Source organism: Rhinoraja longicauda, chromosome 16 (assembly GCF_053455715.1).
Source record: "Rhinoraja longicauda isolate Sanriku21f chromosome 16, sRhiLon1.1, whole genome shotgun sequence".
NCBI classification, from domain to species: domain Eukaryota; kingdom Metazoa; phylum Chordata; class Chondrichthyes; order Rajiformes; family Arhynchobatidae; genus Rhinoraja; species Rhinoraja longicauda.
The window spans coordinates 15,654,556-15,911,524 of record NC_135968.1 but is presented as its reverse complement, the minus strand read 5'-3'; the positions used below and the strand labels follow the sequence as shown (position 1 = coordinate 15,911,524).

At 49.3% G+C, this 256,969-nt stretch overlaps 10 protein-coding genes and 2 pseudogenes across 13 annotated transcripts in view; 4 read left to right on the top strand and 8 right to left on the bottom strand.

Moving 5' to 3' along the window:
- Positions 1-13,873: 13,873 nt before the first annotated feature.
- Positions 13,874-31,850, bottom strand: LOC144600902 (pancreatic triacylglycerol lipase-like; annotated as a pseudogene).
- A 5,182-nt stretch (positions 31,851-37,032) lies between these two features.
- On the top strand, positions 37,033-49,129 carry taf5 (TAF5 RNA polymerase II, TATA box binding protein (TBP)-associated factor). Its single transcript, XM_078413281.1, has 10 exons — positions 37,033-37,684; positions 38,770-39,085; positions 39,923-40,086; positions 41,284-41,419; positions 43,342-43,462; positions 44,614-44,743; positions 45,267-45,431; positions 46,579-46,756; positions 46,843-47,020; positions 48,193-49,129. The coding sequence occupies exons 1-10, from the start codon at positions 37,035-37,037 to the stop codon at positions 48,408-48,410; spliced, it is 2,256 nt and encodes a 751-aa protein (XP_078269407.1). The 5' UTR covers positions 37,033-37,034; the 3' UTR covers positions 48,411-49,129.
- A 248-nt stretch (positions 49,130-49,377) lies between these two features.
- On the bottom strand, positions 49,378-55,248 carry atp5md (ATP synthase membrane subunit k). The gene is made up of 4 exons (XM_078413284.1): positions 55,116-55,248; positions 54,032-54,133; positions 52,994-53,098; positions 49,378-49,524 (listed from the first exon to the last, which is right to left on the bottom strand). The coding sequence occupies exons 2-3, from the start codon at positions 54,116-54,118 to the stop codon at positions 53,000-53,002; spliced, it is 186 nt and encodes a 61-aa protein (XP_078269410.1). The 5' UTR covers positions 54,119-54,133; positions 55,116-55,248; the 3' UTR covers positions 49,378-49,524; positions 52,994-52,999.
- Positions 52,091-183,626, bottom strand: LOC144601263 (glutathione S-transferase omega-1-like). Of its 2 annotated transcripts, XM_078413282.1 has the most exons (7): positions 182,742-182,867; positions 181,937-182,045; positions 172,994-173,216; positions 171,808-171,909; positions 170,614-170,714; positions 168,775-169,114; positions 52,091-52,155 (listed from the first exon to the last, which is right to left on the bottom strand). In XM_078413282.1, exons 1-6 carry the CDS (start codon positions 182,764-182,766, stop codon positions 168,970-168,972), a joined length of 705 nt encoding a protein of 234 aa, XP_078269408.1. In that variant the 5' UTR covers positions 182,767-182,867; the 3' UTR covers positions 52,091-52,155; positions 168,775-168,969. The 2 variants fall into 2 exon arrangements, with proteins under 2 accessions (XP_078269408.1, XP_078269409.1); XM_078413283.1 differs by lacking the exons at positions 52,091-52,155; positions 182,742-182,867 and adding an exon at positions 183,593-183,626 and having other exon boundaries at positions 168,779-169,114.
- On the top strand, positions 55,381-94,951 carry pdcd11 (programmed cell death 11). Its single transcript, XM_078413278.1, has 37 exons — positions 55,381-55,503; positions 56,196-56,302; positions 56,737-56,886; positions 57,778-57,942; positions 58,814-58,975; positions 59,984-60,107; positions 61,506-61,687; positions 61,920-62,027; positions 63,292-63,498; positions 63,957-64,081; positions 65,068-65,128; positions 66,114-66,260; positions 67,870-68,121; positions 68,507-68,662; positions 69,802-69,996; positions 71,022-71,096; positions 72,422-72,517; positions 73,673-73,892; positions 74,910-75,059; positions 76,209-76,324; positions 77,247-77,773; positions 78,948-79,010; positions 80,171-80,273; positions 80,640-80,729; positions 81,435-81,537; positions 82,395-82,572; positions 83,989-84,045; positions 84,809-84,931; positions 86,225-86,347; positions 86,924-87,092; positions 88,059-88,166; positions 89,485-89,634; positions 90,118-90,365; positions 90,532-90,700; positions 91,518-91,671; positions 93,769-93,934; positions 94,429-94,951. Exons 2-37 carry the CDS (start codon positions 56,204-56,206, stop codon positions 94,598-94,600), a joined length of 5,493 nt encoding a protein of 1,830 aa, XP_078269404.1. The 5' UTR covers positions 55,381-55,503; positions 56,196-56,203; the 3' UTR covers positions 94,601-94,951.
- Positions 96,051-100,976, bottom strand: calhm1b (calcium homeostasis modulator 1b). Its single transcript, XM_078412711.1, has 2 exons — positions 100,425-100,976; positions 96,051-96,530 (listed from the first exon to the last, which is right to left on the bottom strand). Exons 1-2 carry the CDS (start codon positions 100,974-100,976, stop codon positions 96,051-96,053), a joined length of 1,032 nt encoding a protein of 343 aa, XP_078268837.1.
- LOC144600819 (calcium homeostasis modulator protein 3-like) lies at positions 110,091-111,926 on the bottom strand. The gene is made up of 2 exons (XM_078412710.1): positions 111,354-111,926; positions 110,091-110,510 (listed from the first exon to the last, which is right to left on the bottom strand). The coding sequence occupies exons 1-2, from the start codon at positions 111,924-111,926 to the stop codon at positions 110,091-110,093; spliced, it is 993 nt and encodes a 330-aa protein (XP_078268836.1).
- On the bottom strand, positions 117,445-135,295 carry LOC144600818 (gamma-glutamyl hydrolase-like). Its single transcript, XM_078412709.1, has 12 exons — positions 135,147-135,295; positions 133,817-133,854; positions 133,646-133,700; positions 131,566-131,597; positions 128,780-128,891; positions 125,070-125,120; positions 123,404-123,488; positions 122,600-122,738; positions 122,203-122,309; positions 120,651-120,744; positions 119,520-119,657; positions 117,445-117,566 (listed from the first exon to the last, which is right to left on the bottom strand). The coding sequence occupies exons 1-12, from the start codon at positions 135,293-135,295 to the stop codon at positions 117,445-117,447; spliced, it is 1,122 nt and encodes a 373-aa protein (XP_078268835.1).
- Positions 137,506-154,985, bottom strand: LOC144600817 (gamma-glutamyl hydrolase-like; annotated as a pseudogene). The gene is made up of 12 exons (XR_013548186.1): positions 154,853-154,985; positions 153,831-153,973; positions 151,773-151,834; positions 150,151-150,182; positions 147,763-147,874; positions 146,205-146,255; positions 145,042-145,126; positions 144,543-144,681; positions 142,559-142,665; positions 141,794-141,887; positions 138,381-138,518; positions 137,506-137,940 (listed from the first exon to the last, which is right to left on the bottom strand). The product of XR_013548186.1 is annotated as a gamma-glutamyl hydrolase-like (transcript).
- LOC144600900 (inositol 1,4,5-trisphosphate receptor-interacting protein) lies at positions 159,195-166,635 on the top strand. Its single transcript, XM_078412789.1, has 2 exons — positions 159,195-159,423; positions 164,728-166,635. The coding sequence occupies exon 2, from the start codon at positions 164,740-164,742 to the stop codon at positions 166,291-166,293; it is 1,554 nt and encodes a 517-aa protein (XP_078268915.1). The 5' UTR covers positions 159,195-159,423; positions 164,728-164,739; the 3' UTR covers positions 166,294-166,635.
- Positions 183,627-185,786: 2,160 nt separating the features above from the next.
- Positions 185,787-249,660, top strand: cfap43 (cilia and flagella associated protein 43). Of its 2 annotated transcripts, XM_078412787.1 has the most exons (38): positions 185,787-186,017; positions 187,387-187,640; positions 188,697-188,793; positions 189,984-190,151; positions 192,530-192,680; positions 193,840-194,002; positions 196,588-196,709; positions 198,379-198,510; positions 200,735-200,851; positions 202,131-202,211; positions 203,996-204,144; positions 207,206-207,309; positions 212,521-212,673; positions 213,399-213,562; positions 214,829-214,981; positions 216,040-216,170; positions 217,185-217,314; positions 219,162-219,320; positions 221,184-221,261; positions 222,628-222,753; positions 223,258-223,362; positions 225,167-225,283; positions 225,846-226,049; positions 226,693-226,899; positions 227,745-227,834; positions 229,276-229,356; positions 230,644-230,769; positions 233,633-233,752; positions 236,064-236,171; positions 237,273-237,359; positions 238,466-238,554; positions 239,154-239,352; positions 243,253-243,365; positions 243,808-243,967; positions 245,375-245,539; positions 246,015-246,095; positions 247,848-248,001; positions 249,008-249,660. In XM_078412787.1, exons 1-38 carry the CDS (start codon positions 185,989-185,991, stop codon positions 249,187-249,189), a joined length of 5,049 nt encoding a protein of 1,682 aa, XP_078268913.1. In that variant the 5' UTR covers positions 185,787-185,988; the 3' UTR covers positions 249,190-249,660. The 2 variants fall into 2 exon arrangements, with proteins under 2 accessions (XP_078268913.1, XP_078268914.1); XM_078412788.1 differs by lacking the exon at positions 212,521-212,673.
- A 1,361-nt stretch (positions 249,661-251,021) lies between these two features.
- sfr1 (SWI5-dependent homologous recombination repair protein 1) overlaps positions 251,022-256,969 on the bottom strand; it is an 8,687-nt gene continuing 2,739 nt past the window's right edge. Inside the window, exons 2-4 of the mRNA XM_078412786.1 lie at positions 255,351-255,469; positions 253,340-253,780; positions 251,022-251,324 (exon numbers count right to left, since the gene is read on the bottom strand). Of these exons, the coding sequence (XP_078268912.1) occupies positions 251,136-251,324; positions 253,340-253,780; positions 255,351-255,452 (732 nt within the window). The 5' untranslated portion in view covers positions 255,453-255,469 and the 3' untranslated portion in view covers positions 251,022-251,135. The remainder of the gene's footprint in view (positions 251,325-253,339; positions 253,781-255,350; positions 255,470-256,969) is intronic.

Here is a 256,969-nt window from a genome sequence, read left to right as displayed (position 1 = left end):
TTTCAACATATGACAGTCCCGCCATTCCGGAAATTAACCTAGTAAACCTACGCTGCGCGCCCTCAATAGCAAGAATATCCTTCCTCAAATTTGGAGACCAAAACTGCACACAGTACTCCAGGTGCGGTCTCACGAGGGCCCTGTACAACTGCAGAAGGACCTCTTTGCTCCTATACTCAACTCCTCTTGTTATGAAGGCCAACATTCCATTGGCTTTCTTCCCTGCCTGCTGTACCTGCATGCTTCCTTTCAGTGACTGATGCACTAGGACACCCAGATCTCGTTGTACGTCCAATTTTCCTAACTTGACACCATTCAGATAATAATCTGCCTTCCTATTCTTACCACCAAAGTGGATAACCTCACACTTATCCACATTAAAATGCATCTGCCACGCATCCGCCCACCCACACAACCTGTCCAAGTCACCCTGCAACCTCATAGTATCTTCCTCACGGTTCATACTACCACCCAGCTTTATCATCTGCAAATTTGCTAATGGTACTTTTAATCTCTTCATCCAAGACAATAGGTGCAGGAGTAGGCCATTCGGCCCTTCGCGCCAGCACCACCATTCCCTGTGATCATGGCTGATTATCCACAATCAGTACCCCGTTCCTGCCTTCTCCCCATATCCCTTGACTCCGCTATCTTTAAGAGCTCTATCTAACTATCTATTGAAAGCATCAAGAGAATTGGCCTCCACTGCCTTCGTAGGCAGAGAACTTCACAGATTCAAAACTCTCTGGGTGAAAAAGTTATTCCTCATCTCCGTTCTAAATGGCCTATCCGTTATTCTTAAACTGTGGCCCCTGGTTCTGGACTCTCCCAACACCGGGAACATGTTTCCTGCCTCTCGCGTGTCCAATCCCTTAATAATCTTATATGTTTCAATATCCTTCTAAATTCCAGTGTATACAAGCCCAGACGCTCCATTCTTTCAACATCCCGAGAATTACAACGTCCCGTCATCCCGAGAATTAATTTCGTGGTCTCACTTGGGCCCTGTCCAACTGCAGAAGGACCACTTTGCTCCTACACTAAACTCCTCTTGTTATGAAGGTCGGTGTCGGCAAGTTGGGCCTGTTTTCACGCGATATGACGGTATGGCTATGACCGTAGGAACGTGATATAGGACGGTGTGGAGGGAGATTCATTCTGTGTCCGGCCCTGGGGTGTGTGATGGGACGGTTTAGATAATGTATCATTCTGTGACTCTATGACTATTACTTTATCTATGTACCTGTGTAAATGTTTTTTAAGTTGTTACGGTGCCTGTTGCTGTGGGTTGAGACCCGACCGCACACAGGGACGCTCGGGGTCGCGGGGGAGGGTCGGTGCAGGGAAGGTGTGACTGACGGAGCCTCTCTCTCTCTCTCTGTGTCTCTGTGCTCCCGGGCGAAGACGACAGACAGCGGAGGAGAGGGAGGCGGAGAGGCAACAGGCCAATCGCATCCTGATGCAACTGCAGCAAGAAGCCTTCCAGAAGTCGCTGAGCCAACCGTTGCAGGCCGACCCCATCTGCCTGCACAACGCCTCGCTCTTCGCCCTGCAGAACCTCCAGCCCTGGTCGGACGACACCAGTAAGATCGCCTCCGTCACCTCCGTGGCCGCTTCCTGCGAATAGCCCGTCCCCGCCAGCGACCCGGGGTCTCGGGCGATGCTCCCGCCAAGCTTGTTCCTGCCATCCTCTCCCTCCCTGGCTCCCCGCTCCTCCCTCCGGGCACCAACCTGCCGGACTCCTGGAGCAGATGGGAGAGCCCAGGGAGAGACCCTGTCACGGGGGCAAGGGCCAAACATTCCGCTCACCCTCGCCCCCCCTCGGTGGACCGACGTAACAACCAGACGCTAGCAAACACACGGAGCCAGAGACTGAGACTGCCAAATACATGACGGACTCGTACCGTAGGAGTCAGGGAGCAAGGACGAGACAGGGACGACCCCGGCCCATAGTACAGTACAGCATCGGATCAGGCCCTTCGGCCCACAATGGCCGTGCTGAACACGATTTCAAGTTTAACCAATCGCCTCTACCTGCACATGATCCATGTCCCTCCATTCCCTGCATATCCATGTGCCTATCTATAGCCCGTGAAACACCACTATCGTATCTGCCTCTAACACCACCCCTGGCAGCGCGTTCCAGGCACCCACCACCCTCTGTGTAATAAAACTTGCCCCGAACATCTCCTTTAATCTTTGCTCCTTTCACCTGAAAGCTATGCCCTCTACCTTGAGATTTTCGCCGTCGGAAAAAAAAAGTTCTGAATGTCTTCCCTATTTGTACCGGAGCGAGGGAAAGATGGGGAGTCCTGGGGGACTTTGTTAGAGTGAGGACCACTCCCCCCCCCCCCCACCCCACCCCCCTGTCCGCTCATTGTGGGGGCGGGGTGGGTTTATTGACTATCGCCGTCGTGTCTATGGTGTGGGCTGTAAACTAATAGATTGTGCCTGCGGGAGACGAGGGCGTGAACAAACCCGGCCAAAAGAGCTGGGCAGGGACCCGGTACATCCTCCAACTCAGTGACGCCATGTTTTGCTGTAGAAGCGTCTCCCTTTCAGGGTCATCTTGCTATCGCCAGATGTTAATGTCCAGTTTAAATTGTGTCAAACATTTCATCCTTTTGATCAGATCTGAAATATAAAAATAGAACATTGCGGAAACACTCAGCAGGCCGGGCAGCATCAGTGGAGAGAGAATCAGTATTCACGTTCCTGGTCGTAAACTCTCCAGAAAACCCAGAACCACGCCAAAGGTTTAATTCTGTCTCTGTCTGTCTCTCTCTCCACAGATGCTGCCTGACCAGCGGAGCGTTTCCAGCGTTTTCTGGCTTTATTTCAGGTTTACAGCATCTGCAGTTTATGTTTTTAAATGTTTTCATTTGGGGATTTGAGTCGTGGCGAACTAACCGCGAGAAAGAAACTTGTTTCTCAAAGAGACTGCAGATGCTGGAATCTTGAGCCTAAACACAAAGTGCTGGAGGAAATCGGCAGCCCAGGCAGCATCTTTGGAGGGAATGAACGTACGGCGTTTCATCGAAGAGTACTGCACAGAAACAGGCCCTTCGGCCCACAATGTCTGTGCCAAACACGAACGGTTGCATTGGCCGTGGCCGTATTTGAGGTCGAGACCAATCTTCGCAGAGCTCCCTTTTCCAGCTTTCACCCCCCTACTCCATCAGTCGACCGAAACATCGTCAGTCCATTCCCCCCACAGATACTGCCTGGCCCGTTGAGTTCCTCCAGCACTTTGTGTTTTGAAGGAGGAAATGTCCATGGTCTGCCTATGGCAAGTTAGTAGGAAGATGAGACGGGTTTCCCCTGTAAGATATAGTGAATGCACTCTGCAATATATTTGAAAGCGCGTACACACTTACAAATAAACACATACACTTACACACACTTACATAGTTATACAAAGACTCACACACGGTCACATACACACACAAACACATACACAAACACACACACACATACACTCGCACATACAGACACATGTACACACACACGTGCGCACGCACACACACATACACTTGCACACGCGCGAACGCAAGTACACACACACTCACACGCATACACTCGCACACACAGACACATGTACACACACTCACACGTGCGCACACACACACACACACGCACACACACACACCCACATACACTTGCACACGCGCGAACGCAAGTACACACACACACTCACACGCATACACTCGCACACACGCAAACACACTTATACACGCGCACACACACGCTCACTCATGCGCTCGCACACACTCGTTCACACACACTCAATCACACTAATGCACCCTTCCACACAGACATACAATCACATTATCTAAAATATATAAATGTATAAAATGGTCTAAAATAGTGAAAGTATTTTGTTTTCATAAGGTCAGTTTTCACTTCAATCGTGTGATGGGAATGTTTGTTGGAGAAACCACGATGTCGACACACGGAGCCGCCCTTAGAAAGGGACAGAACTTCCAAATGTTATGCACTTATGAGGAATATTTTCAGTAATTACCTTTCTACCTTTCTTGTGTAAATTATGTCTAAAAATGGGGAAAATAAGGGGCGCTTTCACTTAATTGGTTTCTGTATCGGAAGAGTCTCTATTTATTTTTGTATGAAAGTTGCTTCCAAGATCAGAGACTTCACGGAGAAACTTTTCCCGCTCAAACTGCTCCAGAAGAGAGCAACGAGCAAAGCGGTGGCAAAGCACACCGACTGACCGCGCCTGAAGAGAAGGGGGGATTGTCCTGAAATGCTGTAGCGCTTGTCAGGCCATTCCAAGATCCCTCACCAGGCGGTCGCGGGAGGAGGTGGGCGGTGTGGAGCGACACAAGGGCTTCTGGCAGACAGGAGCCGCCGGCAGAGGGGTCGGGACCGCTCGTCCAACCAACCCACTGTCAGTTCGCTGGGACCCTAAAGGATGACCCATCCACCTGGCGTTCCCGTTACCCCTGCCTTCCCCGCGGGGAAACGCTCCAAATGTCTGCCTCTGAATTTCCGCGTGAACAGATCGGCCCCGTCTGAAAGCAATCACGTTATCCGGGCTTGACCGCGCTGCGGGGGGTGAACGTTGTTCCTCTCTGTCTGCCCGTGGGGGGTGGGGACGCGAGTTCAGGGGTTGTAATCTGTTGCACAAGGAACGGCAGGTGCTGAAATCTTCAGAAAAAAACCCAGAGTGCTGGAGGAACTCAGTGGGCCAGGCAGCATCTATGGACGGAATGGTCAGCGGATCCTTCTTCAGACTGACCTCGCCTCTTTCCACTGCCCTCACTCCCACCCCGCGCACTCACATTTCTAATCCTCCCCCCCCCCACGTCACCCTGTTCCTTCCTCCTCCCCCGTACACTTGTCTCACACCCTATAGTCCCCCATTTCCTTTTATCCCCCCCTCTTCCCACACCCTCCTCTTCAATCCGGCTTTATATTTCACCTCCGTAGGAAGGAACTGCAGATGCTGGTTTACACTGAAGATGGACACAAAATGCTGGAGTAACTCAGCGGGACAGGCAGCATCTCTGGACAGAAGGAATGGGTGACATTTCGGGTCGAGTCCCTTCTTCGGACTGGAGATCTATCCAGAGATGTTGCTTATCCCGCTGAGTTACTCCAGTATTTTATGTCTATTTACATTTTCACTTCCCCTCCTCTGCATCCTCTACTTATCTGACTCCCTTTTCTCTCCTTTTCACTTGCAGCCTTTGTCACTCACACCACCCATCTGCGAATCACCCCCCTTCACCTGTATCCACCCATCACTTGCCCCGCCCCAACCACTCCACGTTCACCCCCCGACTCCATCAGCGTGAAGAAGTATCCCGGACCGAAACGTCGTCCGTCTATTCCCTCCACAGATGCTCCCTGACCCGCTGGGTTCCTCCAGCACTTTGTGTTTTGCTCAGGATTCCAGCACCTACAGTTCCATGTGCCGCCACTATGTGGATCCGCTGCCGCCGCCGGACACACATCCTCGTTGGCCTTGGAGCCGCTGGGTTTGTATAATCGTGTTTTGCAATCCAGACCCGGGTGTCGTGCTGTCCAATTTTCAATCAATTAATATGTAAACAGTGTAAATAAAACAGAAGTCTTTTTGTTTTGTTCGCATTGCTGTTGTTTCTGGGTGCGTTCAACAAAGTCTCCGTACACTCCCCCTCCCCCTCTCCCTCACCTGTATCCGCCTATCACTTGGAAAGGAAGGAACTGCAGATGCTGGTTTATGCCGAAGATGGACACTAAATGCTGAGGTAAGTCAGCGGGTCAGGCAGCATCTCTGGGGAAAAGGATTAGGTGACGTTTCGCCCGAAAGGTCACCTATTTTTCTCCAGAGATGCCGCCTGACCCGCTGAGTTACTCCAGCATTTTGTTTCTGACCAGGCTTTATCAAGAGTCAAGAATCTAGTATCACGAGATTCAAGAGTACTTGTCAAATGTATCGGCAATGGAACAATGAAATTCTCACTTGCTGCAGCGTATCGGGTCTGTAAATACAGGACTCAATAGATAGCAGAATAAGCAAACAAAAAAATCAATAGATAAATTCTAAAAAATCAATAAATAAATTCTGTATCTCTAAATCGAAATAAATCTAAATAAGCTCAATATTCATGCTAAAACTAAACAAAAGCCATTAATTCCCTAGTGCAACAAAGGCAGTTCAAAATTGGCACTTTAGTTGGTGTCGGTAGTGTTCGAGAGCCTGATGGTTGCTGGGAAGATGCTGTTCTTTAACCTGGAGGTCACGGTTCTCAGGCTCCTGTACCTTCTTCCTGGTGGTAGCAGTGGGATGAGAGCGTGACTAGGGGTGGTGTGGGTCTTGGATGACATTGGCTGTCTTTTTGAAGCAGCGACTCCTGTAGATCCCTTGGATGGTGGGGAGGTCAGTAACTGTGATGGACCAGGCAGTGTCAACCATTCTCTGTAGTCTCCTTCGTTCCTGAGTTCATAGTCTTTTATCCTGGATAGGGGATTTAAGAACTAAAGGGGATAGAATTAAGATGAGAGGGGAAAAGGTTTAATAAGAGCCTGTGGGACAACCTTTTCACACACAGAGGGTGGTGGGTATATGGAACGAGCTGTCAGAGGAGGTAGTTGAGGCAGGTACCATAACAACATTTAAAAGACATTTCAACAGGTACATGGATAGGAAAGTTTGAGTGGGATATGGGCCAAATGTTGGCAGACGGATCAAGCTCAGATGGGACATCTTGGTCAAGTTGAACCAAAGGGCCTGTTTCCATGATGTATGAATCCATGACTGGCAAACCGTATAACCAGGGCTGTCGACAGAGCTTTAAACTAAATAGTGGGGGGATGGGGGGGGGGGGGGGGTCAACAAATCGGAACTGTAAGGGTGGAGTTAAAGGGAAGTAGCATGCAGGAAACGTTACAGAAGTCTCCAGAATTAATGCAACGGAAAGTTCAAGAAGGGATAATAGAGTAAGGTCGGATTAAACTGGGACCGGTGTGAGAATATCCATGTCAATACCCTACCCCCAATACCATGTGCTCCAATTTATCCCACTAATCTCCTGTGTGGGACCTTATCAAAGGCTTTCTGAAAGTCCAGGTACACTACATCCACTGGCTCTCCCTTGTCCATTTTACTTGTTACATCCTCAAAAAATTCCAGAAGATTAGTCTAGCGGGTTATCACCTTCGTAAATCCATGATGACTTGGACCGATCCTGTTACTGCCATCCAAATGTGCCGCGATTACATCTTCAATAATCGACTCCAGCATCTTCCCCACCACCGATGTCAGGCTAATTGTGGATGCAATGGTGATCATTTGGCCTATAATTCCCTGCTTTCTCTCTCCCTCCTTTCTTAAAAAGTGGGATGACATTTGCTACCCTCCAATCGACAGGAACTGATCCAGAATCTATAGAACATTGGAAAATGATCACCAATGCATCCACAATTTCTAGAGCCATCTCCTTGAGTACCCTGGGATGCAGACCATCAGGCCCTGGGGATTTATCAGCCTTCAGTTCCATCAGTCCAATGAACACCATTTCCAGACTAATGTGAATTTCCTCAAGTTCCTCCATCACCCTAGGTCCTCTGTCCCCTAGTACATCTGGGAGATTGTTTGTGTCTTCCTTAGTGAAGACAGAACCAAAGTACTTGTTTAATTTGTCTGCCATTTCCCTTGTTCCCCATGATAAATTCACCAGTTTCTGTCTTCAAGGAACCCACATTTGTCTTAACTAAGTTTTTCCTCTTCACATACCTAAAGAAGCTTTTACTATCCTCCTTTTATATTCTTGGCTAGCTTACCTTCGTACTTCATCTTTATAGTTACCTTTTGCCTTTTTAGTTACCTTCTATTGATCTTTAAAAGTTTCCCAATCCTCTGGCGTTTCGGGTCGAGACCCTTCTTCAGACTCAATAGATAGATTCTTGTTTAGTACAGGTGTCAGACGTTCTGGGGAGAAGGCAGGAGAATGGGGTTCGGAGGGCCTCCTCATGCACCTATTTTCTATGTTTCTATGTTACAGATGCTTGTCTGTACGGAGTTTGTACGTTCTCCCTGTGACCGCATGGGTTTTCTCTTGGTGCTCCATTTTTCTCCCACATTCCAAAGACGTACAGACGTAGAGGTTTTTTATAATTGTAAATTGCCCCAAGTGTGTGTAGGATAGTGTAAGTGTGCGGGAATCGCTGGTCAGTATGGATTCGATGGGCCGAAGGACCTCTTTCCACGCTGTATACCTAAACTGAACTAAATGCTTTGATTGGCTTGACCTGGGCCACCAAACTTAAAAGCCAATTGTGTTGCTGTCTACCTGGTCACTTTGAAATTCAATACCAATCACGCCAGCCTTTCAAACACAACCATATCATTCCAGGAAGTATCCCAGTGATACTTAGCAAAGTGCTCAGTCACAACATCATTCACAATATGGGTCCGATTCTCAAAAGGCCCCCTCATCCCTTGAGGACATGTGGAAATAAAAGGATTTATCTTCAGACAGAAAAAAGCACAAGGAACTACAGATTCTGGTTTACAAAAGTAAACACAAAGCGTTGGTGTAACTCAGTGGGTCAGGTAGCATCTGTGGAGAACATCAATAGGCAATGTTTTAGGTCGGGACCCTTCTCCAGTGTGAAGGAGAAACACTGATCATTATATTAGTTTTGCTCATTATATTTGAGTTGAGTCTGTTTCTTTGCTCACAACCTCTACACTGTCAAAGCCTGGCACCGACTCGCAATGCTAACACTTACAGCAGATAGACACAAAAAGCCAGAGTATCTCACTGGGTTAGCCAGCATCTCTGGAGAAAAGGAGTATGTGACGTTTCGGGTCGAGACCCTTCTCTCTTCAGTCTGAGAGCCAGGGGAAAGGGAAACGAGAGATATAGACAGGACGACAGTGAAACTAGTACGACGACTAGGGTAGGGGAGGAACATAGAGAGAGGCGATGCATACATTTACACCCCTACATTCACACCCTCACATCCTCATTCCATGCTTACACCATGGATACAATTGCTCTCGTACACACTGTGTTACTGTTGGCAGCTCAGAACAAGACCAATATTCCACATTTGGTTACAGCCTGAGCCTGATGAAATGTTAATGATGTGGCTCCAGTATAAATGTCCCTGGTCACAGCAGCTCATCACACTGCTCTGGGAGTTGGGATTCAGTTTCATCCAGTCAATTCTCCGGCACCAGTTCAGGACAAGGAGTAGACTGCATCAGGACCTGCTGACTCCACCTCACCGCTGAATCAGAGTCTAATGGCACAGACCTAACTTGGAGCCCGTGTAAAAATGTTCAGTTTAAAAATGGCCCATTTTCATCGACTTCATTATTCCAGAAATTGCCCACAATATTAAACTTAAAGTTAGCACAAAGTCTTGCAGGTTTTTTATTCTGTGATGAAACATACAGCACTTACTGTTAAACATTACTGGATTTGTTGAGTTTATTCTAGGTAGAGCTGCTGCCTCACGGCGCCAGATACCCGGGTTCCATCCCGACTGTGTGGTTTGCAACATTTTCCATGTGACCACATGGGTTTCCACTGGGTGCTCCAGTTTCTTCCCACATCCCAATGACGTGCAGATTTGTAGGTTAGTTGGTCTCTGTAAATTGCCCCTAATGTGTAGAGAGTGGACGAGTAAGTGGGGTAACATAGAACTAGTGTGAATGGGTGATCGATGGTCTTCATAGACTCAGTGGGACAAAGGCCCTATTCCCATGCTGTATCACCTAACTCCAGACTAATTTAAATGTTGTTTGAATATGTGCCATAACTACCTCGTCTGGAAGCTTGTTCTATAAACCCATCACCCTCTGTGAAAGAGTTGCCCCTCAAGTTTGTATATAACCTTCTCCCTCTCACCTTACACATGTGTTCTCTTGTTTTTGATTCCCCCTACCCTGGGTAAAAGTCATTACGTTGGGAAGAAAGCAGAAGAAACTCACCAGGATGTTACCTGGGCTTGCGTGCTTGAATTACAGGGGGAGGTTTGATAGGCTGGGACATTTTTATTTGGAGCGTAGGAGGCTAAGCGGTGACCTTATTGAGGTGTACAAGATTGTGCGGGGCATGGAAAAAGTGAACACTCCACTCACAGTCTTTTCCCCAGGGTAGAGGATTGTAAAACTAGAGAGCACAGACTTAAGGTGAGAGGGGAGAGATTTAAGGGGGACCTCGGGGGCAACTTTTTCACACAGAGGGTAGTCCGTGTCTGGAATGAGGAATGAGCTGCCAGAGGAAGTTATAGAAGTAAATACCATTACAATGTTTAAAAGACATTTGGACAGCTATATGGATAGGCTGGGTTTAGAAAGCTGTGGGCCAAGTGCAGGCAAATGGGACTAGCCCAGAAGGCCAACTTGGTCAGCATGGACAAGATGGGCTGAAGGGCCTGTTTCTTTGCTGTACAGCGCAGTGATTCTATGACTGTAAATGTGTTGCCAACTCCCCCACCCTCCACCAGTCCTGTCCGACACCAACCTTAGGATGAATAGTTCACGAGTCCTACTTAGTGTCAGCTGGCAACTTAGAAAGCTCGCTAACCGCTTCATCAGGGAGACAATTAGTCTGAGGCAGAGGTATTTATAGAGAGAATATCAGGTAGCTTCATTCACAGAGAACAGACACACAACCCAGGATGACAACCTTGGTCGAGGCCCTGGGGCTGTGGTCTCTGGGTGAGAGATGGTGTTGGTGCTCAGGACACCGCACCCTGTGTCTAACTCAACTGTCCAGGGGGAGGACTGGGCATCAGCTTGTAGCCGGTTAGTGGAGCCCCTAGTCTTTCCCCTCCCACTCTCAGCCTCGTTCTTTCTCTCTCTCTCTCACTCCCTATCTGCTCCTATTTACTCTCATCATCTCCCTTTCTGCCTCTCACGCTGACTGGTTGCATCACGGCCTCGTTTGGCAACTCGAACCCCCAAGAATGAAGGAGAGTACAGAGAGTGGTGGACACTACCCGGTCCATCACAGGTACTGACATCCCCGCTATTGAAGGGATTTACAGGAGGTGCTGCCTCAAAAAGGCAGTCAGCATCGTTAAAGAGCCACACCACCCTGGCCACGTTCTCATCTCACTGCAACCACCGGGAAAAAGATACAGGTGCCTGAAAACCGTGACCTCCAGGTTTAAGAACAGCTTCCCGGCAACCATCAAGCTCTTGAATACTGCACAACACTAACCTCAGCAACTGTGACCTTATATGGACTTTGTTCTGTTTGCACTACAGACTTTGGTTTTGCACTAATATGGTCTGAGTACCGAGTATTACAGTTATTAATTTATTGTATTATTGTAGAAACAAGGAACTGGAAATGTTGGTTTAGATAGCCTCTCTGGAGAACATGGATAGGTAATGTTTCGGGTTGGGACCCTTCTTCAGGCTGCCGATGTAGGATACCGACCCGAAATGTCACCTTGTAGACTTTAGATTTTAGAATTACAGTGTGGAAACAGGCCCTTTGGCCCACCGAGTCCGTGCCGACCAGCGATCATCCCGTACACTACTTTGATCCTGTACACCAGGGATAATTAACAATTTACTGAAGCCAATTAACCTACAAACCTGTACGTCTTTCGAGTGTGGGAGGAAACCAGAGCCTATGGAGAAAACCTACATGGTCACAGTGGGAATGTACTAACTTCTTATGGACATCACCCGTAGTCAGGATCGAACCCAGGTCTCTGGACCGCCGCGCCACCAAGCCGCCCCTTGTTGTACTCATGTTCTCTAGAGATGCTGCCTGACCCACTGAGCTACTCCTGCACTTTGCGTCCTTTTATTGTATTATTGATCATTGCAATTTATCTGTGTGTATTGATATAATGGGCCTGTAAAGCTGCAAGGAAGAATTTCATAGTCCAGTTGCCAGTACATATGACAATTGAACACTCTTGACTCTTGATTCTGTCTCTCTCTCTTGCACTCCCATTCTCTCTCCTCTCCTCCCTCTCCTCTCCTTCTCCCTCTCCTTCTTGCTCGCTCTCTCTCTCACTCTCTCTCTGTAAACGATCTTTCTCTTTAACATTCTCCTGTCGTTCTTGTCACAGTCTCTCAGACTTACCGACTGCCACTCACTGCATGGGGAATAAGAGTTCAATGTCAATTAGAGACTTGACAATTTTTCACATCAGTCACGGTGAAAACTGAGATGATCAATAAACAAAACTGCTTATCTGGGGCTCAATTTGTCTCACCCCTGACAAATAAAACATTCCCATCCACTGAATTTCTTTTGCTTCCTTGATCACTGTCAATCTCTCTGACATACACACCTCAGCTGGGAATTTAGTGTGAAAGAGTCATAGTCACACAGCACAGAAACAGGCCCTTCGGCCCAACCAGTCCATTCTGACCAAGATGCCCCATCTACACTAGTCTCATTTGCCCTTGTTTGGCCCATATCTCTCTAAACCTTACCCACCCATGCACATCCAAATGTCTGTTAAATGGTGTTATTGTACCTGCCTCAACCACCACCTCTGGCTGCTTGAAATGGTCAGTAAGGCAAAGGAGTTAGTTATTGACCAGGTAATGAGGAGTGCAGACACCCCAAACAGCATCAGTTTAGTTTAGAGATACAGCATGGAAACAGGCCGTTCAAGCCACCAAGTTCACGCTAATTATCCATCACCCGTTCACTAGTAGAACTACGTGATTCCACTTTCTCATCCTCTGCCTACACACATGGGCAAGTTACGCAAGCCAACTAACTACAAACCTAAACGTCTTTAGGATTTGGGAGGAAACTGGAGCACCCTGGAGGAAACCCATATGGTCACAGGGAGAACGCGCAAACTCCACACAGGCAGAAACGAAGGTCAGGATTGAACCTGGGTCTCTGGTGCTGTGAGGCAGCAGCTCCACCCGCTGCACCGCCCTTGGTACTAGGGTCAACGGTATGCAGATGATCAAGAGCTTCAAGTCAAGTTTGTGTTGGGACAGTGTAAAGGGAGCGTCACTATTTATCGAACCCATACTCTGCCTGTAGTGGAAATGTGTGGCAGATTGTTACAGGGAAACCTTTCCGCTGGCTTGCCTATGCCGACCCTGCCCTATGAGTGTGAGAGAGCTGTGGAGATGTAACCTAATGTCCCCTCACTTGCTGCTCCCCCTCTGTGATTCCTCCTCTGTATCTGGCTTCTGTGCCGGCTCGGTGCCATTACGTATCCCTTTAGTTTCCCTTTCCCTTGACTCTCAGTCTGAAGAAGGATCTCGATGGGAAAGGTCATCTACTCCTTCTCTCCAGAGATGCTGCCTGATCTGCTGAGTTACTCCAGCATTTTGTGTCTATCTTCGTTGTAAACCAGCACCTTCAGTTCCTTCCTACACATCCCACATAATTCCCTTGGTAGAAACAAGAAGCTCCAGATGCTGGTTAATATTCAAAAGAACACAAAGTGCGGGACTAACTCAACGGGTCAGTCAGCATCTCTGGAGAACTCAGATAGATGACATTTCGGATCAAGATCCTTCTTCAGACTCTTTGTGGCAGGGGTGGGGGGTGGTGGGGGATGGAGAAGAAAGTTGGAAAAGGGAAGGCAGTATGCTAAAAGCCTTCATCACCACAAATCAAGACGATGAGATGAGACATGAGCAAACAGCCTTTATTACAGTGGTCTGTAGATCAGATACAAACTGAGAGTTGTTTTGTGGATTGAGGAGTGGTCTCCCTGTGTCGTGGAATGGGTCTCTTGACTCAGTTGCTCTGATCTATCCCCTTGGCAGCTATTAAATGGCCCTCCCTGTCTGACCCTCTCTTCCACAGGAGAGTGTCTGCTTTCAGGTAATTTTCCAATGTGTCCAGGTCTGGTTTGTTGCAGGGTTAGGATCGAATCTGTCAATTCCAGCTGCTTTTTTGGTCTGTCACCAGCAGCTGTGATGGGCTGAACTGTAACTCTCATAGCTGTCTACTGGGCGCAGGGCATCAGAGTTTGAAGGGTATCCTCAGCAACCATATCCTTCCCACAGAAATGGAACCTGCAAGGGGCAAAGCAAAGATTTGAAAATTCACATGGACTGGTGTTCAGAAAACAACCTGGTGTGTAGTTTACCCCACCTTTACCCCCAGCCGCCAGAATATGCAAACCCACCCCTACCCCTGAAGACCACATGAAGCCATTCATCCCCTCAAATCTTCCCCACACTCAGCAAGATGATAACTGACCCCTTTGTTATACCCAGCCACCTGCCTACACTTGTCCTTTATGCCGTCAGGGGAGAGAGAAATCTGTTTGTTTCAGAGTTAAGATATTGTGTGAGTTCCAAATTATCCTTTTTTCCCCATTGAGTCACACAGCATGGAAACAGGCCATTCGGCCCAAATTGCCCATGCCGACCAACATGCCCATCTACACTAGTGCCACCTGCCTGTGTTTGGCCCACATTCCTCTAAACCTATCCTATCCATGCACCTGTCTAAGTACTTCTTAAACGCTGCGATAGTATCTTCCTCAACTACCTCCTCTGGCAGCTTGTTCCATACATTCACCACCGTTTGTGTTAAAAGGTTACCCCTCAAGTTGCTGTTAAATCTCTCCCCTCTCAACTTAAACTTATGTCCTCCAGTTCTTAATCTCTCTACTCTGGGGAAAAAGCCTGTGCATTCACTGTCTCTATTCCCCTCATGATTTTATACACCAGTTCAAGAACAGCTTCTTCCCAGCAACCATCAGGCTCTTGAACACTGCACTTACCTCAGCAACGTTGATCTTCCATGGAAGACACAAAGTGCTGGAGTAGCTCAGTGGGTCAGGCAGCATCTCTGGAGAACATGGTAGGTAGGTGTCGTTTCAGGTCGGAACTCTTTTTCAGACTGATTGCACAGATTGGGGGGAAAGAAAGGTGGGGTGGGGCAAAGCATGACAGGAATAGGCTGACACAGGTGTGGGGGGTTAACCCCCTGCAGATGATTGGATAGGCAGATGATTGGACAAGTGCCAGGGATGAAGTGACAGAACGTGCAAGACAAAAGGATTGAGGAGTTGCAAATTGTGAAGCTAGAGGAAGGAGGAGGATTTCCTGTGTGAACCTTTCCTATCCATGTACTTGTCCAAATGACTTATAAGTGCTGTTATAGCACCTGCCACAACTACCTTCTCTGGCAATTCGTTCCATACACCCACCATCCTCCGAGTGAAAAAGTTGCCCCTCCTATTAAATCTTCCTCCTCTCAACTTAAACCTATGTCCTCTGGTTCTTGAGTCCCCAACTCTGGGTCGAAAAATCTGGTTATACACCTCTCTAAGATCACCCCACATCTGACTGCACTCCAAGGAATAAAGTCCTAGCCTGCCCAACCTCTCTCGATAGCTCAGGCCCTCAAGTCCTGGCAACATCGTCGTAAATCTCCTCTGCACCCTTTCCAGCTTAATATTGTTGAATGTCATAAGTTCATATGTTTATAAGTGAAAGGAGCAGAATTAGGCTATTCAGCCCATCTAGTCTACTCTGACATTCAATCATGACTGATCTGTCTTTCCCTCTTAACCCCATTCTCCTGCCTTCTCCCCATAACCCCTGACACCCATTCGATGATGATCGATATTACTGCACGTTGTTAGAGCTGGTGGGACCAGCCTTGTAGAAGCCTTTGCTCTCCTGTCTGATAGTGCGGCCCCACACATACTGAATCAGAGGGTGCCGATAAAAGTCACACTGATTCAGACAGCCACCCCACCCCCCAATACCACACCACCCCCTAATAACATCAAACCGAGTCAGTGAATCACAGCATCCCTGCAGCGCGAGGCCATTCTGCCCATAGGATCCATGCGTGGCAGCTTGCCGACTGACCTGGCGTGGTCCCATCCTCGCTCCAGGGTGATCCTCTCAGCGCCGAGCTGAGGGTGGAAGACATTGATCATGCTGTTGTCCCAGAGGAACTTCACTTTGGTGACGTCTCCAACGTCCAACTCCATATCCAGAAGGGAGGTGTAGGTGGTGCCAGGGTGAAGCTTGGTCCTGAATCCACACAGACAGTGTTAGTCCACCCATCCTTACTGCAGCCCAGATAGAAACATAGAGTCACACAACACGCAAACACCTTTTTCACTAAATGTGCACCTTTTTCACTAAATGTTGTATCCTTTATCTCGTATCTGTACACTGGGGATAGGTTGATTGTTATCAGCAATAGTCTTTTCTTTGAATAGCACACAACAAAAGCTTTTCACTGTACCTCGCGCGGTACACATAAAAATAAATAAATGGGCAGCACAGCCGCGCAGTGGTAGAGTTGCTGCATTACAGCACCAGAGACCCGGGTTCGATCCTGACCTCAGGTGCTGTCTGTGTGAAGTTTGCACGTTCTCCCTGTGACCACTTGTGCATTTCTGGATTTCATCCCACATCACAGACATACAGATTTGTGGGTTAATTGGCTTTGGTAAAATTGTAAATTGTCCCGAGTGTGAAGGATAGAACTAGTGTACGGGTGATCGCTGGTCGGCATGGACTCGGCAGGCCGAAGGGCCTGTTTCCATGCTGTATCGTTAAAGTAAAACTAAACTGGCCCTTTGGTCCAATTAAACCAGGCCGACCAAAACGCATCATCTAAGTTAGTCTCATTTGCCTGCACCTGCCCATTTCCCTGTAAACCTTTCCTATCCATGTACCTATCGGGTAACATAGGTGGTGAGAGAAGGTATTGAGGGGGGTGGTTCTAGGACGCCAGAACTAACTGTTGAGCCTTCCCGAAGTGTCGTGGGCCGAACTCAATGAAACACCTGTGAAGGGAGGTGCCCACTTTGTTAATCCCAATGATATACTGGCATCTACATGCCTAGCTTTTGTTTGTTGACATGCAGACAGCTTATTACTGAATATGAACTTAGTTATTGTCCCTATAGCATAAGTGTGTACAGATAGTTTAGATACTACTTTGCTATTGGGCTTGATGTTCTTGGTTCATGCGCTTATCCAGGTGTCATAGCACGTACTTTCTGTTTTAACAGCAATTTAACAAATGGCAGTATTATAATAAGAGAAGTTATCTAATAAAGTGTCAGAACACATTAATTAAGGTCATAATGCTATACTGAAGGCCAGCCAGGCTAACGAAGTGAGGTTTTAATCAAGTTGTTGCGAGGCTGTTGCTTACTTTGTGAGGAGGTGCTGTCGAGTGATGCCCTTGGTACCGTACAGTGCAATGTTGATGAGACCCGACACCGAGTGAGGGCCAGAGAGCTTCACCGACACATTATAACGCCAGACTGTGGAGAGAGAGAGATCGGGGTCAGGCACCGCGGGGAAGGGGCGGAGCAAGGGCAGCATGGGGAGCGCAGAGGGGCTGGAAGGGAGTGGAGGTGGGGAGAAGGGGAGTGTGGGGCAAGGAGGAGTGTGGGGAGAGAGGGGTGGGGAAAGGGGGAGTGTGGGGAGAGAGGGATGGGGAGAGGGGGGAGTGTGGGGAGAGAGGGTTGGGAGAGGGGGAGTGTGGGGAGAGAGGGGTGGGGAGAGAGGGGTGGGGATAGGGGGGTGGGGAAAGGGGGAGTGTGGGGAGAGAGGGGTGGGGGAGAGGGGTGGGGAGAGGGGGAGCATGGGGAGAGAGGGGTGGGGAGAGAGGGGGTGGGAGGGAGGGGTGGGGAGAGGGGGGTGGGGAGAGGGGGGTGGGGAGAGGGGGGTGGGGAGAGGGGGGTGGGGAGAGGGGGGTGGGGAGAGGGGGGGGAGAGGGGTGGGGAGAGAGGAGTGGGGAGAGAGGGGTGGGGGAGAGAGGGTGGGGAGAGAGGGGTGGGAGAGAGGGGTGGGGAGAGAGGGAGTGTGGGGAGAGCGGGGGTGGGGAAAGGGGGAGTGTGGGGAGAGAGGGGTGGGAGAGGGGGAGTGTGGGGAGAGAGGGGTGGGGAGAGGGGGAGTGTGGGGAGAGAGGGGTGGGGAGAGAGGGGTGGGGAGAGAGGGGTGGGGAGAGAGGGGTGGGAGAGAGGGGTGGGGAGAGAGGGGTGGGGAGAGAGGGGTGGGGAGAGAGGGGTGGGGAGAGGGGGAGCGTGGGAGAGAGGGGTGGGGAGAGGGGGAGTGTGGGGAGAGAGGGGTGGGGAGAGAGGGGTGGGGAGAGAGGGGTGGGGAGAGAGGGTGGGGAGAGAGGGGTGGGGAGAGGGGGAGTGTGGGGAGAGAGGGGTGGGGAGAGGGGGTTGGGAGAGGAGGTGTGGGGAGGGAGGTGCAGGGAGAGAGGGTGGGGTGGGGAGGAGGGGTGTGGGGAGCGGGGAGTGTGGGGAGTGGGAGGGTGTGGGAAGAGGAAGGATCTGGGGAGAGGGGAGAAGGGAGTGGTGGGAGAGGGGGTGGGGTGGGGTGGGGAGAGGGGGTGGGGTGGGGAGGGGAGAGAGGGTGGGGTGGGGAGGAGAGAGGGTGGGGTGGGAGAGGAGAGAGGGGGTGGGGAGGTGGTGGGGTGGGGAGGAAAGAGGGGGTGGTGTGAGGAAAGGGGATGGGGTGGGGAGAGGGTTGGGGAGAGGAGTGGGAAGAGGGGGAGGGTGTGGAGGGAGGGTGTGGGGTGGGGAGAGGGGAAGGGGTGGGGAGCAGGGATGTGGGAGAGTGTGGGAGAGGGGAGAGTGTGGGGAGAAGGGGGTGTGTGGGGAGAAGGGGGTGTGTGGGGAGAAGGGGGTGGTGTGGGGAGAAGGGGGTGTGTGGGGAGAGGGGAGACTGGTGGGGAGAGGGGGGACTGGTGGGGAGAGGGAGACTGGTGGGGGAGAGGGAGTGTGGGGAGAGGAGAAGGGCTGGGGAAGAGTGTAGGCGAGAAGATGTTTGGGTTGGGATTGGATGAGGTATTGGATGCAGTATATTAGACAGGGTAATTGGATGGGGATGATTACATGGGGTAATTGTATATGGGGTGATTGGATGGTGGTGGTTATGGGTTGGGGGGTGTGAGTGACTCACGTGCGTATGGACTGGACTCGCCAGTGTTCAGGTAGAAGGTCTGATGCAGAAGCCCAAGGTGCCGGGCGATACATGCCCATGTCATACCCCATGGAGGGGCAGGCTCCCGCTGGCAGGCAAAGCACTCCCCCTGAAACACACACCATGCACGGTTACAACTGGCGCACCACGACACACCCTCCCCGTAACATGTCCCCTGGTGCAGAGAACACATGACACACCCTCCCCGTAACATGTTCCCTGGTTGCAGAGAACACGTGACACACCCTCCCCGTAACATGTTCCCTGGTGCAGAGAACACGTGACTCTCCCTCCCCGTAACATGTTTCCTGGTGCAGAGAACACGTGACACACCCTCCCCATAACATGTCCCCTGGTGCAGAGAACACATGACACACCCTCCCCGTTAACATGTTCCCTGGTGCAGAGAACACGTGACTCTCCCTCCCCGTAACATGTCCCCTGTTGCAGAGAACAATCCCAAATACCAATAGGAGGCCAGGAGGACCCCATGCTGTTAAAGGGACATGCCATTAACTGTAGACTTCCACTTCACATTTGACCTGCCAAAGTGCAACACCTCACACTTGCTCAGATTAAACTCCAACTTATATTTCTCTGCCCCCCCCCCCCCCCCCCATCTCTACCCGGTCTGTATCCTGCTCTGTCCTTTGACAGCCTTCTTCACTGAGTTTTGCAAAGTTGCCAACATCGCATCCCAACGTTTGCATCACATCCCAACGTTAGAAAGTCAGCACCCTAACAGCATGTGTTGTCACTTTCAGAGAACTGTGGACTTGCACCCCAAGCTCCCTCTGTTCATCAACTTTCCACTGTGCCCTAGCATTTACCAGGTGTGTCGTACCCATTTACCACGCATGTCCTGCACCATATCTGACTTTCTCGAATTGCATGACCTCACACTTGTCAGGATCAAACTCCCTCTGCCAACACTCTGCCCAACTTTCCCATCTGATCTGTACGCTGCTGAAGCCATGGACATCCATCAGCACTATCCACAACACCCGCTTCCACGTCATCCATTCACCTACCAGCCCAACCTCCCTGCATTCAATTTATTAAATGTATCACAAGGGTCCCAGCACCGAGCCCTATGGTACTCCACTGGTTAAAGTCTTCCATTCAGAAAAGCATCCTCTACCACCACCCTCTGCTCCGATCACCAAGCCAGTTTTGGACCCAATTAGCCAGCACTCCTTGGACACCATGTTGCCCTCTTGAGCAGCCTGCCATGTGGGACCTTGTCAAATGCCTTACTAAAGTCCACACGGGCAACAGCGACCACCCTACCTTCATCAATCTATTTTGTTGCCTCAAAATAAAAGGATGTACCTTTAAAAAGAAGACGAGGAGGAATTTCTTTGGTCAGAGGGTGGTGAGTCTGTGGAATTCATTGCCGCAGATGGCAGTGCAGGCCAAGTCATTGGGCATTTTTAAAGAGGAGATGGGCAGGTTCTTGGTTAGCCAGGGTGTCAAAGGTTACAGGGGTTGAGAATGGATCCCTTCCAACCCAAACACCAGGAAGAAGGGTTCCGACTCAAAACGTCACTTATTCTTTTTTTCCGGAGGTACTGCCTGACCCACTGAGTTACTCCAGCACGTTGTGTCTTCTTATGAATAAATGAACCTCCTCAGCAAACTCAGTCAGATTAGAGAGGTGGAATTTCCCTCACAAGCCACACTCAGTATATCTGCCTTCCTACTGGAATGTGGCCATAGTACTGTCCTGTCTCCAGATAGTGGGGATATGGGGATAATTTAATTATATAGCCTTTTAATCCTATCCCTGAGGATTCTCCCAGTAATTCCCCTACCATTGATAAAGCCTCGCTGGCCTTCAGTTACCTGGGGGATCCCAGCTGCTCTTCTTAAATAAAGGAACAACATTAGGCATCCTCCAGCCTACGCACTGGCGTTTCAATGGCCCAGGCTTGTTATTCCAGTGTGTTACTTTGTCTGCTGCCTGTCACTGAATATCCCAAAACCTCCCCCTAAAGCCTTACCTGCCGGGTGGTGAGCATTGCGGGGAGAGGTTCGGGGAGTAAGGTGGGGAGATGAGCAGGGAGAGAGATGGGGAGAGGTCCGGAGAGTAAGGTGGGGAGAGAGATGGGGAGAGGTGCAGGGAGTGAGAACCTGCTCTTGTACTGCAGAGCCAGACAGCTCACAGGCACCACCTTGTGGGGGTGAGAAGGACTGCGGGCTGAAACGTGCCCAGCGCTGAATGATTGGGAAACTGTCCATTAGATATTCCATGTATCAGGAAGAGAAAGCTGCAAATTCTTAAATGTGTCTACCTTTGTTGTGTGCCTGTGCATGTGTGAATGTGCATGTGGTGTGTGCAGGTGTGTGTATGTGTAAGTAAACGTGTACGCCTGTACATGTGTGGGGTATATGTCAGGTCAAGTTCATTGTCATACGCACAAGTACAGTGAGGTACAGGTGTAATGAAACTCTCACCTGCAGCAGCATCATGGGCAACATGAACTCAGACACACAAAAACATCAATTATAGATACATTCTACAAGACAGTGAAAAGAAGAAGACTGTACAAAAAAGATGTTAGTGCAAAACACAATTAGAAAACAAGTCCTGGTAGTGCAAAAAGTGGTCCATAGTGTGCATGGCCAAGGTAGGATTAGGGCGAGATGACTCGTACTGGGTTGTTAACCTGGTTACCACGGTGGGTTGACTAGTACTGTGCTGTTGACCTGGTTACTGTGGTGGACTGTCTAACTCTGTGCTGTTGAACTGGTTACTGTGGTGGACTATCTCTGGGCTGTTGCCCTGGTTACTGTGGTGGACTGTCTAACTCTGTGCTGTTGACCTGGTTACTGTGGTGGACTGTCTATCTCTGGGCTGTTGACCTGGTTACTGTGGTGGACTGTCTAACTCTGTGCTGTTGACCTGGTTACTGTGGTGGACTGTCTAACTCTGTGCTGTTGACCTGGTTACTGTGGTGGACTGTCTATCTCTGTGCTGTTGACCTGGTTACTGTGGTGGACTGTCTAACTCTGTGCTGTTGACCTGGTTACTGTGGTGGACTATCTCTGAGCTGTTGACCTGGTTACTGTGGTGGACTGTCTAACTCTGTGCTGTTGACCTGGTTACTGTGGTGGACTGTCTAACTCTGAGCTGTTGACCTGGTTACTGCGGTGGGGTGACTGTGAGTGAAAGTACTTTCCTTCTGTACTTACTGCCTGATACTTCTTCTCACTGGCGCACGGAAAGGCCACAAAACCGTCCGGTGACCCAACGCTCTCGGTGAAATACTTAACAGCTCGCAGATGGTTGCAGTGGAGAAAATTCATCGTGCCTGTGGGGAGCAAAACCAACGTTGCTTCATAGATGTTCAACAGAGGCCTACATCAACGAGGAGACATCGCAGATATGGGAGAGACTTGTGAGGGAACGGTGCCCTGTGTGACTCTCTGAATATTGCAGCTAATATTAAAGAGAAGGGGTAATTCTGACAAGTGAGGTGGTGCACCTCGGTGTGTCAAACCAGGGCAGGACTTACACAGTGAACAGTCAAGCCCTGGAGAGTGTCGTAGAACAGAGAGGTCTGGTAGTACGGGTACATGATTCCCTGACTGTGGTGAGTCGGCTGGACAGGGTGGTAACACTTGCATTCATTGGGAAGTGTGTAAGTACGAAACTACTATCTACCTCATTGGGGACTATTGGACTATCTTTGATCGGGCTTCACTGGCTTTACCTTGAACTAATCGTTACTCACATTATTCCCTTTATACTGTATCTGTTCACAGTGAATAGCTCGATTGTAATCATGTATAGTCTTCCTGCTGGCTGGTTAGCACTCAACAAAAGCTTTTCATTGTATCTTGGAATATGTGACAATAAACTAAACTCACTCAACTCATAAAAGTTGGGACATAATGATGCAGCTGTACAAGTCATTGGTGAGACCACACTTCACAAGTTGTAGGAGTAGAATTAGGCCATCCGGCCCATCAAGTCCACTCCGCCATTCAATCATGGCTGATCTCTGCCTCCTAGTTGCATTTTCCTGCCTTCTCCCCATAACCCTTGACACTCAAGAATATGTCTATCTCTGATACGATTGGAGTACTGTGTGTAATTCATTTCACCCAGCTGCAGGAAGGATGTCATTAAGTTGGAAACGGTGCAGAGGGGATTCACCTGGACGTTACCTGGGCTTGCGGGCTTGAGTTACTGGGAGAGGTTGGATAAAATTATGGACCTTTCTCCTTTGCAGTGTAGGAGGCTGAGGGGCTAACTTATTGAGCTGTACAAGACTATGCGGGGCATGGATAAAGGGAATGCTCACTTTTCACGTCTTTTCCCCAGCTGGGAGAATTCTAAAACTAGAGGGTACAGCCTTAAGGTGAGGGGGGAGAGATTTAAGAGGCCACTTTTTCCACACAGAGGGTAATCTGTGTCTGGAATGAACTGCCAGAGGAAGCTATAGAAGTGGATACAAGACTTTTAAAAGACATTTGGACAAATATATGGATAGGAAATGACATGGGTGATATGGTCCAGTATGCCTACTCAGTCAACATGGACATGGTGGGCCAAAGGGTCTGTTTCTGTGCTGTACACCTCTGTGATTCTTTTACACACATGTAACCCACCCACATGAGGTACTGGAGAGGGAGCCGTTTGTAACGAGCGGTGTGCCATGTGCTTTACGTAAAGGGTCCGTGTTCCTGCAGAAATCGCAAAACACAGTGCCGCCTGCTCTGGGCAACTGCAACCCCGAAAAGATACGATAATGGACTTCTCTGTAGATACATTGTGCAAGAAGGAACTGCAGATGCTGCTTTAAGCCGAAGCGTGTATTTTCCACAGATGTTGCCAGCCCTGCTGAGTTACTCCAGTTTTTTTGTATCCATCCTCTGCAGATACATTCTGGACACGGAACTTATAATGTTCTTTGTACATGGGTGGACTTGCTAGTGGAGAACCCGGTGCTTCTGCTGGAACCTCTCCAGACAAAAGCTATGATGTGACACCAGTGGACCCCATCCCATGGAATAACACCTGGACTCCACCCCCCACCCCACCCATCTCCAGACCCCCCTACAACCCCCCCCCCCCCCCCCCCCCCCCCCCACCCACCACCTTAACTCCCCACCGTGTCCCAGCGACTCGTCGCCCGGCATTCACCTTCCCAGATCCCGTCTATGTCCAGGATGGCGGAGAGCATGTTCTTGGAGCAACCCGGCATGTTCTCACCACCATTCGGGTAGAAGTCCACGTGCCCACAAGGGAAGGTCATCCCATACGCTGTGACAGAGGAAGGCAGTCATCCGGGCCCAAGCAAAGGCAATATCTGCCCCACACACCCCCCCCCCTTAACCCACCCCCCCCCCCTTAACCCACCCCCCCCCCCCCTTAACCCACCTCTCTCTCTCTCTCTCTCTCTCTCTCTGGTTGTCCATCAACCTGTCCCCAATCTACCACTCTTCTCACTCTCGCGTTTCCTCTCTCCCCTTCATACCTCTCTCAATATATTTCCCATTTTTCACCGTTTCACCCATTTTCTTTGCTCTCCTCCATACTCTCTCTCCCTCTCACACTTACTTTCCCTCTGTTTCTTACACTCCCACACACTATCTCTCTCTTTCTCACACATACTTTCTCTCTCTCACTCTATTTCTCGCTCACACACATTCTCTCCCACACTTTATCTCTGTCTCTCATACTTTCTCTCCCACACTTTCTCTCACTCTCTCTCTTTCTCTCACACTCTCTTTCTCTCTGTCTCGCACTTACTCTCACACACTTTCTCTCAAGCTCACACTTTCTCCCTCTCTCTCTCCTACACACTAATTCTATCACTCTCTTTCACACACTCTGTCTCCCTCTCCGTCTCTGTCTCCCTCTTTGTCTCCCTCTCTGTCTCCATCTCCCTCTCAGTCTCCCTCTCAGTCTCCCTCTCTGTCTCTCTCTCTCACACACATCCTCTCTCTGCCTACATTTCTGCTGACACAGCTCCCACATTGTGACCGGTCCTGTGCTCCCCGACTGTCCGCCGCTCCCTGATGTGTGACGGTGTGCAGTTCACTAACGGCACCAACCTTTTTTGGGGGACTTCACGGAACCGTCTGTGTGAATCACATCAACGAACAGGGCGTCGGTGGGATCCAGGCGAACCTCAAGGGGGGTGTTCTGGAAATAAGGGGCGACGGGATCCAGCCCTGCGGAGTAATCTCGGCATCAGTCTGGTGTCCCAAAACTCCAGCCATGAGTCTAACCACGGACTGCCCTAGCAGCATCACCACTTAATGCCACAAACACAATCCCAGAGACCAGGCCCTTAGCTTGTGTACAACAATTATTTACCACTCAACCACTTACAATATCCCTTTACCACTCTATCAAGCTTACCAATTGATAGAATAATGCAATAAGGCACATGTCATGCTTGGCTTCAGGGCATTGAGTGTAAGTCAAGAAGTCATGATGCAGCTTTATAGGACTTTGGTTTGGCTGCATTTGGAGTATTGTGTGCAGTTCTGGTCACCCCATTACTGTAAGGATGTGGTGGCTCTGGAGAGGGTGCAGAGGAGGTTTACCAGAACGATGCCTGGATTAGATGCTATTAGCTACAGGGAGGGGTTGAACAGACTTGGGTTGTTTTCTCTGGAACATCGGAATTAATTGTTGCAGACGGCTGTGGAGGCCAGGACATTGAGTATTTTCAAGGCAGAGATCGACAAATTCTTGATTAGTAAGGATGTCAAAGGTTATGGGGAGAAGGCAGGAGAATGGGGTTGAGAGGGAAAAATAGATTAGCCATGACTGAATGGCAGAGCAGACTCAATGGGCTGAATGGCCTATTTCAGCTCCTAACTATGAATTCATGAACTAAACCTGTGTATGATCATCTCCGTGACCAATCCGGGGTGACCTCTCCCACCCCCTGTGCAGACTTACAGATGTCCAGGAAGTCCACTCTCCATCTCCCACCCAGACTCTGACCCTCCTGATTCCCGAGGGGGTGGGGGTGGGGGGGGGGGGGGGGGGGGAGAGATCGTACCTGTAATGCGGGCGATGCCCACCTTCCTCCGGCCTGCCTCCCCGGCCGCATGGGCACCCAGTCCGTGCCCCACCAGGTTCACGTCTGACACGGTGTAGTTGTAGTTACTCTGGGACACACAAGGACAACAGCTTTGGTGAGCTGGTACTAACCCAGGTCAGCAGCCTAACTAACGCACACTGTCAGGAGAGACGAGAGTGTGTGACTGAGAAAGATAAAGGCTGAGCTAGGATTTGGGATTGATCACTTTACAGGGGAACTGGACAGTTCTGACACACACTGTAGAGGCTGGTTATCTGAAACAGAACAGGACACGATGAGGAACAAACTGCTTCTGGTACTCTCATGTGACCGCTCCACACACTGTTGTACAGGCACTGTCTGCCCTATTACACCCCACTCTCACGTACAGGCACTGTCTGCCCTATTACACCCCACTCTCACGTACAGGCACTGTCTGCCCTATTACACCCCACTCTCACGTACAGGCACTGTCCCTGCCCCCATTACGTCCCACATTGTAATACCGACAGACTGTTCCTGTTCTTTTACAGCCCAACTGTGTACAGGCAGATACTCCCTGTCCCATTACACCCCAACTGTTGTACAGGTACAGTCCCTGTCCCGTTACACCCCACACTGTTGGACAGGCAGTGTCTCATCCTGTTACACCCTACACCATTCCTGTCCTGTTACACTCCGCATTGTTGTACAGGCACTGTCCCAGTCCCATTACACTCTGCACCGTTGTACAGGCACTGTCCCAGTCCCATTACACTCTGCACCATTGTACAGGCACTGTCCCAGTCCCATTACACTCTGCACCATTGTACAGGCACTGTCCCAGTCCCATTACACTCTGCACCATTGTACAGGCACTGTCCCAGTCCCATTACACTCTGCACCGTTGTACAGACACTGATATATCCTATTATACCCCATGCTGTTCCTGTCCCATTACACCCCACACTGTCCCCATTCCATTACACCCACACTATTCTACAGGCAGCCTGTCCCTGTCCCATTACACCCCACACCCTGCTCTCTGGGGTGTTTACTGTGAGCAGTGATGGGCAGTGAATCACTTGCCTGCAGTGCCTCAAGGAAGTAGGCGATCTCCGCTCCCACCACGCGGACATTCTGGGCAGCCTGGCTGAACACACACTGGGAGCCCCCTCGCCAGTCGACCCCCACACAGTTAACGTCATGCGCTTGTAGAATCGACTGTGGGGAGAGGAGTGAGAAGCACAGGTTCAGTCAGAGCCTCACCATCACTGGGACACCACTGCTAGTGTCACACAATGGCATTGAACTGATAGTATACGAGTCAACCATTCAGCCCAGCTTTTCCATGCTAGCAATCCAGCTCTAACCCTTTCCCTCCCATGTGCACTGACCCACAGCTCACACCTTGCACAAATCCACAGCTCACACTTTGCACTGCACACCACACACAGACTCAAGGCTGACACCTTGCACTAATCCACTCTTTGCACTAATCCACTCCTCAAATCTTGCACTAATCCACAGCTCACAAAGTGTACAGACTCACAGCTCACACCTTGCACTGACCCACAGCTCACACCTTACACTAGTCCACACTTTGCACAGATCGGCTCACCCTGCACTAATCAACACATCACACCTTGCACTAATCCACACCTCACACAGATTCACAGCTCACACCTTGCACAGATCCACAGCTCACACCTCGGACTGCGCAAACACCTCGCACTGAGCTCACACCTCGCACTGAGCTCACACCTCGGACTGAGCTCACACCTCGGACTGAGCTCACACCTCGGACTGAGCTCACACCTCGCACTGAGCTCACACCTCGCACTGAGCTCACACCTCGCACTGAGCTCACACCTCGCACTGAGCTCACACCTCGCACTGAGCTCACACCTCGCACAGATCCACAGTTCACACCTTGCACTGAGCTCACACCTTGCACTGAGCTCACATCTTGCACAGATTCACAGCTCACACCTTGCACAGATTCACAGCTCACACCTTGCACAGATTCACAGCTCACACCTTGCACTGAGCTCACACCTTGCACAGGTCCACAGTCCATTGCGAGTCGCCATTTTCCAAGTACCCGTGGATCACCAGGACAGTCTTTTGCTGGGTGTTGAAGTTTGAGTCGGCGACTGTCTGTGGGCTGATCCCGCTGAGTTCCTGCGTGGAGAACACGAATCAAATGCCCGGCCGGTACCGCTGTTGCTACCTGGGTCGGCCGGCTGAGCCGAGGAGGGTGCCGGGTCCGGGAGCGCAGTGGTCTGTATTATTATTGTCACCAGAGGGAAAGTCCAAACTCTGTACAAACAGCACTCGTAGTCAGGATCGAACCCGGGTCTCTGGCGCTGGAAAGGCCACAACTCCACCGCTGCGCCACTGTGCCGCCTAACAGGGACATGAGGGGCAACCTGTTCACACAGCGGGTGGTGGGTGTGTGGAAAGAGCTGCCACAGGAGGTAGTTGTGGCAAGTACTGTAAACTATATTTAAAATACATTTGGACAAGTATATGAATGGGAAAGGTTTAGGAGGATATGGTATGGGCCAAACAGCAGGCAGATGGGAGTGGTGTAGATGGGGCACGTTGGTCGGCATGGGCACGTTAGGCTGAAGGGCTGTATGACTCTGAGCTGTCTTGTCGAACCACCACACAGCTTGGAGGAAGGTGCGGCTGGGGGGAGAAGGGATGGATTTAAATGCATCGGCGGTGAAGGGTCGGCGGCGGGGTTGCGAGGTGGGATGGGGTGGGGTGGGATGGGATGAGATGGGAGGGGATGGGATGAGATGGGATGGGGTGGGGTGGGATGGGATGGGATGGGATGGGATGGGGTGGGATGGGATGGGGTGGGGTGGGATGGGGTGGGGTGGGGTGGGATGGGGTGGGGTGGGATGGGATGAGATGGGATGGGATGGGGTGGGGTGGGATGGGATGGGATGGGGTGGGATGGGATGGGATGGGAGGGGATGGGAGGGGATGAGATGGGATGGGGTGGGATGGGATGGGATGGGATGGGATGGTGTGGGGTGGGAGGGGAGGAGATGGGATGGGATGGGATGGGGTGGGATGGGATGAGATGGGATGGGATGGGATGGGGTGGGATGGGATGGGAGGGGAGGGGATGGGATGGGATGGGATCCGCGCACGAATGTCCCGCCGCCCCTGGCGACCCCGTGTCCCGCCCTCCTAGGGGACAGAGATCGGACTGTACCCCACGCCCACCCCGTTCCCCGGACCCTGTCCTTCTCCCTCTCCCCCGCTGTCCGGGGGGGGGGGGGAGTGTTACCTGGAAGTTGTCGGGGTTGAGCCTGGTGTAGAGAAGGAAGCGGGCGGCGATCGCCTGGGGGCTCCAGGGGGCCCTGGCCGTGGGTCTCTCGTGTGTGCCGGTCCACGGGTAACTCACCGTGAAGCAACCCAGCCTCTGGAAACATATGGGCTCCTTTTCAGCTGCCGGGAGGGAGGAAAGACCCGACTGAATGTGTGGTGTGAGAGGAAACGTCCCCATGCCAGCACACGGCCACCGCCTCCGGAGCAACTCCTGAGGGCTGGAGCAACTCAGCGGCTGGTCCCAACCCAAACCTTACCTATCCATATTTCCCACAGACGCTGCCTGCCTGACCCGCTGAGTTACTCCAGCACTTTGTTTTGCTCCGGATTCCAGCATCTGCAGTTCCTCATTCTCCACCCATACGTTCATAGGTCATTTGAGCAGAATACGTCCATTCGGCCCATCGAGTCTAGTCTGCCATACACTTATGGCAGATCTATCTTTCCCTCTCACCCATTCTCCCGCCTGCTCAGATGGGGCATCTCAGTTAGCATGGACGAGTTGGGCCGAAGGGCCCGTTTCTGTGCTGTGACTACATGATAAGGAACTGCAGATGCTGAAATCTTGAGCTAAACACAAAATGCCGGAGATCTCATTGGGTCAGGCAGCATGTTTGGTGGGAGTGGACAGACTGCATCTCGGCTTAGTCTGAGGAGAGGTCCTGATCCGAAACGTCGTCTGTCCATTTCCTCCACAGATGCTGCTTGACCCACTGAGTTCCTCTAGCACTTTGTCTTTTACTCTTCTATGGATTGTACAATGATATTTAGATTTAGAGATACAGCGCGGGGCTATTACATTTGCCAATTAACCTGTAAGTCTTTGGAGTGTGGGAGTGTCCGAAGATCTCGGAGAAAACCCACGCAGGGGAGAAAACCCACGCAGGTCACGGGGAGAACGTACAAACTCCGTACAGACCGTAGTTAGGATCGAACCTGAGTCTCCGGCTCTGCATTCGCTGTAAGGCAGCAACTCTACCGCTGCGCCACCGTGCCACCGTGCTTAATCGGACAAAAAAATGTTACATCAGACCTGAAACGTCAGCCATTCCTTCTCTCCAGAGATGCTGCCCGACCCGCTGAGTTACTCCAGCATTTTGTGTCTACCTTCGATTTAAACCAGCGTCTGCAGTTCCTGCCTACACAATGTAACATCCATTTCTAGTTCAATAAAATATAAATTCTTCTTCTGCCCACAGTATAATCAGATTTCCGATGCCTATAGACCGCATACCAGCGGGACATTACTGCTGAGAGCCGGCTGTCTGTCCCATTTCCGGGATTATGTCCATGCCCGGCTGGTTTTAGAAAGGGACTATGCGCTGTCCATGGGCGCCCTGGGGGACTTCCGGGACCGATGGGCACCAAGGGGAGTAGAATGTGTCCTTAACAAGAGTGTAAAATAGTTATTTAATATTCAGTATTTAAGAATATTTGTTTTACTTTGTTTTAGGGTCGTGGGTTTGTTTGTATTGTACATATCATTTCTGTAAATAATTGATTAAAATTATTTTTGGTTTAAAAAAAAGAAAGATAATTGTCCCAAAGTCACACACCTCCCCTGATAACAAGGGGCACAACGGGATAAAAGGGTTTGCGATGTGGAAAGTCGCAATGCCCACTGCTTTCCAGGAACGCAAATCACGCGAATGTATTGCTCAGCTTAAACAGTGAAGGAAGCAAGCCTTCAGGTACGATGGACACAAAATGCTGGAGTAACTCAGCGGGACAGGCAGCATCTCTGGAGGGAAGGAATGGGAGACGTTTCAGGTCGAGACCCTTCCTCAATGTCTCCTGCTCTCTTACCACATATCGTGGAGAGAAGGAGAGCGACAGGAATCCACAGCATCAACATCTGAAGGAGAAATGGAGATGTTTAGTCACAGTCAGACAGTATGCAACCAGGCCCTTCGGCCCAACTCGTCCATGCCAACCAAGATGTTCCATCTCAGCTAGTCCCGCCTGCCCGTGTTTGGCCCACGTCCCTCTTAACCTTTATCCTGCATCTGCACACTGTGGACGTCTTGATTGTAATGATATACAGTATTTTCTTTGACTGGAGAGCACACAGCAAGAAGCTTTTCACTGTACTTCGACACACATGATAATAATGAACCAAACTAAACTAAACAAAACTTATTGAGATGTACAAGATCGTGAGGGGAAATGGATAAAGTTCACGGTCTTTTCCCCACGATAGTTCACAATCTTTTCCCCATGATAGAGGATTCTAAAACTAGAGGGCACAGGCTTTTTTAAGAAGAGAGGGGAGAGATTTAAGAGGGACATCAGTGGCAACTTTTTCACTAGGAGGGTAGTCCGTAACTGGAACGAGCAGCCAGAGGAATCAATAGAAATGGAAACAATCACGACTATTAAAATACAGTGAGTAAGATAAATTTGTGCCCGAGTCAGGGCTGCTGCTCGCAGAGACGGGTGATGGAGACTCACCTTTGTCCGTGTAGAGTGGCGGGGGTGGGTGTGCTGCTCCCTGCTGCTCTTTATATCCCCCACCCACAGGGCCGGTGCTGCAGTGTGAGAGGGCCACAGCTGCACTGTGAGAATGCCAAGCACCCACTCCACATGCTGCACCAAGGTCAGGGCACTCTGGCGGAGGAAATAAGCCCTGATGTTAACCCCTTCTGCAACTGTGTGTGTGTATGTATGTGTGTGTACATGTATGTGTATGTGTGTACTGCGACACACATGTGCACGGAGTTCATGTGTGTGTATGTGTGCTTGGGTGTGTATGTGCATGATCGTATGTGTCTGAGTGTGCACATGGGTGTGCGTGTGTGTGTGCGTGCCTAGGTGTGTGTGTGTGAGGGGTCAAATTCAGATCGGCACACGATTCTCATCCAAGTCCCCTGTCAGGGCAATGGAGACACAAGGAACTGCAGATGCTGGAATTTTGAGCAAAATACAAAATGCTGGAGTAATTCAATAGGTCTGGCGACGTCTGTGGTAGGAAATGGACAGCTGACGTTTTGGGTCGGGAGCCTTCTTGACTCTGAACAATAACAACATTTAAATGACATTTGGACAGGTACATGGATAGGAAAAGTTTAGAGGGATTTGGGCCAAATGCGGACAGAATTGGACTAGCTTAGATAGGGCATTTCGATCACCATGGGCGAGTTGGGCCACAGGGCCTGTTTCCGTGCTCTATGACGCCATGGCGCTTTGGAGAAGTTGAAGCCAGCATAGATCAGCCACATCATAGTGACTGGTGGGTTAGGATCGAGGGCCAAATGGCCCACTGCTGCTCCTTGTGTTCCTGTGCTTGGGTCAGTGTTATGGTGGTGAGTTAATTATTAAAATCACTTGCTTACCTTCAGTAAGATTTTACCAGTTATCACCAGCGTGGAGACTTTTTGTCCTTGCAGATACCTCTACAGTTGTTACCATCTGTTGTCCTTGAACGATAAATGAAACCTTGACTCTTTGTAAATTAACTTGAGTCTTATCTCGTACAAAACACTGCAGCACCTGAGGAAACCATGCCTTCTCTGGAGCGAGGATCTCACTATTCTTGGCAGGGGAGGGGGTTGGCAGGGGTGGTGGGGTAGGGGAGCTGGGGCTTATTGTGGGAGGGAGGCACATACAGTCAGTATGAGCTGAGACATTGCCCTGACCTGGGGTAATGTGCTTCGGAGCTACAGAGGTTCCCTGTCACTGTGTGATGCACCAGATAACCATAAGTCAATGAGATGCACTGGGCTACCTATCCTTGGAAAAGCCGCCAACATAATCAAAGACTCACATAATCAACCGTCTCAACTTTCCCAGTCCCCTTACCTACTCCAACCTCACCCCCTCTGAACTTACGGCCCTCCGCATATTCTGCAGCAACCCTGACATTATAATCAAATTGCCGACAAGGGAGGTGCCGTGGTACTGACCTCTACTGGGCTGAGGCCCGGCGACAACTCTCAGACACCTCCTCCTACTTATTCTTGGACCATGATCCCACAGATGAGCACCAGGCTTTAATCTCAAACACCATTACTGGTTTCAATAGACAATAGACAATAGGTGCAGGAGGAGGCCATTCGGCCCTTCGAGCCAGCACCGCCATTCAATGTGATCATGGCTGATCATTCTCAATCAGTACCCCGTTCCTGCCTTCTCCCCATACCCCCTGACTCCGCTATCCTTAAGAGCTCTATCCAGCTCTCTCGTGAATGCATTCAGAGAATTGGCCTCCACTGCCTTCTGAGGCAGAGAATTCCACAGATTCACAACTCTCTGACTGAAAAAGTTTTTCCTCATCTCAGTTCTAAATGGCCTACCCCTTATTCTTAAACTGTGGCCCCTCGTTCTGGACTCCCCCAACATTGGGAACATGTTTCCTGCCTCTAACGTGTCCAACCCCTTAACAATCTTATACGTTTCGATAATAATCTTATACGTTTCATCACTTCTGGCTGTTTGCTTTCCACAGCCTCCAACCTTATCATTTCCCAGCCCCGCACAGCCTGTTTTTACTTTCTCCCCAAAATCCACAAAACACAACTGCCTTGGCAGACCCATTGTTTCTGCCTACTCCAGTCCCACGGAAATGATTTCCACGTAACTCAACTCCATCCTAGCACCCCTGGTCTAATCTCTCCCTCACATGCCCTTCGTCTCTTTAATAACCTCCGCTTTCCGAGCCCCCGCTCCCTCGTCTTTACTATGGACGTTCAGCCACTCTACAACTCCATCCCCTACCAGGAAGGCCTTAAAGCCCTCCATTTCCTCCTCGACCACAGAACCATCCAATTTTCATCTTCTAACACTCTACTCCACCAAGCGGAGCTGGTCCTCACCCTCAACAACTTCTCCTTTGACTCCTACCACTTCCTCCAAGTCCAAGGCGTAGCTATGGGCACCCGCATGGGCCCCAGCTATGCCTGCCTTTTTGTAGAGTACGTTGAACAATCCCTGTTCCTTGCGTACACTGGCCCTATCCCCAAACTCTATCTCCATTACATTGATAACTGCATCGGTGCTACCTGCTGCACCCATGCAGAACTCATGGACTTCATCAACTTCACCACCAATTTTCATCCTGCACTCAAATTTACTTGGACCATCTCCAACACTTCCCTCCCCTTTCTTGATCTCACAGTCTCCATCACAAGAAATAGACTATTGACTGATGTCTATTACAAACACACTGACTCCCACAACTATCTTGACTGCAATTCTTCCCACCCTGCTTCCTGCAAAGACTCTATCCCCTACTCCCAATTCCTCCGTATACGCTGCATCTGCCCCAAGATGAGGTGTTCCATACTTGAACATCCGAGATGTCCTCATTCTTTAGGGAATGGGGGTTCCCCTCTCCCATCATAGATGAGGCCCTCACTCGTGTCTCCTTGGTGCCCCTCAGCTCTGCCCTTGTTCCCCCTCCCCCTCGTCGCAACAGAGACAGAGTCCCCCTAGTCCTTACCTTCACCCTATTAGCCGTTGCATACAACACATAATCCTCCAAAATTTCCGCCACCTCCAAAGGGATCCCACCACCAGCCACATTTTCCCATCTCCACCCCATTCTGCCTTCCACAGAGACCGTTCTCTCCATAACTCCCTGGTTAACTCATCCCTTCCCATCCAAACCACCTCCTCCCCAGGTACCTTCCCCTGTAACCGCAGAAGATGCAACATCTGTCGCTATACCTCCTCCCTCGACTCTGTCCAAGGATTACGACATTCCTTTCAGAGGTTCACTTTCACCTCCTCCAACCTCATCTACTGTATCTGTTGTTCAAGATGTGGACTCTTATACATCAGCGAGCCCAAACGCAGACTGGGCAGTTGCTTCGGGGAACACCTTCGCTCAGCCCGCGTGAACCAACCAAATTCTCCTTTCCATTCCTACACAGACCTTTCTGTCCTCAGTCTCCTCCATTATCAGAGTGAGGCTAAACGGAAATTGGAGGAACAGCATCTCATATTTTGCTTGGGCAGCTTACAGCCCAGTGGTATGAATATTGATTTCTCTCATTCCTGGCATTCCCTCTCTCTCTATCCCACCCTAACCCAAGTCGCACTTGCTTCTCATTTTCACCCTACAAACAGCTTACAATGGGCTGTTTCCTTATCATCGTTACTTTTTTGCATATCTTTCATTCATTGTTCTTTATCTCTCCACATCACCGTCTATATCTCTCGTTTCCCTTAACCCTAACCAGTCTGAAGAAGGGTCTCGACCCAAAACGTTATCCATTCCTTCTCTCCAGAGGGGCTGCCTGTCCTGCAGTTACTCCAGCTTTTTGTGTCTATCTTCATCTTCATCAAAGATTTGTCCCACCCCGCTCATTCCTTCTTTTACCGGTTCCCATCTGGCAGAAGGTATAGAAGCTTGAAAGTGCGCACCACTAGACTCAGGAACAACTTCTTCCTCTCTGTTATCAGGCTTCTAAACAGTCATGCCACAAGGTAGGGTACTGTCTGGTTCACCTCAACCTCATTGCGGACATTGGACTTTGTCTACGGAACTGATATACAATGCTGAGAACTATATTCTGCACTCTGTATCTTTCCTATTGCTCTATTGTACTTGAGCTTGACTTGATAGTATTTATGTATAGTATTATCTGCTCTGATCGGACAGCATACAAGATAAAGATTACCATTATACCTCGGTACATGTGACAATAATAAATCTAAACCTAAATCTAGCAGGTCCCACCTTCATGCATTTGACGCTCTGAACCTTTTCTATCTACGCATCTGTCCAATTATCTTTTAAATGTAGTTATATTATCTACCTCAGCTTCCTTCCACCCTCTGAATGGAAAAAGTTGGCACTCACTCAGAAAAAGTTACTCCCTCTTGTCCTTCATTCTCCTACCCAGGGTCCTTGTTCATCCCAAACAACTCTGCAACAGAGCACTCTCTCTGACCCTTGGTCTGTTCCCAGGAACACATTCAGAGATGGACATCAAATGCTGCTGGAAGACCATCAACTCAGTGAAAGATGCTCTTTGGTCTGCCCGAAACCTGTTGGTCACCCAGCAGAGCGAGATGTCGGTCGGGGAATGTTGCCGACTGGCCCGCTCCAGACATAGAAAACATAGAAAATAGGTACAGGAGTATGCCAATCGGGCCTTTGAGCCAGCACCGCCATTCAATGTATCATCGTGGCTGATCACCTAAAATTAGTACCCCGTTCCTGCTTTTCCCCCACATCCCTTGATTTCTTTAGCAGACTGCAGGAGTGGGTGCTGAGGGACGCACTGAAGCTCGGTGCAGCCAACGCCAAGGCTCTGTGAGGGAGGACCACAGTCTAGGGGCCTTCCACTGCTGGTCATTGAGGGGCAGAGTCTGGTGGTGCACACCTCAAACAAGAGAAGGGAGATCGCTCCAGGAGGACTACATTAGTGGCAATGGTGTATGTACATAGATGTGGGATTCCCTCACACTGTTTGAATTCTGAAGAAGGGTCTCGATCCGAAATGTCACCCATTCCTTCTCTCCAGAGATGCTGCCTGTCCCGCTGAGTTACTCCAGCATTTTGTGTCTATCTTCTGTTTGAATTACGAAGCTCCGGTTCTGTGCAGGGAATTATTTAGTACTTTCTCTGATATCCTTCCATGACTAATGTTGTCCATGCGGCATTTGCCCCTTTGATTGATGCTAAAGTTGAAAAATAATTTCGCAGTCTGCCCTAACCGTCGCAAAGTGCGAGCGGCCGCCCTGCCAGCACTACCGTAAAGCGCAGCGGGCTCTACTTAATGAGGGCGGGTGGGTGTCGTAAAGAGCGGCAGATGATGGTGAAGATGGCGGCGGTGCTGGAGCCGCCGAACGAAGGGGTGACTCCCGCGGCCCCAGTCCCGGCTCCCATCCCCGTTCCCGTCCCCTCCCCGGTGGCGCCCGTCCCCGTTGCCTCCCCCGCACCCTCGCCGTCGCCCAGCCCGTCGCCGACGCTGGCGGTGAAGGCAGAGGCTGCGGAGAGCCCGGGGGCTGGGGCTGGGGCTGGGCCTGGCGGGGGCCCGGGGGCTGGGACCGGGACCGGGGCCGGAGCTGGAGCCGGAGCTGGGGCCGCCTCCGGGACCGAGCTGAGCGAACGTCACACGCTGCTCGCCGTGCTGCAGTTCCTGAAGAAGAACCGGTTCCGGGAGGCGGAGGAGACGCTGCGGCGGGAGGCGAGCGTGCAGGATGTGCTGGACGAGGCGCTGCGGGCGGCCGGGCCCCGCGGAACCGACGCCGTGCACCAGCCCGACGTCAGCTCGGTGCTGTCGGCCTACAGCAACCAGGGGGACCCCAGCCTGTACGAGGAGTACTACTGCGGCCTCAAGGCCTTCATCGAGGCAGCGCTGGACGCGCTCAAGGCCGAGCTGGCCAGCCTGCTCTACCCGGTCTTCGTGCACCTCTACCTGGAGCTGGTGTACAACGAGCACGAACGGGAGGCGCGCCTCTTCTTCCATAGGTCAGCCCCAATGCAGTGTGGTGTGTGGAATATAACACTCAGTGTGTCAGCCCCTGCAAACGGAGCATGATGGGGGGGCCTGACACCTCTTCCACAGGTCAGCCCCAATATACAGTGGTGTGTGGAATATGACTGTCAGCCTGTAATCCCTTGTAAATGGTGCGCTGGAGTACTGGTACACAATAGTACACAAGGCTGACGCTTCTTCCTCGGGTCAGCAGACAACACAACATGAACACATTGTGGTGTGGAATGTACACCACAGCGTGTAAACTCCTGTATCCGAATGGGAGGTCTCGCATCTCTTCTACAGGTCAGCCCCAATACAGTATCTGAAGAAGGGGCTTGACCTGAAACGTCACCCATTCCTTCTTTCCAGAGATGCTGTCTGTCCCGCTGAGTTACTCCAGCATTTTGTGTATACCTTCAGTGTAAGCACAGTGTGGTGTATGCACTATAACTGTCAGTGTGTATGCCCCCGTAACTGGAGCACTCGTGCACAATACAGTACAGTGAAAAACTTATTCTTACCACTATCTTGAAAGTGCAGTGTGAACACTGAGGTGGAATAACATTTATAGTGTGTAGGCCCCTGTAACTGGAGCACTAATATACAATAGTAAATGTCTGACACTTCTTCCTCAGGTCAGCAGCCAACACAGTGTGGTGGGCTGAAGGGCCTGTTTAGGTGCTGTACAGCTCCATGACTCCGTAACACATGGTGGTGTGTAAACCCTTTACTTGGAACATGAATGGGTGGGTTCACACTCGATATTGCCTTATTAATGTAATGTTCAAAAGTGATAAGATCAGAAATTTGACCATTCAGCCCATCAAGTCTACTCCGCCATTCAATCATGGCTGATCTATCTCTCCCCACAACTCCTGACACCTGTACTAATCAATGCGTACAAGAAAGCCTTTGTTTGTGTGCTATTCAGACAAATACTATTTTTCGTGAGTCCAATTAAGCTGCATACAAGGACAACAGTTAGTGCACCCAGTGGCACAGCACAGTATGGTAGATGGCACAGGTGACCGCAGCCCTTTGTCACCCCGTTAACCTGCTGCACGGTTTATTGCAGGTACCACGGGGATCAGGAAGGCTACTACCATGATGACCTGCGGGTGCTGGCTGGCCTGTCGAAGAAGGAGCACATGCAGGGCAACGAGACAGTTCTGGACTTCCGCACCAGCAAGTTTGTGCTGCGCATCTCGCGGGACTCCTACCAGTGCCTGAAGCGACACCTGCAGGAGCAGCATAACAACCAGATCTGGAACATTGTGCAGGAGCACCTCTTCATCGATGTCTTTGACGGCATGCCCAGGAGCAAGCAGCAGATCGAGCTGACCTCCGGCGGCATGGCCGGCGAAGCCAAGAGGGAGGCAAACAAAACCAAGGTGCGGATTGGGGTACAGTCGCTCTCTGCAGGGTGGGTGGAACTCCAGCACCTCACCCATTATCCACAGGGTGAGGGTTCACAGACCCCCACCTCTTCTCCACAGGGTGGGCTCATAGACCCCACCCCATGTCCACAGGTGGGCTCATCGATCCCACCTCTTCTCCACAGGGTGGGGCTCATTGACTCCACCTCTTCTCTGCAGGGTCAGTAGGGAACCCAGGACCTTCTCCGGAAGGTGGGTGGGGAATCATGGACACCACCCCATCTCAGTATGGGTGCGGATTCCTGGAGCTTAGTTCCAGTTCTCTGATGGATTAATGGGTTGAGGGTCTCGGTTGCCATATTAAGGAGGGGGAAGTTGCACAGCTGTACAGTTAATGCCTTACGGTGTCAAAGATGACTAGACATGGTGTCTGTGTGGAGTTTGCATGTTCTCCCGTGACCACATGGATTTTCTCTGGGTGCTCCAGTTTTCTCCCATATTCAAAAGATGTGCACGTTTATAGGTTAATTGGCTTCTGTAAATTGTCCCTAGGGTGTAGGATAGAACTAGTGAACGGATGATCGCTGGTCAGCGCAAACTTGGTGGGCCAAAGGGCCTGTTTCCACGCTGCATTTCTAAACTAGGGAGGGAGAATCGAGCAGGTCAGGCTGGGGCTTGTCACTGTTACCTTCCTTACAGAGATGCTGTCTGAGTTGCCGAGTTGTCTGTTTTAATTGCTGTTCTGCGCTGCCTGCTTGAGCGGCCATTGTGAGGAGCCACAGTGCAGATGTGGCCACTCGGGTGGGGAATGGGGGGAATCAGGGCTCGGCTAACTTGTTCAAATCTCGACAGGTGTTCTTTGGGCTGCTGAAGGAGCCCGAGATTGAACTACCTCTGGATGACGAAGACGAGGAAGGAGAGAACGAGGAGGGCAAACCGAAGAAGAAGAAACCGAAGAAGGACAGTCTGGGGGCTAAGAGCAAGAAGCAGGACCCTAATGCTCCTCAAGTGAACAGGTCCGTGGCTGGTACAACTCCACCGGCTCCGTCACAGTGGGCAGACCAGCTGCGCCCTGGCCCCACGCTATAATGCCAGGCTTTAGCTCAGTTAATGACACTCTTAAAATGAATGAGAAGGCGTTTTAAAATGCCAATGGTGTTCATTGGGACAGGGGGATGTCTTCCATTCTGAGACCCTTTTCCTACACTGCAGTTTTCCTACAGTTCACTCTACAGTATCACCTGGAATAGTTAAATGCCAGATCCTGTGCCTAAACCAATCAATCTCTACCAGAGCTTTTGTCACAGTTTTACTGGCTCCATCCACATTTAGTTTTACAAATCTCTGCACGTTCGGAGCTCCACCCTATCTGTACCCTCCTTCAGCCCACACCCCTCTGGTATTGTAACTCCATTCTGGCCAGCTCTTCAAGCTTAATTGCTCTACCAGATAGACACAAAATGCTGGAGTAACTCAGCAGGACAGGCACCATTTCTGGAGAGAAGGAATGGGTGACGTTTCGGGTCGAGTCCCTTGTATGTACTCTGATGGTTGCTGGGAAGAATCTGTTCTTGAACCTGGAGGTCACGGTTTTCAGGCTGCTGTACCTTCTTCCCGATGGTAGCAGCATGATGAAAGTGTGGCCAGGGTGGTGTGGGTGTTTGATGCTATTGGCTGCCTCTTTAAGCAGCAACTCCTGTAGATCCCTTCGATGGTGGGGAGGTCAGTACTTGTGATGGACCAGGCAGGGTCCACCACTCTGTAGCCTCCTTACCAAACCATGGTGTGATGCAACCAGCCAGCTGTGATTCAGTTGACCTGACCTCTGGAATTCCTTCTCTAAACCTCCATTTTAATGCATTAGTTAATGTTGTCTAGCCTTCGGATATTTTCCCAATGTCCCCTCTGGTCATTACTTTGTGCTGTAATATTTCTGTCAAGTGTCCTGGGAAAATATTGTCACGTTACAGTTGCTTATTAAATAGAGGTTGTTGTTGCTGCTATGGAGTTGTTTTCAAGGCCTACATTTATTTAATCAACTAAGATTACTTAGTTCTGAAGATATTTTATACAAGATAATTGTTGGAAACTGGCTGTTGTGTTTCCTGCATTACTATATGTGGTGCCTTTCAAAATTACTACAGTAACTGTTAAACATCTCGATCTGTCCCAAGGTATAAATAAATGTCTTACTGCTTTCTTTCCTACTGAAGAATTCCACTTCCTGAGCTAAAGGACTCTGACAAGCTGGACAAGATCATGATAATGAAGGAAGCCACGAAGAGGGTGAAGCTCGGTCCCGACTGCCTGCCTTCCATCTGCTTTTATACCTTCCTCAACGCCTATCAGGTGAATGATATAGTCCTTCTGGGCCGGAGTGGAACGGTGATGAATCACCACCTCTGCTCAGGACCTTTCCTGGAGGGCAGCAGATGTGTTGCAGTGTCAGTGCTTTTTGTCGATATAAAGATGCCAGGACACACATCCTTCCTGGGGTCTACGGCAAAGCGCCATCCTATAAGTTGTTAAACTGTTTAAGGGCCTGACTGTCTAATTTAATTAATTGATAATTATGTAGTGCATTAATTAATGAACACATTTTATTTTTTTAAACTTTTTGTAATAGTAAATATTCTAAAAAAAATGTACAAATCTAGTTTTTAACTGTTTAGAGGTGCCGATGCAGAGTACTGATGAAATACCCTCATCTAAACAGCGGTGCACAGTGTGTTGAGAAGGATGTCCTGCTGGTTAGAGGTCCAGGTGTACGGTGTTCCCTGGAAAAGATATTTAGTGTGCTTTGGAGGGACGATTGGTGGACAGACAGTATATTTTCTAAGTTAGCATTGCCCGGACCTTTATGCACCAGCTGTTGATGGCTATTGCTGTTTTTTTGTTCAGAAAATAAAACATGATTATCAGCAATGCCATTGATCACCCAGAAGGTTAAAATGTACTGGAATAACAGAGACTTTGTCATGTGGATTCTGAACTGGGTTACTGATAGAAGGCAGTGTTTTGTTGAAAGGACAATATTCAGGCTGAAGGTCTGTGATTGGTGGAGTTTCGCAGGGATCTGTGCTGGGACCTCTGCTGTTGGTGAGAGATGTATAAATGATTGGTTAGTAAATGTGCAGATATTCCCCCCAGTGTGGAAATGTCAAGGACATAGCTTCAAGGTGAGAGGGGCAAAGTTTAAAGGAGATGTGCAGGGAAAGTTTTCTTTGCATAGAGGGTGTTGAGTGCTTGGAACATTCTGCCAAGGGTGTTGGTGGAAGCAGATACTTTAGTGGCGTTTAAAAGCATTTTGGATAGACACATGGATAAGTAAGGAATGGAGGGATATGGGTTATGTGCTGGTAGATAAGAGTTGGTCTTGGCATTATGTTGGCCACAGATATTGTGGGCCGAAGGCCTGTTGTGTTGTATTAAGATAAAATTTGTGCCATCTGTATGTGTACTTTGGTAAAGTAAGGTGCAAAGCTACAAAGAACACGTTGAAATCTCACTAAAATAAGTAAAATAATGAATGCAGTCTAAAATTCTCAGCACCAGGAGTTGCTGTTTAGGACATGAAATCTTTATACTTAAAGGAGTTTAAATATTTGGACGCTTGAACTGTGGTGGGCCGTGCTTCTTGTTGTCGAGTCAGATCCAGGGAGGTTTAGGAATCAAGGGGTATTGGGACCCAGGGCAAAATGGATGAGGTTGAGAAAGAGGCATGATCCTACTGAATGTGGAGCAGCACTGATGGAATGTGGAGCAGCCCTTTGGAATGTGTTCCTATTAGTTCCTGGGGAGAATGATCTCTAAAGGGGTTAAATGTGAATCTTCATATAATGCCTAAGTATGGACAGCATAGTGGCAGAGCAGATAGAGCCGCTGCCTTACAGCTTCAGTGATTGGGTTTGATCCTGACCTCGGGTGCTGTCTGTGTGGAGTTTGCACATTCTCCCTGTGACCATGTGGCTGCAGCATTTTCCTCCCATATCCCAAAGACGTGCAGGTTGGTGAGTTAGTTGGCCCTCAGTGTGGGTGAGTTGTAGAACCATGGGAGTTGATGGGAATATGTTAGTGTAAACGGGTGCTGAGGGATGATGCCAAGGATTCGATGGGCCAAAAGGCCTGATTGTGTGACGAAACATTGAAGGTAAAATCAGAATTGCTGTGCACTACCTTGGTTGCATTGGGGATTCTGTGCACACTGCATCTTCCAAGCTTACGTGTGGTCTGCCTGGTCTCTAATCACTGCCATTCTGTTACTGGTCCAGGGTCTCACTGCGGTCGACTTCACCGACGATTCCAGTCTGATCGCGGGTGGGTTCGCTGATTCCACCGTGAGGGTGTGGAGTGCCACACCGAAGAAGCTGCGGAGCGTCAAAGGGGCCACGGGTAAAGCACACGGAACCCAAGATCTGGCTTTGGCAGTCTGCCTGTGGCTGTGGGATTGTAGCGGGAAAGGGGACTGGTCCAACTGGCAGCTGGCACTGCAAGAATGGGGGATATGATACACAATTACATTACCTTCCCCATACTACTTATTGTCCCATGCCCCTTCGTAGGCTTGTTCATTCCACACCAACACCAGTATAGAACAGCGCAGCAACAGGCCCTTTGGCCCACAATGTCCATGCCTAACATAATCTCCTCAGCCTGCATATCCACATGCCTAGTTTTGATAGAATTTCTTGACCCATGGTATCTATGTGCTGTACAAAACAGTGCATGGTTCATGAGTATTTTCATGCTTCCTAGCTTCCTTTCCGTTGTTCTTTCAGGCCAGGTTTGACAGCCCACTGTGGAATAAGTTGCATCCACTGAGCCAGGATCATGTTCTGCTCCTTACACAAACTGCTGTTTGTCATCACATTTCCCTTGCACCGACTTTGTCAATAGACCTCTGTGATGTGTTCCCCATATTCCTCCTGTCCCCAGCCCTGCCACCCCCACACAAGGAGCTCGCCGCAGGATTGCTAGTGACTTGCCATTCTGCAAATGTCTGCTCTCTCTGGGTTTTGCCAAGATTTTGTTTCCAAGGGAGATTTTACCTATAGATTCTCCAAACCTCCAGCTCTGCACAGTGGAGCTCTGCATTTCCCCGGCACACGGTTTGAAGTATAGGAAAGAAAACTGCAGATTCTGGTTTAAATCGAAGGTGGACACAAAATGCTGGAGTAACTCAGCGGGTCAGGCAGCAGCTCTGGAGAGAAGGAATGGGTGATGTTTCAGGTCGAGACCCTTCAGTCTGAAGGAGGGTCTCGACCTGAAACATCACCCATTCCTTCTCTCCAGAGATGCCGCCTGACCCGCTGTGTTCCTCCTGCATTTTGTGTCTACCGCACAGTTTGAAGTGATGGGGTTAAGTAGCGGTGAAGCATTTGCCTTTCCCTTGGGGAGGACTGAGAGTTTTTGTGAAATGTAAGTTGTCTGGTCCAGTTGGGGAGTGAGTGAGGGTGGTGGTGGCAGGGGAGGGTGTGTTGGCCCTTGTTCTCAGTGTAGGTGCAAACAGCAGTCTCACTGAGTGTTTTATCCACGATCTGCAGATCTCAGTTTAATCGACAAAGAATCGGAGGACGTGCTGGAGAGAATAATGGATGAGAAGTCTGCCTGCGAGTTTAAAATGTTACTGGGACACGGTGGCCCTGTGTACGGCACCAGCTTTAGTCCCGACAGGTGAGGTGCCCGGAAACTCTTATAGACAACTTTATGCTCTTGGTCAGCTAGTTGCTTTGTGGATGTTGATTGATGCATAAATTTAGTCCAATGTTTGTGATGATGATGATATTGTCGGATAGATACAGCAGGGAAATAGGCCCTTCGACCCACTGAGTCCACACCATTTATATCAACAACTCATTTATATTGACCCTACTTTTTAATTCTCCCCACATTCCCGTCACCCCCCCCCACATCCCAAATTCTACCTCTCCTGGGCTCCAGGGGCAATTCGCAGTAGCCAATTAACCCACTGACCCACACATCGTTGTGATTGGGAGGGGGGGAAACCAGAGTACTGAGTAGAGACCATCAGGCCCATCAAGTCTATGCCAGTACCTAACAGCAACACCGTCGGTCTCATTGCTGTGCTTTTGCCTCGTAAACAAAGTGCAACAATTGACTAGCAGGTAGGGTAGTAACAGAAACATTGTGTGGCCGTGGGCTGTTGTGTGTGACACTGTTCACTCTCATTCTTCAGGAACTACCTTCTATCCTGCTCGGAGGATGGGACGGTGAGGCTATGGAGTCTGCAAACCTTCACCTGCCTGGTGGGTTACAAGGGACATAACTACCCGGTGTGGGACACCCAGTTCTCTCCATACGGCTACTATTTCATATCAGGGGGCCACGATCGAGTGGCACGGTGAGTGTGTGTCCGAACCATGACTGCCAGTGCGTTGTGGCAGAGTAACGTCGCTCAACCTACTATGCTGACTAGTGGCAGCCTCCTGTGTTAATCTCATCTCCCTGCACTTGGATTAACACCAACATTTAAAGAAAAACAATGAACAGCACATGCTGGGTTATAACAAAGACAGACACAAAGTGCTGGAGTAGCTCAGCAGGGCAGGCACCATCTCTGGAGAAAAAGGACGGGTGAGGTTTCGGGCTGGACATCCTGAAGAAGGGCCCTGACAGCAAACATCACCCATCCTTTTTCTCTGGAAATGCTGCCTGACCTGCTGAGTCACTCCAACACTTTGTGTCACCATTTATCTTCCAATGTACTTGGAAAGCATCTTGAAGTATTACGACACAGTATGGAAATGGGCCCTTTGAGCCAACCAGCCAAGGTGCCTGTGTGTGTTTAGCCAATACACCCTGAACCTTTCATATCCATGTATCTCTGAAGGTTCCCGACCTAAAGTCTTGTCTATCCATGTCCACCAGAGCTGCTGCCTGACCCTCTGAGTTATTCCAACACTTTGTTTTCCTCAAGTTTCTAGCATTTGCCGTTCCTTGTTTCTTCTCTCTATCTGTGTAGCTGCCCAAATGTCTTTTAAATGTTAATGTACTTGCTCAACCACCTCCTCTGGTAGCTCGTTCCATATACTCACCATCTATTGACTGAAAGCATTGCCCTTCAAGTTAGTCACACAGCACAGAACAGGCCTTTGGCCCAATTCATCCATTCCGACCAAGGTGCCCATCAATGTTGGTTCTACCTGCTCAAGTTTGACCCATATCCTTCTCAAATGTTCCTATCCATGTACCTGTCCCAGCTGTCTTTTAAATGTTTTGCCTGCCTCAACTACCTCTTCTGGCAGCTCATTTCATATAGCCGCCACCCTTTGAGTGGAAAGGTTTGTCTGTGATGTTCCTATTAAATCTTGCCGTGCACCTTAGAAAAACTCTGTCTACTTATCTGCACTTCATGTGATTTTATAAATCTGCATACTAAGGCTCAGTTAACAACTCGCTGGCGACTATTGACTGAGTTGCCGTGACCTGTGTATTGATGTGAATGTGCTGTGAACATTATCATCACATTGTGATATTCCACCCGCCAGGCTCTGGGTGACAGACCACTACCAGCCTCTGCGAATCTTCTCTGGTCATCTCTCTGACGTCACCTGCACCAGATTTCACCCCAACTCCAACTACGTAGTCACTGGATCTGCAGACAGGACCATCCGGCTCTGGGACGTTCTGAACGGCAACTGCGTGCGAATCCTGACTGGACACAAGGTGGGCAGCCCGGCGCGGGTGGCTGGCAGCTGGCAGGGGCATGGCTGAGACGGGCGTTGGTAATGGCCTCTCGTTTCTCCCACCAGGGGCCGATCCACTCGCTGGTGTTTTCTCCCAGCGGCAGGTACCTGGCGTCGGGTGCCACGGACGGACGGGTGCTGCTGTGGGACATCGGGCACGGGTTGCTGGTGGGGGAGCTGAACGGCCACACGGACACCGTCTACTCTCTCAAGTTCAGTCGGGACGGCGAGATACTAGCTTCGGGTGAGACCCTTCATCTCTTGCAACTCGGGGGCCGGGTGGGATCTTCTGTGAAATTACCGAGCAACATTCTCATCTGTTCTAAGGTGGTGGTAGGCATTTTTCCATTTCCATGTTCAGCTATGGGACTCTGAATGGTAGGGCCCTGGGAAATGTTGTAGAACAAAGGGATCTGGAGTACATAGAATATATTACAATATAGCACACGAACAGATCCTTACAGACCCCAATTGCTGGAGTAACTCAGCAGGACAGATAACATCTCTGGAGAGAAGGAATGGATGACATTTTGGGTCGAGACCCTTCTTCAGACTGGGTCTTGACCGAAACATCACCCATTCCTTTTCCCCAGAGATGCTGCCTGTCCCGCTGAGTTACTCCGGCATTTTGTCTATCTTCGATTTAAACCAGTGTCTGCAATTCTTTCCTGCACATCCTTACAGATGCTGTTCGACCAGCCAAGTGTTTCCTTATTGCAGCTTTTTCTCTAAAAACCTAATCCATTCCCACCCTGTCCTAACTCACCCACTGCAGTCTATCCTCATGAGTGGCCATGCTGCATGCCATGCCGATATTTATCTTTCAGCCACTGTCGGTGAAACAAAGCACCGCAGTTCTGCAGTTTGGTGCCAGATTTTCCAGACTATTGGATTTTCTTCTACGCAGTTGTCCATCACACTGTGATTTCATGCTTTGAAAAAACATTATGCAGTAGGCTAATGAGTGTTCATGTGGCCCCAGTGTGTTAAAAGGAGCACGGGAACTGGTGTCCCAATGCAAGGACCTGGGGAAATAAACACCTGGTGAAGTAGGTGCCAAACTATTGGAATTTCTGAACAGTTGGGTAGCGGGCTGCCAGTTTTCCTGTATGCATTGTCATGTTGGTATTTGTGGGACTGCACTGTGTAAATTCACTGTTGTACCTCTGCCATTACAACACCCTTTGTATTTTATTGCAAGGGACAGCATTGCTGAGCCGGTAGGGTGGAACATGCACCACAGATCCAGGTCAATTGCCAGAGTGTGCAGTGTGTGAATACTCAGTGATACAGCCCAGATGGTGGCAGCCTGGAGTAATGAATGTGGGTCCTGGGGACTGGTCTCGGTGCCCGCTGGTGAAACTGGGGGCTCCAGGGATGTGCAGGGAATGCCTGACTTACACTTTATTGTTGCAGGCTCCATGGATCACACGGTGAAGATGTGGGATACGATCAAGGCCTTCGAGGACCTGGAGACGGACGATTTCAGCACGGCCACCGGCCATATCAACCTGGCCGACAATTCACAAGAGCTGCTGCTGGGCTCCTATATGACCAAGTCCACGCCAGTGATCGGCCTGCACTTCACCCGCCGCAACCTGCTGTTGGCTGCTGGGGCCTACAACCCCCAGTGACAGACCCTCGCACCATTTCACCCTTGCTCTGGGCCGTACAACCCGCAGTGACTACTCCTCATGCCAGGGCCCGCAGCCCCCAGTGACCGATCCCTCCCGTGACCACTCCCTTCCCCGTCACTGGCCCAGGGCTGTACAACCCGTAGTGACTCTCCCTTGCTGTCACTGGCTGGTCTAGGGGTGTACAACCCACTGATGCCCCTTCTCATCCAGGGCTGGTCACACAGGAGCGTGTGACCAGCCCTGCCTACTGCTAACTGCCCGCCTTCCCCAGATTACAGATGGAGGATAAAAACCTCCTGCCTTTACCCATCCTTGCCCCCCCAGCCCCCACGTGGTTCTCAGAACAAATAAAGGATGCAGCTATTTCCACGGTATCCGTGGCATTCCCGTAAGTAGCTACCCCACACCAAGGTGACCAGCCTCGTCTAGCCTCAGCCCCTCCCACACCAAGGTGACCAACCTCATCTAGCCTCAGCCCCTCCCACACCAAGGTGACAAGCCTCATCTAGCCTCAGCCCCTCCCACAGAGGTGATCAGCCTCTCCTGCCCACAGATCAGCTTTCTCTTGCCTTTCCCTCCCACGCCGAGGTGATCAGCCTCCGCCACATTCGCGACACGTTGCCGCACAGATATTTTGCAAGAATGTGAATGAAAAAATTGTCCTTCATGGTGTTTTTTTCTAAAAGTTTTGATGAAATTTACAATAAAACACTGAAAAACACGGTATCCCGAGAATTTTTCTTCAGTGAGAAGTAGATCTTCTCTTTGCAAAGGAAAGATCCATCAATGCTTTGCACACAATCTACTTCATCTAGTCGGGACTTACCCTCCCTTTACTACTGCGTTTAAAGCCCAGCTGCCGTTGCCGAAGGGGAGTGTGTGTAAGTGAATGTGGCCATTAACACCTCCAGGAACTCACCACTTGAAAGGACAATTTCCATTTGAAAATAAAACACTGCTAAAGCTGATTCCCAGTAGATTTACTTGCATTAGGTAACTTGCATTACACCACCATAGTGACACGATTGTAAAGGTTCAAAATATTTCCACGTCCAACAAAAAAAAACATGCTGGTCCTTAATTTCATAATTAGGCCCTTGCTGAGAAGAACCTGAAATAAATCAGAAAGAGGTGAATAAGACATTAGTAACACAGGGGCTGAACTTGTCTTCAGTTGGGCTTCAGGAGCTAGGCTGAATCAAAGCAAGAACAAGGTGGCAGATTATTAACTGAATGGTGTCAGATTAGGAAAAGGGGAGGTGCAAGAGACCTGGGTGTCTTTGTACACCAGTCACCGAACGTAAACAGGCAGGTGCACAAGGCAGTGAAGAGAGCAAATGGCATGTTGACCTTCAGAGCGAGAGGATTTGAGTATAGGAGCAAGGAGGTCCTACTGCAGTTGTGCAGGGCCCTGGTGAGACGACATCTGGAGTATTGTTTGCTGTTTTGGTCTAATTTGAGGACGGACATTCTTCATATTGAGGGAGTGTAGCATAGGTTCACCAGGTTAATTCCCGAGATAGCAGAACTGACACATGCAAGAATGGATCGACTGGGCTTATATTCACTGAAATTTAGAAGGATGAGAGGGGAACTTATAGAAACATAAAATTCAAAGGATTGGACAGGTGAGATGCAGGAAAAATGTTCCCGATGTTAGGGGAGTGCAGAACCATGGGTCAGAGCTTAAGAATAAGTGGTAGGCCATTTAGGACAGAGATGAGGAAAAACTTTTTCTCTCGGTTGTGAATATGTGGAATTCTCTGCCACAGAAGGCAGTGGAGGCCAATTTACTGGATGTTTTCAAGAATGAGGTAGATATCGTAGCGCAGCGGTAGAGTTGCTGCTTTACAGCGAATGCAGCGCCGGAGACTCAGGTTCGATCCTGACTACGGGTGCTGCACTGTAAGGAGTTTGTACGTTCTCCCCGTGACCTGCGTGGGTTTTCTCCGAGATCTTCGGTTTCCTCCCACACTCCAAAGATGTACAGGTATGTAGGTTAATTGGCTGGGTAAAATGTAAAAATTGTCCCTAGTGGGTGTAGGATAGTGTTAATGTACGGGGATCGCTGGGCGGCACGGACTTGGAGGGCCGAAAAGGCCTGTTTCCGGCTGTATATATATGATATGATATGATATGATATCGCTCTTGGGGCTAACAGAATCAAGGGATATGGGGAGAAAGCAGGAACGGGGTACTAATTTGGCATGATCATATTAAATTGCTGTGCTGGCTCAAATGGCCAACTCCTGCACCCATTACATTTCTTTCGGCCCACTGAGTCTGCGCAAACAACTTGTACACACAGGACAATTTACCACGCCGATTAACCTACGAACCTGTACGTCTGGAGTGTGAGAGGAAACCAGAGATCCTGGAGGAAACCAGAGATCCTGGAGAAAACTCGTGCCGGTCACGGGTAGAATGTACAAATTCCTTACAGGCAAGTACCCGAGGCCAGGATCGAACCCAGGTCACTGGCGGTGTAAGGCATCAATTCTACCGCTGCGCCAGCTTGCTGCCCACCAAGTACCATCTTCCGGTACTGTCGATTATTAGGTACAGATTTGTAATACTGATCATCAAGCACTCCCAGGACAGAGCAGGCACCCATTAGATGCATAGTAAAGCTCCTCCTACACTGTCCTGCCATGGATTAGACAGATTATAACTCCCTCAAACACGCACACAAGGATAGTATGACAAAAATGGCATACTAGGAGTAAAATGTGAAGGAGGGAGAGCAAAATGGGTGGAAGGGGAGTGAAAAGTATGGATGGAAGGGGACAGCAGGAGTGACAATAGACAATAGACAATAGACAATAGGTGCAGGAGTAGGCCATTCAGCCCTTCGAGCCAGCACCGCCATTCAATGCGATCATGGCTGATCACTCTCAATCAGTACCCCGTTCCTGCCTTCTCCCCATACCCCCTCACTCCGCTATCCTTAAGAGCTCTATCCAGCTCTCTCTTGAAAGCATCCAACGAACTGGCCTCCACTGCCTTCTGAGGCAGAGAATTCCACACCTTCACCACCCTCTGACTGAAAAAGTTCTTCCTCATCTCCGTTCTAAATGGCCTACCCCTTATTCTCAAACTGTGGCCCCTTGTTCTGGACTCCCCCAACATTGGGAACATGTTATCTGCCTCTAATGTGTCCAATCCCCTAATTATCTTATATGTTTCAATAAGATCCCCCCTCATCCTTCTAAATTCCAGTGTATACAAGCCCAATCGCTCCAGCCTTTCAACATACGACAGTCCCGCCATTCCGGGAATTAACCTAGTGAACCTACGCTGCACGCCCTCCATAGCAAGAATATCCTTCCTCAAATTTGGAGACCAAAACTGCACACAGTACTCCAGGTGCGGTCTCACCAGGGCCCGGTACAACTGTAGAAGGACCTCTTTGCTCCTATACTCAACTCCTCTTGTTACGAAGGCCAACATTCCATTGGCTTTCTTCACTGCCTGCTGAACCTGCACGCTTCCTTTCATTGACTGATGCACTAGGACACCCAGATCTCGTTGAACTCCCCCTCCTCCTAACTTGACACCATTCAGATAATAATCTGCCTTTCTATTCTTACTTCCAAAGTGAATAACCTCACACTTACCTACATTAAACTGCATCTGCCATGTATCCGCCCACTCACACAACCTGTCCAAGTCACCCTGCAGCCTTATTGCATCTTCCTCACAATTCACACTACCCCCCAACTTAGTATCATCTGCAAATTTGCTAATGGTACTTTTAATCCCTTCGTCTAAGTCATTAATGTATATCGTAAATAGCTGGGGTCCCAGCACCGAACCTTGCGGTACCCCACTGGTCACTGCCTGCCATTCCGAAAGGGACCCATTTATCCCCACTCTTTGCTTTCTGTCTGTCAACCAATTTTCTATCCATGTCAGTACCCTACCCCCAATACCATGTGCCCTAATTTTGCCCACTAATCTCCTATGTGGGACCTTGTCGAAGGCTTTCTGAAAGTCGAGGTACACCACATCCACTGACTCTCCCTTGTCAATTTTCCTAGTTACATCCTCAAAAAATTCCAGTAGATTTGTCAAGCATGATTTCCCCTTCGTAAATCCATGCTGACTCGGAATGATCCCGTTACTGCTATCCAAATGCTCAGCAATTTCGTCTTTTATAATTGACTCCAGCATCTTCCCCACCACTGAGGGGGCGAGGGAGGGGACATCGGGGGGGGGGGAGATCTAGCAGCTGACCATGCAAACCCCTGCCTCCCACGGTCGCTGTACTCACATTCCTCCTGCCTGTGATAGCTTAGGCATCAGACAGTGCAGATGGAGCTTAAACCGATCTCTGTTGTCCCATTATGTTAATTGTTGCCGATACTTATTTTGTATTTTAAAAACTAGATTTTCAATTTATTTACATTTTTATTATTACCAAAGGATTATTAAAAACATCAAATTAGGCAATTGAGCTTTTAAGCACGATCTAGAACAACTATCCGCATTAGACACCAACAGCAAGGAACAATGTGCGTACCGGCATTTCTTTGTCTACATAAAAAGCACTGATTACAGTTGAAAATGAAAATCCTCACCGCACATCATTTCTGGTCTGCGATTGCTGGTGGTGCCTTCTTCTTTGATCGCAGTTTGAAGAATAATACGAGTGACGCGATCCCTGCGTACGTAACCAGCACATACTGTGAGGAAGAAAGCAGAGAGCGAGGTGTGAGAGAGCGCGCAAGGTCAAACACATGATCCTTAATAGCACGGTGGCGCCTTGGGTCACAGAGCCGCTGCCTCACAGCACCAGAGACCCAGGTTCGATCCTGATCTCGGTTGCTGTCTATGTGGAGTTTGCAGCTCTCCCTGTGACCACGTGGGTTGCCCCCTGGTGCTCTGGTTTCATCCCATATCCCAAAGGTGTGCAGGTTTGTTAATTATTAGACCTCTGTAAATTGCCTCCAGTGTGTCGGGAGTGGATCAAAAGTGGGATAACAGAACTAGTGTGAATGGGTGATCGAACTTCATCACTGCCTGTTCCGGATCTCTGACGTCTAGCTAACAACATCAATCAATCTCATTTGCTAGAGACACAAGGAATTGCAGATGGTGGAATCGTGAGCAAAACAGTGCTGGAGAAATAAACAGGTGACATCAGCCTGATGGTTGGGAGAGGAAGGTGGAAAAGCAGTGGCACGGCAAAGCCTTGCATGTGATAGGTGGGTACAGGCAAGGGGGGGGGGGGTGATTGGCAAATGAGCGGAGATAATGACAATAGTTTAAAGTGTCAAATTGTCATTTGTACCAAACAACAGAACAATGAAATTGTTACTTGCAGCAGCTTACAGGCCTGTTAACATAATTTGTAATAAATAAAAATTCAATAAATTAACAATCACAGTATTAGTGCAAAAAATAAAGACAAAAACATGAGGTGAAAAGTAAACCAAAGGGTGTCAGATAAGGAGAGAAGAGGAATAAAATGTGAAGGAGGGAGAGCGAAATGGGTGGAAGGGGAGTGAAGAGTATGGGTGGAAGGGGACAGCAGGAGTGGGGGCGAGGGAGAGGACATCAGGGGGATCGAGCAGCTGACCATGCAAACCCCTGCCTCCCACGGTCGCTGTACTCACATTCCTCCTGCCTATCATAGTGTAGGCATTGAAGTACTTGGAGAATCCAGTGAACTGGTGCTGACCGGGTACATCATGACCCGCCATTCTGACTGACACAGGCTGCAGAGGGATAAAATGATGGGTTACATTAAACATCGCAATGATCATCTCAGCATCTCAGAGTGCGCATTAGTTTGCGCCGTTGCCGGACACAATCTGCTCCGCTCTCCACATGAAAGGAGAGATGTGATTGTTCTGGAGAGACTGTGGGAGGTTGTGGGGATGTTACCAGGAGCAGAACACTGCAGCTCAATGGGACAGAGTTAGCACCGAGGAGAGTTGACCGACGCACACGGTTACAGGTTGCCGAGAGGGAGGACAGATAAACTGGAGCCTGTCGTCAACAACACGTTGTTACCTCCAACCATCAGTGGGGATACATCCCTTGGCAGATGGTCAGACCACGGATGGGATCCTGCAGGGGAGAGTTGCTGCAGGGGGTGAGGTGCTGCAGGGGTGGTTCAGGGGAGAATTCCCCCAAGGGTACAGTGCTACAGGCGTTCCTCCAAGCCAAGGGTGGAATGCTGGACAGAAGCCTCCCCCCAAAGGGTGGCGGTGCAGAGGAGTGGTGGAGATGGGGTGCTGGAAGGTAGAGATCCCCCAGGGGTGGAGTGCCAGAGTGGAGACCTCATTCCACCCCCCCCCCCCCCCTATCATGGGGTGGGGTACTGGATAGAGGCCTCCCCCAGGGAGTGAGGTGGTGCAGGGAAGAGCTCCCCCGGGGGGGGGGGGGGGTGGGAGTGTGTTATCTCCATCCTGAGGGTGGGAACGGCTGAACCTCTCCCTTCTCCCATTGGCCAGTCCGGGGCCGAACCCTGCTGTGTGCTGGCCTAGTCCCCCGGGGACTGAGGCCCAGCGGTGCCGACGGCTGTCGTGCAGGTAGCCCGGCCCCTCCCGCAGATTGCCCGGCCCCTCCCGTAGGTAGCCTTCTAGCCCAGGCCGCCGTCAGGCCCGGCCCTTCCCCCGGCCCGGACACCGTCAGACCCGGACTTTCCCCCGGCCCAGGCCTCTGTCAGACCCGGCCCAGGCCGCCGGCGCTCACCTTCACTCCGCCGCCGCCAACGTCCTTCACGGGCTCGGGTTCCAGCAGCGGCGCCGGAAATCCCGGCGCACGGTGGCGCCTATTGGACGGGCGCGATTTCAATCACCGCGTCTGCGCCGGGCGCCATCTCCCATTGGGCCGCTCGAGCCGAGAGCTCCCGTCCCTCGACAGCCATTGGCTAATGACCTAAAGCCCCGCCCATCGCCCGCAAGACCGCGCGACGCACCGCCGCCAGGAGGAGAGTGACGTCACACAGGGGCGTGTGGGCGGGCGGCCCATCTCTGATTGGTCGAGGCCCAGGCTGCAGAGCTCCGGAAGTGTTTGTGCTGCGGCTAGAAGGCCTTCCGGGGTTGGAGTCATGGCGATGTCCATGTGAGCGGCCGGGCAGGTGAGTGTCCGCGGCTCGGGTGGCCGCTCGGGCCCGGGGGGAGGGAGGTGTTTGGGGGGGGGAGTGGGAGCAGGGGGCCTGCGTGGACGGACGAGGGGGATCGCAGCCCTCGGCATCGCGGCGCAGCAGGCGGAAGAGGCCACTCGGCCCCTCTTCAGCGGGACATCACAGGAGCAGGCCGTTCAATGAGCGATTTTCGGCTTACGTTCTCTCCATGTTGGGAATAGATAGGGCGAATGAACAGTCTTTTACTGTTTTTTTAGGGGAATTACGAATTAGAGGTTTAAGGTTAGAGTGAAAACATTAAATAGGAACCTGAGAGGCAACATTTTTACACAGAGGGTGGAGAGTATATGGAATGAGCTGCCAGACGAGATAGTTGAGGCAGATACTATAACAACATTTGGAAGTCATTTGGATGGGTACATGGATAAGAAAGGTTTAGAGGTATATTGGCTAATCATGGGCAGGTGGGACTATTGTAGCTGGTGGCCATCTTCGTCGGCATGGGCAAGTTGGACTGATGTGTCTGTTTTGTGCTGTGTGACTCGATAGCTCCAATCTATTCGATCTCGCTGTCAGACTGCACTATGTGCCACATTCTGCACCTGGTGTCTCAGTAACTTGGTAAGAGTCCTGAATGCCAGTCACCTGTGAAGAGGAAGTGCCTAAATGTGTTTTTATCTCTCCAGGTGTTGACATGGCTACAGAAGATGAGAGTTTTCCCCGTGGGGGGATACAGAGGAAGGCTGCTGCAGGGAAGAGCAAGAGGAAGGAGGAAGAGGATGACTTGTTTCATGTAAGTCCTGGAGATGAGGCAGCTGGGAATCAGCGGTGGAATTTACAGATGGAAGGATGATTTCCAATGTGTGGATGGATGTTAGATATCTGTCGGTGATACAGCTGGTCAGAGTCTTTGGTAGTGTTCATTTTTAATCAGTCATCGTGAATCTACGGTTGGATATTTCCTTGTGTTGTGTAATTCCAATCCACCTCCACAGAACTAATCAACAAGTGGGTTTGAGACCCCCTTTACAAATGTACTGCCGGCTGTCAACAATTATAACATTGCTTTCTATAGTAGTCGGGAAATAAATGCAACTTCATTCTGTGTCTGACATGAGGAGTGTTGATGGAAATAGCTCGGTATTCACTCCAATGCTGTACATGTTTCATTCAGTTGTGTGGTCATTTTTATGAGCTCACTTTATAATTGTTGTGCTCTGCCTCCAGTGGTCAGGCGCTGAGCCTCGTACAAAGGCCCCAAAGGTAGAAAAAAGGAAGGAAGAAATAAACGATGAGAAAACGAAAAAGCGGTTTGAGGTGGGAGGAGGGCCATCGCAGAGGAAGCAGCCACCGGAGGCAGATGTGCTCACGTTCAAGGTATGTAAGCCATCAGGTACCTTTTGTGTGGTTCATTGGTAATTTATTATCACATTCCTAGGTGCAATGAAATCCCTTTATTGCATATAGTTCAGTATAAATCTTACTGTACATATGCACAATTACACTTTCATGCAGGAGGGTATAAAATAGTAGATTACACTAACACGACACTCAAAAGTCGTCGCGTTTATGGCACCTACTGATATTCTTCAAGTTGAAAGTTGCTAATAATGTAGAGCCTTAACTTGGCCATAAAGGCCCACAGTCCTGGCTGCGGCACTGGGTTGGAATTGCAGAGGTTGGCCTCGCCTGGCGATGTGGTTAATGCTCTCCGCCACTGCTCCGTTCCACTGCAGGCCGCATGCTCGGCCTCTTGTAGCTGCACCCAAAGTAACCAAGGTCTCTGCTGTTGCAGGGCCTCCGGCAGCCCATTCCATGGACTCGTTGACCCGCAAACGTGCCGTTCCCTCACCTCACATATCAACCGTTCAGCCTCTGTGCCCCTGGGAACCACCCGCAGCTGACCTCAGAACCCACAGACCACGAGAGGTGAGTTCCCAGCCCCCTCACCGATCCTCTCTCATTCACTGCCATCTGGAAACCCTGATTGAGGCAAAGATAATTTATCCCTCCTCGTCCATCTGCAGTCTGAGATAAGGTGACTGCACACCGTCCTCCAAAACCTCCGTCAATTTCAGCTGGTCCAAAATCTGGCGTCCAGTTGTGGGAAAGTATCAGCTTCCTTTTCTGTTGTTTTCCTGGATCTGTTTGTAGCCCTAATCTTCATACAGCCATTGCATTGAAACAGGCCCTTCAGCCCCCTTTGTCCGTGCCAACCCTTGGACTGGGCAGCATCCACATCTCTCTTTCGCTCCTTTCCCCATGCAGAAACTGACCGTGGGCACTCTGCTGCTTGGATGTGTGAAGGAAGTGACTGACTTTGAACTGGCGGTGGGTTTGCCCCATGGCCTCACGGGCTATGTCAACCTCACCAGCATCTGCGAAGCGTTCACGCAGTCCCTGAGCAAGCAGGTCAGCGAAGACCTGACTGAGGTGAGTCCGATCATTATAACTCTCCTACCTCTGGGGCTCTACAGTGTCGCCTTGCTGGGACCTGCACAAGCGGCATTGTGGAGTCGTTCTGCGTGTGCATTTGACAATGGGGTAGTGATCAGGAGATTCATGTGGGGCGACAGGAGCAACTGCAGATGCTTGAATCTTGAGTAAAACACACAGTGCTGCAGGAACTGAGCTGGTCAAGCAGCCTTTGTGGAGAGAATGGACAGATAAAGTTTCCAGTCGAGACCTTTCTTCAGGCTGATGGAGTAGGGAGAGAGAAAGCTGATAAAGAGGTGGGCGCGGGACAAAGTTTGGAAAATGATGGGTGGGTCCAAGTGTGGGGGGGGGGGGGTTATTGACAGATGGTTGGGGTAAGTGACGAGGGATAGAGGTGAAAAAGGAGACAAAAAGTTGTCAGTTAAGGAGAGAAGAGAAGTGAAATATAAAGCCAGAGGGGTATGGGTGGAAGGGGATTGGGGGAGGATGAGGATAAAAGGAAAATGTGGGACTTGGGGATTGGAGAAGAGTGTGGGGAGAAGGGGAGAGGAACAAGGTTATTCGCGTGTGGGGGGGATTGATGGTGGGGGAAAAGTGCGCACTGGGGTAGAGGCCAGGGGAAGGAAGTGGGGGAAGGAGGAGTATTGCTTGAGATAGGAAAATGAATGTTCCTACTGTTGGGTTGTTAGCTCCACAAGCCTAGGCCAGAGGAAGGGCTAATAATGGAAGGAGAAGCGTCGGGGTAATGAGTGGGCAAGTTTACGTTTGCTCTGTTCTTGGAAGTCTTCATTGGCTTCAGGCAGCTGAGTGAATCTGCTTCTCGTAGGCCAGTGAGCTTCTGCTTCTTGTTGCCGTCGTGTTTCCACAGGACCTGATGGCTCTGCCCGGCCTGTTCAGCCCCGGCATGGTCGTGCGCTGCGCCGTCTCCCAGCTCGGCGCCACAAAGACCAACCGCCACAGCCTGAAGCTGTCCATTAACCCCAAGGAGGTGAACGCGGCGCTGTCGGCAGGGGCACTGCGCGCCGGCATGGTGAGTGAACAGCCCTGAGCGGAACACCACGGCCTGGCAAAGAGTCACCCACTGTATGCTGTAGTCCACTAAAGAGCCGCCCACTGTATCCTGTAGCCCAGTAAAGGGTCACCCACTCTATCCCACCCCCAGTAGAGGGTCGGCCACTATTGCCTAGCATAAGGTCACACACTGTATCCGTCCCCAGTAAAGGGTTACCCACTGTATCCTATTGCACAATAAAGGGTCACCCACTGTATCCTTCCCCCAGTAAAGGGTTACCCCCCTATTTCTTGCCCCCAAAAAGGGTCACCCCCTCTACAGCTACCCAGCAAAGGGTCGCCCACTGTATCTGTTTGCCCGGTAAAGGGTCGCCCACTGCATCCTCTCGTTAAGCCTTGCTTGTCAATGGTTCTTGACCCCCATGAAGAAAATTAAACGGCCTTTTTGGCTTTGTTCTTGGTGGTCGTTTTATTGGAATAATATACACGAGACATGAGTGGCAGTTAACTTTTTTATTTGTGATAACTTGTCGGACAAGGAGACAGTTAAGAGACTGTTCTACAGACTTGAAGCATGCGGCATTTTTATACCATTTTTGGTAGCAGCCATGCGAAGTTCGTCGCGTACACCGTTTACAAGGTTAACCGTTGTGATCCAGCACTCTAATTTTCCCCCTCATCACCACGGCCTTATCACCAAAAAAAACAAGCCACACAGGTGTTCAGGTTTTTGGCTGAGTGTGTCTGTGTGACCAGACATGCTTAGCATGTCTATGCTTCAGCATGGAGAGCTGAAGGGAAACCACTGGAGTATGGTTCGATTCCCAAGGTATGAAGTGCTGTCCGTGCTCATTGCAAGATGGAAGATCGGCTCAGTTCCCTGCAACCCGTTGCCCAGTTGCAGCAACAGCACCGGAGGAGAGGCCTGCTGAGCATCTCTCTTGTTTTGTTTTAATTTCTGCTCTGCATGGTTCCGGCTGCTGTTCACAGTTTGCTGCTCTCTCTCTCTCTCTCTCTCTCTCTCCAGCTGCTCTCTGGCTGTGTATCCAGTGTGGAGGACCACGGCTATTTGGTTGACATTGGAGTCAAGGTCACCAAGGCCTTCCTGTCGCAACAGAAAGCCCAGGAGTACGTTAAAAACAGGAACCAAGGTAGGCCATCCTCGGGAGCAGTCTCTGTTACCGGGTCAGCTCTTCATGCGCCGCAGAATTGGAAAGAGGTCGTAAACTATCTATGTAACTCTGAACAGTGTCACTTGGTCAAACGCCAGGTATCGGAGTGCTGACTGTCTTGCCCACACACTAGCACTCAGTTGCCAATCTTTTCACGCCATGCTTATTAGAACACAGAACAGTACAGCACAGGAATAAGTCCATCGACCCACAATGTCTGTGCTGAACATGCTCCTAAGACCATCTCTTATCTACCTGCACGTAACCAATGCCCCTCCATTCTCTCCATGTCCACGTGTCTATCTAAAAGTCCTTTATACGCCACTATTGTATCTGCTTCAACCCCCACTCCTAGCAGCGGCTCCAGGCACTCACCACCCTCTGTTTAATAAACTTGACCCGCACAACTCCTTTAAGCTTTGCCCCACTCATTTTATTCCTGTCATAAAGGTTGAAACCACACACCACTGGATTTAAGGACGGCTTCTTCCCCACTGTTATTAGGCTACTGATCGTTCCTCCCATAAGCTAGAGTTTAGTCCTGCTCTTCCAACATACTAGGTTAATTCCCGGAATGGCGGGACTGTCATATGTTGAAAGACTGGAGCGACTAGGCTTGTATACACTGGAATTTAGAAGGATGAGAGGGGATCTTATCGAAACGTATAAGATTATTAAGGGGTTGGACACGTTAGAGGCAGGAAACATGTTCCCAATGTTGGGGGAGTCCAGAACCAGGGGCCACAGTTTAAGAATAAGGGGTAGGCCTATTAGAACGGAGATGAGGAAAAACTTTTTCAGTCAGAGAGTTGTGAATCTGTGGAATTCTCTGCCACAGAAGGCAATGGCCAGTTCTCTGAATGCATTCAAGAGAGAACTAGATAGAGCTCTTAAGGATAGCAGAGTCAGGGGGTATGGGGAGAAGGCAAGAACGGGGTACTGATTGAGAATGATCAGCCATTATCACATTGAATGGCGGTGCTGGCTCGAAGGGCCGAATTGCCTCCTCCTGCACCTATTGTCTATTCCGGACCTTGCTTTTTTTCTCTGTAACTGCGACACTATAACACTGTAACAGCATATGTTGCACTCTGATATTTTTCTGTTTACACTACCTGTTTTACTTGTTTATGGCCTGATTGTACTGGTATGTCATGTATGATTTAACTGGATAGATTGCAAAGCTTTTCACGGTATCTGTACACGTGACAATAATAATTTGATGCTGCAATGCTCCCCAGCAACTTCCTAACTGGTGAGAATGCCTTATTCGCTAGAGCACACTGAGAATGAGTTGGCAATTGAATGATACTCAACAATGGCGATAAATCTTTCATGAACTATTTGGTATTTTCTTGCTTGTTTTGCTGGCACCAGGACTGCCTCTCCGCGTTGGTCAGTATCTGAACGTCCTGTTGGAGGCGATAAAGGACAACGGCCGATTCGCCCAGCTTTCAGTCCGTACCAACGATGTTGCCACGGCAATGGCGGCTGACGATCAGAATTGGGGCTTTGGTAACCTGCTGCCGGGGCTGGTGGTGAATGCCGAAGTTCAGAAGGTACAGCTCTTGGGATCATGTATTGTCCTCCATTCCCTGAAGGTGGAAGCTTCCCCAAGATCCCTGTTAAATCTCTCCCCGCCCATCTTTAGCCTGTGCCCTCCAATTCAGGAATTGCTTGTCCTGGGGAACATTTGCTTTGTCCATGCAACTCATGACACGCACTTCCCCAGACTCTGACCCATGCCAAGAGACTTATTTTGGACTTCTGCTGATTTTATTTTTATTCCAGGTGAACCCCCATAGTCTGGTTCTGCAGTTCCTCTCTGACCTGTCAGGCACTGTGGACTTCAATCACCTGGACCCACAGAAAGTTGGGAACTACCGCACCGGTCAAAAGGTGAGCTCATGGGAATAGTGGATGTACCATCAGAACATCGCGTGAACGGGAATAAGGAGAGAGTGATGAGTTCTTGACAAACGTGAGAGTAACTGCAAGATGGAGCAGTAAAGATCCAGTGGGTCACAAGTGTTTAATTGTCATCTGTACCAACAACGGGACAATGAAATTGTTACATGGTGCATGTTAAACGCAGTTACACACAAAAAAATCAATAATACAACAAAGAATCACTAATACTAGATATCCATACCTGTGCAAAACCGAAGTGAGTGGTTACGACTGAAGATACGATTGGTAGAAGATCACAGTCCCGTGATTCTGTCCCATTCAGTTGAAACCAGCCCCCAGTCCCTTCATGAGTAGTCCAGCAAACTGGTGGGATATTTTCAGCAGGAAATTCTCTGAATTATCCTCCCTGACACCCAAGGGCTATCAAGAACTAGTTCAAGGAAACAATGGTAACACATGTGGTTTTAATGTCAAGTTTACATGAGACAGCAGACGCTGGAATCCTGGGCAAAGGACAAAGTGCTGCAGGAACTCAGCAATCAGGCCGCATCTGTGGATGGAAATGGACAATGTTTCTGGTCGGGACACTTGTTCAGCCTGATGATGCTATCTGGCCTGTCTATTCCCTCTACAGGTGCTGACTGACTTGCTGTCTGTGTGGACACAATGAGCTGAATGTCGTAAAGAAATAAGCTCTTGTGTGTTCACTGTTCCGTTTGGCACTTCCAGCATGGAAACAGGCCCTTTGGCGCACCGAGTCCAGGCTGACCATCGATCAGCCATTCACACAGGTTCTACATTATTCCACTTTTGCATTCACTCCTCTCATACGAGGGGCAATTTGCAGAGGTCTATAAACCTACATGTCTTTGTGATGTGGGAGGAAACGGGAGCACCCGGAGGAAATTCACACGGTCACAGAGATAACATGCAAACTCCACTCGCACCCGAGGTCAGCATCGAATCTGGGTGTCCAGGCAGGGGAAATCAAGAACCATAGGTTTAAAGTGAGAAGGGAAATTATTAAATAGGGCCCTGAGGTGTCATGTTTTCACACACGGTGGTGGATGTATGGAACGAGCTGCGGGTGAAGGTAGTAGAGGCAGGTACGTGGATAGGAATGGTTTAGTTGGATATGGGAAATCTTGGGCGAATGGAACTAGTTTGGATGTGGCGTGGACGAGTTGGTGCAAAGGACCTGTTTCCGTGCTGTGTGACTCTGGCTCTCTGACTGCGCTGCGTTCTCCACCAGGTGAAGGCCTGCGTACTGTACCTGCACCCCGACTCCAAGTCCGTGCACCTGACGCTGCGGTCCCTCTTCCTGCAGCCGGGCACAGCGGTGCAGCTGCCCAGTGGCCCGCCCGTCAGCAAGGTGCTGCCGCACTGCACCGTCGTCTACTACCAAAAGGGCGCTGGCGTCACCTTCCGGGCGGAAGATGGATCGTTCGTTTACTCTCGCGTAAGTCTCTTCCCCCACGCGAACCTTTTCCCCAGGGTGGATATGTGAAAGACACTCGGGACAATTTAATGAAACCAATTAACCTACAAACCTGATTTATTCACAAAATGCTGGAGTAACTCAGCAGGTCAGGCAGCATCTCGGGAGAGAAGGAATGGGTGACGTTTCGGGTCGAGACCCTTCTTCAAACCTACAAACCTGCACGTCTTGGGAATGTGGTGGGGAACTGGAGCATCCGGGGAAAACCCACACAGTCACGGGGAGAATGTACAAACTCTGTACAGACAGCACCCGTGGTCAGGATCGAACCAAGTTCTCTGGTGCTGTGAGGCAGCGACACTACCTCTGTGCCGCCCCAGGCATCGGTGCAGGGCTGCCATTTGTAGGGTAGCTGCATTTTGTTCTGAGGCTTCACATCTTAACCGTCAGCTCTTAACTCCTGGTCCTTGTTGTTGCAGGTGTTCCACTTGTCGGACACCAAGATGCCGTCTGCTGCTAACGTGTTTAGGAAGGGCACCCAGCACCGGTGCAGGGTCATTGACCATGCCCCCATGGAGCAGATGGCCCTGGTGTCACTGAAAACGTGAGTGTCTGTATCCTGCTCCTGTGAGCATGCACCAATGGCAATGGCGCATTGTTGTGTTTTTGTAGAGGGATATCATGGATTACCGAAGGGACATGTCTGCAGTGGCACAACAGTGTGTAAGAGAGACAGCAAGGGTTACGTGCAGATTGAAGCTCCTTCAGTGCAGACCCACCAAATATTCCCAGACAGCAAACATGGGTTAGACAGATTAGAGCTGCCCTCGTGCTGAACACTTGCGCGCTCTCGGGACAGAGACTGCATAGGTTAGGCACAGAGTAAAGCTCCCTCAAGACCATCCACTTACACACTCCTGGGTGTGTACACACTTCACACAAGGTGAAGTTCCCTCTACACCGGCCCAACACACTCCCGTGGTCAGACACACAGTGAAGCTCCCTCTGCATTATCCCATCATACACTCCCGCGGTCAGACACAGAGTGAAGCTCCCTCTGCATTGGCCCATCACACACTCCCGCGGTCAGGCACAGAGTGAAGCTCCCTCTACACCGTCCCAGGCCTTCCGTGAGCACTGTAAGGAGGTCGAGTGTAATATTGATGAGGATGACGTTACTTTAAAATTGATGTCTGGTGTTTTGCAAACACAGTTTTGATTGTGTTACTTTTTTGGTATGTTTTTATTTTCTGGATAAAAGTTTTTGTATTTTAAAGAAGCAGCAATGGTGCGGATTAGGTTCTGATTAATGCTTCCTCCACAAAACAAACGGGTTAGACACTGAATGACACTCCCTCTACTCTGTCCCACCATACCCTCCCCGGGTGGGTTAGACAGGTACAGACACTGATCATCTGGTGATGTACTATTCTAAACTGGGGTGTGCGCTTTTGTGTTTTGGAATGATGCTCAGAGACCTTTGACTGGAGCCTTGTTTCCAGGCTCCAATGGAGAGCAGAGACCTGAGGAATGTACCCGAGTGGCTGGGTCCACTGAGCTTCTCACTTATGCTGTATTTTCCATTTTCAGGAGCATTATTGAAGCCGCCTTTCTGAGGTATCAGGACATCCTCCCAGGGCAGGTGATTGAGGTAGGTGTGTCCGGGAAAGCTCCCACGCTGCGTACCGGAGGCCTCGAGTTCCACATCGTTCCAGCTTCGCCCACAGCTCCTGATTAACTGGTTACCCCCTACTCTTCTCTGCCTCCTCCCATCGTACTCTTCAGCCCACCGAGTCCGTGCCGACACAGTGACCATCCCATACACTAGCACTACCCTACACACTAGGGACAATTTTACAACTTGTGGAAGCCAATTAACCTACAAACCTGTACGTGTTTGGAGTGTGGGAGGAAACCGGAGAAAACCCAGGCGGTCACAGGGAGAACGTACAAACTCCGTACAGACAGCACCCATAGTCAGGATCGCACCTAGGTCTGTGACACTGGCAGCAGCTCTAGCGCTGTGCCGCCCCCTGCTGTTTGTCCTTCAGCCCAGCTTGTGCCACTTGCTCCATCCCTGCCTGTGATGTGGGACTTGCCAGCAGAACCAACCCAACTAGCCTGTGCCTGTCAGGCTCCTCTCTCACACCCAGCCCAGCGGACCAGTCTGGCCTGAAGCTCTTGTCCGACATCTTTCACTCGACCCTTATCTCTGTAACACAAGCCCAGATAACATCCTGTTGAATCTCTTCTACACTCATTCTAACTCAATGTCGTCCTCCCTGTAACTGCAAACAGGATTCCAAGTGTGGGAAGCTGTAATAAAAAAGGAACTGCAGATGATGGTTTATACCAAAGATAGACACACAATCCTGGAGTAATCCAGTGGGTCAGGTAGCATTTCTAGAGAACCTAGATAGTAATGTTTTGGGTCCGCACCCTTATTCAGACGTCCGAAGAAGGGTCCCGACCCGACACATTGCCTATTCATGTTCTCCACAGATGCTGCCTGACCTGCTGAGTTGCTCCAGCACTTTGTGTCTATCTGTGGGAAGTTGCCTTGGTTCATGCAAAAGGGTAATTTTGGTGTCAAACGGTTTTCTCATCCGTGTCCTTTGTGCGTTGCTGCATTTCAGTGCAAGGTGGCCTCCCTGGAGAAATTTGGGGTACTTGTAACATTGACGGACCGCATCAGGGGACTGGTGCCTCGAACCCATCTGGCTAATGTCCCACTGCAGCATCCAGAGAAAATGTACAGTGTGGAAGACAAGATTAAGTGCAGGGTAAGTGTGCCCAATGTCTGACACAGTGTGGAGAGAATGGGGCTAGGTACAGAGTCTTCACGGCGGTGCAGCATGGGGAAGTGGGACAGTGTGGTCTCTGGTACGGAGAGGAGAGTGGCAGTGGCAGTGGCAGTGTGGTGTCTGTTACAGAGTGGGAAAGGAGAGTGGCGGTAGCAGAGTGGTCTGTTACAGAGTGGGAGGGGGAGAGGGGCGGTGTGGTCTCTGGTACAGAGAGGGAGGGTGGAGGGGCGGTGCGGTCTCTGGTACAGGGGGGAGGGTAGAGGGGCAGTGTGGTCTCTGGTACAGAGAGGGAGGGGCGAGGGGCGGTGTGGTCTCTGGTACAGAGAGGGAGGGGCGAGGGGCGGTGTGGTCTCTGGTACAGGGGGGAGGGGAGAGGGGCGGTGTGGTCTCTGGTACAGAGAGGGAGGGTAGAGGGGCGGTGCGGTCTCTGGTACAGGGGGGGAGGGTAGAGGGGCAGTGTGGTCTCTGGTACAGAGAGGGAGGGACGAGGGGCGGTGTGGTCTCTGGTACAGAGAGGGAGGGGCGAGGGGCGGTGTGGTCTCTGGTACAGGGGGGAGGGGAGAGGGGCGGTGTGGTCTCTGGTACAGAGAGGGAGGGTAGAGGGGCGGTGTGGTCTCTGGTACAGAGAGGGAGGGACGAGGGGCGGTGTGGTCTCTGGTACAGGGGGGAGGGGAGAGGGGCGGTGTGGTCTCTGGTACAGGGGGAGAGGGGAGAGGGGCGGTGTGGTCTCCGGGCACAGTCCGGGAGAGAGGGCAGTGTGCATTGTTTGCTGTCTGGTACAATGTGTAAGAGAGGGCTGTGTGCATTATGTTCATTGTCTGGGCCTATGTGTGAGAGGACAGTGTGAAATGGCCTCTAAATCTCTAGGCACTCTGCTCACAGATACCTCTGCTGCAAAGAAAAGTCCCTCAGTACCTCTACTGAGGCAAGTAATCCTCCATTACATTCCAGATACATTCCTAGTCACATTGTCCACTTGTGTTGGCAGACACATATTATACCTCTTCTTTAGTACTTTGTCAGTATATCCTAGTCTGATCAGAATGAAATGCCCTGTATCCACTTGCTGTAGATCTGTCCATCTCACTAGTGTTGCTCTGCAACCCATTATTACCCTCCTCCCTATTTATAACCTCGCCAATCTATATATGTCATCTGCAAACTTGTTTCTCTTTGATCCTCTGAATTGCTTTATTATTTGCCTCCCACAACTCATTCTGTCCTCCTGTGTGACTAGGCTAGACTAAACCTCTCATAAGCTATCTTTGACCTTCTTTATCTGTCTTTGATGTCCCACGACATCCAGGCCTCCTCAGTCCTTGCCCCTTCACCATTATCAGAATAAGTTGTCTCTGATCTCCCTCTGTTCCATTTTGAATGTCTCCCACCGATGGCTGCCCCGGTCTACTTTTGCCAGGACCTGTCTTATTAATCCAGGTCTGAAGAAGGATCCTGACCTGAAACACCACCTTTCCATGTCCTCCAGCAATGCTGCCTGACCCTCTGAGTTTTACTCCAGCGCTTTCTAAACCACCACCTGCAGTTCCTTGTATCTCCATAACCCAGTTGACCTTTGCCTCCCCCTCAGGTGTTGAAGGTGAACGCTGAGACCAAGAGGATCACGTTGACCCGGAAGAAGACGCTGGTGGGGTCAAAGCTTGCTGTCATCACCAGCTACGCGGAGGCGGTGCCCGGGCTGGTTGCCCACGGATACATCGTGTGCGTGAAGCCATTCGGCTGCATCGTGTGTTTCTACGGTGACGTGCGGGGGCTGGTCCCGCGGCATGAACTGAGCGCCCAGCCCCCCGCTTCCCCCGAGGACGTCTTCTACGTCGGACAGGTGAGAGGAGCGGGGCGCGGTCCAACACTTTCCTGTGCCCACTATCGTATCTTCAGGGCACCGCGGTGGCACAGCTGGGAGAATCAGCGCTTCACCGCGTCTGAGTCCCAGATTTCATCCTAACCTGGGTGCTGTCTGTGTGGAGTTTGCGCATTATCCCTGTGACCGTGTGGGTTTCCACCAGGTGCTCCGGTTTCCTCCCACAGTCCAAAGGCGTGTGGGTTTGGATGTTAATTGGCCCTCTGCAACTTGCCCCTAGCGTATAGGGAGCGGATGAGAAAATGGGATAACAGGGAACCAGTGTGAACGGGTGGTCGGTGGGCCGAAGGGCCTGGTTCCATGCTGTATCTCTAAACTAAACGTTGCACTTTCACCCCTTGCCCAGGTTGTGAAGGCCACCGTCCTGAAATGTAACCCAGCCCAGGAGAGGCTGCTGCTCTCATTTATGTCCCCCAGAGAGGACGCCGGATGGGACCCAGGGGCCGGAGCTGATGGAGGTCTACAGGGGAGGGAAGGAGCCACTGCATACCCAACTGGAAAGGTATGGGATGGGGAGGCTGTTGAGTCCGCAGCATGAGCGTTACAGTGAGACACAACCACCGCTACCTGCATTCTGCAAGCTTCAAGGTGGCCGATGCAAGGGATGAGGCTGACCCTTAGCTTACAGCCCTACATTGGGGAAAAGCTGCTTTCAATAGTGTAGGAGAGGAGCTGTGGGGAGCAGATGCTAGTGCATAAAACAATAGCTGGCAAGCAGGAGTCATTTGTATATAAAATTATGGAGGCATAGATAGGGCAGAATGTCAGAGACCTTTACCCCAGGGTGTGAATATCAAAGACTTGAGGGCATACCTTTAAGGTTATAGGGCAATGTTTTATAGGAGAAGTGTGAGAGCAAGTTTTTTTTTTACACATAGGGTGGTGGCTGCCAGGGGTGGTGGTGGAGGCAGTGGCTTTTAAGAGATTTGAATGTGCAGGGAATGTTTGGATTTTGTGCAGGCAAATAAGAGTTGGTCTTGGCATCATCTTCGGCACAGGTGTTGTGGGCCGATGGACCTGATCTGGTGGTGCACTGTTCTATGGTTTTGAAGGATAGGTTGTAAGAGTTTAGGGCCAGAATATTCCAGGAAGGATGACAGAAGGTGGCAAGATTAGGAAACTGGGCGATAAACAATATTGAAGTTTTAATTGAGGAAAATGGGAAAGATGGAATTTACCCCCAACAAGTACAACGTAATCTATTTCAGGATGTTAAGTAGAGGTGGGACTTGTACCTCAGTGAGGCACAATCCACCAGGCCAAGGTGCAGGGCCTGGTTTTTGTAGGGTGAAAGTGCGCAGAGCTACAGAACCAAGGCAAAAGGGTGGTGAATCTGTGGAATTCATTGCCACAGACGGCTGTGGAGGCTAAGTTATTGGATATTTTTAAGGTGGAGATTGCCAGATTTTTGATTAGAAAGGATGACGGAGGTTGTGGGGAGAAGGCAGAAGAATGGGGTTGTGAGGGAAAGCTACATCGGCCATGATTGAATGGTGGAGTAGACGATGAGGCAAATGGCCTAATTCTGCTCCTATTGCTTATGAAAAGTGACTCCGGGGTCTGAATGGCGTGTTCCGTCAGCTAGTCCGTTGAAGTACGTGCCTGCTGCTAATGTATTTCCCTTTGTTGTATCTCCGTCAGGTTGTGGATGTGAAAGTGTTGGCCAAGGCCAAGGATGGGCTAGAGGTGTCCATCCTGCCCGAGCACACGGCTGCCTTCCTGCCCACCACACACCTCTCGGACCACGTGAGCATCTGCCCGGTCCTGGCAGAGAGACTGAGGGTGGATGACGTCATCTCCGGCGTGCTGTGCTGGGGCCGAGCCAACAACAGGATTGTATCCTTCGGCCCACTCCCTAAACCCCGGATTCATGTGTCAAGGCCTGACCCAGGCCTCATGAGACGGCTGCGCTAATCTTTGTTAGGTCAACCCTGTCGTGTGCACAAATACGGTAAATACAGCTACAATGAAAACTCTGCTTACAGCAGCATCACCCACAGATAACATTAACAAATAAATACTGTGCAAAAAATGAACAAGACATTAGTGCAAAAAGATAATAGGAATATTGCAAGGGGTGGTCTGCAGTATTCCCTTGCTGAGTAGGGTTAGGGTTGTGCGGGTTTGTTCAACAACCTGATGGTTGTAGGAAAGTAACTTTTCCTGAAGCAGGTGGTGTGGAACTTCAGGCTTCTGTACCCCCTGCCCGTAGGTGGCAGTGAGAAGAGGGCATGGCCTGGATTGTGGGGAGGCTTGACTTTGGAGGCAGCACCTCCTGCAGATGCTTTTGATGGGGTGCCTGTGATGGACTGGGCTAAATCCACTGCTCTCTGTAGCCTCTTGTGATTCTGTGCTTTGGAATGCCGTACCAGGCCACGATGCAATCACTCTGGCTGGTTTCCACAGTGCCTCTGTAAATGTTTAAGAGTATTCACTGATATATTGCATACTTCTAAGTCTGAATACTTTGAGTTTGAAGAAAGATTCCGACCCGAAACGTCACCCGCCCTTTTTCTCCACAGGTGCTGCCTGGCCGGCTGAATCACTGCAACACTTTGTGTCTATCTTGAATACTTCTAAGAGCTCTAAAGGCTATCTTCCCCTTGTTTTTTAAATCTAATTTAATTTTCCTCCGCTGGTGGTTTTAGTCGGTTTTTCGGTAGTTTGCAGGTTCACAGGCTTCAGTTTAATTCTTGCAATCTGAGTTGGTTTAAGTTTGACTAATTCTGCCACTGGTTTGTGAGTTGCTGTGACAGTTCTCTTCAGCCAGTGGTCTTGGCTCACTCTGTCGTGGACAGGACTACTTCACCTCTGGCCTGTCTCCTGCAATAAGCACTTGCTGACCTTAACCCCTTTCTCAGATTCTTTGCAGAAAGCCAGTATTACTGGCTTTTATCGAGCAAGGCCCAGTGGCGAAGGATTTTACAGAGCTCCAGGTGAGGTGGCAAGTTCTCCCAACCCCGTTATACTCGTGTGCCATATTCTAAAAGCAACATATAGTTGCGTGGCGTCTGTAACCTATGCAAATCTACTTCCACTAAACAAAATCTGACACGGGCCTTGTCTACTGCTTCTGCTGGTCCCAATGTGGCCTCCTGTACATCGGCGAGACCAACCATAGATCAGGTGACCGCTTTGCCAAGCACGAGTGCTTGGTCCACCAAGGCTGCTGGACCTGGTTGCTAACCATTTAATTCCCATTCCCATACTGGCCTTTCTGTCATAACACAAAGCGCTGGAGTAACTCAGAGGGTCAGGCAGCCTTGGTGGTGGGGATGGATAGGTCAAGTTTCGGGTCGGGCCCCTTAGGAAGTCGGACCCGAAACGTCGTCTGTCCATTCCCTCTACAGGGGCTGCTTGACCTGCTGAGTTCTCCCAGCACTTTGAGTTCTGCTCAAAATGTCCACATCTGCAGTTTCTTGGATCTGTGCTCTTTCCAGAGTGAGGCCTCAAACAAACCTAAGGAAAAGCACTTCATATTCTGCTTGGGAAACTTATAACCCAATGGTATGAACATTGAATTCTCCAAGTTCCAGTAATATCTCTTTCTCCTCCTCCCCCAATCCTCTCTTTCCTGTGCCCTCTTCCCACCCTAGCCAACCTGCTCCTTTTCCCCACTCCATACGTTCATCGCACTCTTCCCCAAGCCCCATTTTTCCTTTTATCCATCTTCTTTCTCCTCCCCTGACACCTTCCACCAACATTCCTCCCTCTGGCTTTATATTTCGTTCTCTCTCCTTTTCTGGCACCATTTTGTCTCCTTTTCATCTTGACTGTCACTTACTCCACCCATCACCACCCCCCCACACCAGTATCACTTGCCAGGCTTTGTCCCACTCCCAACTCTCTTCAAGTTTTCTTCCCGTCCCTCCACCATCTGTTTAAAGAAAGGTTCCAACTCGAAACACCTCTCAGGTGTTATTCTCCACGTTTGTTGCCTGACCCACTGAATTCCTCCAGCACGTTATCAAAGTAGGTGAATGAAAGCTTGGTCCTTTTTCCCTGTGGCTATCAAACTACAACTCCTCCCCCTTCTGTGGTGAGGTAGACAGTGACTGATTCTTTCCCCCCCCACCCATCTTTGCACATCCCCAATCTTTTCCACTCGTCACTTTAATCTCATGTATCTTGTGTTTTGTGACTGTTGGCAGACAAAAATTTCCCTCCCTGGATAAATAAAGTTCTATCGTATCGTCATAGGGCGGGGGGAATGATGCTAACAAAAGGCGTGTTGTAACTGCTTGCCTCTCTCTGCTCCCAGGTGGGAATGGTGATGCCAGCAATGGTGAAGAACGTCATGCCGTACGGCGTGTTTGTGGAGTTTGCGCATGGACTTTTTGGCCTGGCTCCCAAAGCTGTGAGTCTCGTTTCCTATTCCAGTGTACGGTCGGTGACATCGTGTGCCCTGGTTGGCGTGGACCTTGCATGCGTGCTCTCTTCCAGCAAGGCAGTTAATGCTGTAGAAGAGCGTGTACTGCACAGCACGTGTCACTGGCTGGAATCTAATCAGAGTTTGGGGAAATTATAGACCGGATAACAGATACTCAGGAGTTGCAGACTGGAATGTAGCCGAGCAGCACAGGGAATTTGCAGATGATACAACGGACATTCAATGGTGAATTATAGGAAGGGATCTAATCTAAGCTTTAGCGGATTTATAATCAGAATAATGTATAGTCCAAAAGTCACGGGTGGGAATTTCGGTGCATAAAATTGAGAGCCATAGATAGGGTAGACAGAGCCTTTTTCCCAGGTTAGAATCGTCAAAGACAGAGGACATAGCTTTAAGGTGAAAGGGGCAAAGTTTAAAGGGGATGTGTGGGGCACATTTTTTAACAGGGAGTGGTGGGTGTCTGGAACCTGCTGCCAGGGGTGGTGGTGGTGGCAGATATAATAGTGGCATTTTAGAGCCATTTAGGAAAGCAGGGATATGGAGGGATACCGACTGTGCAAGCATATAGGAATTGGTCTTGGCATCATGTTCACCAGGTGTATTACAACTGAAGACTCTGTTCTTGTTCTGTACTATGTTCTATGTGATCTTATTGAGTTTGAGTTTCAGCGTGGAAACAGGCCCTTCGGCCCATCAAGTTTGCGCCAACTAACAATCACCCATACACTAGTTCTATGTTAGCCCAGTTTTCCATCCTGCGCACAAGGAACAATTTACAGAAGCCAATTAACCTACAAACCTGTACGCCTTTGGAATGTGGGACAAAACCGGAGCACCCGGAGAAACCCCATGCAGTCACAGGAAGAACGTACAGACATCATCTGAGGTCAGGATTGAACCTGGATCTCTGGCGCTATAAGGCAGCAACTTTTCCTCTGTGCTATTGTGCCGCCCTGCCATCCTTCAACCTAATTTGATGATTATGATTAGAATAACAGCCAGCAAGAGCTGTGAGCTGGAGTATAGTTGAGGTGTTGAAGTTGAGGAGTGGGTTCATATGAGCACCAGTTTGTTCCTGGGAGTGGTGATTGTGGCATGTGATCATTTCTGCTTCCCCAGGCCATGTGTGACAAGTTTGTCACCAACACGGGGGACCACTTTGTGGTGGGACAGACCGTGATTGCCATGGTGACGAACCTGGACTCGGAGAAGAGGCGAGCGTTGCTGACTCTGAAGGTGTCGGACTGTGGGTCCGGCGACGCTGACCGGGAGAGCCTGGCCCTCTTGAGGCAGTACCTGGCGGAGCTGGAGCTCATCAGGGCCTACATGGGCCGGAGGGGTAATGTCACAATAACTGGTGCGGGGAGGCAGCAAGCTGTCTGGCTCAGTATCGGGGGAACAACCGCGGGACAGGATAAGTGGGAGGATATTCAGCCACCATGTTGCTGTTCAGTGGGCTGGTCTGGAGCATCATTCAATCTACCTGTGGTTCTGCAACTACACACATCCTTTATAATTTAAAAAAATAATCACAGCTTTGAGCTACTTCCTCTGCCAACCTCCCCCAGCTTGTCCTTGAATCTCTGACCTTTAGGGAGTAGAGAATCCCAGGATTTAGAGCAGAGCACAGTGCTGGAGGACGTCAGTGGGTCAATAAACCATGACCAGAAGACGGGAGCAGAATTAGGCCATTCAGCCCATCGAGTCTCCTACGCCATTTGATCATGAATGATCTATCTTTCCCTCTCAACCGGATTCTCCTGTCTTCTCCTCATAGCCCCTGACACCCATACTAATCAATCTCCACCTTAAAAAATATCCATTGACTTGACCTCTACTGCTGTCTGTGGCAATGAATTCCACAGATTCGACAACCTCCGACTAAAGAAATTCCTCTTTTCCATTTTAAAGATAGGTTCTTTTATTCCAAAGCTGTGGTCTTGACTCTAATTACTGGAAACATCCTGTCCACATTCACTCTATCTCCCAAGACAATCAAAGACAGTCCATAGTTTACAGTTGAGATTAGCGTTTGAGTCTGTTTTTTGGGGGAAATCTATTCTTCAACCTGCTGGTAATGGTGAAATGTAACATCATATTCTCTCTGTTTAGGTCATTATTCACACTACATTACCTCCTCTGTTAGATCTGCCTTTAATGTGCAGCCTAGGACTGTCCATGTATATCCCTGTGGGAGTTTTTTTTTTGCCTGACATCAATGACACATAATACACTGGTGTTAAGACGTTACAGGCTGGAGTGTAATGGAAGGGACGGGGTGGGGGTTCTACAGAGAACGCCTGGTGTGGGGCACAGGTTGTAAGCTGCAGATGTTGACCCTTGTTTGTTGTTACAGATTCCCCGGTGGTTGCCAGTCTGAGCCGCCTGTTCATCGGAGAGAGGCTGGAGCTCACCGTGGATGCAGAGAGGCCTGACGGGACAATGACCTTCACCTGTGAGGCCGTTGCCGGTCTGACAGTCACAGCCAGTTGCTATCACCAAAGGGGTGCGTTCACATCTGGTGTGTTGGCGTTCCGGCTGAGGGGGAGGGGGCAGACCTCCACGAGTCAGCATTTATCTTGTCCCCGAGCCAAGAGTTCAAACCACATGCCGCAATCAGAGTCTTTAGTGAGGCCCTGCTGCCTGGGTTGTGTCGTTTTATTGAGCTGAACATTTGTTGCCCATGTGGCCTGGTTCCATAGAACATTACAGCATAGTAACAGGTCTTTCGACCCACAATGTCTGTGTGCCGAACATAATTTTTATGTCCCCGCCCTCCCCTACCCTAGTCGTCCTATCAGTTCCACTGTATCCCTCTTGTTAGCACACCTTCCACAGCCACCAATGGGCCATTATGGTCTCCACCCTTCCTGACGTCATCTGTTATCGGCCCTGATTTGTTCTGTTCTTTTCTCGCCTCGTTTGATCCTCCCCCCCCAGCCCACCTCTATTTTCAACCTGAAGAAGAGTCGTGGGTCAGAGGTGCTGCCTGACCCGCGAGGTTAATCCAGCATTTTGTGTCTACTTTCGGTACAAACCAGCATCTGCAGTTCCTTCCTACTCATAGTGTCGTTCATCTCCTCTGCCTACATGTGATCCATTCCTGGCATATCCATATGTCATTCTAACAGTCTCTTAAACACCCTTATCATATCTGCTTCTGACACCACCCCTGGCAGCACGATCCAGGCACCCATCATTCTCTTTTTAACAAAAATAACTTGTCCCACACATCTGTTTTAAACTTTGTCTCCTCCCACCTTAAAGCTGTGCTCTCTAGTCTTGAACATTTCCACTCTGGGACAAATATTCTGACTGTCTACCCTATCTGTGCCTATAATATTTTCATATATTTCTAATCATGTCTCTCCTTGGCTCTGACTCTCTAGAGAATACAATCCCAGTTTATCCAATCTCCCTGTAGTTAATGCCCTCTAATCCAGGCATCATTCAGATAAACCTCTTCCACACCTCCTCCAAAGCCTACATGCCCTTCCCCTAATGGGGTGACCAGAACTGCATCTGACTAAAGTCCTATAAAACTGTATTATTTCATCCGGACTCTTATACTCAATGCCCCAGCTGATGAAGGCAAGCATACTGTGTGCCTTCTTTGCCACTCTATTGACCGGCTTCCTCTTTGTTTCTTCCTCAGGTGCAAGCCTGAGCCAGGGGCAGCAGATGACAGCGGTGGTGTTGTTCGTCGATCTCCTCTCCTCCACAGTTCACGTTTCTGTCCGCCCGGAACTGTTGCGTCCAAGTGTCAAAAAGGTATGGCGTGTGGGTCTGGTGCTCTCCAAAGCCTCTGTCTGTCCGTCTGTGGGGAATGGTTCGGGCTGTAGCTGCTGATGAAGTCTGGCATTGTATGGAAGATTCTTCCAGGGAGAGTTGGAATTATCGTGAGAGGATTAGGTAATGGGTTGAACTGACAACCTGCAGTTATGAAAAGACACCAAGAGTAACTCAGCGGGTCAGGTAGCATCTCTAGATAGCATGAACGGAGTCATACAGTGTGGAAACGGTCCCTTTAGCCCAACTAACCCACACCCACCAACATGTCCTATCTACATTAGTCCCACCTCCCCGCGCTTGACCCATAAACCTCGAAAGGTACCCGATACATTTACTTGTCCAAATGTCTCTTAAACATTATGATGGTATCTGCCTCAACTATCTCCTCTGGCAGCTCGTTCCATGTGCCCACCACCCTTGGTGTAAAAAAAACCAATTACCCTTCAGGATCCTATTAAATCGTTTCCCCCTCGCCTTAAATTTCACACCTCTTGTTCTCAATCCCCCTAATCTGGGAAAAAGGATAGCGGGCGTTTTAGGTTGGGAGCCTTCTTTAGACTGACGGGGTGGTGGAAGAAAGCTGGAAGAGAGGCGGGGGTGGGACAAAGCTGAGCAAGTGACTGGATGAAGGGGGTTACCTATAATTGGACAATTCTATGTGCATGCCATTGGGTTATAAGGTACAGAAGTAGAAGATGAGGTACTGTTCCTCCAGTTCGCGTGTGGTGTCACTCTGACAGTGGAGGAGACCCAGGTCAGTGTGGGAATGGGATGGGGAGTTAAAATAGTTAGCCACTGGGAGATCCAGCAGGCATTGGTGACCGGGCACATATGTTCAGTGAAACGGTCGCCAAGTGTACAGCTTGCAGTTAATCATGTTGTGATTGTGCATCTCCTGCAGCCGGGAGGAGCTGTGCAGCAGAAAGCTGTGGTGCAGTTTGTGGCGCCGGGTCTGGCTGTGGGATTGCTGTCCGGCTCCTCGCAGCTCACCTTCATCCCCGTCGCCGCCCATCGCAACGACACCTTCCACTTTGACTCGGAGAAGCTCTGCGAGGGGCAGGTGGTCTCTGTGAAGGTGGAGGCCGGCGGCAAGGAGCACCAGGGAATCCCGCTGAGTGCCAGGGGTCCCGGCAAATGGCGGAGAGCGGTCAGGGACCGTGGCCTCGAGCCTCCAGCGGTGGCAGCGGCAGCGACAACAGTGCCTCTGGTCCAACACTCTCTGTGCGTCGGAGACACCGTCAGCGGCACGGTCAAGTCGGTGCGGCCGACCTGCCTGACCATCGCCTTGTCCGGAGGAGTGACCGGGTTCGTTCACGTCTCGGAGATCCTCGACCAGGTCTCGGACGGCACGGTTCCAACGGCCAGCCAGAAGATTGGTGACACCGTGACCGCAATGGTCATCGGATGCAAGGATACAAAGTCCCACAAGTAGGTGCTATTAGTCTTTCAATTAGTTACGGAAATGGTCCAAATGTTAAGTCCTCAACTGGGGCAAAGGGTGTACAGCTCTGGTCACCCTGCTGAAGGAAGGATGATACTAAACTGGAGAGTGTGCGGCAAAATTTACACGGATGTAATCAGGTGTGGAAAGGTTGAGTTATAAGGAGAGACTGGGCGGGCTGGCTCTGTTTTCAACTTGTTCAGCATGGCTGAGTTGGACCAAATGTTTTAACCTGCGTTCTATGAGTGAGTACTTTGAAGTCTCTTTATTTTCTCTTTGGCACTGTGTGCTGTACTCGTGTTTACATGATTTACCTGGAGAGCACACAAAACAAGATATTTCCTTTTATGAATGATTGCCTTTATTTGTCGTTGAAAGCACTGCATACAACAAAATTATTATTGCCACTCCATTGGTGCATAATATACTAACATAAAAGCACAGGGCACAATTTAAAAACAATGTTATTTAACTAGGGCTTAAGATAAATAAATAATCAATGTTGCAATATATCAATAAACAATGGTGATAGTACGGTAAAATGCGAGCTAGGTAGCAATACTCAGTAGCTTTTCATATTGAGTGTGCAGATTGCTTTGGGGAAGAAACTTATCTGGCTGCGCATGACAATAATAAATCAATAAAGAAAGATAATGAGCAAGTTTCTCATTGAAACAAGGAACTGCAGAGGCTGGTTTATTTTTTTAAAAGACACAATGTGCTAGAGTAACTCAGCGGGTCTGGCAGCATGTCTGGAGAACATGGATAGGTGATGTTCCGGTTCAGGACTCTTCTTGAAATTGATTCAGACCATGTGTTCCAGAGATGCTGCCTGATCCGCTGAGTTGCTCTAGCATCTTGTATAGGAAAATAACTGCAGATGCTGGTCAAAGGCATCACAAAATGCTGGAGTAACTCAGCGGGTCAGGCAGCATTTCTGGAGAGAAGGAATGGTTGACGTTTCGGGTCGAGACCCTTCTTCAGACAGTCTGGAGAATGGTATCGACCCGAAACATCACCCATTCCTTCTCTCCAGAGATGCTGCCTGACCCGCTGAGTTACTCCAACATTTTGTGATGCTCTAGCATCTTGTGTCTTTTTTTAGTGTCTCATTTTTTTACTGCTTCTGACATATTCTTTTTTATCTTCCTCTCATGCTAGGTTTCTGCCGATCACTCACTCACGTTTCACAGTGACTACACCGGTGTTGACATTGAGACCCAGGTGAGGCATAGCATTGCAGTGAGCACTAGTGTAGGATGCATCAGTTGTATACGGCTCCTAGAACACAGCTCAATGTCACGTCCCCACAGTGCGGAAAGAATGTTAAGCCGTTAGTCAAAGCACAAGGTAACAATCATGAGGGTAAAGGAACTGGAGGGTTTAAACTAAGAGGAAAGATTAAACTATGGCAAATTTCAAAAAGCTCTGACTGCTGGAAACCTGATATGAAAACAGATGCGCTGGAAACATTCAGCAGGTCGGGCAGCATCTCTGGAGAGAGAACCAGTTAAAGTGCAGAGCCATCCAGGGTTGTTTTCTTTGGAAATGTGAATCTAAAGGGTGACCTTGGAGGTCTTTAGAATTAAAGAAGGGTTCAACAGGGGAGGTGCAGAGAAAACATTTACACTGGAAGAATTCAGAATTGGAAGCCAGCAAGGGAAGGTACCCAGCTGGGAATTACAACTTTCGCCTGAAGAAGGGACCCGACCCGAAACGTCGTCTGTTGTCCATTCCCTCCACATGCTGTCTGCCCTTCTGAGTCCCTGTGGCACTATGTGGTCTGCTCTGGATTGTGAAGGTTTCTGGAACACATCATGCTTTGCCGTCTCCGATGGCTGTGTAGAGTGGGATGTGTCTGACAGTTGAACAGCCTCCAACACTTGCTGCTTGGGCGTGTTCTGTGGCTGCCAAGCTGAGATGAAGCATGGACTGTGACATGGGGAGTCACCACCAATAGTGAGAGCTGTAGAGGGGACATTGATTAAACAGTGTGGCTCCTACTGAAGCTGACAACCGCGGGAGCAGATGTTCCCAAAGAGAACATAGAACAGCACAGAAACAGGCCCACAGACATGATGCCAGAAACAGGCCCACAGACATGATGCCAGATTAAGCTAATCTACTCTGCTTGCACATGATCTGTATACCTCCATCCCTTGCTTATCCATGTGCCTATCTAAAAGCCTCTTAAAGACCTCTATTGTACCTGCCTCCACCACCATTGCTGTGCATGCCAGGACCCATCGCTCACTATGTTTTAAAAAAAACCTTGCCCTGCACATCTTTAAGGTTGAATGTTTGAAAGAAACTTGAGCTTGGATCTAGTCACAAGCCCGCCCCTGGTTCCCTCTGTGCATGACCTGCTGTCCTGTTCCTTCCAGCAAGCTGTCGGGGCGAGATGGTGCCGAGCTGCAGGAGGGCAATCTGGTGGACAGGCTGCGAGCCTTCAAGCCTGGCCAGGCACTGACCTGCTACGTGTACAGGGTACGACCTTGTGTCTCTCCGCTTCCGCTGTCCGAGGAGGGGATTTGGGGAGTAGAACTCTCCGTGCTGGCTCTCCAAGTTGCTGGTGGGCACTGTTTGTTTGTTTGCGTGTGTCCACTCAAACACACACACGTGTTCAGGGACAGTTACAGATGTGCCCTCTTCCTACCACATTGTGTCATACAGCGTGGAAACTGGCCCTTCGGCCTAACTTGCCGACCAACATGTCCCACCTGCCTGTGTTTGGCCCATATCCCTCTAAACCTGTCCTGTCCATGTACCTCTCCAAATGTTTCTCAAACGTTGTGATAGTACCTGCCTCAACCTATCATGTCTGACGTATTTTACCCCTTCAACTGCCCGCAGTACTACAGCGCCAAGCAATGTCTGGACGTTGAAGTGACCCACGATATACATGGGAATGTGGAGCTGCTGCTGCTGTCCCTCAATCACAAGGTGAGTGCCGGGCTCTCTGTTGGGAATTAAAATGGTGGGCAGAATAACGTGGAGGGCTTCCTGCGAGTTGGGAGGCTGTCCTGTCGTGGTTGATTCCAAGAGAGTCCCGCGCTTAATGTCATATGCACCAGGAATGACATTGACAATGATTTTCTGGCACCCTTAGTTCCAGAGGCTTTCTGGATTATCTGTTTTGCCAGACTAACAGAGGTCACAGGCTTTGAAGGGAGTCGAACGGTACCGGAACGGCTGCCGGCAAGCCACGATGCCGGCCCACGAAGTTGGCTATGGGAAGGGGTCAGCCGGCTCCGGCCGGGCCACAGTTCCAGAGCCCTGGTCGCAGAGGGCAAAATCAGCCCACTGATCAGATGTGGAAATCCCAGTGAAGTCGAGATCGGCCGCCTCACCTGGCCTAAGCACCACGCCTTCAGTGGGGGGTGGGACTCCGGGGGGATTTCAAGTGTGCTCTCGTACGTTTATCCAGATTAAAGGAGGTGCCTTTAAATAAAGGATGAATGCACGGTTCTCAGATCCTGTACCTCCCATCAAGCTGATAGTGTGTATTTATTGTCCATTATTTTGCCATTTGGGGTAGCCATCGTTGCCATTTGGGGTAGCACATTTCCGGTCAGCAGGAGTCTGTATGATGCTTGTCTAATTTATAAAACTCCCCTGAAAGGTTTTCTTCCTCTCCCTCAAACTCAGAAAATGAAGCATCCCGAGAGAGCCTTCCAGTCCGGTCAGGCATTGACGGTGACCGTGATCAGCCCAGACAGCAGCGGCACCCGCCTCTGCCTCTCGCTCACAGGTGAGACTGAGTGTGGGGTACTGGAGGCAGGGTGGGGAGGGGGCAAAGTGTCGGGTACGGTATCTTCCTCCAAGCCAAATCTATCTTGGTTAGGCAATAAACAATAACTGGGGGAGTTGCCTGGATTGGGGGGGAGGGGGTTTGGGGGGCGGGGAGGAGCTGCGAATGTTTATATCGGGGACAGATCACTGTTGGGGGGGAGGTGATTGTTGGGAGGGTTTGGGACAAGTGGTCTCCGAGGATCAGGTGACTTCTGGCCGTGGAACAGCCTCTGGGAGCTGGGACCTGAGGAAGGAGGGAGGAGGCCGGTGAAGCGAGCAACTAGAGGGCTCTGAGCCCGACGGCCTGCGGGGCTGGGTGTCAGGGTAAGGGGTGAGCTGGGTCGGTTACCACCCTGCAGTCTACAGGGTAAAAGGCAAGGGAGAGGCTTAGTCCAGCAAAAGACATGGAGGCACTTAAACAGTGACAGATTGCAAAATCAGCAGTGGACGAGCACACTGAAACGTCACCTATCCATGTTCTCCAGATAGGCTACCTGAATCGCTGAATTACTCCAGCATTCCATGTCTTTTTTTGTAAACCAGCATCTGCAGTTCCTTGTGCCTCCACATCTTTCTGGAGACTGTGTGTGTGTATAGGGCAAAGCACTTCTGCTGGGAATTGGGGGCAATGGAGCCAGGTTCTGGAGCTGGGGGCAAATACAGAATACTGGGAGGACTTTGCTGGCCAGGCACTTTGTGCTCTTCCCCAGCAGCTGTGAGCGGGGAGGTCGGGGCTGGGGGAATGGGACTGCTTGTTGCTCTGTGATTTGTTGCTAAATCATCATTAAACGATGTCTTCCCAACACACTTTCCCAGGACTCTGCTCGCTGGATGAAGGTGCGGTGACCCTGGGCACTATCAGAAGGGTTGTCCCCGGCGTGGGGGTAATGGTCAACCTGCCCCTGGGCACCACTGGTCGGGCAGGCCTGTGTGATGTGACAGACACGTACAGCGAGGTACCGCTGCAGGGACTGGTACCCGGCAGCCTCGTCAGGTGGGTGTGGGTACCAGGAGCCAGCAGCAAGCAGGGGGTGCCCTTGTTCACCCTCCAGTTCCGGGTGGCAGCTGGGTGCGGGCGTCAGAGGGGCGGACGTGCCCCTAGGCAGTGACATTAGAGATAGCACGGAAACAGGCCGTTCAGGCGACCGCCCAGGCCGACCGGCGATCACCCCGTACACTCGCACTATCCTACACACTGGGGAAAATTTACAAAAGCCAATTAAGCTACAAACCTGCACGTCTTTGAAGTGTGGGAGGAAGCCGGAGCACCCGCAGAAAACCCACGCGATCAAAGGGAGAACGTACAATCTCCATACTAACAGCACCCGCAGTCAGGATCAAACCCGGGTCTCTGGCGCTGTAAGGCAGCAACTCTAGGGTTCATGAACCAGTGGAGAGACTCTGGCTCCTGCAGCATGGAGTGGGTGCTGGAGGGTGTGATGCAGTTTAGAAGGGTTCAATGCAGTGCAATGGTGCAATACTGGAAGGAGTGATGCAGTGTAGGAGGCCACTGCCATGCTGGGGATGCGGTACTGCAGGGAGTGATGTATGGCAGGGGACGGGGCAGCACAACGACAGAGACCCAGTTTTGATCCTGACTACAGAGTGCTGTCTGCCCGGAGTTTGTATGTTCTCCCTGTGGCACCGTGCATTTTCTCCGGGTGCTCTGGTTTCCTCCCACACTCCAAAAACGTATGGGTTTGTAGGTTAATTGACTTCGGTAAAAGTTGTAAGATATCCCTAGTGGGGAGGTTAGTGCTAGCATACGGGGCGATCGCTGGTCGGCACAAATTCAGTGGCCCTGTTTCCGCACTGTATCGCTAAACTAAACTGCGCAGTGCGGGGCGAGAGAATGGAGGGATAGAAGCAGGGTTTACAGGAAAAAGGAAGGGTGACATGGAGCAGAGCAGAGATAAGGAAGGGTAGAGGGAGGGAGGTGAGGTGCAGGAGAAACACTTCCCCTGGCTGAGGCATCTAGATCCAGCGGTCACTCCACATACGGGGTCAGGTATGTGCACCTGAGACACATGACTTCTTCAACCAAGTGATGGGGGGGTGGGGTTGGTGTTCCACACCCAAGTGTTGTGGAGTCAGGCATTGAGATCATTGTGGCAGATGAGAAGTTTTTAGATAACTAGTGATTCGGATAGGTGGGGTTAGTGCGGGCAAATGACACTGAGGTAATAGGTTTCACTGAATACCAAGCCCGCTTCTGTTCTTATGAGAGAAAAGGGGGAGTTTAAGGGTGATTGGATGTGAGAGGACATAGTGAGGTTGTGAGTATTCTCCACACCCCCCCCCCCCCCCCCCCACTCCTCTGTCCCATGTCCTCCAAAGTAATTATCAGCTGAAGTTGAATTTTCTGGTACATCCTTGTCTTCCATTGATTCTCGGTTCTTTGTTTCTTCAGGTGTTGTGTTATTTCCAAGAGTCAGAATCAACTTGGAATTTCTCTGAGGAAATCTAGGTGAGTCTCCCTCCTTCCCTCCCCTGTACTGTTGCAATACATTGTGGTTAAGTCATATAAGCATAGAAACAGGCCCTTCGGCCCACCTCATCCATGCTGACCAAGATGCCTCATCTAATCTAATCCCATTGCACGTTTGGTCTGTATTCCTCCGAACCCTTCCTATCCATGTATCTGTCCAATGTCTTTTTTATAATTTTATAGTATGTGTCACAACTACCTCTTCCGGCTCGTTTCCACATACCCACCGCCCTCTGTGTGAAAAGGATTGCCCCCCCTAAGGTTCCTATTAAACCTTTCCTCATCTTAAACCCATGTCCTCTGGTCCTTGAATCCCCTACTCTGAGTAAAATACTCTGCATTCACCCGATCTATTCCTTTCATGGTCGTATGCAGTACACTATAGGATCATCCCACAGCCTCCTGCACTCCAAGGAATAAAGTCCTAGCCTGCCCAACCGCTCCCTGGAGCTCAGGCCCTCGAATCCATCCTTTTATAGAACAATGTTTTACATGCTGTTCTATATTTTCAGACTGGACACTTAATGTAAATGCAGCAGAAGTCACCAAATGATTAACTGTACTCGCCTGCACATCAGGGCCAATTCCGCAGAGAAGGCTGCTGCTAATTAGCCGACATTTGCACCGTCCATTTGTTGAGACAGAAATACACTAAAAATGTCTTTTGATGATTACTTTCTATTTTTTTTAATTTTGCATAATATTCGGAATTATTTTGCTGATGCGCGTTTGGTCTCTCCAGGGTTTACCCTGAGAAGAAGCTTTCAGTGTGTGACCCCGAGCTTGCATCGATCAAGAACCTTTGGAAGGGGGCCGTCGTGAGGGGTTATGTGAAGGATGTTGGGGAGCTAGGAGTGTACGTCAGGTAAGGTTGCCCAGGTAGCTGTGTGAGAGCTCTGGTGTGAACGAGTGTGCAAAACTGTGTACAGCTTGTGTCAGGCCAATCGGATGTCTGGCTCTGACGCATTCTGGGTGAACCAGACGGCTTAAAAAAATCGATTAACTGTTAGTGAGGTTAGAGCTTTTAAATTCCATATTTCTTGCTACATTTACTGAGGTTATTTCTTCTGCCTGTGTCCTGAACCCATCTCAAAAGGTGTGCGAGTTTGTAGGCTAATTGGCCTCTGTAAAATTGCCCCTGGTATGTGGGCATGGATGTAAATATGGAATAACATAGAACAGATGTGAACTGGTGCCAAATGGTCAGTGTGGGTTTATCTCAATCACAGTGAAGCAATGGGTATTAATACCTTCCAAACCCTCTCTGCACCTCAAATCTAACTTGTTCTCTTGCATTCCAGGTTCTGACAAATGATCGGCACCCAGAACCATTAGCTGTTTCTTTTTCCATAGCCAGATCTGCTGAGTTTTCCAGCATTTTAGACAATAGACAATAGATGCAGGAGGAGGCCGTTCGGCCCTTCGAGCCAGCACCGCCGTTCAATGTGATCATGGCTGATCATTCTCAATCAGTACCCCGTTCCTGCCTTCTCCCCATACCCCCTGACTCCGCTATCCTAAGAGCTCTATCCAGCTCTCTCTTGAATGCATTCAGAGAATTGGCCTCCACTGCCTTCTGAGGCAGAGAATTTTATTGTACTGCTCCTGGTCATGAGCATGTAGTGTGAATTTCCGTTTACTTTACTTTAGAATTTGGAAATACTGTGTGAGAACAAGCCCTTTGTCCCACCAAGTCCGCGATCAGCAATCACCACTTACACTGACACTATCCTGCACACTGTGGGCAATTTAACCAAAGTCAATTAACCTACAAAGCTGCATGTCTTTGGAGTGTGGGAGGAAACTGGGGCATCCAAAGAGAAAACCCATGTGGTCACAGAGAACGTACAAACTCCGTACAGACAGCACCCATAGACGGGGTAGAACCTGGGTCTCTGGTTCTGTGAGGCAGCAACTCTACCGCTGCGCCACTGTTACTCCACACCGTTTGCTTTCACATTATCCAAACAACATGTGAATCGTTGAAATGTATTTCCCATTTCTCCCGAACTCTGCAGGAGGATGGGCACCAGTGGGTGCAGGCAGCCTGCAGTTTGAGGTGTTCTTGTTGAATGTGAAAACAGTGTTTTAATCGGAGTGAGTAAATGTACAGTGATGGGCCGTGCACCTTCTTCAGCGTGTTATCTTTGTGTTTCAGCCTGTCTGCCTCTCTGTCGGGTCTTGTTCAATATCAGCACGTCACTGATTATTCAGTCACCGACAACAGAATCTACCAGGAGAATATACCCAAGGGAAAGCTGGTGACGGTGAAAGTACTGAGGTAGGAGTTGGGTGGGAGAGCGTGGGAAGAGGTGGCTGAGTCTCCAACTATCCACTGGCCTAAAAAGGTGATGCCTTAACCTGCCTGTTGGCTTTAGGAGAGACTTCACGGGTCAGTGGGAATCCAGGTCTTGCTATTCGGAGGCGTTCAGAGTCAAACATTTGAGGAGAAATGAAGTGCACAGTGCTGGAGGACCCCAGCGGGTCAGGCAACATGGGTGGAGGGAATGGACAGACGATGTTTGCATCGGTCTGAGTAAAGGGTGCTGACCCGAAACGTCACCTGTCCATTCTCTCCCCAGATGCTGCCTGACCCGCTGAGTTCCTCCCAACACTTTGCGTTGTGTTTATCCTCAAAATTTTGATTCTGAACACCTCTCTGTAACCTGCCACCATAAGGAGATCAGACATCATTTCTGTGATATTCTAGTGATTCCTGGGCACCCTCTCCAGTATCTCCTGAGGAAGTACCTGAGTGCTTTACCGTGGCAAGGTGTGCAGGGGTGTGCGTTGTTTAGCGGGTTCCCTGGATGGCTGTGCAGCCGTGGTGTGATACTCTCGTGTGCTTTTTCCACAGCGTAGACGTGCCGTCTGGCCACGTGGGGCTCTCGCTGCTCCCTGCAGATACCAGGAACCCAGACATGCTGCCAGAGTCGCTGGGCCTGTCGCACAAGGGGCCGAATGAAAAGGAGAGCGGCTTCACCGAGCGCGGGAAACGCAAGCGGAGAGATTCAGAGCGGGAGCAGGTGCTGAACTCTGCTGAAATTGGTTTTGTTTTACCCCTAGTTACTGTAAATGGTTGGGGTGCGGAGTGGTACAGCAGGTAGTGCTGCTGCCTTGCAACTCCACCTATTTATGGAGTTTGCAGGTTTGTCCCTGCGACCGCGTGGGTTTCCCTCGAGTGCTCCAATTTGCTCCCACATCCCAAAGACGTGTGTTACATTACCCCTTGTGCAGGTTCCTGGAGAGAGGATAGACACGTGATGGGGAACCATGTCGCAGGGGAATGGGAATAATGGGATTGCTCAGAGTTGGCGTAAACCTTGGACTGAATGGCCTCTATTCGTGAGCTGCTGCCTGGCCTGCTGAGCAATTCCAGCATTTTCTTAATTATTTCCTTCACTTCAGTCAAGCATAACTTGACAGACGTCAGGTAATCCCCTCATTTTTATTGGGTCCAGACCAGCTTCTTGTCAGAATTGAATTCTCCAACCTGAGGGCATTGCCAAGGACCTCCTCCCTGTGAACTGTATTTGACACTCAACTGATGCGGGCATTCTGTGGGGACGTGCTTGGTCGTATGTGCTATACCATGCCAATTGTGGCGAGAGTCCCATCTACCTACTGAGCCACTTTACAGACAACTCCCGCAAACATCAGGGGCGTATGTGCGAGATGGGGTGGCACAGCGGGAGAGTTGCTGCCTTACAGCGCCAGGGACCCGGGTTCGGTCCTGACTAAGGGTGCTGTCTGTGGAGATTACATTCTCCCTGTGACCAGACAAATAATTTGGTGCTCCGGTTTCCCCCCACATTCCAAAGATGTGCAGGTTTGTCGGGTCAATAACTTTTGTTTAAAAAAAAATTGAATACTGCTTGTGTATGGGGTAATTGCTAGTCGATGTGGACTAATTGGGCCTGTTTCAAAGCTGTATCGCTAAGCTAAACTAAACTACATTTCGGTGCTTATTTGTTTATTTGTTCTCACATTAGCTGCCCTGCAAAATATTGACGAGACAGAAGAAACAGCGTTTGGAGGGGAGTGATGGTGGGTTGGATGTTTACTGTCGGGAGGAAGAGGAGAGTGACACTGAATTTAAGGTGAGCTTCACTGAGTTTATAGCCCCTGCACGGAACTGAGTTTCGCCCAGATGTGTCCTCTCATCCAGAACGCCGCTCCCCTCAGTCCTTGCATCTAGTGCTTACAGTCACAGATCTGTACAGTACAGACACAGGCCCTTCAGCGCACCATGTCCATGCCAACCAAACCGGAATACTGGGCTGGTCCCATTTGCTTGCATTTGGCCCGTATCCCTCTAAACCCTTCCTGTCAATATATCTGTCCAAATGTCTTTTAAATTACATCTGCTTCGAAAACTTCCTCTGGCAGCTCATTCCAGATATGGACAACCCTCTCTGAGTGAAAACGTTGCCCCTAAGGTCCCTCTAAAATCTCTCCCATTTCACCGTAAGCCTGTACCCTCTAGTTTTAGAATTCTCTACTCTGGGGAAAAGACTGAGCATTCACTTCATTCATGCCCCTCGTGATCTTGTTCACCTCAATAAGGTCACCGCTCAGCATCCTACACTCCAAAGGGAAAAAGTCCCAGCCTGTCCAACCTCATTCTATAATGCAAGCCCAGGTAATAGTTTGAAGAGTCTCTTCTGCACCCTCTCCAACTGAATCCATTCTGATGTTTGGATTCCTCTCTAATCACCTCCCTGTAATGCGGAAAGTCCTGCAGCTTCTGCCGTTCCTGTGCCTGCTGCCCCAGAATCCACAATCCTTCATACTCCACTGAAGCACATTTAAAACCTGCTCACCATTATGATGTGAGAGAGGTGGCACCTAATGCACGAAGAGCAAGATGCTTCAAAAGGCTCTGGGTCGGGTGATTTATCCATTTTCATATATCTATTCCGGTTTTAATATTAACCAGGACACTGGGGGGAAAGTAGTAGCTGTCGGCAGTGAAGCACTCCCTCAGTCCAACTTTGCAGGTTTGACCGACATTGTGTGCTTTGGTCTCTGGTGTCGGACTTAAGCCCACGTCCCTGTACCATGAAATGCAGCAGTGCTCCAGCTGCCTACCTCCATACGTGAGGCCACTGGGAGACAGACTCGTTGCCCTTTGTTCTGCATTAGTTTGAGCAATGCCCTGGCTTGTCAGCCTGTGGAATGCAGGGAGGGGGGGGGGGGGGGAAGTGGCCAGTTATATTGTCACCCCAAGCAAGATAAGCTCCACTGCCTTTGCTTGATTCAAGATTCAAGATAGCTTTATTTGTCATCCAAATTGGACGAAATTCAGTCACCCACGGTCCAACAACAAAAGCACAAAAATAGGCATTAAAATTACAAATTCTGCGGGAGGTTCCCGACTCTCAGCTAACGTTGCTTCGCCCTGGTCTCCCTCTGCAGAAGCCAAGTCCTGCCAAAGCCACGGTCGCCAGACTCCAGCTGCCCAGCGGCTTCGCTTGGGACGCTGGTTTAAACACCATCGCGCCGACAATGAAGGGTCAAGAGGACATGAGCTCGGACAGCGAAGAAGAGCAGAGTTTGGACACCGAGGTGGGGGAGAACTCCGCGTCACTTTACCACTCACTGTTGCTGGTGATTTATTGTTTGTCACGTGTACCGAGATTCAGTGAAAAGCCGTGTCTGCGTGCCATCCAGTCGAATCATACCTTGCATGAGTACAATCAAACCGCACACAAGTGCAACCGGTAGTGCAAAGTGAAAAATATCAGAGCGCACAATATAATGTTCAATTACGGAGAAAAAGTGCAAGGTCGGCAATGAGGTAGTTTGGAAGATTGGGACGATGCTCTAGTTCATGGGAAGCTGCTGCTGAATCTGATGTTTTGCGTTTTCAACCTCTTGTACCGTGTGTGTGTGTGTGTGTGTGTGTGGAGGGAGGGGATATTATAAGGTCATAAGTGATAGGAGCAGAGTTAGGCCATTTGGCCCATCATGTCTACTCTGCCATTCGATCATGGCTGATCTACCTCTCCCTCCTAACCCCATTCTTCTGCCTTCTCCCCGACCCTCTAGCCCAGGCTGAGTCGGCGGGAAAAGGAAGCGAGCAGACGGCGTGAGGAGGAGGAGCTGTCGCGGACCGAGCGGCGTCTGGCCGACCCCACGCGGCAGCCCCAGACAGCAGACGACTTTGACCGGCTGGTGCTGAGCTCCCCCAGCAGCTCCATCGTATGGGTGCAGTACATGGCGTTCCACCTGCACGCCACCGAGATCGAAAAGGCACGGGCGGTGGGTGAGAGGGCCCTGAAAACCATCTCCTTCAGGTAGTGTTAAAGAATACCCTGCAACACACCAAACAAACTCTGCAACACACCATGCTCTACCGCTCTATGCTCTTCGGCCCATCAAGTCTACTGTGCTATTCAATTATGGCTGATTTATCTTTCCCTCTTAACCCCATCCATGTTAGTTTTGACCTCTGCCTTTCAGGGAGGAGCAGGAGAAGCTGAATGTTTGGGTGGCTCTGCTGAATCTGGAGAATCTCTATGGCACTGATGAGTCGCTGACCAAGGTGTTTGAACGTGCTTTGCAGAACAGTGAACCCATCAAGGTCTTCCAGAAACTGGCCGGCGTCTACACCAGGTCCGAGAAGTACAAGGTAGGCAGGCGGGTAACCCTGCATCAGCTCGGGATAGTAAAACAGGGGGCAAGGCTGGGGCTCTACTGCTCAAACACTGGTCAGGACAAGGCACCCACTGGCCTGGACTCCAGAGGCCCCAGGAACAGATGGTGCTCCCACAGGCCTGGTTCACCGATCTACCCTTACAAAGCCCCTGGATGCAGAAGAGGTGATAATTTTCACTCTGTGTCTGACCATGGGAGTGTGTGATGGGATGGTGTGGATGGAGCTTCATTCTGTGTCTGACCCCGGAAATGTGTTCATTAAAAAAAACATTAAATCGCACACTTCCACCACATGCTCTCAGGGTCAGACACAGAGTGAAGCTCCCTCTGGCCCGGTCTATCACATACTCCCAGGGTCAGACACCGAGTGAAGCTCCCTCTGGCCCGGTCTATCACATACTCCCAGGGTCAGACACAGAGTGAAGTCCCTCTGGCCCGGTCTGTCACATGCTCCCAGGGTCAGACACAGAGTGAAGTCCCTCTGGCCCGGTCTGTCACATACTCCCAGGGTCAGACACAGAGTGAAGCTCAACACAAAAAGCTGGTGTGACTCAGCAGTTCCTTCCTGCACAGAGTGAAGCTCCCTCTACACTGCCTCACCCCACAATCCAGGGATCAGAGAGTGAAGCCCCTTCTACACCGTCCCATCACACACTCCCCGGGTCAGATGCACAGTGAAGCTCCTGCACTGTCCCGTCACACACTCCTACACACACTCGCGAGGCTGGGGAAGCATGGATTAGACAGTAAATCATCACTGCCACGCAGTAACTGTGGGTTGTGTTTTGCAGCAAGCGGACTCCCTGTACAACACCATGCTGAGACGTTTTCGCCAGGACAGCTCTGTCTGGTTGAGTTACGCCTCCTTCCTCCTGAAGCAGGGGCGAGCAGAGGGCGGCCATGCCTTGCTGCAGAGAGCCCTCAAGTGTCTGCCACAGAAAGAGCGTGAGTTGGGGTTGGGGGAGGGTGGGGGGTTCTGCTGTCTGTGTCTGTCACTTGGTGTTGGGCAGGAGGGTAGATCATGCTTGACTTCGTTTCATTAGCTGCTATGGCTTCACAATATCAACCGGAGGAACAACTTGGAAAGGGCAGTGGATCAGAGGGCTGCAGATATTCAGTAGAGATGCTCTATTATTTGTGTAGGAAGGAACTGCAGATGCTGGTTTACACCGAAGTTAGACACAAAATGCTGGAGTAGCTCAGCGGGTCAGGCAGCATCACTGGAGAGAAGGAATGGGTGACGTTTCAGGTCGAGATTCATCTTCATACAGAGTCTGGGGAAAGTGAACGAGAGACATAGACGGTGATATAGAGAGATATAGAACAAAGAAATAAAAGAGATGTAATAAAGTAACGATGATCAAGGAAGCAGTCCGTTGTTAGCTGTGGGCTAGTTGAAAACGAGTTGTACACACAATGTAACTCACCAGGGTGCCAGTGAAACTAGTACAACGACTAGGGTGGGGAGGGGTGGAGAGAAAAGGGATGCAAGGGTTACTTGACGTTTTAAGAAAACAATATCATACCGCTGGGTTGTAAGCTGCCCAAGCGAAATATGAGGTGCTGTTCCTCCAACTTGTGTTTAGTGTGTGTTACTTTCTCTGTCGGAGGTGGGGATAGGGAGATGGAGGTTGGGATGAGTTGGGGTGAGTGAGTAGGAGGTGAGGAAATCACAAGGACAATTGGGGAGCAGATCGTTGGGAGAGCTTCTGGAAATTATTGGAAGGGCGGTAGTGATTTTATGTTTGGGAGACGCAGGGTGGGGAATAGAGTTGTTATTTACACAGAGGGTGGTGGGTATATGGAACGAGCTGCCAGAGGAGGTAGTTGAGGCAGTTACTATAACAGCATTTAAGAGATACGGACAGGTACATGGATAGGAAAGGTGTAGACGGATGTGGGCCAAACGCGGGCAAGTGGGACTAGCATAGATTGGGCATCTCTTCCAAGCTGTTATCAGGCAACTAAACCATCCTATTAACAACTAGAGAGCGGTCCTGAGCTTTTATCTATCTCTTTGGAGACCGTCAGACTCTGATCGGACTTTACGGGACTTTATCTTGCACTAAACTTTATTCCCTTTATCCTATGTCTGTACACTGTGGACGGCTCGATTGAAATCATATATAGTATTTTCACTGACTGGATATCACGCTACAAAAAGCTTTACATTGTACGTTGGTACACATGACACTAAACTAAACTAAGCATCTTGGTCGATAAGGATGAGTTGGGCAAAGAGTCTGTTTCCCTGCTGTGCGTCTAATACTTACACAAAAGCCCCTCTCAGTCTTGTCCTGTATCGGGGTTGTTAAAATTCTATTCTGTTGGTGTGGTTCCTTATCCACTGGTTCTGGGGATTGCGTGCGAATTGGCCGTGTTTCAGATCTATTTCCACTCGCACTGCGGAGGGTTTAAGACTGGGCACAAGACAACACTGTTCATCACTTGAACCTGCTGCCCAAGCAGTCAGATCCCAGCTATCCTCAAATCCCTGTCCGTGTTTAAGAGGCTTTTAGATAGGCACGTGGATATGGAGGGATATGGATCATGAGCAGGCAGAGGAGATTAATTTGGTTTAATTAAGAGATACAACATGGAAACGGGTCCTTAGGCCCAACAAGTCCATCCGACCAACAATCGTGTGTTCACGCTAGTTCCATATCATCCCAGTTTCTCATCCACTCCCTGCACATTGGCGGCAATTTACAGAGGGAGAATTAACTTACGGACCCGCACATCTTTGGGATGTGGGAGTAAACCGGAGGAAGCCCATGCAGTCACAGAGAGAATGTGCAAACTCCACACGCACAGCGCCTGAGGTCAGGATGGAACGCGGGTCTCTGGCGCTGAGCCGGTAGCTCCACCAGCAGCCCCACTGTGCTGCCGTAAAGCAGCATCACGTTGGGCACGGACGTAGTGGGCAGAAGGCCGTCCTCCTGTGCCGCACTGTTCTGTGTGTGCTGCTTGTTGCTTCTGTTGCCGCATTAGGCCCGGGGGAGATGCTGGTTGACGTTGCTGTTTTTTTGTACGCCGTTCCAGATGTTGACGTGATTGCCAAGTTTGCACAACTGGAGTTCCGGATGGGAGACACGGAGCGGGCCAAGGCCATGTTTGAGAACACGCTGAGCAGCTACCCCAAGCGCACGGACCTGTGGTCCGTCTACATCGACATGGTGGTGAAGTACGGCACCCAGGAGGAGGTCAGGTATGTCCCGTCTGGAAGGGGACGGGGTGAGGTAAAAAGAGTGGAGATTCCCAGAAGAGTTCATTGAATGCAGAGAGTTGTTTTCCCTGGGTAGGGGAATCAATAGCTAGGGGACATAGGTGTAAGGCGAGTGGGTATATGGAACACGCTGCCAGAGGAGGTAGTTGAGGCAGGTACTATAAACAACATTTAAGAGACACTTGGACAAGTACAAGGAAAGGAAAGGATTAGTTATATGGGATAAACACAGGCAAATAGGGCTAGCTAAGATGGGGTGTCTTGGTCAGAGCATTTGACCCATATGCCTCTAAACCTTTCCATTCATGTACTTGTCCGAATGTCTTAAAATGTACCTCCGTCTACTACCCCCTCTGACAGATGGTTGCATATACCCACCACCCTCTGTCTCTGTGCTGTATGACACTAAATCTAACCTTCTCTCTCCCTTTCTCCCAATTATCCCCCCCCCCGGTCTCTTGCCCACACCTCTGTAGACATATCCTGGACAGAGCTGTGCACCTCAAGGCAGCTCCCAAGAAGATCAAGTTTTTCTTCAAGCGCTACCTGGACTACGAGAGGAAGCAGGGCAGCGCGGAGCAGGTGCGGGCCGTCAAGGAGAAGGCTCTGGCGTACGTGGAGTCGCGCAGCTCGCTGGAAGGGAGCTAACCCTCTCTGCCGGACCCGGCCGCCGGCGCCCTCTGTACATTGGACCCCCAGACGGGCCGGCCGATCTCCCGATGAGGTGGAGCCTCCATGCCGAACCTTCCCTGATGCTGCGCCTCATCCGTTTGCCTTCTCCGCTGGGACTAGCCGGCTCCTGACCGGCTTCCCGAGGGATGGTCTCGGCTGGGGGGGAGGAGCTCTGACTCTGCACAGACGGTTCTATGGCTGAGCCCGAAGCTGCAGGAAGAGCGGGACCCCTCTGACATCCTACAGTGGCCACAGTCGCAGCTGTCATTGGGGGGGTTGTTCACTGCGGGGGAGGGATCCTAGGGCAAGGCCAGTGGTGGCAGTGTGGGGTCAATAAAACTGATATATTGGTTTATTATTGTCTGGGGTTTGGTGCTGTCCAGTCAAATCGCACCGTACATGAGCATAGTCAAACCATGCAGAACTATTGTCACAACTGCAGAGGAAGTGCAGTTAGAAATAAAGTCCAGTGTCTGCAATGAGGTAGGTTGGAAGATCAGGGCAGCCCCAAGCTTGCGGGAGACTGTTCAGCAGTCTCAATAGTCCCTTCCTGTCCATGTCTGAAAATGTACCTGCCTCGGGTACCTACATTGGACCCATTGGTACTAGATGCTCCTGAATCTGGTGCAACAAGCTTTGAAAGTTGTGTGTCTTCTGCCCGTCAGGAGAGGGAACGACTGGGGTGTAGTGCGATCTTGCCCTGCGTACTTTACAACAACAGACCCCCACCCCCACACACACACACACACAACCCTTCTCCATTCCCTCCCCACTGGTGACAAGGAGGTGCTGGAAAGGCACAGCTCCCAGGGACAATGGATCTCCCACCTCAGTGCCGACTCGATCCTGTACTGGTCTTGGACTAGTTGTTTCCACCTCCCTGAGACCAACTCCAAGGTCAACTCAGCAGCCCAAAGGCACCCTTGCACTGTCCCATACACGTCCCAGAGCCTGTCCCCTACGCAAAATCTCCAGCCGTTGTTCAGCTGCATCTTCAGCCAAATATAAATGTGATGGACCTCTTGCTCAGAGAGCTGTACAGCACAGAAACAAACCCCTCTACCCACCTTTCCCATGCCAATCAAGTTGACACATTTGCTTACAGTTGACCCATGACCCCCTAAACCACTATGACTTCCTATGCTGTTGCACTTCCCTATAACAACATAATGATATGGTACAATAACATTTGAAGGACACGTGTATGGATAGGAAAAGGTTGGAGGTCTGTGGGCAAAACGTGGGCAAATGGGACTAGCTTTGATTGGGCATCTTGGTTGGCATGGGAGAGTTGGAGCAAATGGTCTGTTTCCATGCTGGGTGGTTCTGACAGGTGAATGAGATTGGACCAGCCCTATGGGTGTAAATGAGGCTTTTAGTCAAGTGCTGGCGAGGGGGTGGGTGTAGATGGCTCAGGGGACTAAGCTCAGACCTTGCTGCAGTAAACCACCTTCTCCCAGCGGACCTGGCTGCAGTTGTTGATCTTGGCAACGGGCAGCTGCCGGTCGGGACCACTGGGCCGGGCGTCCGCGCTGGGGGTGGGCGCCACGTTCAGGGGCGGCTTGTGGATGTGCCAGTCCCGCAATAGTTTGTTCATGACCTCGCCATCGGTGATGCCGAAGAGCTTGGGCTGAGAGTCCAACTCGGCGCGGGGGTCCAACGGGAGGTGGGGGCCGCAGCCTCGACTCAACTCATCCCCCATCTCCTGGAAGAAGCGCTGCACGCAGACCCTGGCAAAACCCCGGGCGTGTTCCCGGCACGTCTCCTCGAAGAGCCTGCGTTCGATGTCAAGGTAGTGAGACCAGTACCTGGTCTTCAGGAAAGCCACCTGGCTGAAGCAAGGCCGCAGGGCACGCACCAGAAAGGCCAAGGTGGTGATCAGCAGCAGGAATATCCAGCCCAGCATCTGCCGAGAGCAGAGACACAAAGTCAGAGGAACAGAATTTGGCCCATCAAGTACTCCATTCACCATCCCCTATGCATGCGCAGATATTGCTGATTGCAATGTTTTGACTGGCCAATTTAGTCTGTTCACTTGCTGTTCACCCTCTTGGCATTACTTGCTGTTGCCTCATAAGCCATGGGAGCAGAATTGGGCCATTCGGCCCAATCGAGTCTCCTCTGCCATTCAATCAGGGCTGATCTATCTTTCCCTCTCAACCCCTTTCTCCTGCCTTCTCCCCATAACCCCTAACACCCGCACTAATCAAGAACCTGTCAACCTCTGACTTCAAAAGACACAGACTGGTTTGGCCACATCTCAAGAGGCAACAGTGTTTCATTGGCATAATTGATTTAACAGAATAATGAAATTCACACTTGTCGCAGCCCAACAAGTTTGTAAACAAGATACTCAATAGATAATATAATAACAATAAAGTTCCATAAATAAATAACCCAATATAGTGTAAAACCAAAACAAAGTCCACAGTGCAATCCAGACCGTGGGTTCCGAGTTTAGTTGGAGTTTGTCGTGTTCAACAGCCTGATGATTGTTGGGAAATATTCCTCGCAGTTCTGGTCGCCCCACTACAGAAAGGACGTGGCGGCTTCGAAAGGGGTGCAGAGGAGGTTTACGAGAATGATTTTAAAAAGACACAAAGTGCTGGAAAGGACAATTCTGGATTTAGTGTCGTGTAATAAACCGGATTTGATAAAGGAACTCAAGGCAAAGGAACCATTAGGAGGTAACGATCACAATATGATAAGTTTTAGTCTGCAATTCGAGAGGGAGAAGGTAAAATGGGATGTGTCGATATTGCAGCTGAACAAAGGACTACAGAGGCACGAGGGAGGAGCTGGCCAAAGTTGACTGGAAAGGGACCCAAGCAGGGATGATGGCGGAATAGCAATGGCAGGAATTTCTGGGAATAATCCGGAAGATGCAGGATCTTTTCATTCCAAAGAGGAAGAAAGGTTCCAGGGGGAGAAAGGCGACCGTGACTGACAAGGGTGAGTCAAGGACAGTATAAAACTGAAAGAGAACACATATAACATAGCAAAGATTAGTGGGAAGCTTTTAAAGAACAACAGAAGGTAACTAAAAAGGCAATACAGGGAGAAAAGATGAAATACGAAGGTAAGCTAGACAATAATATAAAAGAGGACAGCAAGAGTTTCCTCGGTTATATTAAGAGCAAGAAAGGGGCAAAAGTGATGTTGGACTGCTGGAGAATGATGCAGGAGAAGTGATAATGGGGAATAAAGAAATGGCAGAGGATGTGAATTACTTTTTTGCATCAGTCTTCACAGTGGAAGGCACCAGCAATGTGCCTGAAATTCAAGAGAGTCAGGGGGTGAAAGTTAGTGGAGTGGCTATTACTAGGGAGGAGGTGCTTGAGAAGCTGAAAGGGCTGAAGGTGGATAATGCACCTGGATCGCATGGACTACACCTAGGGGTTTGAAAGAGATGGCTTTAGAGATTGTGGAGGGATTGATAGTGATATTTCAAGAATCACTAGAGTCAGGAGTGGTCCCAGATGATTGGAAAATTCCCAATATTACCCCGCTGTACAAAGGAGCAAAGCAGAATAGCGGGAACTATAGGCCAGTTAGTCTGACTTTGGTTATTGATAAGATTTTAGAGTCCATTATAAAGGATGAGGTTACAGAATGGTTAGAAGTTCACGATAAACAACACCAAAGTCAGCATAGCTTTGCGAAGGGGAGGTCATGCTTGACAAAGTTACTGCAATTCTTTGAAGAGGTAAATTGCAGGACAGACAAAGGAGAGTCAGTTGATGGAATTTAGAAGATTGAGGGGGGATCTTATAGAAACTTACAAAATTCTTAAGGCGTTGGACAGGCTAGATGCAGGAAGATTGTTCCCGATGTTGGGGAAGTCCAGAACAAGGGGTCACAGTTTAAGGATAAGGGGGAAGTCTTTTAGGACCGAGATGAGAACGTTTTTTTCACACAGAGAGTGGTGAATCTGTGGAATTCTCTGCCACAGAAGGTAGTTGAGGCCAATTCATTGGCTATATTTAAGAGGGAGTTAGATGTGGCCCTTGTGGCTAAAGGGATCAGGGGGTATGGAGAGAAGGCAGGTACGGGATACTGAGTTGGATGATCAGCCATGATCATATTGAATGGCGGTGCAGGCTCGAAGGGCCGAATGCACCTATTTTCTATGTTTCTATGATGTTATTTACTTAGATTTTCAGAAAGCTACACGTGCCACACGTTTGGCTGCTAAGGAAGATGAGAGCCCATGGTATCAAAGGGTTGATACTGGCATGGATAGCAGGTTGGCTGGATGGCAGAAGACAATGAGTGGCAATTAAGGGGGCTTTTTCGGGTTGGCTGCTAGTGACTAGTGGAGCTCCACTAGGGTCGGTGCGGGCACTGCTACTCTACATGTTTGGACGAGGGGATTGAAGGCTTTGTGGCCAAATTTGCGGATCATACGAAACTAGGTGGAAGGGCATGTGGTGTAGAGAAAGCAGGAACTCTGCAGAAGGACTTTGATAAGTTGGGAGAGTGGGCAGAGAAGTGGCAAATGGGATATATTGTAGCAAAGTGTGGTGTCATACATTGTGGTAGTAGGAATAAAGGTGTAGACTATTTTCTAAATGGGGCGAGAATCTAGAAATTGGAGGTACAAAGGGACTTGGGGGCGCTGGTGCAGGATTCCCAAAAGGTTCATCTGCATGTCGAATCGGTAGTAAAGAAAGCAAACTGAACACTAGCATTTATTTCAAGAGGGTTTGTATACAAAAACAAGGATGTAATGTTGAAGCCTTTTAGACGCCCGGAAGGCTGCATTTTGAATATTGTGAGCAATTTTGGGCACCAATTCTGAGGAAGGATGAGCTGGCTCTGGAGAGGGTCTAGAGGAGGTTTACAAGAATAATCCCAGGATTGAGTAGGTTAACCTCTGATGAGCGTTTGTCGGCCCTGGGCCGGTACTCGCTGGGGTTTAGAAGAATGAGGGGGAACCTAATTGAAACATACAGAATAGTGAAATGCTTGGATAGAGTGGATTGGAGATGACGTTTCCACTAGTGGGAGAGTCTAGGGCTAGAGGTTATAGCCTCAGAATTAAAGGTGGTGAATCTGTGGGATTCGTTGCCACGGACGGCTGTGGAGGCCAAGACAGCGGATATTTTTAAGGCAGAGATAGATAAATTCTTGATCAGTAGGTGTCAGAGGTTATGGGGCGAAGGCAGAAAAATGGGGCTAGGAAGGAGAGATACGTCAACCATGATTGAATGGCGGAGTAGATTTGATGGGCCGAATGGCCTATTTCACTTATGACATTATGATGTAATGAACTTAACGGGACAGGCAGGATCTGTGGAGAAAATTGACATTGACTTCTCTAACTTCAAATAGCCCTTGCCTTCCCTCTCTCTCCATCCACCCCCTCTTTCCAGTTCTCCTACCAGTCTGTGTAGGAAAGAACTGCAGATGCTGGTTTAAATCGAAGGTAGACACAAAATGCTGGAGTAACTCAGCGGGACAGGCAGCATCTATGGAGAGAAGGAATGAGTGACGTTTCGGGTCTGAAGAAGGATCTCGTCCCGAAACGTCACCCATTCCTTCTCTCCAGAGATGCTGCCTGGCCTGCTGAAATACTCCAGCATTTTGTGTCTATCTCTGGAGGAAGGGATGGGTGACGTTTCGGGTCGAGACCCTTCTTCAGAGTGAAGCTCCCTCTACACCATCCCATCACGTAATCCTGGGCTCAGTCACGGGTCGCTACGTTGAGCATTCGCCTGCCTTGATTGTGATTTCCAAATTCCCCCAAACCCCTTCTCGCCCCTTCCCCTGCCGCCCTCTAGCCCACGGGTTCCCTCACCTGCGACAGGCAGCGGAGATAGCGTCGGGCAGCCTCGCGGGAGGCGGCTGCGGTCTGCGGCGAGATCCCGGGGCAGGGGAGGGCGGCGAGGAGGCGGCGGAGGTCGGCGGGCGCGGCGGGCAGCGCCGAGGCGTTCACGCCGAGACTGCGGAGGTCGAGGCGCTCGCTGAAGGCGCACACCAGGCTCTTGCCGTCCAGGAGGCTGAAGCTGATCCAGGCGGCGGGCGCGACCAGAGCCCGCTGCATCAGAGAGCAGAACATGTAGCGGAGCACGCCGCGGTCCCGGGCCCGCTGCCCCTGCGGCCGCCGCCACTCCTCCACCAGCGCCGACACGCTGTTGTTCAGCACGAAGCCGAGCAGCAGCAACAGCAGCGGCGGCAGCGCCAGCACCGTCAGCCCGTAGGGTAGGTTGTGGCCGGGCAGGCAAGGGCAGCTGAACTCGAAGGCCGAGTAAAGCTGGGCGCTCGCCAGCGCTAGCAGCCCGCACGCCCCGTTCAGGAACGACTCCTCGTTGGACTGAAGGAACTGGAACACGAGGCGGAACTTATCCATCCCCTCCCTCCCTCCTTCCCCAAACCCCTCTCCCCCTCACACCTCCCCCGAGCGCTTCTCCCCCTCACACCTCGCCCGAGCCCCCTCCTTCCCCGGAGCCCCCTCCTCCCCCGAGCGCTTCTCCCTCTCACTCCTCCCCCAAGCCCCTCTTCCTTCCCCTCTCCCTCCTCCTCCGAGCCCCTCTCCCCCTCACCCTCCCTCCTCCTTCTTCACTTCTCCCTCCTTTCCGAGTTCCTCTCCTCTCCCACTCCCCTTACACCTTCCCCTTGCCCCCTTCTCCTGCTTTCTGCCCCTCTCTCCGATCGCCTTTCCTTACTGCTCTCCCCTCGCACTCTCCCCTCCCCGTTCTTATCTCCTTCCCCGAGCCCCTCTCCCCTCCCTCTTTCCCCGCTCGGAGCGTGTCCGAATGCTCCCAACCCCTTTCCCCCTCGAATACCCCCTAAGCTGCGCCCTGTCGCGTAATCCTCAACCCCCCCCCGCCTCTCCCTGTCCTGTAACGCCCTCTCTTTCCCTCCCTCTCCCTTTCTCTTCCGCTCTTGGTGACTCGATCTCCCTCTCTCGATCTCCCTCTCTCGATCCCCCCTCTCGACCCCCTCCCCCTCTCTCACGCCATGTGTCCTCTCTATTTCTCCCTCTCTCTCCATTCCCCTTCCCTCTCACCCTTTCTTTCTTGCATTTAAACCACTCCTCCAATTGGCACCGCCAAGGAGTCGGGGATACACCTGGTTTTACATTGTGGGAGCCTCGTAACCAACTTATTTCTGGGTCTGATTCCTAATTCTGCAGCAATTAGTTACAGCCCATTGACCAGTTGTGGCGAGGCGAGGACTCTCAATCTAAAACGAGTCCTTCATTTTAACAACGTCCAACTCAAGTAATCACTCAATTTGAAGCTCGGCTTTTCACAACTCCACCCCACCACCTCTATCCCCACCACCTCTATCCCCACCATGTCCATCCACATCACCAATCCATGGGTGATCAGCCTACTTGTGCAATTGACTGCAGTTCTGAGAAAATGTAAATGACCTGGTAATTAAATTGAAAACGTAATTAGAGAGAAAACAAACAAGTCCATGGACTTCTGTACTGTTCCGTTGCCGAGGAAGGATTAGGCTTGTGTGGGTCGGTTCAGGAACGTGATGGTTGTAGGAAAGTAAGTGCTCCTGAACCTGATGGAGTGTGACTTCAGGCTTCTGTACCTCAACGTAACAGCAGCGCACTTGGAAAGCAGTTATGTAATAACAGCGTTATCGGAAAGCAGTGACAGGCTCGGCCAAAGTCAGCGTGGATTTATAAAGGGGAAATCATGCTCGACTAATCTTCTGGAATTTTTTGAGGATGTAACAAGTAAAATGGACAAGGGAGAGCCAGTGGATATGGTGTATTTGGACAAGGTCCCACGGAGATTAGTGTGCAAAATTAGAGCACATGGCATTGGGGATAGGGTATTAACATGCATAGAGAACTGTTTGGCAGACAGAAAGCAAAGAGTAGGAATTAACGGAACCTTTTTCAGAAAGGCAGGCAGTGACTCGTGGGGTGCCGCAAGGCTCGGTGCTGGGACCCCAGTTATTTACAATATATATTGATAGACAAAGGAATTAAATGTAACATCTCCAAGTTTGCGGATGACACAAAGCCGGGTGGCAGTGTTAGCTGCGATGAGGATGCTGTAAGGCTGCAGGGTGACTTGGTTAGGTTGGGTGAGTGGACAGATGCTTGGCAGATACAGTATAATGTGGATAAATGTGAGGTTATCCACTTTTGTGGAAAGAACAAGAAGGCAGATTATTATTTCAATTGTGTCAGATTAGGAAAAGGGGAGGTGCAGCGAGACCTGGGTAGCCTTGTCCATCAGTCACTGAGAGTAAGCATGCAGGTACAGCAGGCAGTGAAGAAAGCAAATGGCATCTTGGCCTTCATAGCAAGAGGATTTGAGTATAGGAGCAAGGAGGTCCTACTGCAGTTGTTAATGGCCTTGGTGAGACCGCACCTGGAGTATTGCTTGCAGTTTTGGTCTCCTAATTTGAGGGAGGACATTCTTGCTATTGAGGGAGTGCGGCGTAGGTTCACCAAGTTAATTCCCAGGATGGCAGGACTGACATATGATGAAAGAATGGGCCAACTGGGCTTATATTCACTGGAATTTAGAAGGATGAGAGGCGATCTTATAGAAACATAAAATTCTTAAGGGATTGGGCAGGCTAGATGCAGAAAAAAATGTTCCCGATGTTGGGGGGAGTCCAGAGCCAGGAGTCACAGTTTAAGAATAAGGGGTAGGCCATTTAGGACAGAGAGTTGTTCACCCAGAGAGTTGTGAATCTGTGGAATTCTCTGCCACAGAGGCCAATTCACTGGATGGTTTCAAGAGAGACTTAGGTATAGCTCTTGGGTTAACAGAATCAATGGATATGTTAAGAAAGCAGGAAAGGGGTACTGATTTTGAATGACCAGCCATGATCATATTATCTGGCGGCGCAGGCTCGAAGGGCCGAATGGCCTACTCCTGGACCTATTTTCTATGTTTCTATGTTTAACTCCTGCCCGACGGCAGCAGTGAGAAGAGGGCACAGCCCAGATGTTGGGGATCCTTGATGATAGTACTCAGTTATTCATTAGATGAAGGTGAGTGTACCATACGCCTCCTTCTCTATGTAATAACAGGAAACTGGAGATGCTGATTTACACAAAAGATAGACATAAAATTCTGGAGTAACTCAGTAGGTCAAGCAGAATCTCTGGAGCATGTGGATAGGTAACATTTCGGGTCGGGACCCGCTGAGTTAATCCAGCATTTTGTGATTATCTCCTTCATTATCTTGTCTATCTATCTGTGTCGTCACTTTCAGGGAAATATGTACTTATATCCCAAGGTCTTCCTGTTTAACAACACTTCCCAGGGCCCTGCCATTCACTTTACAAATCTTGTCCTGCTTTCACGTCCCAAAATGCACTTGTCTGAGATAAATTCCAGCTAATTCTTTGCCCACTTTCCCAGTTGCTATGGATCCCAGTGTGAGCTTCAACAACCTTCTTCAGAAGGGGAATGCCAGTGGGAAATTAAAAAATGGTGTTAAATGTTTCAGTGTTGGGAGACTGGTTCAGGCGGATGGGTACCGTACACAACATTCCTCCGCGTCCCTCTGGTTTCTTCATTCTGTCCCTTCCACATTCCATCTCTCCATACAGGTCCTCTACCCCCGCTGGTTTGTGTCCGTACCCAGGTGGCGGCTCATCAACTCAGCTCGCTGCAGACGTTAATGTATTTCTGGGTGCCCTTCTAGATGCCACGCTCATAGAACCATGAGCTCCTGAGATCCCTATTCCCTACAGCCATTAGGCTGTTAAACACTACAACCTACAAATAAGCTCCGAATTACATAGACTATTATTGTTATTATTGCACTGTTATTATTTGCTTGTTTATTATGTGTGCGTATGTATGTATGTATGTATATATATATATATATATGTGTGTGTGTGTGTGTGTGTGTGTGTATACATATGTACGTATATATATATATATATATATATATTATATATATATATATATATATATATATATATATATATAAGGTCACACTGGGATCTAAAGCAAGTGGGAAAGTGGGCAAAGGAATAGCTGGAATTTAAGACAAGTGCAACATTATGCATTTTGGGAAATCAAACAAGGACAAGATTTGTAAAATGACTGGCAGGGCCCTGGGAAGTGGCGAGTGGCGTAAAACAGGGAGACCTCGGGACACAATACATATTTCCCTGAAAATATATGTATGTGAAAATATACACACACTGAACTTTTTTATTTTTGTTTATTATATTGTCTAAGGTGTATTATGGTTACATATTCCGTTGTGCTGCTGCATGTAAGAATTTCATTATTCTATCTGGGACATGTGACAATAAAACACTCTTGGCTCTTGCACATTCACTACTACTGAACAAACACAACTTGATGCAACACATCGAACAATAAATAGAACTTTATCAACAAACAAAGAATGTGGAAGGATAAGTTGACACGCAGCTATAATCATAGACCAGTGAAGATCTGTCAACATTGAGGAGGGAAGGGCAGCTATTGTTGGATCGGCAGAGCCTCAAACTATGTCAGCAGCAAAGCTTACATTTGCAAAATAATTAATTACAGGGTTGTTGAGGCACAACGCAAGAGAGTCAACATTTTAAATGTCATATGTACCCACAACGAAGCAATGGAATTCTTACTTGCTGCAACTTTACAATCCTGTAAGCACAATAACAAAGATATATACAGTAGACATATATGCCAGTGAGAAATAAACAATGGTGTTCAATGTTTCAGTGTTGGGAGACTGGTTCAGGCGGATGGGTACCATACACAACATTCTTCCGCATTCCTCTGGTTTCTTCATTCTGTCTCTTCAACATTCCATCTCTCCGTTCAGGTCCTCTACCCCCGCTGGTTTGTGTCCGTACCCAGGTGGTGGCTCTGCGACTCAGGACGCTGCAGACGTTAATGTATTTCTGGGTGCCCTTCTGGATGCCATGCTCATAGAACCATGAGCCCCTGAGATCCCTATTCCCTACAGCCATTAGGCTGTTAAACACTACAACCTACAAATAAGCTCCCAACTACATAGACTATTGTTGTTATTATTGCACTATTGTTTGCTTGTTTATTATGTGTGCGTATGTATATATATATATACACGTGTGTGTGTGTGTGTGTGTGTGTGTGTGTGTGTGTGTGTGTGTGTGTGTGTGTGTGTGTGTGTGTGTGTGTGTGTGTGTGTGTGTGTGTGTGTGTGTGTGTGTGTGTGTGTGTATGTGTATGTGTATGTGTGTGTGTGTGTATGTACATATGTACGTATATATAGGTCACACTGGGATCTAAAGCAACTGGGAAAGTGGGCAAATGAATAGCTGGAATTTAAGACAAGTACAACATTATGCATTTTGGGAAATCAAACAAGGACAAGATTTGTAAAATGACTGGCAGGGCCCCGGTGAGTGGTGTTAAACAGGGAGACCTCGGGACACAATACATATTTTCCTGGAAATATATGTATGTGAAAATATACACACACTGAACTTTTTAATTCTTGTTTATTATACTGTCTATGGTGTATTATGGTTACATATTCCGTTGTGCTGCTGCATGTAAGAATTTCATTATTCTATCTGGGACATGTGACAATAAAACACTCTTGGCTCTTGCACATTCACTACTACTGAACAAACACAACTTGATGCAACACATCGAACAATAAATAGAACTTGTTCAACAAACAAAGAATGTGGAAGGATAAGTTGACACGCAGCTATAATCATAGACCAGTGAGGATCTGTCAACATTGAGGAGGGAAGGGGGCGGCTATTGTTGGATCGCCAGAGCCTCAAATTAAGTCAGCAGCAAAGCTTACATTTACAAAATAATTCATTACAGGGTTATTGAGGCACAACACAAGAGAATCAACATTTTAAATGTCATATGTACCCACAACGAAACAATGGAATTCTTACTTGAAGCAACTTTACAAGCCTGTAAGCACAGTGACACAAAGATATATACAGTATACATATATTATGTGGTACAGCACTGAAATAGACCTTTCCTATCCATATATCTGTCCAAATGGATTTTGAACATTGTAATTGTATCCACCTCAAGAGCATCCTCGGGCATCACATGCCAGATAAGGACAACCCTCTAAGTGAAAAAGTTGCCTCTGAGTTCCCTCAAATCTCTCCCCTCTCAACTTAACCCTATGCCCTCTAGCTTTAGAATCCTCTATCCTGGGAAAAAGACTGCGAGTGTTCACTTTATCCGTGCCCCTCGTGATCCTGTACACCTCAATAAGGTCACCCCTCACCCTCCTATCCTCCAGGGAGAAAAGCCCCAGCCTATCCAACCTCTCCTTGTAACTCAAGCCCATTGAACACCCATTGGAGGTCACATTGGAGCTTAGAGTGAGATGTTGTTCCAGTTGTTGGCTGAATGTTAATTTGTTTAAATTGGATTTATAATGACCTAGATATTTTCTGAGTTACAATTTGCATTCAATTTGAATTACCTTTCAAGGACTCTCCAAAGAATTCTCTTGCAGCAGAACAAAGTCATGGTGATGAAGAAAGACACTGTGCTGGAGTAACTCAGCGGATCGGGCCGCATCTTTGGAGAAAAAGAATGGGTGACAATTTGGGTCGGGACCCTTCCTTTTTGCACAAGGTCATGGTGACGTTGAGAAGAGGTCGGGGCAGGAGTTATCCATCTGCCATCAAGGATGACCTCTGCACATTCCTGTCCCTTCCCTGATAAGAGAAAGTCAAGAATGCTTCATTATCATGTGTACCAGCACCTATTGCCTGCCAGGTTTGTTCTGTCCCACTTCATTTCCACCTCTCTTCCTCCACGCCCCGCGAACAGTCTGTAGAAGGGTCCCAACCCGAAACATCACCCGCCCATGTTCTCCAGAGAGGCTGCCTGATCTGCTGAGTTACTTAAGCACATTGTGTCTTAAACCTGCATCACACTGACCAAACTCCCTGCCATTGATTCCATCTGCACCACGCTGCCTCGAGAAAATCAGCCAATACAATCAAATACATCCCACCCCAGTACAGAAGCTTGACAGCGCGTACCACTAGACTCTGGAACAGCTTCTTCCCCTCTGTTATCAGGCTTCTGAACAGTCCTTCCATGAGCTAGGGTGCTGTCCGATTCACCTCTACCCCTTTGCGGACATTGGACTTTGTCTATAGAACTGATGAGCTACAATGCTGAGAACTATATTCTGTACTCTGTACCTTCCCCTTTGCTCTATCTATTTTACTTAAGTTTCAGTTGATAGTGTTTATGTATCAATATATTTATGTATCTGATCTGTTTGGGTAGCAGGCAAAAACAAAGCTTTTCACTGATGCTAATGTTCATTGATGTGAAAATGAGGTTAATTGAAAAATAAATCAACCTAAAGGTATTTATGTGAGGCTGATTCTCTGAGGCAAATTAGTGAATAGTGCAGGGACTGTGACCATTGCAGTTTGCATATTGTTAATTTAAGGTAGACTTCAGCAACTGTATCCCCAAATGCACATTTGCACATGCCAGGCAAATGAGTTGGGACACCTGGTGCACTATGTGTTCCAAGGCACTGCCTTCAGGCAAGCCCATAACACAGGAAGAGGCCTTTCAGCCCATCTGACCTGTTCCAAATACAAGTATCGCTCAGCTCCAGACCCAGCAGAGTCCCTGTGAGTTAAGCAGCCATACAGATGGAATGGGCTTAGAGAAAGTGATTTTTGTTCCCTGTGTTCCATCACACATTCCCAGGTCAGACACGGATTGAAGCTCCCTCTGCACTATCCTATCATACACGCCCAGGGTCAGATTGCCCAATTTGGTCCCGTCCTCTATTTTTGTCACCATGATCCAGAGGAGGTTGGTGAACTTCTTCTGGGGAGAGAGGAATCACTGGGTGTCTGCTGGGGTTATGACTCTCGCGTTGGAGGAGGGCGGTCAGGCGCTGGTTTGCGTCCGTACCCAGGTGGCGGCTCTCCGTCTCAGGACCGTGCGGACGTTAATGTATTCGGAGTGCCCTCCTAAATGCTACGCGTTGGCAACGTACTTTTTTCCTTCAAGGGCGCTGCCTCCAGGAGGGCTCCCGGCTCCCGGTAGCGGGCATCAGTCGACGGGCTAGGCGGGAGTTGCCTGGCTTTTATCGCGATCTACTTAAAGCCAGGAATCTGGTCACCTTCAGCCAGGGCGCTGCTCCTCAGGGGGAGGGGGGGGGGGGGTGTTGTGGCTGTGAGAGTGACCGGTCCTCACCCTGTCACAGTGGGTGTCGAGGATAGGCGTGTGCGTGGAGCGATTCCGACTGGGCTTCCCCCCGCACCGTCGGAATTGCTCATAGGACCCACGGCCCGGTTCCCTTCCTGAGAGCCGGCCCCACGCAACATGAGCCGCCTTTCCGATGTGCCTGGCCGGAGCAGAAGATCTTCGGGGAGATGTGCTGGGAACAGGCGCAGGCATTCGCATGGCGCAGCATGGAACAGTTCTTCACCAGTGGATAGAGTGGCGCAGCGAGGAAGGGGGTGCGTGTGCAATACTGATGATGATGATGACTGTTTTATTCACAAAATGCTGGAGTAACTCAGCAGGTCAGGCAGCATCTCGGGAGAGAAGGAATGGGTGACGCTTCGGGTCGAGGAAGGGTCTCGACCCGAAGCGTCACCCATTCCTTCTCTCCCGAGATGCTGCCTGACCTGCTGAGTTACTCCAGCATTTTGTGAATAAATCGATTTGTACCAGCATCTGCAGTTATTTTCTTATACACATGATGATGACTGTAATGGCTCCTACAATGGCGTTATTTTAAAATTGATGACTGGTAATTTATAAACTGCCACAAAGGCAGTTTTAATCATGTTACTTTTTTATATGTTTGTTCTGTTTCTGAATAAAAGTATTTGTATTTTTTAAAAAAGGTTCAGACACAGAGTACAAGCTCCTTTGCTAACCAACACTCACCGATCAATAACACCTGCTAATTCCCTTACATTGAGAAAACTTAATTATAAATGCTTTTTATTGTTTGGTTTTGCTCATTCAACGGACGACAGAGTTTGTTAAAAGGCCTGGATGGCACATTGTGGACTTGGCCTATTGCCCAGGCAACACTCCATTGTAGACTCTGTGTTCAAGGTGACGTTCCCTTCACCAAGGGCGGCAATGAGCCAAATTTTGGATTCGCCGAACCATTGAACGCTGCTGATATAACTAGGTAAACGGAGTTAGTATAGAAAGGATGGGCAGCAGGAGCATGTGGGCTAAAAGGCCTGTTTCCTCTGCTGTACATTCCCTCCCCCCCCCCCCCCCCCCAAAGATTATTGTTATCTGTCGCCCCTTCCCCTTTCGTACTTCATCTCTATTTGTCTGCCTTGGAATACCTCACACTCATCACTTACTCACTCACCCATTCCCTCCCCCCCCCCCTCCCTCCCTCCCTCCCTCCCATACTCTCCAAGTGCAGGGCATCCTGGCCCAGAAGGGAGAGGACAGATCAGACCGGGGAGCTGATCACTTGCATTGGGGGTGGGGGTAGTTGTGGGTGGGTGTGAGTTCTGCCCCTACGCTGGGGTCTGCCCGCACTCCCCCCTCAGGTCTGCCCCCCCTCCCCCAACATTAAGGAGGGGGGGAGGGCTGGCGTCAATCCATCGCTGCAGCAGCAGGTTGAGTTGGTCCTGGTTGGTGATGCCCCGCAGGGACGCTGCCTCCTCATCCCCATCATTCCCCTCACCCGTCCTGGCCCACTCGCCCCCCTTCTTCTCTGCGCCACTCTGCCCACTGGTGAAGAACTGTTCCACGCTGCGCCTTGCCAATGCCTGCGCGTGCTCCCAGCACATCTCCTCGAAGATCTTCTGCTCCAGGTGCAGGTAGTTGCCCCAGTAGCGGGCGTGGAGGTGGCTGGCGGGCCGGGAGCAAGGTCCGAGGGAACGGGCCACGAACGCCGCCAGGATCAGCAGCAACGCGGCGCTCCATCCCACAGCCTGCGGACACAGAGGCAACAGGCAGAGTGCCGCAGATCAGGACCCTGACCCACCCACCCTGCTCGAGATTTTGGCCCTGAGACCTTACCAACATGGCGCTGACAATGAGACCTCAACAACATGGTGCATAACCCTGGACCCCCATCACCTGGTGCTGACCCCTTAGATCTCACCAACATGACACTGACCCAGAGCCCTCATTAAAATGGCGCTGACCCCAGAGATCTCATTAAAATGGCGCTGACCCCACAGACCTCATCAACATGGTGCTGACCCCAGAGATCTCATCAACATGGCTCAACTATGGTGTTAAAGGCAGAGCTGTAGTCTATGAATTGTTTATGTGAAAGGAGCAGAAATCGGCCACTCAGCCCACCAGGTCCACTCTGCCATTCAACCATGGCTGATCTAACTCCCCTTCAACCCCATTCTCCTGCCTTCTCCCCATAACCCCTGACACCCGAACTAATCAAGAATCTATCTATCTTTGCCTTAAAAGTATCCATTGGCTTGGCCTCCACAGCCTTTTGTGGCAAGGAATTCCACAGATTCACCACCCTCTGACTTAAGAAGTTCCTCCGCATCTTCTTAAAGGAATTAGGCGTCGGTGTCTCTCGTATTCACCTGGATGTTCTGGATAGCTTAATATTAACTCAATAAACGTTATTCCCTTTATCCTGTATCTGTACACCATGATTGTGATCTTGCATAATCTTTCCGCTGACTGGTTAGCGCGCAATGAAAATACCTATTCGCTGTATCTCGGTACACGTGACAATAAACTAAACTAGACTAAACATAGGTGGGCAGAACGGCCGATGCCGACCCGAAGGCTGCCGTTACCTGGGAGATGGTTCGCAGGTATCTATACATGGCCTTGGCGGGGAAGGGCGGCTGTCGGAGCAGGGCCGCGGGAGCAAGGTCTCTACAGGGAACGCGGGCCAGTGCGGAGCGGATCTCGGCCTCCCGGTAGCCGCTCAGGTTGGCGAAGCGGGCGGGCTCCACGGAGGCAGAGAAGGCGCAGACGACACACTTGCCGTCCAGCAGAGCGACGATGATCCAGGCTGCGGGGGCGAGGGCGGCGCCCTGGAGTACGGAGAGAAGTAGGTACCTCAGCGCCGGCCCATCCCGTCCCCGTCCCCGTCCCCGTCCCGGGCCGCCCTCCGGCCGCCGAGCCTCCAGCAGTAGCAGCGCCCAGCGCCCATTCACCATCACCCCGCACAGGAAGAGAGCGACGGGCGGCAGGAGCAGGACGCCGAGGCCGTAGAGCGTGTTGTAGAGCGGCAGGCATGGGCAGTTGAATCGGTAGGAGCCATAGAGCCGGACACCGGCCAGGGCCAAGAGGGCGCTCACCCCGTTCATCAGCGACTCGGGGTTCGACTGCAAGTGGCGGAACGCGGCGAAAAAGCGGTCCATGGTCCCTCCGCACTCCGGCCGGCCTCACCGACCCGCCAATGTCCGGAGTTACCAAATGTCCGGTTACTGACCCGGCACTGTCCGGAGTTACCAAATGTTCGGTTACTGACCCGGCACTGTCCGGTTACCGAGCTGACTGTGTCCGGAGTTACAGACCCAGGCGCTGTCCAGTCCGGCGCAGAGGAGATACCTGAGCCGGTACTGTCTGTTCCGGCGCTGTCCGTAGTCATCAACCCAGTACTGTCCGGTCCGGTGCTGAGGAGTGACCGAGCTGACTGTGTCCGGATTCACAGACCAGACGCTGTCCGCCGCACCAATGGTGCTGAAATTCCCGCGAGCACTCGGCAGCACCAGGTGTGAGTGTGGTCAGGTGGACCCGGCGCCCGCTGGTACAGACATTTGTATTAAAGGGACCACAGTGTGCAGCTGCAGGAGGGATTCACACACTCTTGTATTACAAAGCGCAAGAGGCTGTGAATTGGGTTGGATAGAAACAGGGAAAGTAGGTGCAGGAGTAGGCCATTCGGCCCTTGGAGTCAGCACCGCCATTCAATATGATCATGGCTGATCATCTAAAATCAGTACCCGGTTCTTGCTTTTTCCCCATATCCCCTGATTCCTTTAGCCCCAAGAGCTAAATCTAACTCTCTAGGAAAGGTTTAGAGGAATATATTGGCCAAACGCAAGCAAATGGAACTAATGTAGATGGGGCATCTTGGTGGCCATGGGAAAATTGGGCCGATACACTTGTTTCAGTGCTGTGTGACTCTAAAATAATTTTAAAGTGAGAATTTCATTGCTCCGTGCTCGGCACAAATGACAATTAAACATTCTTGACTCCCCTCTAGGTCATTAGCCGTGTAAACAAATTGCACTTCACAGCAAAGGTTGCATTAATTTATTTTAATTCACTGTGAAAAAGACACAACGTGCTGAAGTAACTCGGCGGCTCAGGCAACAATATAGACAATAGGTGCAGGAGTAGGCCATTCGGCCCTTCGAGCCAGCACCGCCATTCAATGTGATCATGGCTGATCATTCTCAACAGTACCCCGTTCCTGCCTTCTCCCCATACCCCCTGACTCCGCTATCCTTAAGAGCTCTATCCAGCTCTCTCTTGAATGCATTCAGAGAATTGGCCTCCACTGCCTTCTGAGGCAGATAATTCCACAGATTCACAACTCTCTGACTGAAAACTTTTTCCTCATCTCAGTTTCCTCGTCTCAGTCAGCAACATTTCTGAAGAACATGGATAGGTGATGTTTAAGGTCGGGACCCTTCTTCAGGCTGATTGTGGTGGGGAGTGGGGGGTGGGGGGGGGGTGGGGGCGCTGGAAGAGGTAAGGGGCACGACAACGACTGGAGAGTGATAGGTGGATATAGGTGAGAAGGGCATTTGATTGGCGCTTGGTTCTACAAAGGCCAGAGATAAAAAGACAACATGTAGACACAGACACAAAGAACTGCAGCTGCCAGTTTACAAAAAAGACGCAAAGTGATGGAGTAACTCAGTGGGACATGCAGCAGCTCTGGAGAATGTGGATAGGGATTTGGGTCACGACCCCTCTTCAGACTGATTGACCTTTTAGGACGGGACCCTTCTTCAAAAGGCGGGCGATAAGAATACAAGAGTTGCGAATTATGAAGCAAGGGGAAAGAATGGGAGGAAAAGAAAAATGGATGCGACTCCAGTCCATCACACAGACCAGATTCCCCACCATTGACTCCATCTACACTTAACAATGCCTCAGGAAAGCAACTGACTAAATCAAAGACTTGCCCTACCCCGGTCATTCCGTCTTCTCCTCTCTCCTGTCAGGCAGAAGATACAAAACCTTGAAAGCAGGTACCGCCAGATTTAGGAACACCCTCTTCAATTATGTTATCAAACTAGTGAACAATCCTCCCATAAGGGCAAGGGTATAGTACAAATCCTCCAACTTTCCTCATTGCAGACCGTACACTTTTTTTTCTGCAACTGTAACACTGTAAAACTACATTCTGCATTCTGGTATTTTTTTTCTTGGATTGGTTAGCACACAAACAAAGCCTTTCACTGTATCTCTGTACATGTGACAATAATAAACTAATGTATAAATATTCCACCTCACATTCACTCCAGCACTAGCTCTAGCTCATCGCTTCACATGAAAAAACGAATGCTGGAGGAACTCAGTAGGTCGAGCAGCGTCTGTGGGGAAAAGAGACCGTCCATGTCAGTCCAGATGCAGGGCTGGACTGGAAACGGGCACAATTCTTCTCCGCCACAAACGCTGACCCAGCAGGTCTTCCCTTTGCTCTGGATTCAGCATCTACAATTTCCAGTATCTCGACCTTCACACCAGAGATATTGCCCAATCACCTTCAAGGTTTAGGTTCAGGTTTATTATTGTCACGCGTACCGAGGTACAGTGAAAAGCTTTGTTGTTTTGCATGTTGTCCGATCAGAACAGATAACACTATGCATAAATACAATCAGTTCAAACTCAAATACAATAGGCAGAGCAAAGGGGAAGATACAGAGTGCAGATAACATAGTTCTCAGCATTGTAGTGCATCGATTACAGAGACAAAGTCCAATGTCCACAATGGGGTAAAGGTAAATTGAATGGTATCCTACCTTCAGGACCATTCAGAACCTGATAACAGAGGGGGAGAAGCTGTTCCAGAGTCTGGTGGTGCGCGCTTGCAAGCCTCTGTACCTCTGCCGTAGGGGACTGGGGAGAAAGAATGACCAGGATGGGATAGTATTTGATTATACTGACTGCTTTCCTAAGGCAGCGTGAAGTGTAGATGGATTGGCAGGTGGTGACTCTGGTCTGTGTCGTGGACTGGGCTATATCCATAACTCTCGGCAATATCTTGCATTCTTGCACAGAGCTGTTCCCAAACAAAGCTGCGATGCAAGCCGGCAGTGTGCTTTCTTCTGTGCTCCTGAAGAGGTTTGTAAGAGTTACTGAAGACACGCGGTTGCAGGTTGGGCAGCAGTGTTTGGCCATTGCCAGCGAGGACAGGAAAGGCTGTGAATGGGTGAGGTCCATGAAACGCGAGGTCCCGCACACTGCTGCAAAGATGGAGGGAGCTTAACAGGTGTTAACGTAGAACATAGAACAGTACAATACAGCACAGCAATAGCTCCTTCGGCCCACAATGACTGTGTAGTATAGTAGATAGAACTTTATTGTCATTCGGTACAAGTACCGAACGAAATTACAGCAGTCACAAAACACAACAAAAAAAAGAAAAAAAGTACACAGGATACACGACCCCAAGACAAACATCCATCACAGTGAGTCCAAACACCCCCTCACTTTCACTCTCTTCCCCCCACGCCCACGGACAGGCAGCTCGACCCCTAACGAGGCGACCGACACGCACACGCAAGGGGATGGAAGGCCCCGCGGCCGAGCCGCCCCGGGCTCTGCTAAGTCCCGCGGCCGAGCCGCGCCGGGCACTGTTAGGTCCCGCCGGCGATGCTAAGTCCAGCGGCCGAGCCACGCCGGGCGATGGAAGGCCCCGCGGGCGATGGAAGGCCCCGCGGCCGAGCTGCGCCCCGGGGAAGCGACCTCATAAAAGAAAGGTTTCCCCCACCCCACCACCCCCAGCCCCACCCCCTACCCTCCGCCCCACCCCCCCACACATACACAGCCAAAAACAGAAAAAAACCCAACCCAACACCGACACACAAACAAAAAAAAAGGAAAAAGTACAGACAGACTGCCAGAGAGCCGCAGCCGTTAGGCGCAGCCACACGTGACATCAAGTTATACCAAGTTATATCTGAACATGATGTCAAGATCATCCCTTATCTACCTGCACATAACATAACATAACATAACATAACAACACTTTATTGTCACTCGGCACAACACCGAGCGAAATTTCAGCAGTCACACAAAACACAGCAAAAAAGAAAAGAACACAGGACACCCGACCCCAACACAAACATCCATCACAGTGACTCCAAACGCCCCCTCACTGTGATGGAGGCAACAAAACTTCCCCTCTCTTCCCCCCGCACCCACGGACAGGCAGCTCGACCCCTACCGAGGCAAACGACACGCACAGCCCCCGCAAGGGGATGGAAGGCCCCCCGGCCGAGCCGCCCCGGGCACCGAAACGTCCCGCAGCCACACCGGGCGATGTTAAGTCCAACGGCCGAGCCACACCGGGCACTGATACGTCCCGCGGCCGCACCGGGCGATGTTAAGTCCAGCGGCCAAGCCACACCGGGCACTGAAACGTCCCGCAGCCGAGCCGCACCGGGCACTGAAACGTCCCGCAGCCACACCGGGCACTGAAACGTCCCGCTGCCGAGCCGCACCGGGCACTGAAACGTCCCGCAGCCACACCGGGCACTGAAACGTCCCGCAGCCACACCGGGCACTGAAACGTCCCGCAGCCACACCGGGCACTGAAACGTCCCGCAGCCACACCGGGCACTGAAACGTCCCGCAGCCACACCGGGCACTGAAACGTCCCGCAGCCACACCGGGCACTGAAACGTCCCGCAGCCACACCGGGCACTGAAACGTCCCGCAGCCACACCGGGCACTGAAACGTCCCGCAGCCACACCGGGCACTGAAACGTCCCGCAGCCACACCGGGCGATGTTAAGTCCAGCGGCCAAGCCACACCGGGCACTGAAACGTCCCGCACCCGAGCCGCACCGGGCACTGAAACGTCCCGCAGCCACACCGGGCGATGTTAAGTCCAGCGGCCGAGCCGCACCGGGCACTGAAATGTCCCGCGGCCGAGCCGCGCCTGCGATGTTAAGGCCCACAGCCGAGCCGCGCCCCGGGGAAGAGACCCAATAAAAGAAAGGTTTCCCCCCGCCCCCCCACCCCACAACCCCCCACCCCACAACCCCCCACCCCCACCACACATACACAGCCAAAAACAGAAACAAAAACCATCCCAACACCGACACAAACAAAAAAAAAAGAAAAAAAGACAACAGACTGCCAGAGAGCCCAACCATGTCCCGACATATCCATGCGCCTGTTCAAAGTGTTTGAAATGCGATTAATGTATCTGCTTCAACCAACACCCCCCTCCCCCCCAGCAGCGCATTCCAGGCACTCACCACTGTCTGTGTAAAAAAGGATTATCCTACACATCTCCTTTAAACTTTGTCCCCCTCACCTTAAAGCTATACACACTGGTGCAGGGTAAAAAAACAGGGTGACAACAGTGGTGGGAGATGGTGGGAGGAATGTGTGCACCAGAGTGGGTGGCAGGGAATGGAGAGGAAGGAATAGGAGTCTATTGCTTGAAATTGGAGAATTCAATGTTCATATTGCTGGACTATAATCTACCGAAGCAGAATAAGAGGCTCAACATTATTGGATAAGCAACAGAGTTCTGGTGAAGAACCTTCGACCTGAATGCCTGTTTCCATCTCCACATACCTCTGGGCATCGCCAGCACATTCTGAGTTTATTTCAGCATTCCAGGACTACACCTTTCTAAAGGACAATAATATCTAAAGATAGACCAAGACACCCTAGCAAAGACACTTAATCAAACTTATAGATAATACGGGAACACTTTTCAGTTTGTACAAAGGTAGGTATACAGCAGTCGATTAAGGCAGCCTCCTCCTCCTTTCTGCTCTCAAACCCATGAAGACTCTTTTTGGCTGTTGAGAGAAAATGCAACAAATTAAGAATCTGAAGGACATTAAGAAGCTGAGGCATCTCGAATCATTACATACAGAATAACCACTGGTCAGGCAGCATCTCTGGAGGACATGGACAGCATGCCTCCGTTCTACAGACTGATAGAGGGGACGAAATGAATTTTGATGCTGGGTCAATTATGATGCCTGAAGAGGCATCCTGACCCAAAGCGTCTCCTATGAGCGTCCTCCAGAGTTGCTGCCTGACCCACTGAGTTACTCCAGCAACTTGTGTCTTTCTTAAAAAATAAACCAGCAACTGCAGTTCCTTGTGTTCACCTTTAACATATTTGTTTTAAACAACATAATAATTATTTAATTGTCAGGCTTACATCAGAACTTTTATTGTGGTTTGCCAAACTACCACAGTAGCTCATGCGTCAAGATTCTGCGGATTGCTTATTCAGATTTAAGATCCTGGTTTAAGATTGAACTAAATCACTTTCTATACAAAATGTTGTCATATTAACCTCTCCATAACTATCAGGTTAATACATATATCTTTCTCATTGCACAATATCAGATCCGAACCATTAGTTCTTCAAAATACCGATGTAGAAAACCATCTCCAATATTTGCTCTGCTTGTGTCCACATTATTTCTGCTCAATTGCTTTGCCCAGTCTATGGGCAGATTGAAGTCCCTCTGCTTTGTGATACTGTCTCACGCTCACCTCTAACTTCTGGTTCAGCACTTTGCCCCACATCACCATTGAACTTCTCCCTCCAATGTTTCTTACCTCTTTCTGTTTCTCAGCTCCACCCAAATTGTTTCATTTCCTTGATTTCCTGAGTTTTGTTCCTTTCTCTTCCTATATTTTTTCCCATGTTTACTTTTACTTCGTCCGACAGTATCCTGGAGTATTCAATCCCCAATTGCAGTCACTAGGGGGCCATCATTGTAACGCCTGTAATATCATTCCCATATATTTCCATCTGCGCCACTAAATATTCTATCTTGTTACAAACAGATTTCTCTACATCTGATCCTGACCTAGATTACATTTGTATATCCTGTCCTTTCGTGAGATTATATCAATCACCATCTCCCACCATCCCCTCCCCCACCCCACGCCCCCCTCCCCCTCCATCGTCCCATCACCCTGCCCCTTTCCCTTCCTCTGTACAGTCATCTCCCATTATAGAGTCTCGTATTTCCCTTTTAGCCCCTCTTTTCCATCACCCATCCCTCTGGCTTTACATTTCACTCCTTCACTCTGACACCCTTTTGTTTCACTTTACCTCTGGCCACTACCCATTTTTCAATCATACCCCTCACCCTCGACTGTATCCATCTATCACTACCAGGACAGACCCAAAAAGCTGCAGTAACTCAGTGGGACAGGGAGCATCTCAGGAGAGAAGAAATGTGTGACGTTTCGGGTCGAGACCCTTCTTCAGACTGAAGAAACGTCTTGACCCAAAATGTCACCCATTCCTTCTCTGCAGAGATGCTGCCTGTCCAGCTGAGTTAATCCAGCTTTTTTTTGTCTATCTTCGGTTTAAACCAGCATCTGCATTTGCTTCTTATCACTTATCAGGCCTTGTCCCCACACCACCCTTCCTCCTTTCCAACTTTCGCTCCCCCCCCCCCCATTCCACCCTTCTGCAGAAGGGTCCCAGCCCAACATACCATCTGTCCACTCCCTCTTCAGATGCTGCCTGACCTATTGAGATCCTTCAGCACTTTGTGTTTTACTCAAGATTCATGCATCTTGTGCCTCCGTGATTTAACCTTGTATTTTCTCTTCATCCTGTTAAATCTTGCCTTATCAGACCCATGCCAGCCTTACCCAGCCTTTAGTCCCAGTCTTCCCATTTACCGGAATTAGGGAGTCTGCCCGATTCAAGTGCTGCCTGCCCCATGCAACAGCCCCTCCTTGACTCCAATCAGCCAGACATTCTACAGACGTACCTTCATTTATAAAGAACTCTGCCAATAGGTAGGACATCCTGACTCCCAGGGGACAGTGCAGAAAATCAAAATTCTTCTTCCAGAAATATCTGTTTGCTTCCGGATGCCACTGGGTGCCGTAAATTGGATAGTGGATCGCTGCAAGTTGGATGAAAACAGCACAGTACAAATACTCTATCCGCTATTCCCAATTCCTCTGTCTACGCCGCATTCACTGCGCGTCTTGTATGTGTATGTGCCAAATAAACTTGACTTGACTTGACTTGACAATGATTTGCACCCAAGGTGAGCTGTTACACACCAGGACATTTGAGATGTAATCATTCTTCAGGGAACAGGTGTTCCCCACTTCCATTATAGATGAGGACCTCACTAGGATCTCCTCGATATCCCGCAGCTCCCCCAGTAGCAATAGGAACAGAGCCCCCCCCAGTCCTCACCTTTCACCCCATCAGCCGTCACAGAAAGCACATAATCCTCCAACATGTTCGCCACTTCCAACAAGATCCCACCATTAGCCACATCTTCCCATCTCCACCCTTTCCGTAGAGTCCATTCCCTTCGTAACTCCCTAGTTAACTCTTCCCTTCCCACCCAAACCACCCCCTCCCCAGATACTTTTCACTGCAACCACAGGAGACGCAACACCTGTCCCTATACCTCCTCCCTCGACTCTGTATGCTTCTTTGTCAGCTTTTCCTAGCTAACAATGATATATTCTACATTTTCCTTGAACTGCACCTCTTTTGATGTCTCATTTTCACACCTTCCCCTTCCTTATCTCTATGTATCCCTCTCCCCTGACTCTCAGTCTGGAGAAGGGTCTCGACCCGAAAAATCATCCATTCCTCTGTCCAGAGATGCTGCCTGCCCCGCTGAGTTACTCCAACATTTTGTGTCTATCTTCAGTACAGGAGAGCTTGATCTCGCCAACAACACCATTAGTGAGGCTGCGCGTGGAATATTGTGTTCAGGTTTGGTCACACTGCTATAGCAAAGGTCGATAAGTTGGAAAGGATGCAGAGAAGATTTACAAGGCTGTTGTCAGGACTTAAGGGCCTGAGCCACAGTGAGAGGTTGGGCAGTCTAGGACTTTATTCCTTGAAGCGCAGGAGGCCAGCCTCTCCCTACCTTCCATGGTGGAGACGTAGGTGATTCCTTGTGGGTCGGTGTTGATGGAGATGAGTCTGTAGAAGGAGCGCAGCTTCTCGTTTGCCTCGAAGTCCTAAAGCCAACGGCCATGGTTAGTTACTGGAGAGACGGAGCCCTGACTCACAACCCCACCCGCAACATCTCACCCCGCCCTCAGCGTGTTGTAGATCATCCCTCCTTCCGAACCCCCCCCCCTCACCCCCGAACCCCCCCCCCCCCGACCCCCCCCCCCCCCACCCCCCGACCCCCCCCCCACCCCCCGACCCCCCCCACCCCCCGACCCCCCCCACCCCCCGACCCCCCCTCACCCCCGACCCCCCCTCACCCCCCGACCCCCCCTCACCCCCCCCACCCCCCCTCGCCCCCCCCCCCCACTCTTCATCCCATGTTCCATTTTATCTTCCCCTCTGTCACCGCAAAACAGGTTTGAACCCGTGCTGTATGACTATGACTCGCAGTGTTCGGTTTGGGTTTATAATTTTTTTTTGTACACCCCCCTCGGTCATGGCTGACAATGGGTGATGCATCCTAGTTGTTGGCTGCTTGCTCCACACCTCGGCTGGAGCAGCGTTGCTTGTGTCTGAAGAGACCAATGCGGAAGTGACAGTCTCTGTCGTGAAGGTCACATTTGTGTGTGGTCTCTGGTCTGTTGAAGTTGCTGCGCTCCTTTCTGCGTGCCCGCTTTTCTGCCGCTGCGTTCATCAGTTTCTCTTCCTCCACTGTCAGATGGGGCCAAATGCAAATTGGAGGAACGGAGTTCGCTTGGGCAACTTACAACCTAGCCGTATGAATTTTATATTTTTCTAACTTCAATTAACCCTTGCATTCCCTCTCTCTCCATCCCTCCCTCAATCCAATTCGTCTGACTTGTTTCACTGTCGCCCTGTTTAATTCTACTGTTCGTGTCCCCTCGTTATCTCCTTCTCCACAGCCAACAATGGACCATTGTGGGCTCCACCTTTCCTTGATCATGTGGCTGGCTTTGATTTGTTCTTTTTACACCTTTCATTCATTTGCTCTTTGTACCTTTCCATACCTCCAGTTTCCCTCTCCCCTAACTCAGTCAGAAGAAGGGGTTTGAACCGGTGCTTCACCTGTTCGTTTTCTCCACAGATGCTGCCTGACCCGCTGAGTTACTCCAGCATTTTGTCTCTGACCATGAACAATGTCATCTGTGTTGGCCAAACGGGCCGATAGCAGTCAAAGCACAAAGTACTGGAGGAACTCAGCGGGTCAGGCAGCGTAGAGGGAATCAACACGCGCGTTTTGGGTCGGGGCCCTTCTTCAGGCTGATGGAGAGGGGAGAAAGCTGGGATAAAGAGGTGCGGCAGGGTCTTAACCACAGTAGCCTCGTCACCCCGATCCCCCTCACCGCAGCCAGGCACTCCCGCTCGACAACCCCCTCCCACTGCCCCCTGCTCAGCGCTGCCTACACCACCACCCCTACTCGCTTCACCCTCCACACCACAGCCACCACCGTCAGCCACACATCCCGCCCCCGCCCGCTACCCCCGCTGCTCGCCGCCCTTACCTCCAGGGTGATGCTGTACTTGTGGAAGTGTCCGGTCAGAGGGTTTTCCCCTAAAGCTCTCATCATCTCCGGCGGGAAATCACGGAACATTCGGCAGCTTTTTGTTTCTGAAAAGCAACGAAATGGAGTCAGGGTGGGGGAGGGGGGCGGCGGGGAGGGGGGGGCGGGGAGGGGGGGGCGGGGAGGGATAGGAAGTTGGGAGACTAGCTTGCCCCCCCCAAGCAAAAGCTGAAATGACGCCCCTGTTTGACAGCTCCGGCACCAAAGAAATTAGCACTGTAACACAAGATAGGATACCTAGCGGCTCCCGCGGAGAGGTCTCCATCCCCATCCTTTCCCCTCCCCACCCCCTGGCGCTCCGTGCCCACGCCGCATCCAGTGCCACCCTGTCATGTACCGGGGGTGAAGTGGAGCGGCAGAGCCACGTTGCCGCTATCCGTGCAGCGGAGCAGGTTGTGGCCGGCGGTGAGCGCCGTCAGCACCTGGTGACCCAGACACGTGCCCCACACCGGGAAATAGTCGCCCCGGTCACCGGCCTGTGGAGAGAGAGAGAGACAGAGAGAGAGAGATAGGTCTGGGGGGGGGGGGGGGGGACATTGCCCGAAGCCCGGGCCCGCGGGGGTGGGGAAGCGCCGCATTGTGGGAGGAACTATACTGGGGAAGCGCCGCACTGTGGGAGGGGCAGTACTGAGGGAGCGCCGCACTGAGGGGCAGTACTGAGGGAGCGCCGCACTGTGAGAGGGGCAGTACTGAGGGAGCGCCGCACTGTGGGAGGGGCAGTACTGAGAGAGCACAGCACTGTGGGAGGGGCAGTACTGAGAGAGCGCCGCTCTGTGGGAGGGGCAGTACTGAGGGAGCGCCGCGCTGTGTTCTGAGGGAGGGATGTTCTGAGGGAGGGGCAGTACTGAGGGAGCATCGCGATGTGGGAGGGGCTGTACTGAGGGAGCGCCGCGCTGTGGGAGGGGCAGCACTGAGGGAGCGCCGCGCTGTGGGAGGGGCTGTACTGAGGGAGCGCCGCGCTGTGGGAGGGGCTGTACTGAGGGAGCGCCGCACTGTGGGAGGGGCGGTACTGAGGGAACATCGCGATGTGGGAGGGGCTGTACTGAGGGAGCGCCGCACTGTGGGAGAGGCTGTACTGAGGGAGCGCCGCTCCCTATCTCATTGGGCATGGTTATCACGGACACAACCTGTCACCACCAACCTTGATCGCCAGCCTGTAGAAGATTCCGGCCACCCGGGCGAACTCCGAGCTCTGGATGTCTACCGCCCCTCCGGGTAGCAGGATGCTGGGGGAGAGGTGACGGTGAGTGAGCAAACGGTCCCATGCCCAGAGAAGTCGCCGAGCTGCAGGCACCGGCCTTCAGCTTCAATAGACAATAAACAATAGACAATAGGTGCAGGAGGAGGCCATTCGTGACCAACCCCTTAATAATCTTATACGTTTCGATAAGATCTCCTCTCATACTTCTAAATTCCAGTGTATACATGCCTAGTCGATCCAGTCTTTCAACATACGTCAGTCCCGCCATTCCGGGAATTAGCCTAGTAAATCTACGCTGCACGCCCTCCTGGCTCAAGCACCCTGTACAACCGTAATGTAGTGTCCCAACTTCTATACTCAAGTCCCTGACGGGTGAAGGGCCGTGTGAACAAAGATACCTTCCCCACCCTGCCTACCCGTGACGCCACTGTCTGGGAAACCTGGAAGAACATGCATGAAGATAAAAAATAATAGCTCAGGATCAACAGATGCGGCTCACAAGGCGTTGGCCCATCCTTACGCCAAGCAGACCACAGGATTACCGGTTGCCAAGTGTGATTACTCGGTGACCGAAGGCCACGTTGGGCGTTTAAAAGAATGAGATTTATTTGTCAAGAGTCTTTACACAGACCCTTCGTGTCTTCTTATTAAGCATCAATGGTGCCGAAGAGAAAAGGTCGAGAGCTTCGAGTTGCAAGTGGTGAATATCATCAAACATTTGTCCTGGACCAACAACATTGATGCCACGGCTAAAAGGGTAACACGCCGCCTCACGATATCACACGACTAATGTCGCCAACTTCTGCAGATGCACCATGGAGAGCAAACTGTCCGGTGCATCACAGCTTGGTTTGGGAATATCTCTATCCAAGACCCCAAGAAGTTGCACAGAGTTGTGGATGTAGCCCAGACCATCACACTGATCAGACTCCCCACCCTTGACTCCATCTACACTTCACGCTGAGGAAAGCAGCCAACATAATCAAGGACCACTCTCACCCCGGTCACTCCCCTCTCTCCCCTCTCTGTTTAGGCAGAAGATACAAACGCTTGAAGGCGCGTACCACCAGTTTCGGGAGCAGCCCCCCGCCCCCCCCCCCCCCCCCCCCCCAACACCCGCTATTATCAGACGACTGAATGGTCCTCCCATAAGCTAGGGTGGAGTCCCGATCTTCCAACCTACCTCATTGCTGACATTGGAGTTTTCATTTGTAACTGTAAAGCTGTAAATGCTTTAACACTATATTCTGCACCCTAGTAATTTTCACTTTGCACTACCTGTTCCTGTGTATAGTATGATTGTACTTGTACATAGTGTGATTTTGCTCGATAGCACAGAAAGTGTTTCACTATATCTCAGTACATGAGACAACAATAAACTGAGAGCAAAACTGCAGCGTGAGGCAACAGTGTCTGTCCAGGAAAGAAGGGTGGCATAGGAAGAGTCCAATATTCAGATTGAAAATACTTGGAGACACCAAAGGACCCAGGAGGTTGGAGCACTTGCAGATACATACAATCAGAGGGACCCTGGGTGAGAGAGGGAGAGCAGTGTCCCTGAGAGGAGACAATAAAATGAGAGGAAAACTGATGATCAAACACCTACCCATTTATTGCGTAAAATATCCGTTCATATTCAGACTCACTGAGGTACAATCTGAGGAGAACAAGGAACCTCGATGTAACAGCCATCCCGTGAATAAACCCCAATGTTATTTGTTTCCTGTTCCCCGATTCCAATGCAACCCACCTTTAACTTCTGTCCATAACCAGCTCTAACCACTGTCTACATCCCCAATCCCGCTGCCCCAACCCATTTCCAACTCAACCCTTATGACCCCAAACTCACTCCCAACCTAATCAACCCTATCCTGCATCCCCTACTCTATTACACTCCCCCAATTCCAGTCTCAAGACCATTCTTAGCCCAATTATACCCCCCCCCCCCCCCCCCACCTTCCTGCTTGAGCAAAACAAAGTGCTGGAGAAAGTCAGCAGGTCAGGACCCTCCCTTCTTCATACTGATCTGTTCATTCCCTTCACAGATGCTGCCTGACCCTCTGAATTCCTTCAGCACTTTGTGTCTTGCTCAGGATTCCAGCATCTGCAGTTCCTTGTCTCTAACCACCCTTTCTTCTAGCCTCACTCATTCCCATTTCTTCTAGCCACCCTCTTCAACATTCCTCCCAGCCAAGATGTCAAATCTCCAAAGCACAAAACTTGACATAACTGACCTTTCCATCTCCTCATCTTCCATAGATCATCTCATGTAGCCCGCTAAGTCCGTGCACCACATGATGCCAAGACCAACTCTTATGTGCCTTCACTTGATCGATATCCCTCCATTCCCTGCATATCCACGCGCCGATCTAAATGTGTCACTACCATATCTGCCTCCACCACCATCCTGGACAGTGCATTGCAAAAACTCACCACCCTCAAAACTTACACCACACATCTCCTTTAAATCTTGCCCCTCTCACCTTAAAGTTAAAGGGCATGGGTTTAAAGGAGTGTGTGGTGCAAGTTTTTTTAGCACTGAGGGTGGTGAATTTTTGAAATGCATTGACAGGGATGGTGGTGGAGGCAGATACGATGGTGGCATTTAAGACGCTTTGGATAGGCACGTGGATATGCAGGAAATGGAGGGATATGGAACATATGTGGGCAGATAAGAATTGGTCTTGGCAAAATGTTTGGCGCAGATATTGGGGGCCGAAGGGCCTATTCTAATGCTGTGCGGCTCTATGTTAGAAACATAAAAAATAGGTGCAGGAGTAGGCCATTCGGCCCTTCGAGCCTGCACCGCCATTCAATATGATCATGGCTGATCTTCCAACTCAGTATCCTGTACCTGCCTTCTCTCCATACCCCCTGGTCCCTTTAGCCACAATTGCCACATCGAACTTCCTCTTAAATATAGCCAATGAACTGGCCTCAACTACCTTCTGTGGCAGAGAATTCCACAGATTCACCACTCTCTGTGTGAAAAAAAACTTTCTCATCTCGGTCCTAAAAGACTTCCCCATTATCCATAAACTGTGACCCCTTGTTTTGGACTTCCCCAACATCGGGAACAATCTTCCTGCATCCAGCCTGACCAACTCCTTAAGAATTTTGTAAGTTTCTATAAGATCCCCCCCTCAATCTTCTAAATTCCAGCGAGTACAAGCAGAGTCTATCCAGTCTTTCTTCATATGAAAGTCCTGCCATCCCAGGAATCAATCTGGTGAACCTTTTCTGTACTCCCTCTATGGCAAGAATGTCTTTCCTCAGATTTGGAGACCAAAACTGTACGCAATACTCCAGGTGTGGTCTCACCAATGGCATGTACAACTGCAGCAGAACTTCCCTGCTCCTATACTCAAATCCCCTCGCTATGAATGCCAACATACCATTCACTTTCTTCACTGCCTGCTGCACCTGCATGCCTACTTTCAATGACTGGTGTACCACGACACCCAGGTCTCGTTGCATCTCCCCTTTTCCTAATCGGCCACCATTCAGATAATAGTCTGCTTTCCTGTTCTTGCCACCAAAGTGGATAACCTCACATTTATCCACATTATACTGCATCTGCCATGCATTTGCCCACTCACCTAACCTATCCAATTCACCTTGCAGCCTCCTAGCATCCTCCTCACAGCTAACACTGTCCGCCATTCTGAAAAGGACCCATTTATTCCTACTCTTTGCTTCGTGTCTGCCAGCCAGTTCTCTATCCACATCAATACTGAACCCACAATACCATGTGCTTTAAGTTTCCATACTAAACTCTTATGTGGGACCTTGTCGAAAGCCTTCTGGAAGTCCAGATATAACACATCCACTGGTTCTCGCTTATCCACTCTATTAGTTACATCCTTGAAAAATTCTATAAGATTTGTCAGACATGATTTACCTTTCATAAATCCATGCTGACTTTGCCCAATGATTTGACCACTTTCCAAATGTGCTGCTATCCCACCTTTAATAACTGACTCTAGCATTTTCCCCACTAACCGATGTTAGACTAACTGGTCTGTAATTCCCCGTTTCTCTCTCCCTCCCTTTTTGAAAAGTGGGGTTACATTAGCTACCCTCCAATCCTCAGGAACTACTCCAGAATCTAAAGAGTTTTGAAAAATGATCATTAATGCATCCACTATTTCTGGGGCTACCTCCTTAAGCACTGGGATGCAGCCTATCTGGCCCTGGGGATTTATCGGCCTTTAATCCATTCAATTTACCTAACACCACTTCCTGACTAACCTGGATTTCACTCAGTTCTTCCATCTCATTTGACCCCCGGTCCCCCGCTATTTCCGGCAGATTATTTATGTCTTCCTTAGTGAAGACAGAACCAAAGTAGTTATTCAATTGGTCTGCCATGTCTTTGTTCCCCATGACCAATTCACCTGTTTCTGACTGCAAGGTACCTACATTTGTTTTAACTAATCTTTTTCTCTTCACATATCTATAAAAGCTTATGCAGACAGTTTTTATGTTCCCTGCCAGTTTTCTTTCATAATCTATTTTCCCTTTCCTAATTAAGTCCTTTGTCCTCCTCTGCTGGACTCTGAAATTCTCCCAGTCCTCTGGTAGGCTGCTTTTTCTTGCTAATTTGTATGCTTCATCTTTTGTTTTGATACTATCCCTAATTTCCCTTGTTAGCCACGGATGCACTACCTTCCCTGATTTATTCTTTTGCCAAACTGAAATGAACAATTGTTGTAGTTCATCCAAGCAGTCTTTAAATGCCTTCCATTGCATATCCACCGTCAACCCTTTAAGAATCAATTACCAGTCTATCTTGGCCAATTCACGTCTCATACCCTCAAAATTACCTTTCTTTAAGTTCAGAGCCGTTGTTTCTGAATTAACTAAGTCACTCTCCATCCTAATGAAGAACTCAACCATATTATGGTCACTCTTGCCCAAGGGGCCACGCACATCAAGACTGCTAACTAACCCTTCCTCATTACTCAATACCCAGTCTAGAATAGCCTGCTCTCTCGTTGGTTCCTCTACATGTTGGTTTAGAAAACTATCCCGCATACATTCCAAGAAATCCTCTTCCTCAGCACCTCTGCCAATTTGATTCACCCAATCTATATCAGGTATATGTTGTATGCCCTCTGTTGTATGCCTGTTGTATGCCTAATGTTCTATGCCCTCTAGTCTTTAACATTTCCACCTTTGGAAAAAGATTTAGACTGTCCTCCCTGTCTGCACCCAATGTAGTCCCGCCACACCCTTTGACCTCTGACCCTCACTCCAGGTGGTCAGCAGGGTCAGGCCCACCTGCCCAATCAGCAGGAAAGTGATGGCATCCACCTGACAGGTGTCACCCGGCAGCTAGCCGACTCCAGGTACTTCACGTTGGGAGCTGATACGTACATCTTGGCTTGATACGTCAGCTCCTCGCGGGCAAGCTGCACCAAGATACCTGATGGCACAGAGGAAAGAACAGCAAGACCATCAACAGTCAGACCCTATTCCCCAGAATGAAAACATCGAATGCTATCTGCACCCCCTTTGCTCCACCTATTGCAGTTGAGTTTGACCTGATTAGATTCGTGTATGATATCGTCTGATCTAATTTGGGCAGCATGCACGACAAAGCTTTTCACTGTGCCTCAACTCCTCTTGTTATGAAGGCCAACATTCCATTGGCTTTCTTCACTGCCTGCTATATCTGCATGCTTCCTTTCAGTGACTGATGCACTAGGACACCCAGTCACACGTGACAATAACAAACTGAAACCCGAACCTGCAGGAAGCCGTGCAGGCTTTGGAGAGATTGTCGAGGAGGTCGATCTGGAAGCTGCACAAAATTACCCGATCGTATCTGCTTCCATCGCCACCCCCAGCAGTGTGTCCCAGGCACTCTCGACCCTCTGTGTAAAAACAAAACTTGCCCCGCGCATCTCTTTGAAAATTTGCCCCTCTCACCTTAAACCAACGCCCTCCAACTTTAAGGTGAGAGGGGCAAGATTTAAAGGAGATGTGTGATGCATTTTTTTGCCATCTTATCTACATGCGTGGCCACTTTTAGGAGACCATGGAACTTCCACCCCAAGATGGCGCAGCGGTAGAGTTGCTGCCTTACAGCGAATGCAGCGCCGGAGACTCAGGTTCGATCCTGACTATGGTAGCCGCCTGTACCGAGTTTGTACGTTCTTTGTACGCAAAGAGTGGGGATAAATGGGTCCCTTTCGGAATGGCAGGCAGTAACTAGTGGGGTACCGCAAGGCTCGGTGCTGAGACCGCAGCTATTTACAATATACATTAATGACTTGGATGAAGGGATTAAAAGTACCATTAGCAAATTTGCAGATGATACAAAGCTGGGTGGTAGTGTGTACTGTGAGGAAGATGCTATGAGGTTGCAGGGTGACTTGGACAGGTTGTGTGAGTGGGCGGATGCATGGCAGATGCAGTTTAATGTGGATAAGTGTGAGGTTATCCACTTTGGTGGTAAGAATAATAATAATTATAATAATAATGCATTACATTTATATAGCTTTTTTCATATACTCAAAGAATAGGAAGGTAGAGTATTATGTGAATGGTGTCAAGTTAGGAAAAGGGGAGGTACAACGAAATCTGGGTGTCCTAGTGCATCAGTCACTGAAAGGAAGCATGCAGGTACAGCAGACAGTGAAGAAAGCCAATGGAATGTTGGCCTTCATAACAAGAGGAGTTGAGTATAGGAGCAAAGAGGTCCTTCTGCAGTTGTACAGGGCCCTAGTGAGACCGCACCTGGAGTACTATGTGCAGTTTTGGTCTCCAAATTTGAGGAAGGATATTCTTGCTATTGAGGGCATGCAGCGTAATTCTTGCTATTGAGGGCGTGCAGCGTAGGTTCACTAGGTTGATTCCCGGAATGGCGGGACTGTCGTATGTTGAAAGGCTGGAGCAATTAGGCTTGTATACACTGGAATTTAGAAGGATGAGGGGGGATCTTATTGAAACATATAAGATAATTAGGGGATTGGACACATTAGAGGCAGGAAACATGTTCCCAATGTTGGGAGAGTCCAGAACAAGGGGCCACAGTTTAAGAATAAGGGGTAGGCCATTTAGAACGGAGATGAGGAAGAACTTTTTCAGTCAGAGAGTGGTGAAGGTGTGGAATTCTCTGCCTCAGAAGGCAGTGGAGGCCAGTTCGTTGGATGCCTTCAAGAGAGAGCTGGATAGAGCTCTTAAGGATAGCGGAGTGAGGGGGTATGGGGAGAAGGCAGGAACGGGGTACTGATTGAGAGTGATCAGCCATGATCGCATTGAATGGCGGTGCTGGCTTGAAGGGCTGAATGGGCTACTCCTGCACCTATTGTCTATTGTCTATTGTCTAGGTTAATTCCTGGAATGGCGGGACTATCATATGTTGAAAGACTGGAGCGACTAGGCTTGTATACACTGGAATTTAGAAGGATGAGAGGAGATCTTATCGAAACGTACAAGATGATTAAGGGGTTGGACACGTTAGAGGCAGGAAACATGTTCCCAATGTTGGGGGAGTCCAGATCAAGGGGCCACAGTTTAAGAATAAGGGGTAGGCCATTTTGAACTGAGATGAGGAAAAACTTTTTCAGTCAGTGAGTTGTGAATCTGTGGAATTCTCTGCCTCGGAAGGCAGTGGAGGTCAATTCTCTGAATGCATTCAAGAGAGAGCTGGATAGAGCTCTTAAGGATAGCGGAGTCAGGGGGTATGGGGAGAAGGCAGGAACGGGGTACTAATTGAGAATGATCAGCCATGATCACATTGAATGTCGGTGCTGGCTCGAAGGGCCGAATGGCCTCCTCCTGCACCTCTTGTCTATTGTCCCCGTGACCTGCATGGGTTTTCTCCGAGATCTTCGGTTTCCTCCCACATTCCAAAGACGTACAGGTATGTAGGTTAATTGGCTGGTAAATGTAAAAATTGTCCCTAGTGGGTGTAGGACTAGTGTTGGTGTGCGGGGATTGCTGGGTGGTGCGGACCCGGTGGGCCGAAGGGCCTGTTTCTGCGCTGTATCTCTAAATCTAAATCTAAGATCTTTCTGTACCAAGGGTCCTGCCATTTACCGCTGGCCGCAAGTCCCATGAGCGCAAACCGCCAAGATGCCAACATCACTCACCTATCACGGGTCGATCATTCAGGATTCTGCCTCTGTGAAAATGATAGTGAAGAGGGTGAGTCTGGTGACGGACAGAGAAATAGAGTAGTGGAGTATGTGGAGTGATAGGGAGCTCGGGGTGTGAACACGAGTAAGACACCGGGAATCTGGGGGGGGGTGGCAAATTTCATCTGATCTATTTCCTTATAACCATATAACCATATAACAATTACAGCACGGAAACAGGCCCGTTCGGCCCTACCGGTCCACGCCAACCACTTTCTCTGACCTAGTCTCATCTACCTGCTCTCAGACCATAACCCTCCAATCCCCTCCCATCCATATACCTATCCAATTTACTCTTAAATTATAAAATTGAGCCTGCCTCCACCACTTCCACCGGAAGCGCATTCCATACAGCCACCACCCTCTGAGTAAAGAAGTTACCCCTCATGTTACCCCTAAACTTTTGTCCCTTAATTCTGAAGTTATGTCCCCTTGTTGGAATCTTCCCCACTCTCAAAGGGAAAAGCCTACCCACGTCAACGCTGTCCGTCCCTCTTAAAATTTAAAAAACCTCTATCAAGTCCCCCCTCAACATTCTACGCTCCAAAGAATAAAGACCCAACCTGTTCAACCTCTCTCTGTAGCTTAAGTGCTGAAACCCAGGCAACATTCTAGTAAATCTCCTCTGTACCCTCTCCATTTTGTCGACATCCTTCCTATAATTTGGCGACCAGAACTGCACACCATACTCCAGATTCGGCCTCACCAATGCCCTGTACAATTTTAACATTACATCCCAACTTCTATATTTGATGCTCTGATTTATAAAGGCAAGCATACCAAACGCCTTCTTCACCACCCTATCCACATGAGATTCCACCTTCAGGGAACAATGCACAGTTATTCCCAGATCCCTCTGTTCCACTGCATTCCTCAATTCCCGACCATTTACCCTGTACGTCCTATTTTGATTTGTCCTACCAAAATGCAGTACCTCACACTTATCAGCATTAAACTCCATCTGCCATCTTTCAGCCCACCCGTCCAAAAGGCCCAAGTCTCTCTGTAGACTTTGAAAATCTACCTCAGTAATAACTACACCACCTATCTTAGTATCATCTGCATACTTACTAATCCAATTTGCCACACCATCATCCAGATCATGAATGTAAATGACAAACAACAGTGGACCCAACACAGATCCTTGGGGTACTCCACTAGACACTGGCCTCCAACCTGACATACAGTTGTCAACCATTACCCTCTGGTATCTCCCATTCAGCCATTGTTGAATCCATCTTGCAACCTCAGTATTAATACCCAACGATTTAACCTTCTTAATCAACCTTCCATGGGGTGAACGACCCCTGTCCCCGCACCCCCGGCTCACCGACCGGCCACATGAATACTTCCGTCAGAGCCACTGGCCCGGCCCGAACTCATCCCCACAAACTCCCGCCTTCCAGGGAGTCCTGAGGCGGTTTCACCCGCAACTGAAGTCTTTTAGACTTTAGAAATATAGCGCGGGAACAAGTCCCTCGGCCCACCTTGTCATGCCGGCCAGCAATCACCCGTGCACTAACACTATCCTACACGCGAGGAATTATTTACAATTAACAGAAGCCAATTAAACTACAACTCTGCTCGTCGTTGGAGTGTGGCACGAAACCGGAGCACCCAGAGAAATCCCACGCGGTCTCAGGGAGAAGGTACAAACTCCGTACAGACAACACATGTAAACCGGGTTTCTGGCACTGTAAGGCAGCAGCTCTCCCGGCCACTCCCCCCCCCCCCCCACCCCCCTCCCCCCCCACCCCCCCTCCCCCCACTACCCCCCCACCCCCCTCCCCCCACTCCCCCCCCACTCCTCCCCCAACTCACCCCCCCACTCCTCACCCCCCCCACTCCCCACCCCCCCCACTCCACCCCCCTACTCCCCCCCCCCACCCCCCCACCCCCACCCCCACCCCACCCCACCCCCTCCTCCCAACCCCCCACCCCCCGGCGTCCTCTCTCCCCTCGTGGGTAGTGCCCTGGCGCGTTTGGCACCGTCCACCCCAGCCCCGCCCGCATCGCCCTCCCTGCAACCGCTCACCCGTTGTGGCCGTTCATGGCTGCTGCAGTCTTTGGGATGTCCCGTTCCGAATAGTCTGGGCACAAGGAAAAGGATGCTTAAATATCCCCAGAACCACGGCACTCCCAGTTACAGAGCTTCTTGCGAAACTCAGCGAAAGAAAACATTTAACCCTTGCTGCCTCCTGCTCACAGTCGGAACCCAGAGCGAGGAGTCGGAGCGAGAAAGACCTGTTTGCAAGAGCATAATTGCTTTAACAAAAAGAGCGGCACGGTATCTCCGAGATCTTCGGTTTCCTCCCACACTCCAAAGACGTACAGGTATGTAGGTTAATTGGCTGGGTAAATGTTTAAAAAAATTTGTCCCTAGTGGGTGTAGGATAGTGTTAATGTATGGGGATCGCTGGGCGGCACGGACTTGGAGGGCCGAAAAGGCCTGTTTCCGGCTGTATATATATGATATGATATGATAAAATGCCTACAAAGAGCAAGAAGCTCTTTGTTGATTTGTTGATTAGCTGGCTTCTGTAAATTGCCCCCTAGTGTGTGGGAGTAGATGTGAAAGTGATAAGAAGGAACTGCAGATGCTGGTTTAAACCGAAGATAGACAGAAAATGCTGGAGTAACTCAGCGGGACAGGCAGTATCTCAGGAGAGATACTCAGGAGAGTATCTCAGGAGAGAAAGAACGGGTGACGTTTCGGGTCGAGACCCTTCTTCAGACATTGCAAGGGTGGGAATAGCGCTTGTAGCTTCCCACCATTCTAGTTTAGTTTAGTTTATTGTCACATGTGCCGAGGTACAGTGAAAAGCTTTTGTTGCGTGTTACCCGGGTCAGCAGAAACACAAGACATGATTTCTCCTTTCCCACCCACCTCTGCAATCAGTCGGAAGAAGAGTCCCAACCGTAGTCTCCAGGAATGCGACCTGACCGGCTGAATAACTCAAATATTTTGTGCCTTTGCTCGGTACACAGGTCCTTGTTTCTATATTTTGAGGAAGAGGTTGCGGTCCTGACACCATATTATTAAGTCCCCTTTCTCGTTCCAATACTCCGTCTCGTCATTGTTTGATACCCGGACCGCCGCAGTGATGTACACGACAAATGGCAAATTGCAGATGGAATTAGAGCAGAACTTAGCCGCACAGTCATCAGTGTCAAGAGATTAAATTATACAACTGAAGTTCATAACATTCATTAGTTATAGGAGCGGAATGAGACAATCAAGTCCACTCTGCCATTCAATCAAGGCTGATCTATCTTTCCCTCTTAACCCCATTCTCCTGCCTTCATCCAATAACCTCTGACACCCTAAGAATCTATCTGTCTCGACCCTAAAAATACCTATTGACTTGGCCTCCACAGCCTGCTGAACACGCATCCTTCGGGGGAACAACCTATATCAATCGCATTCTGGACATGTTTTTTCTTGACACTGACTCATTACCCACACAATCATCTGTCAACCTTTATTTCGGCATTGTGAGTTTGACATATGACAGGCATCATTTCACAACTTCAACCTCTCATAATTAATTTCCAAGGTTTCCAGCTGCTTTGGAAGGGCACCAATGATGCCGGTGCCCAAGAAGTGTAAGGATACACGCGCGAATGACGACAGATGAGTTGCACTAAAATCTGGGGTGATGAAGTTCTTTGAGATGTTGGTCATGACACATATCAACTCCTTCCTCAACAAGAACCTGGGCCCACTACAATTTGCCCACCGCCACAATAGATCTACGGGGGATGTGAACTCGCTGACTCTCCACTCTTCACTAGGCCACTTGGACAATAAGAACACATCAATGGCGGCTGGCATTCAACACCATCATCTCCAAACATCATCAAACTCAGAGAACTGGGTCTCTGCGCGTCCTTATGCAACTAGATCTTCGACTTCCTCACTGGCAGACCGCAATCTGTACAAATTGGCAACAACACTTCCTCACTGATAACTCACCACAGGAGCACCTCGAGGATTTTTGTTCAGTCTCTGCTCTACTTACTCTATATCCATGACTGTGCAGCCAGACACTGCTCCATTGTCATTTTTACACCTGCTGAAGATGCCATAATTGTTGAACAAATAAAGAATAATGGTGAGTCAGAGGATAGGAGGGAGACTGGTAGTGCCAGAACAACAATGTTGCTTTCAACTGTTAACAAGACCAAGGGGCTGATCGTTAACTTTAGAAGGGGAAAGCCAAGGAACCTATCTTCATCGATGGGTTGGCGGTGGAGAGAGTCAACAGCTTCCAGTTTCTGAGTGAGCATATCGCTGAAGGTCTGTGCTGGATCCAGCACAATGATGCAATCATAAAGAAATCTCATCAATGCTTCTGCTTTCTTGGAGGATTGAGGGGATTTGGTTTGTCCCTGAATACTCCATCAGGCCTCCACAGGTGTACGGTGGAGAGACACCGACTGGGTGCATCACAGACTGAATGGCTCAGCAACTCGATCGCCCAGGAATGAAGATTACAGAGAGGCGGACACTGCCCAGTTCATGACAGGTACTGACCTCCCCACCATCGAAGGGATCTATAAGGGGTGCTACTATGATCTCCAATGGACAGTGTACATGGCTGCTGAACGGACTTCAATTTTGCACTATTATGGTTACCAAGTATTATTGATTATTAATTGATAGTAGTATTGATTGTTGTACACTATCTGTGTGTTGTTGCATTGATGTGCCTGTAAAGCTGAGGCAAGTAAGAATTTATTTGTTCCATTGCCAGGTCACATGAGTAATAAACACTCTTGACAACAATATTTTTGTGAATAGGGTTTATTTTGCCTCCACATATGCTGCTTGACCTGTTGAGTTCTTCTTTTAGCTTTTAAAAATTGTTAATAGAGCTGCCCCAAAGACTTCCTTTGGCAGATCATTCCACACACACCATTTGTTTATCCATCGCATGGACCATCTCCACAAGTCTCTACTTTAGCCTTTAGAGATACGGCGTGGAAACATGCTATTCGGCCCACCAAGCCAATGCCGACCACCCTATAAACTAGCATTATCCGACACACTGGGAACAGTTTACAATTTACATAAGCCAATTAACCCAAATCGTCACCCACCCTTTTTCTCCAGAGGTGCTGCCTGACTCACTGTGAGTTACTCCACAGCTGTCTTCGGAATATACCAGTATTCTGCAGTTCCTTTCTACACAAATTACAAACCTGTACATCTTTGGCTTGTGGGAGGAAAGCAGAGCACCCGGAGAAAAGCCATGTGATCACAGGGAGAACGTACAAGCTCCATACAGACAACACCCTTTGCCAGAGACTCAGGTTCGATCCTGACTACGGGTGCTGCACTGTAAGGAGTTTGTACGTTCTCCCCGTGACCTGCGTGGGTTTTCTCCGAGATCTTCGGTTTCCTCCCACACTCCAAAGACGTACAGGTATGTAGGTTAATTGGCTGGGTAAATGTAAAAATTGTCCCTAGTGGGTGTAGTGTTAATGTGCGGGGATCACTGGGCGGCACGGACTTGGAGGGCCGAAAAGGCCTGTTTCCGGCTGTATATATATGATATGATATGATATGATATGAGAACCTGGATCTCTGACGCCGTGAGGCAACAGCTCTACCACTGCACCACTGTGACTCTGAGCCCGAGACAAGCCACCTTCTCGCACAGGGCACGGCAATCCTGGTGGATCCCTTCAACACTCTGAGCTTCAGGTCGATGATTTGACCTCAGGGCAGGGAAAGGACATCAACCTGAAACACGGGCCATTCCACAGAGGGTACGATACAATACGATACGATATGATACGATAGAACTTTATTTATCCCAGGAGGAAAATTGATCTGCCAATAGTTATAAAACACAAAATACATGAAACATGAAATTAAAATGAGGAGTGGAAAGGAGTAAGGTGATTTATTCACAAAATGCTGGAGTAACTCAGCAGGTCAGGCAGCATCTCGGGAGAGAAGGAATGGGTGACGTTTCGGGTCGAGACCCTTCTTCAGACTGATGTGAGTCAGTTTACTCCACGACAGAAGGGGGAGGAGTTGTACAAGGTGCTGGAAGGCTGACTCATCCCTGCCACTGCCAGCACATGCTGGAGGCAGCGTTTGGAAGATGGTCAGGGATGGGACGCAGGTCTCCCCTCTCCCCCGTGGTCAGCAGGCTGAGAAACCTCCGGCCACAATCTCCGCCAGTCCCACTGCAGGTCAGTCAAAGAGGTAGACACTACGGAACGAGCTCCTGTCACCTAGGAAGCGCGGCATGTGCTGATCGATCAGCAACGACTCTTCCTCCTCTTTACTGGCAAACCGGTGAAGATTGCTCCTGGCTGTTGAGAATGAAAAAAATAAATACAGTTAAAAAAATTTAAATGTAATTACTCACCAGACACGTGGCGGGGGCCTTCGCCAAGGAGAGGCAGCCTCAGTGAACGCCCAGTCATAAAAAGGGATATGTAGGACGAGGATGGGAGAGCAGCTTACGGAGGAGGGGCGGGGGGGGGGGGGCGGTAGGGGAGAGAGATGGGGTCAATAGACAATAGACAATAGGTGCAGGAGGAGGCCATTTGGCCCTTCGAGCCAGCACCGCCATTCAGTGTGATCATGGCTGATCATTCTCAATCAGTACCCCGTTCCTGCCTTCTCCCCATATCCCCTTACTCCGCTATCCTTAAGAGCTCTATCCAGCTCTCTCTTGAATGCATTCAAGAGTACTTCCTCTCCCCATCTTCGCAGCACTCTACGGCCATGGGAGTTTCCACAGACGTACCTTCATTTACAAAGAACTCGGCCAATAGGTAAGACATCCTGACTCCCAGGGGACAGTGTGGAGCATCCAAGCTTTCCTTCCACATATAGCGATTCGCTTCCGGATGCCACTGGGTGCCATAAATCGGATACTGGAGCGCTGCAGGAGGAACGAATGTGACTCAGAATGTGACATTCGGAGACAATGTGTCATCCGGAGACAATGTGGGCAGGTTGAGTGTGTGTACAAGGTGCTGGAATGCTGCTTATGTGTGTGTGTGTGTGTGTGTGTGTGTGTGTGTGTGTGTGTGTGCGTGTGTGTGTGTGTGTGCGCGTGTGTGTGTGTGTCTGTGTGTGTATGGTGTGCATGTGTAAGCATGTGTGTGCATGTGCACATGTGTTTCAGGGTGTGTGTGTGTGTGGCAGGGTGTGTGCATATGTCAGGGTGTCTGTGAGTGAGTGTGTAAGGTGTGTGTGTGGCAGGGTGTGTGTGTGTGGGTGAGTGTAAGGTTGCGTATGTGTAAGGTATGCAAGGTATGCCTGTGTCATGATGTGAGTGTGCAAGATATGTCCGTGTCAGAGAGTGTGCATAAGCCTGTGTGTGTGTGTGAAAGTGTGTGTGTGAGTGTGTGTCTGAGAGTCATTATGTGCGTGTGTGTGAGGGTTTGTGTGTCACGGTGTGTGTCAGGGTTTGTGTGGGTGTGTGCATTGTAAGAGTCAAACAGTTCATGTATGCTAAAATAGAGTTATTAACTAAATACACAGAATAGTATTCCAAACTCTTCGAAAACAAGTAGTTGTTTTATATGTTCCCAAACAGGTTTGTGAATGCCTGGTTATGTCTGGGCTTATTCCTTCCACACATAGCGATTCGCTTCCGGATGCCACTGGGTGCCATAAATCGGATACTGGAGCGCTGCAGGAGGAACGAATGTGACTCAGAATGTGACATTCGGAGACAATGTGTCATCCGGAGACAATGTGGGCAGGTTGAGTGTGTGTACAAGGTGCTGGAATGCTGCTTATGTGTGTGTGTGTGTGTGTGTGTGTGTGTGTGCGTGTGTGTGTGTGTGCGCGTGTGTGTGTGTGTGTCTGTGTGTGTATGGTGTGCATGTGTAAGCATGTGTGTGCATGTGCACATGTGTTTCAGGGTGTGTGTGTGTGTCAGGGTGTGTGCATATGTCAGGGTGTCTGTGAGTGAGTGTGTAAGGTGTGTGTGTGGCAGGGTGTGTGTGTGTGGGTGAGTGTAAGGTTGTGTGTGTGTAAGGTATGCAAGGTATGCCTGTGTCATGATGTGAGTGTGCAAGATATGTCCGTGTCAGAGAGTGTGCATAAGCCTGTGTGTGTGTGTGTGTGAAAGTGTGTGTGTGAGTGTGTGTCTGAGAGTCATTATGTGCGTGTGTGTGAGGGTTTGTGTGTCACGGTGTGTGTCAGGGTTTGTGTGGGTGTGTGCATTGTAAGAGTCAAACAGTTCATGTATGCTAAAATAGAGTTATTAACTAAATACACAGAATAGTATTCCAAACTCTTCGAAAACAAGTAGTTGTTTTATATGTTCCCAAACAGGTTTGTGAATGCCTGGTTATGTCTGGGCTTGCTGGGCAAAACACTGCAATCGTTTGGCAGACCATCTATGGTCCCTACAGCAAGGAGTGCAGAAACAGTGTACACAACAGGTTAAGTGTGGCACGGCCCGATTGGACGGGTTAATGATTGGCGCACTGGAGGGGGTATGGCAAAGTCTGCATGGATGAGAAACGCCATAAAGGACCGTGGTGGGCATCCTTCCAGGGCAGGAGAGAAACCTGGCTTCAGACCGTGTCGCAAATTATGCCAGGTGATCGCCAACAGGTCACTACACAGCGGTGCGATTTGCTGTGTACTTGGGGCTTGCGAGCATCTACCCGATACGTGAGACTGTCTGCCTTAGTAAGGAGTGTAAAAAAATACTTTATTGTGAAACGTCGCTTGCCGGAATCCGGTCTTTTTTCAAATACAACAATGTGAGTTGGGTGTATGTGTCAGTGCATGTGTGGCAAAGTGTGTGGTCCCTTTCAGAATGGCAGGCAGTGACTAGTGGGGTACCGCAAGGCTCGGTGCTGGGACCGCAGCTATTTACAATATACATTAATCACTTGGATGAAGGGATTAAAAGTACCATTAGCAAATTTGCAGATGATACAAAGCTGGGTGGTTGTGTGAACTGTGAGGAAGATGCTATGAGGTTGCAGGGTGACTTGGACAGGTTGTGCGAGTGGGCGGATGCATGGCAGATGCAGTTTAATGTGGATAAGTGTGAGGTTATCCACTTTGGTGGTAAGAATAGGAAGGCAGATTATTATCTGAATGGTGTCAAGTTAGGAACAAGGGATGTACAACGAGATCTGGGTGTCCAACTGCATCAGTCACTGAAAGGAAGCATGCAGGTACAGCAGGCAGTGAAGAAAGCCAATGGAATGTTGGCCTTCATAACAAGAGGAGTTGAGTATAGGAAAGAGGTCCTTCTGCAGTTGTACAGGGCCCTAGTGAGACCACACCTGGAGTACTGTGTGCAGTTTTGGTCTCCAAATTTGAGGAAGGATATTCTTGCTATTGAGGGCGTGCAACGTAGGTTTACTAGGTTAATTCCCGGAATGGCGGGACTGCATATGTTGAAAGACTGGAATGACTAGGCTTGTATACACTGGAATTTAGAAGGATGAGAGAGGATCTTATCGAAACATATAAGATTATTGCTGATTAAGAATGCTGGTGCTGGCTCGAAGGCCCGAATGGCCTACTCCTGCACCTATTGTCTATTGTCTATGTGTGGGTGTATGTATGTGTGAAGGTATATGTGTGAAAGTGTGTCGATGCAAAATGCTGGAGTAACTCAGCGGGACAGGCAGCATCTCTGGAGAGAAAGAATAGGTGAGGTTTCAGGTCGAGACCCTTCTTCAGACTGATCAGTGTGAAAGTGTGTGTTAGGGTGTGGGTCAGGATGAATGTGTCAGGGTGTGTGTGTGTCAGGGTACGTCTTTGTGTGTGTGTGTGTGAGGATGTGTGTGTGTGTTAGGGTGTGTGTGTGTGTGTGTGTGTGTGTGTGTGTGTGTGTGCGCGTGTTAGGGTGTGTGTGTGTGTGTGTGTGTACGTGTGTGTGTGTATGTGTTTGTGAGGGTGTGTGTGTGTATGTGTTTGTGAGGGTGTGTGTGTGTGTGTGTGTGTGTGTGTGGGTGTGTGTGTACGTGTGTGTGTGTATGTGTTTGTGAGGGTGTGTGTGTGTGTGTGTGTGTGTGTGTGTGTGTGTGTGTGTGTGTCTCTCTGTCCCTGCTGCCGGGATACCCACACAAGGATGTACATTATTCAGAACCACGTGTTTCCAATGTGTGGATTGCCTGGTCTGTGTTACTGTGGTGTCAGACCCTGAGCCCGTGACTACCCCCAGCCTCTCCCTACCTTCCATGGTGGAGACAAAGGTGATTCCTTGTGGGTCGGTGTTGGTGGAGATGAGTCTGTAGAAGGAGCGCAGCTTCTCGTTCGCCTCAAAGGCCTAAAGCCAACAGCCACGGTCAGTCACTGTGGGGACGGAGCCCTGACTCCCACCCCCACCCACATCATGTTGTACCCCATCCCTTCCCTCCTTCCGAACCCTCTCCCACCCCCCCACTCTTCAACCCATGTTCCATTTTATCTTCCCCTCTGTCAGTGCAAAACAGGTTTGAACCCGTGCTGTATGACTGTGACTCACAGTGTTCGGTTTGGGTTTATTATTGTCACTTGTATCGAGGTACAATGAAAGGCTTTGTTTTGCATGCTGTCCAATCAGATCCAATAATACCATCCATAAATACAATCAAATCAAACTCAAGTACAGTAGAAGAGCAAAGGGGAAGATGCAGAATACAGAATATAGTTCTTAACAAGGCCTGGAAAGAGAGGACGTCCACTCAATCCAGGCCTTGTTAACCACCGCCCCTTCCACACTACCCTCTCCCACCCTCACCCCCACATCCCATCCGCAACCACCGCACTTGCCCCCAAACCACGGCCCCCCCCTCCCGCACCACCCTGTCCCACCCTCATCAACCCTACCCAGCCCCCTCCCACCGCCCCTCCATAACACCCCTCCTCCCCTGAGCGCACCTGCCCCAAAACCACCACTCACTGGACCCACACACCGCCCCCCTCACAAAACCCCCTCCCACCCTCACCCCCTCTTACCTCCAGGGTGAGGCTGTACTTGTGAAAGTGTCCGGTCAGGGGGGTTTCTGCTAAAACTTTCATCATCTCCGGGGGGAAGTCACGGAACATTCGGCAGCTTTTTCTTTCTGAAAAGATATGGGTTGGGGTTAATGTTGGGGTCAGTGTTCAGGTTGGGGTCGGTGTTGGGGTCAGGGTTGGTGTTGGGGTCAGGGTCAATGTTCGGGTCGGGGTCAGTGTTGGGGTCAGGGTCAGTGTTGGGGTCAGGGTCAGTGTTCGGGTCGGGGTCAGTGTTGGGGTCAAGGTCAGTGTTGGGGTCGGGAACAGTGTTGGTGTTGGGTCAGTGTTGGGGTCATGGTCGGAGTTGGGGTCAGGGTCAGTGTTGGGGTCAGGGTCAGTGTTGAGGTCAGTGTTGGGGTCAGAGTCGGTGTTGGGGTCAGGGTCAGTGTTGAGGTCAGTGTTGAGGTCAGTGTTGGGGTCAGGGTCAGTGTTGGGGTCAGGGTCAGTGTTGAGGTCAGGGTCAGTGTTGGGGTCAGGGTCAGTGTTGGGGTCAGGGTCAATGTTGGGGTCAGGGTCAGTGTTGGGGTCAGGGTCAGTGTTGAGGTCAGTGTTGGGGTCAGGGTCAGTGTTGGGGTCAGGGTCAGTATTGGGGTCAGGGTCAATGTTGGGGTCAGGGTCAGTGTTGGGGTCAGGGTCAGTGTTGGGGTCAGGGTCAGTGTTGGGGTCAGGGTCAGTGTTGAGGTCAGTGTTGGGGTCAGGGTCAGTGTTGGGGTCAGGGTCAATGTTGGGGTCAGTATTGGGGTCAGAGTCGGTGTTGGGGTCAGGGTCAGTGTTGGGGTCAGAGTCGGTGTTGGGGTCAGGGTCGGTGTTGAGGTCAGGGTTGGGGTCAGGGTCGGGGTCGTTTTGGGGGTTAGGGTCGGGGTCAAAGTCAGGGTCGGGGTCATGGTCAGTGTCGGGGGTCAGTGTTCGGAGTCAATGTCGAGGGTCGGGGTCAGGGTCAATGTCGAGGGTCAATGTCGAGGGTCAGAGTCGGGGTCAGTGTCGGGGTCAGGGTCAGTGTGTGAAGCGGGAGGGGTGAGTTGGCCCATTGAGTCTACTCCGCCATTCAATCATGGCTGATCTATTTTTCCCTCACAATCCCATTCTCCTGCCTTCTCCCCGTAACATTCGACGCAACATAAACCAAATAAATCCAAACCTAAGTCAAAGGTTGATTGGCCTTAAGTTTAAATGAGATGTGCGTGGCAACTTTTTTTACACAGAGGGTGGTGTGGGCCTGGAACGCGCTGCGACGGGTGTTGATGGAGGCAGATACGATAGTGGTGTTTAGGAGTCTTTTGGAAGAGGTGCATGAAATGCAGGGGACAGAGGGAAATGGATCATGTGCAGGTAGATAACAATTTGTTTAGCACAGACAATGTGGGCTGAATGGCCTATTCTTGTGCAGTACTGTCCTGTGTTCTATGATTCAGAGGGAGACGAGACTATGCTAAAGGCCCGTGTCTCCGCTGAAGGGGCTGGACCTGGAACCAGCGCCCAGGGCACCTGGCACTGAGATCAGAGTGAGTTTGCCCAGACAGTGTGGGATCTTCAGCTACCCTGTTCATTCAGGGCTGAGGTCAACAGGTGCCGGGGGAGGGAGCCGGAGTATCTGGGAATCGGGCAGGATCGTTGGAAAATCGGCCCAAACAGGAATAACTGGAGGGGCCGAATGTTCCGGGCCCTGATTCCTGGCCGGCCCGCACCTCGTGGCCTTGCAACTTGTCTCACCCCTCTTCGGATCCCGCCCCCCCCCCCCCCCTCCCCCTCCCAATCCCGCTTCAGCCTGGCCTCTCCCCGTGTACGCTCTGTACCCCACAGCACCTCTCCCTCACCTCGATCCCCCTCTCCCCCGGTCACTCCGTGCCCCACGCCTCCTCGCCCCCCCCCCCCCCCCTCTCCACCCTGTCCACCCGATCCGCCTCCCCCCCTCGGGCGCCCCATCCCAGTCCCACCCGCCCCGTACCGGGGGTGAAGTGGAACGGCAGAGCCACGTTGGCGCTGTCCGTGCGGCGGAGCAGGTTGTGGCCGGCGGTGAGCGCCGTCAGTAGCTGGTGGCCCAGACACGTGCCCCACACCGGGAAATAGTTGCCCCGGTCACCGGCCTGTGGAGAAAGAGAGAGAGAGAGGGGGGGGGGGGTTCAACAATGCAAGAAACCCGGGCCCGTGGTCACCAGGTGAGGTCCCGCACCAGACCCGGGTAGTGCGCAGCGCTCCCAGACCACAGCATTAACAACTGCAGCAGAGAGACAGAGCGCTAGAGGAACTCAACGGGTCAGGCAGCATCTGTGGAGGGAATGGACGGATGGCCATTCCGGTCGGCTCCCTTCTTCAGACAGATTGCGTGGGGAAAGGAGTCAAGCCCCCCCCCCCCCCCTCCCCTCCCCTCCCTCCCCCTCCCCTCCCTCCCCTCTCCCAGTCTCAGCCACATTGACAAACACACACACATGGCAACTCTAACTGACCTGGATCGCCATCCTGTAGAAGATTCCGGCCACCCGGGCGAACTCCGAGGTTTCGAGGTCCACAGCTCCGCCGGGAAGCAGGATCCTGGGGTAGAGGTGGCGCTCGGTCAATGGCACGGCCTAGGGTGTCGGACTATCGCGACGAGCGACGCGCGGCTCCACTGCCAGGGGCGAGCACAAGGAACGCGGCAGCAACATCACTGCATCGAGGGGTTCCCGCCGGATGTGACCGGCCCCTGACCGAGAACCAGGAGGTGGAGGCGTTTCCTCTGTAGGGGCTGACCGACAGAAGCAACCTGTCCCACATAACAGAACACACAGTGCTGGAGGAACTCTGCGGGCCAGGCAGCATCTGTGGAGGGAATGGACTGACTATGTTTGGGATTGGGACCGTCCTCCAGACTGACGGAGTAGGGGGTGGAAAGCTGGAAAAGAGGTGGGATTGGACAAGTGATAGGTGGATACAAGCGAGGAGGTTGATTGTGAAGTAAGTGACAAAGACTGAAGGCGAAAAAGAGTCAAAAGGGTGTCAGATAAGGACAGAAGAGGAAGAGTGAAATGTAAAGTCGGAAGGGGGGAGGTGGGTGGAAGGGGAAGGGGAAGGAAATCGAAGGATAACGGGGAAAAGGGGAGTCCGGCCGGGGAAATAGTACGGATCAGAAGGAACTGAGCAGGGCAATGGTGTGTGTGTGGGGGTGTGGGGGGGGGGGGGTGTCTGTATGTGTGTGTGTGTGTGTGTGTGTGTGTGTGTGTGTGTGTGTGTGTGTGTGTGCGTACATACACACACTGAACATTTTTGTTGTTTATTAGGGGTTTCACAGAGTACTGTGTTTACATATCTGTTGTGTTGCTGCAAGTAAGAATTGCACTGTTCAGTTTCGGGACACACGACAAGAAAACACTTTTGACTAAGGCAGGTCTGTGTGGGACCGGTCGGCGCAAGAAGCTTCTTCAGTTCCTCCAACCGGACAGCGTGAGGCGCTGTGCGCCTTTCCGTGCCGGTTGCAGTCAGACGCGAGAGTGGCAATGAAGAGACCGATACTCAGAGTGGAAGTAGGCAGCGAGGGACACAGAGACAGCCGGCGTCACCCGGGGTGAGAGAGTTCCCCGAGTGGAGAGAATAAAACTAAAGAAGGGGAAAAATCTGATGATCAAACACATACCCGTTTATTGAGTTAAATATCTTGTCATATTCAGACTCACTGAGGTACAATCTGCAAGAGAACAATGACTATTAGTCATCCAATCAAAACTATCGCCCTCACCCCACACTCACCCAACCTAACTCCATTCCTAATTCATCCCAGCATACATCCCCTTCTTATCCCAATTCTCGAGTCATCCCCAAATGCACAATCAACTCGCCCAACCAAGTCCACAATCCCCCATCCCAATGTCAATCCTAAACCCACCCCCATCTCCATCTGCAATTCCTCATGTTCCCAATCCTTCTGGATTCTGCCCGACAGTGGCGCAGCGGTAGAGTTGCTGCCAGACACCCCGGTTCAATCCTGACTACGGGTGCGGTCTGCGCAGAGTTTGTAACGTTTACCCTGCGACCACGTGGGTTTGCTCCCACACTCCAAAGACATGCAGGTTTGTAGGTTAATTGGCTTCGGTAAGTTGACCCTAGTGTGTACGTTGTGAAAATGGGAACAACTAGCACCGGTGAACGTTGGTCTGTGGTCGTGGGCCTGTTTCCACGCTGTATTCCACCTCCTTCTAAACCTTTTCTATCCTTGTACCTGTCCAAATATCATTTGAATATCATTTAAATGCTGTTATTGCATCTCTCTCGTCTACCTCCTTTTGCAGATCGTTCCATATACCCAACATCCTCTGAGTGAAACAGTTGCCCTTCAGGTTCCTGTTTAATCGGTTCCTCTCAATTTAAACCGCTGCCATCTAGTTCCCTACCCTGCGGGGTGGGGGGGGGGCTGTGCATTCACTCTATCTATTGCCCCTCACGATTTTATACACCTTTACGCTCCAAGGAATAGCGCCCTAACCTACCCAACCGCTCCCTGTAGCTCAGGCCCTCGATTCCTGGCAACATCCGTGTAAATCTTGTCTGCACGCTTTCCAGCTTGATAGCATCTTTCCTACAACAGGGTGACTAAAACTCAACACAATACCCCAAACACAGTCTCATTGACGTTTTGTACAACTGTAACACAACGTCCCAACTTGTATACACAATTCCCTGACTGATGTATGAACAAGGACAAGGACAAGCAGGTCAAACCTAATCCCAACATCAACATTAGGGGGGGGGGGGTCAAAGTTCCTCGCCTTCCCTCAGTCCTCACCCCTCCACTCCGCTCACTCCTCCTCTCCCCTCAACCCTCCTCACCCCTCCTCTCTCGCCCTCACGCCTCCTTTCCCCTCACATTCCTCCCTCCTCTTCCCGGCCCTTACCTGTCTCCAAGCCCCCGCCCCCTCTCCCCTCATCCCTCGAGTCTCCTCGCCTTCATCTCATCCCCTCCCCCTCCTCTCCCCTCGCCCTCTGGCGCTTTCACCCCCCCCCCCCCCCTTGTCCTCACTCTTCACTTACTCCCCCACTCCTACAACCACCATTCATAATCCCTCTAAAAACAAACGTCATTTGACTCGACCATCCCATCAATTTTGCTCCTGTCCTTCGACCTCTGAACCGCACCGATCCCCCGGGCAGATCCAAGACCACCCCACGGTGCGCCACGGGAGGCGGGTTGGGCTCACCTGATGACCGCCACCCTGCAGCCTGCTGACTCGAGGTGCTTCACGTAGGTGCTGGCCACGTAGGTGCGGGCCTCCTGGGCCAGGTCGTCCACCGTGTGCTGTGCGAGGATACCTGGTGGGAGAGGCAGGGGGTGAGGGCCGCGAACCGACTATGCCACACGTCCCACCCGCTGACCCAGACAGGGAGGCATGACGCTCAGACCCCCCCCCCGACCAGGCAGCGAGGCCGAGAATTCCCCAGGGATGGGCACAGATATGTCATTCAGGAACCGGGCTTGAGGGGATGGAGGGTGGGGTTGTGGAGACGCGAGGAACTGCAGATGCTGACATCCTGAGAAAACCCCAAAGTGCTGGAGGAACTCAGGGGGTCAGGCAGCGTCTGTGGAGGGAAAGAACGGATGACGTTTATGAACAAGACCTTTCTTCGCACTGATCAGTTCGAAGGTGGGTCCCGAACCCAAAGATCACTATTCCACCTTCTCCAGAGATGCTGCCTGGCCCGCTGAGTTATTCCGGTATTTTTGGTCCTCTAGTACTCTGTTCCTTCGAGAAAATATATTCGTCTGTTTCTCAGTTGTAAATAACTGATTTTCAAATCTTGACCAGCTGAGTTCCTCCAGCACTCTGAGTTTTCCCCTCAAGATTTCGACATCTGCAGTTCCTTGTGACTCTCAAATCTTCCTCTTCTAGAGACACAAAAAAAACTAGAGTAACTCTGCGGGACAGGCAGCATCTCTGGAGAGAAGGAATAGGTGACGTTTCGGGTCCGTCAGTCTGAAGAAGGGTCTCCACCCGAAATATCACCCATTCCTTCTCTCCAGAGTTGCTGCCTTTCCCGCTGTTACTCCAACTTTTAGAGTCTATATTCGGTTTCAGCATCTGAAGTTCCTTCCTACACATCTACTGTTGACGAGTTGAACCGGTACTTTGGATACTTTGGTACTGACATGGATAGAAAATTGGTTGATAGACCGAAGCAAAGAGTGGAGATAAATGGGTCCCTTTCAGAATGGCAGGCAGTAACTAGTGGGGTACCGCAAGGCTCGGTGCTGGGACCGCAGCTATTTACAATATATATTAATGACTTGGATGAAGGGATTAAAAGTACCATTAGCAAATTTGCAGATGATACAAAGCTGGGTGGTAGTGTGAACTGTGAGGAAGATGCTATGAGGTTGCAGGGTGACTTGGACAGGTTGTGTGAGTGGGCGGATGCATGGCAGATGCAGTTTAATGTGGATAAGTGTGAGGTTATCCACTTTGGTGGTAAGAATAGGAAGGGAGAGTATTATCTGAATGATGTCAAGTTAGGAACAGGGGACGTACAACGAGATCTGGGTGTCCTAGTGCATCAGTCACTGAAAGGAAGCATGCAGGTACAGCAGGCAGTGAAGAAAGCCAATGGAATGTTGGCCTTCATAACAAGAGGAGTTGAGTATAGGAGCAAAGAGGTCCTTCTGCAGTTATACAGGGCCCTAGTGAGACCGCACCTGGAGTACTGTGTGCAGTTTTGGTCTGCAAATTTGAGGAAGAATATTCTTGCTATTGAGGGCGTGCAGCGTAGGGTTACTAGGTTAATTCCCGGAATGGCGGGACTATCATATGTTGAAAGACTGGAGCGACTAGGCTTGTATACACTGGAATTTAGAAGGATGAGAGGGGATCTTATTGAAACGTATAAGATTATTAAGGGGTTGGACACGTTAGAGGCAGGAAACATGTTCCCAATGTTGGAGTCCAGAACAAGGGGCCACAGTTTAAGAATAAGGGGTAGGCCATTTAGAACTGAGATGAGGAAAAACTTTTTCAGTCAGAGAGTTGTGAATCTGTGGAATTCTCTGCCTCAGAAGGCAGTGGAGGCCAATTCTCTGAATGCCTTCAAGAGAGAGCTGGATAGAGCTCTTAAGGATAGCGGAGTCAGGGGGTATGGGGAGAAGGCAGGAACGGGGTACTGATTGAGAATGATCAGCCATGATCACATTGAATGGCGGTGCTAGCTCGAAGGGCCGAATGGCCTCCTCCTGCACCTATTGTCTATTGTCTACTTCTTCTAGTTTTGGTATCGGTTTATTATTGTCACGCGGACCGAGATGCAGTGGAAACTTTGATGATGTGTTAGATCTAATCATAACATACATACCGTTAAAACAGGTCAACCATGAGCACAACAGCTAGTGCCAAGAGAAACATACCGTAGTGAAGTACCAGTGTCACGGTTACAGAGAAAGCGCAGGGAAAAAAAAGTGCAAGGCCCGCAATGTGGTCGGGTAGATCGTGGACGACGCCCTCAGTCTCCCTGCCCCAAGATGGGGAGTTTGGTGATCACTCCGACACCTGGGGTAATCGGGTTCCGCGCACCAACGCAGCGAAGGCAAAGGCATCACTCACCTATTATGGGTCGGTGGTTGAGGATTGTAGCTCTGTGGAAGAGATTGAAGAGGGGAGAGTGAGTTTGGGGAGGGTCTGTGGCGCCGGGCGGACGCGGGGTTACGGGGCTCCGTTTCCCGCTGTAGTTGGGGAGCCTCGGACAGCGAGGCCAGCGGACACTCTCCGCCAGGACCCGACCATACCAGGAATCCGGCCAGTACTGTCACGGCACAAAGGAGGCCGTTCCGCCCATCGTCAGCGACTGCACTGGCGTTCACCCTGGCGTGATCATATTTTAATTAAACCCTCCGGCCCTCTCCCCCCCCCCCCCCCCCTGCACTCCCCCCCCCCCCCCCCCCACCCCATCCATCTGCAGTTGTACAAGGCCCTAGTGAGACCGCACCTGGAGTACTGTGTGCAGTTTTGGTCTCCGAATTTGAGGAAGGAAATTCTTGCTATTGAATATATAGCGTCGGTTTACTAGGTTAATTCTCGGAATGGCGGGACTGTCATATGTTTTGAAAGACTGGAGCGACTAGGCTTGTATACGCTGGAATTTAGAAGGGTGAGAGGGGATCTTATCGAAACATATAAGATTATTAAGGGGTTGGACACGTTAGAGGCAGGAAACATGTTCCCAATGTTGGGGGAGTCCAGAACCAGGGGCCACATTTTGAGAATAAGGGGTGGGACATTTAGAACGGAGATGAGGAAATACTTTTTCAGTCAGAGAGTTGTGAATCTGTGAAATTCTTTGCCTCAGAAGGCAGTGGAGGCCAGTTCTCTGAATGCATTCAAGAGAGAGCTAGATATAGCTCTTAAGGATAGCGGAGTCAGGGGGTATGGGGAGAAGGCAGGAACGGGGTACTGATTGAGAATGATCAGCCATGATCACATTGAATGGTGGTGCTGGCTCGAAGGGCCGAATGGCCTCCTCCTGCACCTATTGTCTATCCTCCTCCCCAACCCCGGTAACGCTCCCATTTAGCCCACCATTCCCCCCCCCCCCCCCCCCCACCCTGTCCCTTTCCTCTCCTCCATATCCTCATCCCCTCGTTTCCCCTTTATTCCCCCCCCTCCCGTTCCTCTTTCTCCCCCATCCCCTTCTACCCATAATCTGCCGTCCGGCTTAACATTTCATTCCACCTCTTCGATCCTTACCTACTGCCCTTTTGTCCCCTTTCCACCTTTTGTCACTTACTGCACCCATTTGTCAATAAACATGTGCCCCCTCACATGTGTCCACTTATCACTTGGCAGGTTTTATCCCACCCCCAGCTCTCATTTACTATTTTCTCTCGCTCACCCCCTCCCCGACCCTCTTCCCAACTCAAATCTCTCCCCACCACTCATCCTTCACCCGTCCCCGCTCCTTCTAAACCCTCCGACCACCCGGTGAATCTCCGCCGATCACTGATCGTTAGATCCAGCTCCATCCCAAATACTCCAATCTTCCAGGTAGTCCCGAGGCCGTTTCACCCGCAGTGTCGCCGCGGCCCGGGCAGCTGGTGAACAGTCCCCCCCCACACCACCACCATCACCCCCCACCTACTATCTCAGTGACCTGGGTTGGTGCCCGGTGCGGTTGGCACCGACCATCCCACCCCGGCCCATCACGGATCGCCCTTTCTGCAACCTCTCACCTGCAGTGTCCGTTCATCGCTGCGATCAGTCTCTAGGATGTCCAGGTCGGTAATAGTCCAGGCTCAGGGAAGGGGTTGCTTAAATATCTCCAGAACCACGGCCCTCCCAGTGACACATCTTGTGAAACTCCAGCTTGTGAACTCTCGCCGGTGTCAGAGAGAGAGGGCCGGCTGAAAGGGAACCTGCTTGCAAAAGATTTTGATTGGTTCAAATCCCCGCGAACAATAACAAACTATTGAAAGTTGCCCAACTAAAAGTTCACGAATCTCAAGTGAGGCCGTTTGGCCCATCGCTCGTGTGCAGGATCTTTGAAAAAATTGCTCTCATGAAGGAACAGGTAGGGTGAACGCACATAATATTTTACCCAGAGTAGTGGAATCAAGAAGAGGGCATAGATTTAAGGTGAGGAGGGGAAGATTAAATAGGAACATGTGGGGCAATTTCTCTACACAAAACGTGTATGGGTATATGAAACGAGCTGCCAGAGGAAATAGTTGAGGCAGAACCTTTAAAAAACATTTGGACAAGTACACGGATACCATAGATTTAGAAGGATACTAGACCAAGTGGACCCGTTGGGCCCAAACCTCTCCTGCATTCGTGCAGCACCCTCTCCTCCCCCTATCCCCTCTTCCCCCCCTCCCCCTCCCCATCCCCTTTCCCCCCCTCCCCATCCCCTTCTCCCTCCCCCTCTCCCCCCATTCCCCTCCCTCCCCCTCTCCCCCATTCCCCTCCCTCCCCCTCTCCCCCATTCCCCTCCCTCCCCCCTCCCCCATTCCCCTCCCCCCCACTCCATCCCCCTCAACCCCTCTTATCCTCCACCCTCCCTCCACCCCCTCCCTCCCTATGAGATAGTTTTAAACTTTAAATGTTGGGGGAGTCCAGAACCAGGGGCCACAGTCTTAGAATAAAGGGGAGGCCATTTAAAACTGAGGTGAGAAGGAACTTTTTCACCCAGAGAGTTGTGAATTTGTGGATGGAGAGGTTGGGCAACTTTTTCACATAAAGTTGCCCCTCGGTTCGGGCAGGATGATGGGTATATGGAACGAGCTGTCGGAGGAGGTAGTTAAGGCAGGTACTAAAACAACCTTCCAAAGACATTGGACATGTACATGGATATGAAGGGTTTAGAGTGTTATGGGCCTAACCGCAGACAAATGGGACAAGCTCAGATGGGATATCTTGGCCGGCAGGGGCGAGTTGAGCCGAAGGGCCTGTTTCCTTGCGGTGTGACTATCCCAGCCCGTAGATCCGGGAGGTGGGGCGGTGAGTTTCACCTGGATGACTAAAGTATATCAGGAGATTCCGGAGTAAATAAATCAGGGAGCTTTCAAAACAATTAGTCAGCGGAATTTCTGGAAAGGCGGAGAAGGAAGAGCCGAGTCCATTCTTTCTCGTCGCGTCAGCGAGAAGCCGTCGACAAGGCATTGTCTGGCGCAGCCGCTCACGTTTCTGGAAATAACGCACTGCTCCCACTTCCTGAAAGCGTCGACATTTCAAAATACTTTCCCTTTTATTTTTACAGAAAATCATGACATCATGCTCGCGCCTAGCTAAAGGTGATAGAGGAGGGGGGGTGGGGTGGGGGGTGTGATTGGCAAATGGGTGGAGGAAGTGACAAAGGCTAGATGTGAAAAGGAAACATAGAAACATAGAAAATAGGTGCAGGAGTAGGCCATTCGGCCCTTCGAGCCTGCACCGCCATTCAATATGATCATGGCTGATCATCCAACTCAGTATCCCGTACCTGCCTTCTCTCCATACCCCCTGATCCCTTTAGCAAAAAGGGCCACATCAAACTCCCTCTTAAATATAGCCAATGAACTGGCCTCAACTACCTTCTGTGGCAGAGAATTCCACATGTGAGACTATACATGTTTTCAATCAAACAAAAGGGATGTCAGAGAAAGAAAGAAGAGGAGTGAAATGCCAAGCCGGAGGGAGGGATATGGGTGGAAGAGGACGTGGGATGGTGGTGGTAGTGGTGGGGGGGGGGGGGAGGAGAGGGCCGAGTCAGTGGGTAATGGGAGCGTCGAGGGTTGGGGATAAGATCTGACCTACAGTTCCAAACTCCACGGCGAGCACCTGAACAGTTTAGCGTTCGCCCAGAGGGCCAGCCAGCATCTCTGGAGTAAAGGAATAGGTGACGTTTCGGGTCGAGACCCTCCAGATCGTTCTTCTTTATAGTTTGCCCAGGCGCCTTGTAGCCGTGGGGAATCGCTCACAGAGGTGTTCTACTGGGGGGGTTTTCAGTCCCTGCTCCTTTTGTTGTTAAATTTACTGACATTTACAATCTTCCCATCGTCACGTCTCAACTCCCGGACTCGAGGCGTTTGGAAGTGGTAGATGCAATGAACTGCATGTGCTGGTTTACAAATAAAAAGACACAAAGTGCTGGAGTAACGCAGCAGGTCAGGCAGCATCTCTGGAGAACACGGATGCATGATTTTTCGAGTCGGGGCGTTTTTTCAGACTGTTTGTATTAAAGGGTAGAAAGTTGGAAAAGGGAGGTGGGGCGGGACAAAGTCTTGCAAGTGATAGGTGGCTACGGGTGAGGGGTGAGGGGGGGGTTGATTAGTAAAGGCCAGAGATGTAAAGACTGTGAAATAAATTGAGAGGCAGCGTGAAATGTGAAGCCAGAGGAGGGTATAAAGAGGCATGTACTATCACATTTAAAATACATTTGGACAGGTACCATAGATTTAGAAGGATATGGGCCAAACGCGGGCAGGTGGGACTAGTGTAGGTGGGACATATTAGTCGGTGTAGGTAAGTTGGGCCGAAGAGCCTGCTTTCAAGCTGTAAGGCTTTCTGACTCTATGACTAAATGGATTCCATCACTAATGCATTTGTAAGATTGCGTTTGCGTGTTTAAAACTCGCACAGGGGTGCGTTTGAGAAGCGGAGGAGAGAGTCGCCCAGGTAAGAGTTCAGTGCCCGCAGCAGTCGAGACACCTTGTTGTCATTGTGGAAATTCACAGATTTCCTCTGATCAAGAAGGAAACGTGACGAGATCGCGGGAATTCCCAGGAGCATCTCAGACGTCAGTCGTCGGGCAGCTCGTTCCAGTGAGGCTGACGCTTGTGAGTCACCGACAAGCGACAGCCGGACCCCGACATCAGTCGGTTTACGCTGGAATTTACCGAGCTGTGTGATTCAGTGCTTGCCGGACCGAGAAACAGCAGCGCGCCGGTGATAGCCAGAAGCAACATGCCCAGGACTCATAGGCTTTGTTGGTGTGGGTCTGAGTCCCTGCTGGAATAGATCTCAGTCCCTGCTGGAATAACTCTCAGACTCTGCTGGTGTGTCCCAGAACATGCTGGTGTGGATCTCGGTCATTAGGTCAGAAAGTCATGTGATAGGATCAAGTCTATTCCGCCATTCAATCATGGCTGATCTATCTCTCCCTCCCAACCCCATTCTCCTGCCTTCTCCTCATAATCTCTGACACCTGAACTAATCAAACATATATCGATCTCTGCCTTAAAATTATCCACTGACGGCTTCTACCGCCTTCTGTGGCAAATAATTCCGCAGATTCACCACCCTCCAACTCCAAGTTTGATGGTGTCAAATATATTTCTCCTCATCTCCTTCCTAAAAGAACGTCCTTTAATTCTGAGGCGATGACCTCACTAGACTCTCCCACTAGTGGAAACATCCTCTCCACGTCCACTCTATCCAAGCTTTTCACTATTCTGCATGTTTCAATGAGGTCCCCCCCTCATTCATCTAAACTCCAGCATGTACAGGCTCAGGGCCAACAAACGCGCATCTTAGGTTAACCTATTCATTCCTGGGATCATTCTTGTAAACCTCCTCTGGACTCTCTCCAGAGCCAGCACGCCCTTCCTCAGATATGGTGCCCAAAATTGATCACAATATCCCAAATGAGAGAAGGGTGACCCGATCTCAGATGTCATTAAGCTGGAATGGGTGCAGAGAAGATTTGCGACGATGTTACCAGGACTCGAGGACCTGAGCTATGGGGAGAGGTTGGGCAAGCTTGGACTTTATTTCTTGATGCGTAGGTGACTAAAGGATGATCTAATGGAAGTGTATAATATTATGAGGGGAATAGACAGGGTGAATGTACAAAGTCTTTTAACCAGAGCAGGGGAATCAAGAACCAGAGGGCATAGGTTTAAGGTGAGAGGGGAACGGTTTTAATGGGAACCTGAGAGGCACCTTTTTCAACACAGAGCCTGGTGGGTATATAGCCTGAGGTGCCAGAGGAGGTAGTTTAGGCAGGTATAATAATAACATTTAAAAAACATCTGAAAAGGGACATGGATAGGAAAGGGAGAGAATGCACACATACCTGTGGAAATACACAGACCACAGGGAGTGAGCACATATCGATCTATGGGACATAATTCAATCAACAGCAAATACTCTATTGGACTTCTACAAGTGACTGGTTGCATCAAGGCCTGGTTCGGTAACTCAAACCACCCAGGACTGAAGGAGACTACAGAGAGTGGTGGACACTTCCTGGAGCATCACAGGTGCCATCAAAGGAATCTACAGGAGCTGCTGCTGCAAAAAGGCAGCCAGCATCATCAAAGACCCACACCACTCTGCCCACACTCTCATCTCCCTGCTACCATTGTGAAGAAGATACACAGATCTGAAAATCCTGACCTCCAGTTTCAAGAACAACTCGCTGGTATATACAATTGAACACTCTTGACGGGCCTGTGGGGACAGATACTAGAGTCAATGTGGTATTACACCAGACCTGAGCTGGGAAGTGAGAGATACCAGCAGATCATTTCAGGGAACAAACTGTTTGAAGTGTCACCGCAAAGTGCCTTAACAATTTCATCACATCGTAAATCAGTACAATTAAACTTCGTCAGACAGCCAGCTGCAACAGCATACTGCTCGTCATAAGCTCATGAGTGCATCAGTTGTAGGAGTAAAACTATGCCATTCAGCCCAGCAAGTCTACTCCAACATTCAATCATGGCTGATCTAACTTTCCCTCTCAATCCCATTCCCCTGCCTTCTCCCCATAACCATTGACATCCTTACTAATCAAGATACTATAAGTCTCTACCATAAAAATATCCAATGGCAAACAATTCCACAGATTCACTATCATGTGACTCGAGAAATTCCTCCCTACTTCCTTCCTAAAGGTACGTCCTTTTATTCTGGGGCGATGGTCTCTGGTCCTAGACTGTCCCACCAGTGGAACCATTCCCTCTACATCCACTCTATCCAGACCTTTCACTATTCGGTAAGTTTTAATAATGTCCCCCCCCCCCCCCCCCCCCTCATCCTTCTGAACTCCAGTGCCATCAAACGCTCATCAATGTTAACCCAAATTACATGCCCCACACACAGACCTTCACTGGGGGATAAGTCTGACATGCACTGATCCTCATGGGGGACGGTTCCCACACATACACTGACCCCCACTGGGGGACAGGTCCCACACACACTGACCCCCAATGGGGGACAGGTCCCACACGCACTGACCCCCACTGGGGGACAGGTCCCACACACACTGACCCCCAGTGGGGGACAGGTCCCACACACACTGACCCCCACTGGGGGACAGGTCCCACACACACTGACCCCCACTGGGGGACAGGTCCCACACACACTGACCCCCACTGGGGGACAGGTCCCACACACACTGACCCCCACTGGGGGACAGGTCCCACACATTCGGACCCTCACTGGGGGTCCCACAGAATTTATATGTTACAAATGCTGTAAATGCTCATTTTAGGATGCTCTTTGTAATGACCCAAGGACCACCAGTGTGAGTGCGGGGCACAATAGCACACATCCACCAGCCGCCTTTGCTTGTGTATCCACTGTGCTGTACAATGGTCTGATCAAATGTGAGCTGATGCGTTTGCGGAAATGCAACTCTCAACAAATTGGAGGTTGGAGAGGTGCAGATCAACCAGAACATTGGTGTGTGTAGTGACAGATAATAAACCTTTCCTACCCCTTTACCTGTCCAAATGTCTTAACTGTTGTTGAGAGTACCTGCCTCAACTTCCTCCTCCGGCAGCTCATTCCATACACTCACCACACTCTCTGTAAGTATAAAAGTTGCCGTTCACATACCTATCAAACCTCCACCACCCCCATCTTAAATCTATAGAGGTCAAGAGGGTTAAAAAGCCCAAAAGAAGTAACTTTATTAACTGCGGCACTGAACTATTTTCCCCAAAAGTAGACTTTATTCCTAATTTATACAGTTAGCACAATTGAGTCACGTCTTCCCCAACGCTCATCGTACCGCCAGTCCCATACATTCCTGAACACCATGTCAACACCCGGCATGTTTACTCTTTTAGGCGATGCATGAATGGAGAATTTCAAAAGCTGGCTCAGGCCTTCACTGACCCCTGGAGGCACCGAATGGACAGCAGGGAGATTACCCGGGAACAAAGTCCTGGAGTAAATCAGCAGGTCAGGCAGCATATCTGGAGAACACCGATAGGCGACATATTGAGTTGGGGACCCTTCTTCAGACCCGAAACGTCGCCTACCCATGGTCTCCAGAAATGCAGGCTGGCCCGTTGAGTTACTCCAGCATAAGATTCCAGGATCTGCAGTTCCTTGTGTCCAGAGATTACACTGGGACTGTTTACCATGTTAGTTAGAGCACATGAAAAAGTGAACGCTCACAATCTCGTTCCCATGGTAGAGGATTCAAAGACCAGAGGGCACAGGATTAAGATGAGAGAATGGATATTTATGAGGCACCTCAGGTGCAACTTTTTAATCAGTGTGTGGTGGTATCTGGAATGAGCTGCCAGAAGAAGCTGTAGAATAAGAAAATAACTGCAGATGCTGGTATAAATCGATTTATTCACAAAATGCTGGAGTAACTAAGCAGGTCAGGCAGCATCTCGGGAGAGAAGGAATGGGTGACGTTTCGGGTCGAGACCCTTCTTCTGTAGATATGGATACAATTGTGACTTTTAAAATGTGTAGGAAGGAACTGCAGATGCTGGTTATGAAGATAGACAAAAAATGCTGGAATAACTCAGCGGGACAGGCAGCATCTCTGGAGATGAGGAATGGGTGACGTTTCGGGTCGAGACCCTTTTTCAGATTCTCCAGGAAGAAACTGAGGGCTTTCAGGGAGACTGAAGAAGGGTCACGCCCCGAAACGTCACCCATTCCTTCTCTCCAGAAATGCTGCCAGTTACTCCGGCACTTTGTTTCTACTTTCTATAACTTTTAAAAGACATTTAGACAGATATGGATAGAAAGGGTATAGAGGGATGTGGACCAAGAACAGGCAAATGGGACTAGCCCAGAATGGCAACTTGGTCGGCATGGACTAGGTGGGCCGATGGGCCTGTTTTCCTGCTGTGTGACTCTGTGGCTCGAGTATGACAGCTCTGTTCACCCCGAGGAAGGCGTGAGCTCTCTGTGGGGGAGGTGTGATGCTCTCCTGACTGCCGCTGGGCCTTTAAGGATCGCTGGCCGGAGCGACTTCGGCTTATATGGGGTGCCAGGAAATGAGTAAGAGAAAAGAACTGAGAGAGAGAGGGAGAGAGAGAGAGAGGAAGAGAGAGAGAGAGGAAGGCATCACTCAGTCCCCGGGGCGGAGCGGCTCGGGGTGGCGCCTGGTCCCCACCAGCGGCCGCGGGAACCCGTCAGCTCCACCCGGTGAGTGACTGAGTGAGTGAGTGACCGAGCGACCCTCAGGTCCGGCCGCCTCCTGCAGCCCGCGGCCGGCGAGAGGTTCCCGCCGCGGCCCCCGGGCGTGGTGGGGGGGGGGGGGGGGAGGGGGCGCTGATCGGGTTGACGGGGGACAAGAGGGGGGGAGTGAAGGAGGCGGTAGGAGAGGAGGTGGAGACCTGGAGAGAGGGGATCGAGGTACGGGTAGGCGGCCGTCTGTGGGTCGGGGTAGTGTGTGTGTGTGTGTAACTGAGTGTGTCCGCACGCCGTGGGTCTGCGTCAACGTGAAAGTTCAAAACTCTGCAGAAGTTTGACCACGATGCGATATAAATGCAAGGGCTCCCTGTACACTTTTCTGGGTTTGGGGGTCTATTGTTTTCATCCTCTGCGTTTCCTGAGAGTAAACTCTTTTTGGAATGAGGAAGCCACATCTTGGACAGTCCCGTTTCCCGTGACCATCCCTCTGTTATCTCTCGCCATGGGCGAACAGGCGGAGTGGTCTGTTCGGACATAGAATAACCAGTACAGAAGATAGACACAAAACGCTGGATTGACTCAGCGGATCGGGCAGCATCTCTGCAGAGAAGGAATGGGCAACGTTTCGGATCGAGACAACTTCTTAAGACCCGAAACGTCACCCCTTCCTTCTTTCCAGAGATGCTGCCTGCCCCGCAGAGTACCTCCAAAATTTTGTGTCTATCTTCGGTGTAAACCAGAATCTGAAGTTCCTTCCTATACTTAGAACAGTACAGTACAGTATAGGACCAGCCCCCTCGGTCCACAGTGTCTGTGCTGAGACCACCTCTTATCTGCCTGCAACCTCCAATCTGTATCACCCCATTCCATTGACTTGGCCTCCACAGCCGCCTGTGGCAATGAATTCCACAGATTCACCACCTTCTGACAAAATAAATTCCTCCTCATCTTGCTAAAGGTACGTTCTTTTATTCTGAGGCTAAGGCCTCTTGTCCTAGAGTCTCCCACTAGTGGAAACATCCAATCCATATTCACTCAATCGAGGCCTTTAGCAATTCAGTACGTTTCAATTGGGATCCTTCTAAACCTCATCCTTCTAAACTCCAGTCCGTCTAAACTGGAGTACAGGCCCAGTGCCTTCAAACGCTCATCATATGTTAACCCAATTATTCCTAGGATTATTCTCGTAAACCTTCTCTGAACACTCTCCAATGCCAGCACATCCTTCCTCAGATATAAGGCCCAAAACTGCCCACAATATTCAACATGCAGTCTGACCAGTGCCTTATAAAACCTTGGCATTACATCTGTGTTTTTGTATTCTAATATTCTATAAATGCCAGATCATGTCATAAAATCGTAAGTGATAGTAGAATTAGGCCATTCGGTCCATCAATTCTACTCCACCATTGAATCAAGGCTGATCTATCACTCCCTCCTAACTCCATTCTCCTGCCTTCTCCGCATAATTTCTGACACCCATACTAATCAATGCGAGCATTGCATTCACTTCGTTACTACCGATTCAATTTGCAAATTAACGTTTGGGGATCATGCATCAGCACTCCCAAGTCCATTTGCACCTCCAATATCTGAATTCTCTCCCCATTTAGGAAATAGTGTACACCTTTACTCTTACTACCAAAATGCATAACTCCACACTTTGCTACACTGTATTCCATCTGCCACTTCTCAGCCCTTTCTTTTGTCTATTCTGCTATTTGGTTTCTCAAAGAATTCCAACAGGTTCATCACGGAAGATCTCCCTTTACAAAGCCCGGCTTGTTTTATCGTGTGCTGCTAAGTACGCACAAAACCTCATCCTATATAATGGACTCCAAAATCTTACCAACCATTGAGGCTAACCGGCCTATAGTTTCCACTCTTTTGCTTCGCTCCCTTCTTGAACAGCGGAGTAATATTTGCAATTTTCCAAATATCCCTCTAAACCTTTCCATGTAACAGTGCAAATGTCTTTTAAATGTGCACAAGGGATTGGGGTAATTCGGCGGGTCAGGCACCATCTCTGAAAACATGAATAGGTGACGTTTGGGGTTGGGATCTTTCTTCAGACTGAAGAAAGGTCCCGACCTGAAACACCACCTGTGTAAGAAGGAACTGCAGATGCTGGTTTAAACAGAAGATAGACACAAAAAGCTGGAGTAATTCAGCGGGACAGGCAGCATCTCTGGAAAGAAGGAATTGGTGACGTTTTGGGTCGAGACCCTCCTTCAGTCTCGACCCAAAACATCACCCGTTCCTTCTACCCTGAAACATGACCTGTTCCTTTTCTCCAGGGATGCTGCCTGACCCTTTGAGTTTCTGCAATATTTTGCCCTTTTACTTAAACCAACATTTGCAGTTCCTTGTTGCTGCACGCTGTCTTTTAAATGTTCTTATAGTACCTGGTTCAACTCCTTTATCTGGCAGCTCGTTCCACAAATCATGCACCCTCTAAGTGAAAAATGTTCCCCCTCGGGCTCCTCATTAATATTTCGTGCCTGTCCTGAACCCTATTCTCTACAGTTCTATATTCTCATTCCTTTGAAAAAGACTGTGCATTCACCCTAAGTATTCCTCTCTTGATTTTATTCACTATCCACCTAACCTTTCCCTATAGCCCAGGCCCTCGAATCTTGACACCAGGCGGACAAACTGTAACATGATGTCCCTACTCTTGTACTCGACTAGAAGCAAGGAATTGCAGATGCTGGTTTATAAAATAAGACACAGAGTGCTGGAGTAGCTCAGTGGATTACGCAGCATCTCAGGAGAACATGGATACACAACTTTTCGGGTCAGGCTCAGGGGGAAGGTTCTAAACTGAAACACCATCTATCCGTGATCTCCTGAGATGCTGCCTGACTCACCGAGCTACTCCAGCACTTTGTATCTTCTGTACTCAATGCCTTGACTGATGTAGACTAAACCTCGCCAACCTGTCTACATGTGATGTGATGCCATTTTCATGGAACTATATACCTGTAATCCGAAAATAGAAACAAAATGCTGGAGTAACTCAGCTGGACACTCAGCATCTCTGGAGCGAAGGAATGGGTGACGTTTCAGGTCAAGACCCCTGTTCAGTTTGAAAGAGTCTGAAGAAGGTGTCTCGACCCCAAACATCACCCATTTCTTCTCTCCAGAGCTGCTGCCTGTCCTGCCGAGTTTCTCATGCATTATATGTAAACCAGCATCTGCAGGTCCTTGCCAAAATAGAACACCTTGCCCTTTTCTGAACTGAATGGTATCTGTCATTCCTCAGCCCAGTTGCCCAGCTGATCAGGGCCCCACTCTAATTCGTGACAACCTCCTTCACTGTCTATCATGGTTCCCCATTTTAGTGCCAAACTTATTAACTGTATTTAGTACATTGTCATCCAAACGAGGATATTACCAGGACTTAAAAGCCTGAGCTATAGGGAGAGGTTGAGCAGAATAGGACAATATTCCTTGGAGTGCAGGAGGATGAGGAGTGATCTTATAGAGGCCTATAAAATCATGATAGGAATACATTGGGTGAATGCACAGAGTCTCTTGCCTTTAGAATCATATTTATATGCCGAACTAAACTAATCTCTTCTGCTTGCATATGATCCATATCTGCCTACTCTAACATTTCTGGGGACAAGGTGGAGAGGGTAGGGGTGACGAAGAAACATAACATGGAAACAGGTCCTTCAGCCCATCAAATCCACACTGACCATTACATTAGAGTTGTCCCACTTAAAAAATTCTCCCCACTTTGTTATCAACACGCATTTCATTCCATTTAAAATGTATTCCACTTTTCTACGAAAAGAAATTGGCATGTTTTCCCATTTTACGCTCCATTTGCTAGATCCTTATCCATTCACACGTACAACCATGTGAAATCACTCTGCACCCTGTCTGCAATCGTATTGTCACTCAGCAAGTCACACTCGGCAAACTTGGCTGTGTTACACATTCCAATCAGGGATGCTAACAACGCCATCATACCACCACCTCTTTAGAAGGGAGATCGTGTTATCCAATGTCCGATGATTGGCCCTACATCTAATCCTGTCTCGCTATCGTTTGACTAATGACTTGATGTACTTGTTCTGAGCTTGCCCCAAGTATAGGGTGTTGCACTTTGGAAGGCTGAATGTAAGGGGGTAAGTGAATTGTAAGTATACAATTAATGGCAAGACTCTTAACAGCATTGATGTTCAGAGGGATCTTCAGAGCCCAAGCACATAGCTCCTTGAAAGCGGCAACACAAGTAGATAGAGTGGTAAACAAGGCACATGGTATGTTTGCCATCATCAGTTGGGGCATTGAATTTAGGAGTTAGTAAGTCATGTTGCAGTTTTAATAGCACTTTGGTTTGGTCGCATTTGGAGTTGTTGCAAGTAGTTCTGGTTGCCCCATTGCAGGAAGGATGTGCAGGATTTGGAAAGAGTGCAGAAGAGGTTTGCCATAATATTAGACACAAAGTGATGGAGTAACTTGGGGGGGCAGACAGCATCTCTGGAGAAAAGGAATGGGTAACATTTCAGGGTGAGACCTCGGGGTCTGAAGAAGGGTCTCAACCTGAAACATCACCTATTCCTTTTTGCCAGCGATGCTGCCTGACCCGCTGTGTTACTCCAGCTTTTTGTGTCTATATTCGGTGTAAACCAGCATCTGCAAATCCTTCCTACACATTTTACCAGAATATTGCCTGGATTTGAGGGTATTGGCTATAAGCAGACGTTGGAGAAACTTGGATTGTTTTCCCCTGGTGGTTGAAGGTAGATCTGATAGAGGAGTAAAATCATTAGAGGCACAGATAGCCAGAACCGTTATACCAATGTGGAAAATTTCAAAGACCCAGCTTTGAGGTGATATGGAGAAAGTTAAAGGAGATGTTTTTAACATCTACATCTCTCATCAGATGGGTACCTGAAACACACTACCAAGGGTGATGTAGAGTCAGATATGATAGTGGCATTTAAGCGGCTTTTAGCTAACCACATGGAAATGCAGGGAATGAAGGGATATGGATCACGTGCAGGCTGAGAGGATTAGTTTAACTTGACATCATGCTAGGCATGGATATTGTGGGCTGAAGAGCCTGTCCCTGTGCTGTACTGTTCTATGCCAAGGCCTGTTTGGCCCATATCGAGCCCTGTGTCCATTCCGGCTGCCCCTGTAGTTAGTGTTCAGCTCGTGCCTGACCCTGGGCCGGGCCTTGCCCTCCTCTACCCCAGGCTTGCCCCTTGGCCGGTGTGCCTGGGTGTCCCCCTGCCTTCTCCAAACCTGTGGCCCATGTGTCTGGGCTAGCCCTCACCTTGCTTTCTCTCTCCCCAGGTCTAGGCCGACATGCCGGCTGTGTTGGTCACCGCCTGGCTGCTGGCGAGTGCCCTGCTGAGCGAGCCTCCGCCGCAGGGTCCAGGCTTGGGGCGGATGGAGGAGCGGGCAGCCCGGCTGCAGGCCCAGATGCGGCGGCTGGAGCGGGAGCTGGCGGAGATGGCTTCTGGCAAGGATCAGGAGGAGGAGGAGGAGGAGGAGGAGGAGAGGGGGGACTGGAGGCGGTGGAGTGCCCTGCCACTGGCCGGCCTACTGTTGCTCCTGCTAGTCCTGTGGGCCTGTCCCTGGGCTGTAAGGCTGGCAGTCGGCGTGGGGAGCATCCCACAGGCCCCGCCGGCCCCACTGCCCGACCCCCAGATCCTGGCCTGCTTCTACGAACGCAGCGTGCGGCTGCCGGCCGACGAGATGTCCCGGACCCGCGAGCTGGTGGAGGGCTTTGCCGATGACCTGCTGGAGGCCGTGCGGAGTGTGTGTGACCGGGAGCTTGACATGGAGCTGGAGGAGAGCATCGGCGTCGGCAGCCTGTACGAGAACTGGCGGCTAGACAGGCCGCTGGCTTGTGACCTGCTGGTGCCCTTCAGCCCGCCCGAGCCCTACCACTTCCAGGTCGACCTCCTGCCTCCGGCTGGCCGCAGGCCCGAGTGCCCAGCTTATGGGACTATCCGAGTGCTAGGCCCGGGGCCAGGTGCCTGTCTGTGTGGGGACACGCAGCAGGCCCGGGACATGCTGTGTCTGGTGCACGGCCAGCTAGGGTTGGTCTGCAGCCCCGACCTGTTGTGGGCCCCCACCGCACCCTTCCTGTCGTGGAGCTCGGTCATGTGCTGGTTCCAGGCCACCCTGACCAAGGCCTGGGCCCGCATCTCCCACAAGTACGACTTTGAACTGTGCTTCCAGGATCTGGAGTGCCCGGGATCCCTACGGATCCGCTTCCGCTCTAGCAAGGCCGTGCTCTTCCACCTCTGCCCGGTCGTGCAGTTCGACGGCTCCGACATGTACCTGATCCCAGGCCAAGGCCTACCCAGGACCGAATGGGATACAGGCCGGGGCCTACCCAGGCCTGACCAGGACACAGCCTGGGCCCTCAGCTCTGCCGTCTACGAGAAGCGTTTCCTGACCTGGGCAGCCAAGCGGTTGCCCCCAAGCTCGTGCCACCTGGCCTGCCTGCAGGTCTCCGCCTTCCTGCACCAGAAGCAGTGCCGGTTGGACGGGCCCAGCGGCCTGTGCCACTACCACCTGAAGACGGCCCTGCTGCACCTGCTGGCCCGCCTCCCCTCAGAGGCCTGGCACCGCTCCTGCCTGAGGGCCCGGCTCCATGACCTGCTGGCCTTCCTGCAGCGGGCCCTGCAGGACGGCCGCCTTGATCACTTCATCCTGGGAAGCAGGTCGGCCCTGCCCGAGCTGGGCATCCCGGCCTGCCTGCGTTCAGCCCAGCCTCCCAACCTAATGGCAGGGCTGGCGGCCCGCAGCCAGCTGCTAGGCCAGACCCTTCACACGTTGGCAGAGATGCGGAGGAATGCAGCGGCCCTGATTCGCGAGTATGGCCCGCATGACTCCCAGATTCCCTGAGCCACCAGCTAGGCTGCCCAGGTAGGTTGGGGCCTCCACTCGCAGTCTGGACTGGGAGCAGCAGTAGGCCATTCATCCTCTCGAGTTGCCGGCTTCCTACCTCAGCACTATCCCTGTACCTCCTCCCTGTGGGGCCTGGGACCAGACAGTCCACTCTGACCGAGAGTCATTGCCCACTGCCCATCACTGACGAACCCCTTTGGCCACTGGCCTTGGGAAGTCTGGTCAAGGCAGGGTGCAGGCCTGCCAGCACCTCATGGGGGCTACAGCTGTGGGCATTCCAGATGTTTAAACAGAATATATTTTGTATTAAATGCACATTTTATTATTCAATAAGAATAAATGTCACTACTGAACTGATACAATTCTCACCGTGCAAAATAAGTGGAATGAGAATAAGGTTAATGCAAACAGATGTGGACAAAATGTTGGGAGGGATATGGGCCAAACACAGAGAGGTGGGACTGGTCAGATAGGCCTTCGTGGTCTGTGTGGAACAGTTGGGCCAGAGGCCCTGTTTCTGAACTGTACAATTCTAATTGAGAGACCAGCAATGGAGATGGTAAGATTTTCCAACGGCAAAAATTAGTACATTTTAACTAGTGAGTGATCGGAAGATGATGTTCAAAAAGAACACAAGTCATTGAAAGTCAACGTGCTGGTTCACCAAGCAATCCAGTTAGTTCAATGTTGGGTTTTATTGCAAGAAAATTTGAGTACAAAGAATAAAACTGTTTCGTATGACTTTGCTGAGACCACATATATAGCCCTTATATAAAGTCACACAACATGGAGACAGCCCCTTCCGCCCAACTTGTCCATGCCAACCAAGATACCCCATCTCAGCTAGTTCCATTTGCCTGCATTTGGCCCATATCCCTCTAAACCTTTCCTATCCATGTACCTATCCAAATGTCTTTTTAATGTTGTTATTGTACCTACTGGCAGCTCTTTCCATATACCCTTCACCCTTTGTGTGGAAAAAGTTGCCCCTTAGGTTTCTATTAAATCTCTCCCCTCTCACTGTAAATCTATGCTCTCTAGCTCTTGATTCTCCTACTGTGGGAAAAATAATGCATTCATTCCATCTATTCCCCTCATGATTTTATACACCTCTATAAGATCATCCCTCGACCTTCTGCACTCCAAGGAATAAAGTCCTACCCTGCCCAACCTCTCCTTGTAGCTCGGGTTCTCAAGTCTTGACAGATATTTTGTTGCTAATTGTACAAACACTTAACCTGACCCTGAGCGGCGACTTTTTCACTCCACTATTAAGAGGAGGGGTTGAACACCTCGACCAAGATGGATACAATGTGGTGAACTGTGGAACTAGTGAAACAACTAGGGTGGAGGGGGTGGAGGGGGAGAGGGGAAAAGGAGTATTAGTAGAAGTTACTTAAAATTAGAAAATTCAATGTTCACACCGCTGGGTTGTAAGCTAAGCATGCGAAATGAGGTGCTGTTCCTCCAATTTGTGTGTGGCCTCACTCTGGCATGGAGGTGATCCAGGACAGTAAGGTCAGAGTGGGTAGATACAAAAAGCTGGAGTAAATCAGTGGGACAGGCAGCATCTCTGGAGAGAAGGAATGGGTGACGTTTCGGGCCGAGACCCTTCTTCAGGTCAGTGTGGGAATGAGAAGGGGAGTTGAAATGGTTAGCGACTGGGAGATCACGTAGGCCTCTGTGGACTGAGCGTATGTGTTCAGTGAAACGGTCACTGACTACTTTTGGAAATGAACCTCAAATATTGGTCGAGTGGAGAAAGGAAGTGTAGTTACACAAAGCAGCATAAAAAACATCCTCCTTTGGCCCAGCCCAGGGGCACAGAGGAATGTGGTCATTTTCAAACTCCAACAGGAAGGAGTTTAGATTACGTTAACCACTGGATCCGCTGAGTAAATATAGGCCACAGGTCGAGTGCACACATGCAGCCAAAATAAACCCTTCAGAATACATTTGCTAATTTAAGAGCCTATTGGAAAGTGAACTCTTTAATCTCAGTTCCTTTATCAGTTGAGTACAAGAATCACGAAGACATGTTGCAGTGTTATAAAGATTTGGTTAGACTGCGTTTGGAGTATTGTGTGCTGTTCAATTGTTCCTATTACAGGGAGATGGGAGAGAGCATAGAGGAGTACCAGGGACACCATTGACCAAAGGCTAGTTCCTGGCTAGTAATCCTCTATGTAATGAATTGAAATTTAACTGGCCCTTTCCTCAACTTTGTGGAACTATTATGTTTTAACACACATAACAATGGGTGGCATGGTGGTGCAGCACGTACAGTACCAGAGACTCTGGTTCAATCCTGACCTCAGGTGCTACCTGTGTGGAGGTTGCATGTTCTCTCTGTGACACGGGTCTCCTCTGGGCACTCTGGTTTCCTCCCACATCACAAAGACGTGTGGGTTTGTAGATTAATTGGCCCTCTGTAAATTGCCCCATGTGTGTTGGGAGTGGATGAGAAAGTGGGATAACATAGAACTTGTGTGAATGGGGCGATCGATGGTTGGCTTGGACTCGGCAGGCCAAAGGGTCTGTTTCTCTAAAACTAAAACCTTGTGACAATAATAAACCTAAACCTACACCTGAACTGTCCCATCAATATACCCCAGAAAGAATGGACCTAGCCAGCCAGCCTGACCGGCAGTCCGAATGGTCCCACAGCCGCAGTCAGTCACAGGCCTCAGCCTTACGCTGGATGTACAGGTCAAAGAAGCGTTTGTGGGCTTGGATGTCAGTGATCGTGGCCTGGACAGCAGCATCTTGCAGCATAGCTTGGGTCCAGGTACTGAGGGCAGGGCTGAGATCCAGGAACCTGGCCGACATGAGGAGAGAATTTTGTTTAGTTTATTATTTTAGTTCTTTATTGTCACGTGTACAGAGGTACAGTGAAAAGCTTCTTTTTTTTTTTCAATCAGCAAAAATACTATACATGATTGCAATCAAGCCGTCTACAGTATACAGATACAGGATACACTGTGGCAGAGTGGTAGGTCACAGCACCAGAGACCCAGGTTCAATCCTGTCTACGGATGCTGTTTGTATGTTCTCCCTGTGACCCTGTGAGTTTTCCCCAAGTCCTCTTTTCCTCCCCTCATTCAAGATATACAAGATTGTTGGTTAATTGGCTGCTGGAAATTATAAATTGTCCCTAGTGTGTGGGATAGTGCTAGTGTACGGGGTGGTTGGCAAGGACTCATTGGACCAGAGAGCCTGTTTCTGCACTGTATCTCTAAAGTCTAGAGTAAAGTCTGAAGTCAAACGGGTAAAGGGTATAATATTTAGTGCAAGGTAAAGTCCAATTAAAGATAGTCTGTCTCCAATGAGGTAGGAGTACTCTCTAGCTGGTGAGATAACTGTTTAGCAGCCAGGATAAAACAGTCAGTGAGAGATGGTGACCACATGCAAACTCCACCCGATGGGCCACCCATTACTAGTTACTGACGTAGGAGCCATAGACAACTTGCTGGTGGAACGCAGGGGGTCGAGCGGCATCTATGGGGGTGGGGATGGTTTAAGCAACATTTGGGGCGAGACCCTGAGCTAGGATTTCTTGTGAACATTCCTAGGGAGTGACAGACTGGCCTGGTTTATTCCCTGGCCCTTGCTGACCTGCAGGGAGCCACTTGTTCCTCCATTTCAGAGGGCAAGTGAGTCGACCAAACCTAAACCTAAAGCTTCCATGTCAGTGGGTCTGGGCCACGTACAGGGCTGGTAGGCCAGATACAGAACAGGATGGCAGACGCAGGACAGGCAGAGCAGATAGGCAGATACAGGCCAGACTGACAGATACAAGACAGGCAGATACAGACCAGACAGATTGCCAGACCAGGTAGATACAAGACAGGCAGGACTGGTAAAGGGTAGACCAGTCAGTTCTCCTGAAACGCATTGATGAAGCAGATGGGATTTTGCAGTAAAAGAATACAGTGTTGGGAGTAACTGAGTGGGTCAGGTAGCATCTCTGCAGAACATAGATCAGTGATGTTTCTGGTCCGGAGACTTCTTTAGACTGAGTTTTTACATAACTTTTTTTTATTCCAGAGGGGAGGATGAGATTGGGACATCTTTCCTAATCAGTTCAGACACAATGGGTCAAATCACAAAATGCTGGAGTAACATCTGTGTAGGGAAATGGACAGACAACGAGGTTTGAAGAAAGGTTTCGACTCGAAGAATCGTCTGCCCATTCCTTCCACAGATGCTGCTTGACCCGCAGAGTTCCTCCAGCACTGTGTTTTTCTCAGGGTTGCAGCACCTGCAGTTCCTGGGCTGTGTGCGCGTTTACATTGTCCATGACCTGGGGATACTCACTTGGTCAAGGCGCCCAGCCGTTCGAACCAGGGCCACAGCATGTAGTCGGTCATGGTCACCGAGTCACCGCCAAAGAACCGAGTCTTCGCCCCGGCCAGATACTGCAACCAGATAGAGATCAGCGGAATTACGCGTGCACGACTGCACGTGCACGGAGGGGCGCGTCCTCGCCGGAAAGCACGTGCACGAAGAGGCGCGCCCCCCGGGACATGCGCTGCACAACGATCATCTGCGTACACTGGCTGTCGGTCACGGGCAGGCGCGCACCCGAGACCGCGCGTGCACGGGTTGCCGGTCACGGAGAGGCGCGCCCCCCGGATTGCGCGTTCACGGGAAGTACAGCCTCTAACGCGGCGGGGAGGGCGCGTGCACGGGCTTTGGACACTTCAGGACGCGCGCGCGCCGGGGCACAGCGACTGTAGGCGCAGCGCCGCGCGGACAGGCGCGCTCCCTGGGACTGCGTGCACGAGCAGCAGGCGCGCTCCCTGGGACTGTGCGTGCACGAGCAGCAGGCGCGGTACCGGGGGAGCGCCGCGCAGTGGGAGGGGGGATACTGAGGGAGCGCCGTACTGTGAAGAGGCAGTAGTGAGGGAGCGCCGCAATGTGGGCGGGGGGTACTGAGGGAGCGCGGCACTGTGGGAGGGGCGGTAGTGAGGGAGCGCCACACTATGGGAGGGGCAGTACTGAGGGAGTGCCGCACTGTGGGAGGGGCGGTACTGAGGGAGCGCCGCACTGTCGGAGGGGCGGTATTGAGGGAGCGCCGCACTGTGGGAGGGGCGGTACTGAGGGAGCGCCGCACTGTGGGAGGGGCAGTACTGAGGGAGTGCCGCACTGTGGGAGGGGTAGTAGTGAGGGAGCGCAGCACTGTGGGAGGGGCGGTAGTGAGGGAGCGCCGCACTGTGGGCGGGGGGTACTGAGGGAGCGCGGCACCGTGGGAGGGGCGGTAGTGAGGGAGCGCCGCACTGTGGGCGGGGGGTGGTGAGGGAGCGCCGCACTGTGGGAGGGGCAGTAATGAGGGAGTGCTGTACTGTGGGAGGGGCGGTACTGAGGGACTGCTGTAGTGTGAGGGAATACAGACTGTAGTGGCGTTGTCCTGGGGCGGGGACATCCCATTAGAATTTCGCAGCCCTTCATCTCCTCCCAACACATTTTACCCCAGATCCTGGTCGCAGAGTACACTGACTCTCCCTTTACCTGTTCAAAGTACCCGAACTGTGACTGGAACTCCTCTTCCAGTTTGGACGTGTCTTCTGATGATTTCTTGGCCATGTTAATCTTATAAATGTGACCTATCGCCTGATGACAGAGGTGGAGAGCGGCGTTTATGATAAAATAAACTATATTGAACCTCTACAGATGTGCGGTATAGAGCGTATTGACTAGTTGCATTATGGCCTAGTTCGGTAACTCGATCACCCAGGAACGAAGGAGACTACAGAGAGTGGTGGACACTGCCCGGTCCATCACAGGTACTGCTGATCTCATCGAAGGGATCTACTGGAGACACTGCCTCAAAAAGGCAGCCAGCATCATCGGTGACCCACATCGCCCTGGCCACGCTCTCATCTCGCTGCTACCAACCGGAAGAATGGGGCCTGAAAACCGTGACCTCCAGGTTCAAGAACGGCTTCTCCCCAGCAACCATCAGGCTCTTGAACACAGACAACACTGACCACAGCAACTGTGCCTTTGGCGGCACTATGACTTCAGTTTTGCAATACTGTAATATAGTTACTAAGTATTTCAGTTAATAATTATTTTGTTTTATTGTCACAGCTTTAAAGTTTAAAGGAGTGGTGCAGGCAACAGTTTTTTTAACACAGAGGCAATGGGTGCCTGGAACGCCCTGCCAGGCACCCATCTGATAGGCTGTTGAATAGGCAGATGGATTTGCAGGGAATGGAGGGATATGGGTTAGGTGCTGGTAGGTAAGAGATGGCCATGGCATTATGTTTGGCATGAACATTGTGGGCCGAAGGGCCTGTTCTTGTGCAGTACTGTTTGTTCTATGTCTATGACAAAGTAAACATGGGTGACACAGTGACGCAGCGATAGAGTTGCTGCCGCACAGCACCAGAGACAGCATAGTTCGATCCTGACTATGGGTGCTGTCTGTGTGGAGTTTGTACTTTCTCCCCATAACGAGTGGGTTCACTTCAGGAAGTGTGTGAGAAAGTGGGATAACATAGAACTGGTGATCGCTGGTCGGCCTGGACTTGGTGGGCTGAAGGGCCTGTTTCCATGCAGTTTCTTTCAATTCTTGACTGTTGCAACATTGTATTCAGCGTCAGATGCCCATGACCCCCCCCCCCCCCCCCCCCCACCACCTCTGATTCCATCCTCCACCGGCCACCCATAAATATGTCTCCGGGTGCAGTACCTTGCTGAAATGCTCCCATAGCATCTTCTGCCTGGCCTTCTCATAAGGGTCGGCGAGGAGCAGTCGTCTCTCGGGATAACTCTCATCCAGAAACTCGCAGGTGATGAGAGACTCGTAGATGAGCTGGTTGCTGGTGGTCTCCAACACTGGCACCAGGCCCAGGGGGTTCTTTTTAAAGAACCAGTCGGGCTTGTCCAGCAGATTGATGTTGATGATTTCATGCCTGGAAGACAATGGAACTGAGAACCAAATGATGCACAAAGTATCTACACCAGGTGTTGCCTCAAGAAGACGGCATCTATCATCATGGATCCCTCCATCCGGGCCGTGCCCTCTTCTTACTGTCAGGCAGGGGGTACATAGAAACATAGAAAATAGGTGCAGGAGTAGGCCATTCGGCCCTTCGAGCCTGCACCGCAATTCAATATGATCATGGCTGATCATCCAGCTCAGTAGCCTGTACCTGCCTTCTCTCCATACCCCCTGATCCCTTTAGCAAAAAGGGCCACATCTAACACCCTCTTAAATATAGCCAATGAACTGGCCTCAACTACCTTCCGTGGCAGAGAATTCCACAGACTCACCACTCTCTGTGTGAAGAAATGTTTTCTCATCTCGGTCCTAAAAGACTTCCCCCTTATCCTTAAGCTGTGACCCCTGGTTCTGGACTCCCCCAACATCGGGAACAATCTTCCCGCATCTAGCCTCTCCAACCCCTTAAGAATTTTATATGTTTCTATAAGATCCCCCCTCAGTCTTCTAAATTCCAGCGAGTACAAGCCCAGTCTATCCAGTCTTTCCTCATATGTGTAAAAGGATGTCCCTCGTACGCAGAGTCTTTTACTGAATAGGTTTATTAATTGCACTACACACATTATGCCCTAGCTGTCCGTGGTCATCACTGGAACTAGAGAGCGAGCTGGAGGTGGGGAAGCTACAATTATACAAGAGACCATGGGGAGTGGTTAGTAGTGGTGAGGTCACTATGTTAAAGGAACATGCACTGATCTACATCCTTCCTCTTGGAAACAAGAGCGACCACGGCTCATACGCTAGACTTAAACTATAAGCAGGGAGCAGATAGAATGCAGCACAACACAGACTACTCGTACCCACCGTACCGGACAGGCGGCTTGACCAGTCGCCCAGAGCGGGTGCGCAACCCCCCATCCCCTTCGGTCGAAGGAAGAGCAGGGACGGGTGCGGGTACCGAGGCAGGGGAACCAGGGGAAGGAGGAGAACGGGGCGGCGATACCCGCAAACGCGCAGGCGAAGGAGGGGAAGTGGGCTGGGGCGAGCCGGGCACAGACAGCCGAGACGGCGAAGGTTGGGGCATGCGAGGATGGACGGGAGCAGGAGGCACATCAGGCACCGGGGACTGGACGGGAGGTGAATACGGGACCGCGGGAGGCGGTGCAGGCTCGTTGACCAGCATCAGGTGCTGGCGGGTACGACGGTACACGGTGCCCTCGTAATTAACCAGGTACGACCGTGGAGAGTCAGCATTGCCGACGACCACGGCCAGCCGGTGGTGACCCGAGGCGGACTCCATCCGGACAACCTGGCCAGCGAACAGAGGGGGAAGGGGACGGGATGATTTGTCAAAGGAGCGCTTCTGAATGACTTGCTTTTCGATGATGCGCTCCTTGACAGCGGCAGGGCTGCGAGCCGTTAGTTTCAGGGATTGCTGGGAGACGGGGATGGGGGGTCTAGTGGTGTGGGACATGAGGCGCTGGGCAGGGGAACCGAGCGCGGGGTCCCGGGAGATGTTGCGGAGGTTGAGGAGGGCAAGGTACAAGTCAGAACTGGCAAGCCGACAACGTTCCATCAGTTCCTTCGCGCTGCGGACAGCGCGCTCTGCAAGTCCATTGCTTTGCGGGTACTCGGGGCTGCTGGTGATGTGGCGAAAGTTCCACAGGGTGGCGAAAGCGGCAAACTCCGCGCTGGTAAACTGGCTGCCGTTGTCGGACTGGAGAGATACCGGGGAACCAAAGGTAGAGAAGTGGCGGCGAAGCTTCCCGATGACGGCAGCAGACGTGAGGGACGGCAGCAGGTCCACCTCGAACCAGCTGGAGTAGGAGTCCACCAGGACCAGGTAGTGTTTGCCACGCCACTCGAAAATGTCGGCGGCAACAGCCATCCACGGCAACTCGGGAGCCGGCTGCTGCAGGAGAGGCTGGCGCTGCTGATGAGGTAGTAGGCGGTTGCAGGCAGCGCAGGCGGAGACCCTGTCCCGGATGTCCTGAACCATGCCAGGCCAGTAAAATTGTGCTTGGGCCTGGGATAAAGTGGCCTCCACCCCGGGGTGTCCGTTGTGGGCAGTCTGAAAGTAGTGATCTCGCAGCGCGGCCGGCACCACGACCTTGTGACCCTTCACCACCACGCCCTCGTGCAGCACCAGTTCATCCCGAACCAGGAAGTAGGGCACGGCACCAGCCGGCAGGGAAGACCGTCGGTCAGGCCAGCCACGGCGGATGACGCTCTCAAGCTGTTGCAGGGCAGGATCAGCGGCAGTGTGTGTGACCAGGGACTGCATCTGCCAAGATGGAACGATGTTGACGTTCAACACCATCAGGTCAGCCGATTCGTACGGATGGCGGGAAATGGAAGGTAGTGGGGCACGGGACAAAGTGTCTGCCACGAACATCTCCTTGCCCTTGCGGTACACGATATCGAAGGTAAAGCGCTGAAGCTGCAGCATCATTCGCTGCAAACAGGACGAGGCTGCGTGGATGGGCTTGTTCAAAATAGAGACCAGCGGTTGGTGGTCAGTTTCGATGGTGAAGGTGTTGCCCAGAACGTAGTCTTTGAATTTGGAGCACGCGAATACCACGGCAAGGAGCTCCTTTTCAATCTGGGCGTAGCGCTGTTCAGCAGGGGTCATTGTGCGAGAGGCATAGGAGACGGGCAGCTGCCGGTCGTCATAGAGCTGCAGGCAGGCAGCACCAAGGCCGAACCGAGATGCATCGCAGGTGAGGACGATTGGCCTGTTCAGGTCGAAAAACTGCAAAGTGGGGGTCCGTGCGAGTCTGGACTTCAGGGCCACGAAGGTCGACTGGTGGTGCGGGAGCCAGACCCAGGCATAGTCCTTCTTGGCCAGCTCCCTCAGGGGGGCACTCAGTTCGCTGAGGTCGGGTATGAACTTGCCCAAGTAGTTGACCATGCCCAGAAAGCGCTGCAGGCCGGGCACGTCAGTGGGAGCGGGCATTTCGGTGATCGCCGCCGTCTTCTCGGGGTCTGGCTTCAGGCCCCCCGCCGTGAAAACATGGCCAACGTAGGTGACTTCCTCAACGCGGAATCGACACTTCCGTTGATTAAGTTTGAGATTGATCTCACGAGCCCTGTCCAGGACTTGGCGGAGGTGTCGGTCGTGCTCAGCGACGTCCCTCCCGTACACCAGGATGTCATCCACAATGATGGCGCACGGCAACCCGGCAAACAGCTGCTCCATTGTACGCTGGAAAACCTCGCTTGCTGAGTTGATCCCAAAAGGCATGCGGAGGAAACGGAACCTGCCAAAAGGTGTGCTGAAGGTGGTCAGGAAGGAGGAACGTGCATCCAAAGGGATCTGCCAAAAGGAGCTCTTGGCATCTAGGACCGAGAAAACTGTGGCTGGACCGACCTGTGCCGCGACGTCCTCCACCGTCCGCATGGGGTAGTGCGGGCGTTTGATAGCCAGGTTCAGGTCTTTTGGGTTGATGCAGATCCTGATCTCGCTCGCATCTTTCTTGGCAGCGACCACCATGGTGGAGACCCACTGGGTGGGGGCACTCACCTCCTTGAGGATGCCCATGTCCACCATGCCACGTAGTGTGGACTCCACGCGGCCCTTCATGGCAAAAGACACACGGTGGGCCGGTCTAACCACCGGGTTGACCCCCGGGTCAACAACGATCTTGTAGGCACAGGGCAGCTTCCCCAGGACGTCATCAAATCGGTCGGGATACTCGATCAGGGGGTCCATGGGGGCCTGCACCAGGTGGATGTCGCGGTGGAATGAAACCAAGCCAAAGTCCTGGCATGCACGGGCGCCCAGCAGGGTGACGTTGTCAGATGCTAGCAGGAGGAACGTGAGGGGCCGAGAAGTCTCCAGAACAGTACAGATAACCGTTGCCTTCCCCACGGCAACCAGAACACCTCCCCCATAGGCATGAAGGCGGGAGTCGTCAGGAGTAACCCTCTCCCCCGAGCTTATCTGCTCGAAGAGGCCAACAGACATAACATTTGCAAAAGCACCAGTATCGACCTTCGCAGGGAAGGAGTGTCCATTGACAGTAACATGCACGGAAGGATCCGTTATCAACGCAGGTGCACCCAAAAGCGAAAACACTGTATCTGGATCGGGGAGTTCCTCGTGTTGGTACTGGGAACCGGTTGCGCTATCACTGTTCGCAAGGTTGTTTAGACTCCTTCTAGGAGCAGGGACAGGTCTCCCACGAGAACGACAAGCTGCAGAAAAGTGGTTCAGTTTCCCGCAGGAATTACAAGTTTTGCCCTGCGCTGGGCAAACGTTAAACTGGTGTGACGAGAAGTTGCAGTTTGGGCATCGGCGAGGGGTGACCGTAGTGGGCGCGGAGGGGGCGACCCTGGCCGGCGGGGCATTTAGCCGCCGGCGGCCGGTGAAATTTATGTCATGGGACGCCGGCCGAGATACTGAGGCAACAGCAGAGGCCATGCGTGCGGCATGTACGGCGTCCTTTAGCGACAGGTCAGGCTTCATCAGGAGCTCGTCACGCAGCTTGGAGTTTAGGAGACCGTTGACCAGGACGTCCCTGATCATCTCGTCGGGTGTGATCGTTTCAAGGCGGCACCGCCGAGCCATATGCCTCAAAGAAGCAATGAAGGCGTCAACGTGCTCCCCTGGAGTCTGACGACGCGTGAAAAAGTTAAAACGCTCAATAATGTTATTGGTGGGTATATCACACAGGGCAGTGAACTTGGCCATGAGACATGCCGGGTCGTTGCGGTCCTCCGGAGGGACGAAATCGAACGAAGCATAGCGTTCCATTGCCTCCGGACCAGCCAGGTTGAGGAGCAGGTGAGCCTGTACCGCAGGATTTGCATCAGGATGGGCAATCGCGATATAGTGTTCGTAGTCCCGCTGGAAGACAGTCCAGCGGTGCACTATGTCCCCATCAAAAACGAGCGTGTCCGGACGACGACACGAGGGAGCCATGGCAAAGTGGAAGGAGGGGACACAACTGGGAGGAACAAATAATAAAATAAAACCGATCAACAGGAGACGCAAGTCTACCGCTCTGACACCATGTAAAAGGATGTCCCTCGTACGCAGAGTCTTTTACTGAATAGGTTTATTAATTGCACTACACACATTATGCCCTAGCTGTCCGTGGTCATCACTGGAACTAGAGAGCGAGCTGGAGGTGGGGAAGCTACAATTATACAAGAGACCATGGGGTGTGGTTAGTAGTGGTGAGGTCACTATGTTAAAGGAACATGCACTGATCTACAATATGCAAGTCCCGCCATCCCAGGGATTAATCTGGTGAACCTTCTCTGTACTCCCTCTAAGGCAAGAACGTCTTTCCTCAGGTTAGGAGACCAAAACTGCACACAATACTCCAGGTGCGGTCTCACCAAGGCCCTGTACAACTGCAGCAGAACCTCCCTGCTCCTAAACTCAAATCCTCTTGCTATGAATGCCAACATACCATTCGCTTTCTTCACTGCCTGCTGCACCTGCATGCTTGCTTTCAATGACTGGTGCACCATGACACCCAAGTCACGTTGCATCTCCCCTTCTCCCAATCGGTCACCATTCAGGTAATACTCTGCTTTCCTGTTCTTGCCGCCAAAGTGGATAACCTCACATTTATCCACATTATATTGCATCTGTCATGCATTTGCCCACTCGCCTAATCTATCCAAGTCACTCTGCAGCCTCCTAGCATCCTCCTCGCAGCTAACACTGCCACCCAGCTTCGTGTCATCCGCAAACTTAGAGATGTTGCATTCAATTCCCTCGTCCAAATCATTAATATACATTATAAATAACTGGGGTCCCAGCACTGAGCCTTGCGGTACCCCACTAGTCACTGCCTGCCATTCCGAAAAGGACCCGTTTATTCCTACTCTTTGCTTCCTGTCCGCCAACCAATTTTCTATCCACCTCAAAACTGAACCCTCAATACCGTGTGCTTTAAGTTTGTACACCAATCTCCTATGTGGGACCTTGTCGAAGGCCTTCTGAAAGTCCAGATATAACACATCGACTGGTTCTCCCTTATCCACTCTACTAGTTACATCCTCGAAAAATTCTATAAGATTCGTCAGACATGATTTGCCTTTGGTAAATCCATGCTGACTTTGTCCGATGATTTCACCACTTTCCAAATGTGATGCTATCACATCTTTAATAACTGACTCTAGCATTTTCCCCCACTACCGATGTTAGGCTAACTGGTCTATAATTCCCCGTTTTCTCTCTCCCTCCCTTTTTAAAAAGTGGGGTTACATTAGCTACCCTCCAGTCCTCAGGAACTACTCCAGAATCTAAAGAGTTTTGAAAAATTATCACTAATGCATCCACTATTTCTGAGGCTACTTCCTTAAGCACTCTGGGATGCAGCCTATCTGGCCCTGGGGATTTATCTGCCTTTAATCCATTTAATTTACCTAACACCACTTCCCGACTAACCTGGATTTCCCTCAGTTCCTCCATCTCATTAGACCACAGAACAGAAGCCTGAAGTCCCAAACCACCAGGTTCAGGAACAGCTACTATCCTACAAACATCAGGTTCTTGAACCGACTCGTACAACCCTAATCGCACCTCAGGAATGGCACATTATGGACCACTTCCAGCAAGACAAAGGAGATTGTGATTGACATCAGGAAATGAAGTGGTACACACATCCCAGTCTACATTGGTGACGCCGAAGTAGACAAAGACGAAAACTTCAAGTTTCCAAGCCATTACACAAACCAGCCTCCCTTCCATTGACTCCATCTACTCTTCACACAGCCTCGGAAAGGCCACCAGCATCATTAAGGATCAGTCTCACCCCAGTCATTCCCTCTTCTCCCCATCAAGAAAGGGGTACAGAAGTTTGAAAACACAGACCTCGAGGTTCAGGAACAAGCCTATGTACCTGGGTGGCGCCAGCAATGGCTGCTTCGTCCCTTCCTTCTTCGTTGTTTTCTTAGTTTGTGTTAAATGGATGTTTTTAGTGTCCTTTAGCTTGTTTTATGTGGGGGAGGGGGATGGGGGAAACTTTTTCTAATCTTTTACCTCGAAGGAGATACGATTTTCCCCCCGTATCGTATCTCCGTCCGCACTGCGGCTTAACATCAAGGAGTTGGTGGCCTCAGGGCCGTCTTAACGCATGGGCCTGATGGGCACTTGCCCGGGGGCCCCATGCTGATCTGTGTATGTTAAGTGACTTGCAATAAATAAATACTACTTTAAAAATGTAGGTTCAATAAGTGCTTTTTTCGCAACATTTCCGGTCCCTAAGTGCTTCTCAAAGCGATCTGAAAGTGCTTTTCGCAACAATGTAGCACCCTAAGTACATCGCTAAGTGCTTTTCGCTAAGTGCTTTTCGCCGGCACGACAGGGGTGGGGCTGGTAGGGAAAGGGGGGTGGGGGAGAGTAACGGTAGGGGCCCCAGTACACTGCTTTGCCCGGGGGCCCATAATGCTGTAAAAACGGCCCTGGGTGGCCTTTGCTGGAGACCGACTTCGAGAGCTCCACCGTGGGAGCCTGCGGCCTTTTAACATCACGGAGCTCGCGATCCCTTTGCCAGGGATCGACCTCTGAGCTCCAACCATGGGTGCCTGCAGACTTTAACATCGTGGAGCCCACATTCTCTAGTCAGAGACCGACTTCGGGAACTCCAAGCCGCGGGACCTTCGACAGCCCCGACGCGGGAGATTCGATCGCCCCGACATGGGGGGCTTCGACCGCCGGCTGTGGGAGCTTCGATTGCTCCGATGGACGGTTCGACTTGCCCCAACCTCGGGAGAAAATGAGGGAAGTAGATTAGACTTTATTGCCTTCCACCACAGTGAGGAATGCGGGGAATCCGCTATGGTGGATGTTTACGTTAACATTTACGTAGTGTTGTGCCTTGTTGCTTTTTTAGTATGGCTGTATGGGAATTCGCATATCTTCAGTGGTACACGTGACAATAAAAGACCCTTGAAACCTTTGAAGCAAGACTCTCATTGTACCAGTTCCCCACCACACTCGTGTACACCTGACAATGGACTTGATTCCACTCGACCTACCTGGAGGAGCACTCAGGTGAGGTGTGTCTCCTTTGACTGAAGCCAGAGCAGCCCTCAAACCACTTTGGGCTGCAAAGGGGTGGTGGTGGAGGCAGATACGACAGTGGTATTTAAGAGGCTCTTGGATATGGATATGCAGAGAGTGGAAGGATACGCATCAGGTGTAGGCAGAAGAGATTAGTTTACATTGCTATCATGTTCGGCATAGACATTGTGGGCCAAAATGGCCTGTTCATGTAGAAACAATGAACGGCAGATACTGGCTTACCAAGGGAAGATACAGAATGCTGGAGTAACTCGGAGGGCCAGGCAGCATACCTGGAGAACATGGGTAGTGGCGTTTCGGGTTGGGACCCTTCCTCAGGCTGTGCTGTATCATTCTATATTCTATGAGGTCCCTGGAAGGTGCAGAATTTTTGAAATCAGAGTGCATGTACATAAACACACTGAGTGGATCTCCGGTAAATAGCAAGTGTCCGTTTGTGAGTTGACAAAATCAATGGTCATTTAGAGCCACTGACCGCTGGACAGAGCCCCTCACGGTCGGTGAACCACATTGGGATACAAACACCCGTACAGACAGCACCTGTAGTCAGGATCGAACCAAGGTCTCTGTGGCACTGTAAACTCTACCACTACGTCACCCACCTACACAGAGCTCAGACAGGGCCCCGAGGTTCCCTCCCCACTCACTTGATTCCCTTGGCCTCCAGCACCAAGCGGGTCCGCTGGGCGAAAGGACAGTACTTCATGCTGTAGAGACGGATCGTTCCATCGGGCACCGGCCCTGGGGCAGGGCAGCCTGAGAAGGGGAGGCAAACATCCGTGAGACAGTGTGTAGTGTGGAGATACAGCGTGGAAACAAGCCCTTCGGCCCACCGAGTCCACACCGACCAACAATTCCCTGTATACTTGTTCTGTCCTACACACGAGGGACACTTTACAGCGGTCGATTAACTACAAACCTGCTGGTCCTTGGAGTGAGGGCCTGCCGTGGGATCCAGAGGGGACGTTCGCGGCGTTGAAGCCGAGTTCCCGAGTGCCGCAGACAACGGGTGGGATTAGAACCGGACAGAGATACATTAAGAACGTAGCGCTGAGAGTCTACGTGGGAGAGAGATGGGGGAGAGGGGGAGTGGGGGAGAGGAGAGAGTTGGAGAGGAGTGTGAGGACAAATGGGAATGGGGGAGAGGGAGTGCGAGGAGGAATGGAGAAAGGAGTGGGGGAGAGAAGTGTGAGGAGGTGGGGGGGGGGTGGAGGGAGAGAAGAGTGCGGGAGAGAAAAGAGTGAGAGAGGAGTTAGGTGAGTGGAGTGGGGGTGGAGTGGGGGGGAAGGAGGTGCGAGAGTGGAGGAGAGGGAGGAGGAGTGAGGTGGAGCAGTGGGGGGAAGCGAGAAGGGAACGCATCAGGAGTGTGGCGACGGGTGGGCATTAGGTGTGGAGAAGTGGAGCGGGGAGAGGAGGGTCCGGGCAGAGTTTGCCAGAGTCGGGGCCACTCACCTTTGGCCAGGGCTTTGGTTGACATGCTGCGGGAGAGCAGTTTGGAGAGTCTGGGGGAAAGGCGGTGGGAGCAGCTGAGAGCGGAGCTGATCCTACGGGAAGAATGTGCCGTGTCATCGCGCTGCGCTCCGCCTCGCCCGCCGGGCTGGGCGCCGCCTCCGCTCGGGCAATAACAGGGTCAACCTGTCAGGGGCACTCACTGTGGATGATCAACCACGGTCATATTGAATGGCGGTGCTGCTCTGATGGACCGAATGGCCTACACCTGAACCTATTCTCTATGTTTCTATAACCAAGGACGAGATTCACCCCGGTCACTCTCTCTTCTCCCCTCTACCATCAAGCAAGAGGTACAGAATTGTGAAAATGCATTCTTCCAGATTCAGGGACAGTTTCTTCCCAAGATAGACACAAAATGCAGGAGTAACAATGGGTCAGGCAGCATCTCTGGACCCAAAACATCACCTATTCATTTTTTTCAGGTGGTAATGCCTGATGCACTGAGTTACTCCGGCATTTTGTGTCTATCTTCAGCCTAAACCGGCATCTGCAGTTTCATCCCAGTTTTTATCAGGCAACAGATCCGATCTCTCACTAACCAGAGAGTGATCCTGACCTCCCATCTACCTTATTTGAGACCTTTGAACTATCAGACTACTGGACTTTATCTAGCACTAAACGCCATTCCCTTTATCCTGTACAAAGAAATAGGCCCTTCGGCCCACCACGTATATGCTGACCAAGACATCATACTGGGCTAGTCCCATATGCCAACATTTAGCCCATCCTATCGATATATCTGTTCAAATGTCTTTTAAAAGTCGTCAATGAATCATGTTCAAGTAACATACCGTATATAATAAAACCCATAACTCATTTTATTTATTTCCCTACAAAGTTCCCATGTTTTCTCCATATTGCCCTGTCTGTTTGCCCCTCAGTCTATCGCCTCACAATCTCCCTGCATGAGTGTCTGTGTTCTTCCTCCCTTCCTCTCACCACCCCCTATCTCTACTTCTCTATCCCTCTCAATCCCTCCCCATCTCTCTCTCCCTCTCTATCCCTCCCTCTCTCTATCCCTCCTCTTTATCCCTCTCTCTCACTATCCCTCTCTCCCTCTATCCATCCCCCTCTCTCTTTCCCCCCTCTCCCTATCCCGAACTCTATCCTTCCCTCTCACTACCCTTCACCATCTCTCTATACTCCTCCCTCTTTCCTCCCCTTTCTCTTTAACGCCCTCTCTCTATCGCCTCCTTCTCACTCTACCCCCTCTCTCTATCCCTCTCTCTATCCCTCCCTCTCTCCCTCTATCCCTGCCCCTCTCTACCCGCTCCCTCTCTACCTATCTTTCCCTCTCTCTCCATCCCACTCTCTCTCTCCCTCTATTCATCCCCTCTATCCCTCCTTCTCTCCCTCGATCCCTCCCCCTCTACCCGCTCCCTCTCTACCTATCTTCCTCTCCCTCTCTCTCTCTCCCTCTATTCCTCCCCTCGCTCAATCCCTCCCCCTCTCTTTCTATCCCTCCCTCTCTCATTTCATCCCACTTTCTCTCCCTCCTTCCCCTCCCTCTATCCCTCCCTCTATCCCTCTATCCCCACCCCTCTCTACCCACTCCCTCACTACCTATCTCCCCCCTCTCTCTCTATCCCTCTCTCTCCCCCTCTATTCCTCCCCTCGCTCTATCCCTCCCCCTCTCTCTCTATCCCTCCCTCTCTCGTTTCATCCCACTCAATCTCCCTCCCTCCCCTCTCTCTATCCCCCCTTCTCTCGATCCCTCCCACCACAGGCGGCACGGTGGCGCAGCGGTAGAGTTGCTGCTTTACAGCGAATGCAGCGCCGGAGACTCAGGTTCGATCCTGACTACGGGTGCTACGAGATCTTCGGTTTCCTCCCACACTCCAAAGACGTACAGGTATGTAGGTTAATTGGCTGGGTAAATGTAAAAAAAATAAAAAGTTGTCCCTAGTGGGTGTAGGATAGTGTTAATGTACGGGGATCGCTGGGCGGCACGGACTTGGAGGGCCGAAAAGCCCTCTCCTGCCCGCACCACTGGACGCTCGCGTTGCCATGGCGCCGTCTTCCTTCAGTTAATGAGATCAAACAGTAGATCGGGGTCCTGGCAGAAACAGCCAATCGCACGAAAGAATGCTGTCGCTCGGCAACGGCTTGGTTGCAAGCCTGGGAGGGAGAGGAGGGAAGGAGAGAGTGAGAGAAGGGGAGTGACATAGAGAGGGGGTGAGAGGGAGAGGGAGTGAGATAGAGAGGGAGAGGGAGTGAGATAGAGAGGGGCAGAGGCAGTGAGATAGGGAGGGAGTGAGATATAGAGGGAGTGAGATAGAGAGGGGGTGAGATAGAGAGGGGGTGAGATAGAGAGGGAGTGAGATAAAGAGGGGGTGAGATAGAGAGGGAGAGGGAGTGAGAGAGAGAGAGAGAGGGGCAGAGGCAGTGAGATAGGGAGGGAGTGAGATAGAGAGGGAGTGAGAGGGAGAGGGGGGAGAGGGAGTGAGATAGCGAGGGCGAGATAGAGAGGGAGTGAGATTGAGAGGGAGTGAGATTGAGAGGGAGTGGGAGAGAGAGGGGGATGAGAGAGAGAAGAGAGTGAGTGAGCGGAGAGGGAGTGATAGAGAGGAGAGGGAGTGAGAAGCGAGGGAGTGGAAGAGAGACAGAGAGGAGAGCGAGTGAAGGATTGTCAGAGAGAAGGAGGAGTGGGAGGAGTGAAAAGTGGGAGTGAGTGAGAGAAGAGGGTGAAGGATTGAGTGAGAGTGGAGAGGGTGTGAGGGAGGGAGGTGAGAGAGCAGAGGGAGAGAGGTGTAAGCGTGAAGGGGTGTACCAGGAGGGGACTGAGTGTAGAGAAAAGAAAACGGAGAGTGCAGGCAGAGGAGGAAGGGAGGGGGAGGGAGTAAGGGCAGAGGAGGAAGGGAGGGCGAGTGTGGGGATTGAGGAAAGAGAGAAGGAGGGTGAGGGGAAGGGCAGGGAGGGGGAGCTAGTGATCGAGGGGAGGTACAGAGAAGAGGGAGCGAACTGAGTGAGGTGAGGGACTGAGGAGAAGAGAAGGAGTGAGGATCGGAGGGAGGTGGGTAAACCGTGGACTGTGAATGGAGGGGAGTGAGAGTGAGAAAGCCTGACTGGGACTGAGATATCTGCGATTGTCTAGCTGTCCCTCACACTCACCTTCGCCCTGTTCGTCACACTCGCCCTCACCCTCATCTGCTTTTGGGAACAGCCTCGGCTGGTGAGAGAGCTGGCAATGCAGAACAAAGTCACCCTTACACTCAGGTGAGACCCTCCACAGAACCTTGACCATCTTGTTTATGGCCTTCGCTGTTGAGGAAGAACTTCTAGAAAATGGCAGGGGAAGGAGGTGTGCGGTTGTAGCTGTGGAATGGGCAGTTCTGACCCATCAAGAAGGATGTTCAGCCCATTGATACTGTACTGGCATCATACAAGAGCAATCCAGCTAGATGCAATGTCTAGACCTGCCAATTTGCACCTTTCAGATTCTAATGAATTCACCACCGATTGATTCTCAATTGACCACCACACTGATGGTCCATTCCAGAGCATAACCATTTGTCTAAAATGTCGTTCCTTGTGTTGCCAGTGACTCCCTTCACATTTATTCATATAATGTGGACATCAGCATGAGTTCAGCATTTAGAAATGTTTGAAATAGGATCAGGTCCAGACCATTCAGCCCCTCTAGCCTCATTCACCATTCAACTAGATCATAAATGATCTTCCACCGTCAATCCTCTTAACCCGTGATTCCTTCCATATCCAGAAATCTATCATTCTGTCTTTAAACCTCAAGAATTTATTTATTCATATTGAAAACCCTAGTTTGAATTGATCTCCATCACTTTCACACGTGTAAAATTCAATCACACAACTGTCAAGAGTCAAAAATCAAGAGTATTTTATTGTCATGTGTCCCAGATAGAACAATGAAACTCTTACTTGCTGCAGCACAACAGAATGTGTAAACATAGTACACTGTAAATAATATGATAAACGAGAGAGAAAAAAAAGTTTAGTGTGTATCGCCATGTGCCTTTGTTCAAAAAGATTATTAATTTCACCTTTAACATTGCACTGTTCTAGCTAAAAAAAATCTAGAACATATTTTAGATATTGAGACTACCTCGTTAGTGATCTAGATATCTATCTTGTACACATCCCAGGAATTCTTTTTTATTTATATTCAATTTAGGTTTAGGTTAACTATTGTCACTGTGTCTCCCTAATTTCCTTTGGCCTCTGGACCCATTTCTATCTCTGTAACATTCTCTAGGTTTTTTCACTTGCTTATCCAAGAATGTAATAATTCCAGCATTTACAAGAGGCTATCTTCCTTCTCTCCACCTTTTAAGACACTCATCTATTATCTATTCATATTGAAAACCTTAGTTTTAATTGATCTCCATCACTTTCACACGTGTAAAATTCAATCACACAACTGATCACACAATCAATCACATACCTTCCGCTTTGACCAAATTTTTGTCCATTTATCCAAATGTGACAGTGTGAAATTGGGACACTTCCTTCTGAAGGTGCTTGGTGTGGGCGGGAGGGAGTGTTAAGCACCAGGGGAATTTAATGGGTCTGGGCAGCTGCAATCACCTATACTGTTCATCTTCTTCAGATGGGTGAAGGGTTACACCACGCAGAACGTGCTGTTTGTCGACAACCACACAATATGCTACCCCTGCGGGAACTTCCTGATATTCGTAGACACGGAGACGAAGGAGGAGAGGGTTTTGAAGTGCGAGAATGGGAGCATTGGGGCTTTCACGGCCAACAGCAAAAGCCAGGTCGTGGCCTTCGCGGAACGGAGGTTAAAGCCGTCCATCTACGTGTACAGTTTCCCTGATCTGAGCAAGACTGCAGTCCTCGCTGGTTAGTTCCCTTTCAGCGTGCCTGCTAGTCATTCCCCAAACTGGCTCAGAGGCACTTCATAAACTACGTACCCTGTGACAGCTATTATTGCTAAGTTCATTTTCATGTTTTGGAAGCAGAATTCGGCCATTCAGCCCATCAAGTCCACTCCGCCATTCAATCATGGCTGATCTATCCTTCTGTCTCAACCCCATTCTCCTGCCTTCTCCCCTTAACCTCTGACACCCTTACTAATCAAGAATCTGTTAATCTCTGCCTTACAAATATCCATTGACTTGGCCTCCACAGCTTATGTAGCAAATACTTAACCTACTTCAGTTATTCCTTTTTAATTACTTTGCAAAAATTTCTAAACACCTGTTTTTGCTTTTTTATTATGGGCTATAGTGTGTAGATTGATGATAAAAAAAAAGAATTTAATCCATTTAAAAATAAGGCTGTAACGTAGCAAAATGTGGAAAAAGTGAAGGCATCTGAATACTTTCTGAATGCACTGTATGCTCGTCCCACCTGCCTGCGGTTGGGCTATATCCCTCTAAACCTGTCATCAGATTTCCCTTACACAGTCCTCTCTTAGTAGAGAGCAGTCCTGACCTCCCATCTACCTCATTGAAGACCCTCGGACTATCATTAATCGGACTTCAATGGGCTTTATCTTGTACTAAACTTTATTCCCCTTGTACACTATAGATAGCATAATTGTAATAATTTGTAGTCTTTCTACTGACTGGATAGCTCGCAACAAAACAGCTTTGCACTGTACCTCGATACACGTGACAAGAAACTAAACTAAATCTCTCTCTGCATCCTGTCTACCCAGGGATCCCACCTCTCCCCTGCGATCCACAGCCCAACAGGCTTCTTGCGCTGCTGGAGGAAGGTCTTGGCATATCCAAGTCCAGTTCTAATCCTGAGAATTCCTTTTTTTCTCGCGTTAATTGAATATATTGTGAAGAAACGCTGGACTAATCTGCAGGCCTCACTGGTGCACGTTTTCAGGGAAGCACCAGTTTCTGTCCTGAGTCATTTTTAATGTTGTCTGGTTGTATTTTTCAGGTGGGGCAGAGCTGGAGTACACACTGCTGGACTTCAGCTACATGGGTTCCTACTTTGCCAGTTTCTCCTCAATCCCGGACTTCACTTTAACCATCTGGTAGCTTTTATGGATAATTAATTCTGCTTGATAGTGATCTGAGTATGTGGGGCACAATCTGCATGGATATGTATAAGTGGAAATTAAATAAATGCACAGAGGAGAGAAAAATAAAAAGTTGTGCTATTGGGCTGGACAAAGAAATGTAAAGAACAAAATGACCAGAACAGACCATTGTGCTGTGTATAATGTTATCTGCCCAGGGATTGTGTGACAGGACCATGTGGTGGGACCTTAACCCTCAATCTAATGAATTGAATGAATACTCTGCCCTGTAGAGTTTGATGGGACAATGCAGGGTGAGCTTTACACTGTGGTTGACCCATGACTTGCCCTAGGATCCTGGTACAATTAATATAATGAAGCTCCTTTAAACATTCATTAGGAAAATTCATTCAATCTTAATATTGGAGGGTTTCCCTCAGTAAATTATTGAGGTTAAAGAAATCAATATACTTCATTAATAGAAAGTCTTGTTGAGTAATTTAATCACAGTTATAATATTTCCTCTATACAGAATAATTTATTTTCGTTGTAGATCTCCGGTGCTGGTGGCAACATGTTCCAATAGTACTTTGTCACCACGATGCATGCAAGGAGTTAGTCAATGGTGATACCACTGGGCGGCACAGTGGTTCAGTGATTGAGCTACTGCCTCACAGCAGCAGAAACCCGGGTTTGATCTTGACCTCGGGTGCTGTCTGTGTGGAGTTTGCACGTTCTCCCTGTGACTGTGGGTTTCCTCCAGGTGCTATAGTTTCCCCCCACACTCCAAAGATGTGCGGGTTTTGTAGGTTAATTGGCTCTCTGTAAATGAATGAATGGTACTTACTGTCACATGTGCCTAGGTACGGTGAAATGCCTTGTTTGCATACAACCTAGGCAGTACACGTTTTGGCACCGACAAAGTCACAAAAGTTCTGGACTGCCCCATGCGTGTAGGAAGTGGATGAGAAAGTGGGATCACGTAGAACTCCTGCCCCAAGTTTGGTTCTGTGGTTTATGTGAAGCCACACAGCAACTTGCAATTCCAAGATGAGTGGCTCCACACCATTAATGTCCTGTGTAGGGGCAGGTCTGATGTTCAGAGCCTTGCTGGGATGACCACGCTTTGAACGTCTTGGCTCTTGCAGAAGGACCGATGCACGTATTGCTGACAATCTCCTTTTGTTGTTATCTAATGCCTTAAGGAACTGGAAAACGGGCCACAATCTCTGCAGCGAGTCATTGATGCGGATGCAGGCAAGTGTCCTGCGCTTCAACCCCATGAACCAGCAGCAGCTGTGCTTGGCCAGCTGCGACTGTCTGCATGTGTGGAACATTGAACGCTGCAACGAATTTCACGTATTAACACAAATGTAAGTGGCACAGGCTGAAGAGTGGTGGCTGAGCAGATCATTTGTCTCAAGAAACACTGGAAACAGCTGATGCTGAAATTTTGATCAAAACACAAAGTGCTGGAGGTATTCAGTAGTTCTGACTGGGAGTACTCGTTCTGACTGGGAGTACTAGTTCTAACCTAAAGTGCTAGTTCCGACTGGGAAATACTAGTTATGACTGGGAGTACGAGTTCTGACTGGGAGTGCTAATCAAAAATACTAATCCTTACCTAAATTACTAGTTCTGACTGGGAGCACTACTCCTTAGCTAAAGTACTAGTTCTGACTGGGATTACTAGCCCTTACCCAAAGTACTAGTCCATAACCTAAAGTACTAGGTCTGACAGGGAGTACTAGCTCAGTCTGGGAGTACCAGTTCAGTCTGGGAGTACTAGTTCAGTCTAGGAGTACTAGTTCAGTCTGGGAGTACCAGTTCAGTCTAGGAGTACTAGCTCAGTCTGGGAGTACCAGTTCTGTCTGGGAGTACTAGTTCAGTCTGGGAGTACTAATTCAGTCTGGGAGTACCAGTTCAGTCTGGGAGTACCAGTTCTGTCTGGGAGTACTAGTTCTGTCTGGGAGTACCCAGTTCAGTCTGAGAGTACCAGTTCAGTCTGAGAGTACCAGTCTGGGAGTACTAGTTCTGTCTGGGAGTAATAGTTCTGTCTGGGAGTACTAGTTTTGGCAGTAGCAGGAAGAGTGGGTAAATGGCTGGAGCTCTGGTTCACTGGCTGTTGATGGCAGAATAAACAGAAGCATACAGAAACCGTGGAACAGAGTGAAAAACAACTAAAGAGAAACATAATGAGTCACTAATCTGAAATGTTAACCCAGTTTCCTCCTCTCTTGAGTATTTCCTGTACTTCGTGCTTTTGTTGGCAAAGAGGAACTAAATGATGAGGGTGATTAGACCAAGCTGCTATTTGGATAATTCCTGCTTCTATTTCTCAATCAGATTGTAAACATATTGTAGAATAACATTTATTAATAATTATAATAATCCTGTCATACATTCAAAAGACATTTGGACAAGTATATTGATAGGAAAGATTTTGAAGGATATAGACCAAATGCAGGCCCAGATTAGATGGGGCATCTTGCTTGGCGTGGGCAAGTTGTCCCAAAGGGCCTGTTTCTGTGTCTCTATTAGAATGTAAAATATCAACGGCATAAATCTTGACCTTGTTTGGCATTGTCACATGGATGAAAGTGAGTTAGCAACCTGCCAAAGAGTACTCTGTATCTGGAACGAGCAGTTAGAGGAAGATGTTAGAGGATGTTAGATTGAAGCAGGTGCAATTATGACTTTTAAACATATTTGGACAAAAAGATGGATAAGATACAAGCCAAATGCATTGAACTATGTACTTTGACTTGCACGATCATGGTCTGGTTTACCTAGAATAACTGAGTATTGCATATGTTGCTGCATTTAATAAGTTTGTAATATTGCAGCAAGTAAGAATTTATTTGTTCCGATCCCAATACTGATGCCGATTGAACATTCTTAGTTTAGCTTGGTTTAGTTTGGTTTAGTTTAGAGATACAGCATGGAAACAGGCCCTTTGGCGCACTGAGTCCACGCCGACCGTAAATCATCCATTCACACTAGTTCTATGTTATCCCATCCACTCCCTGCTCACTAGGGGCAATTTACGGAAGCCAATTAATTTACCAACCCACATGTCTTTGGGATGTGGGGGGAAACCAGAGCCACTAGAGGAAACCCACGAGTGAACTGCAAAGAGGATGTTAGGAGGTTGCAGAGTGACCTGGACAGGTTGAGTGAGTGGGCAGATGCGTGGCAGATGCAGTATAATATAGATAAATGAGAGGTTATCCACTTTGGCGGCAAAAACAAGGAGGCAGATTATTATCTCAATAGTGTCAGGTTAGGTAATGGGGAAGTGCAGCGAGACCTGGGTGTCCTTGTACACCAGTCACTGAAAGTTGGCATGCAGGTACAGCAGGCAGTGAAGAAAGCTAATGGCATGTTGGCCTTCAAAACGAGAGGAATTGAAGGTATCACAAAATGCTGGAGTAACTCAGCAGGCCAGGCAGCATCTAGGAGAGAAGGGGAATGGGTGACGTTTCGGGTCGAGACCTATCTTCAGATCTAATGGAAATATACTGCAGGGCCACAGGGAGATTGTCAAGGACTGAAGTTAGTTGATTTACTCTTGCATAGAAACAGAACAATGGGCTGAACGCACTGCAACCATTCTTTTTCCGCACTGCAGCTATTCTCTGGTTTAATAATTAATCGCATATCTTAATGTAGTTATCAATTGGTAAGAGATGTCACCTTTTTGTTCAATTCAGAATTCCGCTAACTGAAGAAAATAATGTTTTATCTTCAGAGATGTGAAGCTTCCTGCAGAGGATGGAACTGTGACATTTTCTGAGGATTTTAGGATCAGTCCTGACTGCACTGCATTAACTTACTATGGACCTAAGATGTTATTATCAACACAGGCTGGTCTTGTGGGAGAAATGGCCAAAACATTTGTGGTAAGTTGACGCAGGGTTTTGCTCAACCGTGTGCCTATCAAAGCAGAGTTTGATTTATGTCACCAGGTTTAGTTTAGTTTCAGAGATCCAGTGTGGAAACAGGCCCTTTGGCCCACGCCAACCATCGATCACCATCACGCTAGTTCCATGTTATCCCACTTTCGCACCAAAGACACTAGGGGTAATTTATCGAAGTCCATTAACCTACAAACCTGCGCGTCAATAGAATGCGGGAGGAAACCGGAGCGCCCGGAGAAAAGCCACGCGGTCACAGGGAGAACATACAACTTCCAGGCAGGCAGCACCCCTAATCAGGATTGAACTCGGGTCTCTGGCGTCATGAGGCAGCAATTCTACCACTGTGCCGTCATAGGGTCGAATCTCTCACTCCTCAAGAACAACTGAAACTTCAAAAGGTCCAATTCCTGCAGGGGTCACTGCTGAGCTGTTCAGAACAGGAGGTTCTGAGGCACGAGAACTTTAGATACTGGAATCCTGCACTTACAAAGAAAAGGAACAGGGTGACTGTGTACAAATTTTTTTTCCATTCCCCTCCTCCATACAGGAGTCTCCTATCCCCAAGTCCCAAGAGGGTGGGCACAGTGGCGCAGCGGTAGAGTTGCTGCCTCATCGCTCCAGAGATCCGGATCTCAATCCTGACTATGGGTGCAGTCCGTACAGAGTTTGTACATTCTCCTTGTGACCGTCTGGGTGCGCCGGTTTCCCCCCACATTCCAAAGACCTGCAGGGCTGTAGGTTAATTGTCCGCTGTAAATTGTTTCTAGTGTGTAGGATAGTGTACGGGGTGATCAGTTGACCTGTGCAGACTTGCTGGGCTGAAGTACCTGGTCCCACGCTGTATCTCTAAAGTCTAAAGTCCCCTTTTATCCTTCCTATTTCACCTCCCCACTCCTGTCCTCTGTTACCTTTTGGCCTCCCTCCGGCTTTACATTTCACTCCTCTCTCCTTTTCCGACACACTTTTGTCCCCTTTTCACCTCGAGACTGTCACGCACCACCCAGCTTCCAATCACCTCCCCCACCCCCCCCCCCCACCCCCATCACCTCCCATTGAAGAATGATCCCGACAATGGGTGATTGTCGCCATGGATGCTTTAATTTTGATTTTCCTCTTTATTATTCATCTCTCTTGTTTGAAGACACAAGAATTCCAGAAGACCGTGGTCCAACCCGTGTCTGTTTGCTGGACCCCGACCTCTGATTTATACGTGGGCTGTAAGAAAGGGCACCTGTTACACGTGGATGCGGACTTGTACAAAGCTGTTTTGGTGGCAGATCCATCTCCTGAGCTGTTCCCCATGGGTAAGATAATTGGCTTAAGTACAGTTGAGAATGAGCATCGTGTTCATCCTATCCCCCAACTCTGGTGTGGCTAGGGGCCGAGCAGTGTTTGGGAAACATTTTTTTAAATTCAAGTCTAGACTCAAACCTTTCATACTTTCCCCTGATAGACACAATATTTCAGCCCGACCCGAAATGTCACCTATCCATTTTCTCCAGAGATGCTGCCTGACCCGCTGAGATACTCCAGCATTTTGTTTCTACCTTTGGTATAAACCGGCATCTGCAGTTCCTTTTTATTACATACTCTTCTCTCCCTCCATGTTCCCTCAGTTATCAGCAGTGTTTGTTTGTGGAAAAAAGCTGCCGATATACATAATAAAAATTAAGCTACAGTTATCCGAATGTTTTTTCCCGATCAATATCCCAGCCGATGTAATTGTAAAAATCAAACTTCGTATTAAAATAATGCAAAAATACACCAAACATGTGAAAATCTGGTTTTCAATTTTTGAGAAGTGCCGGTACACCGTTGCAGTGTATACAATCATAATAAAAGCATTGTTATCAGTAATTCAGTGCTCATTCCCTCTGAGATGGCTCTCCCTGTATCCTCCCTGTAATGACACCACAGCACACTCTGCTAACTCCCTCATCTTATTTGTTTTCCCCTAAATTCCAATCAGTGCACAGGATCCCCATTACAGGGAGCTAGGCACTCCACCCCAATAGTGAGTGTTAAACTACTCGTGGTCACCTTGCTCCGAGAAAGATGCCATTAAGCTGGAAAGGGTGCAGAGAAGATTTACAAGGATGTTGCCAGCAATCAGGGGCCTGGGCTACAGGGAGAGGTTTGTTCTTGGAAGTTTACCCTGAGCTATCTGTCGCTCAGACTAAATCCCCCAGGAAGCATTAATGGTGGCAGGATCTGAGCATGCTTGGGATGCCCCAAAAGGGTTGTAAGTTGGAAAGTGCTTTCTGTGGGATAGTTACTGAGAATAGTGTCAAACATCATTCACATTACAATGGACAGCAGCATCAGTGCAAGAAGGAAAACTGGGAAAGCAGAAATCTGAAAGAAGGGTCTTGACCAGAAACATCATCTGCCCACAGATCGTGCCTGACCCGCTGAGTTCCTCCAGCACTTTGTGTTTTCCTCTGAAACTAGAATATAGTTTTTGGGAGCCTGTTGGCTAATTCTCTGAACTGATAACTTGGTTCAAAGCAGAGGCATGAAGATGTTTTTCAGGTGTCCACTCAAGGCACAAAAATTGTTATGTCTGTTCAATGATAGTTATTGACGAATATGGTTCTGTTTTGTGGGATCTTGCAAACAGGGGAGATTGATTGAGAGGGGAATTTTGGTCAGAGGAGTCTGAGAGACATAGATTTGTGCAGCACAGAAACTGGCCCTTCAGCCCACCATGCTGACCAAGTTGGCATACTAGGCTAGTCATTTGCCTGCATTTGACCCATATCCCTCTAAACCCTTCCAATCCATATATCTGTCCAGATCTCCTTTAAAAGTTATCATTGTGTCCGCCACTACAACTTCTTTTGGTTGTTCATTCCAGACATGGATTATCTTCTAAACAAATGTAAATCTTATATCTCTCCCCTCTCACCTTAACCCTATTCCCTCTTGTTTTAGAATCCTCAATTCTGGGGAAAAAGAGTGTGAGCATTCACTTTATCCATGCCCTTTCGATCTTACACACCTCGTTAAGGTCACTCCTCAGCCTCCATTCCAAAGAAGAATCCTCTAACTGGCAGCTCCTTCAATGGATAGTGCAGACAAACCTCCATTTAATGTCTCATTTGGAATCCTGATGCAAGCCCTTTGAATGAAGGCTTGCCATCTTTCTGTTTTGCCTGCATTTGACCCATGCCTCTACTTCCTCCGCAAACTGAAGAGAGCGGGAGCGCCCACACCCATCATGTACACTTTTTACCGAGGCGCCATCGAGAGCATCCTCAGCAGCTGCATCACTGTGTGGTTCGGCAGCTGCACAGCCTCCAGCCGCAAGACCCTGCAGCGCATAGTGAACACTGCTGAGAGGATCACTGGCGCCTCACTCCCAACACTCCTGGTCCTTTACACCACCCGCCTCACCCGCAAAGCATTGAGCATTGTGGGTGACCCCTCCCACCCCTCCAACAGCCTCTTCACCCTCCTGCCTTCAGGGAGAAGGTTTCGCAGCCTGAGGTCGAGCACCACCCGACTAAAGAACAGTTTTTTCCACCAGGCTGTCAGGATGCTGAACTCTCTCCCCTCCCTTCCTCCTCTCTCCCCTGCCCCCATTGGACCTGGACTTTAACACCCCACACACACGCACATCCAGCACCAGACACTTTTTTTAAAAACGCATTTGAAGTGACTATATTTTATATTTTATGTTGATTGTTGTTTGCTGTGCCTTTTTAATTTTAACTTAGTTTTATGCACTTTGTTCCTCGGGATTGTGGGAAACGGTATTTCGATTTTCTGTCTGTGTAAACTGGCTGAGGATTGACAATAAAATTGACTTTGACTTGACTTTGCTTCACCCTGTTGTTTTCCAACTGTGTCCAATAAAGAAATCTTGCATTCTCTTCCCCTGTTTCAGACGCTGCGAAAATGCCAGAGTGGCCAATCTCGACCATCAGGATGAACTTACATCCCTTCCTACAGCCGTGCTCCGTGAATACGCTGGCATTCAGCACAAGGGGACTGTTCGCAGCAGGGAAGGTACAGTCTCAGCATGCTCCCAAATATTTCCACTACAGTTTAGTTTAGTTTAGAGAGTTTAGTTAACCTCTCTAAACTAAAATCTCGGCCCATCGGGTCCGCGCCGGGTCCGCATCACCCTCTTACTAAATAAAGTGTTAGTAATCCTACACGCACTAGGGACCAATTTTACATTTAACATGCCAATTAACCAACATACCTGTATGTCTTTGGAGTGTGGGAGGAAACCGAAGATCTCGGAGAAAACCCACGCAGGTCACGGGGAGAACGTACAAACTCCCTACAGACAGCACCCGTAGTCGGGATCGAACCGGGTCTCCGGCGCTGCATTCACTGTAAGGGAGCAACTCTACCTCCGTGCCACTGTGCCGCCCTAGGACACTGTTGCCTGTCCTAGGACCACCACACCATGTTCATAAATCATAGGAGCAGAATTTGGCCATTTAGCCCATGAGTCTACTCTGTCATTCAATCACGGCCGACATATCTTTCTCTCTCAACCCCATTCTTTTACCTTCTCCCCGCAACCTTGGACACCCTTACTAATCAAGAATTTGTCAATCGCTGTTTTAATAATACCCATTGACTTGGCTTCTACTGTCATCTGTGGTAATGAATTTCACAGATTCACCACCCACTTACTAAATAAATCATTTTCATCTCCTTTCCAAAGCTACATCCTTTTATTCTGAAGGTGTGCCCCCTGGTCTAGACTCGCCCACTAATGGAAACATCCTCTCCACATCCACTCTCACCAGGCCTTTCACTATTTGGTAACTTTTAAACTCCAGTGAGTGCAGGCCCGGTGCCGTCTAACATTCACCACACATCATACATACACCTAATCATGTCCGGGATTATTCTTGTAAACCTCCTCTGGACCCTCTCCAATGCCAGCACATCCGTCTTCAGATATGGGGCCCAAAACTGCTCACACCAGTTGTGTTCGAACTTCTGTTTGGAATTGGGGTGGTCAGAAGTCAAGCTTTGGGAAATTTCAATTCAGCAAGTTAGTCTGTTTTTATAGAATATAAGTAAGTGGAGCTCAAGTTTAACCAAGAATCAATGGTTTTGATTATTTGATTCTAAACCTGCAGTTCCAATTTTCCAAAACTGCTGAAGACATTATTCTTCAACCTAACCTCTAATAACACAGTTTAACTCATGTGTCGTTCATGCTTCCATATTCCTTAATTAGTGAACTGCCAGTGCAAAATAAATCCATTGGCTGAAGTGGGTCAGTATTGGACAATATGCCCCTGACCCTAGCATTCCCCTTCCCCTTGATTTCATCCACTCCAATTCCCAGTCTGTCAGTGTTAAAATCAAAGATGGGTTCCATCCCCGAACTCTACCTCCGCTACATCGACGACTGCATTGGTGCTACCTCTTGTACCCATGACTTCATACACTTCACCTTCAGTCTGAACAAGGGTCTCGACCCGAAACGTCACCCATTCCTTCTCTCCTGAGATGCTGCCTGACCTGCTGAGTTACTCCAGCATTTTGTGAAATAAATAACTTCGATTTGTACCAGCATCTGCAGTTATTTTCTTAAAATCAAAGATGTTTGGTATAAACCAACACCTGCAGTTCCTCATTATTACATAGCATTAAAATCACTCCTCTGTGCACATGTGTTCATAACTAAACATTATGTATTTTTCAGGATGGAAAACTCTACTGCCTCAAGTTGAAAATCTACAGTCTGGAGGTTGAGGAGTGCTGGTCTGCGGGTTCATCGATTAGGAATATTACATTTTCAGCTGATTACAAATCGCTGCTTATTGCTACTGAGGAGGTACTGAATCATCTCTATCACACCCGCTTCCCGGAGGGTTACAGCGTAGTCTTACTCTTGACTCCAACTCATTCAGTTAATCTGGTACAGCTGGTACAACAGCTGCCTCACAGCGCCTGACACCCAGGTTGGATCCTGACCTTGGGTGCTGTCTGTGTGGAGTTTGAATGTTCTCCCTGTGAGGATGACCGGTGCTTCAGTTTCCATCCCCATCACAAAGATGTGTGGGTTTGTTGGTTAATTGTCCTCTGTAAATTGCTTCTTGTGTGGAGGTAATAGATGAGAAAGTCAGAAAACATAGAACTAGTGTGAATGGGAGATCGATGGCCAGCTGTTTCCATGCTGTATCTTTCAATCGATACATCAATAGGTTCCTTTATTGTACTTTATGTTTCACAAAAATGTTTTACACACATTTCAGTGTGTATAGTGTTTAATCTGTGAGCTTCATGTGAACGAGGAATTTCATTGCTCCCTCCATTGTACATGACAATAAACTAATGGGAAAGTAAATGAGCAAGGTCAGCATTCCCTGATCACAGGCATGAACACTGGATGGCGCTCATGCACCATCCAGGAACCCGAATTAAAACCAGAACTCTGTCCAACCTCGCCCCTTCCGATCGCACAGCCCTCTGAGGATGAAGAAGGATCCTGACCCACAATGTTACCTATCCATGTTCTCCAGAGATGTTGCCAGACCCGCTCAGTTAATCCTATACGTTGTGTGTGCACGTTGTAAACTAGTATCTGAAGTTCCTTCTGTCTCCAGAACTCTTTATTGCTTCCTTCCCGTTTGGTTCAAAAACACTAACTCCAGCTTTCCACATGCAGTCCACTCACTCATGCAATATGTTTATGCAGTGCTTTTATTGTAGAGAAAAAAGATGCCAGTAGGCATATAATTCCTGAGTGTTGGTGTTCTTGACAGATTGTTGTCAAAAGACAATAGACAATAGGTGCAGGAGGAGGCCATTCGGCCCTTCGAGCCAGCACCGCCATTCAATGTGATCATGGCTGATCATTCTCAATCAGTACCCTGTTCCTGCCTTCTCCCCATACCCCCTGACTCCGCTATCCTTATGAGCTCTATCTAACTCTCTCTTGAATGCATTCAGAGAATTGGCCTCCACTGCCTTCTGAGGCAGAGAATTCCACAGATTCACAACTCTCTGACTGAAAAAGTTTTTCCTCGTCTCAGTTGTAACTGACTGAAAAAGTTTTTCCTCATCTCAGTTCTAACTGACTGAAAAAGTTGTTTAAGGACCTGACCCCCTAAATTAATTAACTTTTTAATTTAATTTTTTAAGCAGCTCTTTCCCTATACCCACCATACTCTGCGTGGAAAAAGTTGCTCCTCAGATTCCTATTGAATCTTAAATCTTTCTCTTCTCACTTAAACCCTATGTTTTGGATTCGCTTTCTTGATTCCCCTACTAGAAAATGACTGTGCGTCCACCCTATCTATTCCTAATGTCATCATCGTGCCCAGTGAACACAAATTATTTTGTAATATTAAAAATTCTAAACATTTAATAGGAACCTGAGAGGCAACGTTTTTACACAAAGGGTGGTGAGTGTATGGAAGGAGCTGTCGGAGGAGGTAGTTGAAACAGGTACGATCACAGCAGTTAAGAGAAATTTGGACATGTACATGGATAGGATAGGTTCAGAGGGATATGGGCTAAATGCAGGCAGGTGGGACTAGTGTAGATGGGGTGTGTTGGTTGGCAAGGGCAAGTTGGGCCGATGGGCCTGTTTCCAAGCCGTCTGACTCTATTTGAGAATCTAGTTTTCATCTTTTTGGAGCTGTCGATATGCCATACAAGCACAAACTGAAATGTTGAAAGCACTGGTTTTATTCCTCCTTTCTTTCCCCTTCTTCCCCATTTGAAGCCATCCCATGTCTCCCTCCTTTCTCTATAATCTCATTCATTGGCCAGACCTTAACTCCTGTGATTCTCTCCCAAAGCATTAAGAGGCTCCTTCTATGGTGTATCTTTGACCAAGCCTTTCCTCACTGACTCCCACTATAACGCAGCATCTAATTGTATTTAAATAATCAGTCCTGGGAAAAGCTTCAGGACATCTTTCCTTATTGAGGAAACAAAATGTTTTGTTAGAAGCAGTTAGGGGAGCTGCTTATCCTTCACTGTTGTGATGCTGATCCAGTCCTTATATATGTGTAAAGTGAGGTGAGAGATTTGTTCTTTTTTTTCCTCAGGGTTTGGCATTTGTATATAACCCATTGAATGAAGCTGACGTGAGCACAACCTTGAACGTGTACAGTGGGGACTTTGTATCAGCAATGTTTCTGGGCACCGGGACTCAGTACTGTGTGGTAAGATGAAAGACTAATGCTTATTTTTACTTTACGTTGTTAGATCTTGTAGTGAATTTTTGTAATTTGTTTTGGTGCAGGAATGGGATGTCAGTCCTGGGATAGACACAAAAAAGCTGGAGTAACTCAGCAGGTCAGACAGCATCTCTGGAGAGAAGGAAAATTCCTTTTCTCCAGAGATGCTGTCTGACCCGCTGAGTTACTCCAGCCTTTTGTGTCTATCTTCAGTTTAAACCAGCATCTGCAGTTCTTTCCGACACATGTCATTCCTGGGACCTGAATCATTTCCTCAGGCACAGTCTGCCATTGATCAGTGTCAACTACACTTATTTCTGGGTCAGTTGGTCTATGGTTCAAGACCCATTCCATAAACTAGAGTATATAATCCATGCAGGTGGTGTGACTGAAATAGTGCCATGTAATCAAAATACCTTCTTTCAGAGACAACATTAAAACAAGGTCCTACCGTGCGGGACCTCTTAGAGCATAGAGTGAGATACAATTTGGAACAGGCCCTTCAGCCGAACTTGCCCACACCGGCCAATATTTCCCAGCTGCACTCGTCCCACCTGCCTGCATTTGACCTTGTTGTACATTGCAGAAGTCCATGTACACAACATCCACCCCCAGTTCTATTAATCCTCTAGGTTACCTCTTCAAAACATCTTGAGAGACTTGATTTCCATGCAAAACCCCCAACTCAGTCTTTGAATATGCAAATGGTATTAGATCCTGACTGTACCAGTAACTAGGTAAGGACAGGAATGCATTCCTGTATCTTGCCCGCCACTGATGGCTCACTTAGCTGTCATTCCCTGGCTTGTTAAATAATGGTATAACATTAGTCACCCTCCAGTCTTCCAGTGCTTCTCCTGTGGCTAATCTTGATGCAAATACCTTGGCAAGGCCCTCTTCAGTTAGTTCCCGAGCTTCCGACCAGGCCTGAAGATGCATTTGGTCAGGCCCTGGGGATTAACGCGTGTATCGGCCCCTATACCCTCTCTCTGGTATTTAGTCCAAGACATCACAACTCATTTTCCTCATTTCCTCCACAATAAAAACTGGTGAGAAATATTCATTCATAATCTTACCCATCTCATGTGGGTCCACACCTATACAGCCAGGCTGGTCTTTAAGGGACATTTTCTCTCTCTGGCCACCTTTTCACTCTCTGTAGATTTTGCTTTATCTTACCTCCCACTTCAATCTCATGCCCACTTTTACCCTGATTTCCTGGTGTGCCCCAATTTATTAACACGCGTCCTCTGCTTTATTGTAGTCAACAAGAAAATTGGGTATCATGCAAGTGTGGTCACTCGAGGATGGAAAAAACATCAGCACTCTTGCACTGTCAGAAAGGGTAAACAATCCTTATTTACCTTCAAATGTGTGACATGGTGATGGGCAAAGAGCAGGTGAGTGGGATTGGTGGATACGTGCAGGACCGTCTGCAGTTTTGGTCGTCCTGCGACAGGAACGATGTCCATAAGTTGGAAAGGGTGCAAATCACCAGTTTAGTTTAGTTTAGTTTAGTTTAGTTTAGTTTAGTTTAGTTTAGTTTAGTTTAGTTTAGTTTAGTTTAGTTTAGTTTAGTTTAGTTTGTTTATTATTGTCACGTGTACCAAGGGACAATGAAAAACTTTTTGTTGCTATCCAGTCAAAGATAAGACTATACATGATTACAAACAAGCCATCCGCAGTAGATAAGGATAAAAGGTACAACATTTAGTGCAATATAAAGTCCAGAAGAGTCTGATTAAAGATAGTTCAAAAGTCTCCAATGAGGTGGATGGGAGTTAGGACTGCTCTCTAGTTGGTGAGAGGAAGGTACAGATGCCTGATAGCAGCTGGGAAGAAACTGTCCCTGAATCTGGAGGTATGCATTTTCAAACTTCTGTTCCTCTCGTCTGATGGGAGAGGGGAGAAGAGGGAGTAACCAGGATGAGACATGTCCTTTATTATCTGGGCTTGCAGGCTTGAGTTATAGGCAGAGGTTGGATAGGCCGGGACCTTGGCCTTTAGAGCATAGAAAGCTGAGGGGTGACCTCATTGAGGTGTATAAGATCATGAGAGGCACGGATTAATTTTTCATATACCAACCATGCTCTGTGAAAATGTGATCCCTCAGGTCCCTATTAAATCTTTCCCCTCTCACCTTAACGATATGTCCTCTGGTTCTCGATTCTCCTACCCATAGAAAAAGGCTCTGTGAATTCACCCTATCTATTCCTCTCATGATTTTATACTCCTTTATAAGATCACCCTCCGACCCGCGATGAAACCATTGGACTATCTTTGATTTTATCTGGACTTTATCTTGCACTAAACGTAATTTATGTTATTTCCTTGTATCTGTACCCTATGGATGGCTTGATTGTAATCATATATTGTCTTTCTGCTTCCTGCGTCAGCATGCAACAAAAGATTTTCACTGTAGCTCAGTCCACATGACAATAATCTAAAACTCAAACTCAAACTGTGAGGAGACGGCAGGAGGGAGGGAAAGATAGAACAGCAATGATTGAATGGCTGAGTAATTTGATGGGCCGAATGGCCTAATTCTGCTTCTATAACTTATGAACTTAAGAATTCAAACTCAAACCCCACAGCCTCCGCGTTACAAGGAGTAAAGATTATTAAAGTTTGGCATTTATTCACAAAATGCTGGAGTATCTCGGGAGAGAAGGAATGGATGACGTTTCGGGTCGAGAGAAGGAATGGGAGACCCTTGGGTCTCGACCCGAAACGTCTCCCATTCCTTCTCTCCTGAGATGCTGCCTGACTTGCTGAGTTACTGCAGCATTTTGTGAATAAATACCTTCAATTTGTACCAGCATCTGCAGTTATCTTCTTATATTAAAGTTTGGCATGCATGTTTAAAGGAGATGTCATAAGTCATAGGAGCAGTGGTAGTCCATTCGGCCCATCATGTCTACTCTGCAACATGGTGATGATGGGAGAGTAAGTGATATTGATTAATGCGTGGAATGAAGAGGGTGATGAATCATGTGGTCCATTTTAAATCATCTATCAACTGATGTACAAAGAGTGGATAAATCTTGAACCCAGTGCATATGAGAGGGGCATAGATGATACTGCTTTGGGGGATGAAACCTAATTGTATTTACTTACTCCCGTTTACAGATCAGTGCCATGGCATGCTGTCCTTCCTCTGACCATGTGGCTCTGGCCACTGAAACTGGTCATATCCATTACGCCAAAGTGGTGACAGTGGAGAATCCTCAGCTGATCCACCATGTCCTTCTCCACAGAATGCCAATACAGTGTCTGCAGTAAGTAGAAGCAGCAGATGTCAGTGAGACCACATTTGGAGTAATGTGATGTTTTGGTGTGTGTGTGTCCCCCCCGTCCCCCCCCGTCCCCCGTCCCCGTGACAGGAAAGATGTTGTGATGCTGAAAAGAATCCAAAGAAGATTTATATGGATGTTGCCAGGACTTGAAGGACCGAGCTATAGGGAGAGGTCTGGCAGGCTAAGACTTTATCCCTTAGAACACAGGAGGATGAGGGGTGACCCATTGGTATTGTATAAGATCATGAGGGTTATAGATAGGGTAAATGTAGTCTTTTACCCAGAGTAGTGGAATCAAGAATCAGAGGACAAAGGCTTAAGATAGGACGGGGAAAAAATTAAATATTTTATGAAACATTGCATAATTTATATAATTTTGCTATGGAATGCATTATGTGAGATTTCTTTGCTAGTCCATGCTATAATACTGCCACCATTGCATCAGTTCTAAACTGTGGGGTTTTTTTGTAGACGGAAATGTGCCAGTACACACATCAATAAATAATTAAACCTCACTTTTCAACAAAAACATTTTCCATCAATACACCCAACGTTGGAAAAGTTTTAACTTGCAACATGCCAACTGCATTCTAAGTCTGAACAAATAAATGTTCTAATTCATTCACATGTCATCTATAAATAACCGCGCGTGTCATGTTAGAACCATACCACTACATGTCATCACAAAAAAGCAAAGCTTGCACTGAGAAATTAAAAAACGGAACAACAACAGTCATAAGACGTGAACTAGAGAAGTGAGCCATGATTGGTATTATTGAAAGTGATCCTTTAGATTGTGAAGTTGTAGCTGTAAATGACCCGGGAATGGGCCACATCTGGAATAAACAATTACATTTGCCTCATGCACAGTCCTGGAGAGTGAGAGACAGTAAGCTCAAATTAAGAGGCATTAAGTGGAGTTATTTCCATTAATTCCTTTCACAGACCATTAACATCAATGTACAGTTCATGGTTCAAAGTAAAGTGAAGTAAATTTGGGTAACGATCTCGAGGAGCTGGTGGAAAACTGCGTGAACAGAAGATGCCAGAGCCACCCCAGAAAAACACCTGTACAGTGTTAAAATAGTTGGCAAGACCTTTCCAAGAACACACATTAATTATTGTGAAGAAATGCTTGATAACATCATACCTATCACTCAAAATGGATCAAGGAGAAACACGTTGGGTCCTGTATTGCCCTGTTGATGCGTTTCTCATGTCAGTTTAAGGGAATAGCTGGCGGTAACGAACGGCCTGCTGCTTCATTGCATCTTTTATTTGGAGCATTTTAAGAAACAAAACACAAAGTGCCGGGGTAACTCAGCAGGTCAGGCAGCATCTGCGAAGGGAATGGCAGGCCAATTGCTTTTGCCTGCTCCTGCCCCACCAAACTCATCTCCAACTTCCCCACCCCTCTTCCGATCTACATCCGATGCACCTCACTCGTGCTTCAAAAACTTTCAGTTCCTCGGTTCCCATCGCCTCATCTTGGCCATGGACGCCCTGTCCAGAAAAACCTTTTTAAAAACAACTTTGTTTTAATCTCATATAATGATTCCACCAAATCAGGCAAGAGTTGATACGGATTAAATAAGCTGTGAAGAATCAGGTATTCCAAAAATCGTCAACAACAAGAGTTTACTGTAATTAGCCAAGACCTTAATAAATGTCATAACATCGCTACATTCCACACAGGACTTCACTCTTGCTGAGTTACTAATACCCAGACCACTCAACACAGTCAAGTTAGTTTTGAGGAGAGAGATAAAAGAGAAATCGAGACAAAATAAAATTATGACTCAAACGATGAAGAAAACTTGAGCAACGTGATGGAACTTGTGTTCCATCAGACAGACATGGACATCTGACAGACAGAAATGGGATCAAAGTGTACGGTACAAAGAGAGATCTTGTGAAAGCAGATTAATCCAGGAATGTGTGGGAGAAATAGCTGAGAATATCGAATCTGTTCCAGAGCCTTACATTTGGTGAAAACCATGGATGAAAGGGCACAGGATTCTACTGAATTTGATTGAGAATTGATTAAATTGTGAATCGTGTTTTTCACAAAGTGGGAGGCTGTGGTGTGTAACTGTGACAGGTACAGTGCGGTGGTCGGTTAAAGCAACAGGGTGCATTCGCCCCACACATCCCCTCACAATTGTCTGTATGAACTGGGTCAGACATAAAGGATCTTAGGCAGACTGATGGGAACAATGGTGACTTGCTTCCATCGTGGTTACATGAAACATAGAACATAAAGCTGTAGAGCACTGGAACAATGTCTGTTCAAGACACACTCTTACCTGCCTACACATGATCCATATCGTTCCATTCCCTGCATATCCATGTGCCTATCCGAAAGTCTGTTAAGTGCCACTATCATATATGCCTCTAACCACCCCCCCCCCCCCCCCCCCCACCCAGTACATTCCAGGCACACCACGCTCTGTGGAGAACAAAAATGCCCAGCGCATTTGCTTTCAATTTTCCACCCTCCCACCTGAAATCTATTCTCTCCAGTATTCCATCCTGATAGAAGGGTTCAGACTGCTTCCCCTATCTATGATTGTTGAGGCCAGTGAGGGAGCCACAGGTCAGGCAAAAGGTGGATAGCTTGGGAGATGAAGTGCTTCATCTGCTATTTGCATTAAGCTGTGGTGCTCCCAATACATGGCCTTGTAGTGCCCAACACCACTGCAAATGCTCCACCTCCACTTTGAGTTTGGAGCATCAGAGGTTCCCAGCAGCCATTTACTTACTACAACCCAACTACTGACAATGAGGAGGAACTCCTGACCAAACAGGGTGGTGAATCTGTGGAGTTCATTGCCGCAGACATATGTGGAGGACAAATCACTGAGTATTTTAAAGGCAGAGATTGACAGATACTTGATTAGTAACGGTGTCAAGGGTTACGGGGAGAGGGCAGGAGAATGGGGTTGAGAGGGAAAGATAGACCAGGCATGATTGAATGTCGGAGTTCACTTGATGGGCTGAATGGCCTATTTCTGCTCCTATGACTTTATGAACTATCTTTCAGGTATGATCCAGAAGGACAATTCCTTGTCGCCGGATGCTCCGACGGGTATATATTCGTTATAAACGCCAAACCCTCCAAATTATTTAAAGTATTGGGATACACAGGTAACTGTTGAATGAATTGCCTTGGACTCTATGAAACTGCATGCTCCTTGTCTCAGTCACTCTGACCATAGTGTCCTCCCACCGGTGTAGAATGTTGTAGCAGAGTCAAGATCTATCGGTGCTGTTTCCAAGTATGTTATAATAATAATAATAATAATAATATTCATTTATTGTCATTGCAACGAGTACAACGAAATTAAAAAACAGCCAATCCTGACGGTGCGTACAAACATATATGCAATAAATGCAAAAACAAATAAATACATAAATACAATTAAATTAAGTACAAGATTTTTTAACGGTGTTGCCTAGTGCACAGGTAGTGTTCAGTTCTCGTATGGCCCTGGGGTAAAAACTGTTCTTAAGTCTGTTTGTTCGGGATTTGATTGACCTGAAACGTCGACCAGAGGGCAGATGAACAAACAGACGGTGGCCGGGGTGGGATGGATCTTTTATTATTTTGCCTGCTCTACTGAGGCAGCGCAGGCTGAACAGGTGCTCCAGGGAGGGCAGTGAGCAGCCGATGATTTTCTGGGCCGTCGTGATGACCCTCTGAAGGGCCTTCCTGTCCTTTTCTGAGCAGCTGGCATACCATGTGGTTATACAGTATGCCAGCACACTCTCGATGGAGCAGCGATAGAAGGACAACATGAGCTTCTCCTGCAGGTTGGTTTTCCTGAGGATCCTCAGGAAGTGGAGTCTCTGCTGTGCCTTCTTTACTGTGGTGATGGTGTTGGTAGACCAGGTGAGATCCTCTGCGATGTGCGTACCCAGGAACCTGAAAGCTGGTACCCTTTCCACGCAGACCCCATTGATGTAGAGTGGGTCGTAATCTCCACTGGTTTTTCTAAAGTCAATTATAAGTTCCTTTGTTTTGGAGGAGTTCAGGACCAGATTGTTCACTGAACACCATGCTGCCAGCCTTTGGATTTCATCCCTATAGGCTGTCTCATCTCCTTCTGAGATAAGTCCAACCACAGTCGTGTCATCCGCGAACTTGATGATGGTGTTGGTGGGATGGGTGGGGGCGCAGTCGTGAGTGTAGAGGGAGTAAAGGATGGGGCTCAACACACAGCCCTGTGGTGAGCCGGTGCTCAGTGTAATGGTGGAGGAGAGGTGAGGGCCTATTTTGACTGTCTGGGGGCGGTTGGTCAGGAAGTCCTTGATCCATTTGCAGATGGTTAGGGAAAATCCAAGGTCGGAAAGTTTGGTGACCAGTCTGCTCGGGATGACCGTGTTAAAGGCAGAGCTGAAGTCGAGAAAGAGCATCCTCACATAGCTCCCCTGGTGTTCAAGGTGGGTCAGTGCAGTGTGAAGAGCAGTGTCGATGGCATCCCCTGTAGACCTATTTGCTCTGTAGGCAAACTGGTATGGGTCGAAGGTGGGTGGGAGGCTGGCTTTGATGTGCTGCAGGACCAGTCTCTCGAAGCACTTTGTGATGACCGGTGTGAGTGCTACCGGACGGTAGTCGTTAAGACCGCTGATGACAGGCTTTTTCGGCAGTGGGATGATTATGGCGGACTTCAGGCAGGGAGGGATGGTGGATTTTAAAAGGGACAGGTTGAAGATTTTTGTGAAGACCTCAGATAATTGGTCTGCACATTCCCTCAGCACTCTGCCCGTCACACCATCGGGGCCTGCAGCTTTCCTGGGATTCACTGCTCTGAGCACTCGCTTAACGTCATACTCCTGCACAGTGAAGGTGTTGCTCTCAGGTGCTGGAGAGGGTGTAATGTCTGCCACTGTAGCTTTCACCTCGAAACGAGCAAAGAAACAGTTAAGTTCCTCAGCCAACGAGGCGTCGCCGTCGGCAGTCGTGCGGTTGCTGGTCTTGTAATTGGTGATGTGCTGGATGCCTTGCCATACCCGCCGTGGGTCATTGTTGGAAAAGTGGTCCTCAATCTTCCTCTTGTAGGACGCTTTGGCATCCTTGATGCCTCTCTTCAGGTTGGTTCTAGCAGCACTGTATAGAGCTCTGTCACTAGACCTGAAGGCGGTGTTACGGTCCTTGAGGAGAGACCTGACATCCTTTGTCATCCAGGGTTTTTGATTGGGGTACAACCGGATGCGTTTGTCGACGGTGACATTGTCAACGCAGTTTTTGATGTAGCAAAGTACAGTTGATGTGTACTCCTCCAAGCCCTGATCCTCAAAAATATCCCAGTTGGTCCTTTCGAAGCAATCCTGCAGCTGCGAGGAAGCTCCTTCAGGCCATGTCTTCACAGTCTTTATGGTGACTGGAGCTTTCCTCCTGAGTGGGGTGTATGCTGGGGTTAGGAATATGGACAGGTGATCTGACTGCCCCAGGTGTGGTAGTGGTGCTGACCTGAACCCCTTCTTAATATTTGAGTAAACCTTGTCTAGTGTGTTTTTCCCCCTGGTAGCACATCTTATGTGTTGTTCAAGTTTCGGGAGAACTGACTTTAGGTCTGCATGGTTGAAGTCCCCGGCTATGATGTGGGCTGCTTCTGGATATGTGCTCTGTTGTGAGTTTATTGCACCTAGCAGGTAGCCTAAAGCTGTGCTAGCGTTAGCATTCGGTGGGATGTAGACTGCTGTTACTATAACCCCTGTAAATTCGCGAGGAAGGTAAAAAGGCCTGCATTTAACTGTTAGGGACTCCAGATCAGGAGAACAGTGGCTATCTATGGTTTGGATATTAGTGCACCAGCTGTTGTGCACATAAATGCATAACCCCCCCCCCTTGCTCTTACCGGAGTCGATGTTTCTGTCCCAACGAAACGCTGTGCGCCCGGCTAGCTCAATGGCTCCGTCTGGGATAAGTGGATGAAGCCATGTCTCTGTTACTAAGAGAATGCAACAGTCCTCCACGAGTTTGTTTGCTGATATCTGTAGTTTAAGTTCGTCCATTTTGTTGATGATGGATCTGGCTAGGTAGCGGTGGTTTGTGTGGCTGTCTCTTTAGCTTGGCAAGTATACCGGACCGGCATCCTCGCTTTTGCTTCCTGTTTCTCCTCCGTCTGCGACGCCTGTTCGCGCCGACAACTATCCACGGAGCGCCCGGTGTCCTGGCAATCTCTTCCGGTATATTTCGCGGGTGTGGAAATTCGCGCACAAGGTCCCGATTGCACTGGAATCCGATGATCAGAAGGTCCTTTCGGTTGTAGGTAGGATTTGCCTGATTTTCCTGGTTTGAATGACTAAATTTGACTAACAGACATAACACAGATAACACACATAAAACGCACCGAAAGGGAGAGCTGTGAGCCGCTGCGTCCGTGCGCGCCGCCATCTTCGCATATGATGTGAAGATACTCTTAAGGATTTTCTCCCCCCTCCCCTGTCCTCCTTCTCTAAGTTGCTCCTCCACCCCTCCATGGGATGCAACATAAAGATTGGAACAGGAATGGCCACGCATCCAAGGTGCTTTCTCCTGATTTAATCTTTGGTCTTGACCACATCCCTGCCTGTTTGCGATAAACCGTCATTCTTCCATAGTCAAATATTAAGGGGTTGGACACGTTAGAGGCAGGAAACATGTTCCCAATGTTGGGGGAGTCCAGAACAAGGGGCCACAGTTTAAGAATAAGGGGTAGGCCATTTAGAACTGAGATGAGGAAAAACCTTTTCAGTCAGAGAGTTGTGAATCTGTGGAATTCTCTGCCTCAGAAGGCAGTGGAGGCCAATTCTCTGAATGCATTCAAGAGAGAGCTGGATAGAGCTCTTAAGGATAGTGGAGTCAGGGGGAAGGCAGGAACGGGGTACTGATTGAGAATGTTCAGCCATGATCACATTGAATGGCGGTGCTGGCTCGAAGGGCCGAATGGCCTCCTCCTGCACCTATTGTCTATTGTCTATTGTCTATTGTCTATTGTCTATTGTCTATTGTCCATTGTCACCCACTTCTCTAGGCACGGAAACATATTCAATAACTCCACCTCAGCAGCTGTCCAAGTAGAAATATAACAATTCACAACCCTCTGAAAGATTAAATTTTCTAAATTTAGTGCATATTTCCTGACCTTCCGACTGTGGCCCGGTCCTGAACTCTCCCACCAGAGAAAGTATTCTCTCAGCATATACCTGTCGAGCCCCCTCAGAATCTTATTTCACACAACAGAATGTAGGCCCAAGAAAAATAACACACAACAGATGTTGGAAATCTGAAATAAAAACAGAAAATGCAGGAAAAACTCAGCAGGTTAGGCAGCATTTGTGGAGAGAGAAACGGGTAATGTTTCAGGTCGAGACCCTTCATCCAAAAGCCCATTCTCAACCTTTTCCCCAGCACTTGTTCCACGGCAAGTATCTTCCCTATTAAATAAAGAGTCCGTAATTGTACCCAGTACTGGAAGTGGGAACTCACACAACCTTGGATAGGTGGTGGCAAGAATTTGCAACTATGTGCTGGATCCATCCCACTTGCAAGAACAGGCACGTTTCCCCACTGAGTTCCTCTAGCACTGATTCCCAGCGTTAGCGTCCAGCATTAGTTTTTTAAAATTCTTACTAACCTTTGTATATTACTTCGTATGAGGACACTCGTGTCCTTCTAACACCAGGAGTGAATAGTCCCAGGTCACCTAATCTACATTGGAGACGCAAAACTGCAGCTGCAAGAACCCTGAGCAAAACGCAAAGTGCTGGAGAACTCAGTGGGTCAGGCAACATCAGTAAAGGGAACGAACAGACAACGTTTTGGGTTGAAAACTAATTTTAGACAACGTTTTGCTTTTATATTCTTCCTCCCAAAGCTGACACGCTTACGTCTCCTCAAATTGGACCCCATCTTGGTTTGACCTACCTATATTCCTTTCCAAACTCCTTGTGTTCGTGGCAAACCCTCCTCTTCAAAATTTGCCTCCTTTCTTTGCATCATCTGCAGACAATATGGACTGCAAATACTTAGTTGTACAGTCATACAGCATGGAAATAGGCCCTTTAGCCCAACATACCCATGTCAACCAAGATGCTCCATCTCAGCTAGTCCCACTTGGCGGTATTGTTGAGGCACCACAGTGTTGGGTACTGAGTTTGGTTCCACTTTGGTGCCTCATCACCATCCTATAACAGGAACATCCTGGGTTGGAGACAGACTAAAAAACCCCAACCTGTTTATAAATGTTTCCCCACTTTGCGCCTGCTGATCGTTCCCCTTGCTGTGCTCGAGGTTTTGACTGAACTGTGATTCTTCGACTGTTGTTGCCGCACCCGTATTTTTCACCGTTTGCTCCTTTTGTGTCTGAACAGAAATAAAAGCTGAGATTTTGGGGGTGTCTGTTGTTTTGAACAAGTTGAGCAAGAAGGTGGACTGCCTGACACTGGCCTGTCAGCCTGGAGAGCACAAATGTCATGGAGGGACCAAGCTAACCATGTTTCAGCTGCTGGGAGAGGTTGTTGCAGGTAGGCAGGCCATCCTGGCACTGGGCAGTCTGTAAAAACACTGATTCCAGTTTAATTTATTCATTTTGATTATGATCTGGCCCCTGTGGACAACATTGTCCTTGCGAAGGTGGTGTGGCCCACTTATAGTTTCATAAAGAGATACACCACAGAAACAGACCCTTTGGCCCAACCTGTCCATGTCAACCACAATGCCCCATCTACGCTACTCCCCTATTTTTGGCCCCTATCCCTCTAAACCTTTCCTTTCCACGTATCTGTCCAAATGTTTTTAAAATATTGTTATAGTACCTGCTTCAACTTCCTCCTGTGGCAGCTTTTTCCGTCTACCCACAGCCCTCCATGTGAATGCCCCTCAAATTCCTATTAAATCTTTCCCTTCTCTTGATTTCCCCACCCTGAGTAAAAGACTGCATTTACCCTATCTATGCCCCTCATAATTCTATACACCTCTATCAGATCACCGCTCATCCTCCTGTGCTGCAGGGAATACAGTCCCAGCCTGCTCAACCTCTGCGTGTGCAGAAACGGGTGAATGGTTGTGCAGAGATCAGTGTCTATGCTTGCACGGAGAGACTGGTGTGTGCGTGTGCCTGTGTGAGTGTGTGTGTAAGTGTGCATGTGCGTGTGTTTGTGTGCATGTGCGTGTGTTTGTGTGCATATATGTGTGGACCATTTGATGTTGTTCTACTGATTAAGTTCCATCTTGTTCACTTATTGTTCAGCTTCAACGTACATCGATAACCGAGGAATGATGAGTGATGCGGCCATTAAGAAGATGTCCTGTCAAACCAGTCTGCCCCTCACCTCTGCAGTCCACGACTCTGATGATAATCTGTACGGGTTTTGCAGTCCGACCCGCAGCATCCACAAGTACAAGATCATCAAGGTACCTCTGCCCCCTCCCCCCCACCCTTCCTACCCAATCTCCATGCCCCACACTCTCCCTGCTCTCGCCACCACTACCTAGTCACCACTCTTCCTTCCAACTCTCTCATACACGCTTCCTGCTCTCTCTCTCTCTCTCTCTCTCTCTCTCTCTCTCTCTCTCTCTCTCTCTCTCTCTCTCTCTCTCTCTCTCTCTCTCTCTCTCTCTCTCTCTCTCTCTCTCTCTCTCTCTCTCTCTCTCTCTCTCTCTCTCTCTCTCTCTCTCTCTCTCTCTCTCTCTCTCTCTCTCTCTCTCTCTCTCTCTCTCTCTCTCAACCTCCCTCCCTCACTCCCTCACTCTGTATCTTTTTCTCTCTCACCCTCTCTCTCACCCTCTCTCTCACACTCCCTCTCTCACACCTACATTTGCCATCTTGTTCTCCTCTGCTCATGCAATCACACACATGCACTTTTTTCACAACTCTTTCACTCACTCTCCACTCTCACTCTCTCACACCATCCCCACTCTCACACACATACCTGCCCCACTCGCTCACTCTCACTCTCACTCACTCCCCAGTCTCACTCTCTCACTCACACTCATTCCCCGCACTCAAACATTAATTCCCCACTCACTCACCACTCTCACTCACACGTACTCCCCACTCTCACGCACTCATTCCCCACTCACTCATACCCCACTCTCACTCTCTCACTCACTCACTCACTCCCCACTCTCACACGCTAATTCCCCACTCACCCACTCTCACTCTCTCACTCACTCACACTCACTCCCCACTCTCACACACTAATTCCCCACTCACCCACTCTCACTCTCTCACTCACTCACACTCACTCCCCACTCTCACACACTAATTCCTCACGCACCCAGTTCCCACTCTTACTCACAGTCATTCTCCACTCTCACTCTCACCCATACTCACTCCCCACTCTCACACACTCATTCCTCACTCACTCACACCCCACTCTTTCTCACTCCCCACCCTCACTCACTCACTCCCCTCTCTCTTACACCACTCACAGTTCAGTAGTAATGCTCATCTTCCTGCTTTTTTCCACATCACTCTCTGAAACGTACTCTCCATTGCCTCTCACTTTTCCTTCCTTCTCTCCCACTCCACCATTCACTCTTCCATGCAGATGCACTCCAGACCCACTCTTTCACACCACCTCTCTCCCTCTCTCCCCCCTCCCCCTGCCCCCTCTGTTTTGTCCCAGTAACAGCTGGTTTCATTTCACGACCTTCCCTCTCTCTCACTCTGCCCAGGATGTGAACAACGAAACATTTAGCCTGAACCCACAGGTCAAGGTGCAAGCCCACCAGCTGGGACCAGGATTCCTCCACCTCTCCCAGGATCAGGAATACTTGGCGTCTGCAGCCAGGGACGGATTCATTCAGATCAGAAATGCCAACAGCATGGTGAGCAGTGGTGTGGGTCGGCAACGCCAGTGGTGTGCCTGTGCTCTGAGGTGGAGCAGCAAAGTACACCTCGCGGGGAATTACAATCACGGTGGAGTCCCGAGCAAAACACAGTGCTGGAGGAATTTGTTGGGTCGGGCAGCATCTGTGGAGGGAACCAGTGCAGACGGGTCCCAACCTAGAACAACATTGGTCCATTCCCTCCACAGATGCTGCCAGACTCACTGAGTTCCTCCAGCACTTTGTGTTTTACTCAATATATAGCAGACTCCCACACTCCCCCTCCTAATTAGAAGGATGAGAGGGAATCTTATCAAAACGTATAAGATTATTAAGGGGTTGGACACGTTAGAGACAGGAAACATGTTCCCAATGTTGGGGGAGTCCAGAACAAGGGGCCACCGTTTAAGAATAAGGGGTAGGCCATTTAGAACTCAGATGAGGAAAAACTTTTTCAGTCAGAGAGTTGTGAATCTGTGGAATTCTCTGCCTCAGAAGGCAGTGGAGGCCAATTCTCTGAATGCATTCAAGAGAGAGCTAGATAGAGCTCTTAAGGATAGCGGAGTCAGGGCATATGGGGAGAAGGCAGGAACAGGGTACTGATTGAGAATGATCAGCCATGATCACATTGAATGGCGGTGCTGGCTCGAAGGGCCGAATGACCTCCTCCTGCACCTATTGTCTATTGTCTAACCAAGCTGCCCACCCCAAAGCCTGCCTCTCCAACCCCCCCCTAGCTTCCCCCTCAAGCTCTCACCCAAACTGCACCACCAAGCTCCCTCCCAAGCTCCCCCCAAAGTTGACCCCCCCCACGCCCCCCCCCCTTCAAGCTGCCGCCCCTAACCATCCCCCCCCCCCACACAAGATTCCCCCACCCACCCCAAGCTCCACATTCCTCTCCCACACACATCCTCATGTGCTTAGAGGTTTACTCTGATGGTGATGTTTTAGCTTACATTTTGGAATCTAAATTGAGCGTGATCCCCTCTGGAGTTGGTTCAGTGGGAACTGGAATTGATTTGTTTGCAGATAACCAGCCGACTGTTTCCCACCACCAGGAGATGTACTTCGAGACCCAATGTCACTCGGACCGCTCCGGGGGACTGAGGTCGGTGGACTTTTCCTTGGATCGCCAGGCAGTTCTGACCACTGGCGCTCATGACGGCACTCTCATCTGCTTCTCATCAAAGTAGGTGACGTGATCACGGGAATTAAGAAGAGGCCATTCAGTCCTTCCAACCTCTTCCTTCCATTAAATCATTGCTGTTCTGGACTTTCAATCTATCTGCCCCGTCCCAAAAATGGTCCCTCAGTCCTGGTTTAGAGGTTTCAATGGGAGTCGGGGAGGGGAGTCGGAGGAGTCTTAATCACATAAAACTCACAATGTATTTCAGCTAACCCCATTGAATGATCTCGTTCCTTTCTCCTATGTGTTTATCCAGCCTTTCACCCTACTCAAGGAGGGGTGGATTCCACATTCTCCCCAATCTCTGGCTAAAGATTTTTTCTTGGATTGGGAATAATGCCATTAAGCTGGAAAGGGTGCAGAAGAGATTCACCAGGATGTTAGCTGGGTTTGTGGGCTTGAGTTACAGGGAGAGGTTGGATAGGCTGGGACTCTTCTTTGGGGGCGTGGGAGGCTGGGGGTTGATCTGATTGAGGTGTAGAAGATTATAAAGGGCATGGATAAAGTGAACGCTTACAGTCCTGTTCTCAAGATAGAGGATTCTAAAGCTAGAGGGCACAGGATTAAGATGTGAGGGGAGAGATTAAAGAAGATTCTCAGGGGCAAAGTTTTCACTCAGAGGATAGTTCGTATCTGAAATGAGCTGCCAGAGGAAGCTGTAGAAATGGATACAATTATGTATTTTAAAAGATATTTTGTCAGATATGTAGGAAGGGGTATGGGCCAAATTCAGGCAAATAGAACTAGCCCAAATGCCAACTTGGTCAACGTGGACAAGATGGGCCAAAGGGCCTGTTTCTGTGCTGTGTAGTTCGGTGACTACTTTCCTGTGACATTTATCAGTGACTGGCTGCGGTCCCTGGATCTGGTTCCCCACCCCCCTCCCGCGCACAAGATATTGTCCAGGACCACCACCCACGTCACCGCTCAACCAGGCTCCCCCATCGCTCGCTTGGCCTCTCAGTCTGGCTTTGACCACTTCTTCCCTGCCCCACTGACGATGTTTGTTTTGTTTAGGTTTGACACGGAGAACACATTGCGGAGTAAGACAGCAGTAGAATCCAGTGTCTCAATGTTTTCACTGCTGAGCCAGACCTCCAAGGCAGAGAACAAAGTGCTGGGCATGATGGAACCGAAGCCTCTATTGGTGAAGAGTAGTGCTGAGTTCAAAGTGCATAAGTACAACTGTTATCGTTCTTGTTGCTGTGACTGCCTAATTAGTTTGCAATGACTCACCAGTTGACTGGCCCGGCAGAAGACCAAATAATATCAACCTGTTTCAATTATGTACCTCCCTCAACAGAGGAAGATGTCCCATGATGGCTCTGGGGAGCTTGATTCAGGGAGCTTTAAAGGAAGTGGAGGTAGAATGAGCAGAACCCCAGACATAAGGTGCTGGAGTAACTCAGTGGGTCAGGCAGCATCTCTGGAGAACATGGATGGGTGGCGTTTCAGGTCGGGACCCAGATTACGGGGTGGGTGAATGTGCAACCAGTAATGACGAAGGGAGGCTCTTCCTTAGATATCCCCTGGGGCCCAGGATGTGGGTCTCAGGTCACTGATGAGGTAGGACCCACAGATCCAGATGAGGTAGGATTTGGTGAATGAGGCGATTGGGACAGGGTCCCCTCTCTCACCCTCGTGTCTGGGCTTCTGTGTGCTCTTGTCTGAGGACCGTAAGGTTCTCAGTGCCGTCTCAAATTCTCTTCCTCCATTCTGAGCAGTCACAGGTCTGGGATCCCCTTCAGTGGGTGGAAATGCAATTTGTGAGGATGCTCTGAGAATGTTTTGAGTCATTGAGGTGACGGAGGAGATTGATGAAGGACGGTGGATGTTGCATTCATGGATTTTAGTAAGGCTTTTGACAAAGTCTCTCATGGTAGGCTGATCCAGAAGATTTAGATGTACGGGATTCACAGTGACCTGGTCGTACAGATTCAACACTGGCTGATTCTTCGAAGACAGAGAGTTGTAGTGGAAGGAAGATATTCTGGCTGGAGGCCTGTGACCAGTGGAGTTCCACAGGAATCTGTGCTGGGACCTCGACTCTTTATGATATGTATAAATGACTTTAATGTTGATGGGTTGGTCAGTAGCTTTGCTGATGACACCAAAATTGAAGGAGTTGCAGGCAGTGAGGAAGGCTGTCAGAAGATACAGCGGGATTTAGGTCAGCTGCAGAAATGGGCGGAGAAATGGCAGATGGAGCTGAATGCAAGTAAGTGTGAGGTGTTGCACTTTGGGAGGTTGAATGTAAGGAAGAGAGGGTATGCAGTTAATGACAAGACCCTTGTCAGCATTGATGTGCAGAGGTATCTTAGAATCCCCAAGTTCATAGCTCACTGAAGGTGGCAGCACATGTAGATCGGGTGGTAAAGAAGGCGTACAGTATGCTTGCCTTCAGTAAGAATGAGAGGGGAGAGAATTAATAGGAACCCGAGGGGCAACCTATTCACACACAGGGTGTTGGGTACATGGACCAAGCTGCCAGAGGAGGCAGGTACAGGTAAAACCATTTAAAATACATTTGGTACATTGATAGGAAAGCTTTAGAAGGACGGGGGCCAGATGCGGGCAGGTGGGACTAGCTTAGATGGGGTATCTTGGTCAGCATGGACAAGTTGGGCGAATGGCCTGTTTTTGTGCTGTATGACTTCATAACTGTGATTCTGTGATTCCTTCTCTTGTGCTGCAGACAGTTGAAGCCTCTGAGGCAAACAATAGGATATTATCACTTATCCTCAGAAAGCCAAAACCAATTAGGTGTTTTATTATCAACGTCTGCCTTTCCAAAAGACACGGTTCCCCAAGATATGAGAGATGATCCATATTTTCCGAGGTCTTGGCATCTGCTATTGTTGCTGGCGGGCATCATCACACAGCAGTGGCAGGTTTTGATGAACACAATCAATGTGAATGCCCTTTGTGTTGGTAGGAATGCCCCCTTTAGGTTGCAGTCATTTCTAATGCTGTGCCCTTTCATTGGTGTCACAGGATGGGATGGAGGACACCCATGTCCCCATGCCCAAAAGCCCCACGTACTCCATAACCTCCATCATCTCCTACAGCTCCCCGTCCGAATCCCAGCGGTCGCACGATGAAAGGTTGACAACTCGGTTGACGGAAAGCTGGCTGGAAAAAAAGAATAAACAAGTAAGTCCTCGGAGAAACAAGAAACTGCAGATGCTGGTTTACAATAAAGACACTAAGTGTTGGAGTAACTTAGCCTGTCAGGCAGCATCTCTGGAAAACATGGACTGGTGAGGTTTCGGGTTGGATCCCTTCTTTAAACTGGAGAAACGTCACGTATCCATGTTCTCCTGAGATGCTGTCCGACCCGCTGAATTACTCCAGCACTGTGTGTGATTTAGAAGTAAGTCCTTGGCAGAGAAGGGCACCCTGAGGGAAGACTACTGATCAAGTCAGAAAAAGGTGGTGGAGGGACCGATCCTGCAGAGGGGTGAGATAGATTGGCCCAACGCTGTGTACATTAATCCCACTGCTAGAAAATGGAGACCCACGTTACCGCAGACACTGGAATCCTGAGCAGAACACAAAGTGCTGGAGGGACTCAGGGTCTGGAGTCAGATCAGTTTCTCCAACATTTTTGCTCAAGTCTCCAGCATCTGCAACCATTTGTGGCTCCAGCCCTACAGTGACGCCTGCTGTCACCCAGCAGCCCGTCAGGGTTCCCTATCTGGGCTCCCATGTGCCAGCTTGGCTCACCTTACCGATCCTGATGGAGCTGCCACTGTAAGAGAGACGGGGCTCAACCAGTAAAGCGGGTGGATGCTGGGGCAGGGTGTGCTGTGGGCAGACGTCAGAGCTAACCAGTTGTTAGGCTCAGTCGCAATGGTCCGTCCCTCGTTCCCTGACAGACAATAAACCATGATGAAACAGGAGCCTTCTGCAGCCCCAACCAGAGGCATGATGGTGGCCTTCTTTAATGAATATACAGGCAGTTCTACTACGGTTACATTACCAGAAAACCTTACGTTATAGAGTAACACATTATAAAATCAATTATGTCAATGGTGAAAAGGAAGTTAGGCACTACAATGTTTCAGACTCGCAATAACAAAGTTATTTTTCCCGCAGGATTTTCAAACACAATTTTTAAAATCGCTATAAGTTTATTTTTGGTACTGCAAGCTAAGAATATATGTGTCACATAGTTTAATAGAGTATTGTTGCACAGGTGTCAATGAAAGCAATTCCTTGTCAATCTCAATGGCGTCCCATGGTGAAACCGACAACTGTAGAGACAGCGGCGTCTGGTTACTGCAGGAAAGTTACATGGAAACAGTCTCTAAATTTTTTTCAAGACAGGTTTTTTCTGCTTCTGCAAAGTAACTTTGAGATGGTTCTCTGGTTCTCAATCTAATTTGCGTTATAACCAATTCAGCCCAGATGATTCAAACGATATTCACTAATCCCTCAGTCACGTTATTTCTAATTAGCGGTGTGGAAATTCCCGTTATAGCAGAACTTCCTTTTCGTAATATTATATAATTTAATAAAATTCCAACAATTTCTCTATTCAGGTTTTCACTTCACAGGATATGGATATGTGACGTTTTGGGTTGAGAGCCTTCTTCAGATTTTCACTGATAATTAGTTTGAATTGTAGAAACAAATAACTGCAGATGCTGGTTTACACCAAAGGCAGACACAAATTGCTGCAGTAACTCAGTGGGTCAGGCACCATCTCTGGAGCAAAAGGATGGATGGCATTTCGGCTTGAGACCCTTCCTCAGACCCACTGAAGAAGCATCCTGACCCGAAACGTTACTCATCCTTTTTCTTCATAGTTTGAATTATGCTTTGACCAATGGACCTTGAACTCAAGTTTCAACCCCAGGTCTGGTCTGGTCTGAGCTGGTCGCCAACACGGTGCTGCCCAGAGGACAGAGAAACCAGGGGCATCAATCTTCAGAGCTCTGAGCCTGAGCCACTGTGGACTGTGGGCCTTTGACGTGATTGATTGGGTTGATTGTCACATCTATATTTCTCCAGGCCATCAAGAAAGACAACTTCCACCACGCAGATGTCAAAGCTCATCTGAAGGAAGGAATCAAGAAACTTCGTCAAACGGTAAGCACCCCCGAATCCATCCGTTTGTTGCAGCCGCCAGTCTTACTTCGGCTCTGACTTTGGAGCCTTGCAGAAGCTGAGGCAGAGTGACTGGAGAACCCCCCCCACTGCACTGAGACAAGGGGGTCAGTCAGACTCCCGCTCCCAGCATCACACATCGTGCAGTCTCCGCACTCCCTGCTCCTCGCGTTTCAATGGAGCCCGTGCAGCCTAACCTCTGAGCTGCAGTGAACTTTTCCCCAATCCACCAGGCACCATTTCCCACCCCTATCAGTGCAGGGCCTTGTCTTTTACTGCACTCAGAGAGATATATAATTTCACCCTCCAAGGCTGAAATCTCTGGAATTTTGCTCACTAAGAGAGTCAGAGTGCGCAGGACAGTGTTAGTGTACAGGATGATCGCTGGTTGGCGTGGATTCAGTGGGCCGAAGGGCCTGTGTCTGCACTGCATTTCTAAGGTTTAAAGAATAAGGAGAAGGTCCAAGGAGCAGAGCCAGAGAAATCAGCGAACCAATGAAGTGGATCGAGATAGGGCAGGAAAGCGGAGTTCCTGTTTGCCACGCAATCTGATTCCATTGGTCAGGGAGCACGTGAAGGGCCGAACGGCCTTCACTCTCTGACCCATGGTTCGGAGTTGTCGCATAAAAGAGTCAAGAGTGTTTAATTGTCATGTGTACCAGAAACAGAACAATGTAATTTTTATTTGCTGCAGCTTTGCACGCCCATTAACAATAACACACAGATAAAGATACAATACTCAATAATAAAATAAATTAATAACCATAAGACTAGGTAATCAAAGTAGTGCAAAGCTGAAGTCTGTAGAGCAACCAGTCATAATACAATCAATATACTTTGAGGAAATAGGTTGCAGCTGGATCCAAGATAATTCCTCATTTCTAGCCATCTTTAGGATCATGAACACATCAGGGACCAAATGTTACCTAACTTTTCTCTGAAGGGAAACTGTAGAACCTGACCGACCGGTCACAATGAGGGTCAGGGATATATTAGTCCGAGCAGGATGAGTGCTGTCGTATAAGCATTATTATTGGTTTATTATTTTGAAGATCCCATATAAAACATTGTTTTGTTTGTGCTATCTAGGCAAATTGTACCTTTCATGAGTACAATCCAGGTAGTGCGAAAGAAAATGCAAGAGTGCAGAAGGTGGCATTGGAGTTACAGAGGAAGTGCAAGTAAAAGATTGCAAGGGTCATAATGAGGTAGACTGGGGGATGGGGAATGCACATTTAAGCATAAGAGAGGTGTATCAAGAGTCTGATAGTGGAGAAGAAGCTGCTGTGAATCACTGCTGTGGATCGCTGCTGTGTATAACGTGCCTCACCCCTCTACCTCTGCCCAGATCAACATAATGATGCTGGAAAATGAGAGAGTGCCTCAGAATGAGCGGCTGAACCAGCACGAGTTTAACCTGGACATGAAGGAGCAGAAGAAGCTGCACGTTGAGGGAGAGGAGAAGGTGGCCAAGGTGCGTGTCTGAGACAGCAAGCTTCCCTCGGGTCGATGTACGGAATTATCTTGCAACAGCGTTAGAACATGTTGTTTGGCTGCGTTCAATTATTGATTGGAAACCCTTACATTAAAATCAGTGTAAGCTTGGTTCACACAGAAAGGTCCCTTCAACATGGGTAGCTTACAACCCAATGGTATGAACACTGAATTCTACAATTTTAATAACATTCCTACCCCCTCTACCCTACCCAACCCCCAGTGACATCAGGCATGGGGAATACACCAGGTGTGTGCCTAGCATTTGAAATATATGAGGCAGTGTGTGCCCAGTTTTGGCAGTGTGGATGAACCTGGGGGAACAGTATGTGATGCCCATCCCATGTGCCCAGGATCATGGTTGGTCGGGGCATCTAGTTCACTGGGCCTGCATCTCCCCTAGGCTAGGGAGAAGCTGGTGTGAGCCCTGCCCACTGTGTTATACAGTCTCTCTGACCTGCTCGTGGTTCCTTCATGCCCACAGGTGCGTGAGTCCATCGAGATGACGAACCTGGCCAACCAGTACCTGCGGGAGGTGATCAAGAGGGAGTGCTGGGACCAGATGTCAGTGAAGGGCCGGATGCTGGAGGTAAGGGGGAGATGGTGGGTAATTTGCAGCGGCCTGTGCCCAGTGAGCCTTGGGGTGGACAGGCCTGGCTCTCTCTCCAGACCAGGCTCATGGGAGCAGCTCTGGCTCACTGGGTCAGGGGATGGAACACAGGTACTCATGGACACTTGGTGTTCAAGTGGAAGGGGCTTCTGCGCCAGGAGATATACCCAGGGGAGGGGTATCAGAGAGCTACAGTACCCGAGGTGTAACATTCTAGAGGGAAGGGGACAGAGATTGTTGATACACCTTGATTTTGGTACACTTTGTTTCTTCATAGTAAGTCAAAAATTCATCGGAGCACAGGGCAAAATATAAACATATTCCCCATGATAGACACAACGTGCTGGAGTAGCTCAGCGGGTCAGGCAGCGTCTCTGGAGGAAAAGGATGGGTGACGTTTCAGGTTGGGACCGTTCTTTAGACTGGAGAAATGTCACATTTCCATGTTCTTCCAAGATGCTGGCTTATCCGCTGAGTTACTCCAGCAATAATGGTCTCGGAGATATAATTATTAAATTAACATTAGGGACTAGCATTTTCCCCAATTTCTCTTTCAGCAATAAAATACTGCTATTTAGATTAATTATATTTTTCTGGTTCGATTCAACAATGATACTTTGTATTGTTGATGTGTTTGCATTGGACACACATCAGTGTTTCCCTGGCTTCTAATTAAAATGCAAAAGCCTTCAGAGTTCGAAGCATTTTTGTGTTTCCTGAACTTCTCCACATTTCCCGTTTACATTTGCTCCAGATGTTGGGCTTTTGCACTTTGTCTCACAAGACAGAGCATACAGCAACGAAACAGGCCCTGTGGCCCAACTTGCCCATGCCAACTAAGATGCTCCTTCGACACTAGTCTCACCTGCCTTCATTTGGCCCATATCCTTCTAAACCGATCCAGTCCAGGTACCTGTCCAAATGTCTTTTAAATGTTGTGATAGGAACCGGACTGGAATTTAGTTTAATTTGGCATCCTGTTCAGCACAGACATGGTGCCCTGAAGAGCCTGTTCCTGTCTGGAGTGTTTTATGTTCTACGAGAGGGAGTGTAGATTTAAAAGGAGCGATGCATTCCTGAACCTCAGGGGAGGAACGATGCAGAGTTAATGTTCTCCGGGAGTGATAGTGAAGACTGGCAGGTGGAGTAGAGCGGAGGTAGTTACCTGAAGAAGGGGCCAAGGGGCATTGCAGAGTTGGTCTATGGGGGAGGGGGTTGCGATGGAGAGCTGCTGTACAGAAGAGAGAAACATTGTGTACTCTGGGTGTGTGGTGTGCGATGGAGAGGTGGCTATACAAGGCAGGGACGTTGTGGGTTTGTGTACAGAGGCAGGGACGGACAGCTATTGTACAACACAGGGACACAAGGGGCCAGTGTACAGCTGGTGTGTGGAGTAGGACGGAGATCAGGTATACACACCAGGGATGTTGTGGTTTCGTGCACACGGGGTGCGTGACGTGCGATGGAGAGCAGGGGACGTTGCAGAGTGAATACTGGGGGAGATGGACGGTGGAGAGCTGGTATACACAAGGCAGGGATGTTATGGGGGTGAATGTACCAAGGGGGTGTGTGTTATGTGACGGAGATCAGACGTACACAAGGTAGGAACGCTGTAGCGTTAGTGAGCACCCACTGTGCGGTGTGTGATGGGGAACTGGTTACACAAGTCAGGGACACTGTGGGGTTACTGTACAGAGATTTGGTGAGGGTGAGTGTACAGGGGGGTAGTACAATGCAGGTGGGAGCAGCAGAATGGCTTCTGACGTTTCTGCCTTTTCCTCAGGCCTTTTATTCAGGTATAGCGATAACCAATTACTCGATGAGGGAGCGCAGCAAGAAGGAGCTGGACTTGCTGAAACAGATAACATGTCAGAGGATAATTGAACTGATGGACATGAAGGTATCCTTCCCAGCTCTCTCCCGTTCACCAACAGCACTAAGGCACTGTAAAGACCATAACTCTGGCCGTTCACCTTGCTCACCGGGATGGTCCACCCGGTTGTTCCTTGGGCCTTGCAGCAGAGAGCCAACATATTAACATAAGATTTGATTTTAGAAATACCTGCCCATTTCTCTCCACTGCCTGTACATACCCTGATAAATTACTAGCCCTGTGTTGACCTTTTCCTCCCCTGCAGACTGTGCTGCCCCAGTCCTATCTCAGGAGAGAACCAGGAGAAACAATGAACAGCTTGTTTGCAACAGCACAAAGGCACATAGACATCACAAAATATATAAATTATACAGAAACTATACAAGACTCCGCGAAAATAGGCCGTGCAAACACAAGACATTTGGGCAAAAGTACACAATAAGAAACCAAGCCCGCGATAGTGCAAGAGGTGGTCTGTAGTTGGTACGTGTGGCTGTGGACTGCAGCTGTTCCTGAGGCTGGTGGTGTGGGACTTCAGGCTCCTACAGACCGTGGTAATGACGGGGCTTTCTCCTCGTTCTACTTGCAGGCTCGGAAGGACATCGTTGAGACACCTCCTAAGAAGGAGGACAAAGAAGAAGAGGAGGCAGAGGAAGACGACTCAAAGGAAGAGGAGAACGTGGCCGTGAAGGGCAGCCTGACGTACCTGTATGGTTTGATGAACTCCTATTTGTATAAACAGTTGGAGCTGCACACAAAGGATCAGAAGATTAACCAGATCATCCTCTTGCAGGTGAGCAAGGTACACCGAGCAGCTCAAACGCCAGCCCAGGGTCCTTCCATTCCACGCTGTTTCACGCTGTTACTCTTTGGCAAATCTCCGTGGAATGGGTCAGGACAAGAGCAGGCTGGACTACGTGAAACAGGACCGTTTGGTGGGTCAATTATCATTGTGTGGTCTAGAGAGAAGAGGTTTAATGTGAGGGGGAGAAAGGTTTAATGGGAACCCGAGTGGCAACTTTTCAACACAGAGGGTGGTGGGTATATTGTATGAAACGAGCTGCCAGTGGAAGTAGTTCAGGCAGGTATTTAAAAGACATTTGGACAAGTACATGGATAGGAAATGTTTATAGGGATATGGGCCACACGCAGACAAACGGGCGTAGATGAGGCATGGATGAGTATGGGCCGAAGAACCTGTTTCTGTGCTGTATGCCTGTGAGTGTCACATGCATCAGGTTCTACAGGGTCGGGCAGATTTGAGGGACTCTGAGATTAACAGCCGTCGCGAAGTCCCCCGAGTCCCTGTTCGCACCCTCCGCTCCCACCACCAGTCCAAGCTGAGCACCCTAGCTAGGCCAGTGCGGGTGGGCTGAGACGATACCGGCCTCTCCATGTCTGGCCTGACATTCATCTCTGCTTTCTGCTGCTTTAAGGACATGATTTACAACATCAAAGCCGAGTTCAACAAGGAGTTTGACGCAACCTACAAGCAGAAGGAGTTGGAGATCGCCCGAGTGAACGACAGAAACGTGCGCATCAGGGAGATCATAATGCAACTGGACATGGACGAGGACGTGTGGGTGCCCATCATGAGCAACAACGAGAAGCCCGAGAGAGACCTGGAGGTGCTCAAGTCAGAGGTAAAGCCGGATTCGTCAGAGATGGATGGAGATGCACAGAGCTCTACGGGGATTTATGGAGCTGGACGGACATGCAGGGAGGTGCAATGAGAGGCACAGTGCTGTACAGAGATGTACAGAGATGTACGGAGATGCAGGGAGATGCACAGTGCAGTACAGAGATGCATAGAGTCATACAGAGGTGTACAGAGATGTACAGAGCTGCATAGAGCTGTACAGAGATGTACAGAGATGTACAGAGCTGCACCGCGATGAACACAGAAGTACAGATCTATCTGCCCTTCCCTGGCACTGTGCAGCAGGTGTGGTATCAGGTGGAGCGGCAGGAGAGGGGGCGAGAGTAGAGAGGGGGTGAGGGTGGTGTAGGGGTGAGGGTGTAATTGGGGAGGGGGTGAGGATGAGGAGGGGGTGAACGTGGGGAGGGCGAGGTGGGGAGGGGTGATGATGGGGAGAGAGTGAAGGCGGGGAGGGGGTGAGGGTGGGGATGGCGAAGATGCATGGGTGAGGGTGGGGAGGGTAAAGTGAGGTACAGGTATTTGCTTGCAGCAGCATCTCGGGCACAGAGACTCCCCAGGTTTTCACCTGTTCTGACAATGACCCTTTTTAACTAATTTCCCAAAAAGGAAAAATGCTGGAAATATGGGTCAGGCAATATAGTTAACATCTCAGATCAATGTCTTATTACCAGACCATTCTGATGAAGGTTGGAACTTGGAAATTGGAACGTTAACTTCTTTCTCTCGCCACAGGTGCTGCCTGACCAGCTGAGTATTTCCAACATTTACAGTTTTGATATCGGATTTCCAAGGTCCCAGTTTCCCTTACCATTATCTCTTTGGCTTCAGATTTCAGCAGAACAATACCTCACAGAGGAACAGAAGGCAAAGCTCGAGGAGGAGTTTAACACAAAGCAGCTTCGGATGCTACTTGCCAAGGTACCCCATTGCTCAGCTCCACAGCTCAAAATCATGCGTAGAACCCATCGGTGTTAGACAGTGATTACAACCCACCACAAAGCAACCCTTCTCCCTTCCTTACCTGCTATTTATTCCACACATTATTCCATACGAAGAGTCTAGAGGGCACAGACCAGAGACCAGAGGGCATAGCCTCAGAATATAACAACGTACTTTTACAATGGAGATGAGGACGAATTTCTTTGGCCAGAGGGTGATGAATCTGTGGAATTCATTGCCACAGACGGCAGTGGAGACCAAGTCATTGAGTTTCTTTAAAGCGGAGATTGATAGGTTCTTGATTAGTAGAGTGTCAAAGGTTATGGGGAGAAGCTAGGAGAATGGGGTTGAGAGGGAAAAAAGATGGCAGAGCAGACTTGATGGGCCAAATGGCCTAACTCTGCTTCTATGTGTTGTGAACATGAACACACACACACAGATGCTCGCCCTTTTTTTGCACACAGATCATATAAGACAGGAGTGATTCGTTTGTTTTTCCCCAGGCTGCATTGTGCAGATGCTCACACGCACATACAACACAAACACACGCACACGGACCCTGCAGGAGCCAACAGTGAGCCATGGGCACTGGGTGTGGAGCTGCTGTCACTGACACGCACACAGCTGCCATTGCCCCTGACAGGGTGTTCAGCACCAGTCACATGCTGTTCTATCCTCAGTGCTCTCAACCATTGTCCCTTGATTTGCTAACACTTGCTTGCACTGCAAAGTTTATTTTACAGCAATTTTTTTAATAATGACTAAATGAAGGGATGTGCCAGTGATTCTAGAATTAGGGAAGAATTACAGTAAGAAATATGGCCTGTGAACAGTGGTGCAGGGGTAGAGTTGCTGCTTTACAGCGCCTGAGACCTGGGTTCGATCCTGACTACGGGTGCTGTCTGTATGGAGTTTGTACGTTCTCCCTGGGACTGCGTGGGGTTTCTCCAGGTGCTTGAGTTTACTCCCATACTCAAAGGAGTGCAGGTTTGTAGGTTCATTGACTTCTGTAAATTGTGAACTATCCCTGGAGTGTAGGATAGTGCTGATGTACAGTGCGATTGCTACTCAGTGCGGTCTCGGTCGCCCGAAGAGACTGTTTCTGTGCTGTATCTCCAAAGTAAAGAACAGTGAAATGCAAAGTGGCCAGTTAAAGATCAGGAAGGTTCGGTTTTGTATGTGTGCAGCTCAGATCTTTGCGGAATCCTGAAACATCAGCACTGGACTTGTTGCCCGTTGCTAACGGCCGTGTTTGTGTCTGCCTACCTGTCCTGTCAACCGGGATTCATCTCAATACTTTAACCCGCGTGCACTGTGCGGTCAGCTCCAAAGTATGTGCCTTGGAAGGAGATTCTTGTGGGTGTTACTGTGTTCCCTGTTTATTCACTGTAACTCCCACCGTGCTTCCCTCTTTCCCCAGGCTGACAACTTGCGTGAGCGCGCTCTGAACGACATGATGGGGGGAGTCCTCGAGGCCAAGAAGTCAGACATCCTGAAAATGGTGCGAGTCTCAGCGGCTGCCCGTCGCCGGCAGTCGTCCTGTGTGTGAGCGCGGTTACCCAGGACTGGCAGTGGCGCCAGTGACAGGATAACTGCGGCCGTAAATGGGGCTTAAAACAAAGTGGTGCAGGGTGTGGGGAAGGTTATAGATCCAAAGGACCAGGCCATGGCTATTGATCAAATTGGGATAAGTGAGTAGTACCATCAGTAGTGGTGTGTGCAAAGTCAAACCAAAGACACATGGTGCACAAGTTACAGATGGCGACACACAATACTTGATGTGACAACCCGGTAGCAAAGGGATCAATGGATTTGATTCAATCGCTGTGAAGAAATCATGGCACCAGGCATTGACAATGAAATATTTCAAGGTAAATTACTAAAAATAGTTAAATGGACAAGGAATGTGGGAGGTTAGAATAATAAAATACTGGCATTAGGAAGGAAGAAGGTGGGAGAATCAGTACAGATGTAGACAAAAGACAACAAGGGGTTACAGCACTGGTTGAAGTGCTTTTCAGGACTAGGATTGCCTGTGAACATTGGTGCAGAGACAGAATTAATCAAGTAGAGAGTAATTGATAAGGGGCATGCACATATTATTTTGTTCAGATTAATGGAAATTGAGATAGACACAAAAAGCTGGAGTAACTCACCCAGCATCTCTGGAGAAATGGAATAGGTAACGTTTTGGCTCAAGACCCTTCTTCAGAATCAAGAACCAGACGTAGGTTTCAGGTGAGACCGGAAGATTTAATAGGAACCTGAGGGGCAATTTTTTCCACACACGGGCGTATGGAATGAGCTGCCAGAGGAGATGGTTGGGGCGGATACTATAACAACATTTTAAAAAGACATGGATAGAAAATGCTTGGAAATACATGGGCCAACAACAGGCAGTGGAACTAGTGTAGATGGGGCATTGTGGTTGGCATGGTCAAGTTGGACCAAAGGGCCCGTTTCTGTGCTGGATGACTTTATGAATCTCACTCACTGGTTCGTCTTGCTACTTGAAACCCTCCTCATGGCTGCATAGGCATATGGATATACAGGGAATGGAGAGTTATGGATCATGTGCAGTTAGATGATTTGGTCTTGTTATTATATTCAGAACAGATATTGTGCTGTATTCTTCTATGTTATAGAGGATGGTAACAAGCCACCTCACATCAATATTGTTTTCTCTGCCATGTGGGAAATTAAAATAAACTTGAGGGGATCCTGCAGGATGAGAAAACATTGGGTATTTTGTTGCTGACTGGTCATCTCTTCTGTTGGTTCCTTTCAGGAAATTCTTGTACCCCCCTTCATGGCATTGCCGGACTATGAATGGACTGAGGAGCAAGTAAAGCAAGCCAAGGAGTACAGCATCAAGGACCAGGCTCTGAGTGAAGAGAAGGACAAGTACAGGAAGGTAACACAAGCATGGCTGGATGGGAGGGTTAGAAAACATAGAAACATAGAAAAATAGGTGCAGGAGTAGGCCACTCGGCCAGCACCGCCATTCAATATGAACATGGCTGATCATCTAAAAGCAGTACCCCATTCCTGCTTTTCCCCCATATCTCTTGATTCCTTTAGCCCTAAGAGCTAAATTTAACTCTCTCTTGAAAACATCCAGTGAATTGGCCTCCACTGTCGTCTGTGGCAGAGAATTCCACAGATTCACAACTCTCTGGGTGAAGAAGTGTTTCCTCATCTCAATCCTAAATGGCCTACCCCTTATTCTTAAACTGAGAAACCTGTTTCTGGACTCCCCCAACATTTGGAATATTTTTCCTGCCTGTCTAGCCTGTCCAATCCTTCAAGAATTTTATATGTTTCTCTAAGATCCCCTCTCGTCCTTCTAAACTCCAGTGAATGCAAGCCCAGTTGACCCTTTTATTCATCATATGTCAGTCCCGCCATCCCGGGAATTAACCTGGTGAACCTATGCTGCACTCCTTCAATAGCAATAATCTCCTTCCTCAAATTAGGAGACCAAAATTGTACACAATACTCCAGATGTGGTCTCACCAGGGCACTGTACAACTGCAGTTAGACCTCCTTGCTCCTAAACTCAAATCCTTTCACAATGAAGGCCAACATGGCATTAGCTTTCTTCACTGCCTGCTGTACCTGCATGCTTACTTTCAGTGACTGATGTACAAGCACACCCAGGTCTCGTTGCATCTCCCCTTCTCCTAATCTGACACCATTCAGAAAATAATCTGCCTTCCTGTTCTTGCCACCAAAGTGGATAACCTCACATATATCCACGTTATACTGCATCTGCCATGCATCAGCCCACTCACCCAACCTATCCAAGTCACCCTGCAGCTTCATAGCATCCTCATCGCAGCTCACACTGCCATCCAGCTTTGTGTCATCTGCAAACTTGGAGATGTCACATTTAATTCCCTCGTCTAAATCGTTAATAGACAATAGACAATAGACAATAGGTGCAGGAATAGGCCATTCAGCCCTTCGAGCCAGCACCACCATTCAATGTGATCATGGCTGATCATTCTCAATCAGTACCCCGTTCCTGCCTTCTCCCCATACCCCCTGACTCCGCTATCTTTAAGAGCTCTATCTAGCTCTCTCTTGAAAGCATCCAGAGAATTGGCCTCCACTGCCTTCTAAGGCAGAGAATTCCACAGATTTACAACTCTCTGACTGAAAATGTTTTTCCTCATCTCCGTTCTAAATGGCCTACCCCTTATTCTTAAACTGTGGCCCCTGGTTCTGGACTCCTCCAACATTGGGAATATGTTTCCTGCCTCAAACGTGTCCAATCCCTTAATAATCTTATATGTTTCGATAACATCCCCTCTCATCCTTCTAAATTCCAGTGTATACAAGCTTACTTCTAAATTCCAGTGTATACAAGCCTAATATATATATATATATATATATATATACAAGCATAATATATATTGTAAATAACTGGGGTCCCAGCACCGAGCCTTGCGGTAGGTACCCCACTAGTCACTACCTGCCATTCAGAAAAGGACCCATTAATTCCCACTGTTTGCTTCCTGTCTGCCAACCAGTTCTTTATCCTTGTCAATACCCTTCCCCTAATTCCATGTGCTCTAATTTTGCACACAAACCTCTCGTGTGGGACCTTGTCAAAGGCTTTTTGAAAGTCCAGATACACCACATCCACTGACTCTCCCTTATCCATTCTACTTGTTATATCCTCAAAAAATTTCAGAAGATTAGTCAAGCATGATTTCCCCTTCATAAATCCATGCTGACTTTGACCGATCCTGTCACTCCTTTCCAAATGCGCTGCTATAACATCTTTAACAATCGACTCAAGCATCTTCCCCACTACCGATGTAATGCTAACTGGTCTATAATTCCCCGTTTTCTCTCTCCCTCCTTTCTTAAAAAGAGGAGTTACGTTGGCTACCCTCCAGTCCACAGGAACTGATCCAGAGTCGAGAGAACATTGGAAAATGTTCACCAATGCATCCATGATTTCTCGCGCCACCTCCTTGAGTACTCTGGGATGCAGACCGTCAGACCCTGAGGATTTATCTGCCTTCAGTCCAAACAATTTATCTAACACCATTTCCTGACTAATGTGGATTCCCTTCAGTTCCTCCCTCCCACTGGATCCTGTCCCTTGGTATTTCTGGGCGATTGTTTGTCTTCCTTAGGGAAGACAGAACCAAAGTACTCGTTTAACTGTTCTGCCATTTCCTTGTTTTTCATTGTATATTCATCTCAGGCTCCTGAACCTTCTTCCCTATGATAGTAACAAGGTGAGATATGGAGTTCACAAAGGAAGTGTTAAGTGGAGGCTGAGAGCATGGGCTAGGTTTCAGGGTTACTAGAATCCAGAGATGGCATGAAGGAAAATGGGAGAGAGATGGAATTGGGACGAGGACTAGAAACTCAAAGGAGAATTATTCAGGTGGCCAAGGCACTGAAGGATAGGGAGAGAGCACATGGTTTGAACTGTAATGACAAGAATTGTGCCAATCTCTTGTATGGCCTCAATCCGACCTGATGTTTTGGGCAATGGAGCTCAGCTCCCGAGAGAGGTTCTGATTCTAAACCATAGCAGAGCTGATTCCAAACAAGCCTATGTCCGCACGTGTATGTGTGTCTGTGTGTCCGTGTGTTTACATATACATCAGCACCTGTGTGTCAGTAATTTTGTATGTTAGACTATGTGTGTGCCAGTCTTTTTGTGCTGTGGAAACACGTGCATGTTTCTGTGTACATATGTCTGGTAGCATATTGGTCGTGGTGAGGCAGAACTGTGCTTGCCTGTTTTACAGACCCTGGAGTCTGAGCTAAGGAAACTGCAAGCGTCCATCACAGAAACAACAAATGGATTTGATGACGGAATTAACAAACTCTTTGAAAAGAAAGTGCGAACGGAGATGATTATCTACCAGGTAATTGCTCGGTCTGTTCACTGAGCCCAGTGCTCACAGTGAGAGAGTGCCCAGTGCTGACAGTGAGAGCCCAGTGCTGACAGTGAGAGCCCAGTGCTGACAGTGAGAGCCCAGTGCTGACAGTGAGAGAGCCCAGTGCTGACAGTGAGAGAGCCCAGTGCTGACAGTGAGAGAGCCCAGTCCTGACAGTGAGAGCCCAGACCTGACAGTGAGAGCCCAGTGCTGACAGTGAGAGCCCAGTGCTGACAGTGAGAGCCCAGTGCTGACAGTGAGAGCCCAGTGCTGACAGTGAGAGCCCAGTGCTGACAGTGAGAGCCAGTGCTGTCAGTGAGAGCCCAGTGCTGACAGTGAGAGAGAGATCAATGCTGACAGTGAGATACATAGATACATAGACAATAGGTGCAGGAGTAGGCCATTCGGCCCCCACGGGCCACCACTATTATTCATTCACACCATTCAGAAAATAATCTGCCTTCCTGTTCTTGCCACCAAAGTGGATAACCTCACATATATCCACGTTATACTGCATCTGCCATGCATCAGCCCACTCACCCAACCTATCCAAGTCACCCTGCAGCTTCATAGCATCCTCATCGCAGTTCACACTGCCAGCCAGCTTTGTGTCATCTGCAAACTTGGAGATGTCACATTTAATTCCCTCGTCTAAATCGTTAATAGACAATAGACAATAGGTGCAGGAGTAGGCCATTCAGCCCTTCGAGCCAGCACCACCATTCAATGTGATCATGGCTGATCATCCTCAATCAGTACCCCGTGCCTGCCTTCTCATATCCCATGATTCCACTAGCCATAAGAGCTCCATCTAACTCTCTTTTGAATGCATCCAGTGAATCGGCCTCCACTGCCTTCTGAGACAGAGAATTCCTCATTTCAGTTCTAAATGGCCTACCCCTTATTCTTAAACTGTGGGCCCTGGTTCTGGACTCCCCCAACGTCGGGAACATGTTTCCTGCATCTAACGTGTCCAAACCCTTAATAATTTTATTGTTGGTATAAGATCCCCTCTCATCCTTCTAAATTCCAGTGTATACAAGCCCAGTCTCTCCATTCTTTCATCATATGACAGTCCCGCCACCCCGGCAATTAACCTAGTAAACCTACGCTGCATTCCCTCAATAGCAAGAATGTCCTTCCTCAAATTAGAAGACCAAAACTGCACACAGTACTCCAAGTGTGGTCTCACCAGGGCCCTCTACAACGGCAGAAGGACCTCTTTGCTCCTATACTCAAATCCTCTTGTCATGAAGGCCAACATACCATTAGCTTTCTTCACTGCCTGCTGCACCTGCATGCTTACTTTCAGTGACTGATATATAAGGACACCCAGGTCTCGTTGTACTTCCCCTTTTCCTAACCTGACACCATTCAGATACCCCCAAAACCATGTGCTCTAATTTTGCTCACTAATCTCCTGTGTGCGATCTTATCAAAGGCTTTCTGAAAGTCCAGGTACACTACATCCACTGGCTCTCCTTTTTCCATTTTATTTGTTACATCCTCAAAAAATTCCAGAAGATTAGTCCAGCATGATATCCCCTTCATAAATCCATACTGACTTGGACCGATCCTGTTACTGCTATCCAAATGCGCCGCTATTACATCTTTAATAATCGACTCCAGCATCTTCCCCACCACTGACGTCAGGCTAACTGGTCTATAATTCCCTGCTTTCTCTCTCCCTCCTTTCTTAAAAAGTGGGATAACCCTCCAATCGACAAGAACTGATACAGAATCTATAGAACATTGGAAAACGATCACCAATACGTCCACGATTTCTGGAGTCACTACCCTGGGATGCAGACTATCAGGCCCTGGGGATTTATCAGCCTTCAGTCCCATCAGAGAGCTGAGCCGAGTGCTGACACAGTGAGAGCCCAGTGCTGATAGTGAGAGAGAGCCCAGTGCTGACAGTGAGAGCCCAGTGCTGACAGAGGGCCCAGTGCTGACAGAGGGCCCAGTGCTGACAGAGGGCCCAGTGCTGACAGAGGGCCCAGTGCTGACAGAGAGAGAGCCCAGTGCTGACAGTGAGACCCCAGTGCTGACAGTGAGAGCCCAGTGCTGACAGTGAGAGAGAGCCCAGTGCTGACAGTGCAAGCTCAGTGCGAGCTCAGTGCTGACAGTGCGAGCCCAGTGCTGACAGTGAGAGCCCAGTGCTGACTGTGAGAGAGAGCCCAGTGAGGGGGAGAAGAGAGAGAGAGAGAGAGAGAGAGAGAGATCGTTCCTGAGCAGCGTGGCTGATAGGGAGCCCAGTGATTATTGCGTCCGTGACTAACCGGCACTCTGCTTACAGGAGGAGTTGAAGATCTGCAACCTGGTCTTCTCACTACAGGTAGAGGAGGAAATACAGAACCGGAACGATCAACTCAACTTCCTGCTGGCTGAGCACAAGAGCTGTGTGGTATGACAGCAACAAGATCAAGGCCAGACCCACTCACCTGAGACAGTTCTTCCTATCCATTGCCCAATGTCACAGTCCCCACTTAATTCCTGCTGTCCCAAAACTCAGCCAGTCTCTGCTCAATTGCACACTGCTGCAGTGCAAGCATATTGCAGCTGCATTCCCACCATTGCAAAGTCATTCAAGCCTTTGTCTAATCTTTTATCCACGATGCCAATTTGGACCAATTCCCTCTCCAGTACTAATCATCACCATTGGCAGCCACTACACACATTTAATACCCTGTCCCCCTTCCACGCATATCCCTCCCTTTAGCAAGGTCATTAACTTAGAAAGGGTGCAGAGCAGATTTACGAGGATGCTGCCAGGTCTGAGCGAGAGGGAGAAGGGTTACGAGGATCTGTTTCGCGAGCTTCCTCTGACAGCTCATCCCAGATACAGACTACACTCTGTGTAAAAATTGCCCTCTTAAACCTATCCCCTCTCGCCTGAAGCCTGTGCCCTCTAGTTCTAGAATCCTCTACCCTGGGGAAAAGACTGTGAGCGTTGCCTTTATCCATGCCCCTCATGATCTTGTACACCTCAGTAAGATCACCCCTCAGCCTCCTACACTCGAGAGAAAAACTCCAGCCCATCCAACCTCTTCCTATAACCCAAGCCCGCAAGGCCAGGCAACATCCTGGTGAATCTCTGCTGCACCTTTTCCAACTTAATGACATCCTTCCACACCCTGCATGCAGCAAGTTCCAGTTTACTCCCATGTGGAAGACTTTCCTTCTAAACTCCTGACTCACCTGCTTAGTGTCCTTCCTTGTCCTCGACTTAGCACTGTCTTCTGCGTGCTGCTCAATCTTCCACTTGGACAGTGCACAGTCGGTATGCTGTTTGCTGCTAAGGTGAGAGCCTGGCACTTTGAGGGTGGATTCTGGTGGCATCCCCAGGCTCTGCCCTGCAGCCTGTTGCCCATGGCACTGGGCCTTGCCTGGATCATCTCTCTCGAGGGCACAATTAGCAGCTTGACAAATAAGTAGCGTGCGGGAGGCTCGGTTACTGGAACCTGCCTTCCCCACAAGTAAACCTGTTCCCTTCTCTCAATGCCAGGGGCACAAGGCTCAGGTGATGCAGGAGACCAAGGTGATGGTGGACCAGTTCCGAGAGACCTATGATGATCTGGTCGCTGAAGACAGGGTAAAGCACTTGGAAGGTTCACAACTCACGACCTGAGTGTATGGGGCGCGGGGCGCGGGGTCGGGGTTGCTGGGTGACACAGCCCCAGGGCTTTCAGGGGACCAGAGGCACCGTTTCTGAAACAGCGCAGTGTCCTATCGCATTACCACTGGTGTGTCACTCACTTAGGGGTGCCAACTTCCTCACTCCCAAATAAGGGACAAGGTGACATCACTGCCCCGCGCCCCACTTGACCTCACACAGTCAGCGGCCACGTGCTCCTGCTCCACCAATGGCGGCCACCCAGGCCGGGAGGCGGGTTGCTTCACAACTTCCGTTAGGCGGCGCCCGGGCCTACATTGTCTGGGACTACAACAGGCCCCTGGGCTACAGTGTCCGGGCCTAGTGTCCGGGCCTACAGTGTCCAGGCCTACAGTGTCCGGGCCTACAGTGTCCGGGCCTACACTTTCTGGGACTATAACAGCCCCCGGGCTACAGTGTCCGGGCCTACCGTGTCCGGGCCTACAGTGTCCAGGCCTACAGTGTCCGGGCCTACAGCGCCGTTCGGGCCTAATACGGGACAAGGGCAGTCCCGCACGGGACAAAGCAATTTAGCCCAAAATACGGGATGTTCTAGCTAATACGGGACAGTTGGCAACCCTACACTCACTGTCGTCTCTGGAATTCATTGGCACAGATGACGGTGGAGGCCAAGACAATGGGTATTTTTGAAGTGGAGATTGATTTGTTCTTGATTTGTAAGGATGTCAAAGGTTTTGGAGAAAGGGCTGGAGAATGGGATTGAGGGGGAAAAATAGATCAGTTACGATCGAATGGCGGAGCAGACTCAATGGGCTGACTGGCCTAATTCTGCTCCTATGTCTTATGATCTTCGCGCTGAGTCCACGGACAGGAGCTGTTCCTAGGACCCTGGGGAAAGGACTCCGACATGGTGAATCCCTGGAATGAATACCTTTAATTTCTCATTGTCTGGCATGATATATCGGAAGCAGAGACGGTCTCCCCCTCAACCTGGTCATCAACAGCCCCACCATACCTCCCACCTCCAGCCTGTTCCTCCCTTCCTGCAGCATCTAACACAAGATGTCCCCTCTGCTTCTGTTCAGCTCCTGGATCGTGGGTTTAGGAAGGAGTTCTTTGATGTCAACACTGCAATGGTCGACCAGCTCTACAAAATATATAAACGTCGACCCAAGTGAGTACACGGCAGCACATGGCACACCGTAAAGCACGGCAACAAGAACACACACAACCGGCACGACTCTGTGCTGGTATGTGGGGTCACCGTCCCAGAGTGGAGGTCCTGGTCTCAGTGTGGAGGTCCCGGTCTCAGAGTGGGGGTCCTGGTCTCAGAATGCAGGTCCTGGTCTCAGTGTGGAGGTCCCGGTCTCAGAGTGGGGGTCCTGGTCTCAGTGTGGAGGTCCTGGTCTCAGTGTGGAGGTCCTGGTCTCAGTGTGGAGGTCCTGGTCTCAGTGTGGGGGTCCTGGTCTCAGTGTGGGAGGTCCTGGTCTCAGTGTGGGAGGTCCTGGTCTAAGTGTGGAGGTAGGTCCTGGTCTCAGTGTGGGGGTCCTGGTCTCAGCATGGGGGGTCCTGTGCTCCATGTGGGGGGGGGGGGGGGTCCTGGGCTCCTTGTGGAGGTACCGGGCTCCGTGTGGGGGTCCTGATCTCAGTGTGGGGGTCTCGGTCTCCGTGTGGGAGGAGAAGTTTCAGGATCCATGTCCGAGGGGCTCTGGAGACGAGCAGTGGTTTGCATCTCCTGACCACACCTCTATTGTGCTGTTCTGCCGTGGGCAGGGTGCAGTTGAAGAGAGCCCAGGTGGCAACGGCCAACCCTTTTGGCCACTGGTCCGAGTCGGCCAGCGAGGGACACGCCAACCTGCTGTCGGCCATGGAGGAGCTGAACACAAGTCGCTTCAAGCCCGAGCACCTGGACCAACTGGTGTGGGAGCGGCTCTGTGAAATCCGGCACATGAAGATAGAGAGCGAGCACCTGGTGAGGCGAGAATCCCCCAGGGAAGCAGAGGGCAGACAGGGGCCCCTGTACTCCCCCCTGTATCCCCTAATAAATAGAATCTATCAGTCACACAGCACGGCAACAACTCAGCACACCCTTCGGCCAAACTCATCCATGACGATCAAGGTACCACATTTAAGCTGGTCCCATTTTCCCATATGCTGGCCCCATTTTCCCATATGCTGGCCCCATTTTCCCATATGCTGGCCCATATCCCTCTAAAGCACCGTTTCTCAACCTTTTTACCCTTGCGGAACCCTTGAAATAATTTCCATGTCTCAGGGAACCCCTACATAAAAATTATTACATATCTTTATTAATCTCCTTCTTTCTCTTTCATAAACTTAAAGTTCATAAGGCAAACATCATATATTTTTCTGATAACTGGTTTAAGCAAAAAATAACATGTTTTTCTCAAGTTTGTTGACAAAGCAAAAAAAAAAAAGAGAAATCAAACTGCTTGAACATAAACTTTTCATAAACTAACAAAAATAAACATGAACATACTTAAATTTAAAAAAATCATATTACCTCCCTAAATGATTGGCAAAAATGTTCATATATTGCACATGCGGGTGCCGCCTAGTTTCGAAGATAGACACAAAGTGCTGGAGTTGGCCTGTCCAAATGCAACAACACACAAACACTCATTTCTCTCGGAACCCCTAGCGACCTCTCGTGGAACCCTAGGGTTCCCGAGAACCCCAGTTGAGAAACGCTGTTCTAAAGCATTCCTATCCTTATGCCTGTCCAAATGTCTTTTAAGTCTGGGTTTGTATGTGCTCAGCTACCAAACCACACATCTGTTCCACCCAGAGAATTCCAAAGATTAACAACTTCTGAGTAAATAAATCACTTATGGCCTGAATGATGGACCCCTTATTCTGTGACTATTATGTTTGGCTCTGGACAACATCTGCCCTTGTCCACCCTGTCAACTCCAGCAGGAATTTGTGCATAGGATCACATCTCATTCTAAACTTGACAGTAGCTCCAGTCTCCTCTCATGCAATAAACAAGAATCCCAGGTGAGCCGATGAACCTTCACTGTAGTCCCTCTGTTGCAAGTGGGGAGGGAGACCAGATCGATACATGATGCCTTTAGTAAGACATTTGACCAGGACCCACATGGTAGGCTGGTCGGGAGGGTAAGGCACATGATATCCAAGGAGAGCTGACAAATTGGATCCAAAATGGGCTTGATGATAGGAGGCAGAGGGCATCGGTAGAAGGATGCTTTTCTGTTTGGAAGTCTGTGTACAGTGGAGTTCTGCAGGGATCGGTGATGGGTCCCTTGTTTGTGATACATGTTAAACACTCGGATGCGAGGATAGGACACGTGGTCACTAAGCAGATGCCACAAACGTCGGTGATGTTGTGAAAAGTTGTCTAAGCCTATGGCGCTATATAGATCAGATGGAAAGTTGCATGGAGTGTTGTCAGATGGGGATTCAAATTAAGATAGTCCATGTAGAGTAAATGGCAGGGTGCCAGGGGATATTAAAGAGCGGATGGGTGCAGAAGGCATATGACATAGGTCAGGGCACAGAATATAAAAGTTTGGATGTTACGTTGCAACTTTACAAACACTGATCAGATTGCACGGGGTATTGTGTGTGGTTCACCACATAACAGCAAGAACGTGGTTGTGCTCGAGAGAGAGAGTATAGAGGAAACTCATCGGATCTTGCCTGGATTGGAGGACTTTATTTATGGGGAGAGATAGGACAGGCTGGGCTTGTTTCCCCTGGAGCGAAGGAGGCTGAGGGGTGAGCTGATAGACGTGTATAAGATGATGAGAGGCAGAGAGAGGGTAGATAGAATCAGTCGAATGTGGGCATGAAACACTCTGGCAGATGGGTAAAACGCATGTGGACAGGGGTTATCCACTGGCTTTCCAAAGGGCTCACTGGTAACCTGAACAGTGCATCACACATAACAACACGTTGGATGTTCACCTGCACATCTGCATCAAAGGGAGAAAGTTTTGAGGCTGTTAATTGTGGAAGATTACAGGGTAATGTAATCACATCCAAAGGGTTTAATAAGCTCTATAGGAAGAAAGGATTTCCTCCTGGAGTAAGGAGGCAGAGAATAACATTACAGGTCACATCACATATTGTCCTTACTTATTGTATCACAGGAGGCCATTCAGCCCATCAAGTCCTTGCCAACTCTCAGCAGAACAATCCCATTCCTCCTCTCCTTATATCCAGAAGCCTTAACCTCTTATCTCCAGATCTAAGATTAAAATTAGCCATCATCTAATTCATAGCTGCTCATAATTTTAATTAATGCCATGTTTTAATTAAATGACATGTTATGTAATTTAACTGTCTAAATGCCATTTATTCAAATTGCAGCAATTAAATAATTTGTAAGATTACTTCCAATTTAATTTTAAACACCCTAATTAACTGGGGGCCGAGTTTCATCCTTTCACCGTTAAAACACGAGGTTTCTCTTCACGATCATCTACCACAATTATTGCCAGTATACCTTCCATTCTCTCTACCTCCGCCATCCTTTCTCTGATCATGTTCTGCCATTGTCTCCCCCACCCTGTGTCAGCAGCTAAGAAATACTGATTTACAATTCTGCATTGACATTATTTCTCTGAATTATCCACCCAAGATGTTTTACCCACTTGGTGCACCGACTAATCTAACCGAATGGTGCACAAAAGGACACAAAGTGCTGGAGTATCTCAGCAGGTTGGGAAGTACCCCAGGAGAACAAGGATGACGTTAGACCCGTTTACTGAATCATTAGTGCTAACATTTGCTGATATGAATGTTATCTGTAGAAATTGATTTCTTACCAACTGCTACAGATGCGCCGTAGAAAGCATCCTATCAGATTCCCCGCCACCAAATGCATCTATGCCACACTGCCTCGGGCAGTATCTCTCGAGAGAAGGAATGGGTGGCGTTTCGGGTCCACCCACACCTTCTCCTTCTCCTCCAAGCAGAAAATACTAAAACATGAAAGCACGGACCACCAATACACAATAGACAATAGGTGCAGGAGTAGGCCATTCGGCCCTTCGAGCTAGCACCGCCATTCAATGTGATCATGGCTGATCATTCTCAATCAGTACCCCGTTCCTGCCTTCTCCCATACCCCCTGACTCCGCTATCCTTAAGAGCTCTATCTAGCTCTCTCTTGATTCAGATTCAGGAATAGCTTCACCCCACTGTTATCAGACAGTATTCCCATAAATTAAGATGTGAACCCCATCTCCCAACCTACCTCGTTGCTGCCATGCTTTTGTTTCTCTGGATTTTAGGGTTAAAAACCAACACTATATTCTGCACTCTGGTATTTATCTCTTAGCCTTGTGTATGGCTAGATTGTACTTATGTAAGGTATGATTTGACTGGATAGGATGCAAACAAAGCTTTTCACTGTATCTCAGTGTACTTGGCAATAATAAACCAATATCAATACCATCTTCCTGCCCATCGTCCCAGTTCATCAGCCAGAGCTGAAGCCAGTGGCTGAGAACGGAAGACACACACCAGGCAGATCAGATTCACCTCAGGTCCTGGTATTGTTCTGGTTACCTGGTATTTTGTGCAGCTCTAGGCTGTCAATTATACTTTATTGACCCATGGACCTAGGTACAGTGACATTCTTTGTTTTTGGATACAATATCATGTAGCAAAGGACGGAAGGAGTCGCCACGTATCTAATGCCGACAAAGTTGATAAACTACTCATTGGAGTCCCGATGGTCCCTCTTTCTTCTCAGTGGCCCATTCCCCGCTGGGTCCCTCCTTGTTCTCGGAAGCACCACACCCCTCCCTTGCCGGGTCCCCCCTTATTCTCGGCGGCCTCCCCCAATCTGTCGATCGACATGTGTTCTCTCTGGTCTCAGGTGAAGCTGAAGGCTGTGACCCTAGCCGAGATGCAGACTTTCTTCCAGAAGAGGATTGAGGAGGATGAGCACTGTAACCTGATGATCACCAATTACACACAAGACATGAGCAGGTCAGTGTCACCATGCCATTCTGAAACAGTTATCATGGACACTGCCTGTTGGGGAAGGGGCAGGGCAGGGCTGGGCTCTACACTCAGTCATACAGTCACCTCAGAAAATGGCTCTTTGGCCAAACCTGCATTCCAACCAAGATACCTACCTGATCTCTGATTTGCCTGCATTTGACCCTTATCCCTCCAAATCTTTTCTATCCAAATGCCCTTTAAATGTTGTCTTTGTACCAACTTCCACCACCTTTGGTCATGGGTTCCAGATATCAACCACAGCATAACAACTTTTTCCTCAGATCCCCGTCAAACTCCTTCCTCTCACATTAAACCTATGCCGTCTTGTGTTGATACCTCTATCCCAGATGCGGACACTAGGACTTCATTCTCAACCCCAGGTGATCCTTTCTAACAAACCTCTCTCTGGTCCTCTTGTTATGAGCAGTCTGCGTGAGATCAAGTCACAGTTCCAGATGAATCTGATGGTGCAGCTGGTGCTGAAGCAGGGCCAGGTGGAGGTACTGAGTGACGACTTCATCTCCGAATACAACAACTCCATCCTCCTGCACAAGGCCGTGGTGGAGGACCTGAACAACACCATTCAGGTAAGCAAGGAGGCAGCAAGCCCTCAGATCCAGCGCAGTGCCTGCTCTGTTAGAAGGAGCAGGCTTAAACTAAACCACGGGACGCTTGCAGTCTGAGCACTGGTGTGAGGGGCACAGTCAGGGAACAGTGTGGGAAACAAGTTGCTTTCAGCTGCCTCCTGCTAGTCTGCTGTTAGCAGAGGTGTGAGCGCCATCCACATAACCGTCCAATCTGCTGGGGCTGCTTGCGGTGACGGCCATCAGAACCGGAGACTATTCAGCTCCCCCCACCCTGTTCCACCTCTGTCAGGTCACCACTGATCTCTTTCTGAACTACACCCTCGCCCACTCTTAACCCAATTCTATTTTCTTAATCCACTTACCAGAAGAAGCATCTGTCAGTCATGGGTTTTGGGATTTCTGATTGATCCTCGGCACCAAGGGTGAAAATTGTCGAAACATTGGCTTGTATCAGGGCAGTGCCCGAGGGCTGGAGAACTGCAAATTATGCATCTTTAGTGAACAAGTGTGCAAGGATAAACCAGGAAATTACATGTCGTCAATTTAACTTTGCCATTGGGGAAACTTTTACAAATGGTAATCAGAGCCAGAATAAGCAGCGCTTGGACACATGTGGATTGGTTGTGCAACGCCTGCATTGGCTGGTTTAAGGCAAATTGTGCAGAGCGAACTTAATAATGTTGAACAAATAACGAGGTAATGAATGCAGTTGGAGGGGTGTTTAAACTTTTAAAAACAGCTTGATAAAATTACAAGCTTGTCATCAAGATTGAAACCCATGGAAGGTTGTAAGGATAGACATTTTTTAAGCATTGATTCAACCACTATTGGAGTGTTGTGCTCAGTTCTGGGTGCCGCACAATAAAAAGATGTGAGAGTAGAGAATCGATTGACTAATAATTCCAGGGATGAAGGATGTCAAATATGTAGATAGACTGAAGGGTTGTTCTCTGTACAACTGAGGAGGTGCCAGGGGTTTGTGATGGGGCATATACAACCATGGATGAGATGGACAGACTGCTTAGAGGAACAAACTAAATGCTGGACTGGTTGCATTGTGAACTGTGGTGGTTCCTCCACAGATGCCTTACCAGCTGAGTGTTTCCTGCACTGTTTCATATTTCTAGCATCTGCAGGGTTTTTTTAATTTTTACTAATCCCTTTATTGGAATAATTAATTGTCAGGGGATGAAAGTGATTGGCAAAGGAACCAAAGTGATATGAGGTATGGATTCATGGATGAGGGGGAAACAAGCAGGGGAGGAGCAGGACAATTCCCACAGGATAGCACAGACTCTACCCACTGAGTGGAGTTGAGCTACACTGATTGCAGTGGGGAAAGATGAGCAAATGGGCTAAGTGTGGACAGGTGTGTATTAGGTGTGATCAATATTTATTGGTGTTTAGCTATTAGGAGAGAAGAAGGTGGTGATTATGGTGGAATGCAAGGACTTCAAGAAAGGAATCGTCCAGTTGGAGTGGGAGTACAGGAAGATGCTGATGCAAATGGACGACTTGCACAACAAGATACGTGACATCCTCAAATTCAGCATCACCAGACAGGCACAAATGGTAATGTGTGACTGGGAATTGAGTAATCACAGGGGATGGGAGCTCCAGGACTGGGACATTCAGCCGGCACGGAGACCCAGGCTTCAGGTGCGGAGGGAAGTGTGGTTCCTGGGGACATCCGCTGAGGGGGAGCCCGGGACTGGGACATTCCAACACAGAGTCCCATCATGTATGGACAATCACCAACTAGAACATCCGGCATGTAGGGACATCTACCGGGGGAATCCTGAAAACGACCGTTGGGGGTGGGGGCGTGGGAGAGCTCTATTGACAGTCACGTGGAGGGAATGACCCAGGGACAGGGATCGGGAAAAGGCGTCAACTGGCCAACTGGGAGTGAAAGCTAAGGTGCTGGGCTCCAGGGGAAATGTGGTTAGATTTCAGTGTTGTTACACAGTAGGAGTCCTATGTATTCCCAGTGGGCTGCACAGAGGAGTCCTCCACAACTAACGTCATCTATTTCATTGTCTCCTAGTATTTAAGAGAGGATAATTACGATGCTCGAGTCAATAATCACATAATGGTAATGGAGCGAACTGTGGATGGTCAGGACACAGTAAGTGATTCAATGCTTTGATATTAAATATGCTGACGACCTCATTAAGTAGACAAACCCAAAGACAGTTCCTGGATCAAGGGTGGCTTGGACTGGGGTTGATACTGAACATTCCTGCAGCCTGAACAAGGCCCCTCCACTGTGAAGCTAGGAGAGCTGAACAACACCACACAGGACATCTGTGGGTCAAATGGGATTAGTGTACATGAGCAAAAAGGTTAGCATGGCATGGTGGGCCACAGAACCCTATGATTTAGGCCCTCAGCCTTCCTTTCACAGAGACTGACTAATTACATAAACAACAGATTGAACAGATTGAGGCTCGTGACTCCAGAATGAGAAGCCCTATGAACTATTGTACAGAGATGGTGGTGGGGCAGCAGTGAGGTTACTGCACCCGCAATGCCAGGATCTGGAACAATGATGCAGAGTTCAATCCCAGCATTGCAAATGAGGAAGCTTATTCAGTTGCTAAACTTAAGCAACTATTCATGAACATTGATGACCCCCAACTCTGGTGGCCTGCCTTAGACACCCACCAGATTCACGGATGTCCTTCAGATGAGGAAATCTGCTGTCTTCCCCAGCCTGGTCTGTACATGATTCCACACTCACGAATGGGGTTGATTCTGGAATGCCTGGGCAAACCAGTCAGGGCAACTAGGCTTGGCGGTGATGCCCAGATCTCTAAATATGTATGAGGCAGACACCACAACTCCGCCCATGAAAATTAACTATGATCCAACGATGAAGTAAAGTGAAATTTCCCATCCACAATTCATAGAACATTGTGATTCAGACCACTACCTTGGTTCTTTTAAAGATCAATCCAGTTAAAACAACTTTAGATTTTGTCTCTCTATAAATTGTCTGTATGTATGCATCAAATCAAAAGGAGTTTATCCTAAACAAGCTTGATACCAATTAAAAACTCTGAACCATAAGAGATAGAAACCTAACCAGTATTGAATCTCTTTTGGAAATTGACAAACATGGTTGGAAAATATTGCTGGAGCAGGGATACATGTTTGCAATGCCTCGGGAGTGAATGTGCCAGTGTTCTTCAGGAAGTAATCAGCCATCCTTACCCACCCTGGCCTGTACGAGACCTTAAAACCACCCATTGCAATGGCTGAGCCTGTAGTGTCCACAATCTTTGAAGGAATAAATGGAAGAAATCTCAGTCGGTGACTGAGGAGCATATCAGAGATGCATTTTAGGGGAAGCTGGATCAAACACATGAGATGAAGTGTGGGACAAGGCTTGTGCAGAATGTGGCCTCCAGGCAACTGATTTGTGGTTGGCAAGTTAATCACCCCTAGTGTGTAAGTGAGCGATAGAATCAGGTAGAGAGGTGGAGTTGTGTAGGAAGGAACTGCAGATGCTGGTTTAAGCCAAAGATAGACATAAAATGCTGGAGTAACTCAAGGGGACAGCCAGCATCTCTGGAGAGGAATGGAAAAGGTCTGAAGAAGGGTCTCGACTCGAAACGTCACCCAATCATTCTCTCTAGAGATGCTGCCTGTCCCATTCAGTTACTCCAGCATTTTGTGTCTGTCTTCGGTGAGGTGGAGTTGATGGGAATGTGGGGAGAATAAAAATGGTAGTGCTGTTGGGATTTGATAGCTGACGGAGTGTGTGGACTGGAAGGGTCTGTTTCCTGCAGTGTGACTCTTTAAATTTGTTCCCATCAATGTTCTCAACTGGATTCCTAAAGTATATTTGTCTAACTTTTTACTTTATTTTCTGCAGTTTCATGGTAAAGTCCTGCTCCAAAAAATAGACAGCATCAAAAAACTGCAGAAGCAGATCTGGCAGCTGAAGCGGTACATCAAGACGATGGATCAGCTGCTGAAGGAGCAGCACATCTCTGTCAGTGAAAGACTGCACATCCAGGAAATGACCAGTGAGTTGACATCAGGCCCTTTTGGTTGTTGGAGTGGGGAATTTAAAAGGCAAAAGGGTCAGAACCCACTATATCTGAACCCATCATAAGTCAGACACAAACATCTTCCGATCCTTGACACCAGTAGAAGAGTATACTTTGCCTCAGAGAGATCATACAAATAAATTAAGAAAACTTTGTCCTTGAGGTGAGATGACTGACATGGTATGGCTTGAACCTGAAGTTAAAATGGCATTTATAAAACCTTTTGTCTATTACAGGAAGGATGTGGAGGCTTTGGAAAGGGAGCAGAGGTTTACCAGAATGATGCCTGAATTAGTGGGTATTAGTTACAGGAAAGGTTTAGACAAAATTGGATTGTTTTCTGTGGAACACCGGAGATTGCAGGGAGCTTGTTAGAAGTATAGAAAATCATGAGATGCACTGATAGACAATCAGAACCTTTTTCCCAGAATGGAAAAATCAAATATTAGAGGGCATAGCTTTAAGGTGAGTGGGGCAAAGGTTGGTAGTTGAGGCAGATACGATAGTGGCATTGAAGAGACTTTTAGTCACATGGATATGCAGGGAATGGTGGGATATGGATCATTTGCAGGCAGACATCATGTTCAGCACAATCTTTGTGGGTCGCAGGGCCTGTTCCCATGCTGGACTATTATATGTTCCATGTTTACTCTCTGCTGAAAACATCCAAATGTTTAGTCAGTTTGACTAATTATAGATTCAGGTATTAATTTCCCCAATAACAGACATTAGGTAAATAGTCTGTACATACCCAGTCTTGCCCTTTTGCCCTCCAATCTGAAAATAATCCCAAATTGAGAAAGCTTTGGAAGATTATAATTAAGGTATCAGCATTTACCAGTCCAGCCCGAGGAGTGTGGGATGATTAGTGCCATGTCCGAACTAACACCAAAGAAGGGGACGAACACGAGAAACACGAGCAGTAAATGCAGTCATCCACATGGCACCTGTAGTCAGAGGCTGATTCTTTTGTTTCTAATAGCAACGGTCAAACCAGAAGAAGAAGCACATGCTCGCTTTAAGGAGCTGATGCAGCACAGGAGATTGGTGGAACTGACCAAGGCCCAAGTTGAGGACATTACCACCCTGACGATTGAGTTGGAGAAACAGCGCATGAGAACCTTTCCAGTGCTGTCCGACAGTGAGCAACAAACCTACAGTTAAACCACTTTTATTTCTGGTCTTCAAAATAACATGCAGAGCTTTATCGGAGACTTAATGCAAATCTAGACTTTCTACACACACTCTAGGTTGCTGTTCTATTTGAAAGTTGTTTCCATAAGAAATAAATATGTTTTCTCAGCTGTGTGTGCCACTCCCATATAGCATGCTGGGTCACCTGAAGAACACTTCCCATCCACCCCACCCAAAGCAAACATCTCTGCACTGCTCAGGCATTTGTGTCAGTGAGATGAAAGTGTAGGAATGAAATGCAGATGCTGGTTTACACCAACGATAGACACAAAATGCTGGAGTAACTCAGAGGGACAGGCAGTATCTCTGGAGGGAAGGAATGAGTGACGTTTCGGGTCACGGCTGTTCTTCAGACACAGGGACCCATTGAGTTACTCCAGCATTTTGTGTCTATCTTCCATATGAAACAATGCCAGCTTGTCTTGAGGCAGGTCAGTGTTGAATCACCAAACACATATGTAATCATCCTGTGTGTTCAGCTTGAAACAACTCAATCAGAAGTCTTGAACTTAAAACCGATCACTTGGTTATGTGGGAGTGCTGTCAAAGACTAGGAAAAGAAATTTAAAAGATTTGCCACAAAATAAACAATGGCAAACATTTAAATAAATATTTCAAAATTCTCCACATATTTGCATTCAATTGAGAAATTAAGACTCCAGGGGGACTGCTCCATTTGTCACTAACGCAAACATCAGTCTTATAGAGGAATAGGAATTGGCCACTCGGCCCTCTGTGCCTGCTCCACCAGTCAATATCATGGCTGATCCTTCCCGTCCGTCCCAGATTTCTACCCATATCCCTCGGTCCCTTTCACACAAAACACCCAAACTCCTTCTCCAAAATATTTGCCTTCAATTGCGTTCTGTGATGAGAACTGCCCAGGTACACCACTCTTAGGGTGAAGACATTTCTTGGCTCAATCCTTCACAGTTTATCCTTGAGACTGAGCCCTGGTTCTGGACTCCCCAACCGTAAGGTACATCTTCCCAACAACTAACCTGTCCATTCCTGAAAAAATGAGATCCCCTCTCATTCATCTCGTTTAGTAAATCATCCTAGTCGATCCAATCTCTCCATGTGTCCCACAATACTCAAGGCCCTGTGCAATTACAATGGGACATTGTAATCAATGGGACAATTGTACTCCTGGACTCAAATCTGCTCGTAATGAAGAAAACATACATTTACCATCTTGACCACCTTCGGCATCTGGGGCTTACATTCATCAAATGGTGCATAAGGACACTAAGGTCTCACCACACGCCCCCTTTTGCCAATCTAGCACAGTTCCGGTAATCTGCCCGACTGTTTTTACTACAGAAGTGCATAACTTTATATCTGACACATATCACTGCATCTCCATACATTTTGCCACGTCCTCAGTCTGCCCAAATCATTCTAAAGCCTTTGTGGTTCTCTCTCATTTATTCTGCTGATTAAATCCAATAGATTTGTCACGTATGATTTCCGTTTCATAAATCCATGTTGGTGTTGTTCAGCAGTTGCATGTCATTTAAAGGACCTCACTATTTACCTCACCACCGATGTTAGCTTCACAGCTCTATAATTCCCTGCTTTTTCTCTCACCGTTTTAAAGTAGAGGGGTTACATTAGTTATTCTCCAGTCAATGGAACCGTCCAGTCTGCACAACTTAGGTAAAGGACCAGCAATGCATCTTAGGACAATTCCGGTGATCTGGGATGTGGATGATCAGGCCCTGTTTTTCCCAACACACAGCATGGAAATGCAATCAACCACAAGCTTCAGAAAATAAAAACAGGAACACTTAGAATCCAGTGGAGCAGCCTTTATAATAAAGCACACATTATTGTTGCACAGAATGACAGAGATTGCAGGGAAGGAAAAGGCTTATATCACAGTGCCAAGTATCATCATACTGAAGCTGTGGTTCTCATGTATCTGTGAATTCGTCCTCCAACCTGTTGTAATGCAGGAGTCGATCTTCCACGGCCAAGCTGTCTATGAGCTGCCCGAGGGAGGGCTTGTTATCAATAGAAAGCGTCTGCTGAAGTTCGTACATCAAAGTTTGGCTACTCTTCCTCCATTTCTCTATCAGGGACCCCAGTTCTGCCAAATTATTCTGAAAGAGACATCAGATACACAATGTTCACAAGTTATTGAGAAAGATACAATGTCCCAGCAATATCAGTTCTTGTAAATCACCCAAAGAGCACAAGTCTAAATATGCATTGAACAGACTAAGTAGCAGAGGGTTAATTTCTTAGCACTGTTCCTTCCTTAACTTAGAAATGCAAGATCAGGCACTTGAGCCATCATTTCTTATGCAGAATAGAGCTTGATGGTCCAACACAGGAGTAATCCAGATAAAACATAGCATCCATTTTAATCGTATCTGTTCATGCGAGACCTGAATCAGTCTCCCCCTGTTCTCATGGCAGTCCCTATCCCATAATCTGGTCAACCCTTTGGTTGAAGAGATCTTACTCACTGCCATTTTCCCCAGAGATCTACAAACCCTGTGTGGGCACCTCCTCCAAACAAAGGTTTTAAAACCTCATCACGTGAAATGCTGATCAAGATCAAATTAATTGCTTGGCAGCTGTTGCCAAAGATTGACACTTTTCTACCATGTAGACAGTACAACATATGAATAAATTCAGACATACAGTAACTTTTATCATTACAGAAGGCTGAAGGTTTAGCGGCACCCAAGATCGCAAGCTGCGACTGGCAAATGACATTTCATGCAACATCGTTACAAACCTTCAGCCTTTAACATTTGCTGAAGTGCAAGGGATTTGACAGGGCTGCAAGTTCCAGCATTTGACTTGGCAACTTTTATGCTGAATAAGGATTGGGGATTCAACATTGCAGATCTGAGCAATTTCTATCTCTGTGAACAGAAACACTTGATGCAGGTCCTGCACTCAGCCATTGCTTCAACCCTAACAAACAATCCCAGCAGGTTTTCACACTCTGCAGGAGATTGTCAATCACAGTCATGAGCCTAGAAAATGTTAAACTAATCTAGTGAGAGATGCAAGAAATATAAATGTGTCTCAATACAGCTCAAGTTACGATCATTGCCCCACTCCACAATAAAGGGCACCATACACGTCCAGATGGCATTTAGTCCTGGGCTAATCTGGTTCTGATCAAAACCTTACATGACTATCAAAAATCACTTTTTCAACACAAAAGCAGCCTAACACAACTGATCACACGCCATCGGGGACCCCACTCATTACTTTTCAATCTTAGCCAACTAGTTGTAACCAGAAATTCACTTGCAACACATTTTAATCTATTCCTCATCCTCACCTCTGGAGCTCCAAGGATCTATCCTTTGCCCCTCTAATATTTCTTATCTACTCTCCATCTTTTCCCATAATTCACCCTCTACTTCAGGTCCCTGCATTTCCCCAATTCTGTTTTTGTAATCCTAGAATAAATCATCCACCAGACAGTTTTGCCTTCAGCTGCCTGCACCCTAAAATCTGGCATTCCCTCCATAAATCTGCCCCTTAATCCTTCTTTGACACTCCTTAAATCTTACCTCTGTGGCCAAATGGTTTAATTTTTGTTCGTCTTTAGAACCATTATGTAATTGGATAATATTCTCCTTATGCACCTTTGGTTGTCTTTGCTACGTTTACAATGTCAACCAATAGCAGTTGTTATGGTGATGGGGGAAAGGTGTGAAAGTTGGAGCCATCGTTTGAATGGAGCCTAGGACAACAATAGACAATAGACAATAGGTGCAGGAGTAGGCCATTCGTCCCTCCGAGCCAGCACCGCCATTCAATGTGATCATGGCTGATCATTCTCAATCAGTACCCCGTTCCTGCCTTCTCCCCATACCCCCTGACTCCGCTATCCTTAAGAGCTCCATCTAACTCTCTCTTGAATGCATTCAGAGAATTGGCCTCCACTGCCTTCTGAGGCAGAGAATTCCACAGATTCACAACTCTCTGACTGAAAAAGGTTTTTCCTCATCTCAGTTCTAAATGGCCTACCCCTTATTCTTAAACTGTGGCCCCTGGTTCTGGAGGTATGAACAGAATTGTTGGGTTTCCAACAGCACTCTGGGGAAACTGCCACATGTACTGCAAGGTCATAGGGCCAACCTCTTACCTTCGCCCTGTACATTTCAACCATTTTCAATCTGCGAAGAAGCTCCTCTTTCTCTCGCACTTCCCGCTGCAGTCGATCCTTTTCCTCAAGCAGCTCCTGCTGTTCGGTGCTCACAGTCACTGGGTGAGGTCCCGGTGATTTGCCGGGAGTCCAGGCATGTTGCAAGGCTGCTCTGGAGGCACCTGGACTCAGCCCATCCCCCTCTGCACTCGTGTCCAGCCTTCCACCCACTAACTTCTGGCAAGCACTCTCCGTCTTTATGCTCCCACTCCTGCCAGCAGCACGAGTTTCGCCGATGAGCTGGCTGATGCCAAGGTCTACCCCAGTCTCTGAATGTCCACTGTCCTCACCGTCAACCTTCAATCGCTTTGGCATAACAAAAGGAGCATTGAAGGAACGTCGTGTTTTCTTCAGCCGCTCCCGGAGGCTGGCGCTCATTGGCTGACAGAGGGAGACAGTAAAATGAACAATATTGGGTTTGTAATAAATTTCACATTGTACCTTCTGCTATTAAATGAATTAAGATTACAGTCCCCAATCCTTAGCAAGTCAGTGGCAGACTCTCCGCGTCCCACTGCAGAGAAATGCTTGTAAAATCCACTCCAGTGCAACATCAAGGAAAGTCTGCACCATCTGAAGGTCACTGCTAAGGGAGCAATGCACTAGTCATAGAGCTGTACAGCACAGAAACACTCACCTTGTGTATGGCTGGGCTCTTCCCATTTGGCTGCATTTGGTCCATAGCCCTCTGATGATTCCTATCCACATATCTGTCCAAATGTCTTTTAAAAGTCGTAATTGTTTCCGCTTCTATAGTTTCCCCTGACAGCTCTTTCCAGATACGGACTACCCTCTGAGTGAAAAAATTGCCTTGATGTTCCTCGTAAATTTCTTCCCTCTCACCTTAACCCTATGCCCCCCTAGTTCTAGAAGCCTCTACCTGGGAAAAAAGACTGAGCATTCACTTCATCCATGCCCCTCATGATCTTGTACATCCCAAGTTACCCCTCAGCCTCCTATGCTCCACAGAAGAAAGTAACAGCCTATCCAACCTCTCCATATAACTCAAGTCCACGTATAAGCAACATCCTAGTGAATCTCTTCTGTACCCGTTCCAACTTAATGACTCTACTGGAGGGGACGTACTGTTGTGCAAATAGTTAGAACAATAGTCTCAATGGAGAGGTTCCGAAAGAGTGCTTCACTCTCATGGAAGCTGTAACACAGGACTGGAGCAACATCAGAGAGACCATACTTCAGATGAGATGTTGACTCTGTCCTAAACGGTTCAAAGTAATTATTTTAAGTCAGGATATTCTCCCCAGCGCCGATATTTATAATTTTACTAAATGTAGGAAACATTGTACAAGTGGAGGTAAATACAGTTGACCTATCTCTGGTAGTCTTTGACTTGAAAAACTGAATGTTTCTCCCCTCACTCCTGCTGCTTGACCTGCTGAGTGCTTCCACCATTCACTGGTCTTGTTTCAGATTTGCAGATCTGCTGCTTGCTGCTCCAATTATGAGCAGATATTATCATTTTATTTTTGTGCAAGCTTGCTGTCTGCAGTGTTTGACACTCACCGTATTCACCATTTGTTGAACTTGGGTCTGAACATCCTGGCACAATCGCTATGGTGCCTTAATTTCAAAAGGCCTTAACTGACAGAGAAGCGCTATGGAACTTCAAGTTCACGAAAACCACAAACAAAACGTGTTCTTTCCTCAAGTTTTTGCAACAGTGGGAAATGAAAATTCCTATCCAAAATTTTCCCTTTCCAGGAACGCTGTTGCAAGGAGTTACCAAACATTATTAATATACAGGAGCAGAGAAATGCAGATAATGAAATGGCATGTGTCTCACAATTCAGGCTCCATCTGAGAGTGAAGGGAAATGGCCAGAAGCTGCCAGCCATTCGCATCAAACACACTTCCTTGTGTAAGGTGTAGCTACATTAGAACTGCACTAGCAGACTGCTGACATGCATTGCAATATTATTGTTTGACTCACCGTTTTCACCACCATTTTGCTGTGAACTGGGGTCTGAACATCTGTGCCCAGTCTGTCTGCCGACACAGGTTCACATGGCGACCCAAATGTTTTATTCTCCATCCTTGCACTCTATCACTCTGCAACATAACACACATCAGATTCATATAGCAGCCCTGGACAAGAGTGGACAATCCACACTGAGATGGAGTTATTATACTGGAGATTGGGACATTGGCCATTGCTAGGTCAGATACAACACAGACTAGGTGCTCATGCTCCTCCCCCACTTTACATGGGTGAACTGGAACTTCACCTACCTGGTACTGAGGAAACCAAGCTGACCTACATTGAATCTCATCTAATCCCTCTCACCCTCAGTATTCTAGTCTTAATGCCTCCTTTGAGTGTTCTTTCAACTCCTGACATCCTCCCTTTCTTTCAGACCATTACATTCCCTCAGTCTCTGGGTACCCTTACAAGCTGCTCACCATCCCTGACCCAGTGCCCGGTGATATAGTCCAGATGTATACTGAAGAAAATGTTGCCAGTAAAAACTGGTAATGTGGCCGCTCTAGGTGACCCCTGTCTCTTGCCTCTCCCCGCACCCATCCCCAACCCTATCATCCCAGCCCATCCTTCTTGCTGCAGTATTGCGGCTGACCTCAAGCCTCCCCCTGCAGTTAAGCCTATCAATAAAACTAATCAGAGAAAATTCCACCTGTGTCACCTTCACTCCAGATCCATGATCAGCTAGCACTTGTTGACAAGCTGCAGTGTGCAGGATTGACCTGCACATGCACATATTCACGCTCCAAATCACAACTGACTTATTTAAGGAAACATACATAAGCATTTCACCAGCTCCCTTTCTGCTAAATTCTCCAAATCTATGACAGGATAAGTGAACCAATGTCAGTATCCACCCGTTGGGCAAGTCCTAGCCTTGAGGCACCATTCATATTCAGATGGCTCCAATCTGCAGGTAATGTTGCTCACATGACACCAGGCTCCCAATAAGACACTTTTCACCTATGCAATTTACATACAGTGCCCTCCATAATGTTTGGAACAAAGACCCATCATTTATTTATTTGCCTCTGGACTTCACAATTTGAGATTTGTAATTGGAAAAAAATCGCATGTGGTTAAGGTGCAGCACATTGTCAGATTTTAATAAGGGCCATTTTTATACATTTTGGTTTCACCATGTAGAAATTACAGCAGTGTTTATACATAGTCCCCCCATTTCAGGGCACCATAATGTTTGGGACACAACAATGTCATATAAATGTAAGTAGTCATGTTTAGTTTTTTGCTGCATATCCTTTGCATGCAATGACGGCGATTCACGGACATCACTAGTTGCTGGGTGTCTTCTCTGGTGATGCTCTGCCAGGCCTGTATTGCAGCCACCTTTAGCTTATGGTTGTTTTGGGGGCTAGTCCCCTTCAGTTTTCTCTTCAGCATATAAAAGGCATTCTCAATTGGGTTCAGATCGGGTGATTGACTTGGCCACTCAAGAATTCATCATTTTTTAGCTTTGAAAAACTCCTTTGTTGTTAAGAGTAGCATGTTTGGGATCATTGTCTTGCTGTAGAATGAACTGCCAGCCAATGAGTTTTGAGGCATTTGTTTGA

What these genes read in the sequence shown, in the direction of transcription:
- LOC144600819 (XM_078412710.1), bottom strand. Translation starts at nt 111,926, where the DNA reads ATGGACCGCTTTTTCGCCGCGTTCCGCCACTTGCAGTCGAACCCCGAG. An exon ending in ACCTGCGAACCATCTCCCAG is followed by an intron (nt 110,511 to 111,353) that starts GTAACGGCAGCC and finishes CTGTGTCCGCAG; the next exon opens with GCTGTGGGATGGAGCGCCGC.
- LOC144600900 (XM_078412789.1), top strand. Translation starts at nt 164,740, where the DNA reads ATGCCGGCTGTGTTGGTCACCGCCTGGCTGCTGGCGAGTGCCCTGCTG.
- calhm1b (XM_078412711.1), bottom strand. Translation starts at nt 100,976, where the DNA reads ATGGATAAGTTCCGCCTCGTGTTCCAGTTCCTTCAGTCCAACGAGGAG. An exon ending in ATCTCCGCTGCCTGTCGCAG is followed by an intron (nt 96,531 to 100,424) that starts GTGAGGGAACCC and finishes TGCTCTCGGCAG; the next exon opens with ATGCTGGGCTGGATATTCCT.
- LOC144601263 (XM_078413282.1), bottom strand. Translation starts at nt 182,766, where the DNA reads ATGTCAACCAAAGCCCTGGCCAAAG. An exon ending in CTGGAGGCCAAGGGAATCAA is followed by an intron (nt 173,217 to 181,936) that starts GTGAGTGGGGAG and finishes ATTGTCTTCCAG; the next exon opens with GCATGAAATCATCAACATCA. An exon ending in AGTTCGGGTACTTTGAACAG is followed by an intron (nt 170,715 to 171,807) that starts GTAAAGGGAGAG and finishes ATCTGGTTGCAG; the next exon opens with TATCTGGCCGGGGCGAAGAC.
- cfap43 (XM_078412787.1), top strand. Translation starts at nt 185,989, where the DNA reads ATGCAGAACAAAGTCACCCTTACACTCAG. An exon ending in TAAAGTATTGGGATACACAG is followed by an intron (nt 207,310 to 212,520) that starts GTAACTGTTGAA and finishes GTGTCTGAACAG; the next exon opens with AAATAAAAGCTGAGATTTTG. An exon ending in ATATATAAACGTCGACCCAA is followed by an intron (nt 238,555 to 239,153) that starts GTGAGTACACGG and finishes TGCCGTGGGCAG; the next exon opens with GGTGCAGTTGAAGAGAGCCC.
- atp5md (XM_078413284.1), bottom strand. Translation starts at nt 54,118, where the DNA reads ATGGCGGGTCATGATGTACCCGGTCAGCACCAGTTCACTGGATTCTCC. An exon ending in CTATGATAGGCAGGAGGAAT is followed by an intron (nt 53,099 to 54,031) that starts GTGAGTACAGCG and finishes TCTTCCTCACAG; the next exon opens with TATGTGCTGGTTACGTACGC.
- LOC144600818 (XM_078412709.1), bottom strand. Translation starts at nt 135,295, where the DNA reads ATGACCAACATCTCAAAGAACTTCATCACCCCAGATTTTAGTGCAACT. An exon ending in GCCGCTCCACTTCACCCCCG is followed by an intron (nt 122,310 to 122,599) that starts GTACATGACAGG and finishes GTTGCTTTTCAG; the next exon opens with AAACAAAAAGCTGCCGAATG. An exon ending in AGTACAGCATCACCCTGGAG is followed by an intron (nt 120,745 to 122,202) that starts GTAAGGGCGGCG and finishes CGTTGGCTTTAG; the next exon opens with GACTTCGAGGCAAACGAGAA.
- pdcd11 (XM_078413278.1), top strand. Translation starts at nt 56,204, where the DNA reads ATGGCTACAGAAGATGAGAGTTTTCCCCGTGGGGGGATACAGAGGAAG. An exon ending in GCCCTGGTGTCACTGAAAAC is followed by an intron (nt 64,082 to 65,067) that starts GTGAGTGTCTGT and finishes TTCCATTTTCAG; the next exon opens with GAGCATTATTGAAGCCGCCT. An exon ending in AGCAGAGTTTGGACACCGAG is followed by an intron (nt 89,635 to 90,117) that starts GTGGGGGAGAAC and finishes CCGACCCTCTAG; the next exon opens with CCCAGGCTGAGTCGGCGGGA.
- taf5 (XM_078413281.1), top strand. Translation starts at nt 37,035, where the DNA reads ATGGCGGCGGTGCTGGAGCCGCCGAACGAAGGGGTGACTCCCGCGGCC. An exon ending in CCTTCCTCAACGCCTATCAG is followed by an intron (nt 41,420 to 43,341) that starts GTGAATGATATA and finishes TTACTGGTCCAG; the next exon opens with GGTCTCACTGCGGTCGACTT. An exon ending in GAGCGTCAAAGGGGCCACGG is followed by an intron (nt 43,463 to 44,613) that starts GTAAAGCACACG and finishes CACGATCTGCAG; the next exon opens with ATCTCAGTTTAATCGACAAA.